The sequence below is a fragment of the Kogia breviceps genome, chromosome 1, assembly GCF_026419965.1.
Source record: "Kogia breviceps isolate mKogBre1 chromosome 1, mKogBre1 haplotype 1, whole genome shotgun sequence".
Classification (NCBI taxonomy): Eukaryota; Metazoa; Chordata; class Mammalia; order Artiodactyla; family Physeteridae; genus Kogia; species Kogia breviceps.
The window spans coordinates 144,412,336-144,700,693 of record NC_081310.1 but is presented as its reverse complement, the minus strand read 5'-3'; the positions used below and the strand labels follow the sequence as shown (position 1 = coordinate 144,700,693).

The following is a 288,358-nucleotide window of genomic DNA, read 5'->3' as shown; positions in this document are numbered from 1 at the left end:
ATGTTGATTCTTACAATCCAAGAACATGGTATATCTCTCCATCTATTTGCATCATCTTTAATTTCTTTCATCAGTGTGTTATAATTTTCTGCATACAGGTCTTTTGTCTCCTTAGGTAGGTTTATTCCTAGATATTTTATTCTTTTTGTTGCAATGGTAAATAGGCGTGTTTTCTTAATTTCACTTTCAGATTTTTCATCATTAGTGTATAGGAATGCCAGAGATTTCTGTGCATTAATTTTGTCTCTGGCTACTTTACCAAATTCATTGATTAGTTCTAGTAGTTTTCTGGTAGCATCTTTTGGATTCTCTATGTATAGTATCATGTCATTTGCAAACAGTGACAGCTTTACTTCTTCTTTTCCCATTTGGATTCCTTTTATTTATTTTTCTTCTCTGATTGCTGTGGCTAAAACTTCCAAAACTATGTTGAATAAGAGTAGTGAGAGTGAGCAACCTTGTCTTGTTCCTGATCTTAGTGGAAATGGTTTCAATTTTTCACCATTGAGAACGATGTTGGCTGCGGGTTTGTCTATATGGCCTTTATTATGTTGAGAAAAGTTCCCTCTATGCTTACTTTCTGCAGTGTTTTTATCATAAATCGGTGTTGAATTTTGTCAAAAGCTTTCTCTGTATCTATTGAGATGATCATATGGTTTTTCTCCTTCAATTTGTTAATATGGTGTATCATGTTGATTGATTTGCGTATATTGAAGAATCCTTGCATTCCTGGGATAAACCCCACTTGATCATGGTGTATGATCCTTTTAATATACTGTTGGATTCTGTTTGCTAGTATTTTGTTGAGAATTTTTGCATCTATGTTTATCAGTGATATTGGCCTGTAGTTTTCTTTCTTTGTGACAATTTTGTCTGGTTTTGGTATCAGAGTGATGGTGGCTTCGTAGAATGAGTTTGGGAGTGTTCCTCTCTCTGCTATATTTTGGAAGAGTTTGAGAAGGATAGGTGTTAGCTCTTCTCTAAATGTTTGATAGAATTCTCCTGTGAAGCCATCTGGTCCTAGGCTTTTGTTTGTTGGAAGATTTTAAATCACAGCTTCAATTTCAGTGCTTGTGATTGGTCTGTTCATATTTTCTAGTTCTTCCTGATTCAGTCTTGGCAGTTTGTGCATTTCTAAGAATTTGTCCATTTCTTCCAGGTTGTCCATTTTATTGGCATAAAGTTGCTTGTAGTAATCTCTCATGATCTTTTGTATTTCTGCAGTGTCAGTTGTTACTTCTCCTTTTTCATTTCTAATTCTATTGATTTGAGTCTTCTACCTTTTTTTCTTGATGAGTCTGGTAATGGTTTATCAATTTTCTTTATCTTCTCAAAGAACCAGCTTTTAGTTTTATTGATCTTTGCTATCATTTCCTTCATTTCTTTTTCATTTATTTCTGATCTGATCTTTATGATTTCTTTCTTTCTGCTAACTTTGGGGTTTTTTTGTTCTTCTTTCTCTAATTGCTTTAGGTGCAAGGTTAGGTTGTTTCTTCGAAATGTTTCCTGTTTCTTAAGTTAGGATTGTATTGCTATAAACTTCCCTCTTAGAACTACTTTTGCTGCATCCCATAGGTTTTGGGTCATCGTGTCTCCATTTTCATTTGTTTCTAGGTATTTTTTTATTTCCTTTTTGATTTCTTCAGTGATCACTTTGTTATTAAGTAGTGTATTGTTCAGCCTCCATGTTTTTTATTTTTTACAGAATTTTTCCTGTAATTGATATCTAGTCTCATAGCGTTGTGGTCAAAAAGATACTTGATACAATTTCAATTTTCTTAAATTTACCAAGGCTTGATTTGTGACCCAGGATATGATCTACCCAGGAGAATGTTCCATGAGCACTTGAGAAAAATGTGTATTCTGTTGTTTTTGGATGGAATGTCCTATAAATATCAATTAAATCCATCTTGTTTAATGTATCATTTAAAGCTTGTGTTTCCTTATTTATTTTCATTTTGGGTGATCTGTCCATTGGTGAAAGTGGGGTGTTAAAGTCCCCTACTATGAATGTGTTACTGTTGATTTCCCCTTTTATGGCTGTTAGTATTTGCCTTATGTATTGAGGTGCTCTTATGTTGGGTGCATAAATATTTACAATTGTTATATCTTCTTCTTGTATTGACCCCTTGATCATTATGTAGTGTCCTTCTTTGTCTCTTGTAATAGACTTTACTTTGAAGTCTATTTTGTCTGACATGAGAATTGCTGTGCCAGCTTTCTTTTGATTTCCATTTGCATGGAATATCTTTTTCCATTCCCTCACTTTCAGTCTGTATGTGTCTCTAGGTCTGAAGTGGGTCTCTTGTAGACAATGTATCTATGGGTCTTGTTTTTGTATCCATTCAGCCAGTCTGTGTCTTTTGGTGGGAGCATTTAATCCATTTACATTTAAGGTAATTATCGATATGTATGTTCCTATTCCCATTTTCTTAATTGTTTTGCATTTGTTATTGTTGGTCTTTTCCTTCTCTTGTGTTTCTTGCCTAGAGAGGTTCTGTTATCCTTTGTTGTGAAGCTGGTTTGGTGGTGCTGAACTCTCTCTGCTTTTGTTTGTCTGTAAAGTTTTTAATTTCTCCATCAAATCTGAATGAGATCCTTGCTGGGTAGAGTAATCTTGGTTATAGGTTTTTCTCCTTCATCACTTTAAATATGTCCTGCCTCTCCCTTCTGCCTTGCAGAGTTTCTGCTGGAAGATCAGCTCTTAACCTTATGGGGATTCCCTTGTGTGTTATTTGTTGTTTTTCCCTTGCTGCTTTTAATATTTTTTCTTTGTATTTAATTTTTGACAGCTTGATTAATATGTGTATTGGCGTGTTTATCCTTGGATTTATCCTATATGGGACTCTCTGTGCTTCCTAGACTTGATTAACTATTTCCTTTTCCATATTAGGGAAGTCTTCAACTATAATCTCTTCAAATATTTTCTCAGTCCCTTTCTTTTTCTCTTCTTCTGGGACCCCTTTAATTCGAATGTTGGTATATTTAATGGTGTCCCAGAGGTCTCTGAGACTGTCCTCAGTTCTTTTCATTCTTTTTTCTTTATTCTGCTCTGTGGTAGTTATTTCCACTATTTTATCTTCCAGGTCACTTATCCATTCTTCTGCCTCAGTTATTCTGCTATTGATCCCATCTAGAGTATTTTTAATTTCATTTATTGTATTTTTCATCATTGCTTGTTTCCTCTTTAGTTCTTCTAGGTCTTTGTTAAATGCTTCTTGCATTTTCTCTATTCTAGTTCCAAGATTTTGGATCATATTTACTATCATTGTTCTGAATTCATTTTCAGGTAGACTGCCTATTTCCTCTTCATTTGTTAGGTCAGGTGTGTTTTTATCTTGCTCCTTCATCTTCTGTGTGTTTTTCTGTCTTCTCATTTTGCTTATCTTACTGTGTTTGGGGGCTCCTTTTTGCAGGCTGCAGGTTCCTAGTTCCCGTTGTTTTTGGTGTCTGTCCCCAGTGGCTAAAGTTGGTTCAGTGGGTTGTGTAGGCATCCTGGTGGAGGGGAGTAGTGCCTATGTTCTGGTGGATGAGGCTGGGTCTTGTCTTTCAGGTGGGCAGGTCCACGTCTGGTGGTGTGTTTGGGGGTGTCTGTGGTCTTATTATGTTTTTAGGCAGCCTCTCTGCTAATGGGTGGGGTTGTGTTCCTGTCTTGCTAGTTGTTTGGCATAGGGTGTGCAGCACTATAGTTTGCTGGTTGTTGAGTGAAGCTGGGTGTTGGTGTTGAGATGGAGATCTCTGAGAGATTTTTGCCGTTGATATTATGTGGAGCTGGGAGGCCTCTTGTGGACCAATGTCCTGAAGTTGGCTCTCCCACCTCAGAGGCACAGCACTGACTCCTGGCTGCAGTACCAAGAGCCTTTCATCCACATGGCTCAGAATAAAAGGGAGGAAAAGTAGAAAGAAAGAAAGAAAGAAAGAAAGAAAGAAAGAAAGAAAGAAAGAAAGAAAGAAAGAAAGAAAGAAAGAAAGAAAGAAAGAAAGAAAGAGGAGAAAATAAAATAAAATAATATAAAATAAAGTTAATAAAATAAAAAATAATTAATATGAAAAAAATGTTTTTAAGTAAAAAAAAAAAAAAAAAAAAAAGGACAGACAGAACCCTAGGACAGATGGTGAAAGCAAAGCTATACAGACGGAATCTCACACAGAAGCATACACATACATGCTCACAAAAAGAGGAAAAGGGGGAAAAATAATATATCTGGCTCTCAAAGTCCACCTCCTCAATTTGGGATGATTCGTTGTCTGTTCAGGTTTTCCACCGATGCAGGGTACATCAAGTTGATTGTGGAGATTTAATCCGCTGCTCCTGAGGCTGCTGGGAGACATTTCCCTTTCTCTTCTTTGTTCACGCAGCTCCCGGGGTTCAGCTTTGGATTTGGCCCCGCCTCTGCATATAGGTCGCTGCAGGGCATCTGTTCTTCGCTCAGACAGGATGGGGATAAAGGAGCCGCTGATTCGGGGCCTCTGGCTCACTCAGGCCGGGGGGTGGGAGGGGTACGGTTGCGGGGCGAGCCTGTGGTGGCAGAGTCCGGCGTGACGTTGCACCAGCCTGAGGCGCACCATGCGTTTTCCCAGGGAAGTTGCCCCTGGATCACGGGACCCTGGCAATGGCGGGCTGCACAGGCTCCCGGGAGGGGAGGTGTGGAGAGTGACCTGTGCTTGCACACAGGCCTCTTGATGGCGGCAGCAGCAGCCTTAGCATCTCATGCCCATCTCTGGGGTCCACACTGATAGCCACGGCTCGCGCCCGTCTCTGGAGCTCCTTTAAGCAGTGTGCTTAATCCCCTCTCCTCGCGCACCAGGAAGCAAAGAGGGAAGAAAAAGTCTCTTGCCTCTTCGGCAGCTCCAGACTTTTTCCCGGACTCCCTCCCAGCTAGCCATGGCACACTGGGCCCCCTTCAGGCTGTGTTCACGCAGCCAACCCCAGTCCTCTCCCTGGGATCCGACTGAAGCCCGAGCCTCAGCTCCCAGCCCCCGCCCGTCCCGGCGGGTGAGCAGACAAGCCTCTCGGGCTGGTAAGTGCCGGTCGGCACCGATCCTCCGTGTGGGAACCTCTCCACTTTGCCCTCCACACCCCTGTTGCTGCGCTCTCCTCCGTGGCTCCGAAGCTTCTCCCGATCCTCCACCCACAGTATCTGCCCTGGAAGGGGCTTCCTAGTGTGTGGAAAACTTTCCTCCTTCACAGCTCCCTCCCACTGGTGCAGGTCCCGTCCCTATTCTTTTGTCTCTGTTTACACTTTTTTCTTTTGCCCTACCCAGGTACGTGGGGAGTTTCTTGCCTTTTGGGAGGTCTGAGGTCTTCTGCCAGCGTTCAGTGGGTGTTCTGTAGGAGTTGTTCCACGTGTAGATGTATTTCTGATGTATCTGTGGGGAGGAAGGGGATCTCCGTATCTTACTCTTCCGCCATCTTCCCAGCTCTCTAAGTATACTTTTTAAATCCCTTTTCTTCTCTTTGTTCTGGCTTTTAAGGTAGCGTTTCAAAATGAATTAGTCAATTTTCATTGTTTCTTTTGTTAGTGCCTTAGTGGGAATATGTCTGTGTAATAATTTATCACAACCAAGATTTGTCAATCTTCATAGCCAGTGTTGAATCTGGATTAGATCATAAGCACAGTACATAAATGAGTTTTATATATTCATTATACATTTATGAACATCTCCCCTCTTAGAACAATAGCAGGGGAAATCATATAGAAATTTTGCATGAATAAACCAGTATGAAGAAAGTTTTTTTAGTATGTTGAAAGTCCATTATAAAAATGTCCTTATTTTTTACAGTTATAAAATCTCAACCATGAGATAATTTCTTACCATCTGTCCTAAGCTGTATAAGGATTCAAAACCTTACAATATGATGGCAGTTAAAAATCAGAAAAAGGAAGCAGTTTGCCAACATATTGCTGTATACTGTAATTCAGGTAGTCAATGATGAATTCTAGCAATTATATAACAGCATAAGAATATATAGTAAAAACTTACTAATTGTAACTAACTTGGAAGAATGCTGATTATTTTAAAAAGCTTTGTGATGGGAAATTTTGATAGATATGTTAGCTAACACCTATTCCAACCAATAAATGTATCAATTTAACATGCTGTATACCTTAAAATTATACAATGTTCTGTCAATTATATCTCAATTTTAAAATAAACATTTTTTTAAAAAAAGAAATGACACTAAATTTGAGGGAATTGTTTTACTTTGAAACCCACTGAACTTTCCTGGTGTTTTCTCTTCTCAATAGATGTTCCTAAAGTGCCATCCCTACCTCACAGCCTTGACTCATGCTTGTGCCTAGCCCAGAACACCCTCCTTCCACTTATAGCAGCTTCCTTCAATTTTCAGCATTAAACTCAGGTCTCACCTTTTCTCTAAATCTTTCTCCATTCATTTCTCCCCTCCCATCCTCTCTCTTCTTTCATCACTCTCATGGCTAAGCCCCTGATTCTTCTCTAGCTGAGTTTTGAATAATAGCTTTTTTTCCCTTACTAGATTGAAAACATCTTGAGTATATGGACCACATATCCTGACAACAGCTAAGAATAAAAAGTAATACATCTTAACTTTTCAAGAAAGAATCGCAAGCATTGATAGTACTATGCTACATAATTATCAACCAAAAAGGTAATAGGACACAGAGTTCAACCTTAGAAGACCTAGGATCCTATAGGGGTGATAAGTATACAAGTGACCATGGTACAGGCTAGAATATGTTTTCATAAGAAAAGTCCAGAACATCTTTATATAATTAAGGGAATCAAGGAAGGCTTCATGAAGGAAGAAGCACTTATCTATACTATGAAGGTGAAAAGTAGAATTTCAACAGACACAGAAGTTCGGAATACAGGAAGAAGTCTAGACTGGATAAAACACAGTGTTCACGAAGATAAGTGGTTGGAACTAAGATTGATAACCTGAATGTCTGAGTACAAAAATGACACTCAGACCATGGGTAGCCATCAAAGACTTTTCATTAGGCTGATAGTATACATGAACTGACTCTTTAAGAAGATGAATGCAAAAAAAAAGAAGATGAATGCATCGGTAAAGAGCAGGAAGACCACTTAGCAGAGGTGACAGGTAATGAGGGGATGAACCCAGTGGTGCCATTGAAATGGAAAGGAGAAGACAGTTGTATGAACATTTTAGGGACAAAGTCTACATAATCAGGCAAAGAGGAAGGAGTCAGAGGTAATTAAGGCAAAGTGAAAAGGTGGTTGAAAGTTTCAAGCTCTGATGTTTGCAGCCTCAGGTCTGAGTCCTTCCATCCCAGTCACTAGTTAAGTGATCTTAAATAAATCACCAACCCCACTAAGCTGCAGCTTCCCCATCTTAAAGTACAGTAATGATAATTCTGGTACCTACCTCACAGGGTTTTGCTGAGAATTAAATCCATATGTTAGCTAAGTTCTTCACAGCACCATGCCTAAAAGGAAGCCCTATGATTGCAGCTCCTATGATTGCAGTTGAAAGTCTGAGTCTGAGTAACCAGATCAATGGTCCTCCTAGCAAAAATAAAGTCAGCAAGAAGAATTTGAAGACTAAAATACTAAGCTTGATTTTGCACTTGTTGAATTTAAGTTAATAATGGGACATTCAGTTGGAGATTGCCTCAGGCAGCTGAAAAAGTGGGACTGAGGCTGAGTTACAACATCAAGGTGAGAGATTTAGACTTGGCAGACATCAAATTGAGACCTAATATCTTCCTCCTGCTTTATAAAATATTCATTAGCAGCAGCTTCAGCAAGTATAGTCAGTACTAGTAGCAAATTACTGAAAATTCAGTTAACTCTAGGAATGTCAGCAGGAAACCTTCACCAAAATCAATAGAGAAATTTTTCCCAAAATCAAAATTAAATGATACCTTCTTTTTTTCCTTCATTAAAAAAAAATTCGATATGATCGGTTTCTGTTGTCAAACATCACAAGAAATATAAAGGTTCATTCCTAAATACATCAGCACCTTAAACAGAAGGGTCAATGCTGTCATCTGATGTCATCCTTAGTAAAACAACCTTAAAGAAAACACATAATAAAAGGCTCTTACAGATTACGTGTTGGGAACTTGAGCTGTCTCAGCTCATTGATTTTTTTAGAAACTCTTGTGAATTATCCAATACATGGGTTGGTTTACAAAACAACACTTGAGAAATCAGAATTTTTTTTTTTTTCGCGGTCTGCGGGCCTCTCTGCTGTGGCCTCTCCTGCTGCGGAGCACAGGCTCCGGACGCACAGGCTCAGCGGCCGTGGCTCACGGGCCCAGCCGCTCCGCGGCATGTGGGATCTTCCCGTACTGGGGCACAAACCCGTGTCCCTGCATCGGCAGGCGGACTCTCAACCACTGCGCCACCAGGGAAGCCCGAGAAACCAGAACTTTTAAATCTAGCCATTTTAGAGAGTGAACACTTTCCTTTTGGGACCATGACTTGACCTATCTTTCTAGATATTATCAAAAAATGAATTAAGAAAACTCAATATTAAATAGTATTGATAATTTACTGTGCTTTCTTGCTCCTGAAATTCTTAAATAAGTGGCCTGCCCCACTGCCTCTGACTTTCTCTGCTGCTCTCACTTTCACCTCCTGCAATCCAGATCTCAGCCCCACCAATATGTTGCTTTCACAAACACTGGAAGTGATGCCTGGAGCCAAATGTGCCAAACATTCCTCCAGCTGCATTCCACCTCAGTTCTCTTCTGAATTCATTCCTTTTGAGCAGCAATGTGATATAGGTTAGTTTGATTGTTTGCTTGCTTGCTTATTTGTTTTAAATTGCAAATTTGACAGACATATATCTCATTTTTGCTTCTAGATCTTACTAGAGGTGTGACTTTGGGCAAAGTGACTAGTGTCTGCAGCCTCAGTTTTCTCAAAGGTAAAAATGACTGTAACAGTGATTGTTACTTATCACTGATCAGTGATCACTACTTCTGTTGTTGTGGTGAAGACTGAAAGGGAAAGTGTATGTAAAACATCTGACCCATGGTGGAAAGCTCCCTCTCCGCCTCCAACTTCTTTATGCAGAACCTGTTTTCCTAAAGAATTGAGCATATATTTTAGCAATTTCTGCTCTCCACTATACTCCCTAGATTACTTTTTTTTCTTTTAAAAGTTTTAATCACCTGTTTCTGCCTTCTTTGAGTCAGAAACACTGAATTATTTCTCAAGTCCACATTTATTATTAAATATCATTCATCCCCAAATTTAATCTCTTTTTGCTAACCTCTGTCTATATTTTTATACTTCTTCTGATCAGATGTCTTGCCTCCCACTTTAGGACTTTCATAGACCCTTTTAATATTTTTGCTTATGCTACTTATCTACTTATTTTTTCCTGTCTTAGTGTCCATTTGAATTTACATGTTCTCTTCCCTTCTTCGCATACATGAACACATACTACCAGAAGGTTTATTAAAGCTTAACTATGCTAAGTGTCTGACTAAAGTTTCCTGAAATTTCTTCTCAGTTTCTTTCCTTGCTAATTTAACTACCATGCACAATTTTTTATATTTTTATTCTAGTGCAGGACATAACTGGAAACTTGTGGTTCTCTACCCACCCACTAGGCCATTTTTCTACTTAGCAAGGCAGGGAACCAGTATAACCAGTATGGGAAGCACTAAGCCGCACTTACCATTCGTAATCAAAAAAGAAAGTCTGTTGCTTCCCACAGACAACGATGAGGGTGGATCATCTAACCATCAAAAGGACAGATATCCAGACTGATCTGTGCAGAGAGTGCTGAGAAATCATTTTTAAAATTCATATGAGAAATATTAACCTTAGAGAGTCATTCCATTTTGGAAATAAAGAAAAATAGTCTATACATTAATTATAGAAAATACATTATCTTTTTATTTTTCTTTGAGGAAATTTATTCCATAGTAAGAACTATACTTTGGTAGGACAGCTAAAAAATTAAAAATACAACTAAACTTTTTATTTGTATCCCAGTTTACGAGCACAAGCAAAGCCTTCTAAGGACACATTCTAGAGAGTTGGGTCAAACAGAGGATATTAGAATGTTCTTAATCATAGGTTAGCAAAGTGTAAAAGGCTGGACAGTAAATATTTTCAGCCTTGCAAACCATGCAGTCTCTGTCACAACTGCTCAGCTCTGTCACCAAAGTACAAAAATAGTCAGGGACAATAAGTAACAAAATAAGTGTGGCAGTGTTCTAACAAAACTTTATGTAACTGAAAGTTTAATTTTATTTACTTCTCATATATCATGAAAAGTTATTCTTCTTCTGATTTCTTTATCAACCGTCTAAAAGGTAAAAACCCTTCTTAGCATGTGAGCAGTAAAAATCAGATGGTAAGGCAGATTTGACCCCAAGGCCATGGTTTGACTGCCCTATTTCTAAAGAATTCTCTTAGTGGAGGAAGGGAATTGGAATTATAAAGAGAGAAGTCAAGATTTTTGTACGTCTAATATAAAGTGGAAAGTAACCAGCAATGAAATGGAAAAGCACAGTAACACTTCTAAATTAACAAGTGAGGAAGGGGAATTGGTCAGGCAAACAAAAAAATTAAAATAAATACCAGATTGTATAGAATATAATCAGCTATATTAAGTACCACTCATTAAACATGAATTGGCTTGTTTAACAAATAAAAGCCAGCTACATGTGACTTTGAGAATACACACTGAAAACCAAAAGACAAGAAAAGTAGGAGTTAAAGTTCAGTTAAGTTTGAAATTTTGGTCAAAGATATACCACAGAAATACGAGCAAAAAAGCAATGTCAATACTAATATTAGACAAAGTAAATGTCAAGGCCCAAAGCATTAAATAGAAAAGGAATGATATCTGCTATGAACTTAATTGTGTCCCCTCGCATATTCATATGTTGATGTTCTAATCCCCATTGTGACTATATTTGGAGATTAGGACATTGGAGGTAATTAAGATTAAATGGAGGGCTTCCCTGGTGATGCAGTGGTTAAGAATCTGCCTGCCAATTCAGGGGACATGGGTTTGAGTCCTGGTCCGGGAAGATCACACATGCCGCGGAGCACTTAAGCCCATGCACCACAACTACTGAACCTGTGCTCCAGAGCCCGCTAGCCACAACTCCTGAAGCCCGGGCGCCTAGAGCCCATGCTCTGCAACAAGAGAAGCCACCGCCATGAGAAGCCTGTGCACCACAACGAAGAGTAGCCCCCACTCACAGCAACTAGAGAAAGCCCATGCACAGCAACAAAGACCCAACACAGCCAAAAATAAATAAATAAAATAAATACATTAGAAAAAAAAGATTAAATGGAGTCATAAGGGTGAGGCCATAATCCAATAGAAATAGTGGCCTTATAAGTAGCGGAAAAGAGAATGATTCCCGCCCCCGCTCCCCCTGCACCACCACCACAGGCCTACACATTGAGGAAAGACCATATGAGGACCAAAGACGGCAGTCTGCAAGCCAGGAAGAGAGCTCTCACCAGAAACCAGCCCTTTCAGACCTTGGTCTGGGACTTCTAGCCACCAGAACTATAAGAAAATAAATCACTGTTGTTTAAGCCACCCAGTGTATGGTATGTTGTTATGGCAGGCTGAGCTAACTAACACAATTTCTCATAAGAACAAAGGATACAGTTCATAAAGAAGGTAAAACAATCATCAAATTTTGTATATTAAATAACTGCAAGTAAAGCAGTATTGATATAAGAAAAAGCAGATTCCCAAGTTTAAAAGTATTAGATAAAACAAAGAAAAATACTGTTTAATAGTAGAGATAGAACTTGAAGGGGGTATAACAACAGTAAATCTTTATGCATCCAATAGTCGCAGTCATACATAAAGTAAAAATTCCTAAAAATAAAAGAACCTGATAAATCATAATTAAATTAGGAGATTTTCATGGTTCTTTTATGGAGTCTTAAAAAAGCCAAAAAATAAGCAAGATATGGAGAATTTTAATAATATTTTTAAAAAACGTGATTTAGCAGTTACAGGCAGAAAGAAGGACATGCCCTAAAATAGAGAATACGCATTTTCATCTGATGTGTTAGGTCAGTGTTTAGGATTGAACTGTGTCCTCAGAAAAGATATGTTAATTTCCTAACTGCTAATACCTGTGAATCTGACCTTATTTGGACATATGGTCTTTACAGATATAATTAAAATGTAAGTTAAGATGAGGTCATATTGGAGTAATGTGGTCCCTTAGCTTATATGAGTGATGTCCTCATAAGGAGCGAAAAAGAGATGCAAGACAGTCCTATACAGAGAGGAGAACATAGCTATGTGACAACAGAGGCAGAAACTGGAGTGATGTGTCTACAAGTCAAGAAATGCCAAGAACTGCAAGCAACACTGGAAGCTGAGAGAATAACATGGAACAGATTCTCCCCCAGAGGCTTCAAAGAGCATGGTCCTGATGGTACCTTGATTTCAAACTTCTAGCCTCCAGAACTATGAGAGAATAAATGTCTGCTTTTTTAAGCCTCCCAGCTTGTGGCAGTTTTTTTATGACAGCTCTTGAAACAGTTAGCTTCCCCAGAACAGGACCTGAAACATTGAAGGAGTGTTTTGAGGAGGAATAAAGGAAGGAAAGCTGGATAGGAAGGAGTTATGCAAAGCATGTGTTCTCAGCTGGAGTTTAGGTTCATCCTGGAGCCCTGGAGCAGGAGGTGCACCACATTGCTGGTTCTGCCTTGACAAAAGGGGGCTGGTCCTTTGTACTCTGTGTAAGTCAGTCATTACCTGTTGCTGATCCCTGAGTGGGGTGGGGGGGACAGAGAGAGAGGCAAATAAACCTCCTTGGTGAGTCACCTCCATTTGGCCAGAGCAGTTCTCTAAAAAGGGGAAAGCTGTGAGCTATTAACAGCCAATACTCACAACATCAACTATATATTATGTACCTGGACTTTTTTTTTTTTTATTGTTTTGGCTCCCAGAAAAACTTTAATAAATTCCAAAAATTAGAGAATTTACAGGACTTAATCTGTGATCATAAACTTCTAAACCTACAAATCAAAAATCAGGGATTAAGAAAACTAAATTGTATTATTCTGAAATTATGAGACTCTCCCAAATAATTCCTTAAGTCAAAGATGAAGAAAAAACTAAAACTGAAGAGAATTTAGAACATAATAAGAAGGTAAATGCTTCATATTCAAACCCATGGACATAGCTGAAGATATACTCAGACATATATTTTTAGACTTAAACACATTAGTGAGTAAAAAAGGAAGGAAATAGATAACATTAGTAATTAAGAAAGCATTTCAAAATAAACAAAACAAATAAAAGGGAGATTTACATAGAAAAATAGGGAGATATCTACAGACAAAAAAAATGAAACAAATTAAATAAAAATTTAAAAGCTAGTAAAAAAGTACAATTTTTTCTTTCAAAAGATTAACAGGATCAGGAAACTTGCACAAGCCTCTTAGATAGCCTCATCCACCAGAGGGCAGACAGCAGAAGCAAGAACTACAATCCTGCAGCCTGTGGAACAAAAACCACATTCACAGAAAGATAGACAAGATGAAAAGGCAGAGGGTTATGTACCAGATGAAGGAACAAGATAAAACCCCAGAAAAACAACTAAATGAAGTGGAGATAGGCAACTTCCAGAAAAAGAATTCAGAATAATGATAGTGAAAATGATCCAGGACCTCAGAAACAGAATGGAGGCAAAGATTGAGAAGATGCAAGAAATGTTTAGCAATGACCAAGAATAATTAAAGAACAAACAAACAGAGATGAACAATACAATAACTAAAATGAAAACTACACTGGAAGGAATTAATAGCAGAATAACTGAGGCAGAAAAACAGATAAGTGACCTGGAAGACAGAATGGTGGAATTCACTGCTGAGGAACAGAATAAAGAAAAAAGAATGAAAAGAAATGAAGACAGCCTAAGAGACCTGTGGGATACTATTAAATGCAACAACATTCACATTATAGGGGTCCCAGAAGAAGAGAGAGAAAGGACCTGAAAATATATTTGAAGAGATTATAGTCGAAAACTTCCCTAACATGGGAAAGGAAATAGCCACCTAAGTCCAGGAAATGCAGTGAGTCTCATACAAGATAAACCCAAGGAGAAACAGGCCGAGACACATAGTAATCAATTTGACAAAAATTAAAGGCAAAGAAAAATTATTGAAAGCAGCAAGGGAAAAATGACAAATAACATACAAGGGAACTCCCATGAGGTTAACAGCTGATTTCTCAGCAGAAACTCTACAAGCCAGAAGGGAGAGACATGATATACTTAAAGATGAAATGGAAGAACCTACAACCAAGATTACTCTACCCAGCAAGGATCTCATTCCGATTCGATGGAGAAATCAAAAGTTTTACAGAGAAGCAAAAGCTAAGAGAATTCAGCACCACCAAACCAGCTCTACAACAAATGCTACAGGAACTTCTCTAAGTGGGAAACACAAGAGAAGAAAAGGACCTACAAAAACAAACCCAAAAGAATTAAGAAAATGGTCATAGGAACATACATATCAATAATTACCTTAAACGTGAATGGATTAAATGCTCCAACAAAAAGACACAGGCTTGCTGAATGGGTACAAAAACACTACCCATATATATGCTGTCTACAAGAGACCCATTTCACACCTAGGGACACATACAGACTGAAAGTGAGGGGATGGAAAAAGATATTCCATGCAAATGGAAATCAAAAGAAAGCTCGAGTGGCAATACTAATATCAGATAAAATAGACTTTAAAATAAAGAATGTTACAAGAGACAAGGAAGGACACTACATAATGATCAAGGGATCAATCCAAGAACATACAACAATTATAAATATATATCCACCCAACATAGGAGCACCTCAATACATAAGGCAACTATAAAAGAGGATATCGACAGTAACACAATAATAGTGGGGGACTTTAACACCTCACTTACACCAATGGACAGATCATCCAAAATGAAAATAAATAAGGAAACAGAAGCTTTATTTGTTTGAATTTTGTTTTATCTTTTTTTTTATACACCAGGTTCTTATTAGTCATCAATTTTATACACATCAGTGTATACATGTCAATCCCAGTCGCCCAATTCATCACACCACCACCAACACCCCACCTCCGCTTTGCCCCCTTGGTGTCCATAAGTTTGTTCTCTACATCTGTGTCTCAATTTCTGCCCTGAAAACTGGTTCATCTCTACCATTTTTCTAGGTTCCACATATATGCGTTAATATGCGATGTTTGTTTTCCTCTTTCTGACTTACTTCACTCTGTATGACAGTCTCTAGACCCACCCACGTCTCAACAAATGACCCAATTTCATTCCTTTTTATGGCTGAATAATATTCCATTGTATATATGTACCACATCTTCTTTATCCATTTGTCTGTCGATGGGCATTTAGGTTGCTTCCATGACCTGGCTATTGAAAATAGTGCTGCAATGAACATTGGGGTGCATGTGTCATTTTGAATTATGGTTTTTCCCAGTAGTGGGATTGCTGGTTCATATGGTAATTCTATTTTTAGTTTTTTACGGAACCTCCATACTGTTCTCCATAGTGGCTGTATCAATTTACATTCCCACCAACAGTGCAAGAGGGTTCCCTTTTCTCCACACCCTCTCCAGCATTTGTTGATTGTAGATTTTCTGATGATGCCCATTCTAACTGGTGTGAGGTGATACCTCATTGTAGTTTTGATTTGCGTTTCTCTAATGATTAGTGATGTTGAGCAGCTTTTCATGTGCTTCTTGGCCATCTGTATGTCTTCTTTGGAAAAATGTCTATTTAGGTCTTCTGCCCATTTTTGGATTGGGTTGTTTGTTTTTTTAAGATTGAGCTGCATGAGCTGTTTATATATCTGGAGATTAATCTTCTGTCCGTTGATTCATTTGCAAATATTTTCTCCCATTCTGAGGGTTGTCTTTTCATCTTGTTTGTAGTTTCCTTTGCTGTGCAAAAATTTTAGGTTTCATTAGGTCCCATTTGTTTATTTTTGGTTTTATTTCCATTACTCTAGGAAGTGAATCAAAAAAGATCTTGAGGTGATTTATGTCAAAGAGTGTTCTTCCTACGTTTTCCTCTAAGAGTTTTATAGTGTCTGGTCTTATATTTAGGTCTCTAATCCATTTTGAGTTTATTTTTGTGTATGGTGTTAGGGAGTGTTCTAATTTCATTCTTTTATATGTAGCTGTCCAGTTTTCCCAGCACCACTTATTGAAGAGGCTGTCTTTTCTCCATTGTATATTCTTGCCTCCTCTGTCATAGATTAGTTGACCAAAAGCACTTGGGTTTATCTCTGGGCTTTCTATCTTGTTCTATTGACCTATGTTTCTGTGTTTGTGCCAGTACCATATTGTCTTGATTACTGTAGCTTTGTAGTGTAGTCTGAAGTCAAGGAGTCTGATCCCTAGGCCTCCTTTTTTTCCCCTCAAGACTGCTTTGGCGATTTGGAGTCTTTTGTGTCTCCATACAAATTTTAAGATTTTTTTTTGTTCTAGTTCCATAAAAAATGCCATTGGTAATTTGATAGGGGTTACATGGAATCTGTAGATTGCTTTGGGTAGTATAGTCATTTTCACAATGTTGATTCTTCCAATCCAAGAACATGGTATACTTCTCCATCTGTTGGTATCATCTTTAATTTCTTTCATCAGTGTCTTATAGTTTTCTACATACAGGTCTTTTGTCTCCCTAGGTATTTTATTCTTTTTGTTGCAATAGTAAATGGGTGTGTTTCCTTAATTTCTCTTTCAGATTTTTCATCATTAGTATATAAGAATGCCAGAGATTTCTGTGCATTAATTTTGTATCCTGCTACTTTACCAAATTCATTAATTAGCTCTACTAGTTTTCTGGTGGCATCTTTAAGATTCTGTATGTATAGTATCATGTCATCTGCAAAGAGTGACAGTTTTACTTCTTCTTTTCCAATTTGTATTCATTTCTTTTTCTTCTCTGATTGCTGTGGCTAGGACTTTCAAAAGTATGTTGAGTAATAGTGGTGAGAATGGACATCCTTGTCTTGTTCCTGATCTTAAAGGAAATGCTTTCTGCTTTTCACCATTCAGAATGATGTTTGCTGTGGGTTTGTCGAATATGGCCTTTATTATGTTGAGGTAGGTTCCCTCTGTGCCCACTTTCTGGAGAGTTTTTATAATTCGGTGTTGAATTTTGTCAGAAGCTTTTTCTGCATCTATTGAGATGATCATATGGTTTTTATTCTTCAATTTGTTAATATGATGTATCATATTGATTGATTTGTGTATATTGAAGAATCCTTGCATCCCTGGGATAAATCCCACTTGATCATGGTGTATGATCCTTTTAATGTGTTGTTGGATTCTGTTTGCTAGTATTTTGTTGATGGTTTCTGCATCTATATTCATCAGTGATATTGGTCTGTAGTTTTCTTTTTTTGTAGTATCTTTGTCTGGTTTTGGTATCAGGGTGATGGTGGCCTCATAGAATGAGTTTGGGAGTGTTCCTTCCTCTGCAATTTTTTGGAAGAGTTTGAAAGGATGGTGTTAGCTCTTCTCTAAATGTTTGATAGAATTCACCCATGAAGCCATCTGGTCCTGGACTTTTGTTTGTTGCAAGATTTTTAATCTCAGTTTCAATTTCATTCCTTATGATTGGTCTGTTCATATTTTCTCTTTCTTCCTGGTTCAGTCTTGGAAGGTTATGCCTTTCTAAGAATTTGTCCATTTCTTCCAGGTTGTCTATTTTATTAGCATAAAGTTGCTTGTACTAATCTCTCAGGATGCTTTGTATTTCTGCAGTGTCTGCTGTAACTTCTCCTTTTTCATTTCTAATTTTATTGATTTGAGTCCTCTCCCTCTTTTTCTTATGAGTCTGGCTAATGGTTTATCAATTTTGTTTGTCTTGTCAAAGAACCAGCTTTTAGTTTTATTGGTCTTTGCTATTGTTTTATTTGTTTCTATTTCATTTATTTCAGCTCTGATCTTTATGATTTCTTTCCTTCTGCTAACTTTGGGTTTTGTTTGTTCTTCTTTCTCTAGTTCCTTTAGGTGTGACATTAGATTGTTTATTTGAGATTTTTCTTGTTTCTTGAGGTAGGCTTGTATAGCTATAAACTTCCCTCTTAGGGCTTCCCTGGTGGCGCAGTGGTTGAGAGCCCACCTGCCAATGCAGGAGACACGGGTTTGTGCCCTAGTTGGGGAAGATCCCACATGCCACCGAGTGGCTAGGCCCGTGAGCCATGGCCACTGAGCCAGTGCATCTGGAGCCTGTGCTCTGCAATGGGAGAGGCCACAACAGTAAGAGGCCCGCATACCACACACAAAAAAAACAACTTCCCTCTTAGAACTTCTTTTGCTGCAGCCCATAGGTTTTGGATCATTGTGTTTTCATTGTCATTTGTCTCTAGGTATTTTTTGATATTCTCTTTGATTTCTTCAATTATCTCTTGGTTATTTAGTAATGTATTGTTTAGCCTCCATATGTTTCTGTTTTTAACATATTTTTCCCTGTAATTGATTTCTAATCCTATAACATTGTGGTCAGAAAAGATGTTTGATATGATTTCAGTTTTCTTAAATTTACTGAGGCTTGATTTGTGACCCAAGATGTGATCTATCCTGGAGAATGTTCCGTGCACACTTGAGAAGAAAGTGTAGTCTGCTGTTTTTGGATGGAATGTCCTACAAATATCAATTAAATATATCTGGTCTACTGTGTCATTTAAAGCTTCTGTTTCCAGATCTTTTTTGATCTACCTCCTAGAGTAATGGAAATAAAAACAAAAATAAACAAATGGGGCCTAATGAAACTTCAAAGCTTTTGCACAGCAAAGGAAATCATATACAAGACAAAAAGAGAACCCTCAGGATGGGGGAAAATATTTGCAATCGAATCAGTGAACAAAGGATTAATCTCCAAAAAATATAAACAGCTCATGCAGCTCAATCTTAAAAAAACAAACAACCCAATCTCAAAATGGGCAGAAGACCTAAATAGACATTTCTCCAAAGAAGACATACAGATGGCCAAGAAGCACATGAAAAGCTGCTCAACATCACTAATCATTAGAGAAATGCAAATCAAAACTGCAATGAGGTATCACTTCACACCAGTTAGAATGGGCATCATCAGAAAATCTACAAACAACAAATGCTGGAGAGGGTGTGAAGAAAAGGGAACCCTCTTGCACTGTTAGTGTGAATATAAATTGATACAGCCACTATGGAGAACAGTATGGAGGTTCCATAAAAAACTAAAAATAGAATTACCATATGAACCAGCAATCCCACTACTGGGAAAAACCATAATTCAAAATGACACATGCACCCCAATGTTCATTGCAGCACTATTTTCAATAGTCAGGTCATGGAAGAAACCTAAATGCCCATCGACAGACAAATGGATAAAGAAGATGTGGTACATATATACAATGGAATATTGCTCAGCCATAAAAAGGAATGAGGGCTTCCCTGGTGGTGCAGTGGTTAAGAATCTGCCTGCCAATGCAGGGGACACAGGCTCGAGCTCTGGTCTGGGAAGATCCCACATGCTGCAGAGCAACTAAGCCCGTGCGGCACAACTACTGAGCCTGCGCTCTAGAGTCCATGAGCCACAACTACTGAAGCCCATGTGCCTAGAGCCCATGCTCTGAAACAGGAGAAGCCACTGCAATGACAAGCCCACACACTGAAACGAAGAGTAGCCCCAACTCACCACAACTAGAGAAAGCCCACACACAGCAACGAAGACCCAACACAGCCATAAATTAATTAATTTTTTTAAAAAAAAGAATGAGATTGGGTCATTTGTTGAGACGTGGATGGATCTAGAGACTATCATACAGAGTGAAGTAAGTCAGAAAGAGAAAAACAAATATCGTATATTAACGCATATATGTGGAACCTAGAAAAATGGTACAGATGAATCGGTTTGCAGAGCAGAAATTGAGACACAGATGTAGAGAACAAACGTATGGACACCAATGGGGAAAGCGGCAGTGGGTGTTGGTGGTGGTGTGATGACTTGGGCGATTGGGATTGACATGTATACACAGATGCGTATAAAATTGATGACTAATAAGAACCTGCTGTATAAAAAAATAAATAAAATAAAATTCAAAAACAAAACAAAACATAAAAAAAACAAAAGAGTAACAGAATAAAAACACCCTTCTCCCCCCAACCATCAGCAAGCTTGGTTAAAGGGCAAATAGAACATAAATATATAATATTAAAAAATATGTAAGATTATTTTATTCATTCAACCAAAATATACTTATTGATTAGAAACTATGTATCAAGAAGAAGGAGAAAATAGTGGTAAGCAGTAATTCTTGCACTAAATATAGATTATATACACTGAAATATGAATAAATGCTGAAAATACGATCAGAGTTTATGTGTTAAACATAAGTTCTTGAAACCAAGGACACACTATAAAGGAAAGCCTTGTGGTTGCTGTCATGTAAATTTGAAAATCTAGAAGAAATTCTGAGTAATGAATAACTATCTAAATTAACCCTCAAAATGACAGAAATCTGAAAAGATCAGTAACTACAAAGAAGACTAGAAAAGTAAGGATTTACCATGTAAAAAGTACCTCCCAGCAAAAAGATAAGAAGATATTATGAAGAATTTATTTAGGTGAAATGGAAAAATTCCTTGAAAAACACATCACTAAATTTTTTCAGGAAAAAAATGTAAAAATCTTGAGATTTCTATACCTGTAAAATAAATTGAATCTGAAATTTTAAATCTTTCTATGAAGAAAATGCCAAGCCTTAATGACTTCAGTAGTGAAATCTCCAGTATTTAAAGAAGAAATAATACCAATCTTAAACACTCAGAGATTAGAAAAGGAAGGAAGGAAGGAAGGAAGGAAGGAAGGAAGGAAGGAAGGAAGGAAGGAAGGAAGGAAGGGATTGTCCCAGATCATTTTATAGCACTAACTTAACCCTGATATCAAAATCACTTAAGATATTACAGAAAAAGAAAATTATAGGAAAAATACAAGTTTATTAATGAAAATATGTGCAAAAATGTTATGCAAAATTTTAGCAAATAAAATCCAGTGATATGTCAAAAACAATAACAAATTATTAATAACTGAATTTGTTCCAGGAATTAATGGCTATACAAATAAGCAAAAATTCACTTAAAAGTTATGCACTTGATTAAATATGTATATTATATTTCAGCAAATCTTTTTAAAGTCACTAGGAAAAAGATACTATTATAGAATTTTTCTTCCAAATTTCTAAAGAACAGATAATGTTTTCACTTTATGAAGCTATATTAATCTTCATTGACAAACATAGAGATCAGTTTTACTTATGAACACAGATTAAAAATTTTAAATAAAATATTAACAAATTTAGTCCTTCTGAGTATTGAAAAACTATTACACCAAAAACTAATAAATCCATGATCAAATAGATTTATTCTGAGAAAACAGAGAAATTTCAACATAAGTAGAGCTAGCAATATAATTCTTCACCTTAACAAAAGAGAAAAAATATTATATATTGAAGTTAAATAGGTATTTGATAAAATTTAGAAGCCATTTATAACAAAATAACTTCATAAGCAATATGTAATAAAACTCTTTAGATGATCAACAATATTACTTATATTCATACATATACATATATGCATCTATAATATAAAGACTATTATTTATTCATTATTTTATTTATTTATATTTTGAGTAGCAATGTTATATTGAGTACTGGAATGCAGAAACCATTTTTCTGTTAAAATTAGGAAGATGAAAGAGATATCTACCATCATCATCATCATTAAGAATTCTTGCTGCAGTCACTTTCCCAGTGAGGTCTTCCCTAGTTATTCTGTCTGAAATTCAATCCTCACTCCAAGCCTTCCTGCTCCCTTTTCATAGTTTCTCCTTAGCATCCATCATTATCTAATATTTCTCTTGCTTATGTCTGCCTTCCATAAGAATATACACTTAGTCTGTTTTATTCACGGTTGTATCCTTAGCACCCACAACAATGCCTGCACATTACTCTCTCAATATATAATTTCTGAGTAATGAGTCATGTAATAAGACAAGAATATGAAGCAATCAGCTTAAATATTGAAAGAGACAAAATTACCTGTTTATTAGTAGATGATAATATTGTACACCTAGAAAACCCAAGATAGACTTGTAAACTAGCCATTAAATTTAATAAAATAACTGGAGGAGGTGGCTGGAGATGAGTATATAAAAAATCAAGATTTTTCTTTGTATCGCAGCCTGCATTTAGAAATGAACATGGGGGAAATGTCTCATTCACAGGGGCAAATACAAATGGTAAATAAAAAGGTAATATACAATGGAATATTACTCAGCCATAAAAAGAAATGAAATTGAGTGATTTGTAGTGAGGTGGATGGACCTAGAATCTGTCATACTGAGTGAAGTAAGTCAGAAAGAGAAAAACAAACACCATATGCTAACACATATATATGGAATCTAAAAAACAAATGGTTCTGAAGAACCTAGGGGCAGGACAGGAATAAAGATGCAGACATAGAGAATGGACTTGAGGACACGGGGAGGGGGAAGGGTAAGCTGGGATGAAGTGAGAGAGTGGCATGGACATATATACACTACCAAATGTAAAATAGATAGCTAGTGGGAAGCAGCCGCATAGCACAGGGAGATCAGCTCAGTGCTTTGTGACCACCTAGAGGAGTGGGATAGGAAGGGTGGGAGGGAGATGCAAGAGGGAGGAGATATGGGGATATAGGTATAGGTATAGCTGATTCACTTTGTTATAAAGCAGAAACTAACACACCATTGTAAAGCAATTATACTCCAATAAAGATGTTTAAGAAAAAAAATGAAAAAAAAAATTAGAAGGTAGTATAAAAAGACACAGACCTATATAATTAAAATTATAAAAAGTTATTAAAAGAAATAAGACACTATTATTATAGTAATATATTTTAGATAAGAATTCTTAATATCATAGAATATAAATGTTTTCTACATGAGTATAAATGTAAAGCCATTCAAATTATAATTCCAATAAAATTATTTTGGAAACTGGATTATAAAATCCACATAGAAGGATGTTTCATAATATCCATGAAAAATTTTTAAACAATCTATAGTGATGGACAACTTTGCTTAAGAGATACTAAAATTTACCATAAAGTTACTGCAATCAAAATAGTATGGTGCTGAGGATAAATAGAGCAAAGAGCAGAATAAAGGGCCTACAATAGCTCCAATCATGTGAAACAATATACAACTGAAATGGCATGAAATTTCCATGGGAAAAGGCTGCTCCATGATGCAGGCAAAATTTTCTGTTCATTTGGAAGAAAATAAAAATTAAACACCTCATACTATACAAAAATAAATATAAGATGGATTAAATTTAAATGGAAAGGTTAAAAAATTAAATTATTAGAATGCAATTTAGTAGACTTTTTCACAACCTTAGTCACAATAAGGGAGGTCTGCCTAAGCATAAAAGGAAATCCAGAAACTGTAAAGGAAAGACAGACATTGTATGCAATGACACTGTATGCAAAAGACATCCTAAATGAAATCAAGCATACCAAAGACTTGGGGGGAAATATTTTACTAAGACGGCAGTCAAAAAATTAATATCCCTTGTGACAAAGTGAGAGAGTGGCAGGGACATATATACACTACCATATGTAAATTAGATAGCTAGTGGCAAGCTGCCGCATAGCACAGGGAGATCACCTCTGTGCTTTGTGACCACTTAGAGGGGTGGGATAGGGAGGGTGGGAGGGAGGGTGACACAAGAGGGAAGAGATATGGGAACATATGTATATGTACAACTGATTCACTTTGTTGTAAAGGAGAAACTAACACACTATTGTAAAACAGTTATACTCCAATAAAGATGTTAAAAAATTAATATCCTTAATATTAAAAAGTTTTGAAAATTGATAAGAAAACTATTATAAATAAATAGAAAAATGGGCAAAGAATATGAACAGACTAATTTACAGAAGAGGAAATTAAAATGTCCAATAAATACTAAAGGCAATCATAGTTGTGATAATGCAAATACAAAATTATATTCAATATTTCATCTATAAAAATTGCAAATTTTTGCAAGTGTAATAACATCATGTACTGGGGAGAATGCAGAGAAAGAGTCACTCATAAATTTCTAGTGAAAATATGAATTAATACAAACTTTTTAAATGGTAATCTCTTGGTATGTGTTTAAAATTATAATACCTATACTGGGATGTTATTGAAATATTTCCAAGATGTCTTAAACAAAACAATGAGTATGTGTAATTTCTTTTTGTGTAAAATGGGATGATAGATTCAGTACATATTGTATTAGAGTGGGTTAACAACTGTAAAAAGTAGAATCAAACATAAAAACGTCAAAGGTTATTGCTTGCTAAATTGAGGGAGAGGGAGGGAGACTTGATGGACTAGTCTTAAAGTAGCATGGATCACTACTATTCACATTTAATTAGCTAGAACTCAGTCATATGACCACATGAAACTGCAAAAGAGACTGAGAAATGTAGTCTATCTGTGCCCAAGAGGAAGAGGAGAAGTTTTAGTGGACAGCTAAAAGTCTCTGTTATAGATATAGATAGATATAGATATAGATAGATATAGATATAGATAGACAATGGTAGGTAGATAGATAGATAGATAGATAGATAGATAGATAGATAGATAGATCATGATATAGGGCAAGCTATCTATATCTACTATAGTTACTAAATCTGTAACTATACCACATATATTCAGTATAGACATAATTTTTTGTTTCTGACAGAAATTACAACTCAGAATAAGGGTTATATTACTTCAGAATCAAATGGAAGAGAGTGAGACTTTTGTTGTATTTTATACTTCCCTGGACTGTTTATGTTTCCTAACAGTACACATATATTATCTGTTTTTCCCAGAAAAAAGAGACTGCAGGATTTAAATGAAAAGACTAGATCCCATTTTTCTTCTTTGTTTCTCTATGTACTTAAATTGAATAGATACATTTATAATAACTAATAAGTATGTAACAAATAAAAAATAACTATTAAAAGTACACTGAAAAAAATACACATATTTTCCCCCCTAGCAACTTGGCAAGCTATCCTATTGAAATGAAAGTGTCAGTACATAAGGATATATAAACAAGGCTGTTTATTGCATCTTTGTCATGACAAATACAGCAACCTAAACACCTCTTGATGGAACCTCAAAAATTTGTGGCAAAACCTTATATAAGAGTAATTCTCACACTTTTTGTTTTCATAATCCTTTCACACTCTTAAAAAGTATTAAGAACGCCAAAGAGCTTTTGTTTATGTGGGTTCAATTTATCAATATTTATCATATTAGAATTTTACTGAGAAATTTAAATGTTTAACTCATTTGAAAATAAAAATAAACTCATCACATATTAACACCAATAACATGTTTTATTTAAAAATCTATATTTTCACAAAACAAAAAACATTTAGTGAGAAGAGTGGCACTGTTTTATATTTTTGCAAGTCTCTAATGACTGTCTTTATAAAATACAGCTTCTATCAGCTCCTACATTTTTAATCTGCTGCTGTGTGTTATGTTGGCTAATGTACATGAAGAAAATTCAGCCACACATAAATATTTAGTTGCAAAAGGGGAGAGTATTTTAATAGCATTTTCAGATCATTTTAATCAATATATTCTCTTTTGATATTATACCAAAACTCAACAAGTGTCTGTTTATTAAAGGTTACTTGCAATGTAAAATCTGAAATGATATCAATGAATTTTTTGTAGTTAGATTAAAATCTTTATTTTACACTTTAAGCAGATTTCTTAACAATTCTTGATTTTGTAGTATCATGCATTGATCATTTGGAAAATATTGGTTCATTGAGTTATAGCAGATCTCTCAAAGGTTGACACATGTCATATAATATCAAAAAATCAAATATTACCACTGATGCTCAGGGTGGTGGGTAAAAGTTTTCCAAAATAGCTTGTAAGCTTGAACTTTATCATCAGCAACAAATACTGTCAGTCGTTTTCCTTGAAGCCTACTTTGCTCATTTTCAAATCTTATTTCATTTCATTGCCAATACCCAAATCTGAATAACCACAGTTTTTCAGTCTTTATTTTTTCTTAAAAATGGTGCTTCTTGGAAAAAGCAGCTACTTTTAAGTTCAAATTCAATCACAGAAGTGCTTTTCCTTGAGGAAACCATCATACTTCAGTCTGCAGCAAACATGCTTCATGCAGTCTTCCCATTTCACCCCTCAGAATATTGAAAGGGCATGTACTCAAGGGTTGAGATTTAATATCATTAATTTCTACTGCTTCTTCAAAAGACATTCTTCAGTGAAACTGATTTAAACAAACAGGGAGTGTCTCCTGGTAAAGAGTAATTGACAACCAGTGCAGTTTGATGTGACTGCCTTGATTCATGCTAAGTAGCCTAAGTTTGGATCAGTGATACCACCTCCTCAGCTGTGTGACTTAGTAGATGCTTACTTAATTCTAGGGAGACTCCGTTTTTTATCTGCAAAGAACAATGCTTTGACACAATTTACGTGCACAATGTGTAGATGACGAATTTCAAATACAGGCTGGAGTATTAATAGGCAGCACCTCAGATGAACAAAGAGTCTAACTATGTTAAAACCTACCGGGGAGTTGGCTGACAGAGTTAGAAATAAGAGCATAGCTTTGTGATATCTTACTTTTTCATCTGTGAAGACATCCAATTGTGGCACAATGACTTGGCTATCTGCATTTTAGTTTCTCAACACCCAGGATGAGAATAGAATGTCCTTTTATCTCAGCAGTAGGAAGGCAAAACCAAGGCAGCCCAGACTATGAAAGGAGCTAAGATACCCAAACGTTTTCTGGATTTGGGCTGTTTATGGGCCCTCTTTGATACATATATGCACCCAATTATTCTCAAGTATAATGTTGAAGAGATGCATGATATTAGGAAACATTAATTGAGCACTCTAAGAACTTTTGAGAAAAGCACTTTGTTTAGATTCTTACACTTAACTGTGAATTGATGTTTAAATTTTCAGTAATAATATACAGCAACACAAAAGTTAAGAGTGGATTGTTATTTCTAGATGATGAGGTAATAGTAGTTTTTTATTTTTTAAGGTTTTTTTTTTACCATCAACATTTTTGGTTTACTGTTTTAAAGTTCTTTAAAATTGTTTTAAAAACAGAAAAATCACAGTAAGCTTGCTTTATGGAAATTTTATTGCAAATTTGCACAGCATTTAAAATTTCAAAGGATTAGTTAAAATTTGGAAAGAACAGTGCATTCACCTTGGCAATGGGAGAAACTAGACCTCGTTGTGGCTCGTTGTGGTTTTAGCCAACCATCCACAACATTTAGGAAAGAAGGATTGCCTACCCAAAAGCCATTAGTTTAATGATACAATGTGAGTATTGTTCTGGGAAGTAAAACACTGTGATTAAACATGTGCTAAAACTCTGCCACCCTTGGGGATTTGCTTGTCCTAACAAAGAGCGCTCAAGTCAGACATGGAACAGCCTTTGGTGCAGCACAACTTTTGCAAGTCTTGTCTTGACATCACTGAATACTTCTTTGACCTCCGAAGCCCTTCCGTGGGCAGCTGTTCACCCTGAAGATTTTCCTCCCCCGAGAGGAATCCATCTTCGGAAGGTTTTGCACTGCATTTTCCTCAGAAATCTCCTGTTCATTAGGCAACTGGAAGCGGTTTCCTCTCTCAGCTATGTGGAAGGGAAAAAAACAATACTTCCTGAGAGAGCTCTGACAAGGGCAGCAACCAAGTAGTACTCTGGGGGAAATGCATTGGATTTCTGGAAGGAAATTGAATCTTGCAGTTGATTTTCTTTTTCAACGTTGGTCTGGGGTTTCAGAGAGATTAGATATTTTAGGGAGAACTCAGTCATATCCACCATCCTCATTTTACAGAGGAGGAAACGTGGGTGCAGAGAGGAGGAGTGACAGAACCAGTATCACTTGGCCAGTTAGCAGCCAAGTCAGGGCTTGACTTCTGTTGCCCTGGCTACCTCTGCACACTGACCAGTGGCTTCCAAAAGTATTGGTTACATGCTATCAACGAAAACAATCAAACAAAAAATAATCCTGTGTATGCCCTGCAAAGCTGATCAGTAAGGAAGGAAGTGGAGATTTAAACCTCTATGTCTGAAAATTAAAAGTGGGCCCAACTGTTTTTATCAGCGTTGTTTCCGAAGTTCATGTGTAAGCCTGTCTCACTTTAACTTCGTTCAAACTTACTTATCAGCACCTTAGCACACTGGCAAGCACCAGAAAAAATTTAGATGAATGAATGCTGATTGGTAAACCAGTAATGCATCAAATAAATAATGTATGGGAAAATATCTGAAAACTTGTGAAAGGTTAAATAAACAGTATTATGAAGTCAGTGGTGTCGAAAGAGATAGCCTTATACAGACATCCATTCCATTGCCCCACATATTTTAAAGATATTCAAAATGCATTTTTTCTATTGTACTTTGATTTGCTGGAGATTGATAAATTACAGTCAATCTGGTAAATTATATTTACTCCCTTGAGATTAAAAACGCTTATTGTTTATTAACAACCAGTAACTATGAACCTCTAATTATTAAAGTTAAGAGTGGTAAGTTCATAATTTTTTAAGACATTAGTCCACCAAAATACAAAAACTCTGGGTCATTTTCCAAAATCGTTTTGTTTACCAGTCATTTTAAACCAAATTGAAACCTGTAAAGTTTTCATATCATATGTGTGGTTGCAACATTTACTATGTAAACATGTTTTTCTTTTTTACTTTTATTATAAAACATAACAAACACAATTATTAAAATAGAATCTGAAATAAATTATACGTCACACTTTAATATAGGATTAGCAGGAGAAAAATGCCAACTTCTAAGTTACTTGAATTGGAAAATGAAGAAATGTAGTGAAGTCACCCCCCTCTCTGTTTCTGAAACACATTAGGTTCACTCCCACCTTTAAAATTCTGGTCAGACAGTTCCTACTGCTAGAATTCCCATCCCACTCCTCATAACTCCCAAACCCTACACATCCTTAGGACCTCTGTCAAATACCACCACCTCCACGGTGGTGTCATTTATTACAACGCACTACCACCATCTTTTCCCCACCTGAGACACAGTATAGGATAAGCAGGAGACCTCGGCTCTGAAGCCAGAAAGACCTGGTTTGCTTCCCAACCACCCTGCTTACTAGCTGGGTGAACAAATTTGTCCTCAGTAAAATGGTAAATGGTGGTAATATTACTTACTTCAAAGGATCCTTATCGGAAGACTGAATGAAATGTTGCCCATGAAACTGCCTGGCATGTAATAAGTGCTCAATAAAAGTTAGATTCCTTCCTTCCATTCTTATCTAGCACCTGCCTGAATGCCAACTTACTATATTCTATAATTATCCGCGTGTGAAAATCTTGCTGCTCCAAAATGACCCTTGAAATCACATGCTTCTCTCTACCCAACCCCCCAGCACCTGCCACAGATGCTGAGCTCATCGAAGTAGTTATGCAATCAAACCATTTCAAGCTGGGGACTAAACAAGGTCCTTATTTTTTGAAAGGTAGCAAGCTCACCTCCTTCCCAAGCCAAATTTTTTATTTCAATAATTAATCCCCCAGATTGATATAGAAGTGGCTTAGCAGTAACTAGAGAAACAGTAATTAAAACAAGCCTTAAAAAATAATAATAAATGAGGGAGTCATATGCGTTCATGTTACCTTGCTGACCTTGTGGGATCGACTCCAGGTGCTTTCTCCATCTGGAGCTGGCACAGATGTAAATGACAGTTCGTATGTACTCGAGCCCGCAGAGCTTCCTGGATTCTTCACTCTTCACTTCTGAGATGGCAAGCAGGAGAGAGAAGAGGAACAAAGTGAAAATGAAACCCCTCATTTTGCTGGGAACTAAATGAGTCTGTTATAGTGAATATTGTCAAATCAAGTTTTGAAGTTGCCCTCACACTCTTGGCCAATTTATACGAAGCTTCCTGACATTTTATTGGTCAATACGTCATTTTAACAATATTTGCTAAGCACATAGGTGACACCATGAAGTTTTGAAAATGAGCTTTTACGATTATTGCTAGTTATTCAGTCACTTCTGAACATCATCACTTACTATTAGCTGCATACGTGAGACAATTAACAGGACGCTCTCTTGGAAGACATTGTGGAAAACACATGGACTTTGAAAGTAGACAAGTATGAGATTTAGTGTCAGCCCTACCCCTTACAGAGTGACACAGGACAAGTTTTAAACATTTTAAGCTTCGATAATCATATCTATAGAATGGGAAAACCTATCTCATAAGGGATTTGTAAGTATTGAAAGCACCATCTATTTCAGAGCATTGAGAATACACACTTAAGAATGCAGGTTCTCTTTGGGAGATTGGGATTGACATATATACACCTATATGCATAAAATATATAACTAATAAGAACCTGCTGTATAAAAAAATAAATTAAATTTTTTATAAAAAGAATGCAGGTTCTCATGTTTGGGGCTTGAATCTTGGTTTCCCACTTATCAGCTCTAGAATCTTTATCAAGATATTTAACATTCCCAAGCATCCTTCACTGTAAAATTGTGCTGATAGTAACTACTTCCTAGAGCTAATGAGATAATGTGCATCTTGCTTGGCAAAATAAACAGTCAATAATTATTGATTGCCTTCTTCCCTTACCATCCGGACAAAGTAGAAAGATAACTTTCCTTTAGAATTCAGGAGAATTTCTCTGACTAGAATCTTCCTTGTTATCCTTCACACTATGACTTAGGTATGTCTTTATCAACACACGTTTTTATAATAGAAAACTGAAGTCATAATCTCAAATAGCTAAATCATGAAATTTCTCTTACAGTAAACCCTCTGAAAGCACTAGCTCTTGCAAAGCTTTTACCTAAACTGAAAATTCTAGAGTTTGAGATCTTAAAGAATTATTGTGTCTCTTTTTAGCAAATTGGACAAATAATTTTTTAGTTGATTTTGTTGAATCTTTGTGATATCTGGTTGAAAAAAATCACTTGAACCTGTGGGTCAAGATCATTTCACCCCTAATATTTGTGACATCACTGTTCTTCTGTAGGGAAGCTAGAAAACAGAACAAAATAATCTATGCTGTCATTGGACACATCTCTGACTCTGAAAAATAGACATATGATTTCAAAGAATTGATGCTTGCTTTATCTCTCTGGCTGCAGATAATGGATTACGGGTACAAGATTTGAGGCAGGGAAAACAGAGAAAGGCTTTTGCAATAATTTAGATGAGATATGATGGTGGCCTAAATTAAGGTCATGGTAGAGAGGATGGGACAAATGGGTATTCAGAAAATAGAAGGGCTTGGTACTCATTGGGCATCAGGGGCAAGGGAGAGAACAGCTAAAAGTGGTATTTAGGTTTCTGCCTTGCACAGCTGGGAGGTAGGGCGCCCGTTTGCTAAGAAAGACACCAAAGGTGCAGGAATGGTTTTTGACATCAGACAGAGCTAACTTATCTTTTGATGAGTCAAAAGTGCGGTGAATCTGTGTCATTTATCAACTCCAGAGGGACATCTGCATGACCAAGTCTAACACACTCACAACATCAGCAATTATTCAGCCATTTATTCCCAACTTCTTCCCTTCTTTGGAGACTTATATTGCCCACCTTGATAATGCCAGCTTTAACACAGCACTGCAGTAAAGCTGTCATCAGTGGCTATGGGCTAGGTTAGCTTCTGCAAAACCCAAGAGAGAAGCATTCAGCCAAGGAATGACCCTGCCCTAGATGTTAGGTACACTCTGTTATCTCTGAACTCTGCCATCACCCTTATTTGATCTCCCAAGGCTCAAAATAGTCCCTTCTTCAGCCAGCTCTTAGGCTTCATCAGGACTCTTGTTAATTTGGGACGCAGGCGAGAGATCTGAGCAAGATCTGAGCTCAGCCTGTGACCAAATGGAGGCAAGCTAATCACCCATGTCAGTTATCCAGATGAAAAAGCTATTGTCAATAATGAAAGCCCCAGCTGCAGAGCTTCAAATTTAGGGGCTTTGTTTTCCCCATTTGAGAATTGAGAGAGTTGGATTGAATTACTTGAGAACTCTTTAAAAAAAAGAAAGAAAGAAAAAAACTCTTTTGAACTTAAAAATCTAAGTCTTGCTATTAGTTGGCTAATTCTGTTATACCCCCCTCAAAAACTTTCAGTGGCTCGGCATTACCTGGAGAATAAAATCCAAACAGCCTGGCATTTAAGGCTCTCCACTCAGGTGCCCAAGTATCACTTTCCACACACTTCAAGGTCCAACCAGGAAGGATAACCAAAATGAAAATTAATATTTCTATCTCTTGACCAACAACAGTTTGCTGCTTATGCCTCTAACTGGAGCCCTAATCCTTTATGTTCAGAGGTTAACGCAACTTTTTCTCCTCATTTAGTCTGTAACTCAGGTTACTACCTGGATATCTTCTCTGAGGTTTAGTTTCCTCCTCTGTGAGGTGACAATAATCTGCATTTTATGTTGTCATGAAGATGAAATGAGTTAACACAAGTAAAACACAATATATGATGCTTATTGTTTACTCAATAAATTAACAATGCAATAGATTAGAAAATGTAATTTGGGGTCACTACTCGCTACTATGAATGTCTTTTATGCATAACTTTCAATCTCAAAACTATCCATAAATTTGCACTGCTCTAGTCTTTTTCTTTCCTTCCCTTCTTCTTTCCTCTCCTCTTTCCACTTATTTCCTCTTTAGAAATAAGTTCTAAAAAGGCAGAATCTTAGAGTACTGTTTCTTAAATTGTTGTCTTCAGGACATGAGTCTTTGCAGATGATCTTTGGAAAAAAAAAAGGGATCCCATAGTAATAGTCCCTTTCTTGGAGATTAATAATGCATACTAATATAGTCAGGGCTCAGAGAAGACTTATAGTTAGGAAACTTCTTTAACTTTGTTTAAGTTCAATGCTTCCCAAACTTATTTAGCCCTAGAAAATCTTTCACCATGAAATTGATCAATATCTGGGATCGTTATGAATTACCTAGAGTATATATATTTCTAGTTCCAAGCAAATGGTAGGATTATATTTCTCTGATCTTTAAAGTTGTTTGTGGCCAAGAGACATATTTTAGCAAGTAAAATGTGAGTGGAAGTGACATATGTCACCTCTACCTGGCATTTAAGGATAGGTGCGTGATTCCCCAGTTCTACCTCTCTCCTGCCTTGGTGACCAATGACATTCCTGACAATGGAATCTGATCTCTGAGTCAGAACAACATGGAGCAGGACCATCTGCTAATCTGTAATGAACATGTAATATGAATGAGAAATAAATCCTTATCATTTAAAGCCATTGAGATTTGGTAATTACTGGTTGTAGCAACATTATGACTTATTCTGACTAGTATAATTAAAGTTATTTACATTTTACACATGTAGAGACTGTTTATATGATCCAAAGCAAAGATGAGTTATTTGACCTTAACAATTGGTGTTAATTACCACATGCTCAATATTATTGGTTATATGAAAGTCCACAATTAACACAAACCAAAATTCCAGATTAACAACTAGACAATGGATTCTGTAAATCTTTCACCTATATACTGTTTATCAAGGAACTACAGCCACAGGAATGCCTAATAGATGGTGTTGGGGGCAGACTGGCATGAGTTATAAGTACCGTCTGTAGCATCAGATTTGGGAAAAACTATCTCAGTTCTGCCATTTAACATGTATGTGAACTTAGGAAATACTTAATGTCTCTGAATCTCAGTTTCTTCATTTGTAAAATATAGATAATACTGACTACAAAAAAATGATAATACTGACTTTATTAGGGTGGTTTTCAAGATTATGAAAGAGTGCTGATCAAAAGTCTCTAGCACAAAGGGAATTTTTAATAAATTGATCATTGACGACAATCATAATAATTCTACCAAATAGTACACTGTGCCACAGTGATCTTGGTGTTAGAATGTTAGAGTTTTAGTATTGCCACTCTAGTTTCTAGCTAAGAGAGGTTGAGAAAGTAATTTAACCTGTATTAGATTTTCAGATTTGTAAAATGGAAAAATATCACAGGGTCAAATGAAGTAATGTTAATTATAGCACTGATAAATTATAAAGCATACCACATATAGCTATTTTATGGTAATGATTATAAGATCGTTGTATAAATTCGTTAGCAAACACTAATTTATTTTTATTATTTTTTTAACACAGAGTTGGACTGCTCATCCTTGGCTAATACTCATACTAACTGCTACTAGAGGGTGTTTTCATCAATGGCACCACCATTCACGCAGCTCTTCTTGTGGGTCATTCACAACTCCTCATGTTCCCTCACTCTTCACTGACTGAATCCTCCTGTACACACACATCCATTAAATCACCAAGTCTCATCAGTTCTACCTTCTATTGATACATTTCCCTGTGTTCAACCCACTGCTCTCTATCACCTCTGCCATGATCACAACTTTCATTTAGATTACTGCAATGGCCTCTCACTTGGCCCTATATCTTTCATCAATCCATTCTCCACACTGCTGCCAGAATGATCTTTCTAAAACGTGATTATTACCCACTTTGAAGACTTCAATTGTTTCCTATTTTCCTCAAGAAAAAGCAAAATTCCCTTAACGTGGCCTGTAAGACCTTTCATGATCTGGCCTCTATTTGTAAAGGTCTTAGATACCCTCAAATTTTAAATGGTCCACCTATACCAAACACCTCAGAGTTTTTTTGAAAAGTTCATGTTCTCTCTCTTTCTCTCTCTCTAGGCCTTTGCACATACTGTTTTCTTCACCTAAAACTCCTTTTCCTCCCCTCTTTAAAACCAGTTAATTTCTACTCTACAATTATCTGTAGAACCAATATTGAAATACCATTTATCTAGATAATTTTGCATAATTTTATGGATAAAATTTTCTTACCATTCATTTTAGTGATTTTTAAAATGCCCTGGTCATTAAGAATTAAATGAGCAGCTGAAAATGTTTTTATTAACAATCTCATAAACAGTAATATTTAAAGTTTCATTTTGTATGGACATAGAAGCTATTTTCTTTTTATGCATTTGTTGTTATTTGGAGCTTTTAGAAATTGTTAAAACAATAAATAATCAAACTATGTGTAATTTAGAAAATTCACTAAAACTATTATCAGTGAGTTGTGATGTAAGATCCCTAAAGATCCTTTCTTCTTCCTGGTATAATGGCATTATATCTTTTAAAAGCTGGCTTATCCAAAGAAATCACAGACATGGTGAGAGTACATTTTTATGAGTTGTTCTGGATGCTACATAAATGTTTCATCGGTTTTAACAAAAGCAGTGTTCATTTTATAAGATTCATAACCATGTTTTTAGGTGTTCCAACTTAATAGGCATGTTCTGCTTTCTACTTAACCCAAGAATTAGTTTCATGTAAACTGTTAGCCTTTTAGTTTTATCACCAACTAGGCATGTCAACCTAAGCAAATGAAGGCTAATAGCCTAGTAAGTGTTCTATGGTTCTGAAGGCCTGAACAAACAAGACACGAAGCCCAGATGTTGTATAAAGGAACAAATGAGGTCATAAGCACAGTCTGTATCTCCTGAAGGAGGAGTAGGGCCTTGGCAAGGACACAGCCAGCTGCTAAGGGCAAAGAGGTTCTCAGATCAAGAAGTGGGGATGTGGTCTGGGATAATCAAAATGAGAACTGCTATTTTTGAGCAACTACTTCATACCAGGCATCTTGTTAAGTGCTTTACGCTGGAGGAAAATTGTGCCCCAAATTGTCAGTGAGAATACAATCTCACAAAGCAGCAGTAATACTCACCTAAAGAAAGTGATCATAGATTTGTTCTTAGCTTTTGTCTTGAGGGGGAAAATGGATTTTATCCTGTTGTAGAACAAAAAAGAGCTACGACCTGTGTTTAGCAACTTTCAAGGCTCATTTTATGCTTTATATGTTTTCCACCATTAAAATGTTTTTACCTTCTGTGATGTTAAGATATTTTGTTAGGATGTTGAGGAAATCATGTGTAAAATATTAGATCATGTTATAATATAGGACAAGCATGGAGCCAACATTACTTACATTAATTTGATAATTCATTTACTCAACAAATATTTGTGGTAATAACTACTCTGTGGAGGTGCTGTTCTAGGTGTTGAACATACAGTAGTGAGCAAAACACATAGTCCCTGCCCTCAAGGAGCTTACAGTCTAGGGCTGGAGGCAGACACTATGCAAATGACCACAGAAATATTTAGCACAGCAGGTATGAATGTCAACTCAGAAACTTAGGTATGCAAGAAATAGATTTTCTATAATTCATTTTCTAACTCCAAGTCTTCATTCCAGTCAGCAGGCAGAAACAAACCACACACACAAAAAGTTAATGTCCGTATCTCTCAGAGTTGGTTTTCTTCCATTTCCCAGGATATAATTCTAGTATCTTACTCTGTGCCAAGGCCCTTCTATCACCAAAGTGCTGCTTCTTGATGGATCATTAATCATCCTCAGTTGCCTGGCTTTTTCAGCTCCTGTGCTTCTTTGCACATCACTCGTTCCATGGAGAATGGTTTTTTGAGGTTGACTATGGTCCCTCCTAGGTCTTACTACTTCCTGAACAATGTTTTTCAGAAGTAGGACATGGCTCCCCTCTGCTCTGTGGATCCACAGGCCTCTCTCTTTTCTTCATTTCCCCTTCTTCTCCAGCCCTGCAGAAACTTCACATTTCCCTTCATGTTCAAGATGCTTGGAGCAAATTTAGCCTGGCTGGGTGAGGTCCTGTAGGAGGGAGCTCAGAAGGGGCTCTTGTGAGAAGATGAGATATGAACTGAGATCTGAAGGGTGAGTGAAGAGCTAACACAGTGAAGGGGAGTGAGGAGAGAGGAGGAGAGTACTCCCAGCAGAAGGGGTCCATATGGCAATGTCTAATAGCAGAGGAAAAAAAGCTGAGAAAAACTAAGTTACTAGCATTATTATTTAGGGGTAAAACCTTAATTATAGAAGAATATGTACTTTATGAGTTGGTGTATGAGACCTCAGCAAACTATATAGGCATGAACCATTGACAACACAATAGTGGATAATGTATAAGAACTGCTCAAAACCTTGGGTTTGAGTTCAAGTCCGACCAGTTACCAGCTCTATGGTCTTTGGCAAAATATATCACCGCTTTAAGCCTTAATTATATCATCTGGAAAATAGAGATTATGATAATAATACAACTGCTTGCCCTACCTGTCTCATAGGATCAATGTAAGGGTATAATGCAACAGTGGACTTGAAGATGTTTTGCAAACTGCAAAGAACTTTAACAGGTACACTGTTACTAGCATGTTGATAACAATTATTCACAGTACAATTCAACATTTTTAGAGAGACTCCTATTGAGACAAAGCAGCAAATACTAAATGTTCTACTTCTCATTTATTATTGTATGTAACTACACAGAGGTGAACTAAATGAACACACTAAATATGATGTACAACTATATACTAAAGAATACAATCTTCCTTCCCTACAGAAGTTGGAAGAGCAGCTAACAATTTACTCTCAGACAATAGTTTAACTTCTCTATGAGACATGCCTGGCAGAGAATGACCAAGTGCAAAAATGCACACCTAGCACAAAATAGGAGCCTAAAGGTAGCCCAGTCACCACTCCCTCCTTAGGCCCTTATCCAGCCCACTGGTATTTTGTGTGTGTGAGTGTGTGTGTTTAAAGATAAAACGAGATGGCTAACAACTGAGCAGAATTCTCATTCAATTCTTAACATTTTATGGTAAACTCTATATGTTATCAGGAAATGAAAATTAAAACAATAATGAGGTACTACTACACACCTATTAGAATGGCTGAAATCTGGAACACTGATAATACCAAAGCTGGTGAGGATGTAGAGCAACAGGAATGCTCATACATTGCTGGTGGGAATGAAAAACGGTATAGCCACTTTGGAGGATGGCTCAGGGTTTTGTTTTGTTTTCTTACAAAACTAAACATACTCTTAGCATAAGATCCAGCAATTGCACTCCTTGGTATTTTCTCAAAGGAGTTGAAAACTTATTCCACATAAAAGCCTGTACACGAAGATGCTTATAGCAACATTATTCATAATTGCCAAAATTTGGACTCAACTCAAATGTCCTTCAGTAGGTGAATGACAAACTGTGATACATCCAGACAATGGAATATTATTCAGCACTAAAAAGGAATGAGCTATAAAGCCATTAGCAGACATGGAAGAACCTTAAATTCTTATTACTAAATGAAAGACGCCAATCTGAAAAGGCTATATATCATATGATTCCATACAATGGAATAGGTTCAGTTCAGGATCAGTTGCCCAGGATCCAAGAAGAATAAAATAGCTTTATTTTTCATTTAGGCCTGATGAGCAATGAGAATAGAACATGTGAAAATTTTTTAAGATCAAAAATATATAATAAAAAGACATTTTTTTCAATTAAATTTTTATTTTATTATACAAAGTATTATGGAAAGTCCAAATCTTTTTAAAGGACAAAGAGTCAATGACTTACACCAGCAGAAAATTTATAATCCTTACAACCTGACCTTAGCTTTCAGTCCACCTAAAAATTGCCTTGCTTTTGTTTAAAAGATGGCTCCAAAGAAATGGAGATTGATAATTCCCACTGCTGCTCTGGTTCCATTCTCATTTTTAATATTATTTTTAGTGAGTTTCAAGTGCCTTATCCTCTCCTCTCCACTTAGAATGCTTTATAGAACAGGCTATACTGTCCTATGGTATCAGTTAACAAACTGCAAGACTTTTTAAGACAAACAGCATGGAACAGACAGTTAGCCATCTATATTTGGAGGAGTTGCTGCCTCCCACTCCTCCAATTTCCACAAGCTTGCTCTAGAACCCTTCACAAAATAACATCCTGATGCAAACTACAGATCAGGGACTTCTATTTTATCTCTGGGCCCACTTAAGTCTGGGCTTAAAACCCAGGGCAGATTCTGAAGGATGCAGAGGAGGATGCCCCGATGTGTCCCAGACTAATTCTCTCTGAATTGAGTGTATGATGCCTGCTGGCCAAACAATGCAATTCTGATGTCTATTGTCATGTCTTTTGTTTGTCAAATAGTCTAACAATGTTCTATAGTTTCAGATCTAAGAGTATAAAATTCTTATTTAAAATTGGGTATGAAAATCCAGTATTCTCACAATACTAACACCTGCAAAATTCATAAACCCTGGAAACCACAGCTCAGAAAGCAGAAGATTTAAAAGTGTATGGAACTCTGTCTTATTAAAGATTCTGGTTTAAATAATTCTAATACTTTCCAAGCTTTGCTTCTAAAGGAATAACAATTTCTAACTCATTTGGATATTTTATAAGTACATATATGTACTTGGACTATGACTAAGAAAAAGAATAGAAATTAGTTTCAAAAAATTAAGAAAAACCCAGTAAAACTCTTACAATTAGCTTAAATCACAAACTAATCACATTTCTCTGAAGTATAAGTTCATTAAGTTTATATTAAATTTAGATGGAAGTTTTACATCAAATATTGTGTTCTATAATCAAAATCCCAGCTCACTGCATACAAACCAGACTATTGGATATTAAATGCTGTTCCTTTAAACAACAACAAAAAAGATACTACTGCTGATGAATTATGCTTTGATTTGACTTGGGCCCAAGCAAAGTATCTATTATATCTCCCTGAAAAGAAAAAAAAAAGTCACACAATTACAACGCAATAAAACACAAATTAAGAGGTAAAGTAGTCTTTAAAATGCCATTTAAAATTTATAAGCTAGTGATACACATATAAAGGGCATCCAATAAGATTGTAAAAGGAAACAAACCAAGGTAAGTTTAAATAATAACATTTACTTCCTAATATGAACCTGCTCTTTCCTATGAGAGAGTCTCTTAATGAAGTATGAAAAACAATTTTATAATGATTCAGTAAAGGGACAATTTTGGCAGCTCCTGTTTAGCTTTAATGCTTAAATCTCAGTTTTCTCATCTGTAAAATAACTTTTAGTCTTGATGCTATCTTAAGCTCTTTGTTGATCTGTAGTGTTTGATTTAGAGAGAGTAAAATGTCTGAATTTCTATGTGGATTTTGTCTTTCATTTAATAAAATGATCTTTGCACTAAAAGGGTAAATGAAACCAAAGATGGGAGGTGAGTTTTCAAGAAAGACATAGTGAAAAGATGGGAATTGGAAGCAGAAGACTAGAGTTTTGTCTACCACATATAGGTGATCTTGAGGAAATCACTGATATCTGGGAATCTTAGTTTGTTTGAATGCATAATGGAAATATTAACATCCACTTCCAAAAACTGTTGTAAAAGGTGAATGAGCTAATGTAGGTGAAAGTGTTTTATAAACTCTAAAGAGTTATAAACACCTTAGATAATACATAAGTCAGTTCCTGTCTTTTAAACTATACTATACTCTTTGCTACTTCCCCATCCTTTAAGCTCTGACACATCAAATCAGTTGCTAAGTTGCTTCTCAAACTTACCTAAATCTAGTTCAGTCTCTCACTTGGGCAAATGTAGTAGATAATTACTGTAGTTTGTTCACAGTTGTATTCTTAGTGCCTAAAACAGACCCTGTTATATAGTGTATACTCAGTAAATATTTATTGAATGAACAGTCTATTTTTTCTGTCTTCAGTGTCTCTCAACATTAATGTGTATACACACACACGTGTGTGTGTGTTTATATTTTTGACGATTTCACTTATCTTGTTGTTTTCCCTTTAACTGGGGAAAAAATATACACTCAAAAGTACAGAGGAAAAGATGGCAAACATTTGTATACTGAAACATAAGAGTAGATATAGTATTTAGGAGTGATTCTCTACAGGCTGCCTCCAGAAAAGGAGTTGCTTTGTGCCACTGAAATTAGCTTCTGCCAAGTGCTTAAGCCATAATTCTGTTCAATGCAAGACTTAGGCCCCCATCAACCAAACCCCATCACACCAGGAGAGGAGTTGGTGCTTCAACAAATAATAAATGCTAATGTGGTGGTAAATCCTGTCAACAGCTAGCTACATCACAAAGTTATAACTGCAAGGCTTGGACCCCAACTACCTGTTCATGTCAGGCATCAGGCTGATGTTACCCCTAACCATGAGCCCTGAGTCAGTAGGATAGGGCTAGAGCCAATGTTCTGCCATGTCCTATCACAATAATATTCTGACCCTTGATCACATTGGGGGGATCCAGAGTTTCAGAAATTATGTCACTTAAAACCTCCTCCACAGCCCAAGGATCAAAGTCCTTCTCCTGCTGTGCAAGGCCACAGAAGGTGATGGGCAATGAGAATATGAGAGGGTGTTGTGGTCCTAAAATTGCTATTGATCCCTTCTCTGTGGGTTTTCCTCAGTGAACCCTGCTCCAGTACACTTTATGCATGGGCTGTCTGGTACTTTGCCTTTGTGAAATACATATTTACCCCAAATAAACAAACATCAGCTTTGCCTTGAATATTTTCTAATAAAAGAAATAAAACTTTACTGATGAAATTCTCTTTGTACCCTTCCCCAATCCTATTCTTCCCTCATCTTTCACTTCCCAGAGGCAGCCTTATCATAAATTTGATGTACATCTTTCCTATATAGTGAAATCATATGACTTCCAAATTTTTGATTGACTCTTGGTTAAAATTAATGAAGAAATTGTAGGTCATAATGTTACTTGGTAAGACATCTTGATGGGAAATAATGGTTTGACATTAATTACTTTGAGACTTTAAATTACTTTTATGATTATAATTCTTCTCTGAAAAGCTAAGGAGGGAGTGTATCAGTTAAGCTTGTGGTTAAAAACCTGATTAATAATTTTTTGTTTAATCTCTCAGAAATATAACCCTGAACCTTTAAAATATAATGGCTAAAAAGAATGAAAAACTTATTTGTATTAGGAAATTGTATTTATTTACTAATGTATGGAATATATTTGTTAAAAGAAAATTTTGCTCAGCAGCACTGAAATAATTAACACACACACACACACACACACACACACACACACACACACACATTTGTCGAAAACATTCAGACTCTCTGAGCTTAGCCTTCTGCTTACAGAGCATACTGCTCAAAATAAAAGATGTCTCTAACTGATTCAAATCAAAACAAAAATGAAACATTTTTCTTTCACATTCCAGTCTATATTCTTTTTTTTTAACTAACTATAAATATAACCAGTAAAGGACATAATTTTGATTTTTGTGTTTAAATAATATGACATAAATCATAACATATTGTAATTACCTTCCTGCAATTTGCTTTTGTCACTCAACACTGTGTTTTCTAAGGTTTATTCAAAATTTGTCATATTGACACATTGAAATATATATCATTTAAGCTTCTGTATTGTAATCACTCATGTAATTATGCCATATTTTATTTATCCAATCTCCCACTGATGATCATTTAGATTGTTTCCAATTTATCAATGTAGAAACAAGGTTGTTATGAACATTCTTTTCTCATTTGCATGTCTTTCAGACCACTACCAACAAATTAAACAAAGCCCTGGGAGATACACAGAATCCAAACAGATGTCATTTAAACATCTAGAACAATCATAGTCCTACCAGATAGAAAAACTGTAGTAATTTAGAATTAATGACACAGTCAATAAATGAACTGAAATGAATCAAGTAATGCAGCAACACATTCAGGGTTGCAGACTTCCATGAGAAGATGGAATATGCTGGTAATATATAACTAGACTTGAGGAGACACAGGCTTTGAGACTATTCCATATGGAGGGCTTTGACAAATCAACTGTAAAATAGGGCTCAGTCTGGTAGCCAAGGTAGTCTGGAAAATGCCCTTAAAACATCTACCGTCAATATGCATCTCAGCCAGTTGAGAAAATAATCTCCAAAACTACCTGGAATGTTTCACTGTTTCTTTATTGGGAAAACATATTTTTAGCCTGAGAAGAATAAAAGCTGTGTATAGAAATAATATAGCAAATCAAACAGGTAATTGTAATATTTTTGTATTAAGGAATTTGTACATACTTGGAATTTTAAATATTCATTACATATAAAAGAATTTGTTATATTTGATTGTCTAACAAATAAACTTGTGATTCTAATTTTAATGTGAGATTAGGTAATTGATTTAGACTTGTAATCATAGATTTAAATATGATTAATTTGTAAAGAGCATTGAAACATTTAGGAAAATTTAAGATTCAGCATATTCAATATTTTAAATATATTAAATTAATAAAAATTCTTTAAGTATCTGAGATTTGTTTGCCCTAAGACAATTGAAGTACTTAAAAATACAATATATTAAATCTATAAATGGAATTTAAAGAATTTAAAGAAATTTAAGTGTTATAAAAACTCACTTAAAAGTAGGTATTAAAGTTTCCTAGACTTAGAATAATAAAATATATAATCTAAGTGTAAGAGCTTAAGGTGAACTAAAGTTTTTTTTTTAATTTTGTAACATATTTGAATGTGAATGTTTGAAATGAACCTAGACTGAGTAATCTTCTCTATGTCTAAAAGAAACATTAAAAAAAAACTCACATTGCTACCTTATACATGTCTCCTGGTACACTTGTGCAAGAGAATCTCAACATATTCCCATGACCCTTGCATAAGAATTCCTAGTTCCCTACAACTCTGCTAATACTTGATATTGGCTAATATTTTAATTTTTGTAAATCTGATCAATATGAACTGGTATCTTGTATAATTTTAATTGCACATTCCCTCATTATTAGTGAGAATGAATGTTGCTTCACAAGTTTATTTGATAATCTAGTTTCCTCTACTCTGAGTTAATATTTTATACATTGCATATTTAAAAAATTGAGTTGTTCTTATTGTTTTGTAGGAGTTATTTATACATTTTGGATATTAAATGTCTTTCATATATCTTGGAAATTTCTTCTTCCAATCTGTTTCTTTTAACTTGGCATATGGAATCCTGAACAGAAAATGTTAATTTTGACATAATAATCATACAAAGATAATTGAGATTTATTGAGAGCTTACTATGTGCCAGTAACAGTTCTAACCACTTTGCACATATTCACTCAATCTTTCTAACAACCTTTGATTCTGGTACCACTATTATACCCATTTTACAAATAAAGAAAAAGAAAAAAATTGAAAAACTTAGGGGATTTGGGGTGGTCATTTAAAAAACAAAAATCTATCCTTGACCTTAAATGTGTTATCCTACATTTTCTTCTAGGAGTTCGTTTACTTTTCACAGACTTCAATCCATTTGGAGTCCACCATTGTACAAAATGTGAGATGGGGATCTAATGTTTCCCCCCTATGTCACTTCTAGAATTGTAAACCTTAAATGGCTTTCCATAATCTATAGAATAAAGTTCAAATTCCTCATCATGGCAGTCACACATTTTCTGGTCCCAGATGGCCCAACTGGACCTTTTCTTGCTTTTATCTCAAGCAATCTCTTTACCAGTCAAAAAAATCTACTCACCATTACCACATGAAAAGTGCTATGGACCTTTTCAATTCCATATCTTTGCTTAAACCTTTCACTCAGTCTGGAATAACAATTCTACTCTCTTGTCTACAAGAGAAAATCGTAATCCTCCAAAACACAGTTGAAATTTAATCTCCTGTGCGAAAGCCTTCCCCATAGCATTCTTATGTTTTCCTTTTCTTCTTCCTATTCTCCTTTCAAAAGTGAACTGTTGTCCTGCTCTGTGCTCCTATAGGAGTTTATTTTGTTCTTTATGACTCAATTATGTTTCTTAAGCATATGTTGCTTCTTTCTTAGAAACTATATTCCTTTTGTTTATAGGTTTGTTCATTCACACATCTATTCAACATTTGCTGAATGCCTATTATGTGCTAGCGCTATGCTAGATACTTGAACATACAATTTTCAAGCAGCTCAAACTAGTAAGAAAGACATGTATAAAAATATTATAATTTATATTGATAAATTGTTGTAGTACTTGATAGGTACTGCAGAAAAATATATGTGATGAAAAGAATCAACATGCTAATGCTTATAGATTCCCTTCTACCAGTACACCAACACATACTAAGAAAAATTTTGAAACAATTCAAGTCTCCCTCCCCATTGCCCCAAGTTCAGAGCTTGTGGACAAGTTCTTAGAGTCCTTTTGGGATAGAACTGAAAGAATTACAGAGACAAAAAGGGATGGATTTAGGCCTTGAAGCTATATTTAGGGTTTGAGAGATATGGACAGAAGAAGAAAAAGGAGTACTATGAACTAAATATTTGGATCCATTTTAATGTTTCTTTGAGAGGCTTAAATAAAGAATAGAATTCTCTTTTAATTTCTTTTGGTTGTTGAGCTGTGTATCTTAAACAAGTTTCACTGTGGGCACAAACATCCCCATCCTCTTAAAATATCTTGCATTCAATGAATGTGTGAGAAATTGAAAATATTAAAATGTTTTATATGGAAAAAATAAGCCATTAGGGTTGCACATCTCAGAGCAGACTAAAATTGTTATGTAAGGAGACCAATGTAGTTTTAAAATTACTTTGTGTAGTGTAATGATTTGTAAAATGGATAAGTAAAAGACTAAAGTTCATACATGATCCTACCCCTAAAAAATAGTGCTTCTAATATGTTTATTTTCTCTAGTTTTTCAATGCATATTTATTCAAAAACATCTATTGACTAACTACTACAAGCCAGACACTGTACTAGGCCACAGGGATATAGCCCAGAGCAAAAGAGACAAAATTCACTGTTTACGTGGCACTTATAATCTAGCTGTGGAAGACTAGCAACTAACAAAATAAATCAATAAAGAATATGGTATATACCAAGTAAGTGTTACTACGAAAAATAAGTTATGGAAGAGTATTGAATAGGGAGTGTGGGAAAGAGTGGAGGTTGCAATTTTAAATAAGGTGGCCAGTGAAGACTTCACTAAGAAAGTGGCATTTGAGCAAACTTCCAGTGGGTAGAGGAACAAACTGTGCGGATTTTAGGGAGAGGGAATGACAAGTACAAAGTCCCAAGTAAGCTAATATGTATGTAGGTAGGTATTCTCTGTTTGTTTGCTTGTTTGTTTGTTTAACATTTATAGTCCATATGGTTGGGGTAGAACTGCACCTCTGACATGGGCCTCAAATCTAATCAGCACATCTGACTTTCCTGGTCATATTTCCCTCTGGTTGGATATTTAGATTGGATTGTTTCCTTTTTCTTTTTCTCTTTTTTTCTTTCCTTTTCTTTCTTTTTCTTTCCTTTTCTTTCTTTTTCTTTTTTCCTCATCCCATCACAAAATATGCTATAACTAATTTCTTTGATTGCCTTTATGAATATTTCTGTAGGGCAGAGTCCCAAAAGTGGACAATTCTGGTTCAGATTGCCAAATTGCCTCCAAAGAAGTTATACCAATTTCTATTTCAACCATCAGTATAGGAGAGGACCTATCTTATCAAATGTTTGCTAGGAATAAGTAGTCCAATTTTTAAAAACCTTGTTAATTTGATATATGAGAATGGTATCATATTTTAATTTAACAATTTTTTACTAGTGAGGTTAAATTTTTAAACATATTTACTAGCCAGTTTTTATGAATGAACTGTTCCTTACCATTACTCACGCTTCTATTGGAGTCAATGTTTTTTCTTATTAATTTGTACATATTTTAAATATTTTTAACACATTAGTATATTCATGATAATAATTACCAGATTACTAATTAAAATAGAAATTTAAAGATAAACAGAAAAAATTGAAAAGCTGTCTTGAAAATAATGGGTATCTATATAGTATATATACAATGGAATATTACTCAGCCATAAAAAAATAAAAATTTGCCATTTGCAGCAATATGGATGGACCTGTAGGGCATTATGCTTAGTGAAGTAAGCCAGAGAAAAATAAACACTACGTGTTTTCGCATATATGTGGAATCTAAAAAATAAAACGAATGAATGTAACAAAACAGAAACAAGACTCATAGATACAGAGAACAAATTAGTGGTTACCAGTGGGGAGAGGGGAGGGGAAAGGAGCAGATAAGAGAAGGGGATTAAGAGGTACACACTACCAGGTATAAAATAAGGAAGATACAAGGATGTAATGTACAACACAGGATATATACCCAATATTTTATAATAACTTTAAGTATACTCTATAAAAATATCAAATCACTATGTTGTGATTTGATCCTACATCCTTGAAACTAATATAACATTGTAAATCAACTATACTTCAATTTAAAATTTTTTAAAACAATATATAAGTAAATATATAATTACATAAATTACATAAATAATTCTGAAAATAATGGGCATCTAGTAATACGGATTTGCTTGTCAAAGTTTTACAACAAAGTTTTGATATTTGAAAATCAGAGTAAGGGAAGAGGATAATGCTAAACCAACAGAAACAAATGCCAATTTCAGGAACACTGGATAATATCTATAAATATTTCTTGTAAAAGTCTTTGAATATTTGCAGTAAGCAGTCCCAACAATATACTAGGGACAATTTTAAGTTCTTTCATATAATATTTATAATTATTCTGCCCAACAACATTATTTAATTTTACAGATAAAGAACGTGAGACTCAAAGAAAATAAGCCTAATAGGAGCCACGCCTAGTAGGTAGCAACTCTTGGGACTTACATTCTTTCCATTGTATCACACTTAACATACGTTAAAGAAATGTAAATCTCTTCCATGACACAAAATTACAACTGAATAAAATCATAGAATGACATAAAATTTTGACTTTTTAGTCTTACCCGGTTAGAGTCCAAAGCAGTGGGCATATTTCTTAATTCATACACAGTAACTTGTCCATCACTGTCTCCCACCAGAAGGCAATCTGTTTGCTTAGTGAAGAGAACAGTTGTGAACTTGATTCCAGGGTTAGCAACATTCACAATCAGAGGGTCCAAACTGTAATGAAATATTTTATTTGTAAATTTAGTTGTTGTTAATATGTTCTTTTTAGATACAGACTAAGAAAAATCTGAGATATTTGTGATTTCTTGTAACAAAAACCAAAAGCTTCTTTATGTGTTTCCAAAAGCAAAATAACTGCTTCTCACTCTTTATTCAATCAAAACTTTCATTTTTTCAATAAACTAATTTCAACTAAATAAGTTAAAGCAGTTCACAATTAAGATGTGAACTCATAATTTAAACTCCCATGATGAGTAATTTTATGCATTAATTTGGCTAGGCTGTTGTACCCAGTGTTTGGTCAAACACCAGTCTACACGTTGCTGTGAAGGTATATATATATATATTTTAGATATGATTAACTTAAATCAGTAGAATTTGAATAAAGCAGATTACCCTCCATAAAGTGAGTTGGCCTCATCCAATCTGTTGAAAGCCTTAAAAGAAAAGACTGAGGTCCCTGAAGTAGAATAAAATTCTGCCTCCAGACTGCCTTTGTACTCAAGACTGCAACATGGACTCCTCTGATGGAAATTCCAGGTTGCCAGCCTGTCATGCTGTGTTGGGACTTGCCAGGTCCCACTATCATGTGAGCCAATATTTTTAAATCTCTTTCTCTCTCTTTATTGGTTTAGTTTCTCTGAAGATCCCTAATACAACTCCTTAAATAATAAATGTCTCTTAACAGAAGGATGTTTTGATCCAAATGAACCCCTGGAACATAAATGAATCTTGGGCTTCCCTGGTGGCACAGTGGTTTAGAATCCACCTGCCTATGCAGGGGACATGGGTTCGAGCCCTGGTCCGGGAAGATCCCACATCCCTGTGGAGCAACTAAGCCTGTGCACCACAACTACTGAGCCTGCGCTCTAGAGCCCATGAGCCACAACTACTGATCCTGTGTGCCACAACTACTGAGCCCGCATGCATAGAGTCCACGCTCAGCAAGAAGAGAAGCCACAGCAATAAGAAGCCTGTACATCGCAAGGAAGAGTAGCCCCCTCTCACCGCAACTAAAGAAAGCCCGCAGGCAGCAACAAAGACCCAACGCAGCCAAAAATAAAATAAAATAAATAAATTTATTTTAAAAAATTAAAAATTAAATTAAAAAATAAATGAATCTGAACAAGATTGAAAACCTTGTTCAAAAGTTCTCTGGGGCTTCCCTGGTGGCGCAGTGGTTGAGAATCCGCCTGCTGATGCAGGGGACACGGGTTCGTGCCCTGATCCGGGAAGATCCCACATGCCGCGGAGCGGCTGGGCCCGTGAGCCATGGCCGCTAAGCCTGTGCGTCCGGAGCCTGTGCTCCGCTACGGGAGAGGCCACAACAGTGAGAGGCCCGCGTACCACAAAAAAAAATAATAATAATAAATAAAAATAAATAAAAGTTCTGTGAACAAGAACCTTTCCTACTCTTGGTTATCTAAAGCAATCCATTGACACCCTTATAAAATAACAGCAGCAGTCACTTGCATACTTCTGAAGAAATGTTGCCCTGGGAACTACAATTTTACTAGAAAAAATAAAATCAGAGGTAGGATCATTTAAGTAGCCACTTTCTACCTTAGTCATCTCATACTCAGAAATAAATTGCTTTGTGTTGTAATCCTTGATTTTTGGGTCAAACTGTTTTATAGAACAAGCCATGATGAAATTTTCCAGTTACTAAATTATTAATTTCTAGGAAAAAATTTGCAATTAATAGTAAACCCATTGAATTTTATGTCATTTATTTTAAACAAGAATGTATTTCCATGCTTCATCTGATAATAACTTGCCTAAAGATCTACAATATTTTCCAATATTGAAATATTGATTGAATAAGTATTACAGAACCATTAAACACTTTATTCCAGCATTGTATAAACTTTCGTATTAAAAAGGATAGATGGCCTAGATGGCACTCTCATAACTTTGGTGTAACACTTAAAATAAAACATTTTAATTAAATGCATGCCCCTTCAAATATGTTTTAAAGCGAGGTAAGAGAGTAAGTAAATGTTATAAAAAATGGTTATTTTGCTCCCTTTCTTTATCTTAGTATAGAAAGTCTTTAGTTAACTAGACACAATTAGAACAGTGCCTCTCTGCATTCTTCCATAAACCAGGCAATGACAAAGAATTCAAGCTAGTTATGATATCCTATATCAGCCTGTAAAAGTTTATGGAGATGGAATAAGGTAACCGATATTCATTCAAATATTTTTCATTCAAATATTTTTTAAATGACATATGGTATAAGTAATTAACATTAATATATTATTCTATTTTAGAATATGGTAATTTCAAGAATTATCTGGGTGTCTTAAATGTGCTCTGAAATGTTGGCATGTTATTTTAGTGTTTCCATTTAAATAGCTCTTGTAATATTTTTGCACAAAAAGGACTAAGAGAGATGATTTTGGTTGAAGAAAAGGAAAAAATAATTTGGTTGTATTTTAATGTCTTCTGTGGAAATACTAGGGATGAATTTTGTTGGTATAGTTATTAATTCAGGATATCTGAAACAGTATTGAACAGCTGACAAGAATTAAGCAAACATGGATTTCGAAAAAGTTAAAACACCTTCTTTCCACGTGAATGTTTTGCAAACTTTTTCCCCATGTCATAATTTTACACTACATTCCTTGTTTTTCTTAAATGAAATGATACTTTTCAGGTTCAAAAATATATTTATTATCCTGGCATATCCCTTTATTCACAAAGGACTCTCACAGTTTAAACTATTACTTGTTTTAAAGTAACTACAGTTCTCTCTAACCAATGTCAATATTATCAGGTATCATTTAGATTGAACTGCTTCTATTAGAAATAACTCCGAGAAAAATATTAACACTTACGTGCTGATGTGAAGGTCCCAAATCTCCACTCTGCTCTCATTTGCAGCTGCAAATATATAGGATGATTTTGGAGACCAGGCAACATCATAAACAACATAAGTAGTTGGATAAAAACTCAAAAATGGCATAAGATTCTCATGTTGCCATATAATAATGCCCCAATCTGCAGAACAGCTTAAGAATACATCATGACAAAATGGATTCCATGCTATTTTATACACTGGACCCTGGAATTAGAAAAATAAATTAAAATACATAGGTAAGTAGGATTTAACCTCTTATACTTTAAATTTGACCAACAAATTAAAAATGCTCAGATTTCTAAAAGCTTATACACCATGTAATTATTGTGTGGGTATTATTTTAGCTGAGAGTAAGGCCATAAATTGAATCTCTTCCCTAAATTATGCCATTCAGAAACATAAACATATAGTTGCTACAATACTCACTAAATATTAATACATATTATACTACTTTTAAAAACATAAGGAATGTTAAGGAAAATAAACAGAAATAAGGGAGAAAATGAAAACATAGCTGGAACAATCATAAAAAATGTAGAGAATAGGTATATGCCAGAGACAATTTCACTTTGGAATCAGCATGTCAACATAAGCAAAGTCTTTTAGAAACAAATAAAAATTGTGGCTTCCGCAACTGGCAAGAAGAAATCAAGGATACCTAGAAGCCAAATTAAATGCCCCCCATATTATTGGTGTTTTCTGTATAAGAAAGCACTTAATTCAAGCTGGTATTTTTAACTCTGAAGTTTTAAATTATTGCATAAAAATGCTGTGCCTAATGATACTATTTTTTTCAGATATATTGCAAGACAAAATTTTCGATACCTACTATAATTAGACTAACCTTGTGTCCTCTGTAGGTATCTAGGTATTGCTCATTATATGAACAAGAACATTTGTGAATATGACCTTCTTCAGTGCCAGCCAAATAGATATTTGTGTCCTATAATACAAAAAAATCAAAATGCATTTGCTTGTGATATATTAGTAAATATGCTAAATAGAAGATTACATGATTCAAGATCTCTTAGAGACAATTCAAGAACCAAACTAGAAATACTATCAAGAAGAAAGTTGATTGTTGTCCTTTTCTTTCTATCATGATTTTACAATAATTAAATTACCTTGAAGGACTACTGTGCAAAGAAAATACAGATGTTTTTCTTTGCTGGAATAAAGGGTAGAACTTTGTATACTGTCTAGAAATTACATGAACAAACACTGGCTTAAAATAAGGAAGAAACTTTTTGACATTTAGAGCTACCTGACGATGGAACTAACAATCCAGGGAAATAGTAAGTGTTCTTTTATTAGATCTAGTCAAAGAGAAGACAAATGACTTAACAATAACTATTTATGTACATAATGCTGAAGAAATTATTCTTGCTGGGAATAAGAGATTGAACTAGATGGAGTCTCAGACATCTTTTAACTCTAAATTTATGTACCAAATAGGGATTTAAAATGTATTATCTATAATGAAGTCATAATCAAAAAGTCTGAAAGTCAGTGCTCTAAGTCCTGACTATGTAGAGTCAGCCTCACCTGGGAGCATTGTACGGTTGCAGAATTTCAGGCCATGTCCCAGACATACTGAATCAGAATCTGGATTTTAACAAGATTCCCAAGTAATTTGTAAGTACACTGAAATATGAGACCCACTGCTTAGCATACACCAGAACTTAAGAAAGCAATTACTAGGTTATGGGGTATATGTAGTTTAAATTACACAATAAAGTATCATTTTTTTTCCCAAAGTAGTATTACATATTTACATTCAGCAATAAAATTTCCCTTTGACACACATTGTCTTCAATAGTTGATTACATCAGAAATCTTAAATTTTGCCATTCTATTAGGTGTAAAATTATACCTAATGGTTTTAAGGTCCATTTATATGGATATTAACAAGGTTGAGCACATTTTTATGAATAAAGAAAAAAGAATGAAAATAATTGAAGAGAGTCTCAGAGACCTCTGGGACAGCATTAAACGCACCAACATTCGAATTATAGGGCTCCCAGAAGAAGAAGAGAAAAAAAAAGGGACTGAGAAAATATTTGAAGAGATTATAGTTGAAAACTTCCCTAATATGGGAAAGGAAATAGTTAATCAAGTCCAGGAAGCACAGAGAGCCCCATACACGATAAATCCAAGGAGAAACATGCCAAGACACATATTAGTCAAACTATCAAAAATTAAATACAAAGAAAAAATATTAAAAGCAGCAAGGGAAAAACAAATAACATACAAGGGAATCCCCATAAGGTTAAGAGCTGATCTTTCAGCAGAAACTCTGCAGGGTTTCTGCAGAAACTCTGCAAGGTAGAAGGGAGTGGCAGGACATATTAATACAGGACAGTGGCAGGACATATTTAAAGTGATGAAGGAGAAAAACCTGCAAGCAAGATTACTCTACCCAGCAAGGATCTCATTCAGATTTGTTGAAGAAATTAAAACCTTTACAGACAAGCAAAAGCAGAGAGAGTTCAGCACCACCAAACCAGCTTCACAACAAATGCTAACGGAACTTCTCTAGGCAGGAAACACAAGAGAAGGAAAAGACCTACAATAACAAATGAGGTGACATATGGTCACCTTATTTTTGATAAAGGAGGCAAGAATATACAGTGGAGAAAAGACAGCTTCTTCAATAAGTGGTCCTGGGAAAACTGGAGAGCTACATGTAAAAGAATGAAATTAGAACACTCCCAAACACCATACACAAAAGTAAACTCAAAATAGATTAAAGACCTAAATGTAAGGCCAGACACTATCAGGAAAACATAGGCAGAACACTCTATGACATAAATCACAGCAAGATCCTTTTTGACCCACCTCCTAGAGAAATGGAAATAAAAACAAAAATAAACAAATGGGACCTAATGAAACTTAAAAGCTTTTGCACAGCAAAGGAAACCATAAACAAGACCGAAAAACAGCCCTCAGAATGGGAGAAAATATTTGCAAATGAAGCAACTGACAAAGGATTAATCTCCAAATCTACAAGCAGCTCATGCAGCTCAGTATCACAAAAACAAACAACCCAATCCAAAAATGGGCAGAAGACCTAAATAGACATCTCTCCAAAGAAAATATACAGATTGCCAACAAACACATGAAAGAATGCTCAACATCATTAATCGTTAGAGAAATGCAAATCAAAACTACAATGAGATATCATCTCAAACCAGTCAGAATGTCCATCATCAAAAAATCTACAAACAGTAAATGCTGGAGAGGGTGTGGAGAAAAGGGAACCCTCATACACTGTTGGTGGGAATGTAAATTGGTACAGCCACTATGGAGAACAGTATGTAGGTTCCTTAAAAAACTTAAAATAGAACTACCATATGACCCAGCAATCCCACTACTGGGCATATACCCTGAGAAAACCATAATTCAAAAAGAGTCATGGGGCTTCCCTGGTGGCGCAGTGGTTGAGAGTCCCCCTGCCAATGCAGGGGACACGGGTTCGTGCCCCGGTCCGGGAGGATCCCGCATGCTGCGGAGCGGCTGGGCCCGTGAGCCATGGCTGCTGAGCCTGTGCGTCCGGAGCCTGTGCTCCGCAATGGGAGAGGCCACAGCAGTGAGAGGCCCGCGTACCACACACACAAAAAAAAGAGTCATGTACCAAAATGTTAATTGCAGCTCTATTTACAATAGCCAGGACATGGAAGTATCATGTCTCATACATTGTTGGTGGGAATGTAAATCGATACAGCCACTATGGAAAACAGTATGTAGGTTCCTTAAAAAACTTAAAATAGAACTACCATATGACCCAGCAATCCCACTACTGGGCATATACCCTGAGAAAACCATAATTCAAAAAGTGTCATGTATCAAAATATTCATTGCAGCTCTATTTACAATAGCCAGGACATGGAAGCAACCTAAGTGTCCATCAACAGATGAATGGATAAAGAAGATGTGGCACATATATACAATGGAATATTACTCAGCCATAAAAAAGAAATGAAATTGAGTTATTTGTAGTGAGGTGGATGGACCTAGAGTCTGTCTTATAGAGTGAAGTAAGCCAGAAAGAGGAAAACAAATACCATATGCTAACACATATATGTGGAATCTAAAAAAAAAAAAAAAAAAAAGGTCATGAAGAACCTAGGGGCAAGACAGGAATAAACACACAGACCTACTAGAGAATGGACTTGAGGATACAAGGAGGGGGAAGGGTAAGCTGGGACAAAGTGAGAGAGTGGCATAGACATATATACACTCCCAAATGTAAAATAGATAGCTAGTGGGAAGCAGCCGCATAGCACAGGGAGATCAGCTCCGTGCTTTGTGACCACCTAGAGTGGTGGCATAGGGAGGGTGGGAGTGAGGGAGATGAAAGAGGGAAGAGATATGGGGATATCTGTATATGTATAACTGATTTACTTTGTTATAAAACAGAAAGTAACACACCATTGTAAAGCAATTATACTCCAATAAAGATGTTAAAAAATTTTTTTAAGTAAATAAATAAATGAAAATGGTGTAAACATCACAATTTAAAAGGCTGCGATTGTAAGATTGGATAAAAAAGCAAGACAACTATATGGTGCCTAAAAGAAACATACCAAATATAAAGACACAAATAGGTTAAATGTAAAGGATGGGAAATGATAAACCATTCTAATACTAGTTAAAGGAAAGCTGGAGTAGCTACATAAATATCAGACTAAATAGAGTTCAGAATAAAGAATGTTACCAGTTATAAATAAGGCCATTTTATAATGATAAGGGAGTTGATTAATCGAGAGAACATGATAATCCTAAACACGTATGCACTTAAAACAAAGGTTCAAGATATATAAAGCAAAAACTGATAGAATTTCAAGGAAAAAAAGAAAAATTCACAATTATTGTCAGAGATTTCAGTCTCTTTCTCTCAATGACTGATGGAAGAAATCAGCAGAAAATCAGCCAAGATATAGTAAACTTGAACAACACCATCAACCCACTTAAACTAATTGACATCCACAGAACATTCCACCCAACAGTAGCAGAATATACACTTTTCTCAAGTGCACAGGGAACATTTACAAGTAAAAATCCCATTCTGGGCTTTAAAACAAATTTCAACAAATTCAAAAAGATTCAGTTTATAAAAAGTTTGTTCTTTGATCATGATAGGATTGAATTAGAAATCAACAGCAAGATCCTTGGAAAAGCCCCAAATATTTGGAAACTAAATTACATGCTTCTAAATAACCCATCAATCAAATAAGAAATCAAAGGAGCACTGCTGATGTTTTGGGCCAGCTACTTCTTTGGGTCAAGGGAGGACAGTGGTTGTCTTGTGCATTGTAGTGTATTTAGTGGCATCCCTGGCCTCTGCATACTAGATGCCAATAGCACTCCTCCCCACATCCCACCTCCCACAGCTGCAACAAACAAAAATATCTCAAGACATTGTGAAATGTCCCTGATGCGAAACTACTCCCCTCCCTGCCCACATTGGGAACCACTGCTCTAGAGTCAAGGTGAAAAGTAGATTACAGGCATTTGAGGATGAAGGCAGTTAGAATATGACTGCAGTAGTAAAAGTGAAATGTAATAAAGGCCTGAACCACATTTGCAGTCGTAGGCTTAGACTAGAAGGAGTGGGACAATCTTACTTAAATATCATTTAGGTAATGGGGTAGAATAGAGTAAGAGCTCAAGTTTTTGGTTTGCATAAGTAGGTGGATAATGGTGTCATTAAAGAGATAATCATATTACATATCACAGAAAATATATAGGATATGTTTTTTTTGCAAGTCTGTCATAGTGGCTGAATTTCTGATTCCAAAGGACCTCTGGATAAAAAGAATTAGGAAAGTAGAACTTTACTAAGGGTGCTCTGACTTGACTTTGGTCTTGACAAACATGATCTTAAGTGGTCTTCCTGATCCCCAGAATCATGAGTCACCACTCACATTGAGATATGGAGGACTATATAGTGGATTTGGTTTCTATAAGTCTGATAGAGCAGCAGAGCACCAAAGAGGGGCAAGGAGGGGCATTCAAGTTAAACATGGAGCTGTAAAGATAGTTCCATAGTTGCTCAGAAATACAGACCTTTCCTCCAGAAAGCAGAAGAACGACAGCCAACTGGAATGTGCCATTCTACCTTAGGCTGACACCTATGATACCTATGTGTGTTATTTTTTTATTTACAAGGTGCAGTATTTATTAACATGCTGACATCTTGTCTTGATTTATATCTTAATACACTTCAATTATCAGCAGTTGTTATATGCAATCGTAAATAACAGATTGAAATAATTTACCTTGGGGTGAAAAGCGAAACACATTCCAGGAACCTGTCGAGATATCAAAACTTCACCTTTCTTTTCTTTTTCCACTCCTTGTTTGCTGCTGCTAGCAGTAGTTCTCCTCAAACGCATCAAATCTTTATTTAAAGGAAAAATACATATATTATTTACCACAGGAAATAGTAATGTAGATATAATATGTCCCTTCTGCAAATAATATGATTTCTGCCATCCTTTTCAGGTCATTAGGTTAAAATTAGCAAATACCAGAGCTACATTCTTAGAAAAACAATGACCAAGCCCAGTTTTTTTTCTTATTTAGCCAAACCTAAATTTGTCATCTCTTATACATAGTTCACTAGGAATTTTTAATTCAGCATATAACAAGAGAAAGATAATTTGGTGTCTGTGTGTGTATTTATTTATTTTTACCATGACAGTCCAGTCCTTTCCGTATAACCCATTTGGAGATCCTTCCATCTGCTGATATAGAAACTAGTATTTCTCTTTTGTCATCACCTGCTGTCCCTCGATCTTGTTCTATCCACTGTAGTTGCCATACAGGTCCCAAATGTTTTTGAGGTGATTCGCTAAAACAGGGAAAAGCATGAAATATGAAATAGTTATAATAATTTTTAAATTCTTGGAGTATAAGCGACTTGGAGTATAAGTGATAAGGACAGCTCCCTAGAGCATCACGACCTACTTATGGAATGATGCTTTTATTGTTCAAAACTGGACTTTTACTTCAAATATTTTGAAAAACAGGAAAAATAATCACTTTGCTAATATTCACTGGTGTTTTTCTCATTTCTTACAAAAGGAAAATTTTATTGCCTTTAGTTATACTAGCTATCATATCAGGGATACAAAAGCAAACATTTTCTTTCTTTTTAGAATCTACTTCTCTTACTGTATTCATTTACTTTTTCCTAGTTGTGTAAATTTAATTTATTTTAGACACATTGAATATAATCATCTCCATCTTTATAAGGATATTTTTCATAGCTTAAATGAATAAGTCTTTTAAGTCTTATTCAAGTAAATAGTTACCTCACCCTTCTTCCTATGTTTCAGGATTGCCACTGGCTTGATTCTCTCTAGGGCTGAGATTTAAAAGTTTTATGATGAATTATAATCACTTCTCAGATTACTGGCTGCTTTCCTATCAGATTAATGGGTTGCTTTGTTCCTAGTACTGACTTCCTTGATTTTTTATGCAAACTCTTCAAATAAGTAGTTCTGAATTTTTAAAAGTCTATATATCTTTGATTTTTTGGTAAAAGTTATGGACCCTCTTCCCAGAAACAAGCACAAAGGCTCACGCTTACAAAACTATGCAAATAATTTCAAAATTAAGCTAAAGAACACCTGCTTTAATGCCTATTTCCAGTTCTTGCAAAGTTTATTCAAAAACTAATATAAATATACCACCTCATTTTGCTCCACTGGTATCTAGTTTACTATAAAAACCTAAGATATCTTTCAATATCTTTAACATTTTAGTCTCTCAATATGTCTCATTCGTTCATTCTTAATCGAACACTTACTGTAATCCTGTTACATGCCTGATATTATGTGACATACTGAGGATACAAAGGTAAGGAAGACATAATCCTTGCCCTCAGAGCTTACAGCCTCCTCAGGGAGATATATATGTAAATAATTTATACAAAACACTATAAAGACTACAATAAAGGTATGTATTGGATGCACAAAAGAAAAGAATGGGCAGGTTTCCTGGAAGAGGGGACACGGAAGCAATAAAGGATACAACTTTCATTTATAAGGTGAATAAGTTCTGGAAATCTAATGTACAGCATGGTGATTATAGTTAATAATACTGTATTGCATACTTGAAATTTGCTAAGAGAGTAGATCTTAAGTGTCCTCACCACTCACACATAAAATGGTAATTATGTGAGGTTATGGTTGTGTTAATTAATTTTACTGTGGTAATCATTTCACAATGTATACATATATTAAATCACCACACTGTATGCCTTTAAAAATTATGTCACACAATATAAATATATACAATTTTTATTTGTCAATTATACCTCAATAAAGCTGGAGATATTTAAAATTTTTGAAAAGAATAAGCATGAACCATCAAGCCAAAGGAAGTTTGTTGGTGAAGAGGCAGAGAGGATGATAAGGAGATATTAGGGCAGAGCATTCCAGCTGGAGAAACATTATGAGGAATTATTAAATGCTTGAAAGATAATGGTATTACTCTCAATAACAATATAAACATTCACTCAAAACTAAATAACATTAGAGTAATTTTTTCCTTCTCCCTAAAAAAAGCACATGTTTTATGTTTATCTAATTCTTGGGATTCTCACCTACTATCCAGAACAGGAATGTTACTGTTGCTCTGTACATTATAAATTGCAATAGTGCCATTGTGATAGCCAACTGCTAAAAGGTTAGGTGCTCCAATTGAAAAATCCACAGCAGTAACACCATATGGACTCTGATAAGTACGTTCTGGCCACTGAATAAAAAAAAAAAAATTATATTACATTTTAACCTTGGTTTTGTAGACCACAGTAAGGTAGGGTATGATGGTGGCTGAAGACTAGGCTGGTGGCAGTGGGGATGTGAGGAGAGTTAGTCTGCATTCAGTTATTCATTTCTTCCTAACTTCCTGTATACATGAGAATAAAACTTCAATTGGCCATTTCCTTTATTTTGATGAATCATCAGAGCTCAGTAGTTTTAAGAAATACAGCATGTGGTTTCTACAGTAATTATCATTTTGGGTAATCCTCCAGCAGGATTTGTATGATCATCACAAGTCACCGTCTTAAAGATACAAATAATGGACACCAAATAAATTATCCTGCATATATTCCTATCCTCCAGTATCTGTTTCAGATGCTTGTATTATCTAATCATTCTAAACAAGGATAGAGGAAGCTACAAAACTCTCTAAGTTACTCTTTTCTACAACTCTTTCAAGAGTTTTATTGTTTTGTTTTGTTTTGTTTTAATGTCTAATCCAACTCCTTTCTGGTTTCTAACAACCCACATGGAGAAGAAGATAACCTGCTGATGATGAATCCTATGTCAACCCTTCCACACGTTTAAAATTGCTTCTTCCTTTCTTTTAGGCTATATACACCCAGCTTCCTAACAGATGGGGGATTATTTATAAAAACTCTAATCGTTTTTATATGTTCTTCTGATCCTTTTCTAAGTTTTCCGCTTTACGTTTCAGTTGTGACTTAAAACTAAAGCTGTAAAGTAACAGGTTGACTAGCGCTGTTTAACGAAAAGCATAACTGATTCTTTTTTTTTTTTTTTTTTTTTTTGGCGGTATGTGGGCCTCTCATTGTTGTGGCCTCTCCCCTTGCGGAGCACAGGCTCCGGACGCGAAGACTCAGCGGCCATGGCTCACAGGCCTAGCTGCTCCGCAGCATGTGGGATCTTCCCAGACCGGGGCACGAACCCGTGTCCCCTGCATTATTGGCAGGCAGACTCTCAACCACTGCACCACCAGGGAAGCCCAAGCATAACTGATTCTTGTTCATTCTCTTTGAAAAATTCATGGCAGTAAGAGAGTTATATTAATCTATTTTCTATCTATCGAGGATAGCCGAAATATATTTTATAAAGTGATAAGGAGTTATTTATATATTGAGAAACAACCCAGTAGTAAATGAAACTTAATTTTTAAAGAATTTTTATTTGCAAATATATTCTTCTGTATAACAGGTAGTGATAAACAATAATGGTTCAGGCCTAGATCATCATATCTAACAGCACATAGTAGATGTTAAATAAATATTTATTAAATGAATTTACCTTATCCTATAAAGTGTAAGAACAAATTTTAATTGTTTTATTGTTATAGATTTAAACCAAAGAAAGTAAAGTCTTGCTTGGTAAAACCTTCTTGAGTTTGTTTAATGATCACATAAAACTAACTACTTTATGAGAATTATGTGAACATTTAATTAAATAAAAATAGGTCTTATTCCTGTTTTAGTTACCGTGGGATTCTTTATTGACCAGCAGCAAGCCAATCCTCTTTTTTGCTCCTTAAATCCAAAGTTCCCATAGCCAACAGCCAAAAGGTCCTAAAAACCAGAAAAATTAAAAATAAGAGAAGACAGCATAAAAATATCAGCAAATGTATAAAGATGCATATTAATGAACTGTGTTAAAATAGTGATGACATTTCAATTGAGGTTAAAAAATACCAATATACCAACTATTTTCACTCTACATATCCATCTTCCTAAGCAAAATAATAGTAAAAATAATCACATTTTTAGTCTGAAGAATAAACACTCAAAAAACACCAATTGCTGACAAGCTATTTTACATATTGAGATAATCTTCAAAAATTGTATTATTGCATTATAATGTCTTATGCGTTTTTAATAATGACCTAATAATTTCAAATGTAAAATAAAAGACTTTTAAAAAAATGTATTTATTATTATTTGTGGCTGCATTGGTTCTTCATTGCTGCACGCGGGCTTTAGTTGCGGCGAGCGGGAGCTACTCTTTGTTGCGGCGCACAGGCTTCTCATTGCCGCGGCTTCTCGTGTTGCAGAGCACGGGCTCTAGAGCGCGGGCTTCAGTAGCTGTGGCACGTAGGCTCTGTACTTGTGGCTCACGGGCCTTAGACTGCAGGCTCAGTAGTTGTGGCGCACGGGTTTAGTTGCTCCGCGGCATTTGGGACCTTCCTGGACCAGGGCTCGAACCCGTGTCCCCTGCATTGGCAGGCGGATTCTTCACCACTGCACCACCAGGGAAGTCCCAAGACACTTATTTTTAAAGGGAGGTACCATGGACTGAATTGTATCTCCTCCCCTAAAAGTGATATGCTGAAGTCCTAACACCTAATAACATGTGATTATATTTGGAAATAGGACACTTAGGAGGTAATTAAGGTTAAATGAAGTCATAAGGGTGGGGTCCTAATCTGATAGGATTGGGTTCCTTACAGAAAGACGAAGAGACACAAGAGCGCTTTCTCTCCACCATGCAAGGATACAGCCAAGCCAGGAAGAAAGCCTTCCCCAGGAACCAAATTCATCTGGCACCTTTATCCTGGGCTTCCCAGCCTCCAGAACTGTAAGAAATAAATTTCTGTTGTATAAGCCATCCAGTCTATGGTATTTTCTTATGGCAGCTTGAGCTGATTAATACAGCAGGTCATTTCCAGAAGTGCTTATACAGATGACCCTTGAACAACACAGGTTTGAACTGTGCAGGTCCACTTATATGTGGATTCTTTTAAATAAATACATTGAAAATTTTTTAGAGATTTGAGATAATTTAAAAATTGCACAAACTGCATAACCTAGAAATATCAAAAAAATTAAGAAGATTTGTCATGAATGCATAAAATATATGTAGATAAAATTAATAATATGTAAGTTTTCTTACTGTTTTATAGCTTTGCTTTCAAAGAACTACATTACCATACAGTATGCCTCTCTCTCATAATTGGAGAAACTGCATATCAGCCTATCATCACAGGTAAGTAGGTTTTTTTTTAATGTAACTGTGTTTCCAATACTGTATTATGAATATGACTATAATACTGTATGTCATAAAAACTTTATAATAATTCATTCATTAGTTTATAGGCTAGGCTATTCTGAAGCAATCATATCAATTACACTAGGCTACCATAAAGCAATCATATTGCTGCTTCTTCATTATCAATGCATAAATCATTATACCTGTAAAAAATATGAATTTATTTTTCACATGATATTTTCATTTTTGATGTCTGGTGTTAGTAATACATGTAACATCTACAGTGTTTTGTATCATATAAGACAGTATTGATGCAGGTACTGACATTTATCTGTTAAACAGATGACATAAGCTTAACGGTGTTGATAAATACAGTACTATAAATGTATTTTCTCTGATGATTTCCTTAATAACATTTTCTTTTCTCTAGCTTACTTTAAGAATACAGTATATAATACATATCACACACAAGATATGTGTTAATTGACTATGTTATTGGCAAGGCTTCCAGTCAACAGTAGGCATTAGTAGTTAAGTTTGGGGGGAGTCAAAAGTTATACTTGGATTTTCATTTGCATGGGGGGGTTGACATCCCAACCCCCTTGTTGTTCAAGATCAACTCTATAAGTATGTATGGACAAAAGTTTAATGATCGACCAAACCCTGCCACTTCTCTGTAATCAGAAATACTACAGACACAGTCCTGCCACCACCCTACCTTCAAGCCAACATTGTGTCTCCACAATCCCCTCTGCCTTAAAATACTCTTCACCACTACCCTTATCCTGACATTGACAAACTCCCTCATCTCTTCTAGACTCAGCATAGGTGTCACTTCCTCTAAGAAGCATACACAAGCCTCTCTTATGTGTTCCCACAGCATTATTTATTTTCTTTATTAAAGCACATAGGAAAGTATTATATGGTCAGTGTCTATGTGTGACTAAATTACTACAGTACCTCCAGCTCTTTAACAGAGTTCCTGGCACAGAGTTGATGTTCAATAAATATTTGTAGAATGAATTAATAAATATGATAGATGGCATCTGTCATATATTTTTCAGCTTCATTCAAAATTAATCTTATTCTCAATAGCAATAATAATGTTTAAATGCTAGTATATTCAGTTTCTTAAAATGATTCATCTGTTCTTATTACATGGTTATTATTGATTTATTAAATCTCACTTAATTACAAGATGTTCCCAAATAGTTTTACAAAGACAAATCCATACTAAAAGTATTTTATTTTATTCAAAAATAATATACATAATTTAAGAATTGTGTAATTTAGGTTTCAACAAAAATAATTTTTTTAGTTTTTTTAGCATTAATTTTTTTATTGAGGTATAATTGACATACATTATATTAGTTTCATGTGTACAACATAATGATTCAATATTTGTATATATCGTGAAATGATCACCACCAAGTCTAGTTAATATGCATCACTATACATAGTTACAGAATTTTTTTCCTGTGATGAGAACTTTTAAGATCTACTGTCTTAGCAACTTTCAAATATGCAATGCAGTATTATTAACTATAGTCACCATGCTGCACATTACAGCATGACTTATTTATTTTATAATTGGAAGTTTGTACCTTTTGACTCCATTCACCCATTCAATAGTCATAACAACTATCATATTTGTGCACAGTACCTTTTAAGGTGTAGCAATAAAATAATAAGGCTAATTCTTAAAACATGGATAATACAAAACAGTTTAAACAAATTTGTTTTGACCTTTTTAAAAATACACCAAATATTTATTCCAAAGATACTGCCATTACACAAAAGATTTTTGAAATTACTGGTGGAGAATCATGTCTTCAGAAAGAGTTTATAAACCTCAGGAAAAAATAAGTCTCATTACTCTATAATAATCATCTCTTTTTGACAAGCAAACATACCATTCTCCCGCTTGATGATTCATCTAATTTTCCTCAGGATGATTCTTAGCAGTGCAGTAGTTAAAAGCAAGAACTCTGGAGCCAGATGTCTGGGTTTGAATTCTGTTTCACTTACTGGTTATATAACTTTGGGCAAGTTATTTATCCTTTCTGTGCTTCAGTTTCCTCATCAACATAATGAGGAAAATAGTAGAGTTGTGATAATACAAGTAAAACATTTACAATAGTGCCTGGTACATAGTAGATGCTGTTTAAGTATTTGCTGCTATTAGTAGTAACAGTATTTTAAGGAATCTCAAAATTATTTTGCACATGTTCAGGGTCACTGGATTAAGTATATACTTCCAAATATGATTACTTTAAAGAGAATACAAATTTGGGCACATGAGTTTCGTACCATGTTAAACTAAATAAATATATATTATCTTCTTGTTCTCTTAATATCTCATATGGATTCAGAGAATGCCATGTCCCAAGTACATCTCCTAAAATAAAAATGGTGACATTTTCATATTAAAGGAGAAAAACACCATTTTGTAAGTGTTTGCATTTTCCCCTTTTAAAAACATGAACTTGTCTTTAGAGGAATTTTAAAACTAGGGGTTATGTCAATTTAAATCCTTTGCCTAATAACTGAGAAAAAAAAGCTTTCATTAGTACTTGACAAGTGCCCTTAAATGCTAGAGACAGAATTACTAAAATGTTTGATAACTTACTGGATTTGTTTTATTCCAGGCAAGGCTGCTCACATTAAGGCCTTTGGTTAAGTCACAAGAAAAGGACCAAAGTCGTTCCAAATTGGCTGGTATTGTTGATTGTTCTGAACCTATTTCTATGTCTTCTTCCTCTTCCTTCTTAGCCTCTTCTATCTTTTCAAGTTTTTCACCTACTAAAACGTCTTCAGGTTCTGGTTCTAAAATTAAGTCAAATAAAAAGAAGATCATTGTGCTCTATACCTACAGGAATCTACCAAAGTCTCCAAAGAGCATCTCTATCTACCACTGACACTTCAGCCATCATTGGATCTGCGGGGCCATATGGCCCAAGGGACTGGGTACCCTGAGTAGCTGCCTGAGCCTGTTGCAGAATCTTCTGTCGTTCTAGGCCCCACTCAAAGCTATTGGCTTTTCAGACCACTAAGTAAATGGACCAGAGGACTCATCCAAATGAGGAATATGTTGCCTCTAAAATGCAAAGAGGTCCACTAGGCATTGTGTCTCTTTTTTTTTGGTTGAAGGGGAACCAGATGCAACAATATATCCTTCACCTTAGAAGGTATATCTTGACATATTCCATGCCACTGGACCCTTGGAAATTTCACTGAGGTAGAAGGCCCCTGAAATTTTGTCAGATTTATTTCTCACCCTCTGACATGCAAATGTCTTACCAGCTAAGTCTAATTCCTGTTCACTAGGTCCTATCAGCACAATACCATCAATGTAATGGACCAGTGTGATGTCCTGCTGAAGGGAAAGCTCTCTGCAGACTAAATTATGACATGAAGCAGAACTGTGAAGGTGTACTGCTTACCTGACCAGCTGAAAGCAAATAGCTTCTGGTGGTTTTACCAACAGGTATTGAGGGAAAAAAAACTATTTGTCATTATCAATAGCTACACACCAGGTACCATGAGATGTGTTAATTTGCTCAGGCAGTGAAACCCTATCTGAAACAACAGCTGTAACTGGAGTCACAAAGTGGTTAAGTTTACCATAATCCACTGTTTTTCTCTAGGATCTGTGTGTTTTCTATGTAAGCTAAACAGATGAGTTGAATGGTGAGAGTCAACATTCCTGCATATTTCAAGTCCTTGGTGGTAGCATTAATCTCTGAAATCCCTCCAGAAGGGTGGTATTGCTATGATGTGCTATTTTCATAGGCATAGGCAGCTCTAGTGGCTTCCACTTCACCTTTTCCTCCCATATTAGCCCTCACTCCACAGGTCAAGAATCACATGTGGGGATTCTGCCAGTTTCTGAATTTTTCTATTTCAAGTATACATTCTGGAACAGGGGAAATAACCACAGGATGATTCAGTGGACCCACTGTGAGATGAACCTGATCTAAAATTCTGTAGAGCACCTGACTTTTACAAGTCCTTACTCTGACTTGTAGACCCCAGTGATGTTTTGGGTCTCCCCAGAGCTAGTGTGAACTCAGAGCCACTGTTCAGTAATCCCTGAAATTTCTGATTATTTCCTTATCCGCAATGCACAGTCACCCTAGTAAAAGGCTATAGATCGAAAGCTGGGATAAATATTACCAGTATACATTCTTGGCAGTGTAGCATGATACATTCTCAAAGGGACCCAGTCTCCCCTTCATTCAAGAAGTTCTGGTTCTATAGGAATAGGTTAAGGGACTGTGACTTTTTTTTTTAGTGTTTCAAGTTAGAAACACTTGACCTAGAACTCTACTGCTTACACAGATTAAGAATTTACAAGAAGACTGTCTGTTATGGGCTGAATCATTTCTCCCCAAAATTCATATATTGAAGCCCTAAGAAAGTAGTACCTCAGAATGTAATAGTATTTTGAGACAAGGGCTTTAAAGAGGTGATTAAGGTAAAATTAGGCTGTTAGTGTGGGTCCAAATCCAATATGTTTGGTATCCTTATAAGAAGAGGAAATTTAGACACACCAAGAGAGACAAGGGAAGCACACACACAGAGAAAAGACTGTGTAAAGAGGCAGCAAGAGGGTGGCCATCTGCAAGCCAAGGAGAGAGGCCTCAGAGGAAACCAACGCTGCTGGCACCTGGATCTTGGACTTCCTGCCCCCAGAACTGTGAGGAAGTAAATTTCTGTTGTTTAAGCCACTCAGTTTGTGGTATTTTGTTATGGCAGTCCTAGCAAACTAATACACCACCTACCTATTTCTCTTCTAAGGACATCATAATCAACTAGCCAGTGCCCTGGGTCTCTGCAAGTCAGACTATTCTCATTACTGCTTTGTCCCCATTATGGTAACCACGCCTACATTTCCTCTGGCGATTAAATGCTGCCCTTTAGCCCCCTCACCCTCAGGATCCAATTACCCTTATTGTATCTAAGGCCCCAGTTCAGAGAGGCAGCAGCTCTCACTATAACTTCTGACCTACAGAAGAGTGACCACAGAGCTCTTCAAGGATGTCGGGGCTCACCCTCACAAGTTTACTTCTCACAATTGTGGTGAAACATATGTTATCTGGACCCTCCTGGAGTGACCAGGCAGGTCATCATGATAAGTCCTCTCTAACGTTAGAACGTCCCTACGCCTTTGGATACCTTTCTTTAGAGTATACCAAGACAGTTCTGACACCAGCTCCACTTAGTAAAGGCCACATTTTGGTCCATTATCAGCCAACCAAAAAACAAATTCTTAAAGCCATCTCTAATCCTTAATCTACAACACTGTACCCAGAATCTCCGCTCAATGGAACCATATTAACTTTGACCTGATTCGACTTTATATTTCTTCCATCATGATCCTGTACCCTTAATACCCATTTCCACCTATATTCCTCAAATCTCTGCCTGTATAAATTAGCAAACTCAGCAATTGATTCTCCAAGAAGTTATAACAAACCAAAATGTGTTGTACCTAACAACTTCAAGATACATGAAACAATCAAAACCAATAGCTCTGAAAGGAGACATAAATACATAATTATAATTGGATATTTCAACACTCCTCTCTCAATAACTGGTAGAACAAGTAGGCAGAAAATCAGATGACCTGAACATCACTATCAACCAACTTGACCTTACCAACATTTATAGAACATTCTATTCAAAAACACCAGAATATATGTTCTTCTCAAGTGCCATAGCACATTCTTTAAGATGGACCATATTATGGACCATAAAAAAACTTTAGACCACAATGGAATTAAATTAGAAATAAGAGAAAGATAGCTAGAAAATTCCAAAATATTTGTATATTAACACATTTATAACAACACATGGGTCAACGAAGTCTCACGAGAAATTTTAAAATATATTTTAATGAACTGAAAATACAACATATCAAATCTTATGAGATTCAGCTAAAGCACTGCTTAGAAAGCATATATGAGAAAAGAAGAAAGTTAAATTTGTATCTCATGTGATCTACCCATTCCACTCCTAGGTACTGACCCAAGAAAAATGAATGCAAATGCCCATACAAAGACTTGTATACCAATATTTTTACCAACTTTAATTGTAATGGCCCCAGACTAGAAACAAATATCAATCAACAGGTGAAAGGATAAACATAGTATAGGATATTCATACAATGGAATACTAGTCAGTAATAAAAAAATGAGTGAATCTGAAATAATAATTTTGCTGAGGAAAAGAAGCTAGATAAAAAAAGAGTACATAAAGTACATTTATATAAAATTCTAGAAAATGCAAACTACTAATCTATATAAGGATATAAAGCAAATCAGTGGCTTCTTAAGAATAGGAGAGGGGCAAAGAGGAACAAGAAGGAAGGATTATAAAAGACATGAAGAAAACATTTGAGATATACATATATATCGTTATATATAATTGTATATATTCATTGATTGTGGTGATATATCAAAGCTTTTGAATTGTATGCCTTAAGCATTAACAGTTTGTCACTTCAACAAAACTGTTAAAAAATAACAGTGGTATATCACTCTTTAAATGAATCCCAGAGGGCTTCCCTGGTGGCGCAGTGGTTGGGAGTCCGCCTGCCGATGCAGGAGACACGGGTTCGTGCCCTGGTCCGGGAAGATCCCACATGCCGCGGAGCAACTAAGCCCGTGAGCCATGGCCGCTAGGCCTGCGCGTCCGGAGCCTGTGCTCCGCAACGGGAGAGGCCACAACAGTGAGAGGCCCGCATACCGCAAAAAAAAAAAAAAAAAAAAAAAAATGAATCCCAGATAATATAAATACCACAGCATTTTTTAATTGTGAAATTATAATCATTGACATGCATAGGTTTTAGCTGTACAGTTTGATGAGTTATTTTTTCACATTAAATTATTTTATTTATAGCCCCACTGTTTTAGATGTACATTATGGACTATCCAAAAGCACTATTTTTTTTTAGCAATCCTGGAAATTTTGAATACTCTAAGCAATTCCCGAAGATCAAGTTGTCAAGTTCCTCACCGAGGACATCCTTACTATCCCAGATAGTAAGTAGTCAGCTAGCAGCAGTCTATGCTTCAAGCATCCATCTTTCACCTGAACAAAAATTAAAACCCCCCTCGCCGCATCTCCCGGCATGCGAACACAGACCCGGGGCCGCTTCTGGGCTTTCTGAGGTCTCACCGAGAACGTGGCGGAGGCCAGACCAGGCCGCTGCCCTCCATGCGTTCAGGGACGGTGAGCCTCAGACCCGGCCCGGCAGTGGCACCAGCCTCACTAGACACGGGGCGGCCGCGCGCTCCTGCCCTGCGCCCCAGCCGTCGGAGGCCAGGCGGCCACAGGCCGGGGACCGTCCAAACCTCCGCCACCCTACATGCCGAAGGAGAGGTGAGGTTAGAAAGAGCGCGCGACCTTCCCACAAAGCTTTTTTCCAGTTTGATAAGTTTTGATAAATATACACACTGATGTAACCAACAATACAATCAAGATGCAGAATATATCCATCAACCGAAAAAGTTTCCTCACGCTACTTTCCAGTCAAACCTAATCTACCATAGGCAGGCACTGGTTTAATTTCTAAAACCTTGGAGTAGTTATGTCGGTTATAGCATATCATGAAAATGGGCCCATTGGTATGCATTCTTTTGTGTCTGAATTCTTTCACTTAACAGTGTTTTTGAAATCCATCAAGGTTATTATGTATATAAGTAGTGCACTCATTTTTATTGCTGAGTAGTGCTCCAGCATTTGTTTAAGCATTCACCTACTGATGGATACCTGGGCTTTTTCCAGTTTGGGGTTATTATGAATAAAGCTGTAATGAGCATTCTTATATAAGTCTTTTTTTGTGGACATATTTTTTTCTCTTGGGTAAATATCCAGGAAAAGGATTATTGGGCCATTGGATAAATCTGTGTTTAACATTTTAAGAAACTTCCTAGCAGACTTCTGGGTCGTACAATTTTATACTCACACAGCAATATATGAAAAACCCAAGCTGCTCCATGTTTTTGCTAACACTTGGTTTTGTCAGTCTTTTTAATTTTAGCCATTCCGGCTAGTGTATAGATTTTAACTTGCATTTCCTTGATGACTATGTTTAGTATATTTTCAGGTATCTATTTGTTGGGTGAAGTTCCTGTTCAAACTTTCTATTTTTTTTAACATCTTTATTAGAGTATAATTGCTTTACAATCTTTTGTCTATTTTTTCATTAGGCTGTTTATCTTCTTTTTATTGGGCTGTAAATGTCCATTACATATTCAAAACTTAAGTCTTTAGTCAGATGTATGTATTGCAAACATATTTTTCTAGTCTGTTCCCTTGCATTTTTTTCCTAACAGTGTTATTCAAAGAGCAGGCATTTTAACTATTGCAAAAGTCTTATTAATATTTTTCCTTTATGCCTTGGGATTTTTGCATATTAAGTATCTTTTCTTATGCTAAGATCACAAATAATTTTTCTTTTATCTTCTTCTAGAACATTATAGTTTTAATTTTTACATTTAAATCTATGGCCCATTCTGAGTTAATTTATACATATGATATGAGGTGAGGGTTGATGTTCATTTTTCTGCCCATATGGATATCCAATTGTTTCAGCACCATTTTTAAAAGATCAGCCTTTCTCTATTGAATCACCTTGGCATGTTTGTTAAAAATCAATCGACCATATAGGTCTGTGTTTATTTCTGGACTCACTACTCTGTTTCAATCATCTATATGTCTATCCTTAGACAAATACCACACTGCCTTGATTACTGTAGCTTTATAGTCACTTGTAATCTGGTGGGGTAAGTCCTTCAACTTTATTCTGTTTCAAAATGACTTAGTTATTCTATTCTTTGCTTTGCCATATAAAATATAAAATTATATTGTCAATTAATTATCTTTAAAGAAATTTAAACTGGTGAGAAATGTCTCTTACTTTTACTCACATTTTCAAATTCTAGCATTCTCCATTTCTTTGTTTAGATTCTGGTTTCTATTATTATTTTTCATCAGTCTGAAGAACTTTCTTTAACATTTTTTACAGTGCTGGTCTGCTAGCAATGAATTCTCTCAGCTTTTGTTTGTCTGAACATGTTTTTATTTCACCTTGATTTTTGAAGGATATTTCCTCTAGGTATAGAATTTTTTAGCACAGTAAAAATGTCATTGCATTGTCTTCTGGCTTCTGTTAAGAAATAAGGGCATTATTAGCTTTCTTCCCTAAATGTAATGTGTTTTTTCTGGCAACTTTTAACATTTTTTTTGACATATTACTTATAATGTGCCCCAATGTGGTTTTCATTGTGTTTATCTTGCTTGGGTTTCATTGAGCTTTTTATAATTGTTGGTTTAAAGATTTTTTTCAAGTATCGAAAATTTCTAGCTACTCTTTCTTCAAATATTTTTCTGCTTTTCCTCCTCTTTATTCAGTACTACAATTCCAATTACATGCATGTTAAATCACATGAACTTGTGACACAGGTCACTGAGGCTCTTTTTTTTTTTTTTGGCCTTGTTTATCTCCGTACTCCAGTTTGGAATGTTCCTCTTGCTTGTCTTTGAGTTCACTGATCTTCTTCAGTTTTTAGTATTCTGTTAAAGCCAAGCAGTAAATTTTTCATTTCATGTATTATGTATTTCAGCTCTAGAAGTTCTATTTGGTCCTATATGTAGCTTTCATTACTTTCCTCATTGTATTCTTATTTTATTTAAATCCTTAAGCATATTTTTATAGCTTTTTCTTTAATAAACTTTATTTTTTAGAGTAGTTTTAGGTTCACAGCAAAATTGAACTCAAAGTGCAGAGTTCCCAAATACTCACACACAGATATATGCACAGCCTCTTCCAGATCAACATCCTGCACCACTAGTACATCTGTTACAATCAGTAACCCATACTGACAAATCATTATCCCCCAAAGTCCATAGTTTACATTAGGATTCACTCTTGGTGTTGTACATTCTATGGGTTTGGATGACTGTACAATGACATGTACCCACCATTATGTATCATGCAGAATAGTTTCATCACTCTAAAAATCTTATGTGCTCTGCTTATTCATTTCTCCCAACCCTCTAATCCCTGGAAATCCCTGATTTTTTTTACTGTTTCCATACTTTTACCCTTTCCAGAATGTCATACAGTTGCAATCAGAGTATGTAGCCTTTTCAGATTGGCTTCTTTCACTTAGTAACACGCATTTAGGTTTTCTGCATGTCTGTTCATGGCTCGATAACTAATTTCTTTTTAGTGCTGAATAATATTCTATTGTCTGGATATACTTCAATTTATTCACCTACTGAAGAACATCTTGTTTGCCTTCAAGTTTTGGCAATTATGAATAAAGTTGCTATAAACATCTGCATGCAGATTTCTGTGTGGATATAAGTATTCAACTCCTTTGGGTAAATACCAAGGAGTGCAGTTATGCACCGTATGGTTACAGCATGTTTAGTTTTGTAAGAAACTGCCAAACTATCTTCCAAAGTGGCTGAACCATTGTGCATTCCCACCAACACTGAATGAGAATTCTTGTTGCTCCACATCTTTGCTAGCATTTGGTAGTATCAATGTTTTGGATTTTAGCTATTCAGTAGTTTTGTGGTGGTATATCATTGATGTTTTAATTGGAAGTTCCTTAATATATAATGTCGAGTATCTTCTTACATGCTTATTTGCCCTCTGTATATCTCTTTGGTGAGGTATCTGTTAGGTCTTTTGCCCATTTTTTTAAATTACATTGTTTGTTTCCTTATTGTTGAGTTTTAAGAGGTATTTGTATATATTGGATGAGTTCTTTACTAGATATGACTTTTGAAAATATTTTCTCCAGTCTGTGACTTGACTTCTCATTCTATTGACAATGTCTTTCATAGGGCATAAGTTTTTTGTTTTTTTTTTAAATTATTTTTTATTGAAGTATAGTTGCTGTACAATATTATATAAGTTAAATGTGTACAATATAGTGATTCATAATTTTTTACAGATTATACTCCATTTACAGTAATTATAAAAATAAGCTATATTCCATGTGTTGTACAATATATTCTTGTAGCTTATTCTATACCTAATAGTTTGTATTTCTTAATCCTCTACATGGCCCCTCCTACCTTCCCTCTCCTCACTGGTAACCACTAGTTTGCTCTCTATATCTGTAAGTTTGCTTCTTCTTTTGTAATATTCACTAGTTTTTTGTATTTTTAGATTCCACATATAAGTGATACACAGTACATGTCTTTCTCTGTCTGAGTTATTTCATTTAGCATAATGCCCTCCAAATCCATCCATTTTGCTGCAAATGTCAAATTTTCATTTTTATTTTTGGCTGAGTAGTATTCCATTTTATATATATACCATATTTTCTTTACCTGTTTATCTGTTGATGGACACTTAGGTTGGTTCTATATCTTGGCAATTGTAAATAATGCTGCTATGAACATTGGGGTACATGTATCTTTTAGAATTAGTGTTTTGGGTTTTTTTTGGCTACATATCCAGGAGTGAAATTTCTGGGTCATACGGTATCAATATGGTATAAGTTTTTAACTGTAATGAAGTCTGGCTTATCAATTATTTCTTTCAATAGATCATGCCTTTGGTGTTAAATCTAAAAAGTCATCATCATACCCAACATCCTCTAGATTTTCTCCTGTGTTGTCTTCTATGAGTTTTAGAGTTCTGCATCTTACATTGAGGTTTCTGATCTATTCTGAGTTAATTTTTGTGAAAAGTGTAAGATCTGTATCTAGATTCTTTATTTTTCCCATAAATATTCAGTTGTTCCAGTACCATTTGTTGAAAAGACTATCTTTTTTTTCCATTGTATTGCCTTTCCTCTTTGGTCAAAGATCAGTTGGCTATACTTATGTGTATCTATTCTGGGCTTTCTGTTCTGTTTCATTGATCTGTGTGTCTATTCTTTCACCAATATCACACTGTCTTAACTACTGAACCTGTATGGTAATTCTTGAAGTCAGGTAATTCCAGTCCTCCAACTTTGTTCTTCTCCTTCAATATTGTGTTAGTTATTCCGGGTACAATAGCTTTTTAAAATTCTTTGTCTAGAGTTAGTGTCTCCCTACAACTAGGGCACATGCTGGCCAATAGTGGGGAACCCTGACACCCAAGGAGATGGGAGGAACCCCCAAGTGAACCGGATCTTGGTTCATGAGCCGGCGGTTGGGCCAAAGCTCCTGCAGCAGGAGCTCCGAGTCTGAACCACTGGACTAACAGAGAACCTCAGACACCAGGGAATATTCATTGGAATGAGGTCTCACAGAGGTCCTCAGCTCAGCACCAAGACCCAGTTCTACCCAACAGCCTACAAACTCCAGAGTTGGAAGCCTCAGGCCAAACAACGAGTAAGACAGGAACACAATCCGACTCATTAAAAAAAGAGAGAGAGATGGCAGAAAAATATGTCACAGATGAAGGAGCAAGGTAAAAACCTACAAGAACAAAAAATTGAAGAGGAAATAGGCACTCTACCTGACAAAGAATTCACAGTAATGATAGTAAAGATGATCCAGAATCTCGGGAAAAAAAATGGAGGCATAGATTGAGAAAATACAAGAAATGTTTAACAAATATCTAGAAGAATTAAAGAACAAACAGAGATGAACAACACAGTAACTGAAATGACAAATACACTAGAGAGCATCAATAACAGAATAACTGAGGCAGAAGAACGAATAAGTGATCTGGAAGATAAAATGGTGGAAATAACTGCAGAGGAGCAGAATAAAGAAAAGAGAATGAAAAGAATTGAAGACAATCTCAGAGACCTCTGGGACAACACTAAACACACAAATATTCAAACTATACGGGTCCCAGAAGAAGAAGAGAAAAAAAAAGGGTCTGAGAAAATATTTGAAGAGGTTATAGTCGAAAACTCCCCTAACATGGGAAAGGAAACAGTCACTCAAGTCCAGGAGTGCAGAGAGTCCCACACAGGATAAACCCTAGGAGAAAAACACTGAGACACATATCAATCAAACTAACAAAAATTAAACACACACAAAAAATATTAAAAGCAGTGAGGGAAAAAACAAAAAATAACATACAAAGGAATCCCAATAAGATTATCAGCTGATTTTTTGGCAGAAACTCTGAAGGCTAGAAGGGAGTGGCAGGATATACTTAAAGTGATGAAAGAGAAAAACCTACAACCAAGATTACTCTATCCAGCAAGGATCTCATTCAGATATGACAGAGAAATTAAAAGCTTTTCAGACTATCAAAAGCTAAGAGAATTCAGCACCACCAAAACAGCTTTACAACAAATGCTAGAGAAACTTCTCTAGGCGGTAAAAACAAGAAAAGAAAAAGACGCACAAAAACAAACCCAAAACAGTTAAGAAAATGGTAATAGGAACATACATATCAATAATAACCTTGAATGTAAATGGATTAAATGCCCAAACAAAAGACACAAACTGGCTGAATGCATACAAGAACAAGACCCATCTATATGTTGTCTACAAGAGACCCACTTCAGACCTATGGACACATATACACTGAGAGTGAAGGGATGGAAAAAGATATTCCATGCAAATGGAAATCAAAAGAAAGCTGGAGTAGCAATATTCGTATCAGATAAAAGAGACTTAAAAAAAATAAATGTTACAAGAGATAAGGAGGGACACTACATAATGATCAAAGGATCAATCCAAGAAGAAGATATAACAATTATAAATGTTTATGCACCCAACATAGGAGCACTTCAATACATAAGGCAAATGCTATCAACCATGAAAGGAGAAGTCAACAGTAACACAATAATACTAAGGGACTTCAACACCCCACTTACACCAATGGACAGATCATCCAAAATTAAAATAAATAAGGAAACACAGCTTTAAATAATACATTAAACATGATGGACTTAATTGATATTTATAGGACATTCCACCCAAAAACAGCAGAATACACTTTCTTCTCAAGTGCTCATGGAACATTCTCCAGGATAGATCACACCTTGGGTCACAAATCAAGCCTTGGTAAATTTAAGAAAATTGAAATCATATCTAGCATCTTTTCTGACCAAAACACTATGAGATTGGAAATAAATTACAGGAAGAACACTGTAAAAAACACAAATACATGGAGGCTAAAGAATATGTTACTAAATAACCAAGAGATCACTGAAGAACTCAAAGAGGAAATCAAAAAATACCTAGAAACAAATGATAGTGAAAATGCAATAACCCAAAACCTATGGGATGCAGCAAAAGCAGTTCTAAGAGGAAAGTTTATACCAATACAATCCTGCCTCAAGAAACAAGAAAAACCTCAAATCAACAATCTAACCTTACACCTAAAGCAACTAGAGAAAGAAGAACAAACAAATCATAAAGTTAGTAGAAGGAAAGAAATCATAAAGATCAGGACAGAAATAAATGAAATAGAAATGAAGAAAACAATAGCAAAGATCAATAAAACTAAAAGCTGGTTCTTTGAGAAGATAAACAAAATTAATAAACCTTTAGCCAGACTACTCAAGAAAAAAAGGGAGAGGAAACAAATCAATAAAATTAGATATGAAAAAGCAGAAATCACTACTGACACTGCAGACATACAAAGGATTATAAGAGACTACTACAAACAACTATATGCCAATAAAATGGACAACCACGAAGAAATGAACCAATTCTTAGAAAGCTACAATTTTCCAAGACTGAACCAAGAAGAATTAGAAAATATAAACAGATTGATCACACGTAATGAAATTGAAACTGTAATTTAAAATCTTCGACAGAAAAAAAGTCCAGGACCAGATGGTTTTACAGAAGAATTCTATCAAACATTAAGAGAAGAACTAACACCAATCCTTCTCAAACTCTTCCAAAAAATTGCAGAGGGAGAAACACTCCCAAATTCATTCTACGAAGCTACCATCACCCTGATACCAAAACCAGAAAATGATATCACAAAATAAAGAAAATTATAGACCAATAGCACTGACGAACATAGATGCAAAACTCCTCAACAAAATACTAGCAAACAGAATCCAACAGCACATTAAAAGGGCCATACACCATGATCAAGTGGGATTTACCCCAGGGATGCAAGGATTCTTCAGTATATGAAAATCAACCAATGTGATACACCACATTAATAAATTAAGGAATAATAAAAACCACATGATCATCTCAATAGATGCAGAAAAAGCTTTTGACAAAATTCAACACCCATTTATGATAAAAACTCTCCAGAAAATGGGCATAGAGGGGACCTACCTGACCATAATAAAGGCAATATATGACAAACCACAGCAGGCGTCATACTCAATGGTGAAAAACTGGAAGCATTTCCACTAAGATAAGGAACAAGACAAGGATGCCCACTCTCGCCACTCTTATTCAACATAGTTTTGGAAGTCCTAGCCACAGCAATCATAGAAGAAAAAGAAATAAAAGGAATATAAATTGGAAAAGAAGAAATAAAACTTTCACTGTGTTCCGATGACATGATACCATACATAGATAGTCCTAAAGATGCCACCAGAAAACTACCAGAACTAATCAATGAATTTGGTAAAGTAGCAGGATACAAAATTAATGCACAGAAATCTATGCCATTCCTATACACCAACAACAAAAAATCAGAAAGAGAAATTAAGGAAACACTACCATTTACCACTGCAACAAAAAGAATAAAATACCTAGGAATAAACCTGCCTAAGGAGGTAAAAGACTTGTACTCAGAAAACTATAAAACACTGATGAAAGAAATCAAAGTTGACATAAACAGATGGAGCAATATACCACGTACTTGGATTGGAAGAATCAACGTTGTGAAAATGACTATACTACCCAAAGCAATCTACAGATTCAATGCAATCCCTATCAAACTACCAACGGCATTCTTCACAGAATTAGAACAAAAAATTTTACAATTCATATGAAAACACAAAAGACCCGAATAGCAAAAGCAATCTTGAGAAAGAAAAGCAGAGCTGGAGGGATCAGGCTCCCTGACTTCAAACTATACCACAAAGCTACAGTAATCAAGACAATATGGTACTGGCACAAAAACAGAAATATATATCAATGGTACAGGATAGAATGCCCAGAGATAAACCAACATACATATGGTTACCTAATTTATGACAAAGGAGGCAAGAACATACAATGGAGAAAAGACAGCCTCTTCAATAAGTGGTGCTGGGAAAACTGGACAGCTACATGTAAAGGAATGAATTTAGAACACTAAATAAACTCCAAATGGATTAAAGACCTAAATGTAAGACCAGACACTATAAAACTCTTAGAGGAAAACATAGGAAAAACACTGTTTGACACAAATCACAGCAAGATCTTTTTTGACCTACCTTCTAGAGTAACAGAATTAAAAACAAATGGGACTTAATTAAACTTAAAAGCTTTTGCACAGCAAAGGAAACCATAAACTAGACAAAAAGACAACCCTCAGAAAGGGAGAAAACATTTGCAAATGAAACAACAGACAAAGGATTAATCTCCAAAATATACAAACAGCTCATGGAACTCAATATCAAAAAAACAAACAATCCAGTTAAAAAATGGACAGCAGACCTAAAGGTACATTTCACCAACGAAGATATACAGATGGCCAAGAGGCACATGAAAAGATGCTCAACATCACTAATTATTAGAGAAATGCAAATCAAAAGTACAATGAGGGGACTTCCCTGCTGCTGCAGTGCTTGGGAGTCTGCCTGCCAATGCAGGGGACACGGGTTTCAAGCCCTGGTCTGGGAAGATCCCACATGCCACAGAGCAACTAAATCCATGCACCACAGCTGCTGAGCCTGCACTGTAGAACCCACGAGCCGCAACTGCTGGGCCTGCATGTCACAGCTGCTGAGGCCTGCATGCCTAGAGCCCGTACTCTGCAACAAGAGAGGCCACCACAATGAGAAGCCCGCACACTGCAACGAAGAGAAGCCCCCACTTGCCATGACTGGAGAGAGCCCACGCACAACAACAAAGACGCAACGGACCCAAAATTAAATAAATAAAAATTTTTAAAAACAACCAAAAAAAGCACTAAAATGATGTATCACCTCATGCCAGTCAGAATGGCCATTATCAAAAAATCTAGAAACAATAAATGCTGGAAAGGGTGTGGTGAAAAGGGAACTCTCCTGCACTGTTGGTGGCAATGTAAATTGATACAACCACTATGGAAAACAGTATGGAGGTTCCTTAAAAAACTAAATATACAACTACCATATGACCCAGCAATCTCACTACTGGGCATATACCCTGAGAAAGCCATAATTCAAAAAGACATGTACCACAATGTTCACTGCAACACTATTTACAATAGCCAGGACATGGAACCAACCTAAATGTCCATAGACAGATAAATGGATAAAGAAGATGTGACACATATATACAATGGAATATTACTCAGCCATAAAGAGAAATGAAATTGAGTTATTTGTAGTGAGGTGGATGGACCTAGAGTCTGTCATACAGAGTCAAGTAAGCCAGAAAGAGAAAAACAAATACCATATGCTAATGCATATTATGGAATCTTAAAAAGAAACAAAAAGTGGTACTGATGAACCTAGCTGCAGGGCAGGAATAAAGATGTAGACATAGAGAATGGACTTGAGGACACGGGGTGGGAGGGGGAAGCTGGGGTGAAGTGAGAGTAGCATCAACATATATACACTACCGAATGTAAAATAGTTAGCTAGTGGGAAACAGCAGTATAGCACAGGGAGATCAGCTCAGTGCTTTGTGATGACCTAGAGGGGTCGGATAGGGAGGATGAGAGGGAGGCTCAAGAGGGATGGGATGTGGGCTGATTCACTTTGTTGTACAACAGAAACGAACACAATATTGTGAAGCAATTATACTCCAATAAAGATCTACTTTTTAAAAAAAAGTCCTTGTCTGCTTTTGCACCGTCTCAGTCATCTTTTCATCTGTTTCTATTAACTGATTTTTCTCAGTTATGGCTCACATTTTCCTGCTTCTTTACGTGACTAGTAATTATTTTTATTGGAGGCTGTACATCATAAAATTTACAGCACTGAATGACTGGATTGTGTTTTCTTCCAAACAATACAGTGTTGAAGTTTGTTTTATCAAGTAGTGAACTTATGTTCAAATTATCTTGCTTTTTAAATTAGTTTTTTCTTAAGTGTGTGAAGGTAGGGGTCTAGACTAGATAGAACAATTTAAGTATGAATGTATCTGATAATAAAGTTCTCAAATATATACAGCAAAATTAATAAGCCTAGAGAAAACAGAGACAAATCCATAATCATAATTAAAGATTCTAACAATACTGTCTCATTAGTTGATAGAACACGTCAACAAAAACTCAATAAAGATGAAAGATTTGTACAACACTATCAATCAATTTGACATAATTAACATCTAAAGAATACTGCACTAAATAATAGAATACCCCATCTTCTTGAGTGTGGAACATTCACCATATGCTGGGCCATAAAACAATTCTTAATAAATTTCAAAGGGTAGAAATCATATAGAATATGTTCTCTGACCACCATGCCAATGTTAAATTAGAATTCAGTAAGAAAAGATGAATAAAAAATTACTAAAAACTTGGAAAGTAAACAGTATACTTTTAACTAACCTAAACGTCAAAGAAAAATCCACATGGGAAATTAAAAATTATTTGGAACTGAATAATAATAAAAACACAAGATATCAATATTTGTAAGAGGCAGGAAAATTTATAGTATTAAATACCTATTTTAGACACAAAAAAAGATGTAAAATCAATGATCCAAACTTCCATCTTAAGAAGTTACAAAAAGAAGAGTAGATTAAATTCAACGAAGAAAAACATAAAAGTAAAAATAAAAATAACTGAAGTTTTTTTTAAAAGACCAAAAAATTAAGAAAATCATTGAAACAAGAAGATATTTTTGAAAGGTTTAGTATAATTGAAAAAGCCCCAACTAGACTAATAAAAAAGAGAGAAAAGTCACAAATGACCAATATCAAGAATGAAATAGGAGATACCACTATAAATCCTACAGATATCAAAAGAATTTAAAGAGAGGATATTATGAACAACTTTATGCATATAATTTCAACAACATAGACAAAATGGGTAAATTCCTCACAAATTACCCAAACTGACACAGGTAGGAATAGAATAACCCTATATTTGTCAAAGAAATTAAATTTGCAATTTGAAAACTTTCTGTAAAGAAAATTCCATCCCAGATGGTTTCACTGGTAAATTTTATCAAACATTTAAAGAAGAAATAATACGCAAATTTTTTTTGAAAACAGAGAATGAGGGAAGACTTTCAAAACTCATACTATAAGTCCACCATAACACTAAAGAACTTCAAAGGAACAGAAAATTACAGAAAAATATGTTGCATGAGACTAGTCACAAAAATTCTCAATACAGTATTAGAAAATTGAATTCAACAGTATATAAAAAGGATAATATATCATAACCAAGTAAAGTTTAACCAGAGGAATTCAGTTTGTTTTAACATTTTAAAATCAAGCAATGTAACTGGCCACATTGACAGATTAAAGGAAAAAATTACATAATTGTTTTAATAATTTAGAAAATGTTTTGAACAAAATTTAACACCCATTTATGTTTAAAAATGTCTAGCAAACTGGAATGAGAAGGAAATTTCCTCAAACCAGTAAAAGGCATCTATAAAAAAACTATACTTAACATCTTATTTAACAATGAAATACTAAATTCCTTTATCCTAAGTTCAGAAACAAGACAAAGATATTTGCAACCTTGGGGCAGGCAAAGATTTCTTAGAGAAGACATGGAAGGTATTTACTACAAAAGGAAAAACTGATAGATAAGACTTCATCAAAATTAAAAACCTCTGCTCAACAACAGACAAATATATAAGTTATAGGCGTAAAAAAATAGTTGTATCTATCAAAGAGCTTGTATCCAGAATATATTTTTTAAAAAAAGCTCCTACAACTTGATTTTTTAAAGTCAACTCAATTTTAAAATGTGCAAAGAACTTGACCAAATATTACACAGAAGAAGATATACAAATGACAAAAAAAGTTATTAAAAAGATTGCCAACGGGAGGCATTATCAAGAATGTGGGGCTTTCCTGGTGGCAGTGGTTAAGAATCCACCTGCCAATGCAAGGGACATGGGTTCAAGCCCTGGTCCAGGAAGGTCTCACATGCCGCTGAGCAACTAAGCCCATTCGCCACAATTACTGAGCCTGCACTCTATAGCCTGTGAGCCACAACTACTGAAGCCCACATGCCTTGAGCCCGTGCTCTGCAACAAGAGGGACCACTGCAATGAGAAGACCGTGTACTGCAATGAAGAGTAGCCCCCGCTCAGCAATGAAGACCTACCACAGCCAAAAAAAAAAGAAGGTGGAGCAACTCCTGTATATTTCTTGTGGGATTGTAAAATGGTACAAATAATTTGGAAAGGTATTTTGCAGTTTCTGAAAAAGTTATACATACATCTATCCAAAGACCCAATAATTCCATTTCTAGGTATTTACCTAAGAGAAATTAAAACATAATCCACAAAAAGAAACACAAAAATGGTCATAGCAGCTTTATTTATAATAGCTCAAAGATGTACAGGTGTCCATCAGCAGGTGAATGAATATACAAATTATTATGGTATATTCATAAAAAGGAGCAGTACTCAGAAAAAAAATGAACTACTTATATACATATCAATGTAGATGAATCTCAAAAACATTAAGTAAAAGAAGCCAGACACAAAAGAATACTTACTATACGAACCCACTTATATGATATACCAAAACAATTTATGTATAGTGATAGAAATCAGCTTAATGCCTGTCTATAAGGGTGTACATTTTAACTGGAAAACAGCAGAAGGGAACTTTTGGGGTTGGTAAATATATTTTCTGTCTTGATTACAGTATTAGTTATACAGGCTTATACATTCTTAAATGTATCAAATTATGCAGTTAAAATATATGTATTTCATTATATGTAAATCTTACCTCATTAAAAAATTTCCTACTATATTTCTATTTCTTAGATACATTTAAAGAAGTGATCTACCACCAGTTTTGTTTTTAGAACATCAAAATTTACAGTACTCAGTAAAATTTTAATCTTATAACTCTAATTATGGGATGAAAAATTTATATATATGATAAAAATTTTAGAACATCAACCTAATATGAGATAAGAAACATAGTTTTTCAATATTCTTAGGTGTAAGCAAAAAGGTTTACATCAATTTGTCACACAAACAATTTTGTGACCTAATTTTTTGATGTAGGCATATAGAAGATCACTTTTGACTTGAAGGATCAAGAAAGATTTCATAAAGGAGTTTGCCCTAATCCATACTTGAAAGCTGGGAATTGAAATTGAAAAGTTGAATTAGATAATCTCTCAAATCCTTCAAAATATTTTGTGAATCTATGAGATGGGATTTGTAGCAATAAGAGTATGTAATAAAATTAGGGAGAGGTAATAAAAGCTAAAACCTGGAAAGTATAAATGGCAATGGAAAGGGGGGGTTGATTATGATAGAATAATTTAATGAGGTGACAACGGAGAGGAAAGAGCCAAAGGTAAAGGTCTACACCTTTTTTGGGGGGGTTCCTGGTCTGGACTCTCTTGCTACTCACATGTTTGGTGCTAAAAACTATACAAAAATGTCTTATGATCAGTGATAACTCTGTCTAGATATTGCATTTAGAAATAATAACATCATTTGATTTTTTAAATTATTTGAGCTTGACTAAAAGTGATTATTTTTAAATACCTTTTTTAAAGTACAAAATCTTTATTTCAAAACAATCCCATGTTTTTTTTAAAAAGATTTTTATTGTTTTAGTATATAATGTATTAAATACCTTTTAAAACAGGAAGCTGACGATAAGCTGCAAGTTTTGGCTGAAATATATTTTCCATTATAACTCGTTCCATAAAAAATAAGTCCTGTTGGAACTTATCAGATTTCAATATTTCCTCTGAGTTGTCTTCTTCTTCATCATGGACTTTAGCCAGAATTACATTTTCAATATCCATTAGAGAACTACCTTCACTAACTGTAAAATACAAATATGATGCAATGCTAAAATAATTCAAATAATATTAGCTGGTTTGTACATTCTAAAGATTTAAGAAATGACATTTTGCCATCACTATTTGTTTTCCTCCAGTATTTAACAACTTCAATAGACATTTATTGAACGTCTTTTACAAACCAAGCACATACAAGATATACATTAATTATCTCATTTTGGAATTCTTAACCACTCAAAAATGTGTGTTTTTCCAGAAAATAAGCAATGAGGGCTTCCCTGGTGGCGCAGTGGTTGAGAGTCCACCTGCTGATTCAGGGGATAGGGGTTTGTGCCCCGGTCCGGGAAGATCCCACATGCCGCGGAGCGGCTGGGCCCGTGAGCCATGGCCGCTGAGCCTGCACGTCCGGAGCCTGTGCTCCGCAATGGGAGAGGCCACAACAGTGAGAGACCCGTATACCACACACACACATAAAAAAAGAAAATAAGCAATGATAACTCATAAGGTAATTTGTATCTCTCTATATTTTTATTCAAATTGAAATAAAGTTATTATCAGTCTTCAGATAAAGGTTTGATTTGATTATTGCTTTATAGAACAATATATTAATTTTTATTGATTTTAGTTTTATTGATGCTATAACAAATTACCAAAAACTTAGTGGATTAAAACCATACAAATATATTATCTTAAAGTTCTGTAGGTTAGAGGTCTGACTCAGGTCTCACTCAGCTAAAGCAAAAAAGTTAATAGGGTTATGTTCCTTTCTGAAGGCTCTAGAGGAGAATTCATTTCCTTGCCTTTTCCAACTTCTAGAGGCCACCAGCAGCCCTTCCTCCATCTTCAAAAGACAGCAATATTGCATCTCTCTGATAGTTTTATGTCATTACATTTCTCTCTGACCAGAACTGGAAAAAGTGCTCCAATTTTAAGTACCCATGTGATTAGTTTGCGTCCACTCCAGTAACCCAGGATAACCTCCTCTTTGAAGATCCTTAATGTAATCACATCTGGAAAGTCTCTTTTGCCATGTAAGGTAATTTATTCACAGGTTCCAGAGATTGGGATGTGTATATATTTGGGGAATGGTTATTCTGCCTACCATATTACTTAGTAAAAAAACAGAATGAAGGGGAATCCTGCATCCATGAAGATGGAGTAGACACTTTTTCTTATTCCTCTTCTAAATACAACTAAAAATCCTGGACATCATATATAAAACAAACATAGGAAGCCTTTGAAAACCTTTGATAGAAGGAGGCAAAGCAACAAGACAGCTCAGGACCCAAGGAATGACACAGTGGTGAGTTCCCTGTATTCCTTACTGCTGCATATACTCCAGACAAACCTCTCTCTAGCCAAAAGACCAGGAAAAGAAAAACCTTGCAAGAAAAAAAAAAAAAACTTTTAGATTATAACCATTCCACTCCAGACAAAAACACAGAGAAAAAATTGTAGCCCCACCCATTCCACAAATTCCACTAGCCAAGTGGGGAGCCTAGACTTCCATCCTTGCCAGGCTGTAACAAGGCATCACAATCTCCCAGCCTTTCAGTGGGTGTGGTGTCAGAAAAGGATCAGTAAGGAGCCAGGACTTTCAATCCTAACAAAAATAATAACTGTGCTGCCCTTTCTCCAATGTCAGTGGAGACCAGTTAGAGAACATGGAATTCCACACCTACCTGGCAGTAACAAGGTGTCCCTTCCTCTCCCCAGTAGAATAGTCAGAGTTGGACTGGTAGAGTCAGAACTTACAGAACTGCCCCAAAGTAATAAAGAGAAGTCCCAATCCATGGTGTCAGGGAGTGGTAATGAGGTGCTCCTATCCCTCCCAGTCATGTAGGTATCAATGGAAATCAGAGCTCCCCACCTGCCCCTGCAAAACAGTAATGAGGAGATGATCCCCTCCCTCACTGTAATTGAAGGCCAAGTGGAGAACATGGATTTCTACAAAACCCCACTTCTACTCCCACCTGGCAGTAATGGATCAGTAAATTCCCGTCAAAATAGTGTCAAACAAAGCCTGCTGAAAAGGAAGGTTTAGAGAAGATCCAGTTCTCATGACATAATGCCCAAAATTTCTAAATTTCAACTGAAAGTCACTCATCATACAAAGACCCAAGAAAATCTCAACCTAAATGAAACAATTAAAAAAAAATAAAATCAATAGATGCCAACACTGAGATGACAGAGATATGTGAATTATCTGACAGTTTAAGGCAATCATCAAAAAAATGTTTCAAGCATTTATGAACACATTTGAAACAAATGGAATAATAGAAAGTATTATCAAAGAAATTAAAAATCTCAGTAAATCAATTCAAGAACCAAATGGAAATTTTAGAACTGAAAAATGAAATAATCAAAAATTTAAAATTCAATGGATGGGCTCAAGAGCAAAATGGAGGGGACAGAGGAAAGAATTAGTGAACTTGAAGAGAGAACAATAGAAATTACCTAATCTGAAAAACAGAAAGAAAATAATCTGAAGAAAACAAAAAAGAACAGAGGCTCAAAGGCCTGTGGGACTATAACAAGATATCTAACATTAATGTCATTGGGGAGAGCAGAAAGAGTATGAGACTGAAAAATGTACTTGAAGAAATAATAGCTGAAATTTTCCAAAATTTAGCTAAGAATAACATACAGATGGAGTAACCAAGGCAGTATGGAATTGGCACAAAAACAGAAATATAGATCAATGGAACAGTATAGAAAGCCCAGAAATAAACCCACACACATATGGTCACCTTATTTTTGATAAAAGAGGTAAGAATATACAATGGAAAAAAGACAGCCTCTTCAATAAGTGGTGCTGGGAAAACCGGACAGCTACATGTAAAAGAATGAAATTAGAAAACTCCCTAACACCATATACAAAAATAAGCTCAAAATGGATTAAAGACCTAAATGTGAGGCCAGACACTATCAAACTCTTAGAGGAAATCATAGTCAGAACACTGTATGACATAAATCACAGCCAGATCCTTTTTGACCCACCTCCTAGAGAAATGGAAATAAAAACAAAAATAAACAAATGGGACCTAATGAAACTTAAAAGCTTTTGCACAGCAAAGGAAACCATAAACAAGACCAAAACACAATCCTCATAATGGGAGAACATATTTGCAAATGAAGCAACTGACAAAGGATTAATCTCCAAAATTTACAAGCAGCTCATGCAGCTCAATATCAAAAAACAAACAACCCAATCCAAAAATGGGCAGAAGATCTAAATAGATATTTCTCCAAAAAAGATATACAGATTGCCAACAAACACATGAAAGAATGCTCAACATCATGAATTATTAGAGAAATGCATATCAAAACTACAATGAGATATCATCTCACACCAGTCAGAATGGCCATCATCAAAAAATCTACAAACAGTAAATGCTGGAGAGGGTCTGGAGAAAAGGGAGCCTTCTTGCATTGTTGGTTGCAATGTAAATTGGTACAGCCACTATGGAGAACAGTATGGAGCTTCAAAAAAATCTAAAAATAGAACTACCATATGACCCAGCAATCCCACTACTGGGCATATACCCTGAGAAAACCATAATTCAAAAAGAGACATGTACCACAATGTTCGTTGCAACTCTATTTACAATAGCCAGGACATAGAAGCAACCTAAGTGTCCATCAACAGATGAATGTATAAAGATGATGTGGCCCACATATACAATGGAATATTACTCAGCCATAAAAAGAAACGAAATTGAGTTATTTGTAGTGAGGTTGATGGACCTAGATAGAGTCTGTCATACATAGTGAAGTTAGTCAGAGAGAGAAAAACAAACACCATATGCTAACACATATGTATGGAAACTAAAAAAAAAAAAAGGTTATGAAGTACCTAGGGGCAGGAGAGGAATAAAGATGCAGACGTAGAGAATGGACTTGAGGACACAGGCAGTGGAAAGGGTAAGCTGGGATGAAGTAAGAGAGTGGCATGGACATATATACACTACCAAATGTAAAATAGATAGCTAGTAGGAAGCAGCCGCATAGCACAGGGAGATCAGCTCCGTGCTTTGTGACCACCTAGAGGCGTAGGATAAGGAGGTTGTGAGGGAGATGCAAGAGGGAGGATATATGGGGATATATGTATATGTATAGCTGATTCACTGTGTTATAAAGCAGAAACTAACACATTATTGTAAAGCAATTATACTCCAATAAAGATGTTAAAAAACAACAACAACAACAAAAAAAAACCACAGTATTGGAAGTCCTAGGCACAGCAATTTGACAAGAAAAAAAAATAAAAGCCATTTAAATTGGAAAGAAAAGAGTAAAACTGTCACTATTTACAGATGACCTGATACTATATACAGAAAATCCTGAAGACTCCACCTAAAAAGTATTAGAATTAATAAGTGAATTCAGTAGAGTTTCAGTATAAAAATTAATGTAGGGACTTCCCTGGTGGTGCAGGGGTTAAGAATCCACCTGCCAAGGCAAGGGACATGGGTTCGAGCCATCATCCGGGAAGATTCCACATGCCACAGAGCAACTAAACCCATGTGCCACAACTACTGAGCCTGCATGCCACAACTGCTGAAGTCCATGCACCTAGAGCCCGTGCTCCACAACAAGAGAAGTCATCACAATGAGAAGCCCACGTATCACAGGGAGAAGCCCACGTACCACAACAAACAGTAGCCCCTGCTCACTGCAACTAGAGAAAGCCCCTGCACAGCAATGAAGATCCAACACAGCCAAAAATAAATAAAGAAAGAATAAAAAAGTAATGTACAGAAATCTGTTGCATTTCTATACACTAATAATCAGCGGGAAATTAAGAAAACAATTCCATTTACAACTGTATCCAAAAGAATAAAATACCTAAGAATAACTTTAACAAAAGAGGTAAAAGAACTATATTCTGAAAACTGTAAGACACTGATTAAAGAAATTGAAGTCAATGCAAATTAATGGATTGATATACCTTGCACATGGATTGGAAGAATTAATACTGTTAAAATGTCCATACAACCCAAGGCAATCTCCACATTCAGTGCAATCCCTATCAAAATTGCAATGACATGTTTCACAGAACTAGAACAAATAATTCTAAATTTTGTATGGAAACACAAAAGACCACAAAGAGCCAAAGCAATGTTGAGAAAGAAGAACAAAGCAGGAAGTATCATGCACCCTGATTTCAAGCTATATTCCAAAGCTAAAGAACACAAAATAGTATGGTACTGGCATAAAACAGATACCATAGATCAATGGAACAGAATAGAGAGTCTAGACATATACCCACACTTATATGATCAATTAATCTATGACAAGGGAGGCAAGAATATACAATGGGGAAAAGTCAGTCTCTTCAATAAATGGTGTTAGAAAACCAGAAAGCTACATGCAAAAGACTGAAACTGCTCCACTTTCTTAAACCATATACAGAATAAACTCAAAATGGATTAAAGACCTGAAAGTAAAACCTGAAACCATAAAACTCCTAGAAGAAAACACAGACAGTAAACTCTTTGACATAAGTCTTAGTAATATATTTTTGGATCTGTCACGTCAGTCAGGCAAGGGCAGAAAAAGCAAAAATAAACAAATGGGACTACATCAATTTCAAAAGCTTTTGCACAGAAAAGCACACTATCAACAAAATGAAAAGGCAATCTACCGAACAAGAGAAGACATTTACAAATCATGTATCTGATAAAGGGTTAATATCCAAAATATATAAACACATACATCTCAATATCAAAAAAACCCAAATCATCAGATTAGAAAATGGGCAGAGGACCTAAGTAGATATTTTTCCAAAGAAGATATACAGATGGCCAACAGACACATGAAAAGATGCTCAATGTCACCAATGATCAGGGAAATGCAAATCAAAACTACAATGAGATATCACTTCAAACCTATCAGAATGGCTAACATCAAAAAGACAATCATGACTTCCCTGGTGGCACAGTGGTTAAGAATCCACCTGCCAAGGCAGGGGACACAGGTTTGATCCCTTGTCCAGGAGGATCCCACATTCTGCAGAGCAACTAAGCCCATGAGCCACAACCACTGAGCCCACGTGCTGCAACTGCTGAAGCCCACACACCAAGAGCCCGTGCTCCACAACAAGACAGGCCACAACAAAGAAAAGCCCATGCACCACAATGAAGAGTAGCTCCCGTTCGCTGGAACTAGAGAAAACCCTCACATAGCAACGAAGACCCAATGCAGCCAAAAAAAAAAAAAAAAAAAAAGAGGAAAGAAGAAAAGACAATAGATAACAAGTGTCAGCAAGGAGGAGGTAGAGAAAAAAGAACCCTCTTGCACTGTTGGTGGGAATGTAAATTGGTACAGCCGCTATGCAAAATAGTATGAAGATTCCTCAAAAAACTAAAAATAGAATTACCATATGATCCAACAATACCACTGCTTGGTATACATCTGAAGAAAATGAAAACATTAATTTGAAAAGATACATGCACTCCAATATTCATAGCAGCATTATTTACAATAGCAAAGATATGGAAACAACCTAAGTGTTCACTGATAGATAAATGGATAAAGAAGATATGGTATATATATAATGGAATAATACCAAACCATTGAAAAGAATGAAATCTTGCCACTTGCAACAACATGGATGAATACAGAGGGCATTTTCCTAAGTGAAATAAGTCAGAGAAAGATAAATATTGTATGATTTCACTTACATGTAGAATCAAAAAACCAAAATAAATAAACACCAAAAACCAGAAACAGACATAGATACAGAGAACAAACAGGTGGTTGCAGAGGAAATGAGTGTGGGTGGTTGGGTGAAACAGGTAAAAGGGATTAAGAGGTACAAACTTCCAGTTATAAAATAAGTCACAAGTAAGTAATATACAGCATAAGGAATATAGTTTATAATACTGTAATAACTTTGTATGATGACAGATGGTTACTGAACATATCCTGATGATTATTTCATAATGTATTTAAATGTTGAATCATTATGTTATAAAACAGAACCTAATATAATATTGTATCCATTATATGTCAATAAATTTTAAAAAGAATAGCTAAAAATCCAAAAAAGGTAACAATATCAAATATTGCCAAGAATGAGAACAACAGGAATACTCATTCATTGCTTGTGGCAATACAAAATGGTACAACCACTTTTGAAGACAGTTTCATAGTTTCTTAAGAAGCTAAGCATACTCTCACTATATGATCCAGCAATCATACTCCTAGGTATTTACCCAAATGAGTTGAAAACTTATATCCACACAAAAAACCAACACATGAATGTTTATAGCTGCTTTATTTATAATCACCAAAAACTAGAAGCAACCAAAATATCTTTCAATAAAGTAATAGATAAACAAACAGTGGTACATCCATACAATGTAATATTATTCAGTGATAAAAATAAATGAGCTGTCATGATGGCGGCCAGGGGTATAGGGAAGGAGGAATGATAGAATAGGTGGAGCACAGGAGAAATTTAGGTCAGTGAAATTATTCCGTGTAAAACTGTAATAGTGGAAATATGTCATTATGCATTTGTCAAAACTCATAGAACACTACAGCACAAGGATTAAACTGTAATGTAAACTATGAATAATAATATATTAATATGGGTTTATGAATTGTAACAAATGTACTACATTAATGCAAGGTGTTCAAAATAGGGGAAATTGTGTGTGGAGTTGGGACAGAGATGGAGTTATATGAATCTCTGTACTATCTGCTCAACTTTTCTATAAACCTTTGCTTAAAATGCCTACTCATTTTTTAAAATCTAAAACCCTATTGCAAAAGAAAAAAAAAGCCCTAAGAGAAAATAATTTTTCTCTGTGAACTGAGCTATGGCCTTATACACTTCCAAAAATGAAAATTATGGGCCTCTTTTTCCCTTGAATATGATAACAGAGGTTAAAATATAACCCATACATTCAAAGTTTAAATGGAATAGAAATACTTCTTAAAGCAATATGGATCATATTTAACGTTTTTCTCTTTGTGTTTACATTACAAAATCTCAGAGTCAAAAAGGACCTTAGAGGTGACCTGGACCTAGCTTTTATCTGAATTACTTTAATTCTCAATAAATCTGATCATTCGGCTCTGTTGCATACATTTTTCTATGTTTTATTTTCTCCCTTTTCCTAGTTCTGGGGTCTCCTATTCCACTAACTGGCCATAGTAATAAAATAAAATGTATTTTCACTTTGTATTGTAGTTATTGAATATAATTATATTATCCCTTTTTGCTTTTAAAAGCACACCCATACACACAAGAAATAAAAGACCTGCAATTTGAGACATTTTCCTTGTAGGACCTTCCACTAACACTTTTTTGTGGATCAATGGCTTTAATGGGGGTGGGATAATATATTTTGAAGTCCCCTGTAATTTTTAGTCTAAGATTGATTTTTTCATAGCAATTTTTGGAATGTTCTAAAAACAAACCTACTGTATGGATATTAATACTTAAACAACAAAAAATAATGTTTCCTTAGTGGTTACTAATGATTCATTCTTCCCCTTCACTTTCCTCTGGGAAAATGAACTGGTGTTCATTATAAATAACTTTCAGTAAAATATGGATATAGTCTACATACTGTAAATATCATTTTAAAAAAACCAAAAGGATATCGGTAACACATCTAAAGTTTAGACATTTTTAACATTAAACTTGAGAAACAATGATAGAGCAAGTTATAAAGTGATAAGTTCCATGAATCTGTATCTCTGAAGGGTATTTAGTCATTATACATAAGGTCATTGTTTTCTGAAAATTACCAATTCTTTTTAAACTTGGCTTTTCAAAATATTTACTATTCTTTTTTTTGATTTACTTTTTTTTTTTAATTTTATTTTATTTTTATTTTTTTGTGGTACGTGGGCCTCTCACTGTTGTGGCCTCTCCCATTGCGGAGCACAGGCTCCGGATGCGCAGGCTCAGCAGCCATGGCTCACGGGCCCAACCGCTCCGCGGCATGTGGGATCCTCCCAGACCGGGGCACGAACCCGCGTCCCTTGCATCAGCAGGTGGACTCTCAACCACTGCACCACCAGGGAAGACCTGATTTACTATTTTAAAATATTACATTTGTCTTTGGGTCAAAATCAGTGAGAGTAGAAATATTTGAGTTCAATTTATGAAAATTTACCAAAACTTTACAAAACTTTGCCAGGGTATAGTTAGTCTGAAGTAAAGACCATCCCTTAAATGTAGTAATATCATTCTAGAAGAAAAAGACTCAGAAGTTCAGAATATGGAGAGAAAAATTATATAATCATAAAATAATCAGAAGTGGAACTTAACAAACTTCTTATAACTGAACTTTAAAAATTCTTTCATAGCAGTATATCTGGAGAATTACAATTTTGTGTTGGTTTTAATTATAACATTAATCTTAAAACTTAACATACTAAAAGCTAAATTTGTAATTCAGGATTTCCAAGCCTTGGTAGTATTGACATTTTGGCCAGATAATATTTTTTGTTGTGGGGCTGTTTGGTGAACTGATGAAATCTTAGCAGTATCCTTGGCATCTACCCAAAATGTCACCATAGTTATGACAACCAAAAATGTCTCCAGATATTGCTAAGTGTCCCCTAGGAAAGGTAAAATTGTCCCCAGTTAAAAGTCATTGTTGTTAATGTATCTCCATTTTATGTTGTCACAGAGCTTGCATATTTTCTTTTTCTTACAAGTTATCTAATGTATAGAAAGAGAGAGAGAAAACTGTGGAAACTACATGTATGAAAAAGAACTTAAGAGCAAGTAAAGAAGTGACAGAGAAAGATACAATCTTTGAAACACTTGACAGGTATCCAAGAAAAAATAAAATTTTCAGTTCAAAGTCCAAGACTACGTGAAAAAGTAACAATGCTATTTCTAAGTAAAAGTTGTATTTTTCATGTTCCACCAGAAAGAAAATATTGTAACTACTACAAAAGAATTTATTTAAAATGTCACGTGAAAACATCATTCCAAAAAATCTTAAATAACAAGACACTAATAAAAGAAATTTTAAAAGATACAAATAAATGGAAAGGTAGTCAATGCTCACGGATTGGAAGAATTAACATTGTTAAAATGTTCATGTGACCCAAAGCAGTCTACAGATTCAATGCAATCCCTATCAAAATTCCAATGGCAGGTTCCACAGAACTAGAACAAATAATTCAGAAATTTGTGTGGAACCACAAAAGACAGTGAATAGTCTAAGCAATCTTGAGAAAGAAGAACTAAGCTGGAGGTACACACTCCCTAATTTCAAACTATACTACAAAGCACTAGTAATCAGAACAGCATGGTATTGACATAAAAACAGACACATAGATCAATGGAACAGAATAGAGAGCACAGAAGTAAACACACACATATATTGTAATCATTTATGACAAAGGAGCCAAGAATATACTATGGGGAAAGGATAATCTCTTCAATAAATGGTGTGGGGAGAACTAGACAGCCACAAGAAAAAGAATGATACTAGATTACTATTTTACACCAAACATAAAAATTAACTCAAAATGGATTAAAGACTTGAAACATAAGACCTGAAACCATAAATCTCCTAGAAGAAAACATAGACAGTAAGCTTCTTGACATTGGTCTTGGCATTGATTTTTAAGATCTGACTCCAAAGCAAAGACAACCAAAGCAAAAATAAACAAGTGGTACTATATCAAACTAAAAAGCTTCTGCATAGCAAAGGAGACCATCAACGTAATGAAAAGACAACCTACTGAATAGGAGAAAATATTTGCAAACCATGTATCTGATAAGGGGTTAATCCAAAATATATAAAGAATTCAAAGAACTCAATAGCAAAAAAAAAAAATCTGATTAAAAATGGACAGATAAGCAAAACAGACATTTTTTCCAAATGGTACATGAGATGTTCAACATCACTAATTATCAGGGAAATGCAGGGTATTATGTTAAGTGAAATAAGTCAGAGAGAGAAAGACAAATACCATATGATTTCACTCATATGTGGAATGTAAAAAACAAAACAAAAACAAAACTCATAAATGCAGAGAACAGATTCATGGTTGTTAGAAGGGAAGGAGGTTGGGGGGTAGGTGAAATGGGTAAAGGGGGTGGGTTAATTACAGGGTGACAGATAGTAACTAGATATTATGGTGATCACTTTGTAGTGTATACAAAGATTGAATTATGCTGTACACTTGAAACTAATATAATGTTATATACCAATTTTACCCCAATTTTTAAAAAACTGAAATAAATGAAATCTTACTTTTTTCTAAATTACTCCCTTGCAGTCTTTGGTCCCAGTCTTTAGAAGGTATGCTTGCTTTACTACTTGAATCAACTGTAGAACTTTTTACTGGTAAAGATGAAAGCTCCATAGCATTATAAGAATCATACAAATCCCAAGCAGTGGACATTATGCCTAAATAAAGAAAAAGAAAGGTAAAAATTATTTTGAACCAAATGCTAATATTTTAGCTTATATATAACGAGTTATAGCAAAATCTAAGATAAGAAAATCTGTTGTTCAGTGAAAAAATACTATTGTTTTCCAACAATGGCAGGAAGTAGATAATGATGAAAAAGAAATAAATCAAGAGGACACCTTAAGAGATCCTTAGCCATTACACTTTTAGCATCTACAAATACCTTAATGTTTTAGTAATAGCTCCAAATAATCCTCACCATCTATTCTGATCCCCATGCCTTCCTCTCTTTATCCCAAACTGGTGCCACATGATCTCATTAGTCTGTCGGTATAGGGCTGCCTTGATATGGACCTGGACAACCATGTTATAATAAGGTTTTAAGGTGCTTTACTTAAGGTTAACATATAACATGCTATATTCTACAGTACTTTTTATTTGTAATCATATAATTCAATTTTTATCAAGTTAAATTTCCTATATACTTATGTGTAAAGATTGTACTTGGGAAAGTGACAGACTCTGTTCTCAGGAAATTTATAGACTGGTACGGTTATTACCTTCTCTTTTAAATTTTTGTTTAAGTTATCTATATTTAATCAAATTAGCAAATATAACAATGGCCTCCAAACAAAAATTGGTAATGTTATTTATCTTTAATATATAAAAATGAAAAGTGCCCAACCCCTTTTATTGCTGTTATAACCATGAAATTCTAATATACAAATTATTTTATCAGTGACCATGTAACGATATATTCCTACATGCTAACCTTACTAAACTTTCAGTTAAAGTACAATGATTTAATAAAAAGTTATTTTCCCTGAAAATCAAAACAGGATATAGATCTAATAAATGCAACTACTTCATTGTTAGAACTTTTATTTTCATGATGTGGAATGAAGGAGCTCTGGTATTTAACAATGTTTTCAATTAGTAAGATTGTTAATTCACATCTCATAATAACATTTCTATCTTAATGAACTTATCTTGATAGTATCTAACAAAGTCACACACAGAATAAATAAATACCTAGTATATTTTGCTGAATTGAAAAGAGTACAATTTCCATGGTCACAAAGTAAAAGACCTTAGAAAGAAATTATTTCTTCGAATTTTGAATTACCTAACCTTCTTTTTCTTCCTTTAACTAAAAGTTTAGTAAGTTGAGCATATAGAAATATATTGTTACATGGGCACTAATAAGATAATTGTTACATAAATAAATATACAAGTTATAAATGAGCAATGCAAGATGTTACGATGATTTAGAGTTGTTTCTTCTTTAAAGATAACAAATAACATTCATTGGTAATTTTAGTTTAGGTAACATCATTACATTTGTTCACTGGAATAAATTTAATTAACCTAAGAAACAGAAAACCTAAGAAACAGAAATTATGTACATGCCATAATATCATGTACAAGATAGAATAATAAATAATGAGTGTGACTTCCCAGTTTTATACTGTCATACACTATTAAAGAAATCTTATTTTAACTACTATCAGAAAAAAAAAGTGTTCCCTACTATATGTATGTTTTGAGCATTTCTGAGTGTACGATTGTGTAAATAGTTGTTACAAGTTTTAAAACATTGTTTCTATCTACTAGTTTAATTCAGACTATAAAAGAGTAACAATTGGCCACATAACATTTATAGAAAAATAATTTTATTTTAGCTGAGTAAAAAGACATGCTTAACTGTAAAAGAAAAGGTAAGACTTACATTTCCATCACCTAGAAATAATAACTGCTAACATTTTCATGCATGTCCTTCCAGACTGACATAAATATATATGAGTTTGTACATGAATACATATGCATATTTTTAATAAAAATGAGCTCATATCACACATACTTTTTTTAAAGAATTTTTATTGTAGTATAATATACATAGAAAACAAACTGTCTTTATGAAATCTACCGAGTTTTAGGATTTAACTGTATTTTCAAAAGTTAGCCAGGAACACTAATACATTTATTGAATTATCCATTTATTTGAAATGACACTTCTATAATAAATTATTGTATGTATACTGTTAGGTGGGAAAACTTTTCCTCAGTTTTTGTGAATCTTTACAGAGGCAACTTCAGCTAAATTGACATTTCTGGCTTCTCTATGTCTCTCATTCACTAATTGCCAGGGAAAGAGAAATGGCTAATCCTATAGGAGAGTTTAGGAGAAGGAATTGCAGCTCAGCCACTTCTGGATTCTTTTGTTAAGCCTGCTCACTTGCAAAAAGCATGCATTCTGGTCTGTTCTCACCCATGCAGAGGAGTTCTGCACTTTTCTAGCTGTGCCAATTACTATTGGTAAGATCTATCTGGAGGGGAAAAACAGCAAGTCCACTTAGCTGTGGATTTAAAGCTACATTTTTCAATTAATTTCATCAGTAATAAACGTACTACTTTTATTTCCATCTCTGTGACTCCTGAATCTCTTTCAATTTCAACCAAAATCAGGCAAGGAAGACATGCTTTTTTATTGATCCATAAAATCTCAATATTTACTTGGTCTGTATCAAATTTTTTAATATAAATTGTACCATTATTTTTCAAATTTTTATTGGAGTATAGTTTATTTACAGTATTGTGTTAGTTTCAGGTGTACAGCAAAGTGATTCAGTTATACATATACATATATCCACTGTCTTTTAGATTCTTTTCCCATATAGGTCATTACAGAGTAGAGCTCCCTGTGCTATAGCCATTATTTTAATAAAATCTTTATTGTGAAATATATACCTTCACAGAGAGTGTATAACACATATATGTGTAATGTAAAGAAAGAATTAATACCATGTACTCACAAACCAATATAAGAAATAGAACATCCTTAGGTGCTTAGAAGCCCCCTGGACACTCTCCCACCATAGGCCCCTTCCTTCTAGCTACCTCCAAAAGAAGTATTCACTTTTCATAACTTTCGTATTGATCATTCTCTTGCTTTGTTTTAAGGTTATTTTCTCCTGTGGCAAATGCTATTGGGGTCCTGCCTGTATCCATTCTGCATCACCTCTTACGCGCCAATCTCCCAGCACCTGCATTTCTCTGCTTGGGTCTGTCTTTGGTCACCAAGACCACTTTGATGTCCACAAATTAGGCTGGGATTGCCAAGGAACTAACAAGCCCATCAGCCATCAAACAATGTATACCTATATAATACGTTATCTAGTTAAAAAACCAGAATAGCAAACACTAACACATATGCATAGGAGAAAACAAAACCACTATTAGATGAGGACAATTAGATGAGGACTCCCAAGAGAAGACAAGCAGAACTATCTGGGCCATAATCTGACTTCAGCTTCTTTGAGAGTTTATAAGAGACACTTAGAGGGAAATCACAGGGTGAGACCATGAGTAAGTCCTTGGAAACACAGAGCTTAAACCACTAACAGCACCTGACAAGCTAGGCACTGAATGTCCACTGAAAACATGGTCAGGGTAAGTGGGCTGCTTTGTGTTTTCTGTTCACCATGACTTCTCTGATGCTCTCAGGAGGATGGTAAAACAGAACATGTCTGTGAAGTGAAATGAGTTTCCTCAACTTACCCAAGGAGACCTACTGGAAAGGAGAGCAGGGACTACATTAAGAATGGTAAAACCAAGCTAGATACAGAGAAGGATCTGGGCAGATTCACCTGAGCATTCTGTCCTCAGGTTAAGAAGATGGGACTTAAGAGTTTCCAGTTCCACAGTTAAGGGGCTTGGAAGTTGCCATTCTGTACTAACAACAAGTAAAAAATTAAACAGACTGAAAAATCAACACCTCTTCTTGGATCTGAAAAAGAGGTAAGGACACAGGGAAAAGAACTGCTGCCTCTAAGACTGGAGAGTCACAGTTTACTGCAGCAGAGACTCATAAGTAGAAACTGTTGTGGGAACCAGTTTTGGGGTAGGAAAACTTGAACTGTAAATGATAAATTGGTGCAGGTTCAGTGTGGACAAGTCTGAGAGTTAAAAACTCTAAGGAGCCCAGTCATAGGGAAGCCCCTGCATTTTGTGAGCTTATCTCCAGGAGCTGGACCAGATTCCCAGAGTCAGTATGAGAAAAAAAAAAAATCCCTCATGCTTCTGGTAGGGGAAGGGGAAAAGGAACCATTTTGAAATATACCAGAGCACTCTGTTCTTAACAATGCCTGCCCTCAGAATAAACCAGTTCACCAGAGAACAGCCTGCAGGGTCTTTTCAGAGCCTAACTGACCTGTGGGAAGGGAAATACCCAGCACCAGCACACTGGAGACATCTTGTCCTACCTAAGGGTGGGGATAAAAACTGAGACACATTTGTGAAGTTCATAGTCCACAGGAATAGGTACAGTGAAAGGCTGAAACCTAATCAAAGGACTAAAATGCTTGCCTCCTCCACACCTTACCACCACAATACTAAAGGCCTATTTATAGCAGCTCCTTTTACCTGATACATCATGTATGTCTATCAAGAAAAAATTACAAATCATACTAAAGGATTAAATTTTTTTTTTCTCTGTATGCGGGCCTCTCACTGTTGTGGCCTCTCCCGTGGCGGAGCACAGGCTCCAGACGCCCAGGCTCAGAGGCCATGGCTCACGGGCCCAGCCGCTCCACGGCATGTGGGATCTTCCCGGACCAGGGCATGAACCCGTGTCCCCTGCATCAGCAGGCAGACTCGCAACCACTGCGCCACCAGGGAAGCCCTAAAAAAATTTTTGAAGAGGTAGAGCAAGCATTAAAACTAGACATGGCAGGGATGTTGGAATTATCAGACCAGGAATTTAAAACAACTGTGATAAATATGCTAAGGGCTCTAACGGATAAAGCAGACAAAATGCAAGAACAGATTGGCGATGTAAGCAGAGAGATGGAAATCATAAAAAAGGACCAAAAAGAAAAGTGAGAAACAAAAACACTGTAGAAGAATGCCTTTGATGGGCTTATTGGTACACTGAACACTGCTGAGGAAAGAATCTCTGAGCTTGAAGAAATCTCAACAGAAACCTCCAAAACTGAAAAGGAAAGAGAACAAAGACTGAAAAATACAGAACAGAAAGAAGGGAGAAAAAGACAGAAATCTTATTTGAAGACATAATGGCTGAAAACTTCCCTAACCTTGGGAAGGAAATAGACATCCAGATCCAGGAAGCCCAGAGTTCCTAATAAGAGGAAGCCAAAGACACCCAAACTAAGACACATTATAATTAGAATGTCAAACGTTAAGGACAAGGAGAGAATATTAAAAGCAGCAAGAGAAAAAAAAAACTTGTTACATACAAGGGAACCCCTATTAGACTATCAGCAGATTTTTCAGCAGAAAGTTTGCAGGCCGGAAGGGAGTAGCATGCTGTATTAAAAGTGCTGAAAGAAAAAAACTTCCAACCAAGAATACTTTACCTGCCAAAATTATCATTCAGAATTGAAGGAGACATAGAGTTTTCCAGATAAGCAAAAGCTAAAAGAATTTATCACCACTAAACTGGCCTTATAAGAAAAGCTCAAGGACCCTTTCTGCCTGTGCATGCTGCCAAGTAAGCATTGTTGAAGTCTCCCCCTCTCCACTGCCGTCATGTCTAAGTCAGAGTCTCCCAGCTCCCAGCTGTGGAAGCTCTTCATCAGAGGTTTGAGCTTGGAAACAACCAGTGAGAGTCTGAGAGCCATTCTGAGCAAAGGGGGACGCTCGCAGACTGTATGTGTTCACCACACAGTTCACCACTCCAGAGGCTTCGGGTTTGTCACATATGCTACTGTGGAGGAGGTGGATACTGCCATGAAGGTAAGGACACAAAAGGTGGATGGAAGAGTTGTGAATCAAAGAGGGCCATCTCAAGAGAAGAATCTCAAAGACCTGGTGCACAATTAACTGTGAAAAAGATTTTTATTGGTGGCATTAAAGAAGACACTGAAAAACATCACCTCGGAGATTATTTTGAACAGTATGGGAAAACTGAAGTGATTGAAATCATGACCGACCAAGGCAGTGGCAAAAAGAGAGGCTTTGCTTTCGTAACCTTTGATGATCATGACTCCATAGACAAGATTGTCATTCAGAAATACCACTCTGTGCATGGCCACAACTGTGAAGTAAGGAAAGCCCTATCTAAGCAAAAGATGGCTAGTGCTTCATCCAGACAAAGAGGTTGAAGTGGTTCTGAAAACTTTGGTGGTGGTAGCGGAGGGGGTTTTGGTGGGAATGACAGCTTTGGTCATGGAGGAAACTTCAGTGGTCGAGGTGGCTTTGGTGGCAGATGTGGTGGTGGCTATGGTGGCAGTGGGGATGGCTATAATGGATTTGGTAATGATGGAAGCAGTTTTGGAGGTGGTGGAAGCTACAATGATTTTGGCAGTTATAACAATCAATCTTCAAATTTGGAACCCATGAAAGGAGGAAACTTTGGAGGCAGAAGTTCTGGGCCCTATGGTGGTAGGGGCCAATACTTTGCCAAACCACGAAACCAAGGTGGCTATGGTGGTTCCAGCAGCATCAGTAGCTATGGCAGTGGCAGAAGGTTTTAGTTGCTGCCAGGAAACAAAGCTTAGCAGGAGAGGAGAGCCAGAGAAGTGACAGGGAAGCTACAGGTTACAACAGATTTGTGAACTCAGCCAAGCACAGTGGTGGCAGGGCCTAGGTGCTACAAAGAAGACATGTTTTAGACAATACTCATGTGTATGGGCAAAAAAAAGCTCGAGGATTGTATTTATGACTAATTGTATTACAGGTTATTTTAGTTTCTGTTCTGTGGAAAGTATAAAGCATTCCAACAAAGGGTTTTAATGTAGATTTTTTGTTTTCTGCACCCATATTGTTGATTGCTAAATGTAATAGTCTGATCATGACACTGAATAAATGTGTCTTTTAAAAATGTGCTATGTAAAGTTAGTCTACTTTGAAGCCATTTTGGTAAACTACCCCAACAGTGTGAAGTTAGAATTCCTTCAGGGTGATGCCAGGTTCTATGTGAAATTTATTTACAACCTGCTTGGGTGGAGAAGCCATTGTCTTCAGAAACCTTGGTGTAGTTGAACTGACAGTTACTGTGTTGTGACCTGGAGTTCACCTTTAAAAGGGTCACCCAAGCAAAGTCATGGAGTTTTTTGGTTATTAATATGATTCTTGGCACATCCTATGCGATATATCTAAATTGAATTATGGTACCAGATAAAGTTATAGTTGGGAATGAAGCTTGTGTATCATCCTTTATCATGTGTAACCAATAAACGATTTAATACCCTCTTGAAAAACAATGCTAAAGGGACTTCTTTAAGCTGAAAAGAAAGGATGCTAATTAGTAACAAGGAAACATAAAAGAACAAGTCTCACTGAAAAGGTAAATATATAGGAAGGTAGTGGATTAATCACTTTTAAGCTAATATAAAGATTAAAAGAAAAAATAGTAAAAATAGCTATGATGACAATAATTAGTCAATGAATACATAAAATAAAGAGATATAAAATATGACATCAAAAACATAAGATGGAAAAAGAGAATTAAAATGTTGAACTTTAGAATGGGATCAAGTGTAAGTTTTTATCCCCAAATCAGTCAGTGTGATATAGCACATTAACAAAATGAAGCATAAAACTATATGATCATAGAGGACAAAAAGCATTTGACAAAAGTCAACATCCATTTATGATAAAACCTGTCAACAAAGTGGGTGTAGAGGGAACAGACCTCAACATATTAAAGGCCATATATGACAAGCCCACATCTAACATCATACTCAACAATAAAAAGCTGAAAGCATTTCCTCTAAGATCAGGAACAAGACAAGGATGCCCACAATTTCCACTTTTATTTAACATAATATTGGAAGTCTTAGATGGAGAAAATAGGCAAGAAAAAGAAATAGGCATCCAAATTGGAAAGAAAAAAGTAAAACGGTCACTCTTTGCAGATGATATATTATATACAGAAACGCCTAAAGACTCCATCAAAAAATTGTTAGAACAAATAAAGTAATTCAGTAAATTACAGGATACAAAATCAATACACAAAAATCTGCTGCATTTCTATACACCAATAACAAGTTATCACAAAGAGAAATAAATTCACAAATGCATCCCCCCACCCCAAAAAAACACCACCTAGGAATAAATTTAACCAAGAAGGTGAAAGACCTCTATATTGAAAACCACAAGGCATTAATGAAAGTAATGGAAGAAGACACAAATAAATGGGAAGACACAAATAAATGGAAGACACAAATAAATATCCATAAATGGGTATTTCATGTTCATGAATTAGACTAATCAGTATTGTTAAATGTCCATACTTCCCAAGGCACTCCACAGATTCAATGCAGTCTCCATCGAAATTCCAATGACATTTTTCAAAAAATAGAACAAATTGTCCTAAAATTTGTATGGAACCACATGAAAAACCAAACAGCCAGAGCAATCCTGTGTGACAAGGAACAAAGTTGGAGGCATCACACTCTCTGACTTGAAACTATATTACAGGACTTCCCTGGTGGCTCAGTGGTTAAGAATCCACCTGCCAATGCAGGGGACATGGGTTTGATCCCTGGTCCAGGAAGACCCCACATGCCATGGAGCAACTAAGCCCATGTGCCACAACTACTGAGCCCACATGCCACAACTACTGAAGCCCATGCACCTAGAGCCTGTGCTCCACAACAAGAGAAGCCACCACAACGAGAAGCCTGCGCACCACGACGAACAGTAGCCCCTGCTTGCTGCAACTAGAGAAAGCCCACGTGTAGCAATGAAGACCCAACACAGCCAAAAAGAAAAAGAAACTGTATTACAAAGGTACAGTAATTAAAACAGTATGCTATTGACATAAAAACAGACACATAGATCAATGGAACAAAATTGAGAGCTCAGAAATAAACCCACATATATATTGTCAATTAATTTGTAACAAAAGAGCCAAGAATATACAATGGGGAAAGAAATGTCTCTTCAATAAATGGTGTTATAAAAACTGGACAACCACAGGCAAAAGAATGAAACTAGATCACTATTTTACACCATACATAAAAATTAACTCAAAATTGATTAAAGACTTGAATGTAAGACCTGAAATCATAAAACTCTTAGAAGAAAACATAGGAAGTATGCTCTTTGACACTGGTCTTAGTAATTCTTTTTTGGGTATGTCTCCTCAGGCAAGGGAAACAAAAGCAAAAATAAACAAATGGGACTAGTATATCAAATTAAAAAGTTTTGCACAGCAAAGGAAACTATCAACAAAATGAAAAAGCCTCTTACTGAATGGGAGAAGATATTTTCAAGCAATATATCTTATAAATGGTTAATATCTAAAATATATACAAAACTCATATAATTCAACATTAAAAACAAACAACCTAATTTTAAAAATGGGCAGAGGACCTGAATAGACTTTTTTCAAAGATGACATGCAGATAGCCAACAGGTATGTGAAAGGTGCTCCACATCACTAACCAACTGGGAAATGCAAATCAAAACCCAAAGAGATATCATCTCATGCCTGTTAAAATGGTTATTATCAAAAATACAAAAATAAGTGTTGGCAAGGATCTGGAGAAAAGGGAACACTTGTGCACCATGGCTGAGAATGTAAATTGGTGTAAGCACTATGAAAAGCAGTATGGAGGTTCCTCAAAAAATTAAAAATAGAACTACCATATCATCCAGCAATTCCACTTCTAGGTATTTATACGAAGAAAAGGAAAACACTAACTTGAAAAGATATATATTCACTCCCATGTTCATAGCAAAATTAGTACAATAGCCAAAATATGGAAGCAACCTAGGTGTTCCCTGAGGGATGAATGGATAAAGAAGATGTGGTATATATACATAATGTAATAATATATAGCCATGAAAAAATGAAATCTTGCCATCTGCAACAACATGGATGGATCTTAAGATTATTATACTACATGAAATATGCCAGACAGAAAGAAAAAGATAAATACCTTATGATCTCACTTATATGTGGAATCTAAAAAAGAGAGAGAGAGAGAGAGAGAGAGAGAGCATGGACACAGAGAACAGACTGGTAATTGCCAGATGCAAGGGAGTGAGGGGTGGGTGAAATGGGTGAAGGGGGTTAAAAAGTACAAACTTCCCTCTATAAAATAAATAAGGCATGGTGGTATAATGTACAGAGTGGTGACTATAGTTAATAATACTGTATTGTATATTTGGAAGTTGCTAAGAGAGTAGATCTTAAAAGTACTCATCACAAGAAAAAACTTTTCTATGTACAGTGATGAACGTTAACTAGACTTATGATCATGATCCATTTCACAATATATACAAACATCTAATTAATGTTGTACACCTGAAACTAATGTTATATGTCAATTATATCTCAATGAAAAATAATAAAATAAAAAAGAATTAGAGCAGGGCTTCCCTGGTGGCACAGTGGTTAAATGGTTCCCTGCCAATGCAGAGAACATGGGTTCATTCCCTTGTCCAGGAAGATCATACATGCCGCGGAGCAAATAAGCCCGTGCGCCAAAACTACTGAGCCTGTGCTCTTAGCCCACAAGCCACAACAACTGAAGCCTGCAGACCTAGAGCCTGTGCTCCGCAACAAGAGAAGCCACCACAATGAGAAGCCTGTGCAATACAACGAAGAGTAGCCCCTGCTCACTGCAACTAGAGGAATCTGGTGTACAGCAACAAACACCCAGCTCAGCCAAAATTAATTAATTAATTAATTATTTTTTAAAAAGGAGTTAGATTAGAAATCAGTAAAACTGAAAACAGGAAATCAATAGAGAAAGTCAATGAAACTAAAAGTTGGTTCTCAGAAAAGATTAATAAAATCAATAAGCCTCTAGCCAGGATAACTAAGAAAAAAATTACTAATATCATAAGTGAAAGAGACGATATCACTACATGTTCCATGGACATTAAAAAGATAACAAAGGGGACTTCCCTGGTGGTGCAGTGGTTAAGAATCTGCCTGCCAATGCAGGGGACACGGGTTCAAGCCCTGGTCCAGGAAGATCCCATATGCTGCAGAGCAACTAAGCCCGTGCACCACAACTACTGAGCCTGCGCTCTAGAGCCCATGAGCCACAACTACTGAGCCCATGTGCCACAACTATGGAAGCCCATGCGCCTACAGCCCATGCTCCACAACAAGAGAAGCCACTGCAATGAGAAGCCCGTGCACTGCAAGGAAGAGCAGCCCCCGCTTGCCGCAGCTAGAGAAAGCCTGCATGCAGCAACAAAGACCCAATGCAGCCATAAATAAATAAATAAATAAATTTATTTTTTTAAAAAGATAACAAAGGAATACTATGAACACCTCTATGCCAATAGATTTGATAACCTTGATGAAATTGTCTGATTCCTTGAAAGACACAATCTGCCAAAACTCACACAAGAAGAAATAGATAATCTGTACAGCCCTATATCAATTAAGGAAATTGAATCAATAATTAATAATCTTCCAAAACTGAAAGCACCAGGCCCAGATAGATACACTGAGTTCTACCAATAATTTAAGGAGAAAATTACACCAATTCCCTGCAATTTCTTTCAGAGGGTAGAAACAGAGAGAATACTTCTTAACTCATACTTTGAGGCCAGCATTACTCTAATACCAAAAACAGACAAAAACACTATAAGAAAGAAAAATGGCAGACCAATAACTCTCATGAACACAGATGTAAAAATCCTCTACGAAATATTAGCAATCAAATCCAGCAGTATATAAAGAGAATTATACACCACAATTAAGTGGAGTTTATCCCAGGTATACAAAGCCTATTTCAACATTGGAAAATTGACATAATCCATCACATCAACAGGCCAAAGAAGAAAAATGACTTGATCATATCAACAGATTCAGAAAAATCACTTGACAAAATCCCACACTCGTTCATGATTAAAACTCTCAGTAATTTAGGAATAGAGGAGGAACTTAACTTGACAAAGAACATCTATAAAAACCTACAGCTAAAAAACAAAAACAAACAAACAAAAAAAACCTACAGCTAACATGCTTAATGGTTTTCTTCTAAATACTAGAAGATTTTCCATTAAGATCAGGACCAAGGCAAGGATGTCCCTTTTCATCACTCCTTTTCAACATCCTACCAGAAGTCCAAGCTAATGCAGTAAGATAAGAAAAAGGAAATAAAAGAAATACAGATTGGAAAGGAGGAAATAAAGCTGTTTTTGTTCTCGGATGACATAATCATCTATATAGAAAATCTGAAAGAATTAACAAAAACTATTGAACTAGTAAGTGATTACAGCAAGGTTGCAGGGTACAAGGTTAATACTATACAAAAGTCATTCTCTATCCTGTACACCAACAATGAACAAAGGAATTGGAAATTTAAAACAATATGATTTACGTTAGCACCCCCAAAATGGAAGTAATAAATCTAACAAAATATGTACAAAATCTATTATGAGGAAAACTACTAAACTCTGATGAACAAAATCAAAGAATGAAATAAATGGAGAAATATTCCATGTTTATTAATAGGAAGACTCAGCATTGTCATGATGTCTGTTCTTCCCAAGTTGATCCATAGATTCAATGCAATCCCAATCAAAATCCCAACAAGTTATTTTGTGCATATCAGCAAACTGATTCTAAAGTTTATGTGAGGGCTTCCCTGGTGGCGCAGTGGTTGAGAGTCTGCCTGCCGATGCAGGGGACGAGGGTTTGTGCCCCAGTCCGGGAAGATCCCACATGCCACAGAGCAGCTGGGCCCGTGAGCCTCGTCCACTGAGCCTGCGCGTCTGGAGCCTGTGCTCCGCAACGGGACAGGCCACTGCAGTGAGAAGCCCGCATACCACAAACAAACAAACAAACAAAACAAACAAACAAACAAAAATTAAATAAAGTTTATGTAAAGGGGCAAAAGACCCAAAAGAGCCAGCATAATACTGAAGACAAAGAACAAATTCGGAAGACTGACACTACTCAACTTGAAGACTTACTACAATGCTACAGTAATCAAGACAATGTGAATGGAACACAATAGAGTGCTCAGAAATAAACCCACATTAATATAATCAATTGATCTCTGTCAAAGGAACAGAACAAAACAAATGGAGCAAAGATAGTCTTTTCAACAAATGGTGCTGGAACAACTGGACATCCAAATGTAAAAAAAAAAATAATCTATACACAGATCTTACATCCTTCAGAAAAATTAACTAAAAACTCATTATAGACTTAAAAGTAAAAGCAAAACTAGAAAACTCCTAGAATAAAACATAGGAGAAAAATTTAGATGACCTTGGGTATGGCAATGACTTTTTAGAAACAGCAAAAGCACAATCCATTAAGCAGTAATAGATAAGCTGGACTTCATTAAAATTAAAAATGTCTGCTCTGTAAAAAGAAATGTCAAGAGAATAACAAGACAAGCCACATATTGGAAGAAAACATTTGGTAAAGATACATCTGAAAAAGGACTATTGTCCAAAATATACAAATATCTTTTGATCCTTAACAATAAGAAAACAAACAACCAAATTTTAAAGTGGACCAAAAGCTTAACAGACACCTCATCAAAGAAGACATACAGATGGCAAGTATACAAAAATATGCTCCACATCATATGTCATCATGGAAGTACAAATTAAAACAAAAATGAAGGGAATTCCCTGGTGGTTCAATGGTCGGGACTTGGTGCTTTCACTGCTGGGGCCTGGGTTCCATCCCTGGTTGGGGAACTAGGATCCCTCAAGCTGGACAATGCAACCAAAAATCCAAAAAACAAACAAACAAAAATGAGTTGAAAAAAAAAAAAAAAAAAAAAAAAGAGTTGCCACTACTCACCTATTAGAATGGTCAAAATCTGGAACACTGACAACACAAAATGCTGGTGAGGACGTGGAACCACAGAAACTCTTCATCATTGTTTCTGGGAATGCAAAATGGTACAGCCACTTTCAAGACAGTATGGCTATTTCTTACAAAAATAAAAATACTTTTGCCATACAATCCAGCAATAGCACTCCTTGAGACTCACCAAAAGGAGTTAAAAACTTATGTCTACACAAAAATCTGCACACAGATATTTATAGCAGCTTTACTGATAACTGCCAAAACTTGAAACAATCAAAATGCCCTTCAGTAGGTAAATGGATAAATTAACTGTGGTACATCCAGATAATGGATGGTTACGAGTCTTGCTACCTATGTTCTACAAGCCTTCCATGACGGAGGAGAGGATTTCAGAGGAGTCTCTGTGTGTAGCATTCAGTATGCTTCTTTATTGTTTGTTTTGTTTGTTTTGTTTGTTTGTTAAGTGCCCATGTCTTGATCTGTGCCTGGTGTTCCCCAGCTAAAGAACCTCTATTTTGTCCTCTCCAGAGAAGAAATTTCTGACATCTTCCAGGGTGGAAGAGGGGAAGTTGCTCAGAGAACGTACTTGATTCCTTTTTGTGATTGAATTATATTTTCTTGTTTTTCAAATCCTCCATGACCGTCTTCTTTAATGTTTAATTGATCTTTTTGATAGTGCATCATTTTTATTCCTCTCTAAAATTTTTCTGTAATTTTAAAGTTATTTCTTGGTGACTGCCTTGGGAATTAAAATTAATTTCTTAAAATTTTAATATTCTATTTTGAGGTAATACTACCTTACTTCAATTACATACAAAAACTGCTCCTATACAGCTAAATCCCACCCACTTTAAGTTGATGTTGTCACAAATTACATCTTTATACTTTGTATGCCCATTAGCATAGATTGAGAATTATTGCTCAATGCATTTATTTTAAATCATATTGAGAAAAAAGTAGGAGTTACAAACCAAAATTACAATATTGGCTTTTGTATTGACTTATGTAGTTACCTTTACCAGTGTTCTTTATTTCTTCATATGTCTTTGAGTTACTGTCTAGTATCCTTTCATTTCTGCCTGAAGGGACTCCTGTTAGCATTTCTTGTAAGGCAGTTCTACTAGTGCTGAATTCTCTTAGCTTTTAGTTATCTAGGAACATCTTAATTTCTCCTTCATGAGGATATATTCAGTTTTAATTATTTAATTAGATCTCTCCTTCATGAGGATTATTTGAAGAATATAGAATTCCTGGTTGACAGTTTTTTCTTTTGGAGCTTTAAGTATGTCATCCCACTGGCTTCCAGCCTCCATGGTTTCTGCTGAAAATTGAGTGTAATCTGATTGATGATCCTTTGTAAATGATGAGTTACTTTTCTCTTGCTGCTTTCAAGATTTTCTTTTTGTATTTCAACTGTTTGATTATAATATGTCTCAGTGTGGATCTCTTTATTTTTATCTTTCTTGGAGTTCGTTAAGCTTCTCGGAGGTGCAGATTTATGTCTTTTATCAAATTTGGGAATATTTAGGCCACTACTTCTTCAACTATTCTTTGTGTCCCTTTATCTCTTTGTTCTCCTCTCTTTCTGACATTTCCATTATATGTATGTTGGTGACTTGATGGAGTCCCACAGGTCCTTTAGGCTCTGTTCATTTTTCTTCATTATTTTTTCTTTCTGCTTCTCAGACTGGACTATTTCAACTGACCTATTATTAAAAACTGGTGATACTTTCTTTTGCCTGCTCGGATGTGCTACCGGAAACTCTAGGGAGTTTTTCCATTTCAGTTATTGTACTTTTAACTCCAGAATTTGTTTTTTTCCTTTTTATAATTTCTATCTTTATTGATATTTTTATTTGTTCACACACTGTTCTCCTGGTTTATTTTATCTCTTTGTCCATAGCTTCCTTTAGCTTTTTTTTTCCTTTTTCTTTTTTTTTAAATACAATTGATCTAAAACCTTTGCCTAGTAAGTTTAATGTCTATACTTCCTCAGGGAGAGTTTCTGTTCATTTCTTCTTTGAAAAAGCCATACCTTCTTGTTCCTCTGTATCCTTTGCAATTTTTTTTTTGACAATTGAACATTTTGAATATAATTATGTGGTAATTCTGGAAATCACTCTCTTCCTCAGGATTTGATATCATAGTTTGCTGTGAGTGGTAGTTGTTTGTTTGCTAAGTGATTTTGCTAAACTATTTTTGTAAAGTCTGTATTCTTTGTCACGTATCAGCTCATAAGTGTTTGTTTTTTAGCTTTTAGTCAATTAGTGTCCTGACAGAGATTTCCTTGAACACCTGGGATTCTTCCCACTCAGAAGAAAAAAAGGAAAGAAAGAAAGGAAAAAAAGGAAAAAAAAGGGAAAAAAACCCTCCCAGTCTTTGCAGATGGGCTCCATGTTGGGGAATTCCTTCAATGCTTAGACAGGCTGCTTAAAACTATACCACAGCTTTCACTTTCTGCTTGTACTGAGCCTAGAGATCAGCCGGAGGTGAAAGTTTAGGATCTTTTCAGGTCTTTTCTGAGCATGCATCCTGCCCTAGGCATGTGCATGACTTTCTGAATACCTCTGTATATGCAAGCCTTTTTCAATACCTCAATTTCCCAAAAAAATCTCTCCCAGTTTTTTCTTCCAGGCTTTCAGTGTGTCTCTGGTTTGACTCAGTTGCATTATTTTGCCTCAGGTAGCAGTGAGTTGTTCATCTGCCTTAGAGTTTTTTGAAGCATGCATTATGCTTATCACCTGAGAGAGTTCTGGGTTGGGCAAAAAAACACAAATGCCTTATGTCAATCCTCCAAGTAGCCCCTAGACAGGTTAAAACATACAAACCAAATTCTTTGAGAATAAGGTCTGTTCTGTTCCCTCTGGAACCAAGGGCCAGGGTCTCACACTGGGAAGGCAGGCTTCTATCTTTAAGACCACCACTCTACTGGGGAGGGGAGTGGGACAAGAGCAAGTAAAGATGCCACAAAGCTTTCCTACTAATTGTAAGTTTCTCTTTTCTTTATTTAGCACCTGCTTAGAAGTTCGTCTATTTTAATCTTTTTAAAGAATTAGCTTATGGTTTTGCTGAGTAACAAAGGCCATTAAAATTATAACCTTCTAATTACCCTTTTGGCCACAGCATTCAGAAGTTTGGCAATGCAGTGTTCTCAGAGTTGTTAATTTATAAACATTGAAAGATAGTAAGTATAGTAGTTAAGAGAACAGGTTCAAGAACGAGACTGTCTGGGAGTATCGTTGTCCACCATAGTAACTGAGTGACCTTGGGCAAGTTAGCTAACATCTCTTTGCCTGTTTCTTCTTCTATAAAATGAGGAATAGGGAGTTCCCTGGTGGTCCAGTGGTTAGGACTTGGTACTTTCACTGCCATGGCCCAGGTTCAATCCCTGGTTGGGGAACTAAGATCCTGCAAGCCACAGGGGTGTGGCCCCCCCAAAAAATGAGGACTAGTAAGAGCTCCTACCTCATAGGGCTGCTGTGAGAATTAAATCAGTTCATATACAGGCCTACCTCACTTACTGCACTTTGCAGATATTGTATTTTTTCCAAATTGAAGGTTTGTGGCAACCCTGCATTAAACAAGTCTGTCGGTGCCATTTTTCCAACAGCATTTGCTCACCTCATGTCTCCTCTATGTCATATTTTGATAATTCTTGCAGTATTTAAACTTTTTCATTATTATTATATTTGTTATGGTGAGGTGTGATCAGTGATCTTTGATGTTAGTATTGTAATTGTTTGGGGGCAACACGAACCATGTCAATATAAGACAGTGAACTTATTCTATAAATGTAATTTATGTTCCATCTGCTCCACTGACTGACTCATCCCCCATCTCTCTCCTTCTCCTCAAGCCTCCCCAGCTCCTCAGAAATGACAATATTGAAATTAGGCCAATTAATAACATTATAATGGTCTCTAAGCATTCAAGAGAAAGAAAGAATAACACATCTCACTCTAAATCAAAAACTATAAATTCTAGATTAAGCTCCATGAGGAAGGCATGTTGAAAGCTGAGAGGCCCAAAGCTAGGCCTCTTGCACCAAACAGCCAAATTGTGAATGAAAAGGAAAAGTTCTTGAAGGAAATTAAAAGTGCTACTCTAGTGAACACATGAGTGATAAGAAAGCAAAACAGCCTTATTGCTGATAGGAGCAAGTTTTAGTGGTCTGGGTAGAAGATGAAAACCAGCCACAACATTCCCTTAAGCCAAAACCTAATCCAGAACAAGGCACTAAATCCCTTCAATTCTATGAAGGCTGAGAGAGGTGAGGAAGCTGCAGAAGAAATGTCTGAAGCTAGCAGAGGTTGGTTCATGATGTTTAAGGAAAGAAGCCATCTCCATAACATAATAGTGCAAGGTGAAGCAGCATGAGCTGATGTAGAAGCTATAGCAAGTTAACCAGAAGACCTACTTAAGATAATTAATAAAGGTGGCTATGCTAAACAACAGATTTTCAATATAGATGAAACAGCCTTGTGTTGGAAGAAGACACCATCCAGGATTGTTACAGCTAGAGAGGAGAAGTCAATGCCTGGCTTCAAAGATTCAAAGGACAGGCTGACTCTCTTGTCAGTTAGGAGCTAATGCAGCTGATGACTGAGTTGAAGCCAATGCTCATTTACCATTCTGAAAATCCTAGAGCCGTTAATAATTATGATAAATCTACTGTTGAGATCTACTACTCAGAAAAAAAGATTCTTTTCAAAATATGACTGCTCATTGACAATGCACCTGGTCACCCAAGAGCTCTGATGGAGATGTACCATGAGATTCATGTTGTTTTCATGCCTACTAACACAACATCCATTCTTCAGCCCACGGATCAAGGAGTCATTTTAACTTTCAAGTCTTATTATTTAAGAAATACATTTTGTAAGGCTATAGCTGTCATAGATAGTGATTCCTGTGATGGATCTGGGCAAAATAAATTGAAAACCTTCTAGAAAGGACTCATCATTCTAGATGCCATTAAGAACATCTGTGATTCATAGGAAGAGGTCAAAATATAAACATTGACAGGAGTTAGGAAGAAGTTGATTCCAACCCTCATGGATGACTTTAAGGGGTTCAAGACTTTAGAAGAAGTAACTACAGATGTAGTAGAAATAGCAAGAGAACTAGGATTAGAAGTAGAGCCTGAATGAATTGCTGCAATCTGCTTCTTATGGATGAGCAAAGAAAGTGGTTTCTTTAGATGGAATTCACTCTTAGTGAAGATGCTGTGAACATTGTTGAAATGACATCAAAGGATTTAGAATATTACATAAACTTAGTTGACAAGGCAGTGGCAGGGTTTGAGAGGACTGAGTCCAATTTTGAAAGAAGTTCTACTATGGGTAAAATGCTATCAAACAGCATTACATGCTACAGAGAAATCACTCATGAAAAGAAGAGTCAGTCAATGTAGCAAACTTCATTGTTCTCTTATTTTAAAAAATTTCTAGGGGCTTCCCTGGTGGTGCAGTGGTTGCGAGTCTGCCTGCCAATGCAGGGGACACGGGTTCGTGCCCCGGTCCGGGAAGATCCCACATGCCGCGGAGCAGCTGGGCCCGTGAGCCATGGCCGCTGAGCCTATGCTTCTGGAGCCTGTGCTATGCAATGGAAGAGGCCACAACAGTGAGAGGCCCGCGTACCACCAAAATAAATAAATAAATAAATAAATAATTTCTACAGCCACCCCAATCTTCAGCAACCATCACGCTGATCAGTCAGCAGCCATCAACATCAAGGCAAGATGCTCTACAACAAAAAGACTATGACTCACTGAAGGCTCTATGATGGTTAGCATTTTTTAGCAATAAAGTATTTTAAATTAAAGCATATACATTGGTTTTTTAGATATAATGCTATTGTACACTTAATAGACTATAGTATATTATACGCACTAGGACATTTAAAAATTTCATGTGACTAGCTTTATTGTGATATTCACTTAACTGGAGTGGTCTGGAACCGAACCTGCAATATCTCCCAGGTATGCCTGTATGTGAAAAGCCTAAAATAGTGCTTGGCATGTTTTAAATTTTATAGTTATGGTTGATATGCTTTGTTACAATAAACAATCAGTTTCTATAAATGTTTCATAAATATTTGAAGAAAACAAAGTTCTATGATATAGCTTGTATAAAAATCAAGATAATTATGTTATTCAAATCTTCTAAATCTGTATTTATTACTTGTAACTTAATTGTCAAATTCTGAAAGCTGTAGATCACAGCACCCAGCTATTGTTGTGATTTGGCCAAATCATTTATATTTTTGCCTTATATACTGTAGTATTGATTTGTTAATCGACAGACTCAAAGAATATATATTAAAATATGGTAATTTAGCAAGCAGAATAAAACATAAATTACCTTTGTCTTCCTTCATGATTTTGTCACATTGAACGTGTTTATTCTTTGGTGCTCCATTAATAGTCTGCATCATCCTTTCTACATATAAGTCATTGCCTAATCTATTTCGACAAAGAGTCTCATAGTTCTTGTTTCTCCGGCTATAAAAAGTAATATATACTCAACTTATTAATAAATATTAATTTTTACCACACATATCTTTTTCTATTGATATTATGCTTTTTCTTAAAATTATCTTCTTTAATGTGGATTGCACCAAAAAATGAAGTGAAAGTTCAAGACACTTCTTAGGGAAAGACTGCATTAAACTACCTCCAAAGGACTCTTACACTATATCCCCCAACATCCCTACAACTTTCGGTACCCACCAATAATACCCTAGCATTATCTCCACATAGGTTTTATGAATTTTGATATAGATATAAAGTTATAAATTTCCCTCAAAGTATTACTTTTGTGTCATCCCACAGTATGTATTATTTTCATAATTGTTTTGTTTGGAGTATTTCTTTGATTTCCATTATGATTTCTTCTTTGTTTCATGAGGAATTTACAAAATGTGCTTTTTAACTTCTAAAAGTGTATGTGAATATGCATCTATGTTTTAGTTGAGATTTATGTAATTAATTTTTAACTTCATTCCACTGTGGTCAGAGAATTTAGTTTGTCTGACACTACTTCTTTGAAATTTTTGAAACCTTGCTTCATGGCCTTGTACATGGATGATTTTTGTAAATGTTCCATGTGTGCTTGAAAAGAGTGTGTATCCTCTAATTGTTAAATTCAGAGTTCTATATATGACCATTAAATTATGTTTTTGGTTCAAATTTTCTATAACTATACTAATTTTATCTGATAGACTTAATAATTAAGAGAGGTGTATTCATACCTCCTACTTTAATAAGATATTTATCAAGTTTCCAATTTTTGCTTTATATATTAAGAGGTTATTTTATTAGGAGTTTCAAGTTTAGAATTATTATATCTTCCTATCATTATGAAGCCACACTCTATATCCCTAATAATGCTATTGGTTTGTTTCTCTGTAGATGATGCGCGCTTTATTTTTTTTCTTTTGTTTTTAAAATCTTCTTTTAACATTTGGTATTTTGGAGTATGAGTACAATGCGTCCCGTTTGTGTGTGTGTATTTCTTTTTATTTATTCCTATTTCTGTGGAATGGTGTTTTTCAATAGTTTGGGGAATTCCTTACTCTCCTTGAATAGTAACTCTCATCCATTCTTTCTATGCTGCCCTTTTGGAACTGATTAGGTGTATGTTAGACCTTTAGTCTATTATCAATATCTATTTAATATCAAAGATTAAATCAATATTTAATATCAAAGATTAAATCAATATTTACTTTTTAATTTTAACAATTATATAAACATACTTTATTTTTAAATTCTTTTTTAATTTTTTGTATTATAAGTAATCATGTTGATAGTTTCTTAGTGTTAATGATGTTTTAACTCTATCTTTTATTTAAATATTTCACATATATTTTATACTTTATATTTGATAATATCATTACCCATAGTCCTCAGGATCTAGATCTAGGATTTGTTATTTTTAAAATTCTCATTCATAATGACTTGTTTCTTTATTGGTTTGGTGTATTTTTACTAAACTCAAACTGAATGAATCTTAAGAGTCTAAATGGGATAATGCTTTCCTCCAGAGAAAATTTGTATTTGCTTATGATAGTAGCTAGGAGACCCTACTGACCTGGGACCACTTGAGATAACAGAGATCCTTGTAAGGGTCTTGGTTTAATATAAGAATCTCTCCTTCAGCTGTCTCAATTTGTGGGGGATCCAAGACTTACTGGTGCTAGTATTAACATTTGCTTCTAGCATCTCTCCCTCTCTGATTTCAGATCACTTATCTAGCCCATTGTTATTCTTTTCCTTTCCTTTTTTCTGGTCCTGGGAGCTTTCTCTTATGTCTCATGAGCTTTAAAAGTATGCTATTTGAGTTATAAAGCAGAAACTAATACACCATTGTAAAGCAATTATACTCCAGTAAAGATGTTAAAACAAAAAAAAGTATGCTATTTGAGATCTAATTGTACTATATTTTATAGTCTAAACAATTTTACAAGATTTTATATTTGGATAAAAATAATACCATAAAAATTATTTTAGTGATGAATTTTTAATACTATGAATCATATTCAAATTATACTTGAAGAAAACTAATTTGAATAACTATATTAATAATCTATTTATGTAGCTATATTAATTTCAGACAGAGCAGACTTCAGAGCAAGGAAAATTATCAGAGATAAAGAGGGGCATTACATAATGATAAAGGGATCAAGTATCCAAAAAGACATAACAATTCTTAATGTGTATGTGCCTAACAGGAGAGTTTCAAAATACATGAGGCAAAAACTAATGATCCATTTATATTCATTAATAAAGAGAAATGGAAAATCTACTCTCAATAGTAAATTCAGTCATTTCCCCATATTTTCTCTTTTAAGTTTTAAATATAAAAAATGGCAGTCATTTCTTTTTAATATGAAAATAATTCATATATGCATAAAAGAAAAAATCATTAAAACCTATACTTAGACTTAGAAGCTTCCTTTATTTCTTTTATTATTTAACTTAGTAGCTCACCTACTTTTTAAAGAATATGGTAAAGCTATGGGTTCCTCTTCTAGGAAAAACATACAGCATAAACACTTTACATGTAATTTCATGAGGCACATATGTAACTTTATTTACGATTTCATCAGGCACATATACCACCAGTGTTTATCCAGAAATCCCCAAAGACAGAAACAAGGATAAGAGCCTCTGATTTAGCATTTAAGTTACAAAAGCAATGTAAACAATTGAACAATACATACCTTACTTTCTCAGCTTCTTCAGATTCTACAGAAACCATGACTGTTGGTAGGTTAAAAAAGTTCATCATTTCTGTCTCTGTGAGTATTATCTCTATAGTCTTCTCCAGGTCTTCTTTTGTTACAATTTTTTCAGGGGCTGCCCTAATAACTCGTAAATCTAAAATACATGACTTAATAAAAATCATTTACTAATTGTTATTTTTAATTTTCATTTCATCAAAATACCATGACGAGTCATACATTGCAGGTGACATTACATGGTCAAGGAATAGGCCATGTTGTGAGATGCAGTCAATTTAATCCCTCTGAAGCCAAACTGGATCCTATGGCTCATAAACCATCTCTGTTGCTGATACATCAAGCCTACTCCAATCTCAAATGTGTAGTCATGATTGCAAGGGCATCCCATTACATCTATCCTATAATATTAACAGGGAGATTGCGGTGAACAGCTACTGATACAACTCAAGAGACATATGGGCAAGTGTACTTCCCGGGTAATATGCAACCCTTCTCTGAGACCTGAAGCTAATTTCTAGTCTATATCTACAACAGCCTTTTACTCTGTTTGTCCTTCTTATTGGTTGACTTTTGATTTAGATTACAGCCCACCTCTAATCATCTTCACCAAGAGCTAAAAAGACTCTCCAGTGAAAGTTGTGGTTAAATATAGGAGAAAAAGAGGCTCAATATCCATGCAAAACATACATTGAAAAGGGTTAGCCTCAAGCCTGTAGTCTTGTCAGAAGTCCAAGATTCTTGAAAAATTTCATTGAGGATGGACTGTCAGGACTAGAGAGTTTAGACTTGGTTGTATGGGTAATAAAGAGCCATGACACGGTATATAGGTCAGAGTTCAATGTTTTCTGTTAAAAACAGCGTGTGAAGCAGGGATCCATGAGGCTTTGACATGGGTAAAGCTTGAAAAGCTTTAAGAAAACAAGACTTCAGGGTATACACTTTCCAGAGATTAAGGCTCAATCTCCTTAAGAAGGCCCAAAGTCTGAGAAAAACACTCTCCTTATAACCTAAAAAGAATACAAACAGGGCTTCCCTGGTGGCACAGAGGTTGAGAGTCCGCCTGCCGCTGCAGGGGACACGGGTTCGTGCCCCGGTCCGGGAAGATCCCACATGCCGCCGGGTGTCTGGGCCCGTGAGCCATGGCCGCTGAGCCTGCGCGTCCGGAGCCTGTGCTCCGCAACTAGAGAGGCCACAATAGTGAGAGGCCCGCGTACCGCAAAAAAAAAAAAAAAAAAAAGAATACAAGCTACTCATTTCACAAACCAATCATCAATATTTGGAATGGCTAAATAAATAATAGTATACTCATCTATGAATATTAACTAGTAATTAAATATGACATTAGAAACATATGAAAATGTTTGTGATAAAATGTAAAGTGACAGAATAATCCAGGACAAAACCCACACTATGGTTATAACAATTAAAATACTTATGCATATGGAGAAGCTGAGGGAACAAAATTTTTAATTGCTAATCCTTTATAGTATTGGATGACTCTTCTTTTTAAATGTGTTCTTTAATTTTTATTATTTATGCAATAAATTTAAAATATGAGGGAGAGATTATTTATATAAGTAAATCTAGCTTAGGTAGATATAAGGTAAGTGAAAAAGTAAATGAATTACCCATATGGACACAACTGGAGATATATCTAGTTCAAACTGTTTGTTTTATCAGTGAAGAAAATGAGAAACAGAGAGGCTAAGTGAGAAGTTTAAGGTCACACAGGAATACTGGCAGTTTTGAGACTAGAAATTTTGGTTCTTGATTCTCTAAACTTTCTTGCTTTAAGACCACAAGATCTTCATCTATGATTTAGTTACATATACCTCAAAGTAGCATTATGGCACAGATATGCTAATTATAAAAATGAACGATCTTACAGTAGATAGAACCTAATAGGGGACTTCCCTGGTGGTGCAGTAGTTAAGAATCCGCCTGCCAGGACAGGAATAAAGACACAGATGTAGAGAATGGACTTGAGGACACCAGGAGGGGGAAGGGTAAGCTGGGATGAAGTAAGACAGTAGCACTGACATACATACACTACCAAATGTGAAATAGATAGCTAGTGGGAAGCAGCTGCATGGAACAGGGAGATCAGCTAGGTGCTTTGCGACCACCTAGAGGGGTGGGATAAGGAGGGTGGGAGGGAGACGCAAGAAGGAGGTGATATGGGGATATACGTATTCATATAGCTGATTCACTTTGTTATACTGCAGAAACTAACACAACACTGTAAAGCAATTATACTCCAATAAAGATGTTTAAAAAAAAGAAAGAATCCGCCTGCCAATGCAGGGGACACGGGTTTGAGCCCTGGTCCAGGAAGATCCCACATGCCACAGAGCAACTAAGCCCGTGCACCACAACTACTGAACCTGCGCTCTACAGCCTGCGAGCCACAACTACTGAGCTTGCATGCCATGACTACCACGACTAGGTGCCATGCGCGTGCTCCGCAACAAGAGAAGCCACAGCAATGAGAAGCCGCACACTGCAACAAAGAATAGCCCTGCTCGCCACAACTAGAGAAAGCCCACATGCAGCAACAAAGACCCAATGCAGCCAGAAATAAAAATAAAAAATAAAAGGTATACCAGATTATGTTAATGTGCATTCAAGACTGAGAAATACTAATCTACCAGGTGGTAAAAGTAGAATGTTTGGGTGTGACTCACTTTAGAGACTTGACTTTGTAGTTAGAATTCACCAGCAGGCCAAGACTATATAAACATCTATATTATTCTTCAAGGCTTCTGGAGGTGAAGTTTTGTTATGTTTGTTTGTTTGGTTTTTGTTTGTTTGTTTGTTTGTTTGTTTGTTTGTTTTGCGGTATGCGGGCCTCTCACTGTTGTGGCCTCTCCCGTTGCGGAGCACAGGCTCCGGACGCACAGGCTCAGCGGCCATGGCTCACGGGCTCAGTCGCTCCGCGGCATGTGGGATCTTCCCGGACCAGGGCACGAACCCGTGTCTCCTGCATCGGCAGGCGGATTCTCAACCACTGCGCCACCAGGGAAGCCCTGTTTGTTTGTTTTTGATGTAGACAAATAGAGGTAGACCTCAAGGCAAATCATTACATAAAGATTTTCTTCTTTATCTTAAGAGGAGTGCAAATCCATTGGAGGGCTTTTAGCAGGGAGAATGCGATTAGATTGTGTTCGTATAAAGATCATTCTAATAGGGATACAGTAGGATAACTAGTTGGCTTAGAAATCCCACTAGGGGATTAAAGACAGAAAGGGAATTTTAAGGGAGTTTGGGGAGACTGTTGTAAACTATTGACCACTCAAGAAAAGAATCTAGAAACCTAGCAACAATCCACACTACCTTGAGGAAAGACCAGGTGCATCCAGGCACCAGGCACACTCAAGCCACAAACCCTCATTGTTAAAACACAATAGATAGGCGGTCTGAATCTTGTTACATGAGGTCAGGGAGTTAGTAGTCCTTGAAGAGTAGCATTTCTGCAAGACAGAAATATAGGTGAAAAAGGAAAGAATGTAGGTGAAAGGGGACATTATACCAAAACCTGAGATGAATTACCATATATTAGTATATGTCACCACCCTTCTGCTAATATACATATTTAAATAGCATCATGACTGTCCCCATTAGACCATACAGGGTCAAAGGAGGAACTAGTGATGTAAGCCTTGACATTTACCCAAAACTGAGGAAGAAGGTGGTCTTTTCTTCCCACCCCACTTTTTCTTTGATTATAAAAATGTAGCCCTCTTTGTTCTCAGGGCTGTGCTCCCTTGCCTGCCCGCCTGTAGCTCTCACAAGTATCCTATGCTAATAAACTCATTCTTTGCCTATCGCTTTGCCTCATGATGAATTCTTTCTGCAAGGAGAAAAAAGAAGCTGAGCTTGAGTAAGTCCTGACACCAGGTGAGCAGCTTCAATTAAAAGACAGTGGATTTGAGTCCCCTCCTAAGTCAGGGACTGTAAGTTCAAGTCCCAGCCTGAGGTGTGGCTGGGCTTGAGTCCCATTCCATGGGTTCAAGTCCCATCCTGTGGATTCAAGTGCCAATCTGAATTTTGGCTGGGTTAGAGTCCCATCCAAGAAGGAGAGCAGGTTCAATTCTGCATACAGTTTGGAAAAACAAATTGGAGGGTGGCAAGAATATATGTAGAGACTGCTGGGGGAGCTTATGACAATAATTCAATTCTTTGTCCCCTCCTGAGAGGACGGGCATCCTCCTACAACAGACATTGCTAATTGCTTAAGTTTTCATTGCTAAGCCTAAGCCTTTCTCCCTTCCCTGGCCTCTTTTCATTAATACAGGCTGAGAAATAAAATATTTGGCTTTTCCAGCCTCTCTTGAAGCTAGTGGTGTCAATGTGACACAGTTCTGGCCAATGAGATAAAAACAGAAATATACAGGAAAAAGGAAGCCTTCTGGGAAAATGTTTACTTTACTGATAAATGAGGGAGATGTGACTGGTGCTACTGCCTTTCTCCTTCTTTCTACTTTTAATGTGGATATAATACCCAGAGCTGGGGCATGTATCATGAGACCATGAGGCAAGAAACAAGAAGAAAAGGCTTACAAAAAGAGAAGAGCAGAGCTTCCAATCCAGATTCTGACACAATTAAGCCACAAAAGCAAAGCCAAAAGTTATCTACCTTTAACTTCTTTTAATGTGGGAAAAATGGTAGTTGGGTATTCTGTTACTTGTCAGAAGCATTCTGTTACATATGCTAACACCAAAAAGAAGAGTCCATCAAGCACTTTTCCAACCTTATTAATATTTTCACTAATCCTCATTATCATCTTAGAGGAAAAGACATCCTGACCCTCAAGGAAGTACCCACTTCTTCCAGCACTTTTGGTCAACCATTATTTCCTCATTCTTTTAACTTATTTGCATAATCCTTTGTATTACCTCATGTTTTATCCTCTGCCTGGAATGGACCTCTCCTTTTGTTCTCCTGACAAATTACTAATTATCTTTAGAAATCCAATTCAAAAGTCAATAATGTTCTCTATGAACGTTCTCTCATTTTTTGTTTTCCACTTCACGGTAGTTAATCTTTTCTTTGTAAGTACTCCCATCACATTCTGCATATGTCTTAATATGGCATTGATCACAGTGTATCACAATTATTTGTCTCCTGAGTTAGAAGCTGAGCTCTTTTAAAACAGGGTCTGTGGGACTTTCCTGGTGGTGCAGTGGTTAAGAATCCACCTGCCAATGCAGGGGACACAGGTTCAAGCCCTGGTCCGGGAAAATCCCACATGCCAGGGAACAACTAAGCCCACATGCCACAACTACTGAGCCCGCCGTCTAGAGCCCATGCACCTAGAGCCAGTGCTCCGCAACAAGAGAAGCCACAGAAATGAGAAGCCCACGCACAGCAATGAAGAGTAGCCCCCGCTCGCCACAACTAGAGAAAACCCGTGCACAGCAACGAAGACTCAATGCAGCCATAAATTAATTAATTAAATATTTTTTAAAAATTAAAAACAGAAAAAACAGGGTCAGTGATTACTGAGGCTGGTGGTGCAAGAGAGTCACTTGAGAATTTTTAAAAATATATAAACATTACCCTGGTAATTCTCATGTAGCTAAATGCACAGGCCAGCATTTGGGAATGATTACCATAGTTCTTCTATCTCAAGCACCCCAAAAATAATGAGCATATTTGCTAAAGAAATAATGAACTGTTACTGAAATAAAAGATTAGATTTTCATTACCTGTAAAACTAGCCAGTCTTTCCCGTTTAAAGGATGGTTCTTCTAAGTCTTCTCCCATTGATTCTACAGTGGATGTATTTGACTTAGAAACTGTACTGCTTCCAAAAACTGACCTTTAATAATGAATAACAACGTTATTTATTTAGATGTCCTTATGGGCAATTAAATGTATAAATATAAACATTATCAGATTGAGAAATCAAATATACTGTAATCATATGAGCAAAGTTGATAAAAATAAACTAGTTCTTTAAATATTGAGTTGAGGGCTTCCCTGGTGGTGCAGTGGTTGAGAGTCCACCTGCCGATGCAGGGGACGCGGGTTCGTGCCCCGGTCCGGGAAGATCCCACATGCCGCGGAGCGGTTGGGCCCGTGAGCCATGGCTGCTGAGCCTGCACGTCCGGAGCCTGTGCTCCAAAACGGGAGAGGCCACAGCAGTGAGAGGCCCGTGTACAGCAAAAAAAAAAAAAAAAAAAAAAATTGAGTTGATTTTTAATGTTCTTTAAAAAGTCATTTTATATATTGTATATAATCTAAAATATATTTTATATATTATATTATATATTTTTATATATAAAATTTTTATATATTATATTATATATTTTAGAAATAAGACATGTCAAACCTATGCCTAAAGACCTTCAATGGATTCTCAACAGTATGTTTAGGGTAAAAATCCAAAACACAGCCTACCTACCTAGACTCTCCGTCTTATCTTCATTATCAATATTCTCTCCAGAGCTCTCTTACCTCAGGGCCTCAGCCTGGAATATTCTACCCTTCATTTTTCACCAGGTTTCTGCTCATTTGTCAAATCCCATATTAAATGCAATTTATTCAATTTAATAAATGTCCTCTCAAGACTTAATTTAAAATAAAATTTAGGGGGCTTCCCTGGTGGCGCAGTGGTTGAGAGCCCGCCTGCCGATGCAGGGCACACGGGTTCGTGCCTCGGTCCGGGAGGATCCCACATGCCGTGGAGCGGCTGGGCCCGTGAGCCATGGCCACTGGGCCTGCGCGTCCGGAGCCTGTGCTCCGCAAACGGAGAGGCCACAACAGTAAGAGGCCCGCGTACCGCAAATAAATAAATAAATAAATAAAAATGTAAAAAAATAAAATAAAATAAAATTTAGGGCTTCCCTGGTGGCGCAGTGGTTGGGAGTCCACCTGCCGCTGCAGGGGATGAGGCTTCGTGCCCCGGTTCGGGAGGATCCCACGTATCGCGGAGTGGCTGGGCGCGTGAGCCATGGCCGCTGAGCCTGCGCATCGGGAGCCTGTGCTCCGCAACGGGACAGACCACAACAGTGAGAGGCCCGCGTACCAAAAAAAAAAAAATGTTATATACGTTGTGGGAAATCAATGCACTGAAGAATCCAAATATAATTTCCTTTAAACATAGAAACTTAACATTACTCCATGATATTACATACTTTTTTCCTTTCTATTTATGGTTCCAACTGCCCTCCAAAAGGTTGGGTTCAGTTTACTGGAATATCCTTTGTTTTGCGGAGACCTCCCATGGCTTCTGTATGCTAATTTGGAGGCAGAATCTAGAGCAGCATATTTTCTCCTAAAATTTCGTGCTTAGTTAACATCTGGAACTTTTAATTTATCAGATTGAAAGTTACACACTAAAGTATTTCCCCATAAACTTTAGATTGTTTTAGGAGTACTGTTTTATTATGGCAAAGACTGAATTTCTCTATTGGAAGCACTAAAAATGTTCAATTACATAAGTATCTACATATGTAAATGCAAAACATGTCATTTACCAAAAAAAAGTTATAAAACAAGAGAGAAATCAAACCCTAGGAGAACAAAGATTTGTATGGAAGAATAGGGAGGGAAAATAAGGAAAGATCCTAAACTGCACCATAAAAGAAACTGAAGAAAACTGAAGAAATACGTCTGTGATACTAGGTCGCATCTTTTGGTTCCTCAGGAAATCTTGAGTAAAATTTGTATATTTTTTTCACTAATGTTTTGGTGTAAGGGTAGGGGAACACTTGACATGCAAGCTCTACATCTAGTTAAAACACGAGAGGAACACAGAGGTGGCACACTAGGATGAGAGAACAGAGCTGGGAGACTGGGGACAACTGACATCTAAGTTACATATGTGCAACTTAAATGAAAATACATAAGATATAAAAAAAGAATCATAGAATAGTATACTCTACCTTGTAAACTGCCCTAACATACTAGGATTTATTGTATTCCGATAAAGGCTATAGGAAGCTATGAAGTCTGATGTATGTGATCCTTCTCGTGATGTCAATAGTTTATTTGACTTTGCTGTACCAGTATATGGATCTGGATGGTAAAGAGGTCTGGGAGTAACATCAACTCCATGTATATCAATCACCTGTAGAAAACAGTTATTTAAAATAAAATAAGTAAAAAAGACATGGTTTCTGAATAATAGATCCTAAAAAACAGAGGTTAAAAATAGTAGGAAAAAGATAATGTTTGTAGGTTAGGACAAACATGAGAAATTGGATGATAAAAGATTTTATGCTTAAAAAGTTTCTTAACTGAGGCATACACTTTTTTAAAAGTCTTATTCATGTTTTACCTATATATAAGAAATATTCGCTAATTTTGAGAAAATTCAAAAATATAGAAAGATAATTCATTCAGATTGTTAATATTTTGGTATATTCATTTTTTATGTATAAGCTTTAAAAACCACAACTTTTCATTTAACGTTTTATTAATAAACAGCCAAGTTATTACACATTCTTGGCTTATTTGTTGTGGGCTAATTTTTAATATTTTTAATTATGAAATTTAACACATACAGAAATATAATTAAAACATAACCATATAGTTAAATAATACAAAGCAAATGTTCTTATAATCACAACTAAAGTAAAAAATTAGAACATTGATAGAACCTCCAGGAGGCTTTGCCCCTCCTAGATCACAAGCAGCTCCCCTGGCTTTTGCTTCTTCTGGTTTACTGCCTCTCCCTCCTCCCCAGTGAATATCATTAACTTGATTTTGGTAATTATTTTCTTTCTTCTTTTTAAAGTTTTATTAAGTATGTATTCCTAAACAATAGCACTTACTTTTTATAACTTATACTGAAGTAAAATATACATAGAGATGTGCACATATAAATGCACTCCTTAATAAATTTTCATAAACGGAAGACACCCAGGTACCTAGCATTCAGATTTAGAAACAAAATTACCAGCATCTCAGAAGTTCCTTCCATAAGAGTCACTATCTCCTACCAAAGGTAATGATTATACTGACTCCATGGATTAGCTTTGCCTGTTTTTGAACTTCACTTTGATGGAATCATGAAGCACATACCCTTGGTATCTGGTTTCTTTTTTTCAATGTTATATTTGTGAGAGCCCTTCATATTGTTAAGTATAGCTGTAGATAGTTCATTTTCATTGTTGTACAATATTCCATTGTGTGAATATATCACAATTTTATATATCTATTATATTGTTCATGGACATTTCTGTAGTTTCCAAATTTGGGGCTATTACAAATGATGCCACTGGGCTTCCCTGGTGGTGCAGTGGTTAAGAATCCACCTGCCAATGCAGGGGACATGGGTTCAAGCCCTGGTCCAGGAAGATCCCACATGCTGCAGAGCAACTAAGCCCATGCACCACAACTACTGAGCCTGAGCTCTACAGCCCATGAGCCATAACTACTAAGCCCATGTGCCATAACTACTGAAGCCCTCGCACTTAGAGCCTGTGCTCCGCAACAAGAGAAGCCACCACAATGAGAAGCCTGCACACTGCAATGAAGAGTAGCCCCGCTCGCCGCAACTAGAGAAAGCCCGCGAGCAGCAACAAAGACCCAAAGCAGCCAAAAATAAATAAATATATTTTAAAAAACAAAAAAGAAATGATGCCACTAAGAAGATGGTTGTACATGTGTTTTGCTGACTATACTGTATGAATTTATGTTGGGTGTATACCTGTGTGAAATTCCTGGTTATCGGATTATTTATATATTCACATATAGTAGATACTGCTGAAAGGTTTTCCCAAGTGGTTCCCACCAACAAAGTATGAGAGTTCTGGTTGCTCCAGATTTGGGTTAGCACTTAGTATTGATATTTACCAAGTTTATCAATGTAATTTAGTTTTGTCTGTTTTTAAAATTTATATAAATAGCCATATATTATAATGGAATTATCTGACATCTTTTGTTCAACAGTATGCTTTTATGTATCTCTTCATGTTGTTGCATGTATAATAGTTCACTCATTTATTAGTGACTGTAGTCTGTTGGATTAGTATATCATATTTTATTTATCCCTTTTACTTTTAACAGACATTGAATTGTTTCCAGTTTTTGGCCATCATGAAAACTGTTTCAATAAACATTTATGTGAAAGCATACTGTTGAACATGAAACTGTATTTCTGTAGAGGATATATAGATGTGGAATTGATGAGTCAACCTGATTAGATAACACCAAACTGTTTTCCAAGTTGCTTTCAAAAATTTTCAAGATTACCAGCATTGTGACAGTTGCTGTTACTCTACATTATCATCAACAACTAGCACTACCAGATTTATAAATTTAAACCAGTATGGGTATAGGTATACAGGTATCTCATTTTGACTTTAATTTTCATGAAATTGAACTTCTTTTCATGTGTTTATTCCCATCTTGACTTCCTTTTTTTTGAAGGAAAATATCCCATACAAGTCCTTTGCACAATTTTCTGTTGAGTTCTGTCTTTTTTTAAATTGATGATAGAGTTCATTAAATGTTCTGACTATGAACTCTTTCTGTTTTATGTGTTGAAAATGTCTTCTTTCACTCTATGGCTGAATTTTCCTTGTAGTATCTTTTAATGACTAGAAGTTCTTCATCTTAGCTTAGTCAGATTTATCATGTTTTCCTTTATGGTTTATGCCTTCTCATCCAAGAAACCATTCCCAATCCTGAAATTATGAAGATATTTTTGCTTTTCATGTTTAGATCTATAATATACCCGGAATTGAGTTTTGTGTATAGTATGAGGAAGGAAGTCAATGTATTTTTATTCCATGTGAATACCCAATTGTCTCAACAAGAATTTTTGAAAATCCTGTTATTTCCCCATTACTCTCTAGTGCACATTTATTATAAAACAAGTGTTTATACGTGCCTGAGTCACTTGTAGGCTCTCTGTCTATACCTTTGTTAATGTTACACTTTATATAAAACTTGGTATCTAGGAGAGCAAATCCTTCCACAAAGTTCTTATTCAAGAGTATCTCGGTTATGCCTAAGCTTTAGCAGCTTTATATAAATTTTAGACTTACCTTGACAAGTTCCTGAAAAAAATACAATGAAAAAAAACAGATTTTGACTAAAATTGCAAAGAATCTAGAAATCAAAATTTGGGTATAATTGATATACTTACAATACTGACTCTTTCTATGCATAAACATGATCTATCTCTCCATTTGTTTGGGTCTTGTTTAATGTCTCCCAGTAAAATTTTATAGTTTTTACAGTACAGGTATGTGCATCTTTGTTATGTTTATCAAGTACTTAATACATTTTAGTGCCATTATAAATGGTATCATTAAAAAATATGTAATTTTTGAAATGTGTGTTGCTGGTATATAAAAATATAATTGTTTTTGGTTGTTTTTTGATATCCAATAACCTTGCTAAACTTATTAATTTGATAATTATTAATAGGTGATTTAAAATTTTATATGTAGATAATTGTGTCATCTACAAATATTCAATGTTTTGTTTCTTTCTTTCCAATGCTTACATTTTTCATTTCTTTTTCTTGCCATACGGAAATGGCTAAGACTTCCAAGAATGTTGGATAGAAGTGGATCCTTCTTAGGAATGCTTTACCATTAAATACAATCAGTGCTGTAGGATTTTATAAATCAGATTAAGGAAGTTCCTTGTGATTGCCAGTTTCATAAGAACATTTTAAATCATGAATAAAATTTTAATCTTATCAAATAAATACTTTATGTGTTGAGATGATCATATGCTTTTTTCCTTTAAGCTATATATGAATGTGGTGAATTACACTAATGGATTTTTAAATGTTAAACCAATCTTAATTTCTTGGTATAAATGCAGCGCCTCAGGATGTATTATCTCTTTATTGTTATTGAATTTTGTTAACATTTTATTGAGGATTTCTCCATCTATGTTTGGAGAGATTGACTTGTAATGTTCCTTTCTCATACTGTTGTAGTCAGATTTTGATATCAAGATATTTCTAGCCTCATAACATGAGTTCTGGAGTATACCCATTTCTCTTGTTCTGTTTTTGTCCTTATGTGTTTGGCATATATCACTAGTGAAACCATCTGAGCCTGGAATTATCTTTGAAGAAAGATTTTTAAATTACTCATATTAATTTCTTTAATACCTTCCAAATTTTCATTTTTGTTTGTCTCTTGGTAAAATGTAAGTTTTAAAGGAATCTTTCCATTTTATATTCATTTTCAAATTTTGCAAAATTTAAAATTGGCATAAAGTTACACACAATCTGCATAATTATCTTTTTAAATAGCTTTTAAAGTGTACAAGTCAGTGGTTTTGAGTGTATTCACAAATATTAGCAACCATCACCACAGTTAATTTTAGAAATTTTTTATCACCTCAAGAAGAAACTCTGTATCCTTTAACTTTGACTCCCTAACCCTTGTCTTCGTCCCAGTCCTAGGCAACCACTTAGGTATTTCATGTCTCTATAGATTTCCCTATTCTGGACTTTCATGTGAGTGGCATCATGTAGTGTGTGGTATTTTGATTGGCTTGTTTCATTTAGCATAATGGTTTCAAGATTCATCCATGTTGTTGCATGCATCAGTATGTCATTCCTTTTTGTGGTTGAATAATATTCTACTGTATGAATATACATTTTGTTTAGCCATCTGTCCACTGATGGACATTTGGGTTGTTCCCACTTTTTGGCTATTATGAATAATACTGATATAACATTCATGTACAAGTTTCTGGGTTGGAAATATATCTTAATTTCTCTTAGGTATATATATATATAGTTGTAGAATTGTGGGGTCATATGATAACAGTACGTTTAAACACCTGAATTACTACCAGACTGTTTTCCAAAGTGGCAGGACCATTTTACATTCCTATAAGTAGTATTCTGATTTCTTGATATCCTTGCCAACACTTGTCATCTGACTTTTTGATTCTAGCCATCCTACTGAGTATGAAGTAAAGATCACACTGTAGTTTTGATTTGCATTTCTCTGATGACTAGTGATGTCAAGTATCTTTCCATGTGCTTTTTGACCGTTTGTATACCTTCTTTTGAGAAATGAGCATTTAAACCCCTTGCCCAATTTTTAATTGGACTTTTTGTCTTTTTATTATTGAGTTGTAATTCTTTATATATTCCCAATACAAATCCCTTAACAGATATATCGTCTGCAAATATTTTCTCCCATTCTGTGGGTAGACTTTTACTTTATTATGTTCTTTGAAGCACAAACATTTTTAATTTTGGTAAAGTTCAATTCATCTGACTTTTTTTCTTTCGTTGTTCATATTTTTTGTGTCATATCTGAGAATCCTTTGCCAAACCAAGGTCATGAAGGTTTACCATGTTTTCTTCTAAGAGGTTTTAGTTTCAACTGTTACGTATGTCTTTGATTCATGTTGAATTAATTTTTATATGGTGTGAGGCAAGGGTCCAACTTTATTCTTTTGCATGTGGCTATCCAGTCATCCCAGCACCATTTATTGAAGACTATCCTTTCCCTCTTAAATGGTCATGGTACGCTTATCAGAAATCAGTTGGCCATAGATGTAATGGGTCTATTTCTGGACTCTCAATTCTACTCCATTGATCTGTATATCTATCCTTGCGCCAATCAGTACCACACTATTGTGATTTCTGTTGCTTTGTAGTAAATGTTGAAATTGGGAAGTGTGAGTCTGCCTACTTTAGTCTCCTTTTTCAGGACTATTTTGGCTATTCTGGGTTCCTAGCATTTCCATATTAATTTTAGAATCAATTGTCAATTTGCACAAGGAAGTCTGCTGGGATTCTGATAAGGACTGTGTTGAATCTATAGAACAGATTGGGAATTATCACCATCTTAATAATGGTAAGTCTTCCAGTTCATAAATTTTGGATGCTTTCCCATTTATTTAGATCATTTTTGATTGCATTCAGTAATGTTTTACAGTTTTCAGAGCTTATGATGTCACTTCTATCATTAAATTTACTCCTAAGTATTTTATTGTTTTTGATGTTATTGTGAAAGAAATTGTTTTCTTAATTTTCAAATTGTTTATTACAAGTGTAAAAAATACAATTTATTTGTATATTGATCATGTATCCTGCAACCTAACAGAATCCATTCATTAGTTTTAATAGTTTCTTTTTTTGTTTGGTTTTTGTTTGCTTGTTTTGTGTTTTTTTGGCCATGCCACAGTTTGCAGAATCTTAGTTCCTCCACCAGGGATTGAACCCGGGCCATCGCAGTGAGAGCTCTGAGTCCTAACCACTAGACCGTCAGGGAATTCCATAGTCTTAATAGTTTTTTAGTAGATTTCTCAGGAGTTTCTATATGTAACATTATGTCATCTGCAAATAGAGATTTACCTTTTCCTTTCCAATTTGGTTGCCTTTTTTTTCCCCCCTAATTGCCCTATCTAGAACTTCCAGTACAATGTTGAATAGAGTGGCAAGAAAATTTTGTCCTGTTCCTGATGTCAAAAGGAAAGCATCCAGTTGCATGATTGAGTTGATATTAGTGGATTTTTCATAAGTGTTCTTTATCAAGTTGAGGAAGTCCCTCTACTCCTAGTTTATTAAGTGTTTTTATCATGAAAGGATGTTGAATTTTGAAAAGTGCTTTTTCTGGATCTAGATGATCATTGCTCTTAATTCTACTGATATGAGATGTATTACATTGATTTTTAGATGTTAAAGTACTTTGCATCCCTGATATAAATCCCACTTGGTAACTGTTATGGGCTGAATTGTCTCTCCCCACCAAAAACTTCACATGTTGAACGCCTAACCCCTAGTACCTCTAAATGTGACTGTATTTAGTGATAGGGACATTAAAGAGATAATTAATTTAAAATGAGGCCATTAAGGTGGGTCCTAATCCAATATAACTAGTGTCCCTAAAAGAAGAGTAGATTAGGACACTGTTTAGGCCATACAGTCTGTGATATTATGTTATGGCAGCCTTAGCAAACTAATGCAGTCCAGGCATATAATTCTTTTTATAATGTTAGATTTGGTTTGCTAGAATTTTGTTCAGGATATTTGCACCCACATTCATAAGAGATATTGGTCTGAAATTAATATTGAAACTAATGTGTGTCTTCTGTAGACAGCCTATCATTGGATCATGTTTTTTAAGCCAGTGTGACAATCTATGCCCCTTGTTTGGATTGTTTAATCTATCTACATTTAATGTTTTCTTGATATACTTGGATTTATATCTCCCATTTTACTTTATGTGTTCCATATGTCTCATGTCTTTTTTGTCCTCTATTCATCCTTTATTACTTTTTTCTGCATTGAGTGAATATTTTCTAAGGTAGCATTTTAATTTTTTAATGATCTTTTCATTATATTTTTGAGGTTTTTCTAGATGGTTGTTCTAGGGTTTTACATACACATCTTGTCAAATTAGCTTTGGATTTATATTAGCTTAATTCCAGTAATATACTGAAATATTACTCCTATATAGCTCTATTCACTATTTCCCCCTTTTGTGGTATTATTTTTATGTAAATTACATGTATTACTGTTACAAAATATAAGAAAACATAGCCATAATTATTACTTTTCATTTTGTCATCATTTGCTTACATTACAGCTTTGTTCCCATCCACCTCCTTTGTGCTATTACTGCCAAATACATAACACATATATTACATTTCTATGTGTCATAGATCCAAGAATACATTATATACATGTTATTTTATATAATCGTTTTTCAAATCAGTTAAGAGGGAAAAAAGGAGGAAATGCACTAATAGTTGCATCAATTACATGATATAATAGTTGTTGTAATTACACAATTGTGTTTACTGATGTTCTTTGTATGGATATGAATTACCATCTGAGGTTACTTGTTTTCAAGCTGAAGAACTTCGCTTAGTATTTCCTATAAGGTGGGTCTGCAAGCAATAAATTCTTTCACTTTTTGTTTATCGTGGAGACCCTTTATTTCATCTTCATTTTGGAATAATAGCTTTACCGGATACAACATTCTTGGTTGAGCTTTTTCTTTAACAACTTCAAATTTGTTCTCCTCTGCCTTCTGGCTTCATTGTTTCTGATGAAAAGTTGTCTGTTAATCTTATTAAGGTTCCTTTGTACGTGATACACACTGTTTTTCTCCTGCTGCTTTTAAGATTTTCTTGTCTTTGACTTTCAGCATTTTTACTAAAATATGGCTGCATTCATTCATTCTTGGAATTCACTGAGCTTCCTGGATGTGTAGGATATTGTTTTTCAGTAAATTTGAGGTGTTTTCAGCCATTATCTTTTTGAATATTTCTTCCTTTCCTTTTGCGTCTCTCTTCTCCTTCTGCTACTCCCATTATGCATATGTTGGTGTGTTTGATGGTGTTTGATGGCTCTATTTGTTTTTCTTCATTCTTTTTTTTCCCACTCTGTGTTTGGCTTGAATAATCTCTATTGATCTATCTTCTAGCTTGCTAATTCTTGCTTCTGTCAGTTAAAATCCATTGTTGAGCTTCTCTAGTGAATTTTTAAAGTTTCAATCATTGTACTTTTCAGCTCCAGAATTTCCATCGGTTCTTTTTTATAATTTCTGTCTCTTTATTGATACTTGATGTAACATGATCATACTTTCTTTTACTTCTTTAAAGCATAGTTTCTGTAATTCCATGAAGCTATTTAGAATGGCTTCTTTTAAATCTCTGTCAAATTTGACATTTGCTTCCTCATACAGACAGCTTCTGTTGCCTTTTTTCTTGAGTATGGGTCATACTTTCCTATTTCTTTACATGTTCCATAATTTTTTGTCAGAAATCTGACATTTTAGATAATACATTGTAGCAATTCTGGGTACTGGAACTTCCCTCCTCCCTAGAGCTTGTTATTGCTATTTGCTTGTTTATATTTTTAGTGATAACCTGGATTATTTTAGTGAGGTCTGTTTTCCCATTGCAGGTTGAACAGTGTCCCCAAAAAGAAGATATATTGAAGTCTTAACCTCCAGTACCTCAGATTATGGAAATAGGGTCTTTGCAGATTTAACTGAGTTAAGATGAGATCATTACGGTGAGCCATAATCCAATATGACTGATGTCTTTATAAAAGGGGGAAATTTGAATAGAGACAAACAGAGGGAAGATACTGTGAAGATAATGGGGAGAACACAATGTACAGATAGAGGATTAGAGTGATGGATCTACAAGCCAAGGAGTGTTTGGGGCTATCAGAATCTAGGAGAGAAACAGATACTTCCCTAGCATATTCAGAAGCTGCACGCCCCTGCTAACACCTTGATTTCAGACTTTTAGCCTCCAGAAGTGTGAGACAATAAATTTCTATTGCTTGAAGTCATACAGCTGTTGGTACTTTGTTAAGGCATTCCTGGGAAACTAATATGCCCCCTCCCAACACCTACCCTGCAGTCCTGTTAACACACTAATGTTGCTCCTCAGGGAGGTGCAGGTTTGGGTATGCCCACAACCATCCTGCGATGACAGAGCTACTGGTAGGGCTCTCTTCCACTCTTACTCTGACCACACTCAGCTGTTAACTTCACTAGTTGCCAGCTGATTGCTCTATTGTTTTCAACAATGCCCTAGGGCATAAATTATCTACAGACTAATCCAATCAAATTGGGGCTCCTTCCAGGGAAGTTTCTGATGCCAATGTTCAATATTTATTTTCACTATAGGAAGGCTTCTCTTGCTGAGGAATTGCCTTATACCCTGTTTCCCTATAAACTAGCTAGCCTACAGTCTAGGGTGTATCTTCATTAGATCAATTAATTTCCTCCCAATTGCCTTTTACCACTATGTCCACTGTTTTTGAGGGTGTATATAGGTTTAAACTTCTCCACGCTCTGTTGCAAATAAAGCTTGTTCCTTATGGAAGATATAAGGAACTATCTGTTGTTCAGCTTGGCTTCTCTCCCCAGATAATATCTCTCCAGCAGATCTCTGGGGTTGACAGTGGAGACAATGGTAAGCTTCTCCATGTGTGACAACCTCACTCTAGGTGTTGAGTGCTCCATGGAGGGAATAGGGCAGTAGCCTGAGGTTTTCTCAGCTTGCCTCTCCTGACATGGAACATGATCTCATGGACCAGGGGAAGGCCCCAGGATTCTCAGTGTGCCACACCCAGGTAGAGCTCATCAGTGGGGATTATGGTAAAATGCATACATTTTTCATCTTAACCACATTTAAGTGTTCATGGCATTAAGTACTTTCACATTGCTGTGCAGTCACCACCACCATCCATCTCCAGAACTCTTTTTAAAAATCTCACAAAACTGCAACTCTGTACCCATTAAACAATAATTCCTCTTTACTCTTTCCCTGGTGACCACCATTTTACTTTGTCTCTATGAATTTGACTACTCTAGGTATCTCACATAAGTAGAGTCATACAGTCTTTGTCCTTTTGTGACTGGTTTATTTCACTTAGTATAATATCGTCAAGATTCATCCATATTGTAGTATGTGTTGAAATTTCCTTCTTTTTAAAGGTATATACACACATACACTTTATTTATTCATCTGTTGATGGAAACTTGGGTTGCTTCCACCTTTTAGCTACTATGAATAATGCTGTGATAAAAATTGTTGTACAAATATTTGTTCAAATCTCTGCTTTCAATTCTTTTAGGTATCGACCAAGAAATGGAATTGCTGGATGATATGGTAATTCTATTTTTAAATTTTTGAGGGATAATAATAGTTTCCATAGCAGCTGCACCATTTTACAATCTTACCAACAGTGCACAAAGGTTCAGATTTCTCTATATCCTCACCAATACTTGTTATTTTCTGTTATTGTTGGGGTTTTTTTCATAGTGGCCATACTAATTGGTGTGAGCTGGTATCTTACTGTGGTTCTGATCTACATCTCCCTAATGATTACTGGTGTGATGTTGAGCATTTTTTCATGTGCTGTCAGCCATTTGTATATCTTCTTTGGAAAAATATTTATTCAAGTCCTTTGTCCATTTTTAAAATTAGGCTGTTTGTTGTTGAGTTGTGGTTCTTTATATATTCCGGATATTAACTTGTTATCAGATATATGATTTTCTAATAATTTTCCTCATCCCATGGGCTGCCTTTCACTGTTGTGTCCCTTGATGCACAGAAGTTTCTAATGCTTGATGTAATCCAATATATCTATTTTCTCTTTTGCTGTATATGCTTTTGATATCATATCTAAGAAATCATTGCCAAATCCAAGGTCAAAAAGTTTTTCCCTTATATTTTCTTCTAAGAGTTTTATAGTTTTAGATCTTACCTTTAGGTTTTTGATAAATTTTGAGTTATTTTTGTAAATGGTGTAAGGTAAGAGTCCTACTTCATTCTTTTGCATGTAGATGTCCAGTTCTCTTAACACCTTTGTTTAAAGAACACCATTGCATAGTCTTGATATCCTTATTGTGAGGGTTTATTTCTGGGCTCTATATTATTTCATTGACCTATATATCTGTCTTTTCTTTCTTTCTTTTTTGGCTATGGTGGGTCTTCATTGCTGTGTGTGGGCTTTCTCTAGTTGTGGTGAGCAGGGGCTACTCTTCGTTGTGGTGCGTGGGCTTCTCATTGCGGTGGCTTCTCTTGTTGTGGAGCACAGGCTCTAGGCACACAAGCTTCAGTAGTGTGGCTCGCAGGCTCTAGAGTGCAGGCTCAGTAGTTGTGGTGCACAGGCTTAGTTGCTCCACAGCATGTGGGATCTTCCCAGACCAGGGATCAAACCTGTGTCCCCTGCATTGGCAGGCAGATTCTTAACCACTGCACCACCAGGGAAGTCCCTATATGTCTGTCTTTATGCCAGTACTACACTGTGTTGATTACCGAAGCTATGTAGTAAGTTTTTAAATCAGGACGTGTGAGACCTCCAACTTTGTTCTTTTTCAAGATTGTTTTGGCTATTTGGGCTCCCTTGATAGTCCATATGAATTTTAAGATGGGTTTTTTAATTTCTGCAAAAAATGTCACTGGGATTTTGATAGGGATTGCATTGAATCTGTAGATTGCTTTGGATAGTACTGACATCTTAACAATATTAAGTCTATGAACAAATGATGTTTTCCTATTTATCATTGTCTTTTTTCATTTCTTTCAGCAATCCTTATAGTTATCAGTGTACATATCTATCAACTCCTTAGTTAAGTTTATTTCTAAGTATTTCATTCTTTTTGATGCTATTGCAAACAAAACTATTTTTCTTGATTTTCTTATTCATTGCTAGTGTATAGAAAAATTGATTTTTGTGTGTCAATTTTCTATCCTGCAAATTTGCTGAATTTGTTTATTAGTTCTAACAATTTTTTTAATGTGGAATCTTTAGGGTTTTGTATGTATAAAATTATGTCATCTGTGAACTGAGATAATTTTACTTCTTCCTTTCTACTTTGGATGACTTGTATTTCTTTTTCTTGCCTAAGTGCTCTGGCTAGGACACCCACTACTGTGCTGAATAGAAGTGATGAAAGTGAGCATCCATGTCTTGTTCCTGATCTTAGGGGAAAAGCATTCAGCCTTTCATCACTGAGTATGATGTTAACTGTAGGTTTTACAGAACACTCCTGAGGAAATCCTTTCTCTTTCAAGTTAGTTGACAGATTTTATTTTTAATTTTTATAATCATTAATGGATATTGAATTTTTCAAATGCTTTTTCTTTATCTGTTGTAATAATCACATGGATTTTTTTTCAGTCTACTAATAAGAGGGAAAGTACTGACTTTTGAATATTGGAACAACCTTGCATATATTATTCCCACTTGGTCATGATGCATTATACCTTTTACATAGTGCTATTAATACTATATAATATATATGTATAACATATACGTAATACATATAATGTGTATGTAATATGTATATAATTATTATGGACTGAATGTTTGTGTACCCCCCAGATTCATATGCTGGAACACTAATCCCAGTGTGAGATGGTATTGGGCAGTAGAACTTTTGAGAGGTAATTAGGTCATGAAGGTAGAGCCCTCATGAATGAGATTACTGTCTTTATAAAAAGAGGGTAGGGAGCTAGCTAAATCTCTTTCACCCTTGTGAAGATACAATAAAAGTTGGTAGTCTGCAACCTGGAAGAAGGTCCTCACCAGTACCTGACCATTTGTCACCCTACTCTTGGACTTCCAGACTCCAGAACTATAAGAAATAAATTTGTCTTTGTGACCGCCTGGGGGGGTGGGATAGGGAGGGTGGGAGAGAGGGTGATGCAAGAGGGAGGAGATGTGGGAGCATGTGTGTATGTATAACTGATTTAGTTTGTTGTAGAGGGAAAACTAACACACTATTGTAAAACAATTATACTCCAATAAAGATGTTAAAATAATAATAATAATAATAAAATAATAAAATCTTAAAAAAAAAAAAAAAAAAGAAATAAATTTGTTTATAAGCCACCTAGTGTATGGTACTTTATTACAGCAGCCTGAGCTGACTAAATAGTTCTTAAGGTCATGAGTAGACTTTCTTCATTCCACTAGAATGTTCTTAATACCAATAATGAATTATAGGAGCCAACTGCCAGTATTATGCTGTAAGATATGTTATATGGCAAAGATTCTAACAAAATCAATATATCAATGCAGGCATACCTCATTTTACTGTGCTTCACTTTATTGCACTTCACAGATATTGTGTTTTTAACAAATTGAAGGCTTGTGACAACTCTGCATCCAGCAAGTCTGTTGACACCATTTTTCCAACAGCATTTGCTCACTTTGAGTCTCTGTGTCACATTTTTGTAATTCTCACAATATTTCAAACTTTTTCATTATTGTTATATTTGTTATGGTAATCTGTGACCAGTGATCTTTGATGTTACTATGACTTGCTGAAGGCTCAGAGTGTGGTTAGCACTTTTTGGCAATAAAGTTTTTTTAATTAAGTCATGTACATTGGAATTTTTAAACATAATGCTATCATACACTTAAGAGACTACAGTATAATGTAATAATTTTTATATGCACTGGGAAGCCAAAAAAACTCAAGTGACCCACTTTATTGTGATATTTGTGTTATTTGAGTGGTTTAGAACTGAACCTGCAATATCTCTGAGATATGCCTGTATTAGAAGTTATTGTTTCAAAGCAGCATACTTTCTACCTTTAACATTTCAATCAAGTTCTTCCCAGTGTCATTTTAAAAAAAACTCAGAATTCTAAAGAATATTACCCGCGTGACTGTCTTTGTGGAGGAAATATTCATTTTTTCTACTGTTTTTGGGTCAGGTAGAATCACCATGGTTTTTGACACAGCCATTCTGCTTTGGTTTGCACTAATATATCCTCCTTTCATTTGCGCTCCTTTTGCTGGGCCAGTAAAGCTAATAGACTTCTTCGGCTGTGCGCCAGTGTTTCTATATCAGGAAAAGAAAACATAACACTGAGGATCCAGGATTGAAGAAAAATTAGCCAACGATAAAAAAGTAGACTTTCATTTAGAAACATGGAAACAATCTAAACATATAAACAAGAAAAAAATAGTAGCCACTTGGGAGCTCATTATGTGTAAGCATAGTTCTAGAATATTTATAAGCACTGTGTCACTTTTTCCTCACAATAATTCTAAGAGGTTTTTATAACATTATTTTACATAAAGTCACAGAGGCTTAGAGGGAAACATTCCTACTAGAGTTGAAATTTGAACCCAGGCAGTCAGATCAAAAGTCTATACTTATTTCTCTGGGTCTCAGTTTCCTTATCTGTAAGATGGGGATAAAGATAGTACCTAATTCATTGGTTATTATGAGGATTAAATGTAGTAATTTCTATATTATGGTTAGGAAATGCATGACACATAGTAAGCAGAAATGAGTGTAGAGTGCAGTTATGTAGACAGATTGAAGAATGAGTAATAAAACCTGGGAAAGAATATCATGTTCCTGTCTGAACGATTACATAATAATTTTTAATAAGAGAAATTATAATCAAAATATTTGTATCCAGGAGAAAAAATATGATTTCACTTTTGATCAATTCTCTAAATTCCTTAAGACAAAAACCTAATCATTCTTTCATTCTAGTACTCTGTACTGCAGACTTCTATAAAACAAGAATGATCACCCCTTACATTATAAAAGGGCACTGTGTTTCCAAAGAAAACATTTTAAACAATACTTTTACTTTCCTACTCATAAAAGATCAGACAAGAATAAAATACTTTAAAATGACAACAATCTACTTTTCATATTTTATTTTTCTTCATGGCATTTAGTACTACTTGACACTTTGTTTGTTGTCTACTCCTCTACTAGAATGTAAGCATCTTTAGGGCAAGAACTTTGTCTTGTTCATTGCTACATCGCTAGCACACAGGACAGTACCCAGTATATTGTGGGCACTATTAGTATTTTTTAAATAAATGACTAAATGAATTCCATTCATATTATTTCAAATTTACATTCTTTTAAAGTATCATACCCTATCTTCCCTCCTTCAGTCTCTAAATGACTTTAACTCCAACATTTCCAAGAAAACCAAATTAATCAATGAGGTAAGAATTCCTTAAATTTCTCTACCTTCATTATATTCTTTCATATCCCACAAACTCATCTAATCCATCCTTATTTCTTTCCTCCTCTTTCAGTTCAAAAGTTGCTCTTATCTAAGGCTAACCTTTCTACCTGTGTTCTGAAACCTGTCTGTTACTACTTTTCTCAGGGACATTTTTCCTTTTTTAAAAAAGATTTTTTTGGCCATGCTGTGTAGCTTGTGGGCTCTTAGTTCCCCAACCAAGGATCGAACCCAGGCCCTCCGCAGTGAAAGCACCAAGCCCTAACCACTGGACTGTCCGGGAATTCCCACCTCAGGGACTCTTCCATCAATAATTCTTGGTCTCCTATATCTTGTTTCCAATCTTTTTCCCTTCAGCATATAATTGTACTTCAGTCATCTCTTCAACTTAAAAATCCTTCCTTTAACTATTACTAGTCTTCCACTATTACTGTATCTCTCCTTCACTTTAAAAAATATTAGTCAATAATCCTGTCTACGTCCTTACTCCTCTTATGCTCCATAATTCACTACAATCTAATTCCACCCTCTCCTCTCTTACTGCAGAGGCTACTTTCATTAAAATCACCTAGTCTTGTCCTTCAAATTGTCAGATTCAAAGGACTCTTTCCTGTACTTATCTTTGTAACATCTGACGACAGTTGACCATTCCCCCTTCTTCTTAAACTTGAGTTCTCAAATTGGTTTCTGTAATATAACTGTCTCCTATTCTTCATCCTCCTTGGGACCTCTAATTACCTGACCCTTCCATTTTCTACCAATTAGTCAGTACCTTTTAGGTTTCTCTTCTTTCACTATTTAATCCAGTATCCACAATTCATCAACTAAATCACTCTTTTACCATTACCTTCAACTCTTATTTTCTTTCTCCCTTGAGTTTTGACCTACTATCCCTAAAAAATACAGTCCATCCATTCTATTCTTCCTCTTTACTATATCAGCTACTTATTCCCATGGTCATACATTTGACCTTGTCCTTGTCAAGGACAAATACCCCTCAAATACTTCATATCCCCTTGCTTTATTTTTCTCCTCAGTACTTCTTACTAACATATCTGTTACTTATTTATCTTATGAATTAGATGTTCCCCACCCAGCCCTCCAACCCTGAGAATCTAAGTTCCACGAGACTAGGGACTTTGTGTTATTTTGTTCCCTGCTGTATCCCTAATGCCTACCATAGTACCCAATACACAGTAGCTGCTTAATAAAAAATTGTTGAATGAATTCCCAAATCATTATATCCAATTCAAAACATTCTCTCAACCTTCATACTCAAATGTTTACCAGCCTACTGGGTAGCTCCAGCTAAATGTCTACTAGACATCTCAAACTAAATAGATGCATAATGAAATCATATCACATTTATTCATAAACCAGCTCTATCTCTTTTATTCCCTATAGGGACCAAACAGAAATGAATTAGCAAATGATGTTGCATTTACCAATTAGGTAGTTACTGTGATCTTATGAGAATCATCAATAAACTCTCCCAAATCTTCAGACTATAAGTTTCATGGGACGGAACCATGTTTATCATGTCTACCATGATAGCCCCAACTCTTAGTACTCTGCCTGATAGAGTGGGAAATCAGATCCAGAAAGTACAGACTACTTCTTTAAAAAAATTGAACTAAGTACCTGTAGCCAATTATGCTAGAAATTTATGGTGCACATCTAGCTATGTTAAAAAACAGAGGCTTTCAATAGAGCCAAATTAGTGGGCAATAAATAGGATGACTTTCAGGAGACATTCACTTTGAAAGTTTTGCCTGAAAAACAGTCATGATACAAGAGGTTATGTAGCTGTACATTCCTGAGTTTTCTGAAGCAGGGATCTAATCTGTTTTGTTCACTCCTATGTCTTCAGTATCTAGGGCAGTAGCTGGAAAATATAAGGCATTCAGTTGGTACCTGTAGAATGAACACCATGAACACCTGATGACCACTTCGATGAAAAAAGAGACTAATGACATTAAAAGCATGCTACACATACATAAATCTCACTATGAAAAAAATGACCACAAGAGGAAAGAAGGAGTGGCTTAAGAAAAAGTGTCTGTATTAGCCACTTCTTAGTTTAATGAGATGAAGGTAAAAATTTCAATCTAAACCCAATCAATTACTTTCATTTATCCAACTGTTATTCATAAAACACTTACTGTACACAAGGCTACAGGCTGGCAGAGATACAATATGAATCAGATATGGGCCCTAAGGAGCTGACAGTCTAATAAGAGATAAAACATATATATGATTACAATGCAAGTACAAAATTGTATTTGTCTCAAGACTTACACATAAGATGAAATGAAAGTTGTGGTAAAGATTACCTTGGGTAATAGGAGTGAGCAGAGAAATCATGAAGATGGCATTTGAGTTAGGCTTGAATGTAGGTCAAATTTGAAAGAAGTACATGGGGTGCGAATGTATATGTGTGCTTGTGTCTGATGCACATGCAGGTGAGGAGGGATGAGGACAGGACAGGAAATTCACCCTGAGCAAAGATCATTGTGAACGATGACAGTAGGAAAGCATGTGGTATATACAGGGTATCTTAAATGATTCAATTAGATGCGTGAAGGAAAACAAAGTTAAGCTTTGAAAAAATAAAATGGCCAGGCTAAGTCTCTATAATTTACTACACAGCATGAGAGTGCCTTTGAAGGATTCTGAGCATAAGAGTTAACTGCTCAAAACTATGCTTCAGAAAAATTTAGCTATATTCAGAACACACTAGAAGCAAGAAGACCATTAGTTAAGATGCTATGGAAATAGGCCAGATGAGAAGTAATCAAGGCTTAACCTGGGGTGGCAAATGTAGAAATAAAACAAATGCTAAATACAGCATGTATTAAACATACCTTTTTATTTTCTGTATTTTGATGTTTTGACATCTAGGAACTTGCTAATCCTGGAGGGACTGCCCCTCCCAGGGTTAATCAATTCTTATACATAGTAAGGGACTTGCCTACAAGCAAACCTTTTATACGCAAACCAACCAATCCAGAGTGCATACCCTCAACCATCTCCTTCATCAGGCTCTTAAAGAGATCTCACTCTCTGGGTCACTATCCACTTGCCCTAATCACTGTAGGGACAGGAACCAGGCAACTAGGGATAGTCCCTATGCACAGAGCCTTTTGAAATTATTCAAACAAGCTATTCCTACACCTGCTTATTCCGCTTTGTCCATTTCTCCCCATGGGAACCACAATAAAGCTTCTTGCCCATGTTTTCCCCTTGCTAGTTTTACCTCCTACCCAGCCCTGGTGCTTCCTCATGTGGCCCCCCTATGTGGTACGGCATGCCACGTCTCCTGATTCTAGGGATCTATGAGTATTTAAAAAACAAAAACAAAAACTTCTTCCTTCATGATAGTTATTTCTGTGTCTGTTTCTTACCATACCTGATTAAAACATACCCCAAGTACCCTTAAAACACAGATACAGAACATGACTTAGTAATTGATAGTAACAATGCCACTTAAAATCTAAACTTCAAAGTACTTCCACTATATTTGTAATTTAATTCTTTTATTTATTTATTTCATTTTTTTAAAAATGGAAGTATAATTGACCTACAGTTCCAGGTGCACAATACTGTGATTCAATATTTCCATACATTACAAAATGATCACCACCGTAATTCAATTCTTATAATAACTTATGAGATATTTAATTGCCATGTTTTACAAATGAGAAACTTAAAACTCAAAGAGGTCAATTTAAATGCCCAAACTCATCCAATAACTCACAGACTATGTGTTCTTGAGGAAGTTTCTTAATCTGTTTCTTTCCTCATATGTAAATTAAGGTTAATAATAGTATCTGCCTCATAGAGTTAAGGTGATGATTAAATTAGTCATTATTTCCAAAGCACAATAAGTTGTTAAATTGTAGACATGTTCAAGTTTAGATATTATGAACGATATCCTGGTGGAGCTGTTTGGTAGCAGTTGAAAATCAAGAGGAAAGTGAATTTCAGGGAACAAAAGTGAGAACTGGAGATACAGATTTGAGAATCATTCATGGAGATGATAATAAATGAACTGAGTCCCAAAATAAAAACCTAAAGATACAAAGATAAGGTAATAGGGCCAAGGAGAGAAACTGGAGGTAGAAAGAAAGTAAAACCAGAGAAAAGGCATCTTCGCCAGTAAGTGAACCAGTTCAGGGTTAGTTCAGGGTTAAGGAGGGGAAGATTGATATTGTCAAATGCTGCAAAGAGGTAAAAAGAAAGCCCATTGAATTTGGTGACTTTTGAAACCTTTAGGTTACTCATTATAGACCCCTGAGTAATTTTCGTATAGAAATGGAGACAACAGACTGCAAGGGTTAAAGAGTAAACACAGATACTTCTGGTTTCTGGTCTGACATGTAAAGGGCATGAAAGACATCAATCCTATACTCACAAGAAAAAGGCTGAGCAGACTGAAAATCAATGTGCTTTCTTAGGTCCATCAGAGAATTGAGGTTACAGGCAAACCCTCATACTGAAAGATTGAGATGCAGGAATAACAGAATCACAACTTACTGGGAGCAGAAACTGCCACTAGAGCCAACAAGTGGTAGGAAAACCTAAAGGGTAATTGCCTAATTTCTGTAAACTGAGTGTAGACTAATTTAAAAGAAAAAATTGCTGGGGGCCCAGCCTTAGGGACCCCCCCACCACTTTTATCGAGTTTTACCTTTAGCACTCCACCAGGCTCTCAGGATGAAGATCACAGGAAAAACTCCCTGATAGTTCCAGCAGGGGGATGGGAAGTAACCATTTTGAAATATACCTGGAATGTTCAGTTATCCTTAACAAAGGCCTGCCCTCAAGGAAAACCATTTTACCAGAGCCTAACCTATGTGGGGGGAGGGAAATAACCTACTCGAAGTCCATCTAACCTTCTTGTTCCACCTAAAGAGAAAAATTCTGAGAAATACTTATGAAGGTCACAGCTCAGGGACAAAGGCCCACTAAAAGATTAAGACATGAGGCTTCCCTGGTGGCGCAGTGGTTAGGAGTCCACCTGCTAATGCAGGGGACACGGGTTCGAGACCTGCTCTGGGAGGATTCCACATGCCGTGGAGCAACTGGGCCCGTGCACCACAACTACTGGAGCCCATACACCTAGAGCCTGTGTTCCGCATCAGGGGAGGCCACTGCAGTGAGAGGCCCGCACACAGCAAGTGGCCCCTGCTCACCACAGCTGGAGAGAGCCCGCGCAGAGCAACGAAGACCCAACAGCCAAAAATAAATAAATAAATGGAATAAATTTATTTTAAAAAAAGATTAAGACCTAATCATAGGATTATGGCACACTCCTCTCCCCCTTACCCCCTCCCTCGCATATCTTACCACCACATCAACAGGGCTACTGTATAACAGGGAATTACAATGGGAAGAACTGTAAGGCTTAGACTCTAAGAAGGAGTCTCTAGGGGAACCTAAAAAAACAGAGGAGACAAAAAGCAGGACACTAGAGGAAACTGAAGTCTTGGAAACCTATAGCTGCAGCAAACAGCATAATTCCTAGACAGACAAACATAAATCCTCACACTAAGGGCTCAGTTCATATTACTTGATGCAACATGTTCAGCTTTCAACAAAATACATGGCATACCAAAGGGCAAGAAACAGTCTGAAGAAACAAAGCAAGGATTAGAGCCAGAATAAGATATGGCAGAGATTTTGGAATTATCAAGACTGGGAATTTAAAATAATTACGATTTTTTTTGTTTGTTTTTGCGGTATGCGGGCCTCTCACTGTTGTGGCCTCTCCCGTTGCGGAGCACAGGCTCCGGACGCGCAGGCTCAGCGGCCATGGCTCACGGGCCCAGCCGCTCCGCGGTATGTGAGATCTTCCTGGACCGGGGCATGAACCCGTGTCCCCTGTATCGGCAGGCGGACTCTCAACCACTGTGCCACCAGGGAAGCCCCAATAATTATGATTCATATGCTAAGGATCCTAATGGAAAAAGTAACATGCAAGAACAGATGAAAACTCCCCCTACCCCCCAGATCAAAAGGAAATGAATGAACACATAAGGAAGAACAGAGAAACTGGGCAAAGGAGTGAGATAAAAGCAGTGAAGAAAACACTAGTGGTTTTTACCACAATGGAAGATTGTGCAATACAGCCAACCCCAAAATTATGATTTTTTTACTTTACAGGGGTGTGAATGTGATATGCATTCGGTAGAAACTGTACTTTGAATTTTTGTCTTTTCCTGGACTAACGATTTGCTATAAAATGACACTCTTGTGATGCTGGCAGTGAGCCATAGCTCCCAGTCAGCCGTGCAATCATGAGGGTAAACAACCAATACATTTACAACCATTCTGTACCCATACAATCGTTGCTTTTAACTTTCAGTACAGTATTCAATAAATTACATGAGCTATTCAACACTTTATTATAAAAGACTTCATGTTAGATGATTTTGTCATCTAACATGACAAAATTTTGTAGGCTAATGTAAGTGTTCTGAGCATGTTTAAGGTAGGCTATGCTAAGTATGATGTTTGGTAGGCTAGGTGTAATAAGTGCATTTTCTACTTAATGATATTTTCAACCTATATGGGTTTATTGGGACATAACCTCATTGTAAGTTGAGGAAGATGTGTATTGCCAAACCAATAGGAAAGACCCAATATAGGAAAAATTGGAGTGAGAAAGTGAAAAATTGATAAATACATGTTTCATGATATCCTTTCCAAGATCAGGATTAAGTCTTAAACTGAGAAAGATGAGAAATATTAGGTCAAACCAATGGTTGTAAACTTTAGTGTATATGAAATTTTGTTTTAATTAGATAATATGGCTATCTCAAAAAGTGAAGGTTATATTAATTTCTATCTCCCACCCCACTCTTTCCTTAATGGGTAATCTCCCACGAATGTGTCATTACTCAAGAAATCCCCAAGGGAATTTTTCTAACACTCTCTCAGGTACTCTGAGAGTTTTATGATTTTTTAAAAATTCACATGAAACCAACTTAATTTTAGTTTGAGATTTCCATACCTACAAGTAAAAACAAAAACCAGACGAGATGAGCAATAACCAATGTTACTCAAATACATATTCACACATTTTTTTGCTGCCAGCAAATATTGTCTTCTTCATTCTAAGCAGTAGCAGTGAACAAAACAAAAACCTCTGCCATTATGGAGTACATCATAGCTTGGATGAAGACAGATTAACAAACAAGTATATAATATATCAAACAAATAAATTTTATGGAGAATAAAGCAAGTTGATGAACAGGAAGTACTGGGAAGAGTCGTATTATTTTACGTAGGGTAGTTAGAGAAGGACTCTGATAAGGTGACACGTGAAGAAAATGAGTGTCATGAGATTACTAGCCGGTACAGTACTCCAAAGAACAGCAAATGCCCAGGCCTTGAAGTGGGAAAATATGCCTGATATTGTTGTGGAACAATATGGAGTGTAATTAGCCAAGGAGAAGAATCCGAAGTGAGATACTGTGGGGCCCTGTGAGGATGTGAGCTTTTACTCTATGAGTGAAATGGGAGAAATTGGAGGATTTTGAGAAGAGCCACAGTGATTACTATGTTGAGGGTGAGGGCAAGATCATTTAGGTGTTTACTGCAATGTACACAGTGACTTACATTGGAGTGGTAGTCTGGACTTATTTTGCAGGTAGAAATGGTAGAATCTGCTGATGGAGTGGGGTATTGAGAAGTCAAGGGTAACCCAAAGTTTTTTTACTGAGTAACTGGAAGAGTGGAAATTGCCATTTACTGAAATGGGAGACTGCAGAGTTGATTAGAGGGCAAAATAAGTTCAGTTTTAGATACAAATTTTGAGATGCCTATTAACTTTTAAGCACAGCTGCTTGATTTTAAGTCTGTTTTCTTGGGAGAGGTGTTGGCTGGAGAGTTAAACTTGTAAACCATCAGTAAATAGGTGACTTTTAAAGGCAAAAAATAGTGAAGAGGTTTACTGATCCCATCAACACTCCGATATTTAGATACGGGAGAGATAAAGAGACGCCAGCAAAGTATTTTGAAAAGGAGTAGGGATAAACCAAGGGGAGAGTTAGGGAGGAGTGGTGTTCCAGAAACCAAATGAAGTGATTCAACACTCAATAAGTGGTAAACTAAATCAAAGCCGCTGATGGGTGAGTTAAGAAACAAACTGAGAAATGGCCACTGTATTTGGCTGGACAGTTATTGCTTACCTTCACAAAAACTATTTTTTGTGGAGTGATAGGATGGAAAAAAACCTGAGTACCATATGCAGGAAAGAGCAGAAGGTTCTCTCCCAAGACCTTTTCAACAAGTTCTGCTAAAGAAAGATTAGCTGATCTGGAAGAGACTGGATAGAAGAGATGCTGAAGGTTTGAGAAGAGAGAACAAAAGTGGTCTGGAAGTGTGGGAGAGTGAATAAATCAGGAAACTTCAGTGTAATTGCTGGACTAAGGGACCATTTGAAGTGGTAAGCGAGACATCTGTAGAGCTGTATGCTTTTCTCCAGCCCCTAGTCCAACTGCTGCAGAACAAAGAAAGTTGTAAGCTGGAATGAATTTTAAGGCAGGATGGTTATGAGAAGGCAGAAAAAAAACCTCAAATACAGAGCATAGTGATGTTCGGTCTGGTGGCTCACAGAAGTTGAGAGGATTGAACATCTGGGCACAGCTTGGAGGCAACAAGCTGGAGACTGCAGACCGGAAGGAAAAAAAAAAAACAGAAAAAAACAGGAGTGCTAGGAGGAAGGGTGGTTCTCAACAAACTGTCTTTTCTCGGAGACCAAGCACAGCCGTAGAGGTTTGGAAAAGGCTGTCCTACGCCAACGAAGGAGACATTGCCGCCTCGGAGATTCGAGGGTTGCCAACTGAACACAGATGCAGTAAGAGCTAAGCTCTAAATGGGGTCCCTCCGGGACCCAGGGGAATGGACTAAGGTTTTAGCGCCGGAACTTACACCCCGACGTTCGGCTGCTTGCGGCTGTTTACTGGAGAGATGGGCATGGTGGCGACTCGGTGGGGAGTAGCCGACCACCCCCTTCCCTGGCTGCTTCTGGAGTCCCTGTACCCCAACCCCCGGCGTCAGCGGCTCCGGCTACGGCACGGGAATGTTTGCCGGGCGTCATGGAGACGGTGGAGCCTTGGCTCAACAAGCGGCCGCGCGGTTGGCTGGCGGATGGAAGCCGAGGAGGAGGGCGGAGGCGGAGGGGAGGGCAGAGGGTTGGTGGAGCAAGAGGAAGCCCCGGACGGCGACTAGAAGAAGAAGGCGGACGGCCCGGGCCCTAGGCCCCTCCCAGGCTCTGAGTCTCCCGGGCTGCAGGCGGATGGATGGGGCTTCTTCAGGCGGTGGCGGCAGCAGCGGAGGTGGCGGCAGCGGCAGCGGCTGTAAGTGCAGCCTCCATAAACCATCTCTCCTCTCCTAGCTCTGTTTGGGTGGAGGGGCTCCCGAGGTGTCCTCGGTCCCCTTCTCTCCTTCCCCTCCCCCACTGCAGAGTACCGCCCGGAAGACCCTTAACTTCCGGGGAGGGGCTGAGAGAGCGCGCCGGGCGCGCTTCCCCTCCCGGAGTGGCGCCGGTCACCCAAGGCGCATGCGCAGCTCCCCATCGCCACCCACCGCCTTCCAGACTGGTCTTTTGCTTTGGGGGTGGCGGCGGCGTCAGTCTTCCCCGGCGTCCGCGGCGCGCTGGGAGTCCGCTGCGGAGTGAGTTCGCTTCGCCTTGTCAGCTTCCACCTTTCTCCAGTCGGCCCCGGAACGCGGTCAGGGTGGGGTCAAGCTGACCGCCCCGCTGTGGCTCCGCCTCTTTCCCGCAATATCTCCGGGTTCTATCTCAGCCCGGGAAGGCTCCTGCTCCCACTGCAACCCCCTGTGGTGAGCAGGGTCCTGGGTAAACCGGCCCTTTTCGGAGGGAGTGAGGGAGGGAAGAGAGGCTCGAAGAGGGTATTGTTGTGAGGGAATGAGGTCTTCCCAGCCCTTGGGAGGATCCCTGGGGGCAGATGCCTTCCCAGCTTTTGAATGGCCTTGTTCTTTCAGCTTTTGGTGGAAAGATCTCTGGCCCGGAGACCATCTATAGTCCTCGTTAGCTGTGTGACCTTGGGCGAGTCATTACCTCTCTCTGGGGCCCCAGTTATACCTAAAGCTTCTTTCAACGCTAAAACTCTTAATTTTGCAGAAAAGCTTATGCAGTTCCAAGATTGGCCCGTCTACTGAGGCCGCTTAGACGAGATGACCCGGACTTGAATGAACCTTTCTTCAATCATGGGTGGAATGAGGCGACCTATTTATTGGATCGCTTTTATTCCTTGATCATCAGTTACAAATTGCATGACTCAAGACTCATTAATGTTTTTCTAAAATTGTCATGGGATTCCTGTCCTAATTCCTGGCCGTCTTTTAAAAAATTACAGACAGGGCGAATGGTGAGCTTGTACTATCATCGTCTCTAGTCTCGTTACTACTGAGGCTCTCTTTCCTTTGATCCAGATGGTGTGGTGGCTCGATTCTCCCAGTGCCTGGCTGAGTTTCGGACGTGGTTAAGAACGAACTGGTTGAGGTTCAATGCAGACAAGACGGATGTGATGCTGGTAGGCAGGGGCACACTTGGAGATTAAGGGAGGGAAAGTCCAAACTCCCTCAAGTAATATAAATGTTATATTACTCTTCCAGTGTTTGAGAACTGCTGATGGGACAATAATTTCCAGAGTTTGGGTGAGAAAAATAACATGTCAACAATACAAAAACTGTCAAAATATCAGTTTGTGATAATCTGATAAAATTGGAGCTACTGGATAAAACTCTTTATGTAAAAAATATGAAAAGAAAAACCAGAACTGTTCTTTGAAGAACCAAAAGGCTATATAGGTGTTTTGGGGTGGCGTTAATAATAAAAATCAAACTAACAAAAAGATGATGCTGATTGTCATAGATGTGGGGCTTCCAAATGTAATGCATTACTGCTTTGTAACCTACATTTTGCCTGCTAGAGTGAAGATAAAACTCAATTTATCTAAAATGTACATTTTAAAAATAGGTGAAGTTTTTTGACATTTAGCTAACTTCAACCAAATTAGTATATTTATGCATAAATTTTCACCTGCACATCATGTGTAGGCTGTCACTTTTAAATAAAAATTTAAGGAAATAGTTAACACAATAATCTCAAAAGGGACTCATGGACTCTGAAAATTGTTAGATACAGAATTTGGTTTTAGGGTTTTGAATGTGCTGTTTTAATCTATTTCATTCAAACAGCCCCAGAGTCTTGTTTTCTTGGTGCATTTTGAGAGGTACCTTTTTGAAGTGCATAACATGTTTATATTGTATACATTATATTTGAATCAGGTATTGGTCCTGAATAAAAGGTTATATTTCTTAGGTATGTGTAAATTGCCAGGTTTACTTATTGGTTAGTTTGGGGTACTGGCTGAAGAAAAGTTGAGACCTTAAAATGCTTTTGTTAATAGCCAAATAACTTCGAGGGGTTCGTGTGTGTGTGTGTGTGTGTATGTATGTTTGTGTATTGCAGCCTCTATAAAATTGTTTAAAACTTTTTAATGGAGTATGCAGTAAATTGCTTAAAAACAATTTCCCAATATAACAGCAGTTTTGAGTAGCACATGTGGTAAAAGTTAATGTTAGTTTGCCTGAAAATAAGGAAGCCTTTAGGTGGGGAATGGGAGCTAAAGAGGCATTTATTCAGGCTTTGTATAGTGATTTTTTTATTTTGGGACATTAGCCACAAACCTCACATATAATTGGAATTAACCACACCTTTTAGCTTAACTGTAAACGTTTTACTACACAATTCTAACAGCTACCATTTTTGATATCACAAAATAAAGATTATAAACTGTAATAATTTTAAACAGCTTATAGGCAACGGTGAATTTTCTCATGCTTTCAACTCTGTAATGCCCCGTTTTCAGCTCCTCTGGTATCAATAGGCTTTAAAGATTTATTTTTTGTTAACCCAAGTATAAATATTGAGTGTTTGAATACAAAGAAGACATCTGTTGAATTAATCCAAAGTGCTGAAGAACTCAGGGTAATGGGTGGAAATAACAAGGAGGTAGATTCTGGTTTGTTAAAAAGAAGAATGTTCCAAACATTAGAGGTTTTTTTGAAAAGAGCAGCCTTTTCATGAGACAGTGAGCCATTAGAGGTGTTTAAGCTTAGGCAGAAAAGCCTGGTGGGGAAACAGAATGAGGAATTCCTACCTAGACAGTGTAGAAATTGACTAAGGACCTCTAAGATCCCATCCAACATTAAGATTCTATGGCTAATGAATAGTTAATTTTTACATATTTGATACTGAAGAGGTAAGCAAGCATTTTGAGAATTTGCTTTCCTTAAGATGGCTCCTTAACATTTTTAAAGTATAGCACTAGAATAAAATGGGGAGTAAAACTATACTGAATTCAGTGTTACCAATGACTTACAATATTGGAGCTGTTTCTTTTTACCTTTAGAATATCTGAACCTAAAAAAAAAAAATCATGTAACCCACATTTACAGAAAAAGGAAGGAGAAAAATGTAGAGGGAATCTTTCCCCTAAACGATAATGCCACATAAAAATAGTAAAATTGATAACACAATATTAATAAACCTAAAAGTCATTTATCAGTAAGATGGATATCTATTCAAATACGTCCCAGACCTCGATATTCCTGACAATTTCAGAATTTATTCAGTAGCTTATTTATTCAGTAGCTTAAGGGACCGTGATCCCCAGCTCTTTATCACAATTGGGATTCTTGTTGATGAATTAACTGAAGAATCAAAGATTTAACAGGCTTAAGCAAGTTATTCCTGTACCTTGCATTTTGACAATACTTTTAAATTTTCCTTTTGATAACCAGCTAAATTTCATATATTAGCTTTAGTATTTAAATGGATAATTCTCCTTCAACCGGTGGTTTTATAAAGCCTGAGTTTCTACCTCTAGGCCCCTTATTTTTCTTATCTTTACCCACCTCAGGTCTATGCACATACATTGTTCTTTGCCTTCACAGCTGTTTCCATCAAGCATCTCAAAGTGAAAAGTGTTTGAATATGAACTGGCTTATACAAAAGTCATTTCTATTTCGAGTCCAAAGGACTAAGGTAATTCAACAGGGTAACTCTTAGAAACTGTATACCTATGCTAAAATATTTATTCGCTCAAGGAATCCTGAAAAACACTTTTATATAAGTATTCTAAAAAAATAAAATGAAAATACTGTACAGAACAGTTAATGGTAAAAATTGTTTGTAGATTTGGGAACCTTAAAGTTTTCCTTTCTCTTCTTTCCCTTGCTTTTCTTTCAGTAGAAAATGTGCATCAGATGTTTATGTTTAATTGGTTTACAGACTGTCTGTGGACTCTTTTCCTGTCATATTACAAGGTAATGTCCTTACTTAGCAGCTACTTCATATACCTATAAATGCACAAAATATTCATGCACAAATTATTATTGGACATAAGAATTTCAAGTTAATGTTGAATCTTTGGAAATAAGAAGCTACTTAATAGAGTCTAGAATTTTAAAGGAATACAAATAATTTAAAACAGCCTTCCCCATATTCCTTGTAAGTTAAGTATTAGTTTAAAGAAAAATTGTATACGTGCACATTTATGCAATATATTGCAGTGCTGGCATCACATTATTTGGAGGGAATGAATGAGTTTCATATATAACTTGTTGATTTTGGTAGTCATTTTTGAAATTGCAATAAGAAGAACCCTTGAACATTTGGGGGAAAAACGGTTCTTTATGAAATAAGACTTTATAACTTCTGGTTTGGTAAAATGTGTTAGTGCACGTTTTAATATCACGTTTGCATTACCCAGTATCTACCTTTGCATTACCCAGTATCTGCCTTAGTAATGGAGGTGAAACATGTTTGTTATTTTGCAATCATTGGCTCTGGCAGTCATCAGAATTGTCACCAAAGCCACTTGGCAGTTCTAGGCCAATACATTAAAATAAACTTTTAAATTGCAGGCATTTCAGGCGTTGCACATAAGCAAGTTCTCCATCTATGCAATCGAGTCGGAGATTATTTATTAAAGAGCAGCTTTTCAATATTTCACATTTAAAATTTTTCTCTATTTGTGCAGAATTCAGCCGTTGCACAATTATGTTTCTACTGGCATTGCAGAAGGTGTGTGAGGAAAAGCAAATGATACATGAGGATGGCAGTCTACCTAGCACAGTCCTTTTTCTTAATCTCTGCTGTGATCTCTAAGATTTTGGTACATGGGATTTTACAATTCCTGTAGGGAAAGAACCGAGAGAAATATCTGTCAAGGGATAACCGCTTTCAAAGCGCACTAGTTGCAGCTGTTGCATCACAACAACATCCGTTTTCTAACAAATGCACTTCAAAAAAGGCCTACGTGTGAAATGTATCGTATCTTTTCCCCTGCGATATGAATGCAGGACGCGACTAGTTTGGCTAGTTTCCTCGACCTCTCTGGTCCCTGGAGCCCTCTCCCGGGGGCTGGAGTCGCGGATCCTCTAGGGCAGGCGCCGGGCACTAAGATGCCCGCCTCCCCCCACACCCACCTTGGCTCCGCCTCCTCCGCGCTCCTCCGGGGGAGGGCTGCCTCGGGGCCGCGCGCGCGCTCCGGCCTTTTCCCTCCAGTCCAGCTCAGCCCGGGCGCCGCGAGGGGGCGGAGTGGGGTGTGGTGGGCGCGCTCGGGCGGCTCCTGCGCGTTCCCGCCGAGGCAGCGACGGCGGGAGCGGCAGAGACGGTGGCGGCGGCGGCTGGAGTCCCGTTGCCGAGTCTTACATCCGGGTTCTGGCCGTGACCCAGCTGCGGCCGCCGCGGAGATGTGACCCGTCAGTACGGCAAATATGGCGGAGGTAAGGGAGTGAGCTCCCCCTCCCCGTCCCGGAGCCGGGCGCCCCCAGGTCCGGGCCGGGGAGGAGTGGAGTGGGCCTGGCTAGGGGAGGCCCAGCCCTGCTGGCGCCACTGCCCACCTGTTGTCCGGAACAGGCCGCGCTCTGGGCGGGAGCTTTCCGTGGAACTTAGTTGGGATGGGTCCGGGGATACGAGGAAGCGGAGGCGTAGTTGGACTTCGGGGGCACTTTGAAGGGTCGAGGGCTGCGTAGCCGTGCGTACGGAGAGGGGCGAGGGGGAAGGGGCGACCGCGGGGCTGGGGCGCCTGTGGCGCAACTTCGCCGGCCGGTGCTAGGGGCCAAGAGAGGAGCTGCTGCTTCCTCTTCTTGCGAAGTTTCTTCCTTCCCTAACCGAGATGCTGTTGCGCCCTTCCGCGTCACCCCAGTCGGTGTGTTACTGACATTCTGCCTGTGTTGGGGAAAACGGCCTTTGATTAACTCTGTAATTTTCTTGATGGTGACCAGATGAGCGTGGAGAAATAAACCTGGTCTTTCGCAATCCATCCCTCTAGGTTGGGGGAGTCTCCCCATTTCTTCAAACATTCCCCCTTTCCCCCCACCGGAGAACCTCTTTTTCTCTCTTTACGTTTCACAAGAGTTGCTTTCTCCCTTTCTTACCCCCCATCACTTTCCAGGCATTTACCCCCTTGCAAATCTAGGTTGTCTATTCTTGTCTTCTTTCTCTTCCAGTTTTTTTCCCCCTTAGGGAAGATTTTTATTTTTTCCCCCCGTTTGCTCTCTTTCTAGTAAACGAGTTGCCAAAGCCCCCTTTCTTTGGTGGCGATTGTTTACATTTTTGGGCCTCAGATCGGTGGGCAAACAACCTTTGTTGATTAATTTGAATTTAGTATATACTACTGGAGATTTAAATTTTTCCCTCTGATTTAAACCTTTAAACATTTGATTTTTTTTTAACACGTTTTTTACCCTTACCTTCTGAAGAATTTCGCTATCCTTTACTCTCTGGAGTTCAAGAGGTGATATATTTGGACTTTTATGTCTTCTTTGAGTAGAGCCACTCTAAATATTGATAAAGCCATTTTTTTCATGTGAGAATTACCATTTTCATGGTCTCAGAGGCACCTAAAAACAGATTCAGGAAGTAGGTAATTTTATTTATCATCCAACCCCAATTTTTGTCTTCATTATTTGCTAAATGAAGTCAGTGGTGAGTACACTTATCAATACCATAATTTCTCCTTTTTAAACCTTGGAATGCAGAAACATAGGTTATGGAAAAGAATATTAATTTGGAGGCCTTTTCATGTACCTGTTGAGTGGAGGGACCTAAAGCTTAAACAGTTTTCTGGAGTGGCTCTTAGGGTGCTCCTTCCCCTTTATGGAAACTGACTTTATATTTATGTCTTGGAGTATTTGCTATTAAAAGAGGAAGAGGTTTTACTGTAGCAGGATTGATTGCTGCCAATATTATTTTTAAAAATTCAATATTCTGATTTAAAATTAAATTTAGATCTTAGGATTTATTTCAATTTCTTTTGCTCTTTGTGGTTAAAGAATTGTATTTCAAGAAATTATGAGTTGGAGAAAACATAGTTCTTTGTATTTCACTTAAATGTGACTGGATTTATTTCACTGGGCTGAAAAGGTTCTTTACTGTTTCTTTCCTTCATATGAAAGAGGGGAAGGGGTTCTGTGTAGCTGGATTTACATGTATTTTGTCAAATAGGCTTCATTGGATCCCATGCCCATTAGATAAGCAGCAGTGTGTTGTAATAGGTGATGTGGTTTCTTGCCTCGTGGTGCTGCTCACAATGGTTTGAGCTTTAAGTTCTGTAGTCATATTTTAAAGCAAGATATAACTGAAGGAAAATATCTTAGTGTATGAAAATACGGTGAAATTTAAAATTTAAAAAACCTTACTCAAATTTTAACTGCCTACCACAATGAAAACTTAATATGTAAATAAAAGTATTTTAACATTTTATTTGTTTTAGAAATTAAAGATGGTTGCATTCATATAAGAGAAGAAAAGCAATATTTTGAGCCACTAATCATTTCCTATTAGTTTCAAGTGTATGTTTTAGTTTCCTTAAAAATTACATCATTTGGAGAATGGAACTCTCATTCTGTAGGAACACATGGATAGTTCAGTTTCAGGGAGAAAAAACCTGAATTTTGTTTTCAGTGCACTTTTTTAGTGACCTGGTATCTTAAAAATTCATCTTTTATATTGTTCCATTACTTGTAGATGGTTTTATTTATAGTGAATTTGGAGGAAGAGTGGAGGAACCTTCATCTCCTATGGAAAATCTAGAACAAAAAAAAATTTTTAGAATGATTTTAGAGACTGGTCATTTTAAAAATTAGGTAAGGAGAAATGGTTGGTTTATATTACAGAATGCTTTTACTTTTATGTGAACTCTCAGGAGATTCGTTCTTTTTTTTTTTGAGATTCATTCTTTATGCTGCCAATACAAAGCATGTGGGCATGTGGTAAAATAATTCAGATGCCGTGCTCTTGCACTTTTGGTTAAATAGATCTGAGGATTGACACTAACTGATAAAATAACAGTAAGTGCAAAGTGATAGTATGCGTTTATTTGATAAATTTGAGGGGAAAACAGGTTACTGAAGAAATAAGTCTCCAGAGAAAAATGTAGGTATTATGCTTCTGTACTTTTTTGTTGTTGTTTCCTACATAGAATGACCCTGACCTTCTTTCTCCAGAAAAATATTTAATTCTTAAATACAATTTGCTTTAGATGTGAATACAAAACACTAATTTTTCATACTTGATCTGATCATCTTAGTCCATAATAGGAAGTATGTGTTTAATGCTTATTAAAATGGTAGTAACATTAAAAGCATACTTAATGTATACAGAAGTAATAGCATATGCTCCCTTTCTCAGTACTTTTTGGTAATATTTCTCATTGTTTATTATCCCTTAAAATTATTAACCTTCCAAAAGGAGGGTCTCCTAGTCACACTTACAGGAAGGAAATTACAGGGCAGTGGCAGTTTTACAAAGGCAATGAGAGAGAAAGAATAAGAGGAAGAAATAGGCGATCCTTTGGGTTTTATAAGGAATGCGGTTTACAGACCTTTGGGAATGAACAATTTGTTTTTTATTTCAGAGTTTGTAAACACATAAGGGACTTCCTTTTCAAGGAAAAAAAAGCCACAGCGTAGTGCAAGACCTGTCTTTTCACCTAGGCCATATTGTTGTCTCATAAAGAGAAGAAAATTTAATGGATTTGCTATTCTGTATTAGTTTTAAATATTTTAGTATTTCCAAAAATAATAATACATAATCTTATTTATTCACTATCAAATCTGTCCATTTCTCTTAAAAACAGACTCCCTGTGTAGCATTTTTCAAGGGTTTTTGGATTTTGTTTCTTAAGGAAATAGGATCATCTTGACTGCTGTTCTTGATAGTGTTAATGTGTACTCTAAACAAAACTTGTTTTACTGCAATGAATTTAGGCCTTAAAACTGCTAATGAAAAAAAACCTTTTTTTGGTGTTTATACTTACAGAGCTATTAAGGAATTATCCAAATTGCCTAAAACCAATGCATGAAAGTCTTAAAAAGTTTAATTCAGAAGGAGTAAAAGTCAAAGTGCTTGATAAGGTAGGAAAGATTAGTTGGGAAATATAGAAGTGAATTTCTTTTAGAGAATTCTTGAGACTAATCATTTTCCCAAGTAATTCAGAAATACAACACTGCCATTGAAACTTCAGTGTTTCTTCGTGAAAGGTAATCAGCTATATAGAAATTTATTGCATACAGTTCAGATGGAGTGTCTGTATATTTCAGAAGATTTGCAAATTCATTGCAGTGATTAAGTTCACATACCAGTTGTTGCTGGGACCTATTCTGTTCGACTTACGCCGTGGCTTAGAATGACTTTTACAATTAGGTTTATGTAGATATGAAATTCATAAAGTAGCAAACCCGTAAAAACTTTTTGCAAATTGACATCATCTTTTTTTCCCAGTAGCCCTAGATTAAAAAAAAAAAATTTAGAAGAATCTTAAACATATCCCATCCGTGGAGCTAAGTACTCCTCAGTAGTGTTTATGTCTTTTGAGCAATTCATAATAAAAGTAAAGAACTTAGATCTCAAAGGAAATTGAACTAAACTTGAAGAAATCTAAATCTTTTCATCTAAGGGAAGATGAAACTGAGCAGAGAGCTTATGCAATTTGTCCTAGATCGTGCCGTTTGTGGCACAATTGAGACTGGAACCTAGTAGGCCTCTGAATTCCTAGTGCTTAGTAATAGCAGTTCATCCTCTGAATTATTACTACTGTGGTAAACTTGCTAGTTTTAACTCCAAGGCTTTGTTAACCAACAGCAAAGTTAAGTGATTTAATTGTGTATGGAGGAAGAGAGATGGTGGGCCCTGGCACAGTCTCGCTGCCTTCTCCACCCTGGAGTAGGCCCTGAAGTCCTTTCTGTCTTCATCCCGGTGAGAACCTGTGATTCAGTGTCTGCATTACTAAGTAGGTGGTAATAATACTTAAATGGTGGTGGAATTGGTTTGAGGGGAACAATTAGGGCAGTTATACTTATTGAAAAATAGCTCTTGATTGCCTGGGATAAAAGAATCTAATGACTACTTCATGTTTTTGCTACCTTATTTATTTATTTATGTAAATAAATAAATTTAGTAATGGTGATTTCCATTACTAAATCACCAAATGGTGATTTCCATCCACCATTTTAGTAATGGTGATATTCTAGTTAGTTGATCTTTTATCTCTCAGTTTTCAGTTTTCTGGTATATGGGATATTTCTTACCATGTTCTAGAAAAATACAGAAGAAAAACATTTGAACAAATCTGAGGCATTGAATGTTTGTTACAATTATTAGGAGCTTGATCAGCTGAATCATATATATGGGTGATGGTATAAAAGTTGCTATAAAAGTTAACAGAGTTCATTCTTTAATTTGATTTAGCCTATTCATATTCTGTCTGTCTCTATAGTGTTTTCCATCTCAGATAAAACAATTACGTATGTACCTAAAAGAAAACTAGATTATTTTTCAAAATTACACAAACTTGTTAAAAAAGAAAAAAAAGGCAAATACTAGGTTTTCTTGAAAATCTAAAAGTAAAGGAAGAAAGTGAAAATAGCTCATAATTCCACGAGATAATCTCTACTGACTTTCTTTTTAAAAAAACAAAGAGTAATGCTTGCAAGTGGTTAAAAAATTCCAACAGTACTGAAAGGTATAAAATGAAAAAAGCCTTCTTTCTGCAACCCATACTCTAGAGGTAACTGTTGTTAACAGATTCTTGTGTATCCTTTTGGGGGAAAACTTTTTATGTATATTCCAGCCCAATTTTCTCTCTCCTCTATACTTTGCTTTTTACTCCTAACATAGCTGTCTATTTATCCAGATACATGTACTTCTATATACATATATATATTTTTTAGCATTTTTTTCTCAATCAACAGAAACAGAACTGTCTCATTCTTTTTAATGGATTAAAAATGTTCTTTTGCTTGGAGAAACTATATTTCATTTCTAACTAGTTAAAGGATGGACTTAAATTTTTTCCCATCTCTTTGCTGTAGACAACTTTGTGGTGATAAACGATATACATGTATCTTGGTGTGCTGTTTTAGGCATATCGGTAGGGTAAGTTCATGTTGGCAAGATGATCTCCAGAATGCTTAAACTAACTCATACTTCTGCCAGTAATGTATGAGTACATTTTAATCCCCAATGTAAAAATTTTCTTTACTGCTTACATTTTATAATTTGAGCTTTTGCTAAAAATAGGTATTGCTACAAATGAGTACCTGTTTAGCTTTAGTTTTACTTTTCCCCTCCTTCTTCCTTTCTAATTTACTGCAGTCATTAACGATAGATGTTGCAGGTTTTTCTGGAGGGTATTGTTAGATACCAGTTCCTAATGTGACATAAATAAGAGTCTGACATGACAGATGACAACTTGTAGTCACATTTTTAAACATGCTTTGGATATATGAAACTCATTTTAAAAAGAAAGAGGAAGTAAGGAGGAGAGAGGTAAAGATAATTTTTTTTTTTGACATAGTTGTTTCCTTGGGAAGTATAGAAGGAATCAGATCCTAGGCTTTACCTTTATCACCAACCATGGAACCTTGATCAAGTCAGTTTATCTCCCTGGGTTTGCTAATCGATAAAATGAGGTAGGTGGGGCAGGTTTTATTGTCAGGTTTATGATCAGGTAACTTTATGCATTTGAAAATGTGTAGTGCTCTATGAACATAAGCTGGTTCTGCTGTTCTTTTAAATACCTAAATAAAAAATGCCCTCATTTCATACTAAAGTTTCCTGTATTATGATACTAAACTCATAGTTCATTTGAAAGATAATCATTTAGTTTGTTGGTTGGACAAAGGTAATGTTTACAGTATACACTATTTTCAAATGCCTGTTTTCAAGAAGCTCATCTTTGATTTAATTGGATATAATTAACTTTCAGGAAACCGGTCTCACTCCTGTGTTCATCAAACCGATACAGTAGAATTTAATTTTGAACATGGAATACTAAAATATGTATCTATAGGCAAACCATTCCTACTTCCCCTCCCCCAGTTCTAATATAGATATACCATCCATCAAATCATGGTTTTAAAACATTCTAGTATGTCTTACATAATATGATTAGTGCTATCTTTGAGCACTGAGTGTTCTACCTTATGCCAGCTATACTTACAAATGCTATCAGTCCTCTAAACATTTGGTATCTTAATAAATGGAAGACATTTCAGGCCTTTTTCAGAACATTAAAGTGGTAACTTTACCAGTAAAACAACAATCAATGTGGTGTTTATTGGCATTTAGTGCAGTCTGAGGCGTCTTACAAACACAAATACAGACACCAGTCTCAATTCAGTATCTGTTATTGTCAACTAATAACATCAGTGAAAATGTACCTTTTATTCTTCTGTAGAATAACTTATTTTTAATCAGCCTTTTTTATCAGAAGATTGTTAAACGGAATAATTATTGAAGTGTTCAAAAAGAACCAAATGCTCAAAGAGCTATTTCTTTTTAGCTAATTTGAAAGAAGTCCTGGGTTTTTTTGTTTATGCCATGCAAACCAATCTCAGAAGTTTACTAAAAAGGAAAAACAGCATTGTAAGGCTACTCTGTGGATAGTGAACCTGGGACCAGATGAAGATAGTCATTAACTTTGCTGTAGCCTTGAACAGAGGTTGTGCTTAAACTTAGGAAATAAAGTATGAAGTAGAAGTGGATTAATATTTTAAAATACTGATTTGCTGTGTAATAATTTGTGTGGTGGTTAAATCTATTTTGAGCTAGAAGTGTATAACTGTTCAAAAGATGTTAAGAAAGCTAAAAACCCTTTTTATGGTTACATTCTTTGTTACCCTGCTCTACAGCTTCCCATTGGAGGAACCAAATTTAACAGTAGCACTATTTTCACTGTGTTGTGGCAGAGTAACTTTTAAGTAAAGATGGTGGTGTGACACTTGAAAATATATAATACTGAATACTGTTGGTCTTTTGTTAGAATGAGACAATGCTATAGGCAAGAACCATTCTTTTGTAAGAATTAAAAGGAAAAAATAGGACCCTTGAAAAAGTATGCCTCAAAACAATCTAAGTCACCACGTGGACTCTAGAATGGCATACTTACTGCAATAGCATAATGTGGACAGTTTTCAAAATGGACTTTTAACACTAAGAATTTGTCTTAGATGCCTAGCTTTTGAAAAATCGGGCACTTTGCTCATTTCAATTTTGTTCTTGCCGCTCTGCCCCATTTCTTAGTAGAAAGAAGGAAGATACTAGAATATCTCTATCTTTTTGCTAGTGCTTTTGGACTTGCAGCATCTCTGACTTCTAATGAGCATGAAATAGATAGCTTGAAATGAATAGGCAAGGTTTCCGTTATAAAGTTTATGTCATTTGAGGCATCTTTTGAATTTCTGTTACTGAATTTGTAGGGGTTGATGTTTGCAGATGACTTGTTTATAATTGTGAATTAACTGAATTAAGATAAAACACAGCCACAGACTGTCAAGTGGTGATAACACTAAAATAAGTTGCTAACAATTTTATCTTTAAATTTTCCAGATGCTTGTGGTTAAATTTATGAGAGGTAGAATGGTACAGTAAAAGGAGCATTATAATTGGGACTCTGTGTGATCTTCTATTAGATAACTTAACCTTCCCAGATTTGAGCTTGAAAGGTTGTTAATTCTGTGGTAATTTAAGTATGTTTTGTGTTAGTAAAAACCTAATGTACTGTCTGGTGCTGAAGTAATACTTAAATTTTTCCTTCTGCTTTCTTACAACGAAATTTTTATTTTAAGCAACGTTTTAAATTGTTTCTGCCTCCCTTCTCACACTCATTTTAAGCCAGAGACCAGCTTGATAACAAACCTTGGGTTTTCCCTGTACTGATAAGGAAATAGTATTTTAGAGAATTCCAGGATCTAGCATATCTCTTGAACCACATATATTATGAGATACATGTTTGCCTTTAAAATCTGAATCTAATTCTATGTTATTGTCTTTGTTTCTAGATTTAGGAACGTTTTAGATTTTTCTCTGTTTAAGTTAACATAATGTCAGAGAAGGGATTATATGGGAAGTGTTAGTTTGTCTTAGACAATTCAGACATTAAAACGTAACTATAGTTTTTGGTGTTTATATCAGTCATTGAATAATTCCTGTAATGTTTATAAAGATTTACTACACAAAGATGCTAATTTTTGTTCTTTTCTCCCCCACTCAGCCATCTGTTGAGTCTTCAAGTCCAGGTAAGTATTTTCTATATTTTTTATAATCTCTGTTTGACTAACTTTTTGGCCTGTTAGTTACATAAAGGTTAGAGGAGTTAGACTATCATCTGACTTGCTTTTCTTCTGAATGCTTCTTTTCTCTGGGGAAAAAGAAATGGATGAAATATTTGACTGCCCATGAAGGTACAGGTGAGGCTGCTGTGAGTTCAACCTCGTGACTATTTGTGGGTTTCTTCTCTCTCTCTTTCTCTCTCTCTTTTTTTAATGAATTGCCACATGTATTTTGTGTAGTTTTTATTTGCTGTATGATTTGAAGTATATTTGAAATGTATTTTTAAAAAAGAAACATTAACTGCTTAGAAATATTTGCTTGTATAGGAAACTCAAAGTATTTGAGAAAAATATTGTTAGCGCATTTAATGAGAGGGAAAGGTAAAATAAAAGATTCAACAAATGAGTGTTGTAAATTAAGAAAGTTATTTTTAGATTTTATTATTTGTAGTATCAGGCTTCTGTCCAAGGAAATATTTATTGTTTTAAGTAATAATAATTGTAGGCAATTAGGAAAAAATTAGGAATAAAAACTTAATGTAAAAAAATTTTGGTCCACTGGTGAAAGGCTGTATCCTTTGTAACATCTGTACTTTGGAATTGATGCTAATAATAGTAGTCCTGTGACCCAGGCTAAATGGTTTGTCTATAGACTCCACCAATGTAAACCAGTTACATCTAGTAGCCATTAGAGGTGGGGATTTAAGGAAGGGAAGGTAATAAAATTATTAAATGAGTGCACGTGATGTATTATAAACTGAATTTATCTTTTGAGTCTTTGCAAAGATGTAAGGTACTTTTTAGTGATTTTGCTGTAGGATGGAATTCTATGACGAAGCAGTGATATTAGCCTTAACTCTGAAGTAAAATACTTACACAAAGCACCAGACTCCCTAACCCTAATAATTTACTTTTGGAATTCTTTTCCCTAGGAGATAGCCTAATCTTGGGCCTTAGTAATTAACAGAAATGAATAGGATGGTTATAGTTGGTCTCAAAGAACAAGGTAAAAAGAAGTCAACTAAAACAAGGGAGAAGAAAAATATAACAACATCTGTAGGAATACATAATTATCGACTAAGTGTCCTAGAAGATTGCTGTGCGAACTAAAAAGTTTAGGGACATTTCCATTGAAAACGCAGAAAGAAGGAATAATGATTGGGACAAAGAAGCAACAGCTAAATTAGTGATTCTCAAACTGCTCTTACAGAATCCTTGTATCTAGTCCCTCACCTAGTACTAAGGTCCCTCACCTAGTACTAAGATCCCCTACTAAAATTATGCCACATTCTTCTTAATTTCCAGAAGAAATTAAGGTAATATACTTTTCTAAATGTTTTTATTTTATAAATCATTCTAAAACTCTGATAACTCATTTGTATTATAACAAGTTAGACAGTACCTGATTTAGCAATTATATATCTAGTTATTTTATATTTCATATCAATATTTTGTTATGTTCCTCAAAGAGCACACTGACTTCTCAGTGCTTTGCCATCTGACCTAGCTTGCAGTTTACTCATCTTTGTGAACATAGGCTCTTTTCAGGTATTCTTTGAGGCAGAATATCTACTGCTTCTGAAACTCGGGTTTACAGGAGCCTTGGAGCACAGTAAAAGCAAAGGCATTGGAATTGGCAGAACCAGGATTAAAATTCCGTTCTTGGCACCTACTGGCTCTGTGAGTTTAAACATGCTACTTAAACTCTCTGAGCCTCTAGTTTTTGGTTTTTGTTCATAGGATTGTTTGAAGATTAAGTGAGATAATGTATGTGAAGTGCTTAAGCATAGTATTTGGCACATAAGAAAATATTGTGAGGTAACAAGAACCCTGGAGTCTTGGCACCCCTTATTCCTAATTGTCTGATTTTTCAAGAAATCAGCCTCTATATCTCTTTGTTTTACTTATTGGTTTTCTTAATGGAGTGAAATAGAAGGGTAGGTACATGTATTAATATAATCTTTAACACTTTAAATTAATAAAAATAAATTGCTAATTGTTTTTGGGTTTTTTTTTAGTGTTAAGTAACTCATTTGTTTATTAGTTAACAATGCTTTTGTAAACTTAAGTCCAGGTTTGGCAATAGCCAAATGTGGGGATAGTTTATAGACTGTATATGCCCAGCATTTGCTATCTCCTATTATAAGTTTTGACCCTATTGAGTACGGCAGTATTGAGTACAGCCACGAGGCTAAAGTAGATTAGCTTATACAAGTTACCTACTGGATTATTTTTAATGCCTTTCATAAGAGTTTTATATGTAATTTTAATAAACTTTGCTTTTTATACTCTATCTTTGAGTTATTTCAACTAAGTAAGTTAAAGACAACTACCTTTATATTAGAATATATTTTCATGGATATGTGATAAAATAATATTTGAGTTCAGCTGTATTTTCATTAGACTGTATATTCAGATGATTGTGTATTTCACATGACTGTATATTCATACTCATTGGTTCTATTAAATATCAATCAATTGATTACGAATTGATTTTTCTCACACAAAAGATCATTCTTATTTGATATGACCATTTATTATTTACGACTCACGTTTTGTTGGAAGATTACAATACTCTTCAAACATTCCCCCCACCTCCCCCCCGTTTTGCGGTTGTCACTGTAAATATATAAAAGTGAAATAGGGGAAAAAATAATCCTTAAAGAAGATATTTTGTGGGGGGTGATAAGTAAGGGCAAGAATTTTAGAAAACAACAAATAATACTTCCTGTGCATAGCTTTTTGTGCATAGCTTTCCCTCGTACTTTTACTTGACATATCCAGCTTCAGATAACATATACATTGTATTAATATTAATAAGGTACACATAATTTGGTTTACCAAACTGTTTAAAATATTCTTTACCAGGAGGTTCAGCAACATCAGATGACCATGAATTTGATCCATCAGCTGACATGCTGGTTCATGATTTTGATGATGAACGCACATTAGAAGAGGAAGAAATGATGGAAGGAGAAACAAACTTCAGTTCTGAAATAGAGGATCTTGCAAGGGTAAATAACAATAAGAGCTAGAGAATGAAGTGGTTATAACTTTTTTTGTGGAGAGAGGAAACACTAAATTTTAGTTCTCTATTTTGGGGAAAGTGGTATTATATATAATCAATACTGAAAAATTCTATGTGGTCATAGGTGGGATAATTTAAAGTTGGAAACTTTTAAAAAAACTTTATTATGTGAATTAGAATTCAGTAGTTACTTTGGTAAAACATCACAGATATTGGGTCAAAAATTTTAAAAAAAGAGTACTAAATTTCCTCTTACATACCTTCTGCCTTCCCCCAATTACTGCACCTTTTATTTACTCCCCTTCAGAAGCAAAATTTCTTATGAGTTGTCATCATCTTCCTCATTTCCTGCGTACTCCATAAAGTGCTCTGGATTGTCTCGGCCCCTTTCCTATCAAGATAACCTGATTTTATTGTTATATCCTTTGGTCACTTTTTTCTCTACTTAACTCTCAGAGGTATTAACACAATTTACCATTCCCTTCTTTTTTTTGAATTTTAGAGCACCCACTGTCGTTTTCCCGATCTCCTTGTTTCTCTTCAGTGTCTTTTGCAGACTTGTCTTCCCTTCCTCAAGGATTAGATTCAGAATTTCCCAGTTCTCAGTTCTGGGTTGTGTTTTCTTCTGTCTGTAGATCAGTGCTCCTCAGAATACACTATGAGGGTCAGCTGCATCAGAATCACTCATGGACTCACTAAGAAATGTGCATTTGTATGCCTCTCCCCCGGGCACAATGAATCAGAATGCGGGGTGGGGGAAGCTCAGATCTACATCTTCACTAAGTGTGCACACCAAGTTTAGACACTGCTAAGCTAGGTGGTTGATCTCATTTAATCCCATGGTGTCTGTTTATGCTCAGTATTTCTTATTTTTCTAGCATTAACCTATTCCCTGTTTCCAGTTTTGTTTATCTAACCACCTGCTTGACATTTCTGTTTGGATATCTCAGTAGACATCTTTACATTTTAAATGTCTGAACAGAACTGTTGATTGATGTTCTCCTATGTTCTCCTTCCTCTGCCTGTTTCTTCCCTGTTTTCTCCATCTCAGTAGAAAATGGTACTACTATTTACCTTGTTGCCTGAGTCAGAAACCCCAGGGAGTCATCTTCCTTCATTCTCAATATCCATTCCTAAATAAACCTATCATTTCTATCCAGGGTTTCCCTGGTGGCGCAGTGGTTGAGAGTCCGCCTGGCGATGCAGGGGACGTGGGTTTGTGCCCTGGTCTGGGAAGATCCCACATGCCGCAGAGCTGCTGGGCCTGTGAGCCGTGGCCGCTGAGCCTGCGCATCCGGAGCCTGTGCTCTGCAACGGGAGAGGCCACGACAGAGAGAGGCCCGTGTACCAAAAAAAAAAAAATCTATCATTTCTATCCAGAAATATCTGTCTGGCTCTTGTTCCATCTCTGCTGCTACCCTCAAGCCCAGGTCACCATCATTTTTAGGTTACACTATTACAGTAGCTTCCTAACTGGTTTTTCATGTCCTCTTTTACCACTCTTCTCTCCAATATATTACCACAGCAACCATGATGATCTTTTCAAAATATAAATCAGTTTATATCAGCCTTCTATTTAAAAAAACTCTTCAGTGGCTTCCTGTTACACCAGAAGAAAGTCCAGACTCCTTGCCCTGGCCAGCAAGGCCACCTACATGATATGGTCCTTTATCCATTTATTACACTAGTTGTATAGCTACACTAGTTGCTTTTGTTCTTAGATGTGCTTGTTTTTTCACACTTCAAGGCTTTTCACCTCATTCCCACTCTCTGGTATGTGCTTTCTGAGTCTGGCTCCTTATCCTCTCAAGTCTGGGCTTAATATTCCCTCCTCAGAATGGCCTTTCCTGGCCCCTAATCAGCTTTTTTTAACCACTGTACCCCATTCAATGCTTTCTTTATCCCTAACACAATTTGTAATTATATGTTTTTAATCTTTTTGTCTGTATCCTCCTTTAGTTCCATGAGAGGAGGGATAGTCTGTTTTATTCACCAATGTATTTCATGGCACCTAGCAAGAGTGGTCACTCAGAGTTTTTGAATGAATGAATAAATCAGTTTGGTATGCTATCATTGAAAGGTATTATGTATACAGTCTGCTGAACTCCATGACAAAAAGAACATAAGAAATAAGACATATGCCAGCCTTTAAGCATTTGGAGTACATAATGTCATCGAAAAGTGAATTCTTATACTTTTACAGTAGTGAAGATTAATCTGTTTCAGAATTTTAGTTTAGAACTTTTTAAAGTGTACAGTTAAAGAGCTGGAAAAGTAGTCTTATTAAGTCAAATCTTGTCAGGTGATCCCATTTTGAATCATTTAGTGATTAAAATTGGCTTAATCCATAATACCTAAGCAATTCAATATTTTATTAAGCCAGACAACAGAATTGATCTTAGTGGTAATGGTGTAGAGCTGTTATAAAAGCTTTTCAAGGATGAGTTAGAAAGAACACGAGGAATCTGGAGTCAGAACTATTCTTTAGAAGAGGCTGGAAAGCTATTCAAAAAACTGGGATAATTTGCTTGGATGATTCAGAACCTAGGTGAACATCAGAGGAAATGATTGATTTCACAATCAGTCACAGTGGCTTCATATATTCATGAAGTGGAAATGCAATTATTTTCAATTATTTGCCAGTATTTCACAGAAACTTATCACTTTTAGATGTATTTTCTTTTTTCTGAATAACCCATCCATGGGATAAAAGGTAAAGGAAGAAAATCGTATATTTTCCATTTTTTCACATTCTGTGTTACTCAAGTAATTGAGTAAGTAATTACTCAAGAAGAGATAATCAAGTACAGGTCAAATTAGGTTATGAAGTGAAATGATTATTATTTTATTTCAGAAAATGTGCTACTATATTTAATTAGTACAAAATTACTAATGGGCTTCACTAAAATTTTGGTCGTGTTATGGTCTTTTCCTATTTTCTCCTTTATTCTGCCTCCTTCCCCAGTCCCTTACAAGCCCCCAAAATTTGCTTTCAAATGACCCTTTTTTAGGAAAAAGTAATTAAAATATACAAGGGAGAGAAAGACAAGGGAACCAGTCTTTTATCATTCTTTTCAACCAGACAGTCTTAAACCTTCTCAGAGAGTACTTATAACTTTTCCCAGAGTAATTAAGGCTTAGGTGTAAGTAGCACATAATCACCAGTGCTTTCATCTGTAGCCTAGAGCTAAGCTACAGGGCCAATGTATTGGATTTCTTATAGTTGTAAACTCTTTAGGTCCAAACCAAACTGGTTTTTGTTTTTATTAAAAAGGTGAGCAAGATTTTGTCATTGATTACTAATTTGCTTCTATAGAGGTGAAACATAGTTGTGTCAGGAATTGGTAAGGTAGTTTATGCCTGGCACTTTGGTTGCATGAAATGGACCTTTGATGTAACTGGGGCAAAATTTTGACAGTTGATTCATTCAGGAGTTATCAGTAACTGCAATAATCTGTAGTTTTAAGTTCATTCAATATGAATTCTAAAATTTCAGTGTAAACTAGCTTTTATATGTATTGTTATGTTTGTATGCATGAATCTTATCAATATAAAATAGGTAAGTTTAGCATTTAAATGTTTTAAGAGAATTAGATGTACAGGTTAGAGTTTTTCAGTGATCTTAGAAGTATCAGAATCATTCCCATAGTAAACTTTGGTTTGCTGGGAATGGCAATATGCAGGTTTAACTCTGTTTTTCAAATGCACTGTTAAAACCCATGGTCTCACTTTGAACAGTAGCAGTTTATTTGGGAGAAGAGGGATCAGGATCAGCTATATCTTTATGTATTTATATTTTTGAAAATCACATTATAACAGTGTTAATAATTAACGCTTTAAAGTGCTAGACACATTTCACCCAGTGAATCTCTAGAGCTAGAGAATAAAGATGAAAATGTGAGAGATTGAGGGTTTTTTTAAGTGTACACACCACATGAATTATACATATAAAAAAAAGAAACTCCAGCATGGGGATTATAAAGAAGAGTTCACTGCCTTCATCTCTTCATAGTTTATTCTGTAGTTAAGCCCCAGCCCCAAGAGGTTGGTTACCTTAGGAACCAGCACTCTTGTCCAATCTGGATGTGGTCTCTTAAGCCTTCCTGGCTGAAAATCAGTCTCTTTCCTTCTTTCCCCCAACTTAATAAGTATTTACTGGTAAGTCACAATAGGTATAAAAAGAGTACCACCAAATGGCCGTTCAACGGCCAACACCTGGTACCACCACGTGCAGTCATTGCTAAATGACTAATCCCCTGGTGTGAGGGAGAGGGAGCCACCTCCTGTGCAGCTAGGAGACAGATACCACTCCAACCTTCTAATACTGCTGTTGGTGCTTGGTAATGTTACCCTATTGTTTCTAAGTTTAAGGACAGATTTAATTTCAGATATAATGTTTGTCTTTGAAGAAGTCTATATTCTTTCCACCTCCAGCTAGTCTCCAGTGAGCTTATATAGCCATGATTGTCCCTCTTTTTGTTACAGTGTTTAGACAACTTATTTTTTTACAGCACAATATGTAGGTATATTCCACATGGCTGATTTTTATTCATTTTGTACTATGTCCATTTTCCTTCTTATAGTCTATCAACTTCTTTCCTTACTTTCCCTTACTTCTTATAGTCTATCAACCCAGCACATCTTATTTCACTCTCCATCAGGATGATGTACACTTAACCTAGGATCAGGTTTTGAGGAAGGGAGTGTATATGCGTACGTATGTAAGGGCACTGTTAAGCAGTGAGTCAGACTGTACTACTTACTCAGTGTGCAACTTTGGGCTAGTTACTTAACATTATTAAGCTTCAGTGTTATTACAAGGATGATATATGTAAAACATTGAGCACAGTGTCTGGTACATGATAATCACTTAAGAAATCTTAATAGTTATTCATAAAATTCTCAAAGAAATCTGTTAACACCCAACGGTGGAGAACCACTGTACTTGACTCATAATTTTCTTTCACTCTGCTCCTTCCATTTCTCAACCCTTGTATGAATGGGAACAAAACACTCTAACACTTTATTGTGTTGTTTCAATTTGGGGGAAAGCCCCTTAGTACCTGGTAGAACATAGACTTAGACAATATAAGCTAATGAGAAAGTCTCTGGAACAGGTGACTGACGGGCCCTAGTATAATGTACTGTCAGCCACATTTTATTCATCTTTTAGTCTTTTTTCAGAAGGAAATAGCAAAGAACATTTGCTTTGCTTTATGGGATAGCATTACTTTTTTTTTTTGAGTTTTTAAAAAAATTTTATTTATTTATTTTTGGCTGCATTGGGTCTTCATTGCTGTGCACGGGCTTTCTCTAGTTGTGGTGAGTGGGGGCTACTCTTCGTTGTGGTGCATGGGCCTCTCATCACGGTGGCTTCTCTTGTTGTAGAGCACGGGCTCTAGGCGCACTGACTTCAGTAGTTGTAGCACACGGGCTCAGCGCGGGCTCTAGAGCGCAGGCTCAGTAGTTGTGGTGCATGGGCTTAGTTGCTCTGCGGCATGTGGGATCTTGCCAGACCAGGGCTTGAACCCATGTCGCCCACATTGGCAGGTGAATTCTTAACCACTGCTCCACCAGGGAAGCCAAGCATTACTTTTTGTATAAAATATTTGGGGACAAATAACAGGAATCCATCTTGAACTAGCTTAGGCAAAATGAAGATTTAATTGTAAGGCTCGTGTTAATTTCATTAAGGGCAAGGGGATATCTAGACCTCACGGACTCAAGTGCCACCAGAACATATTTTCTCTTTCTGCTTTTTTACATGGTGGTGTCCTTTTTCAGACCAATTTTCCTCATATCTTGTCAGTTTTCAGGCTCCTAGATTTATTGCTTGAGATTAGCTGCTATTGGTAAAATTCTGGAAACAAATTATGGTCCAGCTTGGGTCATGTGCCCATTCCAAATGCATGGCCAGGGAATACAGTGATTCTAATTGGGTTAGATACTATGAGGTCCAGGAGGTAAGCTTTCAATCAAAATACATGCTTGGAATGGAGGAAAGAACACTTCTGGAAAAAGATGCGTGTAGAAATAGAAAGAAAGGATTGGGTAGCAGACAACATATACTTGAATTTAAAACTGGGGATTCCTCAGCAAAGTTAATTTGAGGTTTTATTGTAGTTGTAGCCCAGTGTTTGCTGTAAGGGCATCACTTTATACCTTAGATCAAGTAAGATATTTTTCATACTATGTGGGTCATGATTGTTGCTTACTGACTTGTTGCTTACTAACTTGATATTGGGCAACAGAAATTAAAAGTCAATTCCAAAGTAAAGCATAATACCACTATATAGTCTTTGTTTTAAATATTAAGAATTTTCTTGATGGAATAGGCAAAGGTATTTTGTTTACACATAAGAGCCACCTAAAAGCAACTTTGACTGAAAATAGGCTTTTTAGAAGTTTGTTAGACTTTTTTAGAACTTTATTTTTATTATTTTTTCGGTGTCATACAAATATGTATCTGGGTCCAAGGAATGTCTGGAACCAGAGATTCAGTGTCACAAGGACCTCTTGATCACTCTTAACCCATGGTTAAATCCGTTGATTTCCTTCTGCAGGGTCTCTTGAGTTTTTTCTGTACCACAACCACTAATTTGGTTTAGGTTCTGATTATACTCATATGAATAACAGTGGATTCCAACTTAGCAAACTAAATTTCTCCCTGCCTAAGTCCATCTTGAATATTTTGTCGTGTGCATTATTTTCCCTAAGCTGTTCCATAGGGTCACTCATTGTTCAGCAGCTACTCTCAAATGAATCAAAAGTAGAGTATAACAGATCCCTTTAGAAACTAAGTAAAACTAGAGAAAGTAGGTAAAAATACCAGCCCTAACTTTTTTTGGTTACTACAGATAACCTCTATTCTAATCAGGATAACCTGCTTATTCATTGTTTGTTTCTACGCTTGTGCAGTTGTCATTTCCTCTGACTTCTCTCTCTGCCAGTTCTGTTACTGTTTTTCAGATTCAAGCTCTTCTCTTCCAAATGCACTATGATCAGCTGCTTCTGACTCTACTCTATTCTCTGCTTAGTCAATATTGGAGGTGTTGCTAAATTTTTCTTTTGAGAAATGAATTTTTATAAAGCAAGTCACACTTCTCAGATGTGTATCCAAGAGGGAAAAATCTTGACCGCACCATGGAAGTCAGATATTCTACTTACCTGAAAATGGTTAAAAAAAAAAATCTTTTCATGCAGTTGGTGTATCACTTACCCTTTTGACACATAACTTAGCTATCTATCAGCTGTTAGTGATAAGCTTTATTAACGATAATGATCACACTTTATTACCTCCCACTGGAAAGGCTGATTTGAAGTTATCTTATTCTAGAACTGTGAGATAAGTGGTTCTCCAGGTGGTCTCATACCAGCAGCATCTATATCACCTGGTACTTTAAAAATGCAGATACTCAGGCCCCACTTCAGCCTTACTAGATCAGAAACTTTGGGGTGGGGGCAGCAGTCCGTTTAAATAAGCTCTCAAGGTGATTCTCTTGCCCTTGAATAAAACAGACCAAAGGTAGAGAACTTGAAGACATTTATTTGATTGGTAATCATACCTCTTTTTTGTGATCTCTCAAAGTATCAGTTAACTCAGTTGTAAAAATTAGAGGGAGCTGTTTATGAATTCTCAAGGTCCATGTAAATGTTAGTTGCAAACCTACGCTAAAGTGTTTTTCCTGGTTTGGCCCTTACTCATAATAGTGACTTCAGTAGCTTGGTCATAGAAGTGACTTCAGTTGTTAAACCTGCTTCTGATTTATGGTGCAGAAGTTTATGGAAAGTATGAGCTGGGATTAGGAGGTCTAGGTATTATAGTAAAGTCTCTGTCGGTGCATGATGTTTCTCTCTGCTTGGTTTTCTTATTTACATATATAAAGGTAGCACTGTCATCTGGTACTTTTAAAGATCAAATAAGATAGTGTAACATTCTCACTCTGCTTTTGTTAAGAAAAGAGAATAAGATAGTGTAATCAGAGCACTTATCACAAATGCCTGGCATATAGAAGACACTTTATGTCAGCTATATGTTATGATTGTTTATATAACCCACCTTTTCTATATCTTTTTCTCATTTTATTTCTTTCTTGATTTTGAAGTGCTGTTTTCTTAAATCCTGACTCCTAATTCCCAAATTTCTGTCTCCTGTACCAGATGCTTGGTACTGGACCAGATTTCTCCAGGGACTAGATCCTTGAACACTTCAAGCACTGTCTGTGTTATTGCACTTTGAGAATCACAATACAAGATGTCAATTAAGTATGCCAGCTTGTCATTGATTTCTGTTTCAGAAACAGATTCACAGACTGATTTATAACTAGAATATCCATTTACAGTATGAAATAGAAGTGTTAAACAGTATTTTCTTCCTATTTCTTTCTATAAGAAAATTTTTTCAAACTATAATCATTAGTTGCTTTTTACACACGAATTCTGAGTGATGGGAGTTAACTGTATGATCTAAGTATTTAGTGTCACCAGGTTATATCGTCTAGTCTGATGTATTTCATGCCCACTATAACAGTGTATTTAACACACGGGCTAGACTTATTTCTATCCATGAATGAGGCTACAAGACTGCTGGAGAAATACAGAAGTCTTGTTTCATGATTATCCTTTTTCTAGGTTCTAAACTGACTCAGTTAAATTTTTCTTCTGTGTGTGTGTGTGTGTGTGTGTGTGTGTGTAAAATTTCCTTTTTATAATCAATTCTGTCATGTTTCCCTGATACTTTATAATGCTTGATTATTGATTAGAGTGAGTACCTTCTGCAGAAAGCTGATTTCATTTCATTACATATGGATATTTCTTCATTTCACCTTCAGGAGGGTATTTTTTTGTGATGGTTGGGGAAGGTCCAGGTCCCTGGCTGAGGCAGCCTGGTGTATGATAAGAGTATGGGCTTTTGTAATTAGACTTGAAATCTGGCTTCACTACTTGTAACTTGTGTGGTTTTTGGGGAAATTGCTTAATCTGCCAGCCTCAGTTTCTTCATCTATGAAATGGAGATAATACAACAGTTTTGTAAGATGGATAGTAAGGATTCCATGAAAGGATTTTATATGCAATTATACATAAACCTAGAAAAGAATATATAGCTCATGTAATCCAGTATCATTCATGTATGTCATTGCTGTTTTAATTTATTTGGGCTGGGCTATGAATTTCATCCCCCTTTTTGGGTTTGTTAACTTAGTTTACAGTCTGTTTTCTGATTATTCTATTTCCCCACCCCCAAATTATGTATGGTACGCTTACTAAGTGAGCATCCATACGTAGTGCTAACTGAACATTGGTGTACATTCACTGAATTGATGCAGAAAAGAAAGTAAAAGCCTAGGATTTTCTTAGGTTTCAGAATTATATTCAGTTTTACCTTCTATGATTTGAGAATTCTTCATAACAATTCTAAGAGTATACTCAACAGATTTGTGAATTATAAGAATATGAAATATCACCTATTCAGAAATTAACTTTTTATTTTGTTCTATTTAGGAAGGCGACATGCCAATTCATGAACTTCTCAGCCTTTATGGTTATGATAGTACTATTCGACTACCTGAAGAAGATGAGGAGGAGGAGGAAGAAGAAGAAGGTGAAGATGATGAAGATGCTGATAATGATGATAACAGTGGCTGTAGTGGGGAAAATAAAGTAAGGTTATACTTATACACATATATTTTTATTCCTCTTGAAGTTAAAGTTTATTAATACATTCATTTTGACTGCTTATTTTTGTCATCTGTTTTTACTCTGACTTTAAAAGTAATATATTTAAATGTTAAAAGTTAATATATAGATATATGTAGTACAAATTGGAAGTCCCCTGTAATCTACTCCAGAGAAGTAATAGTTTTCTCTGTGTCATTCCAGATTTCTTATCAATGCCTGGTCTAAATAAATTTGTACAAACTTTTCCAAAAATGCTATTTTTTTAAGTAACAAAGGCTAATTGGCAGTTCTGTATTCACTTTTATTTTGTTTTGAAATAATTTTCGATTTACAGAAGAGGCTCAAAGATAGTACAGAGTTTCTGTATATTCTTTACTCAACTACCCCTAATGTTAGCATCTATGTAACCATGGTCTATTTATTAAAACTAAGAAATCAAAAGTCCCCACCACACCATACTATTAATTAAACTACAGACAATTCAGATTTCACGAGATTTTCCACTGATGTTCTTCTTCCTGTTCCAGGATGCAACCCAAGACACCATTTAATATATTTATTTTAGCCTTCCAGTTGTATTTGGAATACTATGACCTTTCATCTGCAGCAATCTTCTTTTTATCTTAGAGATTTAATTTATTATTCCACAGGAAGAGAATATAAAAGATTCCTCAGGTCAAGAGGATGAAACTCAGTCTTCCAATGATGATCCATCACAATCTGTTGCTTCTCAAGATGCCCAGGAAATAATCCGTCCACGTCGATGTAAATATTTTGATACAAGTAAGTGTTATTAGTTACTATTTTTTGGATATGATTTTTACTGCTTAATATATGCCTAAAATTTTAGTGTCTTTTTTTTCACTACTCTGTTTGAATTCATTGATTTTGAAATCTTGCTCATCAGTAATGGAATTTTGTTCTAGATTATTAGTTTAGCAGTACTGGGGCCCTCTTGTCCATGAATATACTACAGTAGTTACTGTTTCACTATGATGCCTGATTCTGAGTGTGTTCCTTTTTTTCCCCTCTTGACTGTTCTTTAAATTTAGTTTGTTCCATGGTCATCTTTTTTATTTCTCCTAGTCTTTTCCTCAGTTTTCCATTTTCTGCTTTCTTTGCCTCTCAGCCTTGATATGTTCATAAACATTGCTTTCTCTAATCAATGGCTCCCAAGTCCAAAAAGTGGTTGACTCTTGAGGTAGGAATATGTTATACAAAGAACTCTCCTAGTTTTTCTACAGTTATGATCTAGTCAGAGATGACCAGTAGTCAAGACAACATTTAATATATGTATCTTGAATATTTGCATGTTTCATCTGCTCCATAATGTTTCATTCTAAGCAGGAATCCTTACTCTGGAAGTAAGTTAAGAAAAAGTTAACCATTAGTGTTATTAGTTTAAATATGTGGTCTAAATTTCTATACTTTAAAAAGGAAAATAGTTGACGAACAATAACCTCTCATGAAATGTGGTAAAGTAATAACTGATTAAACATGGCTACTTCTTTGTATGAGTGACTTCTATAACACTGTTTGTTTGGAAGTGAATGTGGGGCTGCTAATAATAACTTTATTGTGAACTTTGATCACAGATATGGTCCAACTGAAAAGGATATCAGTGCAGAGAGATTAGTTACTGAGATAATTGTTTGGGGGAAATGTGGTATTTTTCCCTTAGTTAAACCAGGAGCAGATCCATTGCCAAAGTTTGCTTAAAAGTGGGATACTAAGTGACTGCCTCTTGAAATAATATTTCATAATTCAAATCTGGTATTTTAGGTATGATGTATGCATTGAAGCTACAAATATACTGCCTATCTTAGCTTTTCCATAGGAAGAATTAATTTCTGTATGCAGTGTTACCCTTTTGAATTTTGTGTGCCATTTTAGAGTTGAGACGATGCTGACAGTCTCATGGTTTTCAGATTTCCCACCCCTTTATGTAAATACATTCTTAGTCCAAAATGTAAACAAATAGCAGCTTGCCTGCTCTGAATAAAACAGAAGTTGGGAAGACAGACATACCCTCTCTTCATGCGCTCCCCCCAAAGTGGTGCTACAGAGTTGTCAGTGCTTTAAGGAGCACTGTTCAGAAACCACTGTTTTACCCCAGTTCTTATTTTATAAGGGAAGAAACTGAGATCATATAATTTATTCTGTCACCAAGTTGTTGGAAGGAGAATTAGGCTTAGAAACAGATTATCTTGACTCTGAATCAGATTTTTTCTTAAAATTTTTTGTAGGAAATCATTTTCTGAAAATACAGTTGTCTGAGAAGATTGTCCTAGAAGGTTTATGAGTTTTGCTTTTTTTGTTTTAACTGACAGGGTATTATTTGATTAAAAATATCTTGACCTACCTCTGCAAATACCTTTTGGCATATTTAAATATTTGATGGTAGATATAAGAATGGGTAGGATAAGCAATTATTTTATAGTACTATTGTCTTACTTATTCTAGATAGTGAAATAGAAGAAGAATCTGAAGAAGATGAAGATTATATACCATCAGAAGACTGGAAAAAGGTAGTTAGAGCCATATTTTCCCAAAACTTAGATAAATAAATATTTTAAAAGCCAAGTATAATTATTCTTTTACTAAGTATAAATATTGATAAAATTGAAGTAAGTCTTTTTGTGACATATGAATGTTCAGACTTTCCCTTAATATATCCAGGTGAGAAAAATATTTACCTTTTTATAAATAAAATAATGGTATAGAAAAAATTGGACTTTGTTGAGCAAGCCAGTACTCAAAGCAAGATTAGAAATCCAAATTTCTGAACCACTACAAATTACACTTTTGTTAGCTACACTATAAAAAGTATCACATGTGATTTTTTTTTTTTTTTTTTTTATACTTGAGAAAGCAGTTGTGGAGGCTTTGGTATTTGTTAAGTAAATTTTGTTTAATAAGTTAGATTACAAGTTTTTCCATCCCATATTAATGTCGATATTTACAACTCAGTATATTGTGTGAAGAGACAGATTTGGGCTTCGGTATAACTATCCATAATTAATTTCTAAAATGAATCTAAAGATAATATATTGACGTAGTCTTTAAATATAAAATTGTATAACATTGTGTCGTTAATCACATGGTTAAATTGAAGAATTTTAAGCTGTTGCAAAGCAGTTGACTTATTTGGAAGATTTATCAAAATGGTATATAGAATTGATCAGGGCAAATCATTTATATAGAAGAGGTGATGTCATTCTTGTTGAGATAGGGTGACCTGATATTTCTCTTAAAATCTCCATTGAGGTTTTTGTTTGTTTGTTTCTTTTGTGGTATGCGGGTCTCTCACCGCTGCGGCCTCTCCCGTTGCGGAGCACAGGCTCTGGACGCGCAGGCTCAGTGGCCATGGCTCACAGGCCCAGCCTCTCTGCGGCATGTGGGATCTTCCCGGACTGGGGCACGAACCCGTGTCCCCTGCATCGGCAGGCGGACTCTCAACCACTGCGCCACCAGGGAAGCCCTCCATTGAAGTTTTTTTAATGTTCTTTTTCATAGGTCTGATTTTTAATTTAGGGCATAAGCAGTCATTTATTTGGAAGCAGAATAGCCCAAAATATCAAATTGAGTGGGCTTTCTGCACTTTTTGAGTCATGATTGTTTACTTAATTAGTTAATACTTTTGAGGTTTCCCTGTGTTTTGTTTGTTTAGTTTGTTTAAGGTTGTCTGGTTTGGGATGCCTGGGGCAAACTTAAAAAGAGCTAACTAACCTCCCTGTGGATTAAAATAAGGGAAAATCTCTATATTTAGAGTTTCAGTTGGAAAGAATGAAGTATTCAAATGAACTTGGACTGCACTACCCAAGGATTCTGGGCTTCAGCCAGAATTGATATATTTTGGGTTTCCAAAGAGACATTAGTGTGGGTTGGAGTGGTAAGGAAAGATTATCCCAGTGCCGGATGTGTTAATTAACTTGAGTGAGTAATGAATGAATGATGGGACTGAAGACAGAAAAAAGGATCACAGAAGTTACTATTTGTGTGATCTACTTGAGCAAGTGTTCTTCAATCCATTTTTTTCTGATTCCTACATCATGCAGAAATTAAGATTAAAAAAGCTAGAAACCTTGGGAGTCATCTTAAACTGTTATTTTCTACCACACATTCAAGTTTATTTATCTTTTCTCCAATATAATTTGATTTTGTATCTGGAGTTTCCCAAGACAGTATTTGATTAAGCCTTGAATTTTTTTTTTAATGAAGCAATAAAAACTCAGAAGGGAGAACATGGGGGAGATGAAGCCTTTACTGCTAGGGAGTATTAGTCCCTTCCTCAGGAAAAATATGTAATAAAGTAGGCCACAGTAAATCCAGATTGTCTTATTTTAGTGAGATTTGTAAAAAAGTGTCAGGATTCAGAGATTCATCTTCTAAGGCTTGTAAGATGAAATTGAATTTTTACAGAAACTAGGGTAGAGGAAACAGTTTTGAAATCAAACCTGGGTTCAAATTATAGCTCAGTATTTACTAGTAGTGTATTCCTGAGGAAATTAATTTTGTTGAGTTTCATCTCAAATACAATATGGGAATGACAAATTCAGCCTTGTTGAAGTTGGTGAGGATTTAATGAAAATTTTGCATAAGATACCTGATACATAATGCTCCTAAATGCTGTTTTCCTTCCCTTCCCTGCAGAACAAATTAGGTGAAAAGAAGCTATCTGAACTCAATAGGAAAAAGGAAGTGTCTTATCTTTATACCAGTCGAGAAGTTATAAACCCTGGCTTCATGTTAGAATCACTTAAAGAACTTTTAAATACCGATTACCATGGCTTTCATCCAGAGATTCTAGTTTAATTGGTCTGGAATGGATCCAGACATCTATATTTTAGAAACACCCTAGCCAGGGTTGGTAACTTGACTATTTATTCTCTGATAGGCATAGGTGAGTAAAGTTAAAAGAGCCACAAGGAGTAATCTTTTTTATAGTGAAAGACATAAAGTATGAGTAGAGAAAATGTGAATGTGGTATTTTTAGAAAACTAACTGGTTTTCCTGTACAGGTGCAGCAATAAATTTATTACATAGAATATGTCTTTGAAGTTATACTAGATAAATTGAAATTCTAACAAAAGTGGAAAACAGTAACAGGAGAGAGAAACTTTTCAAATCCCAAGAGTTATTTAAAGTTACTAGACCATGATTTTGTACCTTTCCTGCATAAGTCTTCATTCTGAAAATGTAGTATCTGTATCATTAACATTTAGCCACAGACAAAAGAGGGTCCATGTAATTAATCTTGGTCCCTATGTCTTGTAAAATCTCATCAGTGGTGTTTTCTCATTGTCTTTCTGAACAGCCAGTTTCCCTTAATGTGTGTTTTGACTATATAGATTGATTACCAGATTTCCTAAAATAAGATTTAATTACATTTGGGAGAAGTTACGATTTCATCTTGTATTGTTTTAATGAAAGTTAGGCACTAATTACCTGTCCAGTTGGTTTGGAGTTTCATTCGTTTGGCCTCTACTGAGCTTTATACAAACCCTTTCGTTGTTTCCTTTACCTTAAAGCTCTGGTTCTCAGACTTCAGTGTGTGTCAGAATCACCCGGACAGCTTGTTAAAACACTTAAAATTGCCGAATCCCAACATCATAGTTTCTGGTTCAATAGGTCTGGTGTAAGACCTGAGTATTTGCATTTGGTGATTCTGATGCTGCTGATCCAGAGACCATAGCTTAGAGTGGGATGCTCTGAAAATACTTTAACTTGACTTTCTGCTTTTCAGAGTTATCTTATAATTGAATTATAAGAATTCATTTTTATTTATTTTCCTCCATATTTTGAAGTAAAGTTTGTATCCATTTCACCCCATTATTATTACTAATATTTCATCCAGTCATATCCAAGGTCTTATTTATTATTAATTCATGCATCCTCACAATACTCCCCTGAGATAGTTAATTGGTTGTAACTGTGTTTTATGACAACCAAGGAACAGTTAACCCAAGAAGGTAAATCTAAAAAATGGATATAAAATCTGTGTTACTAGATCTTATTAATATTTTATGTTATTTTTAAAATAGGAGATTATGGTGGGCTCCATGTTTCAAGCAGAGATTCCAGTTGGCATTTGTAGATACAAAGAAAATGAAAAAGGTGAGTTATTAGTAAATTTACTAATTTATAGCTGAATTCATGCTTTTGAATTGATGAACTGTTTTTATAATGGGATAAGAACATGACAGTTTGTTTGTTACCCCACTGATTTATGAAAGAAGACCTCTGCACCAGTATCTGTAAGAAATATGTTTTCTGTTTCTCCACTTCTGTCCATAGAAGTCTAGCCAAAAAAGAAAGAAAGAAAAGTGAATGCTTCTTTGGTATTAGATTATTAGATGACTTAAAACATTCCAACTTTTTATTTTTTTCATATTTTAAGTACTCTGAAAAATATGCCCTTTTATATAACCTTTATGATTTGTATTTTAAAAGGTTATTTTGTTTCAGTGGAAGCTGTTGGACAGGTTTTAAAAAAAACCAAGTAAACTAATATAAAAAGTTTATTTGCTTGAAACTTTTAATATTACTAAAATTGAGTATTTTGATGTTTGTGTATTTAAAATACTTTGGAAAAACAACTTGTATACTTAAATTTTACATGGTTTTTTTCATTATTTTGTCCAAGTGCTACGGTAAGTCACAAATAATAAATACTTAACAAAAACCGAATACTTGAAGATTTTTTTTTAAAGTCTATTTCAGATTATCCGCTTTGGGAGAGTTCCAGAAAGAGAGAGAGTTCCAGAGAGAGAGAGAGAGAGTTCCAGAGAGAGAGAGAGAGAGAGTGTGTGTGTGTGTGTGTGTGTGTGTGTTTAATGAGTTTTTTTAATGAGTTTTCATGTGCGGTGTGACATCACTCAATGCTAGAACTCTTTCATCATTTCTTTATTTCAGTTTTCTTTTCCGCACTTCACCTTACATATGCAGAGCCTTTGGGAGTTGTAGAAGTCGTCTTGTTTGTTTTCTTTTTTAGCATTCCCTCCAAAAACTTAATTTATATTCTAAGTATGCACCTGCTTTCAGGGCAGAGCAGCAGATCAGAAGCAGTAAAGGGAGCACCACAGGCTAGTAAATTCTAGTGACAGTAGAAATGTTTTAACACAACAGTAATAGCTTTCAAGTTAATTTCTGCAACATAACAGGAATGTTAAAGGTATCAGTATGGAGTCACCTTGTTGTATATTGAAATTCTGTGCACAGTGTTTGTGAATACATCGTAATTGTTTGCAAAAATGAATGATCCATTGGCTTTTGTATTTTTTTATATGTGGCAAGTTAATATTATGGCTAAAGATGGTTTTAATTATCTCTTAATATGTTTATCTTTTAACATGTTTGCATTGTCAGATATCACAGTGAATAACTGACCACAATCTCCAATTTTGATTTACTGTTTTCCATTTTAACATTTTAGAAAGCAATTTCATGTGTGTGTGTATATATATATATATTTTTTTTCTCTTTTTTTCCAGAAAAGCTGTGGTTTATGAAGCTTTCTCACTTTGAGAAATTTAAGCGTGTTATATTGTATGAGGATCAGATGCATTTACCAGGGTTACTGCCTTAGAGGAGTCACTATGGTTCAGGCCCTTTCCTCATCTTTGTAGTTCTAGGAATTCAAACTTTGGTCATGATATCAAGAAGTCGTCTCCACTTAGGTTAACCTGTGCACACAAACCAAATTCTTGTAAAACTATTAGGTAAACCACACTCTTAGAAATAAAACTGTCAAAGGGACAGTGCTGATAGTGCCTTTTTTCCTTACAGTGAAAGTTTCGCAGGGTATTTTTCATCAGTTTGGTGATCACATTCAAAAGGGAGAGCATTTGGTTTGGGTGATTTTGATAACAGTGCCACAAAACTTAAGATATCTTGATATCTGAACTGTAAGGAATTATTCGGCAGTTGGATTAGAAATTTTCATTGCTATAAGGAAACCCTATTACTGAGTATCCTAAAGAGACATTAACTTTTTCTCTTAAATGTATGTAAATGATAATTTAATACTCAATGAGTGTATTATAATCATTTGTTTATTCATCTTGGTATCCTTAATACCTTGGGAGATCCTTTTCACATAAGACACTTTATAAACATTTGGTAGCTGAGTTATTAGGTGGGTGCAGATAGTGTAAAGAGAACATATGTGGAGTCAGTAAACTTGAATCAGTATCTAGGCATTTGGCCATGGACGTGTTACTTAACTACTTTTTTCTCCTCGTCTATAAAACAGCAATCACCTATTTATTTATAAAGCTCGTTGCGAGCATTTACAGGTGATGTTTTTATGTGTAGTGCTTAGCGGCATAGTGTTTGGCACATAGAAAATGGTCAGTAAGTGGCATTAATATCCAAAAGATAATTAATCTTACCCTTATGTTTAGGTTTTATTATTCAGATTTTCAGAAAGTATCAATTTATGCTCTTTGTTTGCAGGTGACAAAAACTGAGTTCAGTTAGCTTTAGCAAAAAAGAATTTACCTTATTGCTTTACTGGGAAGTTCTGGCTAGTCTGGCTTCAAATAAAACTGGATTCGGGATTTTTATGATATCAGGTGTCTCTCCTCCCTCTCTTTCCTTTATTGTCAGACAAGCTAGGATGGCTACTGGGAGCTCATGACTTATACTTTTTGCCATTCTAGCCAGGAACCAGGAAAAATGAGAACTTCCCCATCCCCTTTTGCTCCAGCAAAAGTCCTAGAGGGAGCCTCTATTGACTCAGCTTGAGTTTTACCCAACCAGAAGTAATTACCGTGAGCCAAGAGATGAGTGAGTACTCAGGCTTGCCCTGGCTCGTTTATCTCTTGGGGCTCCAGGGAGCAGTGTCAGCCCTGCTCAGACTGTATGAAAAGGGTTTAATTCCCAAAAAAGTGCTGGGCATATGAAAAACATGATTTTTAAAGTTACGTGGGTGTTTTGTTTCTCCCATGTACTAAAAACTGAGTAAATGCTGCAGCTTTGTGATAATACTAAATAATTCGAATACTTGGTAAACATCTTACAATGCACAGGACCCCTTTCCCCAAACTAAGAAGTATCTGGCCAAAGGTGTCAGTAGTGCTGAGTCTGAGAACCCTTTAGTAGATTAGCTGAGAATTAGAAGGGCTACTTAGGAAAAAAGTCAAGAGAAGGGAACAAGATATTCTCAAATTTTCATGCTTGCATGACGTAAATTTTAGAGTAAGTAAATGTTGGCTAGGAATTGCAAAGCAGTGAATAGCAAAGGACCAGGTGAATTGTTGTTTCTAATGAATATTAGACGAATTATTGATTCTTAAGTTGCTTACTGAAAAATGAACACATGTATTACCCTTAGTTGATAATAATAATACTGTTGAAACAGGCAGTTCAATTAATCTACACATAGGAAAAGCTCAGCTAGACAACTTAAAATTCATGTCATTAATCACAGTGCGACCTTTTAAGAATGTGGAAATCTCTGTTATAAACCGCAATATTACACCTTGCTGATTATGTTTCAGCATTTTCATTCTCATAATATATTGATTAGGTAGAATTTTTACTTGGGCATTAAAAATGGAATGACACCTTTTTTTTTTAACAGAAACTGGAGGTTTATAAATTTCTTCATTTATTTATTCACGTTTATTCTTATTCACTAGGAATTTCCCAGATTGCACAAGTTTTTGATTTTGTGGTGGTAGTTTCTCAGTTTTCTACATTTGTCATCTCCATTCCCACCCCCAACACACATATAATGAACTTTGTTAAATTATTTTGAACTCATTTTTGCTTATCTGACACACTTACTTTGATTACTTAAAATACCATAAAAAGCACTTCCCCAGTTAACAACCTGTGTTAATATACTAGGCGAGCTCTTGCCTTCTGAGACTCTTTCACTTATTTATAATCTTTTGTAAATTATATCTTTCAGTAGTATAAGGTGGATATATTTATGGTTGCTTTTTAAAAGTTCTAATATTTAGGCCTGGTAATTCATTAGAATGAAATAGTTTCAGAAGATGCTGTTACAGTTCAGTGATTGTGATCTTTCAAAATCCAGCATGTTCATGAAACTATATAATAAAGACTGTTTTTTCCTTCTGTTGCTGTCATATTTGTAGAGGTTCATGTCATATTTATAGAGATTATTTTTCTGCTGTATTTTCGTGTTTTTTATCATAATGGTGGAGTTCTTCCTGAACTTCTGATCTCTTGGCGTTTAGTCATTCTATAATAGATATTTAATAAATATCAACTGTTGCCTTTTTTATTTAGATCATAGTCAGAAGTCATATTTAGAGTATAAACTTAACTGGAAAGTAATTTGGTCTGTTTCTGGAACCAGTTAAGGCAGTGTGGTTTATTCTCTGAGAATGCTAATTGTTTTCACCTCATTGTCATTTTTAGTATATGCGTTAAATGAAGTATCGTATTCTCAGGGTCAGCCTGTCTGGCTGCTAGTCACAATTCTAGGGACCTGGCTTGTCATTTGGCGCCATCTGGTGATGTTTGTGTACTCAGTTTAAATAAGCATATCTCTGTATCCTGTGGCTTGGGACTTCCAGATTGATTCCAGAAGTATCTCTCAGGTAGTTTGTGCTTGTTTCATAGGCTCAGCATGGGGTATCTAACTGGGAGAACACTGGGGACTCCGGGACCAACCCTCCATTGTCTTCTTCCTGAAGCAGGGTTTCCTTTTAAGGCATTGTCCATCTCCCACTCCCACTCCAAGAATATAAGAACCCTAGTATGCTCCCTTTGGCAAATAAAGGCTGAGCGCAGACCAGAAATCAATAGCACTATATCCAAATTCACTTTATCATGGGAGTTTTATTGTATTTACAGTTTGGAGTTTTACTAGGATTGTACCAACAGGTTAGAAAAGGAATAAGGTTTATTACTAAGGAAAAATTTAAAGTGTATGTGTGTAGTGGCAGGGGAGTGGGTGGGGACAAGGTAATTTATATGAAAACACTTAACATAGTACCTGGTATGTAGGAGATGTACCTTTGTTAGCTGTTAATTCCTTTTCATAACACAAGTTTGACACTGTCAGCTATACTTCGTCTCTTAAATTCAGTCTTTGTCCAGCTGGCTCCTTTCTATTGGCATTTAAGTGTTTATGTCTCATGCCTTTAAAAACCAACAAACAAAACCAAAAATTTTCAGCTATGTTTCCTCTCTAGCTACTGTACTGCTCTATCTCCTTCCTCACCATGGAACTTTTCAGAAAAGTTTTCTACTTTATTTCTTCACCTTCCATTTCCTCTTCATTCCTCTCCAGTATGGCTTTGGCTTCCATCTCTGCACAGAAACAGTTCTTGAAACATTCCCCTCCTTGTTAGTAAATCCAGTGCACCTTTTCAATTTTCATCCTGCTTGTTTAACAGCATTTAACCAATCTATTACTCTCTGAAACATTTTCTTCCCCTTGCTGCTATGGTGCCACACTTTTGATATTTCTTCTGTCTTGTGACTGTTCCTTCTTAATTTTGTCTGTGTTTTCATCTTCCTGTCGTTTAGGATTCCATAAGGCTCTCATCTTAGTTTCTCCTCCATTCTTTCACTTTTAAAATTTTGATGAAATTGGGGCTTCAATTTTATTATAATGGAAATTCTGATGAAACCTAAATGGTTTTTTTAAAAAAAGTGATGACTTGTGTTATGAAAATGATTTATGCTTATGATAATATATTTTCAAGCATCATGGAAAAGTACAAAGATGTAAGAAAAAATTGTCCCAAATCCTACCACCAAGAAATAAGCAGTGTTAACATTTGGTGAGCATTCTTTTAGATATCCCTATTCAAAAATCATAACTATAGCTAATATTCATTGAAACTTTTATTTAATATGTGTCAGAATTGTTTTAAATTACTTGAAATCCTTACAGCCATGTATAATAGGATAGTTTTCCCCATTTCACAGATGAGGCAGAAAGAAGGGAAGTAACTTGCTAAGGTCATACAGTTAGTAAGTGTTGGTAGTGCTAGTCAAACCAAGAGAGCTTGGAATTTGGTAAACTCAAGCTAAGTCAGACTAGATCTGAAAGGGGCATCAAGTGGTACCTTCTGTTTAGATTGCTTAAATCACTTAAGCTATGAATATTGCCCCAGAATGAAGTCACGCAAGTAGTGGGACCACACTTTACCTCTCAGTTCTCAACATTTTGGCTCTAAGTATGGGTTATTTGTTCAGTGATATGTTTTAACACAAACTCTATCAATTTTTGGCATTATTTTTAACATTATATTTTACTAATTTAGTATATGAAAATGATGATCAGCTCCTGTGGGACCCTGAGTACTTACCGGAAGACAAAGTGATTGTATTTCTTAAGGATGCATCTAGAAGAACAGGTGATGAGAAAGGTGTAGAAGCAATTCCTGAAGGATCTCACATAAAAGACAATGAACAGGTACATGAATAAGAAATAACTTACAATATTCCCAAAATATATTAACCACATACATTTATAAGTTTCAGTGCTGTCACATTTAGTGCTATTCTATCCACCAAAATTCCTTTACAGATGGTCCCTGACTTAATGAAGGTTCAGCTTAAAATTTTTTGACTCTATGATTGTATGAAAGCAGTATGTGTTCAATAGAAAGCATACTTTGAATTCTGATCTTTGCCCAGGCTAGTGTTGAATATCTCTTGTGATGCTGGGCAGTGGAAGAGAGTCACACCTCCTGGTCAGCCACGTGATCATGAGGGTAAACAACTGATACTACCATTCTCTTTTTCAGTACAGTATTCAGTAAATTACATGAGATATTCAACACTTTGTTATAAAATAGGCTTTGTGTCAGATGATTTTGCCCAACTGTAAGCTAATGTAAGTGTTCTGAGCATATTTAAGGTAGGCTAGGCTAAGTGATGGTGTTCAGTAGGTTAGGTGTATTAAATGCATTTTCAGCTTACAGTAGTTTCAGCTTAGGATGTGTTTTTTGGGACCCATTATAAGTAGAGGAAGATCTGTAATGTCATCAACAGGGAGTCTGAGGTTTATAATCGGCATAAATGTAGTATTGACACATTCATTGGTATGACTTCAGCTCAAATAAAAATTTTGATATTTTATTTTGCCTGTATATATTTTTTATTAGGCTTTTTGAACTTCCTTTGCATACCCCATAGAATCTGTGGATATCATCAAGTTGGGAATACCTGTCTGGGATAGTGTTCTTCTGTATATAATAGAACAGTGCCTACCATGAACCTAATAGCAGCATTATATACTTTTTTGCCTTTTTCACCAGTGTTTTTCTTTTCTGATTTGTTTTAAATTGTCTTTGAATAGGAACCCCAAAAAACCAAAAAGAAGGGACTTGTGATTATTATAAAATGATTTCTTTTTATTTATAAATTCCTAGAGTACCATGGCCACCAGTAGAGTATTTGCTTATCCATTATTTTCTACATATTCAGAGGCAGTTAATTATCAGGAATAAATTATGTTTGTTTTTCTTTAGTGTTCTTTATGTTGCATTTACTAGAATTATTTGTCCTCCAGAAAGGATGAAAACACTGGATTCTGGAAAAGCCTTTACTCTCTTAAGAAATTGTAGCCTTGAATTGTTCATAGTCCAGGTTACATACTGAAGCCTTTTATTTTTCTAGGCATTATATGAATTAGTTAAATGCAATTTTGATACAGAAGAAGCATTAAGAAGATTAAGATTTAATGTAAAAGCAGCTAGAGGTAAGCATAAATATTAATTTTTTATTTGTTTTCATGATATAGCAGAAATTTAAAATTTAAGCTTTTCAGTTTACCTAGGTATATCCTAAATTTAATAATACTAATCTCTGAATTCAGTAAATATTTGCTGGATAACAACTTGTTATGACTTGTTACATAACTTGTATATAACATAAGTGTTACACAAGGCATTATGGGGAATGGGGTTAATGTTGTCTCTTCCTTTATGGGAAAATAAGGCCATTTAAATAAAAATATATAATGCCTTTCAATTTTAAGGCATTTTAATAAACATTTTCCTATTTGATATTGGTAATGATCCTGTGAGCTAAGTAAGGTGAAAGATGTTAGCTTCACTTTAAAACTGATGAGAACTGAGGTCTCTTAGCTGAGGCAAGCCAAAACTAAAATCCAGGTTTTTCACTTTTTTACTCCAAACTGGCTCCCACCCCACTTCACTAAGAGTACTGTTTATATATCATTATGTAACAAATGAAAGATCATTCATTCAACAGAATTGGAGGGCCTACTAAATTGTGGGGACATAACTATAAACAAGGTCCCTGACGTCACGGTGCTTAGAGCCTAGGTAGGGAAGCTGAAAAATAGTTACGAGCTCTTCCAAGGAGAATTAGAGGATGCAATCCAAACTTATTGCATTTGGACTTAACTTAGTTGGGGGAAAGAGTGAGGCTGTTAAAGAAAGCTTCTAGAACAAAGTGATATTCTTACTGGGCTGTAAATAGCTAGGTGAAAGGGGGTTGAGATAAGAGGCAGGAAATGACTCTAGACCAAGGGAAGAGCATGCACAAAGTCTCTAAAGTAAGAAAGAACATAATGAATTTAAGGAATTGAAAGGTAGCTGGTTTAGTTGGATCATAAAGAATAAAGGGGAAATGGCATAAGTTGAGGTTGGAGAGTCAGGGACTAAATCATCCATTATTAAATAAGGATTTTTTGTCACTATCTTTTTCAGCCATCAATAATAGAACTCAGGAGTAAAATACTTCCCTCATTGTTACCAAAAAGTTACATTTTTATTTACAATTTTGTTTGTTATATGCAGCATTTGGGAGAATATTGCTTAACAGTTTCCCCTCCTTCCCCCGTCCCCCAATTTTGTCAGAGGAATTATCTGTTTGGACAGAGGAAGAGTGTAGAAATTTTGAACAAGGGTTGAAGGCCTATGGAAAGGACTTTCATTTGATTCAGGCTAATAAAGTAAGTGATGATATATGTTGTCTTTTATTAAAAGAAATTTAGTTAACCTAGATGATATTAAATCTATTATGTTTTCTAATGTTCAATAATGTTCTAAGGTTCAATAATGAGTATCTGAATACACTGGTATTTAGAAAATTATAATAAGCATGCCTAGACTTCCTGGCATGTATTTGCCAAGTGACTGTTCTCAGTGTATGATATTGGAAGCCTTTAAGAATTAGACGTTTATAAATATGTTCATCAGCTTCTGGATGGGTTGTGTGTATACACTGTAATTACTTAAAGCTATTTTCCACAAACTTGTTACAGATTTTTTTTAGGAGGGTCTTACTTGGAAACTTTAAAGCATTTTTACCATGACATTATTTATAATTAAAATGTTTTTTACATTTGCTTAAGTCCTAAGTCATCTAAAATCAGATACTTAATATTTAATTTGGTTTTAATTAAGATTTAATTTTCCAGAAGAATGTCTCAATAAGTCAGCTTTATTATACATTATATAATTTTATAATTTGACAATTTAGCATAATGTATCATGCCATATGAGTAATATCAATCATACAGTGTCAATGTATACCCAAAAAAACCTTCATAAGTACTTGCAAATTTATTTTTAGGTTTAATTCTCTTAAACTGAAATCAGGTAAGATTTTTAATAGTAACTACACAATTACATAGAATAGAAAAATGTGTTCCTAGGTGAAATTAGGACAGGCAAAATTAAAATCTCAGAATGTAAATATAGGAAATTAAGTATTTCTAGGTTTATAAATATCACATTTTTAGCAAATATAAATGACAAGGAGCTTGGCTTTACATGTTTCCTTAAAGATGGTGTATAAGATACGTGATGTCTTATCTAGTATGATGCTGAAAGTATCTGGGCTTATGTGGGCTTGCTTCTGAGGCTCTAAATAGTCTGTCATCACATTCTCCTTTTTTATACCTCTGGATGTGATCCGATGGTATTCACTTGATTTGTTTCAACACATATTTAACAGTATCTATTTTATGTTCCATAAATAAAATAGTTGCTTACAAATCCTGTGAGTTCATTTTTCTCAGTTTTGTTGTTCTTTGGTTTATTCTTGATTATTTTATTGAATTTTGGTATTTGACATCAGACATAATTAATAAGAGAGAAATTTTGAGTCTTAGCATTGATGTGAAAGGTGTATCCAAGTCATCTTAATGTTGTATCAAACATTAAGGTGAATCCAAATCATTTGATAATTTCCAATATTGTGAATACTCTATGAAAGGAGTGCATTATGCTAATGACTGTTTCATGTAATGGCCATGCATGTTTCTGATTTTAAAAAAACAAATTGTCTCATGGTTGAAAGGGACAACGTTTTGGAAAAGAGTTTTCTAGCATTCCTGCTTGAATTCAAACACTATTGACCAAACCATGCTGGATTATCTGTGGAGGGACCCTTGGGATGATAAGCTGCTGTAACTGGCAGGAGCAGTCCTTGTTTAAGGAATAAGAACTTATTAGGTGACTTAAAACTATTAGCCAAAAAAAGTCTTAATGTAATATTGAAAATAAGACCTTGATTTCTTTATAAATATTTGGGATGGTGATACTTCAGTGTTACAGAAGTCATCCGATCTATACCTAGTACACTAGTTGTTCCAGTGAACAAAGGGAGGACAATAATTCTTAAGAAGGAGAAGACACTGAAGTCCAGTGAAAACATTAAGGCTTTGTTTTTACACCTGGAATTGAAGTTTGGATCTTAATCATAGTTTGTATTATGCACACTTACTTAAGTGAGGATTTTTCATAATAATGTTAACTTTGCATGCCACAAAATGTGTTTGTAATTTTTGCTTTCAGTAACTTACAGTTGACTTGACAGTTGTCTACTAGAAATAAGATTCTAAAAAGGAGGCAAAAAACAGCTTGAGAAGATGACTGGGTTTTAGTTTTTGTTTTTAAAGCCCTGATAGCTTTGTCTTAAAGCAACATGGGCCAGAGTCATAAAGTGCAGTCAGAGGGGCAGAAAGAAAAATACATATATGTCCCATAACAAAATAAGGATGTCATAAAATTGACCTTAGGTGCAGTCAGTCCCAGCAGATACCTTCTTCAGAATCAGAAATTTACGAGTTAAAGCATATTGTCTGGCATCCCAAACACTCATTCAGATACCTTTTTAACTCCCAGTATTTTATATGCATCAACCCTACCAGCTCTCTAAGCAAAGTAGCAAAACAGGGAATTTTGTCAACATCAGTTGCCAATCTCATATGTTTAATATTAGTAAAGGGAGCCATTCAGTTGCCCAAATAGGTATAGCACAGTAAGCCACTGGAGTAATTTAGTTTAGTAAACAAAGTATTAGCATTACTATAATAGCTTTTAACTCACTGGGGAATACTTTCAGCCTTTCTAGAAAGTAAGTAACTGAGTCTGGATCAGTGTTGGGATTAGTAAGAGAATCCTTTAAATGGGAATTTAAAGGCAGTCTCCCTAGGCATTCTGTGAGTAAAAGTATTTGCAAATTGTTTATAACATTAATTTTAATTCAAATGCCACTTCCAGACATTTTCAATAAAGGGGTATTTATTGTTATAGTAAATGAACATGATAGTCTCTTTAAAAGCCTAATGCTATTGACATATATACACTACCAAATGTAAAATAGATAGCTCGTGGGAAGCAGCTGCATAGCACAGGGAGATCAGCTTGGTGCTTTGTGACCACCTAAAGGGGTGGGATAGGGAGGGTGGGAGGGAGACGCAAGAGGGTGGAGATATGGGGATATATGTATTAATATAGCCGATTCACTTTGTTATACAGGAGAAACTAACAGCATTGTAAAGCAACTATATTCCAATAAAGATGTTAAAAAAAATTAAAAGGTTATTTACAAAAAAGCATAATGCTAAATATCTGAAGACCTATTGCCAATGTATTATTTTTCTTAATGGGAGTCCAGAAAGAGTAATTTTTAACACAGCCGCTACAGTGTTGTATTTTATAAGTGGTATTATGTATTACTTAAAGACCAGCTAAATCTGTTTTCAAACTTCAGGTATTTTTCATGAGATAACTCCTTTAAGGAGGAGATACTTGTTAAAAACAAGTATTTGTTTCTTACAGGTTCGAACAAGGTCAGTTGGTGAATGTGTAGCATTCTATTATATGTGGAAAAAATCTGAACGTTATGATTTCTTTGCTCAGCAAACACGATTTGGAAAAAAGAAATATAATCTTCATCCTGGTGTCACGTGAGTTTATTTTTTCTTTTGAGTCATATTTTTGCTAAGCTTTTCTAAATTTTTCTTGAGGAAATTATAGTTTTTAGAATCTTCTTTCTCTTAATAGGATAAAAGTTTACATTAGTTTCAATTTAGCCATTTATTGACATCTTCATAGAACATTTAGACTTTTCAGTGTCTTATAAATACATTGTAAACTACAGTTCATCTTATTTGAGACAGCAAATTTATCAAAGTGAATGTTAAGAGTGTATGTTTTCAGTAGTATTCCTGAGAAGAAATGGATCAGAACAGCTGTGAAGTCATGTTTTTGTTAAATTCTCTTCCATTCAGTATAAGCACATACAATTTTGATCTAATAACACTGAGAGAGAGCAGTAAGAATAGGAGAGACTGTCTTTTCTAAAACTTATAGGGCCATATGCCTAATAGAGGCCCTTTAAAGAGGAAGGGAAATTAATATTTTTCATTTCCCAATTTATTTGTGATTCTGGGAACCAAAATCAGATTTGGTTATAGATGATATCAAAGGGAAAAGACATAGGGATATAATAAATCAGGTAAAATTCCATTTTCTTTTTTATTACAAAGTTTTTTATAGAGAGGTGCACACGTGCATGATGACTTCCCTTTCCCTAAATATTCTGAAACATTTTCCTCTAACAAATAATATTTAATAAGTAATGCACCTTTAGCGAACTCCCAGTGATAGAGGGAGTATAGTTTATTATATCCTCTTTTTAAGCAAAATGCCTTATATGTCTAATCCATTCCCCATACACCAAATTCTCTTAGCTTCATTCAGTCTAGCTGTGGAATGAAACACTGTTCCCACTCCCACTAGCAATTTGTTACTTAAGTATATAGTACATAGAGTATTGAACCCTTCATTTCACAAGTTGCTCTAAAATGCTGATGAATTGTTGTGGTGGAACTGACTTTACCATATACCAATTAACTTTGCCAATACCTTGAGTATTCCCTAATGTTTATGGAATAAAAATAATGTAAAGTTGTGACTTCATTTGGTCACCATGCACCACTAAAGTTCTTAAGCCTGACCAAATAACTGCCTTTGGAAGATGTGCTTATATGCATATTTACTTGTGCTTTTCAAACTCCTAGGGTGCACTATTTCTTGGTCATGTTCATTTACAGGTGTCTCTGCTGGTCACTTCCTTGGAGGATCAAACACTCTAAAATCCAAAGCAAAATTATCTAAAAGGGAATAAATGGGTATGATTGCCCCTGGAAGTCATGAGACATTGGACTCTGTGCCTCATTCCCCCTTGTTCAAATCTCATAATGAGTAGAATTTTATATATAACAGTATTCCAAATTTTATATAATTGCTTACTGTTATCAATTTATAGTTAAATTTGTATTTATTGGTAGTGTTGAGGCACAGTGATGTAGAACTAGATACAGCTATCTAGTCTTCAGAGTATATCTTAAAATAGTCAGTTTTCAAGCTATTCTATAGGGAAAAGCAATAGTAACATCTTTCATTTTTTTCACCCATTTCAGAAATAATGTTCACACACGAACTACAGGCAATCTGTCGTCATCAGCAGTAAGAACATAAGAATTGCCATGCTGGGTCAGACCCATGGTTCATCCAGTTTTCTCTTTCAGAAAGCATCACCAAGGGAAGTGTTGTGGGCTGGCTTAGTTGGTCCTCTGTGATGTCAAGCTCAACAGGTTAGGTAGGGATGTGCTGCCAAACATTTTAGTTTTTCTAATAATCTCTCCGTAGCTTCTGAAAACTTTTTGAAGATATTTATATTTGTAACCTTGATTCTCCTTAAGGTTTAAGTATTCTGTAGGTGGAGTAGTCTCAGTTAAAAGTAATCCCATATCTTCTCTTTTCTCAGGCTTTATAACAGCATGTTCCCTGGTGTTATGGTAGGAAGTGAAGAAATGCTTTTCCCCCTAGACAAGAATACTGTGTTTTTGTAGGCTTCAGTTATATCCCCCTACCGGGTCTTTTATAAAGTTTTTTGTTTTTTTAACTGAAAACTATAATTTTTTTACTCCTACTCATCCCTTTTAGCTGTGTTAAATAAATCTCCTATAGGAAGCCATGACCAGACTGTATATTCCAGATGTGGAGAAACTGTGGTTTTCTGTAGGCATGAAGATATTTTTATAGTTCGCTTCCAGGACCTTCTCTTTCTATTAATAGTTGCACTTTAAGTGACCGCACAAAACATTAAGTTAATGCCTTTAGACAAAAATTGGATTGAATTTTAAAATTTTCCTCCTTAGTCAGAATCCATAGTTAAGAGCAGATTATCCTGAAGGTTATTTGCTCATTTTTCTGTTACATTGTTACCTTCCATTTGTTCACCAGAATGAAGCACATTGCCACTTTTCTGCCTATAAATGGCCTTTGAAAGATCCTACTGTGGATTCTGTCTGTCTATTCACTACCTACCTGGAAGAATTGGTAGCCATATACAAATTGAAGATTTTGCTATAACAGCCTTGCAAATAATTGTTTTTGAAGTAAAAATTAACTCAGCATAACTCGAACTATTTGAATGCTACTCCAGCCTCCTGTATGGTCTACCTGACTCTTCCTTTCTTAAGCATTCTGGATGCCATTAACCTTTAAAAAATAATAAGTCTTTCACAATATCATTGTTATATTCAGAAATTTAAAATAATTTTGATACGTAGTCAGTTCTAGCTTCCTTTGTGTGGCTTTTAACAGCCTCCGTTACCCATTGCCACTATGCCAAATTTATTTCCAACAATTCTTCCTCATGCATCATCTGTTTCTGTTAGCTTTAGCTTCTGAAGTCCCTTTGGCATTGCATTCATCATGCTCATTCTGTTTCTGTGTGATTTGTTACATAATTGTTCTGTAATGGTGAATGACATAAAGCCAAAGAGATCTTAAAAGACCATGAAATTTCATTCCCTCCATTTATAGATGAGGAAAATAAGGCCTAGAATGTTAAATTGATTAGTTCGTGGTCATATATGTTTCTTTGATATGTGTTAGTTTGTACTCTTAACCTGTTGGAAGCTTCTTGAGGTCAGATTCTACATCCCTATATTATAAACTACACGTTTATAATGTATGTTCCTGTATATAAACTACAACATGATCACGTAGTTTGAGATTAAAACTATAGTTACTAGTCTGTTCTAGACTGTTACCAGACTTTCAGTAAAGTCCCAAGCCCTTCCATGGTTTCCTTCTTGTCCACATTCTTACTTACCCTGCTCACAAAATTCTAAAAGATAAGATTTGCCTTACTATTTCTGTTATACTTATTCTGAGGGAATTTAAAAATAAATAAGGTATTTTGGTTTTTATTGCACTTCTCCTCTGCACCGTGCACAACTTAGGCACTGGTGGTGCAGTGATAAAGCAGACTAAACTCCCTGCTTTCAGGGAACTATTCCAGCACAGGTGGTGGCAGACTTTTTCTGTAAAGAGCTAGAGAGTAAATGTTTTAGGTTTTTGCAGGTGTTAGGTTCTCTTGCAACTACTTAGCTCTGCTATTGTGAAAAGCAGCCATAGACACTATGTAAGTGAATGGATGTGGCTGTGTTCCAGTAAAATATTGTCCACAAAAATAGGTGGCCAGCCCACAGGCCATAGTTTGCTGACCTTTATTCTAGTGACAGTAGCACTTCATAGTTCATAAAACACTTCGCTACACATATGTTATACAACAGCCCTGTGTGGTAGATAGGTCATGTATGGTTACATGCATTTTACAGGTAAAGAAACTCGACCTGAGAGAGAGAAGTATTTCATTCAGATCTTCTAACCTCAACCCAGTGTCACTTACCACAAATGTCTTCACATGCCATACAGTTCAGGAATGACTTAGGGAAGGAAGTAAGCTCACCTCTAACAATATATGGGCAGGTAGAGCTGGCAGATAAGCCCAGGAACTTAGTGAGTTTATTATAGCTCAGCTCCAGCAGAAAGGTAATATAGAAGGTAACAGGAAGGTAATTCATTATTAGGTCCTAATTTGTCTCTCAGGTATTGCCATAGCCATCAAACAGTCTTTACGAGCTTTACAATTCCAATCTGTGTCTGTTCAGAAATTCTTCTGTACTCCTTCTGATTGACATCATCCCTGTCTCTTCATTTACAGATTTTCTGATTTTAGTTGGGCCCCTCTGATCACTTGCCTACAGTTTTTAAAGTTTTAAACTTCCTATAGGTCTCTAAAATTTGCTACTATAGAGCACTTACATATTTTTCCTACAAACATGTAACCAAAAGGAGCTTTCCATTTAAATGTTCAGATACTGGTGTCACAGATAAGGCACTGGAATAAATGTAAGTGAAAATTAGGATATATTTGCTAGTGAAGCCTTCTAAATTTAACCTCAGTCAATTTTAATTTTCAGCGGTTTTTAATACAAGAAAATAATTGTCTTATTATTTTACTCACTTTAAAGGGATTACATGGATCGTCTTCTAGATGAAAGTGAAAGTGCTGCGTCTAGTCGAGCACCATCCCCTCCCCCAACTGCCTCAAACAGTAGTAACAGCCAGTCTGAGAAAGAAGATGGCACTATAAGCAATAGTAATCAAAATGGTAAGCAACCAAAGAAACACTTAGATTTCTTCATAGTGATGGGCACTTTTCTTTTCAGTAGCTTGGAAAATTCAGTTTTGGTGTCTCTTAAACTTCCAAAGCAGAACTAAAGTCATAATTGTAAATACCAGATGAAACATAGTATCAGCATACATATATATACTAACACACAGAATATGTACAAGTCAGTTGGAAAGAATTCCCATTGATAGCACTAAAAAGTACATTTAATAAAGTATACTATCAACAGTGACCATTTCTTTTAAGAAATTAAGAAAATAGCATCTGTTTTCTTATCAGGTTAGAATGTCTAGATAAAAGTATTCTTGTTAAGTCTTAGACCGAAACTCCAGCCATTTCACATCAGAAATACAGATATTTATGAAATACTTTCAGAGCTTATAACACTTTATTAGGAAACTGCTTTAAGCATATAAATGAAAAGAAGCAGATAACAAAGGCACTTTTTAAAATATTTTCCTCCTTGATAACATAATAACCTTGAAGGACGAGTAAAGATAAAGCAGGTGTCAGCCTGTGCATTAATATTGTACAGAAACATTCATTTTTATGTCCATGAAAAAGAGAAGCAAAAAGCATACTAATATGTTTGAGATTCAGATAGTGTTCTTGTTTAAAATATACAGTGGACCAAGGATCACTGAGCTGATCAGTAAGACCTAATCAGAGAATTATCTTGGTTTCTACTTTAATTAAAATAGTCTTAAGTAAGACCATTGCTAAGCAGAAAGTAATCCTCCAGTCCTTTTTAGGAGGAAACTGATGAATTAGAGACAAGCTCTGCCGACCTGCATTCTGATGTTAGGGGAGGGCCAGTGGAGAGCTAACCTTCCCCTGACAGAAACTAGAAGAGGAATACTGTGAAGAATTTGAACTTCGTTCTGATCTTTGTTCTCACACTGGCATTTAATATACTGTGGTGAATGTACTTTGTTCATTTAATGATCCCTCTCTATTCCCTCACTACTTCCCCTCTAAGAACAAGCCAAACAAATATTAGGGCCCAGCCGTTTCCTGATTCAAGAAGGTTCATTGACATGATTTCTAATGCCAATCACATCCATCCTGAAGTTGAATAAGAAGCTGAGACTGACTTTGGGACTAGGGGTGGAAACTCAGGGAGGCTAGACGGTTGGTAGTACAGTCAGCCCTGTATCTATGGGCTCTGCATCTGCAGATTCAACCAACTGTATAGCAAAAATATTCGAAGAAAGAAAAAATTCCAGAAAATTCCAAAAAGCAAAACTTGAATTTGCTCTGTGCTGACAGCTGTTTACATAGCATTTACACTTTATTAGGTATTATAAGTAATCTAGAGATGATTGAAAGTGCATGGGTCATATGCATTTTTCATGCTGTTTTATTTATATAAGGGACTTGAGCATCTATGGGTTTTGGTATCCAAGCAGGTCCTGGAACCAATCCACTACAGATGCCAGGGACTACTGTATTTCTGTCTTTTATTTGCTGATAACACCAAATAAATTGTTTCCCTTTCTTTTCCTTCTTTGTTTTTTAACCATTTGATGATAACATGCAGTTAGCCAAGGAAGAGTGTTCCTAAGTTACTTATAAATTACTCAGCCCAGAAGCCATTCACATCAGGTACAATAAGATTTCCAGGTTTTTCAAGGAAAGGAAGGAACTTTGCAACCCAACTGTCTTTTTTTGTAAGGGGCTTTCATTCATGTCTTGAAATCTACTAGTGCTTTTTGACCTAATGAGAGTGTCATCAAGCGTCTTGTGCTTATTTACTATGATAAAATCATTCCTCCACTGTCACATGGCAGATAATCCCATAAGCATACATGACTTGAGTGCACCTTTGAGCTGGGGAAATAGTATATTTTATTTGACCAAAATGTGTATTTGAGGCTCTCGTTCTTTATAGTGTATATTTTTCAGAAAATTAAATTTAAATTATCTCCAGTGGCACATTCTATATTTTACATTTAGTATTTGCAAAATTTCTCCATTTTGCAGTCAACTCTAACATGACCTTTTGTCACTTCGTTAGAGTAATTATACTCTTTTCTCAATCTATTATAAAGGAATTTGTGTTTACTTTTAGCATTTTCAAGTGTATGCTTGGACAGTGCAAGCATTAATTTAACATTATGACAGATTATTTAAATCTGTTTAGATAAATATAGCATATGATCTTTACCCTTAAAGCATAATACCTGTAGATTTACATTAAGAATGAAAACGTCATGTCATCTTGCTTTTTATATATGGCAGTAGAAAACTCAAACTTCTAAAGAAAGAATATAATTTTTTCATTGTTTTAGAAAGTTTTGGCCTTTTTGCTAAATCTGAATAATTTATGCATATCTTTGCTTTAACTCACCTTATTTAGACTGCTGGATCCATTGCTTATTTGTTGCCATGTATAATACCAGCATGCTGTTAATATAAGCCAAATTCTGTTCTTAATTCTTTACATTTATTAACTTATTTAATCTTCACAGCAATCCTATAAATTTGTTGTTATCCTCATTGTATATGTGATGAAACTGGGGTACAAGAGAGTGTAAATAACATGCCTAAGGTCACACAGCTACTAAAGTAAATAAAGCCAGAATTCAAGCCATATGTATACACAGATTTGATACCTCACTTGCTCGATAAAAAGTTATTTTACAGCTGTTTATAGCTGTGTTATAATGGTTTACAAATTTAGCTTTTTAATATTAGCAGTTTCATTCATGTTTCTTCCAACTTAGGGGTGTCATCTAACGGACCAGGTGAAACATTAAACAAAGAAGAAGTGAAAGTTGAAGGGTTACACGTTAATGGACCAACAGGTGGAAGTAAGAAACCACTTCACACAGATATGGATACTAATGGTTATGAAACAGATAACCTTACCACTGACCCAAAAATTGCCCATACGACTGCAAGAAATGAAAGTGATTTTGATGAAAAAAGTGAGAGACCTGCCAAAAGGCGAAGGGTGAACAGCAATGGAAAAGAAAGTCCGGGTTCTTCTGAATTTTTCCAAGATGCAGTCTCACATGGAAAATTTGAAGAACTTGAAAACACAGACGACTAAGTTTTAGACTTATTTTACTTTCTTTGGAGTAAATTCTGGTGTGACTAAAGTTTTCAGGGTTGATGGGTTACCTTAAAAAGTTGACTTCCTTGAAGCAGTTGGTTAAAATTTGAAAATTTGAAAATTTGAGTTGTCCAAACTTTAGTAAATAAGATTTCATAATTCTGCCTTTTGCAGACTTTTTACTTTAAAATTGTGAAGGCCCTTTTAAGGATGTATAACAAATAGTTTAGTAAATTTGAAAGATATCTGTACCTTCTCATTTGATGTATTAATCCTAAAATTTCACTACAAGGTACTTTTTGCTTAGTTTGATGGCAGAGAAGAAAAAAACAAGTTCAAATTTCTGATTAACACCAATTTTTCTGAGTTTCTTGAAATGTCTTTTATAACAGACATTTTTCTTCTCCATACAAATTGAGTTATCATTATTAAGGAAACCCTTATGAATCCTGAAAGTTATGCTAGCATGATTTTTTTATATATAGAAGTTTAAAAATAAACCAAGTCAGGTTTGTATATGTAAAATTGTTGACATCAATGATGTCTTTCCATATTCTTATCTGGGCTTAAGAAATACATTCTGTATTTTTCCAGATTCTTTGTAGCCTTTGGAAGATTTTTACAGTACATATGTCTTGACTGAGCTGTCCTTTCTTAATACAAAAGCTTGTATAATTTTCTTAACTTGTACAGTTGGTAAACTTTTATGAGAGGAATTGATATTCTGAGTCTGTCAGCTTTCATTTTATTTTGCTAAGGTTTTTCTAATGAATTTTTAAGTGTTTGTGTAGTAACTAAGTCATGTTTCTTATATCCAGATGGTAAAAGCATTCATAAAGGATTGTGAACATTTGTTTTTTTCAAGTTTCTACTTAAGGACAAATAGTTTGAGAACTCTGAAATTAAGCATGATACTTAGATCACATAGTTTGTTTTGCATTTGCTATAATTTTCAAAATTATTTTTTAAGCAAGACAAAAGTTTAATGTTGGCTTAAGTGCTTAAATGTATCATGCTGACCAGAATCCTGTTGAGTTATTTTTATATGCATTACAAAATATCCCATTTTTGCATTAAATAAACAGGGGAAAAGGTCAAGTGATATTTAGATATTGGCACACACAAGGAGTTGGCAGGCAACAATATTGATTTTATGAGGAAAAAGTGATAAAGTTAGACGTTTTTAGACTTCCAGTTAACAAGTCAGCTTTTCAGATTTGATATAGTGTATTTCCAAAGTGAAAATAAGATATTCAGTAACCATTGCTCTGTGTGATTACAAATAGGATCATCCATTTGCATAGCCTTGCAAATAGTGCCATTTTATTTTTAGTGCAAAATTCTTGTTTAAAAAATGTAGTTTTATACAGCTGATAGACCAACCTATATCCAAACTTTTATAAAAGATTATTAACTATCCTTGTTTTATCACACAGGCATATCCCAAATGCTTCTACTGATTCATTTTCAGCCATCAAAGAGCCAATGCCTTTTCTTCTGTGGTCTTGTTTTTAATGGCTCAGCTGTCTAATGCAGTTGAGTAGAGGTTTGCACTGAGAAATTATGGTTTAGGCCTTATCCTCCATGAAGTATTACTATTAACCTATGTTCAGACTGCTTCCCTCCACCAATGTGAACAACTTTTTCTCCCCAAACAGTGTTAAAAGCCACCTTACAACACTTGACTTCATATGATGTAGATTCACTGTTGTTACATACATATCCAAGTAAATCAAAGTTTTGGGTGGAAGTGTTGAGAAGCGTGAACTTCTTGTTTTTGTTTTACCTAGAACATTAATTTATCCAGAATGGCAGCTTTAGCAGATGGTCACTATCCATTTACTAAACCAGATTTTATTATACGAATCCAAAGTATCCTAGCTCTTTGTCAAAGGTGGTCTATAGAAACAGTGATGTTGAACTTTAAGTTGTTGCAATATTAGAGTCGCCATTTTCACCTTTTTTTTGAAAGATGCATTTTGTTTGCAGGTTTGTGAAGTTCTTGCAGACTAACATTACAGGAACATTTAAAATAAATTCTCAGGCATGTTTGCAAATATGGCACATGTTGTATTCATGTTAGGAAATTTTACTTTTCTTGATCTTTTTAAAGTATGCCTAATGAAAGACATTCCACTATTATAATACATAATGCTCAGCTTTTCATAGAGAAATATTTAATTGTATTTTATGTTTATACAGGTATTTTACACAGTACTTTGTTCTTCATAATGCAGCCACTATAACTTGATAAGTCATTGCACTACTTTAAAAATTTTTAGTAATACCATGAATTTAATTTGCTTAAGATTTAGTACATTTCATAACTCTTGAACTCTTGACAAATTGCATTGGGAAAAGAAGGCTTCGTTAATAGTTAGTCTCCCCTCACCCCATACCTACCCCCAGCAAAGCACTGTCTATCTTCATTTGGAATGGTTTTCTGTTTTATGATGTGCTTTCAAAAGAGTTCAAAATTTGCAACTCAGTTCAACACAAATCTGTTGAGCTTTCACAAATGTATTTGAAGTAATATTTAAATAGGCATTTAAAATTATGAATTAGATGTTTTAAAATTTATGCATAGTAATTTTGCACTATTAGGAAATTCCCTTCCCCTATTCCCTGTCTGCCATTCTGAATATGCTTATTAAAATATTTTTTTAAACATATTTGCCTACATAATGCTTTGTGAATGATTTTTATTAGATTGAGTAGGTTTTAATTATAGATTTTAAGTTTGTATGATGCACGTTGTTTACAATGCAAATATATACAACTCTGTTCTGCTCCCAGGCAAAGTGCGTGAAGTAGTGTTTCGGGGGCTCCTGATCCCTTTTACCTCATAGGTAAATAGGTGGATGATGTATTTTTGTCTTTTTTTTTCTCCAGAGAGATCCTTTGGTCTGTGGACCTCTATTCACCTGTTTCTCTTCCTCTGAACTATTTAATTAAAAACATTTTGTTTCCTTCTTTTACAGTGCAGTGTATATATCACATATAATTTTGCAAAAAAACTTTTGTCACAGTATTTGATTTACTCTCAATGGAAAATAAGAGTGGGCACTTTGAAAATTGGAGCTGATGAATTTTCGTAAGCAAGATGTGTGCTGATGACCCTAGGGGGTGTGTAAACGGCTCTATATCACTACTGAATACCAAATCAGAAATAAAGGTTTTCCTAACTATAATCCATATTCATGAAAAGTGCCAATGTGGAAAACCATATAAATCTCTCTCCCTAAAAATGACCTTCCTGTATCACATAAGTACCGATTATAAACTTTTTATCATAAAATCGACTCTGCTCTTTGATAATCAAGTTTATCCTTTGCAGAATCTTAAGGGTCATACCCCCCCCGTTATGGACTGATTTTATGTATTTAAATATCTGCATCAATCTCTTGTCTTCTAATACCAATTTTCTATAACCTTATTTCTTATTTACCCTTAGTATTGTGCTGTTATCTTTGACATCCGTATGTGTGTTTTTCCTTTTCTAAACATGATTGTTTTTTATCTTGTTTTTATACTAGCTTCTGTGACTTATTTAGGATACATAATATACAGTTGACTAAACAGGTTTGAACTTCATGGGTCCATTTATATGCAGATTTTTCAGTAGTAAATACTACAGCACTACATGAGCCATGGTTGGTTGAATCCGTGGACGTGGGACACTGGATGGGAGAGGAATTGTATACGGAGGGCAGACTGTTAATTATATGGGGATTTTCAACTGCGTGGAGGGTCGGCGCCCCAGCCCCTGCATTGTCCAGAGGTCAGCTGTACTTAAAATGTCATTTTGCTTGTTCTAAGAAGTAAACTCGAATGTACTTTTAAAGTCTACTTATTCTGTGAAGAACATTGAGGAATTGCCATATAAACTGGACTTGAATTCTAATTCTCAACCGTCAGTGTGACAAGTTTTCATCATGTTTCCATATACAGTAAGTATTCAACAGATATTTGGGCCTGTACTTATGCAAGCTACTATGCTTGGCTTATGGCTTCAGAGGTGTGGCATGTCCTCTTCAAGAAGGCATTAGGTAAGTGCAACAGTAGAAGTGCATGCTGATTACAAGGAGGGCACAAGGAGAGGAAGAGTACGCACCATCTCAGGGAAATGAAGAATTAATGACTCAATGGCCTATAATTCTAGCTAAATAAGATTTTCCTCAAACTTAATATATTTGTTAGAAATTAAGCAACATAAAATAAATGTACGAGTTCCGTAAGAAAGCATTTATTTTTACCATTTCTTGCAGGGCTGATCACAACAGCTGTGGATTGTGCAGGACTCACCCCTTTTGTCATTCACTGTCCAGGGAGCACTGCTGTAAAGTGGGGAGGCTCCTGATTTCCTAAAGAAAGAGGAGAGGTGAGGCCTAATCTAAATTTGGCCTGATTATAACAATTTCACTTTTTGCTATTATCATCATTAACATGAATGGCTGAGTGAATGTAGAGCTGGTTAAATGTGTCTTTGCACACCAACTAGAACGTGTTTGCCGAGTGAGTTCAGGTAGGTTCTAAAATGAATGGTTTTGCTCTTTCTCTCCAAAAGACAATGGACTTTGAATTAATGTGAGGAATATACACTTAAGCTTTTTAAGCAGAAAAAGATCTGGACCCTGAGTTAGGGTGGTTTCTTTCAGAACTGAAAGAAATGAAGTAGAGAACGGCATCAGAGCCATTTTAAATTCCTGACCAGAAGATCTGGGTTGAGGGAAAGAACTCGCCCTTAGTCTACCCTTGTCACCAGTTGTGCTTTAGCTGAGTGAACATGAGAAACCAGCTCTGGCTAGGAGCTACTGTGGTGCCAGTCATTCTGAGTCTGAATACTCCATTTAATCCCCTGTGAACACATATTTGTAGATGGTGGAAATTGTGGTGGTTCTGAGCTTTCAAACAGCCTGAATTCCCGCCTCCATGAACTGCTTTGCCATGTGGCCTTGTTACTGCATTGCTGTCTGCATCTGCCTCCACTGTTTAGCAGACAGGCAGTTGCATTTCAAAAACATAAACACAATTGGGCTGTGTCTACAAATCTCCTAAGTGGCTAATGCTAATATTCGGCCAAAAAGGATGAAACAGCTCATTTAGCTCTCTCATCTGCCACAATCTGTGTCATACCTTTAAGTGAAAAGAGCAGGATGACCCCAATTTTGTTAAAGGGATATATTTCATGCATATGTATAGTTAGGAAAAACAATGAAGGCCATATGCCAAAGATGTTAGTTATTTCTAGGTAGATTTACACTGGTCTGGCTCTTACTAAAGACTTAAGTCTTCTACGTAGCACTAGTCACAGGGGCCATTTTGGTTTTGCAGGATTGTCACCCCCTTGTGATCGTAAGCCTCATGAGAGGAAGGGTCATGTCTGTTTTCTGACTACACTCTCAGAAGACTGACCCACTCGATTTCCTTATCTCTGATTATACCTCTATTTCAACCAAGGGATAGTCTAAAATATGCACAGTTGACCCTTAACACAGATTTGAACTGTGTTGGGTCCTCTTATACGTGGGTATCTTTTTCCAATAAATATAGTACCTGTATTTTCATTTTACAGATCTTGAAGTGTGGGGGAAGGTTAGTGTTTGGAGATCACAATATGTGGAATCAAAAGAATTAGGGTTTGAGTCCTGATTCTATCCAAACTCTCAGCTTCCTACCCTTGGGTGAGTCATTTACTAATTCCTTTGTTTTGGAGGCAGAAATAGCAGTACTTGGGATTTTTGACTGCACAGGACTGGGGTAGGCACCCCTAACACTCCCACTATTCAAGGGTCAACTGTACTTTATTCAGAATCCTCCTATTCAAACAGCCTTTTCTATACCATGCCACCTCTTTACATCCCACTTATCTAAATTCAGCCATATTTCAAGATTTCTCCTCTTGATTTGGCCACTACTTTTGTCATACATACTGTGCTAAATAAACAGCTGAACTGCCCATCTGTAGAATAAGCATGATACCCACAGTGCCAGTATCACAGGGATTATAAAACCACACATTTTTTTTATCCCCAGAAAGTACTAGATAAAGACCTAGTAGTAGCACAGGTCTATAATCCCCTACCCCAAATCCCCATAGCCAGAATTTTTCAGATTTTAGGAAGGTAATACATCTGTTCTATAAAAGATCCATGGCAGGGTAAAGAACCTATGGTAAAAACACTTACGTCCACAATAAAATGTATTCGTATTCATACAAATTTCAGGTCAAATACTGCTGCCAAATGAGTTTGCCAACAAACTCAAGAAAAAACTTGGTTTTCAGAGCAATGTGAATTTCAGAATTACAAGCTTGCAGTAGCCTTCAAATTTGGTAGCAGTCACTTGGCAGTTGATTCCAATTTCCTTTACTTTTTTATGTAACTGGCAAAGAGGAAGGTAAACAGGAAGCCAAAAGTAAAATAGCAGGGTGTGCTTTGCTAGGTACAGCAGCTACAACAGAACCCTGTACACTGGTCCTTCTGCAGAGCCCAGAAGTCTGTACATGAAGCAGCAAGTGGGTGAGGGGAACCTGCCAGAGCCCAGATGTAACCCTTCTGGAACCTCCCACTCAGTCCTCTGATTTTATAGAAGGGAAAACCTAAGGCCCAAAATGGAGAAATGACTTGTCCAAAGTTCAACAGCCTTAGACTGAGCTGCTTAGACAAGATCAGATCCCTCTGTCTCTCTCTTTCATGACACTCTAGGGCCATGGGCTCAACCCTAGGCCAATCAGTCCCTATGGCCAGGGAAGTGAATACTATTAGCCATCCTTTAGCCAGCTCATAAGGTGGGAGCTCCTTTTGGATTCATTTGTCTAGGACAGTTGGGGAAGAGCCATTCCCTCAAAAGGAGTATGTGCCGATCACAGACGAAGGGTCATCAGGCAGCTAAAACAAGCCTATTGCAAATAATAACATGTACCATTATTGAGTGATTGCCGTTACATGCACTGGGCTAAACACTCATAAACCAATCTCACAACGATATTTCCCCCAACTTACAAATGGGGAAACTAAGCCACCTTGAGAAGTTGAAAGACTTAACCTTTCCAATCATTTGGATTTTGTTCACTTTGTTTTTCCAAGTTAGATCTTTGCGTTCAGGGAAGATGTGTGTTCTGGGGTAAAAAGCAGATGTTGCTTGCAAACAGCATTTTCTCCTAGCCTGTTTCTCACAAGTCAGTTTTGAAAAGGAGAAAGTCCCCAAATTGAAAAGATGGTCGGTAGGCTCTGGGAAAAGCTGGAATGCAAATCTTGTTGAGTAAGACATCAAAGGAATGGCTGCATGGGGTGGACAGGCTGCACTCATGGCACTGGAACTTCCAGGAGGAGAAAATATCACCGTGCCGAAGTCTGGAATCTGTGGTGCCACCTGCCTTCAAAGGACACCTTAGAGTTAGTCATTAAGATGAGTTCAGCAGTGACCACGAGGGGCTGAAAACAAGAATGTCCCCCTTCTATATTCTAGGCACCAGATGACTCTCCCGTCAATCTTGTCTAACCTTAGAGAAGGACTGAGATTGAATATCCTGCCAAGTGGCAAGATGGGGACTCATGTAATTTGATTTAAAAGAATAATTTGACATTTCCCCCACACGCAAACATTACACCGTACTGTAGCTCCAAGAACTCAGAGCCAAAGGTAGGCCTTACAGGAAGGCAAATTTATATTCTGTAAAGCAAAGAATTTCTCACAATTACCACTGTCCAACAATGGGACCTTCCTGTGCCTGTTTCCTCACCTCTAAAATAAACTTAATAATAGGACTTCTATTAAAGGACAGGTTAGAGGATTCAAATGTACTTATATGTAAGGTGCCAAGAAGAAATGCCTCCCTAGCATGTAGCAAATGCTCAGTAAACTTTTTACTGTGGGTAGCGGATGTACTCTGTTCCCATGGCTACACTTCAAATTTACCTTTTCGGAAAACACTTGGAAACCTAAGATAAATACCTTAAAAATGTTCATGTTTGGTCTCCTGAAGACATTAGATTTCGGCCAAAAAAAAAAAAAATTCACCACAGTTTTACTTATAAACAAAAAAATAGAAACAGATTTCATCATCACCTATTAATTCTACCTCCTAAAATAACTCAAATCCTGCTTCTCTGCCATGCTTTCCCAACCACGTTAGGACCCCATCATTTCTCACCAGGACTGTGCATCCTTCCCTACCTGATGTACTTACCTGTACAGTCCCACCCTTCTCTGACCACCACCTGACAGTAATCTGCACAGCAACCTCAGAGATCTTGTTATAGTGCAAATCTGATCTATAGCAGTTCCTTGATTTAGGCACAGTGGTAGCCAGTGGGCCAAACCTGGCTGGCAGATTTGTTTGAATTCAAATGCCTTTAAGCAAGTAGGTACCATAAGCCCTACCACTCACTGTCGTATGTATTGATTGCATTCTTTCAGATTCACACCACTTTCCTGCCTGGGCCCTGTTAGATTTGAATTTGTCAGTCTACAGTATACAATCCAAATACTGTAGCTGGCATAATCTTTCTGAAATGAAGAAGAGGCTATGTTTCTGCCTTGCTGTGCTCAAAAAATGTAGCTATTAATTGGCTACTCTTAGTCTAGAGGTATTCAAGTCAGGAAATACTGTGTCCCTACAACGTTACCCAGCACTCTTCTATGTGCCGGGGACACAACAGCAAACCAAACAGACCAACATCTCTGCTTTCATTAAGCTTAAATTGATGAGAGGAGACAAGTGCTGTGGAGATAATGCATGGAAGGGGACAGGGAGTATGGTGGGGTACCATTTCAGATCAGCTGGCCAAGGAAGGCCCACAGAGATGGGGGCATGTGCTGTAAAGACATGGGGGGGGGGTGGAATGCATTCCAGACAGAAACAGATACAGTGGCCCTGGAATGCTGGGGGCCTGTCCCTCCAATAGCTTCTCGGTTGAATCCTAGCTGTCCCCCAAGAATCAGCTCAAATGCTGTTTCTCCCAAGAAATTTTTCCTACCATTCCCAGGTAGAATGGCATTCTTCCTCCCATAGATTCTTACATATAGCTCAGATAATTTCATGATTCTGTCATCATGTGTAGATATTGGCCTCAAAAATATCCACTGAAAAAAATAAGTTACCTGAAGGATAAGCAGACATGATGAGGCGCTCTGGTGAAACTCTCCTACTGCATTCTCCTAACGCAGGAATGTTATCTGGAATTCTTTGGAAAAAAGGTTTGGGAATCAAAGTCCAGATTTCAGTTGATCAGCTGAGGGACAAATCCCTCAGCCTTATTTAAGCCACCATTTGTACAACGATATTGTCCCATGAAAACGCATGATAGAGGCCTAACTCTGTAAAAGCATGTAGTAAGCATAAATAAGTCAATCATAGTGCTTTTCTCCTTGGAAGGCAAATTGCTTTCCATCATAGATTCCCCCAGTGGTAGCTGTGGCCACAAGAGGGCACCATCAGCACAACTGAAAAGCATGGCTGCTTTGGCTTCTCAGGCTCAACCAGCCACCAGCTCCTGTCAGCTTTAAGTCCACTGTGTGTGAACTCTGAATGAAGAATGCCAACTGATAGGCATATGGTGGTGATGAGCTTGGTACCACCAAGTATATTACAAGCAGACGAGGAGAAACAAGAATCTAGTGCGGTGGGGAAGAGCAAAGACTGATCAGGATTGGACCGTGGGTTCCACAACCACAGTGCACGGCTGTACCTCCCTCAGCTTCACCTGTAAAAAACAAGGTCGTGCCAGGCCTCTGCTAGAGGCTGTGCGCTGGCCTCAGTGAGCTCGACGGATGGATGAACAAACAGATGTGGTGAGAGTTGCAGAGAAGAAGTCCTGGGGGCACGTGGTCACCGCTTACCTGCTGTGGATACACCAAGTCCCCAGCTCTGCGCTCTGCTCCTCTGGACAGTGCTTCTTTGCTGCTCCCCAGTAACTGACGGCCCTGTGTGCGGAAGCCAAGCGAGACGATAAACCAGCAAGGGGCTGCGTGAAAGAGCATATATCTCACAAATCAGAAAGAAAAAAACTCAAAGATGATATTTAAAAGTTGATTAAAACACATGCCTTAAGGACAGTCTCTTCAACAACTGGTGCCAGAAAAGCTGGATATTCACATGGAAAAAAAAAAAAAAAATAGGGCTTCCCTGGTGGCGCAGTGGTTGAGAATCCGCCTGCCGATGCAGGGGATACGGGTTCGTGCCCCGGTCCGGGAAGATCCCACATGCCGCGGAGCGGCTGGGCCCGTGAGCCATGGCCGCTGAGCCTGCGCGTCCGGAGCCTGTGCCCCGCAACGGGAGAGGCCACAACAGTGAGAGGCCCGCGTAACACACACACACACACACAAAAAAAAAAAAAATAGATGGACTCTTACCTTGAACCATACACAAAAACTAACTAAAAACAGATCCAAGACTTAAAATTATAAAACTCTTAGAAGAAAATGTAGATGAAAGCCTTCATGACAATGGATTTGGCAGTTATCTCTTGGATATGACACCAAAAGCATAGTCAACAAAAGTAAAAATAGACAAATTGCACTACATCAAAATTTAAAACTACATCAAAGGACACCAGTCAACAAGAATCAAAAGGCAGCCTCCAGAATGGAAGAAAATATTTGCAGATAATATATTTGATAAGGGGTTAAAATTCAGGATATTTATGAAGAAATGCCTAAAATTCAAAAATAAAAAAATCCAATTTAAAAAAAGTGGACTTGAATAGACATTTCTCCAAAGAAAGTATATTAAGTGGCCAACGAATATATGAAAAAAAAGCTCATTAATCATTAGGAAAATACAAGTCACAGTAACATATCACCTCACACCCAGTAGGATGGCTACCATCAATAAAACAGAAAATAAAATGTGTTGAAATTGGAACCCTTGTGCACTATTGGTGGGAATGTAAAATAGCACAGCCACAATGGACAACAGTATGGCAACTCCTCAAAAAATTAAAAATAGAATTATTATATGACCTAGCAACTCCAAAACAGTATCAAAAGCATATTCGCACACCCACTCCTATAGATTTTGTCCCATCCCCCTCCCCCAATTTATATGTTGAAACCCCGATCCCCAATAAGACGGTATTTGGAGATGGGGGCCTTTGGGAGGTAATTAGGTGATGAAGGTGGAGACCCTCAGGATTAGAGCACTTTTAAGGAAAATCAAAACAGCTTGCTTCCTCTCTGCTCTCCACCATGTGAGGATATGAGAAGATGGACATCTGCAAACCAGGAGGTGGGCTCTTGCCAGATGCCAGATCTGCTGGTATTTTGATCTTGGACATCCCAGCCTCAGAACTGTGAGAAAAAAATGTTTGTTGTTTACCCAGTCTATGGCAGTTTGTTAGAGCAACCCAAAGTGACAGCTTGGCTTGTTTGGCAGTATTATTCAGAATAGCCACAAGGTGGAAGAAACCAGTGTTGGTCAGTGAATGAACGGATAAACAAAAGATGGTATATACATACAATGGAAAATTATTCAGCCTCAAAAAAAATTCTGACACGTGCTACAACACAGATGAACCTCAAGGACATTAAGTGAAATAAGACAATCACAAAATGACAAATACTGTATGATTTCACTAATATGAGTTATCTTGTGTAGTCAAATTCAGAGAGACAAAGTAGAATGGTAGCTGCCAGGGACTAGAGGGAAGGGGGAAATGGAGAGCTCTTTAACGGGTATGGATTTCAGTTTTACAAGATGAAAAAGTTCTGGAGACTGATTGCACAACAATGTGAATATACATAATACAACTGAATTGTACACTTCAAAAGTATTAGGATAGTAAATTTTATGTTATGTTTTACCACTTTTTTTTTAATGCCTTAATATACTTCTACCTCTGTTGAGTGTGCCAGTACCAAAAAAATGCTTCCTGATGAGCATGTTTAATTTTGGGGTTATTTCCTAATAAAGCTACCCAGAGTCTTAAACACGATTAAGCAGATGAAATATTTTAAAAGCAGCGAGGTTATCAGCATTTTTTTCCTTTCAGCTTACCACAAGTACACCAAAGACACTGGATATTCTGGTCATATGTGCTATTCATGCAAAGCATTGAATGGTTATAAAGGAAAAACTGCCCCTGGGTCTTCTTCTCAATGCTCTCCTCACAGTATTTCTGGTCACCAAATGTGTGTTTTTTTCCCTACCAAGCCAGTCTGCTACACAGGTTGTGTGCACTGTAATTCACTTCTGACACCATGTACCCGGAGTTAGCATCAGATCCTGCAGGCTAAGGGCTCAGTCTCACAAGACTGTTCCCCAACCCATTTCCAACACAAATCACAAATCCAGATTGTCACCTGTGCTTCTGAACAAACAGCGATATATCACACCCTCTCCTCACACTGGATTAATCTGTTACAGTGGCTCACAGAACTCAGGAAACCAATTTACTTACTAAACTACCAGTTTATTACAAAAGGATACAAATCAGGAAGAGCAGATGGAAGAGGTGCAGGGGGCAAGGCGCGCGGGGAGGGGTGCCGGGATTGCACGCCCCCTCCAGAAGCCTCCTCATCCCAGCACTTACGCATGTTCGATAATCTGCAAGCTGTCCAGATGATTATTATTTTCATGTAGGCTTCATTATGTTGACATGATTGACTACATAACTGGCCGTTAGTGATTGATTTAACCTCCTGCCCCTCCTCCGTCCACTTGGAGGGGGCGGGTTGTGTGGAGGTTCAAAGTTCCGATATAAATCATTCAGTTGGTTCCCCGGGCAATCAGCTCCCAGCCTTAGGGAGTTTCCAAAAGTCACCTGATTAACGTAAACTCAGGTATGGCTGAAAGATGCTAAGGAAAGACACCCATTTCACTGTTATGGCTCTGGAGCTATTTCAGGAACTGGAAACAATACTAAATACTGTAACAAAAGATGTTCCTATAGCTCTTGTAGAAAATTAGAAGGGTTTTAGGAGCTGTGTGCCAGGAACGGGGACAAAGACCAAATGTATATTTATTATAAATCATAATATCACAATGGCAAACAGTATTTTCTCTATTACTGGGTCTCAGTTAACTAACTTGGATGCCATCCTCTTAAATTCAGGCATACGTATGGCTCTTGACTGTCTTTGTAGGCACTTAGAAAGAAATTTTAATACATGTGTTGAAGAAAAAGTATTTATTTGACACCTTTACAAAAATATTTAGGCACATAATTTTCATATTATGTCACCTGATTTACATATCTCAATCCTCAGTACCTTTTAAAAACACTAAAATGGTCATTTGGTTAAATAGAATCTGTCTTGAAAAAATACTGTGATAGGCCAACATTTGTAGACAAACTCAGTTGATCATCAGCATGAGAAAGAAACACTTATGAACAAAATAATCTCTAAAAACATTTCTGTGAGACAAAAACTCTAAGCAGATTTCTTTTTAAAAAGTATTTTCAAAAAAGCAAGCTTAAAAAAAAACCCACCATAGAATACCTCCTCATACCATGATGAAGTGGCATCCTAACAGTAAGAACTAGAAGGTAGGTTTAGAAAACAGCAATGGTGCCAGAGGTTCACAAATACCAACTGACAAAAGCCTGCACACAGAGACAGCGTGAAGTTGATGCATTTAACTCGGAGAAAGGAAGAAGGAACATCTGACCTATACAGGCGCCACCTTTAAGGTGACAAACTGGGGAAGTTTTAACGGAATCACCATTCTGAAGTGTAATTATCTTCCTCTAAGGTCGAAAATAATTTTTCTTTTTTTTTAAATTTACCAAAATACGAAAGTAATCTCTCATTTTTTTAAAACAGATGGATTCACCTGCATCACATAATATCCACAATTATATCTAGTAGGTATTTAATAAAAGACGGCCGTGAGCAGAAACCATTCTTTAGCCGTGAGCAGAAACTGTTCTTTAAAACTAAGCATTCTAGAGGCAACGAAGTATAGGGTCACATTTTAAAAGAAATACACTGCCCAGCCTCTAGCATTTAAGGAGCACAAATTAAGAATCTTAATCTTTGCCTATAGTCTTACCATGAAATAATGACAATAACAACATGTGCTGAGTGCCTAATATGTAGGAGGCATTGTGCTGAGTAGTTTGCATCTGTTATCTCATTTATTCTGAATATTTTTTTCCCCTCAGGGAGGGAAAAAAAATCAATGACAGCCTTGTTCATAAGGAGGACCAGTAGTACATAGCTACAGGTGTGAGGAAGCAAGAATACATGCAGGACAGGGAGGAGGGACCCAGGCTATTCACAGAATTCTAATGGCCTGGCACGCATCTCAGAGCTGCGGGACTAGCAGGAGTTATAACTCCTCTTAGATTAAAAAAGTGCTTCATTCAGCTCTGTGGGTGGGACACCCCTGATCAGTGGTGCTGACAATTGTGCAGGCAGCTTTTACTCATAAATCACTGACTCCTTTCATCTGCTTCTTTCTCTCAATCAGGGTCTGGCTAAAGAACTACACATTCCTTGAGAACAAGAACCCTGCCCTCTTCATCTCAAATGCCCCAGAGCTTAGCATAATGCCTGGAAAAAAAACAGTCAATCTTTGCTCACTGAATGACGCCATAATAATGAAAGCAAAGGCAGGCCCTCCCAAAATCCTGGGTTCCATCCCAAACCACGAAGATCCTACATCAGCGTTACTGATGTGAACTTACCATGCATTCCTGATACACTAGGACTACAAAAAACAAACTTGCAAACATACTTTTCTTTCTTAACCTGCGTGCAAGTTGGATCCTACAAATGACTGACTCATACAGTCAACTGCCATATAAGGGTATTAAAAATCACCTGACATGTTAGCAATGTGTAGCCTGGCCAACCAGGGTTATTCAAATCAATGTGGCACTGCCTGAAAAACAGACTGGCCAAAGACAACATCACTGTCATTGACTCAAGAAGAGGAGCCACTAGGCACTAATGTGTTTTCAAAATTCTCACCACAGCTCATCTGTCTCAAAGGGCAAATTTAAGCATTTAACTCTATACTGTCTCTCTTTCTTCCGAGAGGTAGTTAACAGGTCAAAGAACTTTTGCCGTATAAGATGCTGGAATACCAGGTAAACCTCTTTGTGTGTGCCATAACCAAGCCTGCACGTAATTGAAAACAAACTTCAAAAATGGTTGGCCAGTCTATTCAATCTCCAACTTCCCCAGGCTTCTTTCTCTTATCTTGAAATGTTGGTGGCAGTTGAAGGGGGCATCCAGCAATCAACATGGATAGAGCAGAAGCTGTAAACTACTGCTTCTAGTCATCCAGAAAGTTCAGCATAGGCCAGGAGCCCTGAGGTCATGTACATCTAGTGAAGTTGTAACTATCCATGATTTCCTCAAATAAACCTGGAGAGATGACAGATCTTCAAGGGAACCTGATCCCCAAGAAGCAGTTCAACCCCTGGTGGGGTTTTAGTCCAACACCTCTAAATGCACACAAACTATTTCTAACATCAAAGTTCCCTCCTCCATGTGGCTGACAGAAGAAGGAACAGAACTGCTAAAATTAGCTCCCACAACTTCCCACTGTCTCCAGTGGCAAAACCAGGCAGTGGCAGCAAGATTCACAGCCAGAAGTGCGTGTCAACCGAGGCCAGCCTGGAAGTGAGACAGAAGCTCAGGCATGTAGACTGACCCATCATTCTCCCTGATTCGCAAAGCCTATTCCTCTCTGACTCCAAATTCAATCAACAGATTGCCTCCCTGAAAGAGCTCAAGCTAGCTTAGCTGGCAGCCCCATTTCCTCACTCCCTCAGAGGAGAAGGGAGGTTATCATTGGCAGCGTGGTTCAGTGGAAAACACAGGAGTTGTGACTTACTAGCAAGTTACCTAACTTTCTCTGAGTCTTGTTTTCTTATCAATAAAACAGGGACAATAAGATACCTTGCACAAGATAATATCCTATTCTCCCACTTAAATTTTCTCAGCTCACATAATACTGGAAAAAAGTGAGCCTTAGGACCCCTTATCTGGTTGCGAGTTGGCCATGAGGCTAATCCTAGGGACCCAGCACCACGGGCCAGGCTTCGATAAAGACAAAATAAGGAAAAGATATGAATGTGAAATGACCTCAATATAATACTTCTTCAAAAGTAAAAAAAAAAATCAAAACCTTCCAGGTCCCCTGTTGAGGCACCAAAATACTAACTGTTTAGGTCAACAAAGGCCAGTAGATTGCAAACGTAATGAAATGGAAGGCAGACTGTACGCCAACACAAAGGTACCCAGCCTCTTACACAATGATTGCACAGTGGCCTGAGCAAACACTCATCTCCAAAGTATGGATGTCTCTAAGCCAAGTCACACTACTGTGTTTGAGTTAACAACTGACCCACCCAAAGAGGCAATTCAGGCATGCCCATCCACAGCTGCTCTCCAGGATGCAGCACTGGTCTTGAGAGAAGCAGGCATGCTCATCAAGTGACCAAGGGACGTGGGATGTAGGTGGGAGCGTCCAAAGGAAATAGGTATGCTTGTGCCATTGAAGCGGGAAGGAAGGTGATGGCTCTAACACTGACACTGCCAGAGACAGTCCAAGCCTCGACAATGTAGAAACATCTAACCAGCCTTTCTCCTCAAACCATACACTCAAAAATATAAGACGTAGTCATATTGATTCAAGGACGAGTAAAAAGAGTAGCAACCAAACCCAGAGGTGGGAAGCATGGGGAAACAGATGATGGTCACCTTCCCTGCATGCCATTCTCACTCAGAGAAGAAAGGCCGAGTTGCATGGTTTACAATTGCAGCTTTTCACATACATCTGACATACACTGTAGCATGTGGTTTTACATCGCCGTGGGGCTGGTAGACACGTGCTTCCAACCCTACTTACATATCTGCAGTTTCTGAGAGCTGAAAAAATTTCCATGACTTGTTCATAGTCAAAACGTCTTCTAAATAAATCAACAGAGCTAAGTTCTCTGTCTAACCCTCAGTCACTATAGCAGGAGTGGAGATCAAGGCAACTACCTCCAAAACATCCCTTTACCCCCAGCACTTAGCACAATGCCTGGCACACACTACATACTCAATACATTTTAGTTGAATGAATGAATCAGAGACAGACGAATAAATGAGGAAAAGGCCTACTTCCTCCGTCCCTTCATTACCCTCATCCCACACAACAAAGAGGGAATAGGATATTTTCAAGGAAAGCACTCTGTTCATCCCATGAGTTCTTAGGGAAGCCAACGTGGAAACCAATACACTTCAAAGCCGCACACATTTCTTTAGTGCCAAAGATGTCATCTTTGGCAAAAGCAGTGATGACATCCTTATGAAGAAAATGCAATTGTTAAGAAAGAAAATTCAAAGAAGAGAAGTTTAAGATCCTTGGCTGCATTTCCAGCAGAGGAAGGCTAAAGTGCCTCCAGACGTGGCAACGATGTGAATGATGAGGCTCCAGGTGGAGTGCTTCATATACGCAGCTCTCAGGGACACCTGGATATCAAACTATGGAATAAAATATTTTCAAAACAATGATGTTTCACTGTTGGCATAGAAGAAAAATAAATTAAAAAGCCCAGTACATTTTCCAGTCTGATATAAATTAATTCAAATGGCATATTTTAAAGAGTCAATTATAAGTTTCTCTCATAAAATTTTAAAAGGCAGCAATCAATCCTCAGATTGTACAAGTGCAAAGGAATGGTATTTTCTCCATAATCAAGACACCTCAGAATCTGTATAAGAATTGCCAGTGTTCCGAGTTGATCAAAAACTTGGGCCTATGTAGTTGATGCAATCCTCTGGTCATACTGCTCCTTTCCCCTTAATGTCCAGCTTGTTACTGGCCTCTGACTGTTTGCTCAGCTGCTCTTCAGAGAAAGTAATGTAGGAATATACCAGGCTCCCAGCAATGCTGCAAAATAGAAAACCACCATCAGAGAAGAAGGAAGGAATGGCAAATGTAAGGGAGACTGGTGTGAGCACTGGAGCTACCTTTACAAATCAACAGCACATAAAACTAAAACATACAGCATTTTCATCTACCAAACTAGAGACATTTCCCTCATCATGATATCATCCACTGCTGTTGATGCTTTGGGAAAATGAATGTTTGCACATACTTGCCATCAGGAGTGCCAATTTTATAAAGCTTTTCTGCATGACAATTTGTTGAAATAAAAACCTTAGAATTCTGCTTATCCTTTGACCTAGCAATCCATTTCATGGATGAATTGTATACATCTTCATAGACTTATTGACAAAGTATTTACCAAAAACTCTATAATTGCAGAAAATTAGCTAAAGGATAAATTTCCCACAACAGGGAATTATATAAATTCATACAATACTATGCATCCATTTAAATAATATAAAAGAAAAACTGGCAATGACAGTATTTTGTAATCTTACAAAATATTAAGTATTGTCCAACCCCATTTTATTTAAATGAACACGAATATGATAGAAAAATGTCTGAAAGGAACACAACAAGAATATTAACAATGGTTACATCTGGGGGCTTCCCTGGTGCTGCAGTGGTTGAGAATCCGCCTGCCAATGCAGGGGACACGGGTTCGAGCCCTGGTCTGGGAAGATCCCACACACCGCAGAGCAACTAAGCCTGTGCTCTAGAGCGCGTGAGCCACAAATACTGAGCCCAGGTGTCACAACTACTGAAGCCTGTGCGCCTAGAGCCTGTGCTCCGCAACGAGAAGCCACCGCAATGAGAAGCCTGCGGACCGCAACGAAGAGTAGCCCATGCTCTCTGTAACTAGAGAAAGCCGGCGCACAGCAACAAAGACCCAAAGCACCCCAAAATAAAGAAAATAATTTTATTTTTAAAAAATGGTTACATCTGGACGGTAAGGTTATAGGTGATTTCTATATGTATTTTGTGCATTTTCAAAAATAATCATTCAAGACAAAAAAATATTATTTTTAATAAGAGTAAAAAACATCCCAATAAGTAAGTAAACATGCAGACCCTGGGGAGATTCACAGAGTTGGTTTCTCTCCGACTAGAATCAAGTTCACAGTGGAGAACCTGTCATCTGAGCCCTCAGACTCTGAGCTGGTTGCTGCTACCTCTCACACTTGTCTACCACACCTAACGGCAGGAGGGTTCATTCTTTTGCGACAGTGATGATTCTCGTCTACTCTCACCTAGACTACATAGCCTCCTGCCCCAATCACTAAACTGAAAGCAAGCTGGAGGAGCTTAAAGAGCTGACATGCTAAACTGCCCTGAGCAGCTCTGCTGCCAAGCCTGCCACCTGTGACTCCTTAGGGTCTCCAGCTGGCAGCCTAGCCTACACTCTTTCGGATGTCTCCATCCTGGATTTGGCCCCCACCTTCTACCTGACCACCTGATTCATAAACTTGCTGCTTATTTGAAATTAGTTCTATTCTCCTCTGGACTTTGGCATCCCAGTCCCAGGAGGGTAAAAGCTGCATAGCTCCTGCAAATAAGGAAGCAAGATCAGGCATTCAGGGTACTAAATAATCAAATTGTGACCATTTATTAAAGTCTACTACATGCCAGGCATTTTACATACATCTCCTGCCACTATAATATCCCTTCAAGGTACTCATTTTAGGGATGAAGAAACTGAGTCCCAGAAGTCATAAGTTACCTTGCTCAGGGTCACAAAGCATCTTAATGATGGACCAGAATAAAACCCAAGTCTGTCTGATTTTCTCCACTGAATCGGCTTTTTCCCTATAGCCCCTACTCCACTTGATAGTGCAGGTATCTGTCTTTATTTTGTTCCCATCAGCCTATGAATTTCCCAACCCAAGGCTTTACTCTTAGCTCTACAGAGTGTCTTACACAGGCCTGGGCACTTTGTAGCAGCACAATTAAATAACTGCTGAATTGAATATCTGCTATGGCCCCATTCAAAGAAAGGAGCCTCATGAACCCATCCCTGGGCCAGTGTTCACAGAGCTTCATCTTTTCCTTCATCTGGTTGCTTTCTTCCTTTCAGAATTTGATTCGACTCTTCTGGAAACTTTTCTTATTTATCTAATGCATCAAGTAGATGATTTCCTTGGTAGCTGGGCTAGGACCCAAGGAGACAGACAGCTTACCATAGCCTTCCTGATCAAAGCTAAAACTTCTTTGAGGTTCACATGTACATCTACATGAATAGTCAATTTCCCTTTGCTTCCAACACCACAAAAAAAGTAGAAGGAATGCTCTTTCTTATTTTCATCCTATCCTCCTCTAGATCCCCTCTCCTATGACAACCTAAAACATAACAATGCTCTCTTTTATTTCTCCTGTCAAGACAATCTATTATGTTCATGTTAAGCTGATTTCACCTAAATAGAAATAATGGAGCAATCTAGAATAGAAGAAGACAAAGAACGTCCTGGAATTTACTCTGGACTTCCTCCTTATGGTGATCCTGGGACCCTATATCCCTAGCGTAGTCAGTGTGACAAAAAAACATGGACTCTGGAGTTAGGTGTTGGTTCAAATCTTGAATGTAACTGCTAGCTCTGTGTCCCTGGGCAAATTTGTTAATTTCTCTTGAGATTCTAGTTCTGTACTAAAAAGATAAGAATAATACTATCTACCTAGACTTGTTTGAAGAATAAATGAGGTAACACGTATAAAGAACCAAGCCCTAATCCTGGCAAACAGAGTAAGCCATCAGGAAATATTTATTCCCTTCTCCCCACTTCCATGTAAGCTCCAGTACTCACAGGCTAGAGGAGAGATGCATTGTTAACAAAAGGTAGAGTGGTATAATAAGGTATAACAAGAAGATTCCTGATGCAAGAAAAGGGCATCTTGTTACCACAGAGTTGTTTAAATAACCAGAGCAAAACCAAAACACAGAAACCATTATTCTTAACTCTGGAGATTAAAGAGTACAGACTGTTCAGGTTATCACAAGTTCCAACATGAGGCAATAATAAAAGGCTTTCATCTCATCTTTATTCCTTACTTGATCATTATCAAACATTTACATTTTCAGAAATGGCCTTTCCTGAATCACCTGAAAAAAAGTAAATATTCATCAACAAAGACACCATGTGCCAAAAAGCAGTGATGAGTTAATGCTTGGGGAAAGAATATAAATGGCTTCCTAGAAGCTTTGGGAATGTGGGGAAGCTGGAAGGAGATGAGGAGGACTGAGAAAAGAAAGGGAAAAACCCCAATTTTGGGGGAAAAGGTCTATATTTAAATTTTTATACATCACTATCAAATGATTCTGAATCAAAATCTTCTGCTACTTCAAAAAACTTCTCATTAATCTACTGGTTCTATAAATATTCACATTAAAGTTGACCTCTGATACTCTGGAATTGGTATTTATATATTCGACAATCCTAAATACAGATTTTTTAAATCTTAAGCAATTCTCCATCTGCCTAATATTCAGATCATAGTGTGGCGAGCATTGCCCTCTGAGGAAGGAGCCATTAAGACCATCATAAGCCTCAGGGACCGATTGTACTCTCCTTGGTATGCATCCTGGACTTTATGGTATGAACGTAAAAAAGGAGATGGCCTTTGGCCAAATCGCTCCAGGGACCTGCTCAGTTACTGGGAGTCCCTGGTTGTTCCCTAAAGCTAGGAAAAGCAACCTTGGAGGGGAAATTGGTGCCTTTGAGGGAGAAGCCGAGAAGCCAATCAACCAGCTGATGCCGATAAGGCGTGACTAAGACGAGAAGCCAATCAACCAGCTGATGCTGATAAGGCGTGACTAAGCAAATTCCCTGCTTTAGAGGTATATAGATGGCTATGCTTTGTTATTAAACTTGCCTTGCAACCATCAGTTGCTTGTGCCCTTCTGATCCCATACCTTGGTGCGTTCAGTTCCCTACCCCCTCTCGTCGATTGTTGCTGCACTTTGAGGACCCGCCGCGGATGGCGGCATCATAGTACTACCAATTATTAATTCACTGAGACTTGCTGTAGCAGACACAGCCAGGAAAGAAACAGAAGAAAGAGACAAAGCAACAGTGTCCTGCAGACAGGGGTCTAGTTGGAATACCACAAGGCTGGCTGGCAGGTGCTCGATAGTGCCACTTCACCTGCTCTGATCCACTCCCGATCTTCCAAAGATCAGGCAAGTACAACCTACCTCTCCGAGACCTACATAGCCATGGACATATTTACCAGCCTCATACAATTAGAAATCCACCCTACAAACATATCCTAAAAATGCCCTCCATGTAGCAGCTCCATGGCCACGGACAAGAGTCTAAAGGAACAACAGGCTGTCTCCATCTCCCCCTGAAGCTGACCTGCCTGTTCACAGGTGTAGCCAGGTAGCTCTGCCTCTTAGATTAGACCCTGCCTTCCATATTCCATGTGTAAAATATGTCAACCAATACCAAAACCTATGAACTAAGACAGTTTGACTTTTACTGCAATTTCCTAATATACACAAGTTCTGCCAAATAATTGAGGCAGGGCCTCTGAGTACATTTTTCCTACAGTGACCAGGGACACCCCATCTTCACTGCCCACACAGCAGCTGCTGGGGACCCTTTTCTCATCTTTCTCACCAGGCACATAAAGCAGAGCTATGTTGCCTCTTCATCTATCTTCCAGAGCTCCTATCTGAACAAAAGGAAACAGAGAGGTGACCCAGGGTTGACTAGAAAGCATTTAACTGTGGACTCTGTGACATTTGCAAAATTCTATAATGTAGGGCAAGTTACTCTCAGAACCTTAGTTTCCTCATCTGTGAAATGGTGATTAGAATACCACCCTTACAGGATTGATGTGAGAATTATATAATTTATTTATATAACAATGTTATATATAATTATATGTTAAATTATATAACTAAATTATAGACTTAATAGAACAACAGATCATTTTCAAAAGGTCAATCAGCACACAGCAGACATCCAATAGGGGTAAAAGTCAAAATGCTAAGGCATACCAGGGACTAATACTGCCAAAAAGCAAAAAGAAGAAAGGGGTTTTGGCAGTTGTTGCTTCTCCCCCATCTCTGTGGCTGCACACCAATTTATTCATCCAGAAAATCAAGGAGTCCTAAGTATTGTAAAACCTTCCTGGTTTTGGTCATCCCAATTAGGCCTTAACTGTATTACGAGTAAGCAAGACTTGACCTAACCTCTACCATCTGTAGTGTATTAGTAACTCCGAGTATTTTCCTAGCTGGGTATTCATCCTTCCCATTATGAGACATTCAAGGCACTCTGCACTTGGGCACCAACCTACTTCTCTAGCACAGTCAGCCCTCGGTACCTGCAGATGTAGAACCCACAGATACAGAGGGCTGACCATGGGACTTGAGCATCTGCAGATTTTGGCATCCACGGCAGGGCCTGGAACCAATCCCCTGGAAATACCAAGGGAAGCCTGTTTCACCCTTGTGAAATACGTCTTGCTCTAGCTGTACTGGAGTTCCTACCAGCACCTCCCCAGCCTCCACCCAACATCTGTCTTTCCTGCCCCACGCTTCTGCTCACGCAGTACTGCATGGCTGGAATACCCACCCGTCTCTTTCCCACCTCTCCAAATCCTACCCACTGGTCAAGTCCTGGCCTAAGTATCCTTTCCACTATGAAATCTCCCAAGCAACTCTGTGTGATTTTAGTTCCTGAGACCACCACAACCTTTATTACTGGTGCCAGTCTGGATAGATACTTTGTGACCTTTGAGTGATGACAGCTGTTGAAAGCTCTTTTGAGGGAATGTATTAAAAGGGCCTCAGCATTGCTATTATTAAAGCCATATAAATGCCTAATGTTATTATAAATGCTATGTGATTCCTACATAAATGAATGCCATTACTATTAATATAAACATTCCACACTTCCCCTCCTCCTTTGGTCTAATCTCATCACAGTAGCCAGGGTGGTCCTATTAAAACTAAATCAGATCATGTCACTCCTCTTCAAAATCCTCCAACTCTCTTCCTATCTCTTAATTAAAAGTTGTCCCTAATCTGTCCCCATCCCATTACCTCTATGGCCCCATCTCATTTCAGGCACTCCACTCCCACCTGCCACACTGGCCTCCTTGCTGGTTCTTGAACACACCAGGCACACTCCCACTTCAGGACCTTTCCACTTGCTCTTCCCTCAAGAAATCAGTATGACATCTTTGATACTAATCTCCAACTCGGGGGCTGAGTCCAAACTACTCAAGCATTTCCATCATTTTCTCCCCTACTTCTATTCCTTTTTCTTTTCTGCCTCTTTAAACACCTTAAAATGTGGGTAGAGGACTCCCATCAGAACTTTTAAAAAGATAATATATTTTATGTGTTTCATATACCGGGAAGAAGTTCCTTCAAATGTCATTAGTCTCCTGCAAAATAACTTTAGACCTAATGACCACATGACACAGTTTCACAGGACCTCCTCAGGGTGAATTGGAGAAGTTTAGTGGCAGAACTAGGATAGACAACTCCAGCTTAAAAACTGAGCACACGAAAATTGAGGTCATGAAAAGTGAACTATATATAAATAGCTAGCAGCAGTACCCATAACAAAACACACACTTTTTTGGGCTATATTCCATTTTGGTGCTCTTCTGTAAGGAATTATACTACAATCAAGGGCTAGCTAACCTCCCTACATCCTATTTAAAAGTCCAAGTTATTCCAGTGAGATGCCAGTTATTTAACTCTAAAAAGCCTGGTAACTGTTACAGCAGCAGCAACCAACTGATAATACAAAACATGTCCTCTCTCTCTCTCTCTAAATGAGAGAACTACTAAGTAAAGGAAAAGCTCATGTCCTTACTTCAGAAGAAGCCTAGAACCAGAAGAGAGTCTGCTAGGGTGGAATTATTCAGGAGAAGAAGTCTGGAACTAGGAAGCAACACACCTTTTAAGGCAACAGGCAAAGGAGTCCAAAATGAATGAATTGTAGATTCAGGCACTGGGCAGAGATAGCTAGACCAAAGTCCTCAGAACCTAACTCTGGAGCTAGACTCTGAGCTGCACCATGGCCCACCCCAAAGACTGCACAGACTCTAGTTCAGTGTCAGAAGCTACAGTAAAATGGGTTGTGTTACACAAAAGAAGGCTGACTTAAGAGTTATATAACCAGTATGATGACATATCCTGAAGGGATATGAAAATAAGTTCATTCGTCTATTCACTATTTACTAGACTGCAGTTAAGAAAATGTGGAAGGCAATCAAGGATTGAATATTTACCAGCTGGGTAGTATGTGGCAAGTCTCTCAGCCCCTCTATGAAATGGAATATTCACAGCATCTGTCACAGAGGGCTGTTTTAAAGATTAAGTATAGAGTACTTAGGGCAATGCCTAAGCATAAAAAATATTGTCTGTTATTTTGTTATTATTATTACTGGTTGGATGCCTATTATGGACCAGGAACTGATAAATACTGACACAAGTATAAATAAGACAAGTGATTTCTACCCTCAACTAGCTGAGACTCTAAGGTAACAATGGCTACATATGGTTTACTTAGGTTACATTACAACTAATCAGTCATCTACTGAATGATAATTCATTAAGGGGTGAGAACTTGGACTCTGGAGTCCAACCCATCTGGATTAAAATCCTTTAATAACTTATCAGCTATGTGACCTTGGCAGAGCTATGAGTGAATGCACCATGTCTCTCTGGAGCACGATGCCTAGCACACAGAAACAGGCTCAATGCATGTCTTCAGAATGCATTCCACTCAAACTTTCTAAGCCTCAGCCTCCTCATTTATAAAACAGTGATAATAAAAGAACTTCAAAAGAGTGTTATGAAGAATTAGGCAATTCAACAAAGAAAGGACAGTATTTTCAACAAAAGGTACTGGAACAATTGGATATCTGTATTAAAAGAACACATACACAGGAAAAAGAACCTTCATCCAGACCTCACACCACATGTAAAAATTATTACAAAATAGGCTATATACCTAACTATAAAACCTAAAACTGTAAAACTTCTAGGAGAAAATCTTTGTGACCTTGGGTTAGGCAAAGATTTCTTAGACACAACACTGAAAGCACAACCCATAAAAGAAAAAAACTGGTAAATTAAACTTCATCAAAAATTTTAAATTTTGCTCTTCAAAAGAGATTAAGGGGCTTCCCTGGTGGCGCAGTGGTTGAGAGTCCGCCTGGGGACGCAGTTTCATGCCCCGGTCCGGGAAGATCCCACATGCTGCGGAGCGGCTGGGCCCGTGAGCCATGGCCACTGAGCCTGCGCATCCGGAGCTTGTGCTCCGCAACGGAGAGGTCACGACAGAAAAGAGATTAAGAAAATGAAAAGCAAGCCATGACTGAGAAAAACTACTTGCAAATCACACATCTGATAAAGGACATGTATCCACAATATACTGATATAAGGAACTCTCAAAACTCAAGAAAACAACTCTAGTTTTTGAAATGAGCAAAATATTTGTATAGCCATTTTACCAAAGAATACATACAGATGGCAAATAAGCACATGAAAAGATGCTCAACATCATTATTCATTAGGAAAATTAAAACCACAATGAGATACCACTACAGATCTATTAGAATGTCTAGAATTTGAAAAACAAAGCCAAACTGACAATACCAAGGGCCAGGATGCGGAACAATTAGAGCTCTCATACATGGCTGGGGGTTATGCAAAATGGTACAGACACTTTCAAAAATAGTTTGGCAACTTCTAACAAAGTAAATATACACTTACCATACAGCCCAGAAATTCCACTCCTAAGTATTTACCCAAGTGAAATGAAAACTTATGTTCATACACAAACTTTTAAACAAATTAAAGTTTTAGCAGCTAACACAAAATACCTAAAAACTGATAACTATGCAAATAACTTTCAGTTGATAAATGGATAAACAAACTGTGATGTATCCATACTGGAATACTACTCAGCAGTAAAAGGTATAAACTACTGATACATGCACACCACAGAATCTCAAATGCAACATGGAATCTCACATGCAGTATGTTAAGCGAAAGAAGTCAGACCGAGAGCTACATAACATTATGCATCATTATATGACATTCTGGACACCATATGGATAGAAAACAGACCTTTGTAAGGGGAGAGAGGTTCAATGCAAAGGGACATAGGGAGATCTGGGGGGGGTAATACAATTATTTTATACCTTGAATATGGTGGTTACATAACTGTAATAGTTGGTTACATAACTGTATGCATTTGTCAAAACTTGCAGAACTGCACAGGAAAAAGGGGACATTTTACTGTATTTAAATCATATGTTATTATTATTTTTTTAATGGAAGGGAAAAAAAAAGAATCACAGATAAAGATAAGCTCCAGAGATTCTACAAATTCTAGCCCAGGCAGTTATGGGGATGAAGATGTCATTATCTGGAGAGGATACGTTACTTGGGCCAAAGCCACAGGCCAGAACCCAACCTCTTATGAAAGTACAGAAGCGTGTTCTGTCACCACCCTTCACTATTCATTCCCCACTTGCTCTGTTGCTTTTTTGGGCTTGGGTGAACATGCACTAATTGGCCACTGGAAAAAGGCACTTAGGGGAGTTAGAGACAGCCAGGCTCTCCACAGAGCCCTACTGAAAAAAGAAAAAAAAAAAAAAAAGAAAGGCTTCATGAATCACAGTATCAAATTTGAATGGAGCCTGAGAAGCTACCAATGCAAACCTCCTGCTTCCTGGAATTGAATCGTATCAGAGGGGGCTATTTAAACTTTTCTTAAAACAGCAAAGAAACAAGGCAGGGTGAAGGGGAACTAGATGCATCTGAGTTTAATCAGAGAATCCTGTAATAGTACAATTTAATTAGTGATTTCCTTCAAAGTGCAATAAATCAAGGATGGACTGACACCATGTCCAATCAAAGTGAAATCTAATAAGTAGCCAATTTAAGTTTGATTTTCACATTTAAAAAAGTAATGTTCACAACCTATCAGTCTGCTTATTAACTAGTGGAAGATAAGTCAAAAAAACAATAAAACCATAATTTTCATTTTAAAGTGAAAGAAAAAAAGGCAACATATACTTTCCTTTACAAATGTCGTAAAGCACGTTGTAATGGAAAGAGTATTTGAAACAGAAGGTCACCTGGATTTTAATCCCAACTCTGCAAATAATTTGAACGCTGACTGGTGACTAAGTATACTACTTATTGTCCTTAATCTTATAATGAAACAGAGATTAAAGAGATACAGCATGTAAAATTTATTACAATAAAATGTGAAAGCAATTAGGAATTATTAAAAATACTACAGAGGGGAAGAGAACCAATGACATCATTATCAACGAACCTTGCTAGCAAAACAGTACTGTTTAACCAGAACTATAATTCACTACTTAACACAAAAAGAAATTCCACTGGAAGAATTTTCAAGATGTTACGTATGTTAGGCTGACATACGTTGTAACATTCCAGCATACTCAGGCACTTAGAAGTTTCTTTAAGTAGCCTGAAACGTGAAAAGAAAAAAACCCTAATATTTCTTATAAGATATTATAAGAGATTTGAACTGCAGATATCTGAAAATGCAAACAGCAGCTTTTATTTCATTTTGACTGTCGCGTTCTCATTTGAAGGGGACAAAAAGAAAATCAAGACATCTCTAAATCAAGTCTATAACATGTCATAATGATTCTTTAATCTAGGTTTTTAGAAATGAAGGAAACTCAGGCCACATCCAAAGTCAAAACTGGTTCACCATGTTGATCCTTATATCCTGGCCCTTCTTCACAGCTATTAATGAAAGAAACTGATATTTACTAAGCATAGATGTGAAGCAATGAATCAGGTACTTTACATTCATTGGATTATTTCATTCCAACAACTCTGAAGAGACAGGTATTTCTATCCCAAACACATAAGAAAATTGAAGCTCAGAAAAGATAAACAACTCATTCAAAATCACACAGGTAGCAAGCATCAGAACTGTGACTCTGACCAAGATCTGAGACTTAGCTATTCATCTTCCTTCTATAACATGCAATCCTCAGGTATACTTATATACCCATCCTCTCACCAACTCCTACCCCACAAATAAAAAATGATTTTTCCTTTAAAAGACAAACAACAGTAGTGGCAAATAAATGTCAGGGAAAGGGAAACAATGAATTACTAACCTATTAATAATATTAGTATGGAATATTAAATTCTCATATTGATTCATAAGAAAGGTAGAATAGGTATTATCATTTGTTTACATTTGAAGAAATAAAAGCTCAAGAGAAGTTATATACTTTCTTGCAAATTAAAAAAAAAGATACTACCATATTCTAGAAAAGTTTTATAGTTTCCAAAGTGTTTTTTTTTTTTTTTTTTTTTACCAATCCATACAGCAATATACAGCAATCCAATCAAGCAAATATTTATTAAGCAATGACCAGGATTCATTCTAGGAGCTTGGGAAACGTGAGTGAAGAATACAGGCAGAGATCCATACCCTCACGGAACTTACATTATAGCAGGGGAGATAGAAAATAGGTAATATATAAAAATATAAATAGAAAAATAGAATAAGAGGGTTTGGGAGTATCAGAAGAGGAAGAGCAGGCTGCAATTTTAAATAAGGTGGTTGGGGTAGACTTCCTTGAATAGGTAACATTTGAGCAAAAATTTATAGGCATAAAGGAATTAGCCACGCAAAGTATCCGGCAGTATAATGTTCCAGGTAGAGGAAATATCCTGTCCAAGCACCTAAAGAGAGAGCATGCCCTGTATTCTAAAGGAACAGCAAGGAAGTCTGTGTAGATGAAGTGAGGTGAGGGAGAAGAGAAGCAAGAGTTGAACTTAGAGGACAAGAGGGGGATAGATCTTGTAGGGCCTTGTCAGGACTTTGGGACCTGGAGAGACAAGGGGAAAGGGGAGTAAAAAGAAGAGTGACATGTTCTGACTTACCTTTTACAAGGAATATACTGTCAACTCTTGAGAACTGATTAGGGGTGGGATGGGGGGATGAGTTAAACCAGGGATACAAGTACAGAAGACTAGGCAGAAATCTAGGCAAAAGATGTTGGTAGCTTAGATGATGATGCAAGTTATGCAGATGGTGAAAAGTGACATTCTGAAGGCAGAACCAACAGAATTTGTTAACAAACTGGATACTGGGTATAAGACAGAAGAGTCAAGGATGACTCCAAGGCTTTTGAACTGAGAGGCTAGAAGGATGGAGGCTCCATCAGCTGAGATGCAGAGACTGTGGAGGTGGAAGAGACTTTGGAGAAAATAAAGGACATGTCAGCCAGAAATGTCAAGTGGGCTACTACATATAAAAGTCTGAGTTCAGGGCTTCCCTGGTGGCGCAGTGGTTGAGAATCCGCCTGCCGATGCAGGGGACACGGGTTCGTGCCCCGGTCCGGGAAGATCCCACATACCGCAGAGCAGCTGGGCCCGTGAGCCATGGCCGCTGAGCCTGCGCTCCGCAATGGGAGAGGCCACAGCAGTGAGAGGCCCGCGTACCACCAAAAAAAAAAAAAAAAAAAAAAAAGTCTGAGTTCAGGAAAGAGGTCTTTAAAATTTGAGAATTTTGAATCCGCCTGCTGATGCAGGGGACACGGGTTCGGGTCCTGGTCTGGGAAGATCCCACATGCCGCGGAGCTGCTGGGCCCATGAGCCATGGCCACTGAGCCTGTGCGTCCGGAGACTGTGCTCCGCAACGGGAGAGGCCACAACAGTGAGAGCCCCACGTACCACAAAAAAAATAAAAATAAAAATAAAATAAAATAAAATTTGAGAATTTTAAAGCATATAAATAGTGTTTAAAAGCATGAAATTCAAAATTCTCAAACTGAATAAGATCTTTCATGCAAGTCACCCTCATCACTGTTAAAGATAAAGTCTAAAGAAATGCAGTGATATGTCCAAGGTTAGACACATATAAAGCAACTCTAACAGAGCTGGTATTCTTTAGCCTGGAATTTTCTTGAGAATACTGCATTGACATCTAGCACAATAAATAAAGGATTATTCTTTGAAGGCTAAATAAAAGGGGTTCAACTTCCAGAAAAGACTCCCCCAAAACTGTGGATAAAATATGGAACCACTGTCTCCCCCTTTTCTTAAAAAGCATTATTGAAAGACGTGAAATGTACAGTTTAAAGACAGCCTCTTCAATAAGTGGTGCTAGGAAAACTGGACAGCTACATATGAAAGAATGAAATTAGAACACTCCCTAACACCATACACAAAAATAAACTCAAAATGGATTAACCTAAATGAAAGACTAGACACTATAAAACTCTTAGAGGAAAACACAGGAAAAACACTCTTTGACATAAACCATAGCAAGACCTTTTTTGACCCACCTCCTAGAATAATGAAAATAAAAACAAAAATAAACAAATGGAATCTCATGAAACTTAAAAGCTTTTGCACAGCAAAGGAAACCATAAACAAGACCAAAAGACAACCCTCAGAATAGGAGAAAATACTTGCAAATGAAACAACAAAGGATTAATCTCCAAAATATACAAATAGCTCATGCAGCTCAATATCAAAAAAACAAGCAACCCAATCAAAAAATGGGGGGAAGACCTAAATAGACATTTCACTGAAGACATACAGATGGCCAAGAGACACATGAAAAGATGTTCAACATCACTAATTATTAGAGAAATGCTAATCAAAACTATAATGAGGTATCACCTCACACCAGTCAGAATGGCCATCATCAAAAAATCTACAAACAATAAATGCTGGAGAGGGTGTGGAGAAAAGGGAACCCTCTTGCATTGTTGGTGGGAATGTAAATTGACATAGCCACTATGGAGAACAGTATGGAGGTTCCTTGAAAAACTAAACTACCATGTAACCCAGCAATCCCACTACTAGGCATATACCCTGAGAAAACCATAATTCAAAAGGACACATGTAGCCCAATGTTCACTGCAGCACTATTTATAATAGCCAGTTCATGGAAACAACCTAAATGTCCAATGACAGATGAATGGATAAAGATGTGGTACATATATACAATGGAATATTACTCAGCCATAAAAAGGAATGAAACTGGGTAATTTGTAGAGATGTGGATGGTCCTAGAGTCTATCATACAGAGTGAAGTAAGTCAGAAAGAGGAAAAACAAATATCATATATTAACACATATATGCGGAATCTAGAAAAATGGTACAGATGAACCTATTTTCAGGGCAGGAATAGAGATGTAGAGAAGGGACATGTGGACACAATGGGGGGAAACGAAGGGTCGGACAAAACTGGGAGATTAGGACTGACATATAAACAACTACTGTGGGTAACATAGATAGCTAGTGGGAACATGCTATAAAGCACAGGAAGCTCGGCTCGGTGCTCTGTGACGACCTAGATGGGGTAGGGTGGGAGGGAGGGGATATATGTATACATATAGCTGATTCACTTCACTGTACAGCAGAAACTAACACAACATTGTAAAGCAATTATACTCCAATAAAAAATTTTTTTAATAAAAAAATATACATATAGTACACTGTAGGCACTCCATAAATGTTTGTCTAATAATAAATGAACAATTTGCTGTGAAACAGTCTAAGCTTACTGTAACTATTTGACAATTCAAATCCACTCATCAAAGTGGTTACAGTTAAATATTTTTACTTACCTGATATTTAAGCCAATGAAGTTTGTCCACGTGAAAATGTAATCTCCACCAAAGACCATTCCGATATAAGTTATTAATATATTCTAAAAAGAAAAATGGCAATATACTGTTTCATAGGTTTAACTGAATGTTCTCAATATTCATATAAACTCATCCATACAAAGACCCAAACATATATCCTTAAAATACAAAAACAAATAAACAGAAAATAACAAAAACCCAATGACCCTAAAATGAGTGTAGTATGAGCATGAACATTAACTAATTAAAAAAGAATGACATCAGTCTCTTCCCAGTCTCTCTCTGGAAGCTAAATGTTTTCACCGATACTGAAGAATACTAAAAAGATTATCAAACTTTCCCTGCCCTGCGGCATGCGCTGACATCATCAATCTAGATAGAAAAGCAGTGCTATTACTAGGGGCAGAAAACACCAAGGCACGTTTAGCAATCTCAGAGAAGAGTGCTTTTTTCCTCCCATAGAGGTAGCAGTTGACTTGCCAGGGGAGAGTGAAGAAGGAAAATCTGCTTACATGCAAGCATCTTTCCTCCTTTTTTTTTTTTTTTTTTTTTTTTTTTTTTGCAGTACGTGGGCCTCTCCCGTTGCAGAGCACAGGCTCCAGACACAGGCTCAGAGGCCATGGCTCACGGGCCCAGCCGCTCCGCAGCATGTGGGATCTTCCCGGACCGGGGTACGAACCCATGTCCCCTGCATCAGTAGGCAGACTCTCAACCACTGCGCCACCAGGGAAGCCCTCCCTCTTTCTTGAAAAGGAAAAAAGGGATGGTGGGGAATTTACCAGCGCAAAGACTTTCTAGAGCAATCTCCCTTGGCACCTTAAAAAACCACAGGGGAAGTCATCTCAAAGTAGCGTACCTAAAATCACCTCTCCCAACTCCCTTAAACCCCCAGGTGTAAACATCTTCTGCTTATCTCACTCCCTTTTTGGCTTGTGAGATCTTAGTTCTTAGACCAGGGATAGAACTGGGCCCAGGGCAGTGAAAGCCTCTGGCTCCCTGTTAATTATTCTCAGACTGTAAAGGTGAAATAAAGTTTTCCGAAGTTTCATCTCTTTTTCAGTTCTTCCCTAACCTCTCTTCTTTCACATTAAGTCACTGCCTCCCTCTGTGCTATTACAACTGCCAGAAACGGTAAATGTCACAAATATTTTTAGTACCTGGGCTCTCTCCGATTAGACCTGTGAAGCAGAAAGTATAGTGCCATAGTGTTTTTAAGAAGCCCAAAACGAACTTCAAAATTATTTTTTTAGGGCTTCCCTGGTGGCGCAGTTGTTGAGAGTCTGCCTGCCGATGCAGGGGACACAGGTTTGTGCCCGGTCCAGGAGGATCCCACATGCCGCAGAGCGGCTGGGCCCGTGAGCCATGGCCGCTGGGCCTGCGCCTCCGGAGCCTGTGCTCCGCAACGGGAGAGCCCACAGCAGTGAGAGGCCCGCGTACCGCAAAAAAAAAAAAAAAAAAAAAAAAAAATTATTTTTTTAATGGAGTACGCTTTGAGAGACCATTCAAAATTACGTCAGCCTCTTCTAGGTCTAAGGATGGAGACCAAAAGTTACTTTAGAGCAGATTTTCTTATTATTTGAGAGGAAAAAAATAAAATAAAATACCATGTAACAGTAAACAAGGCTGGTAGGCAACTTGGGAAAATGTGAACAGGACCTCTTGGAATACAGAGATCCAGGGAAAAGAGAGATTAATTTGCATAAACTGCCCAAGGAACTTCAGAAAGGGAAAGGACAGAGAACTCAACCCTTGTTGCTCAAAATCAGTCAGAAATTAGAAAAACTTTTTTGTTTTTTTTTTTTTCAAAATGGCTCCGCTTTGGAGCTTCCTTTCCCCCTCCCCCTTCTCTGCCCTCCCCCCTCTAGAAAAACTTTTAAAAAAATACTTATTTATTTATTTGGCTGCGCCAGGTCTTAGTTTTGGCATGCAGGATCTTTAGTTGCGGCCTATGGGATCTAGTTCCCTGACCAGAGATCAAACCCGGGCCCCCTGCATTGGGAGTGTGGAGTCTTAGCCACTGGACCATCAGGGAAGCCCCAGAAGTTAGAAAAACTTCAAATATATATTAGGGTATCCTAACCAAGGTTTTCTATCAGAAAAGACAACCCATGTTCCCAAAGTAGAACTTACCAGGAAGCACAGAAGAGTCTGCGCTGGTAGCTCAAAACTAAGACTGCAATCTCAGCCTTTAGTAAGTACCTAAGACTCAGCTGGAAACCCTGATGACTTCCACGCCCTACTTTAGAGATTCTGATTCAATACACCTGAGGTGAGCCTAGGACTTTCCATGTTTAACTAGCTCTCCTAAGTAATTTTCCCACCACACTCAGGAGAAACAAGGAATGCTGACCCAAGGGTTTATGGGGTTAGGATCCTCAAGCACAGAAGGAAGCCTGCTGGGGAACAGTAACTGGGCTACAAGGGTTGTAACTGGGAGGCTAATGAAAGAAGCTCCACTGTGGCCTGAGACACTCCAAACCAGCAAGGACATCAGGGTACTCCCATCTGTCTGAAGGTATAAGACATCCTTTAATAGCAATACCACATGGCCGTGAGAAGCAACAGCAATTATACACCACAGCTGACCCTTGAACAAAGCAGGGGTTAGGGGTGCAGTGGAAAATCCAACTGTAACTTATGGATGGCCCTCCTTACCTGTGATTCAGCATCTGTGGATTCAACAACCACAGATGGTGTCGCCCTATAATATTTACTACTGAAAAAAATCCAAGTATTAAGTGAACCAGAGCAATTTAAACCTGCATTGTTTAAGGGTCAACTATAATCAGATAATCCATTTTTTCCCCTCCCTCTAGAGTTTGGAAGTAAAACTACTCCCTTTGGACTAAGTTCATATATTTCTGTGGGGAGGAGGAAATATCAAAAGAAAAGTACTGGACTTTATGTTAATGAGAGCATGACTGTATTTGTACCCCATGCTAATAATGATAAAGAACGTACACTAAGAAATTCTAAGCAAATAGGTTTAGTTATCTGCCAAATAACTTTCCCTCACCATCCTTCTTCTTGGTTAAAAATATGGCACCAACTGTTCTGTCTCTCATGTTCTTACTGTTTTTATTCTGAAAAGGCAAGTCATCTACTTTGCTCTTGAAGCACTCACTTTACAAAAACCGAAACAGGGCTGAGAGCTAATTTGGGGGCTGAAACTGTCTCAGCCAGGCTAGGCCTTTGAATGCCTATCTCTAGCTTTCACGGGAAGTCACACAACTGACTTGTTATAGTTTAATTTAGAATTCTACTCACACCAAACACTCCAAATCCATGATTTGAAGACAGACCTTCTGAAGTTTTAACCCAAATCTAGTTTCTAAAATAAGGTCAGGCCGACCCAACTCCATTGGGGGTGTAAAGGGAAACATAGCAGAACAGAACAAACTTTGCCTCTGCAACCCCTTCCCTCGCTATTGACAAATGGGGCACCAGAAAATAAGTTCCAAGGGCAACTGCACTCTTTCCTCCAAATGATCCAGGACCTACCTCTATCTTGCTTTTTTTTAGAAAGCAAGCCTACCTCACAAATTCTTTTGGAATTCAGGGATGCTGTGGCCTCTTCGATCTTAAAGCACCAGAATCACAAAGTCAGATGAAAGAGGCCTCAGGCTTCAAGTCACTAACTGCAGCTCAATATTCAAGTCAGCTTGGCTCTCCTGGCTGAAGACAAATGAGCCTCCCTCAAATAAAATGGATCAGGAGGAAATGACATCACTGGAAATGTCAGACACAGCTTTTAAAAGTGGGCCATTTAAGGTTTGGCTCACGCTTAGGAAAACTCCCTTGATTGGTTTTTGGCAGGCATCCTTTTCCTACAGAACAGCCAGAACTCAGCAAGGCAGAGAACAATTCTCATTGGGAGTTAAAGGGACAAACCTATCAGTACCAAGGTAGTCATCTGCTCTGTGAGAAACAGGGCTGACTCTCCTTCCTCTGCTCTGAGATGACACATTCTCCTTTTCCCATACTCCTCAGACCTAAGTTGCCTGAAAGTAGAGATGATGCTTTCCCTGAGTTCTTAAGGATTGTTCTAGAAACCACCCCACAAGTCATCAAACTACCAAGGCAACACATGAGGAAATAAGAATGATGGGGCTTAAGGCCACAGCCAGGCTTATTTTAGAGGAACACTTTTCAAATAAAGAAGGCACCCAAAAGAGAACCGTATTTTTTCAACTCACCTTAATACAGCCAACTATTGTAGTTGTAAGAGCAGAATTATACTGAGTGCAGAGTACTGTGGCATACATCAAGATAAATCTGGAAAAAAGAAGGAAAAGCTATCTTATAAGTAAGATTCAACTGCTGATTTTATAATAACCTCTAGCCAAGAGAAACAGTGTTGGCCATGCCAGTACATTCTACTAGTCACTGACTGACTGTGAGCTTTCCCTACTTCACTGCTGCTTATACTGCAGCTTCAGATTTTTTTTAAATTTCATTAAAGAGAAACACATGTACATTTAATGATCAGATGCTTTTCCCAGCTACCGCACCAAAACCTTGAAACCACCATTCACAATAATGAGTACTCTTTTTGGATCACAGTCCTAATTCACCTAACCCAGATAGAAAGCTCAGGACTCACAGACCCTGGCTCAGGTGTGCATGTCACATGAGGCCAATATGATTCCAGACCAGGGTGAAGGCAAGAGAGATTCTTAAGGATGGAAGAAAAGCAAATGAGAACTACTTTAAGAGGGGATATAGTTCACTTAAGAACAAAGTGGCAGCAGTCAGCAGCCCCAGATTTTACAATGAGGCTTCGAAGACTGACTCAGTACCAAGGTATCATGTCAACTTTATTTTGAAGCATCCAATCACTATGTACCTAGCCTGTGCCAGATCCGGTCACAAATATCGAGTGAAATGACTGGTTGAGGGAAAAAAGCATTAGGGATATTTGGAGGTGAAGAGAAGAGGCAGATACAGCACATTTGCAGATACCCTCTTGCCTTCTACAACCTGGCAGGGAGAAGTCAGCCCTAAACTCAAAGGCTGCCACTGCTACCTACTAATTCTGCAAACTTAGACAATTTACTTGAATTCTAGGCCTGCTTTCTCATAGGTAAGGGGACAACAATATCTGTCAAATGGTCAATGTAGAAATAAAATTAAATAATGCATGTTGAAATATAATGGTGCTTATCACATACTAGCTTATTGGGTAAATATTAGTTTTTTTCCTTCATCCTTCTAAGCATGACTTTGAGATCAGTTTGGTAGCCCTGAGGGCACATTCCCAAGGGTGGTGAAACCACTTGAATCTGGAGGTTTATCCTAAGCTGATACACTCAAGGGACAGAACAGGATACTAAGGAATGAAGCAAAAAGACGCTAGAACAAATCTGTCTCGGAAAACTATCTGTTAACAAGGCAGCAAAGGCTTACCCCATCACACAAGAGAGGGTGAACTGCAGAAGAAAGAGGGTGTCGGCCCAGCCTTCAAAATCCATTGCCTGTAATACACAAGAAAGCCCCAGACTTTAGAGCAGGCTCTCAACATCAGACGTTCCACTCATTAACCCAACTCCTGTGTGCTTGCTCCCGCCACACTCTGCCACATACATACATTTCCCTGCATCGCTCCAAGCACAGAGAGTGACGTTCAAGAATGTCATATACATGGAGCTGAATAAATAAGCAGTTCTGTAAAGTTTTCTCCTTTCCAAAATATGTAAGATGAGGGAGATTTTGTACTTCTCCCTGTTGGTACAAGGAAACTGATATTTGCTTGAAAGCACAAGCCATGTCCTACTAATCTCAGCAGTTCTCCCAGATGGCTGGTATTAAATAAAGGCTTTCTCAAACCTTAAAACGTATTTCTTCCCTGTAACGTGCGAAAGCTCAAGTACAGCCTTAGTTACACAAACTCAGCTGAGGTCTGTCCAGGAAGAATTCCTATTTTAAAACAGTTGATTTTGTAAAAGCAAGATTTCTGTTGTTCTGTTTGTTTTGAAGCCAAAAGCAAAGTAATGAATAGAAATGACAGGTGCTTTGATCATCTCATTTCTCATCCAATAGGGAGGGTTTGTCTCTCAAGTACATAATTTCTCTTGCAATGTGAGTTTGTCAGGCAAATATGAGAAACGCTCCACTTTTTCTCTCTCTGCCAACCTGTCCAGCTTGAACTCTTGCCACTTCACCATAAATCTCACCGCTCCAGGGCTCCAGCAATACCAGGTTCCTTGTGGTTTATAAAACATAACCTGCAGTTTCAAACTCACATGCCTTCGCCTGGAACACCCTTCCCCTCTACATTCATCTGACTCCTGCTCTCCCATCAAACTAGAAGTCAAGCAGCTCCTTCGTGGGGCTTTCCCGGATCAAGAACTCCTTCCTAGGCTTCCCTGGTGGTGCAGTGGTTGAGAATCCACCTGCTGATGCAGGGGACACGGGTTCGTGCCCCGGTCCGGGAAGATCCCACATGCTGCAGAGCAGCTGGGCCCGTGAGCCATGGCCGCTGAGCCTGCGCGTCCGGAGGCAACGGGAGAGGCCACAACAGTGAGAGGCCCACGTACCACAAAAAAAAAAAAAAAAAAAAAGAACTCCTTCCTTTGTGCCTCAGCAGTACTTCTCTTTAGTGCTCTTATCTCTCTGAACTGCAAATCTTTCTACACCACGGCTACAGACTGTGAGCTCCCTGGTGGGAGGAGCCACATCAAATTAACTGAATCACATTCTCAACACAGCATTTGACAGACAGTAGACATTCAATTTGTTTATGGTTCTTTGTTGAGGCATAACATATAAAAAATAAAATTCACCAATTTTAAGTGTGTAATTCAATGAGTGTTGAAAAATATATAGTCATGAAACCACCATTACAGCCATGATAAAGAAATTTCGGCCTAAAACCATGAAACCTAGAAGAAAACACAGGAAAAAGCTCCTTACCACTAGTCTTGACAATAATTTTTTGGCTATGACACCAAAAGCACAAACAACAAAAGCAAAGGTAAGAGGGACTACATCAAACTAAAGGGTTTCTGCACAGCACAGCGAAAGAAACCATCAACAAAATGAGAAGGCAACCTACGGAATGGGAAAAAATATTTGTAAACCATATATCTGATAAGAGGTGAATAGCCAAAGTATATAAGGAACTCATAACTCAACAGCAAAAAAAATCCCCAAACAACCAAACAACCCAATTAAAAAATGGGCAAAGGAACTGAATAGACATTTCCCCCCAAAGGAGGCACAAATGGACAACAGGTACATGAAAAGGTGCTCAACATCACTATCAACAGAAAGATGCAAATCAAAACTACAGTGAGATAGCACCCCACATCTGTTAGAATAGCTGTCATCAAAAAGACAAGAGATAACAAGTGCTGGAGAAGGTGTGGAGGAAAGAGAACACTTGTGCACTGCGGGTGGGAATGTAAATTTGTACAGTCAAGATGGAAAACACACACACACACACAATGGAGCATTATTTAGCCATGAGAAAGGAAATCCTGCTTTTTTTTTTTTTTTTTTTTTTTTTTTTTGCGGTACGCGGGCCTCTCACTGTTGTGGCCTCTCCCGCTGCGAAGCACAGGCTCCGGACGCGCAGGCTCAGCGGCCACGGCTCACGGGCCCAGCCGCTCCGCGGCATGTGGGATCTTCCCAGACCGGGACACGAACCCGTGTCCGCTGCATCGGCAGGCGGACTCTCAACCACTGCGCCACCGGGGAAGCCCGGAAATCCTGCTTTTTACAACAACATAAATGGACGCTGAGGGCATTATGCAAAGTGAGATAAATCAGACTGAGAAAGACAGACACGGTCTGATCTCACTTACACGTAAAATCTAAAAAAGCCAATTTCACAGAAACAGAGGGTGAATGGTGGTTGCCAGTGGCTGGGGCGTGGGGGAAATGGTGAGAGGTTGGTTTTACAACTTATGAGTTAAGTTCTAGGGATCTAACATATAAGCATGGTATTATAGTTAACAACACTATATTATATACTTGAAAATTACTGAGAGTAGATCTTAAGTGTTCTCACCACAAAAAAAAAAAAGAGGCAGTTATGTGAGGTGATGGGGAGGGTTAACTAATGCTACTGTGGTAATCATTTCCTAATACATAATTGTATCAAGTCAACCACTGTACAACTTAAACTTACACAATATTAAATGTCCATTGTATCTCAGTAAAGCTGGAAAGAAATATTTACCACCCTAGAAAGTTCCCTCTTGCCCCTTTACAGTCAATCCCCTTTCCCATTTACAGCCCCTGGGAACCTCTGACCTACTTTCTTACTAGAGTTTTACCATTCAGTAATTTCATATAAATGAAAGATTGTACAGTATGTACTCTTATGTCTGGTTTCTTTCACTTGACATAATGCAGATGGCTTGGTTCTGTCAGTAAATGCATCTTTAATTTTATAATGAACTGTCCAACTGTTTTCCAAAGTAGCTATAACATTTTGTATTCCCACCAGCCCTGCTATGAGAGTTCCCGCTGCTCTACATTCATATATATACTTGGAACTGTTTGAGACCATCCAAGTGATTAAATAAATGGTAGCTTATTATAATTTTAATTTTTTTTTGGTCATGAATCAATTTATTGATCACAAATAGCATTGAAATATAAAACAGAAAATAGAAAACAGGGTGTATTCCATGTAACAAGAAATATTTTTTCATGAAATTTTGCCTCATTTATGTGTGCATGGGAGTGTATACTGAATCACAATATAATTATTATTTCTAACTGTATGTAGAGGTCAAACATTTTGAGAAATATTGGTCTAGGGGATCAAATGTTATTTTTAGGGTTAAATGTTTAAAATATTTATACACTGACATGAAAATTGTAGTTTATACCTGGTCGAAGCATGGCAAGACTCACACAGATAAACCGGAGTAAAAAGTATGAACAGACCTAATACTTTATTTTTTTTGGCTGTGTCGGGTCTTCGTTGCGGCACCTGGGATCTTCGTTGAGGCATGCGGGCTTCTCTCTAGTTGCGGCATGCAGGTTTTTCTCTCTCTAGTTGTGGTGCGCAGGCTCCAGGACAAGTGGGCTCTGAAGCTGTGACGCTCGGGCTCCAGAGCTCGTGGGCTCTGTAGTTTGTGGTGCACGCAGGCTTAGTTGCCCTGCAGCATGTGGGATTTTAGTTCCCCGACCAGCGATGGAACCCAAGTCCCCTTTGTTGGAAGGCAGATTCTTTACCATGGGACCACCAGGAAGTCCCCAGACCTAATACTCTTGAAGAAATAAAATACATTCTATTTCACACACAGACACCAACATATTTGTCTTGAAACTTGTAGCACTTTCCTCTCTTATAAGTTCCTTTTCTTCTTTTATAAAACCTTCATAAACTGATTACTGGCTTTGAAGTCAGACCTGCATCCAGATCCCAAATCCACCATTCCCTATGTGTATCACTGTAATTTTAATTTGCATTTCCCTAATCACTAATGAGGTTAAGCATCTTTTAATGTGCTTTTTTGCCATCAGTACTGTTTCTTTAGTGAAGTGTCTGTGCATATTCAAATTATTTGTCTTCTTACCACTGAGTTTTAAATTAAGTTTTAAAAAATATATTCTAGATACAAGTCCTTAATCATATATATTGGGTTGGCCAAAAAGTTACTCCAGTTTTTAAGTAAAAATAAAAGACACATTTTTCATTTGCACCAAGAACTTTACTGAACAACATATTCACCCTTTTGTTCCACTACCTTCTGCCATGTTTCAGGCAACTTCATAATTCCATCTTCCCAAACATTTCATCTTTTTGAGCAAAGAACTGTTCCAGATGCCTTTTACAGTTTTCCAGAGAATTGAAATTTTGCCATTGAGAGAATTTTCTAAAGACTGAAATAAGTGGAAATCTGAAGAAGCAGTGTCTGGTGAATATGGCGGATGAACCAGAACTTCCCAGCCAAGCCTTAGTTTTTGCCTGGTCATCAAAGAGACATGTGGCCTGGCGTGATCCTGATGGAAGATTATGTGTTTTCTGTTGACTAATTCTGGACGCTTTCGTCGAGTGCTGCTTTCAGTTGGTCTGAGAGCAGTACTTGTTGGAATTAACTGACTGGTTTTCCGGAAGGAGTTCATAATAGAGGACCCCCTTCCAATCCCACCATATACACAACACCACCTTCTTTGGATGAAGACTGGCCTTTGGTGTGGTTGGTGGTGATTCATTTCACTTGCCCCACGATCCCTTCCGTTCCACATTATTGAACAGTTTCCACTTTTCATCGCCCGTCACAATTTGTTTTAAAAACGGAACATTTTTGTTACATTTAAGTAGAGAATCACATGTGGAAATACGGTTCAGAAGGTTTTTTTCCACTTTAACTTATGTGGAACCCAAACATTAAAGTGATTAACATAACCAAGCTGATGCAAATGATTTTCAACGCTTGATTTGGATATTTTGAGTATGTTGGCTATCTCCCGCGTGGTATAACGCTGACTGTTCTCAATTAATGCCTCGATTGATCACTATTAACTTCAACTGGTCAACCTGATCGTGGAGCACCTTCCAGCAAGAAATCTCCAGCACGAAACTTTGCAAACCACGTTTGACACGTTCGATCAGTCACAGCACCTTCTCCAAACACTGTACATATCTTTTTGTGCGTTGCTGTTGTTTTTACCATTCTTGAAATAATAAAGCATAATGTGCCAAAAATGTTGCTTTCTTCCCATCTTCAATATTAAAATGACTAGACAAAAATTCACCAATTTCGATGTTTTTTTTTAACGCATGCTGATATGACAGCTGTCATACAATCTAACAAAACCATCTAACAAAATTGTTTTGAATGAAATTAAAGACAACTAAGCACTACTAAAGCCATCTTACGGTAAAAAACAAATGAACTTTTTGGCCAACCCAATATATGCAATATATGATTATACAAGTATTTTCAGTCTGTGGCTTGCGTTTTCTTAATAGTGTCTTTTGAAAAACAATTTTAATTTTGATGGAGTCTAAGATCAATTTTGTGTTTTATAATTCTTGCTTTTTACGACTTTTCTATGAAACCCAGTCTAACCCCAAATCACAAAGATATTTTTCTGTGTTTTCTTCTAGTTTTATAGTTTTAGCTCTACTTTTAGGTCTATGATCCTTTTTGTATTAGTTTGCTAGGGCTGCTGTAACAAAGTATCACAAACTGAGTGACTTAAAAAACAGAAACACATTGTTTTACAGTTCTAAATGCTAGAAGTCCAAGATCAAGGTGTCAGCAGGGTTGGTTCCTTCTGAGGGCTGTGAGAGAGAATCTGTTCCACACCTCTCCCCTAGCTTCTGGTGATTTGCTGGCAATCTTTGGTGTTCCTTAGCTTGCTGAGGCATCATTCTGGTGTCTGCCGCCTTCATGTTCTCATGGCATTCTCTCTATGTTACTGTCTGTGTCCAAATTTATCCTTTTTATAACTGCACCACTGATATAGGATTTAGGGTCCATTCTACTCCATTATGATTTCATCTTAAGGAATTACATCTGCAATGACCCTGTTTCAAAATAAGGTCACATTCTGATACTGGGGGTAGGACTTCAACATGACTTTGAGGGAAGGAACAACACAATGCAACTCAAAATACTTTTCAAATTAATTTTTGTGTATTTCCTGAGGTAAGGGTCAAGGTTCATTTTTCTGCAAATAGATGTCAAACTGTTCCAGCACCATTTGTTGAAGAGATTATCCTTTCCTCATTGATTTATTTAGTAACCTTCAACAAAAACAATTGACCAAATGGTCTATCTGTATTTCTTGATTCTCTGCTCTGTTCCATTGGTCTATGTCTACTCTTAATCCAATACCACACCGGCTTGATTACAGTAGTTTTATAAAAGTCTTGAAATCAAGTAGATAAATCCTCCAACATTTTTCTTTTATTTTAAAAAATTTTTTGTTTTTGTAAAATTGAAATATAGTTGACTTACAATATTGTGTTAATTTCAGGTTACAGCAAAGTGATTCAGTTATATATATATATTTTTTCAGATTATTTTCCATTATAGGCTATTACAAGATACTGCATAGAGTTCCCTGTACTGTACAGTAAATTCTTGTTGCTTCTCTATTTTATGTAATAGTAATTTGTATCTGTTAATCCCATACCCCTAATTTACCTCTCCCCCCGACTCCCTTTCCCCTTTGGTAACCATACGTTTGTTTTCTGTACTTGTTGAGTCTGTTTTGTATACAGATTCATTTGCATTATTTTTTAGATTCCACATATAAGTGATATCATATAATATTTGTCTTTCTCTGTCTGACTTACTTCAGTTAGTATGATATTCACTAGGTCCTCCAACATTGTTCTTTTTCAAATTTGACTATGATAAGTCCTTTGCAATTCTATATAAATTTCAAAATCAACTTAGCAATTCTACAAAAAATCCTGCTATGGGATTGGAATGGTGTTGAATCTACAGATCAATTAGAAGAGAATTGACAGATTAATAATATCAAGTTTTCCAATTCATAAACATTCATAAATATAAAAATCATTTATTTCGGTCTTTTAAAATTTCTCTCAGTACTGTTTTATAAAGTTTTCAGTGTACAGACATTGACATATTTTGTTAAATTTTTCCCTGAGTATTTCATACTTTTGAAGCTTTTATAAATGGTATTATTTACTTAGTTGCCAAGTGTTCATTGCTCGTATATGGCAGTACAGTCGATTTTTATATGCTGACCTTATATCTTACAACTTTGCTAAACTAATTAGTTCTAATCACTCTTTTCTAGATTCTTTAGGATTTTCTGCATATATGATCATGGTTTTCATAGAGATATTGTTAATTCTTCCTTTATAATCTCTTATTCTTACCTTCCTGCACTGATGGGATCCTCGAGTATAATGCTGAATAGAACATTATATGAGAGCAGACATCCCTGCCTTGTTCTCAATCCTAGTGAAAAGGTATTCAGTCGTTCACCATTAAGTAAAATAGCAATACATTATTTTGGTAGATGTCCTTTATTAGGTTGATAAAGTTCCCTTCTATTCCTACTTTGCTGAGAATTTTAAACTCATAAATGGGTGTCAACTTTTGTCTAATACATTTTCTCAAACTATAGACATGTTCTTCTACTACTCTTGCCAATATGATGAATTACACTGATTAATTGATTTTCCAATTTTAAACTAACCTTAATTCCTAAGATAAACACAACTTGGTCATGATTTAGTGTCCTTTTTATATATACTGCTGTATTTTTTTTGGACTATAGTTTTCTTCTCTCCTTGTAATTTTTTGTCAGCTAGTGGTAGAGAGTATGCTGGCCTCATAAATCAATTGGGAAGTGTTCTTTTCTATACTCTGGAAAATTTTATGTAGAATTAGCATTGTTTCTTCCTTAAACATCTTGTAAAATTCTCCAGTGAAGTGATCAGGGCCTGGAGTTTCCTTTCATGGAAGGTTTTAAACTACAAATTCAATTTCTTTAATAAAGATAGGGCTAAAAACTAGGGCTTTCGGGCTTCCCTGGTGGCGCAGTGGTTGAGAGTCCGCCTGCCGATGCAGGAGACACGGGTTCGTGCCCTGGTCCGGGAAGATCCCACATGCCGCGGAGCAACTAAGCCCGTGAGCCATGGCCGCTGGGCCTGCGCGTCCGGAGCCTGTGCTCCGCAACGGGAGAGGCCACAACAGTGAGAGGCCCGCATACAGAAAAAAACAAAAAAACAAAAAAACAAAAAAAAAAAACTAGGGCTTTTACTTATTTTAATTAAATAGAGCAATTTATTTAATAGAATAAAGCTATTCATGTTATCTATTTCTTCTTGAGTGAGCTTTGGCAGTTTTGTCTCTTTCAAGATTTTGTCCATTTCATCTCAGTTTTTGAGTTTATGGTATATTGTTCATAAAATTCCCTTATCCTTTTAATATATGCAGGCTAGGTAATGATGCCCCTTTCTCATTCCTGATGTCAGTAATTTGTGTATTCTGACTTTCTGTCCTGATCAATTGGCCATGGTTTAGCAATTGTAGTGATCTTTTCAAAGAACCAGCTTTTAGTTTCATTGATTTCTCTACTGCTTTTCTGTTTTCTATTTCATTGATTTCTGCTTCCTTCTATTTACTTTGGGTTTAATTTGCTCTTATTTTTTCTAGTTTCTTAAGGGAGAGGCTTAGATCAATGAATTGAAATCTTTCTTCTTTTATTATACATACTAATTTCTAGTTTAATTCTGTGCTGATCAGCGAACATACTCTGTATGGTTTTGACTCTTTTAAACTATTACCACTTGTTTTATGCCCCAGAATATAGTTTACCTTGGTGAATTGTTCCATGTGCACTTGAAACAAATGGGTATCCTCTTGCTATTGAGCGGAGTGCTCTACAAACGTCAGTTAGGTCGGCTTGGTTGACGGTGCTGTTCAAGTCTTCTCTATCCTTAATGACTGAGTTTGTTTTATCAATTACTGAAAGGAGAATGTTAAAATCTCCACTATAATTGTAGGTTGGTCAATTTATCCTTTCTGTTCTATCAGTTTTTGCTTCATATATTTTGAAGCTCTCTCATCAAGTACATACACACTCAGTATTATTATACCCACTAATATTAACCCTTTTAGCATTACGGAAATGTCCCTCTTTATGGTATAGTTTCCTTTATGCTTATTCTATTTAAGGTTTATTGAGTTCCTTGTGGGTGTAGGTTTAGAGTTTTCATCAAATTTGGAAATAATTCAGCCATTATTTCTTCAAATTTTTTTTTCTCCCCCACCCCGCTGCTTTTTCAGAACGATACTTACACAAATGTTAGACCCTTAATATTATCCTACATGTCACTAATAATCTGTTCGTTTGTTTTCTAGTTTTTTCTGGACTTCATCTTGAATAGTTTCTATTACTATTTGTTTAATTCACTGAACTTTTCTTGTATAGTACCTAATCTGTTTGATACCTTCTGCTTTATTTTTCAATCCTGATTGTATTTTTCATCCCTAAAAGTTTCACTTGGGTCTTTTTTTATAACTTTCTTTTCTCTTCTCATCCTTTCTCAACAGTCCTTCACTGCTTTCAATGTACCATTCGACATCTACTAAGTTCCGATCACGTGCCAGGCCCCATGGTAGGCCTCAGAGCACTAAGCTGAAGATGGTTTAGTCAGGTTTGCTGATAGTGAAGTGACAAACGGCAGCAATAAAAACGTACCACCTTATATTTATGGAGCACATTATAGTTTACAAAGTGCTTCTGTACATGGCCTGTCATTTGATTCCTACAATAGAAAGGCCAAGCCTTAGTACCCCCAGAAGACAATGAGTGACTTACTTCAGGTAATACAGCTAATCCATGGTAGACTTAACATATTTCAAAGCCCAATGTTCTCTACACAGAGCATTAAATTCTATTCAGAAAAATGCCCCAAATATTTAGTGCACAGTCCCCCTCTGGGAACATAATAACTATATAGAATATTAAAATAAATCTCAAGGACATAATTCCATTTATATATAATCCAAAAATAGAAAAATAATTCTCACGGGATTTTTTTCTTTCCCTAAATACTCAGCCTGTCTCTGGAGAAAGCCAGTCTACGGTACAGGCAGCCTGTTGCATTCCCCTGCTTTGCCATAGGAATGGATCTTTGGCAAGCAGCAGACATTTGAATGTATAGCTGCAGGATAAATATGACCCAAACAGTCCTACAGTACAAAGGAGTCCACTCTCCTTTTATTATGCCATAAAGATGGCATAGTAAAAACAATAAAAGCTACTGCTTATAAGCTATTATGCTCTAGGCTCAGAAATATTAAGTAACTTTACCAAAATTATTCAGCTAGTAAATACCTGTTCAGCTCCATAACCTTCATCCTGCTATCTGGACTACTGGGGAAAACCAAAGACAAGGCAATATATTCTGAATTTTCTCCTAGATGGTTCCACATGGTTACTGAGTCAAAAAGCGAAAGTTCTAACTCTATCTCTGCCATTAATTTTCTGTGAAGCCATCATAAAGTCATTTAACCCTTCTAAACCTCTACCTATATTACAAATATAGAAAACGACTACATCTGTCCCTTGTGAGAATCAATCGAGAGAATAAAATAGACTCTTTAAATGTATACATAATTTACATTCAGAGAGATTATTCACTTAAACTTCTATCACTGTTATCTCTCAGTGATAGATTTACAAGCGAATTTTTCTTCTCCCTAAGACAGGAAATAAAGGAGGCACGGTGAGACTGTACTTTGTTATTCAATTTTTAAACAAAACAAAACTTCTGCCTCTAGAGAAAACTGATAAAGAGCCATTGTGAAGAAAATGACCTGCTTGGTCATTCTGTGTGGCACAGAACTAGATGGGCTCTCTGACACAATGCCGGGCTGTGATTACAGACTGAACATACAAACGTGCTTTCTAAGGCTTTCCTTCTGTTTTGAATGAAGTCTCTGGTTCTACGGGTGCTGATAGTGTAACGTAATACACACCACAGGCATGAAAAGAATGTGGCATAAGTAATGGGCAAACAGGTCATATGGACCTACCACTTCCTAAAACTAGGCATTTGGTTTAAATAAGACTTTAAGTTAAATAAAAATATTTAGAAAAAAAAAACTTTAATGAAAAAATGTGTTCTTTAGTTGCTTAGGTTTAGGAAATTAAGAAAGAGAGAGAGACTCTGAGTAAGATTAGGCAGTAATCAATAACATAATGAATAAAATCTAGTGAAGGTACACCTGAAACTAATGTAGTATTGTAAGTCAATTACACTTCAGTTTAAAAAGAAAAAAAAGAAAAGAAAATCTAGTGTAGGGATACAATCAGATTTTGTCTAATCTATGGATCTGCCTATCTGGACCAGTATCTTGGTGAAAAGTCTGAGGCTATGTGCAGGCTTAGCAAGAAAGTGCTGGGACAACTTGGCAATGTCTACAATGCCACATTAGCGCCAAATCACCACCCTAATCTAGTGAAAAGCGGGTAATAATTTCAACATGTACCTAAGTCTTAGATGCAACCATTCTCACTCCCAGGAAAATCTGTTAAGCAAAGAGTTGCCAATTTACTTGAGATTTGAAATAAAATCCAAAGCATCAATGAGACATTTTATGTTTGGATACCTCCCTTCTTACTATAAAGACTAAAAATAAACAAACCACTTAGTCTTTGGACTTCACGGTTAAAAGAAAAACAAAGGTTAATGAATTCTATTTTGAAAATTCATTCCCCAAAAAACTCTTGAGAAAAAAATTGCATCCTTAGCCTAGAAAGTAAACTGCCGGGAAACTTGCTAAGGCAGAAGATAATGTCAGTGGTGTAAATGATCTGCATGGTTCCCCCCCACCTTGGAAAAGTTAGACAAGTTCATGCAACCAGTGGTCCTAGTTAGCAACCCATCTTCTGCACTACTGTAACCATCTGCCTGCCTCCTGCTCCTAGTTTGGAAAAGGAATAGGAACCAACATAACTTCAATACCCCTTCTTGCTAGGTTCTGCTGCCTATGTTAAAACCTACATACCATGTCAAAACTACACACTCCAGTACTAGTGTCAATGGGGTCACTTACTCTTATTTGAAAAAAGCATATCCTCAAAGGTATGGCTTAAAACATTACTTTGTCAGTCAAACAATATACAGGCAAAGAGAAAGATCTAGTCATTCATAAATAAAAAATAACTGATCCAACCCACCTGTATTACATTTGAGAATACCAAGGCCCAGAAAGCCGGAAGGTCCTGTCTCTATGTGGAAAACACTTCAGCGTTTGAGAATCAGTCTGTAATGATCCACAAAGTGACCCAGAAAAGATTAATAACTCTAGACAGGCTAAAGCAACAGCCTAAAAATTCTTCATTATTTAGTAGTAATGCTTTGTAAGACACCTCCCAGTAGATGATCTGTGCAGGAACTTTTCCTGTAAAACTCATCTGAGCCATGTAATTTAACCAGTAATATAATGAAGACATTATACAGTGTACCAGTGCCTACAGTGCTGGCCTTGTGAGAGCTACAGCAAGGGGTCTGTTCTCCCATCCCTACGTGAGAACACCTAGCAGGGTGTGCTGTCAGAAAGTCAGACTCCAATTCCTGAGACTCTGAATCACTGGCTTTGTGCTACAGACATTCCCTTTTGGAGGCAGTGACTAACAAGTTTAAACACAGTCTGTCCTTTGGAAAGTCATTAGTCAATTGATGCTTGTTCTGCCTTTATCTATGTTAACTAGATATCTCTGGTTAATAGTAAGCTGGCTTTTGCGTGATATTTTTTTTTTTTTTTTTTTTGGCTGTGTTGGGTCTTCGTTGCTGCACGTGGGCTTTCTCTAGTTGTGGCTACTCTTCTTTGAGGTGCGCAGGCTTCTCACTGCGGTGGCTTCTCTTGATGCAGAGCACGGGCTCTAGGCACGTGGGCTTCAGTAGTTGCAGCATGCAGGCTCAGTAGTTGTGGCACGGGGACCCTAGAGTGCGTGGGCTCAGTAGTTGCAGCTTGTGGGTTCTAGGGCGTGCAGACTTCAGTAGTTGTGGTTTGTGGGCTCAGTAGTTGTGGCATACGGGCTTAGTTGCTCCACAGCATGTGGGATCTTCCCGGACCAGGGATCAAACCTGTGTCCCCTGCATTAGCAGGCAGATTCTTAACCACTGCACCACCAGGGAAGTCCCATAGTTTTTTTTTTAAAGGAGAATGTTTTAAAGTTAGAAGACATGGTCTAAAAAAACTAAATGCTGGATATACTGGTTCCTTTGTTTCTGGTAAACCTGGGACGTTGAGAACTTAAACTTTTTGAAAAATTACACGTACATATTTGGTTTCTCAGAATGCTTTGCCAAGGACCTTATTAGTGCTCACTGGGATGAGTTGTTCAATTGCATCTTGCCTTTCAATTTTTATGGTAATTTAGTTTTTTCTTCCTTGGCCTTCAATTCTTGCTTAAAGGCTGTGCCAGCTCACCAACTGCTTTATGTAATTCCTGCTTCCCTGGGGAGCTGACCTTTCAGAGCCCTCTTACTGGATTCCTGCCCTAACAGAGGGAATTTTTCCCTCCTCTACCTACTAAGGTTAACAGTGGGATTTTGAGAAAAAATAATTTGGATCTCATTTTGCTTCAGTTTGAATCCTGGGTCAAGAGTCTGTAACTCTGAACAATGAGAACAAATTAATTTGTCCCACCTCCCCCAGTTATTTTAAAATTTATAATTCATCACAGGATGGTCATTATTTATAGAAAAAAACTTTATCTTTTTCCTATTTTCCTTTTATAAAATGTAATTTAAAATACATTCATATGGGGCTTCCCTGGTAGCGCAGTGGTTGAGAATCCGCCTGCCGATGCAGAGGACACGGGTTCGTGCCCCGGTCCGGGAAGATCCCACATGCCGCGGAGCGGCTGGGCCCGTGAGCCATGGCCGCTGGGCCTGCGTGTCCGGAGCCTGTGCTCCGCAACGGGAGAGGCCACAACAGTGAGAGGCCCGCATACCACAAAAAAAAAAAAACCTAAATAAAATACATTCATATGGTTCTACAATCAAAAAAATATAAGAAGACAAATATGAAAAGTCTTCCTCCCGCTTCTATTCCACACTTACCCTGTTCTCTCTCACACACACACACAAATTGGTGGTTACTTTATTAGTTTCATGCATATTCTTCCACAGTTTCTTTACTTAAATAGTAAGTAAATTAAATGAATGTGTATATATATTCTTATATTTCCCTTTTTATTTTACTCAAAAGTTAGTAAACCATACGTACTGTTTTACACTGTGCTTCTTCATTCAACAATTTATCTTGGAGATCTTTTCATTCAATACACAGAGAGCTTACAATCAAAAAAGCTCTGGGTCAGGAAAGCCAAGAGTCCAACGATGAGAGTAGTTAATCAGCGTAGGTTATCAGGAGGCAGGGAGCAACTGGGCTCGTGCCAGCTGTCAGAACAGCAGCCCAGTCTCCAAACTGGTGTGCCTCCTACTCCTCAGAAACAGTCTCAGCCCCGAAACACGCCCTACCTAGAGAACCAACCAACTCAGTGGGCCCAGCCTACTCGGTTACCACATGACAAAGTAGGCCTGGAGAGCAGAAGGGACTCATCCAAAGTCAGACAGTGGTCACAAACAGAACTGGAGTTTGCTGGGCTTTTGCATTCTGGCCCCAAGTCCTCTCCACTGTACCACTTATGTCACAAACTTTTAGGGACGTGTCACTGTCTGCAGAGTAACCTGCAAATTCCTGTGTCTGGCACTAGTCCCAACTTGGAAGGAAGTGGGGTGTGGTATGGCAGGAAGAAGGACACACTAGTCGTAGAGTCAGAAAATCTGGGCTCTAGCCCTGAGCCCTCTTTGGGCCCAGTTCCCTCATCTGTGAAATACGGGTCTGGAACCACATGCTCTCCAAGGGCTCCAAAGTCATTGACTTCTACCTTCTAACCACGCGGAAGAGTCTGGTCCTTGCAGCTTTGCCTGTGCCCATGCTATTAATTCCACCTGGAATATACCTTTTCTTTTTCTGCCTCCACATCTTCCAAGGCCCACTCTGACTTCTCCTGATATTTACCACTCCAGAAAATGCTCCTTGTGAACAAGCTCCTACCTCAGTCCTTAGAACCTGCTCTTCCCTCGACCTAGACTACTCCTTCCAAAGAGCCACACAAACTGGTCTCTCAGTCCATTCAGTTCAGTGTCTGCTCAAACGAAGCTTATAAAGATGCTTTCCCTAATCATCTTACCCAAAATAGCACTTCCCCAATCACTCTTCTCCTCGTTTTATCTCCCTTCATAGCTCTTATTACACAATTTACGCTTAGTCTATCTTACCCCATTGGAATGCAAGCTCCTTTGAAGCAGACATGTCTTTTTTTTTAACTTAGAACAGCACCTGACACGTAATAAGCACTCAATAAATATTCGCGGAATGAAATAAATAATTATTTGTAAACAATTAAGTAACAACAAAGCCAAGCTTCAGGGACTCCACTTCTAATACTAATCTGAGATATTTCTCCCATTCAGTAGCTTGTTCTGTACGCACAGAAGTCCTGAACGGAGGAAAAAACAAGTCAGGGATGCGGCAAGTGGCTTTGGGAGATAGATGTGGTCAGGCAAACAGCAAGAGATCTCCCTGGAGTCAGAGACTGGTTTTAGGGAATTCCGTGGCAGTCCAGTGGTTAGGACTCTGTGCATTCACCGTCGAGGGCATGGGTTCGATCCCTGGTCAGGAAACTAAGATCCCACAAGCCACATGATGCGGCCAAAAAGCAAGAAAGACTGGTTCTTGTGATGAACTCAGCCACCGTGTAACCTCAAGCATGTCCTTAACCTCTATATATCATATAACAACCTACCACACAGGTACACAATGAGGATTAGGGAAAATGATTAATGCGGAAGCATCTTATCAGGCATTGTACAAGGCATCATACCCTATAGGTGAAGTATTACCTGAAGGTCAGAAGTAGACTGAAATTGTTAACATGGGAACAGCTTTATTTGAAGATAAACTGTTGCGACTTCCCTGGTGGCACACAGTGGTTAAGACTCTGCACTACCGATGCAGGGGACCCAGGTTCAATCCCTGGTCTGGGAACTAGATCTCACATGCATGCTGCAACTAAGAGTTTGCATGCCACAACTAAGGAGCCCGCCTGCTGCAACTAAGACCCAACACAACCAAATAAATAAAAATTTTTTTAAAAAAAAGATAAACTGTCACACCAAAAGTGTCCATTCTTTAAAAAAATACATGCACATACATGAATGTTTGTCCACTTATATGTACACATATTTTGAAGGGAAAACCCAAGCCTAAAAGACACACTGAATATGAACCTGACTTACTAGAAAACACTTACCTGAAATCCCACCACATATTCCACTCTGTAATGTGAACCCTTTTTACCAGAACTTCAGACAAACAACCCACCGACTACTATGAAACTGAAGCTTCCAGTGGAAGAAATCAACTGCAGCCTCTCGTAGGATACTATGAGCCTCTAGAATGCGTTAGGGCATCTATGGCTTCCACCCACTACTTCTGTGCTGATTAATAAAAGCAAAGCATTTAACCACTTCTATAAGTTATATCTCTAACAACAACCCCAAGAACAGGTTAGCATTATTTGTTGCAGTTGGTAAATAAGAAAACCAAGCCCTATCTCCTCTAAAAATCCAAGCTTGATATTTAACCCACACCAGTTTCTTCCTAACCTGAATACTTATAGTACTGACTGACTGATGGGCATGCACTTTGGTGCTAGATCTTACACCATCTCTGTAGCATGCCAAATGTCTTTCTTGTGTGGCAAAGACTATGTTGTATTTCTCATATATTCCCCAAAGAACTTAGCACAGGGCCTTCTTACCACAAGGAAGATTCTGAGTAATACTGAATTGACTGAATCTGAAATGAACTTAAAATGAAATTGTAGTAAGCACACAAGGAATTTAGGAAGAAAGGAATTTAGGAACAGAATCAAACTCAATTCTTGGAGTTTCTAAGTTCCAAATTTAATTCATAACCTACCAAACAATACTGATTATTCATATCATTTGTATTTTCATTCTGTAGGCAAAGCTCCATGAGATAGGAATTCCCTCTCCAACAAGGAGATGGAATTGACCCACTTCCATTTTCCAACCCACAATGACCCCAACACCTTTCCCACAGAACCGGTAACAATTATGACTCTGATGTTGACAGGTCTGCTCCCCAAGACAACTAAATGGTCCTCAAAGGCAAGAATACCGCCTTATTCATCCTTCTTTCTTATCACCTGAGCCTAGAACTGTGAGACACACAATAGCACTTAATAACTATTCGAGAATGTTAGAGGGAGAGTATGTCAAGGAGAGAATGTTAAGAAAAAGAGCATGAGATTGTAAGCCTGCCAGCCAGTAGGTCCATCTGTACCCCAATAAATATTTTATAATATTAATTAATAATAAGAATAAGGATGAACAGACATTTATGTAAAACCCAAAAGACTGATGGGGTTGATCACAAAGCAATGAGTTTAGCCTCCATAATTAGTTTATCATCCCAACTTGAAAGCATTTAGATAAATTCAGTCATTCTTAAAAAACACTGTTCTTTCAAAATAAACCTTTCTTGACCTTCGCTTGGTATTTTCATTGGAAAAAACAAAAAGATTACTCAAATTCCACTCCTCTGCTTAAAAAAAGAAGAAAAGAAGAATAAAAGAGTAAAATCTAAATCTCATCCCAATATAGGTGGCAAAGTCATTTTTTCCACTATGGGTAAACACCTGTAATTATATTGAAGCATTTAAAATTGGAAGTGTGTTAGTGAACTTCAAAATACGCATGAACTTTGCTACAACCTGGCAGATAACTTCTAGTTAAATGATCATCACTCTGGAATGAAGAAATATCTCCTTCAGTCAATGTTTTCAAGTAGCTACAAGCTACTAGTCAAAGTTTCAAATTAATGAAAATTCCATTTTTGCCGAGTCTGTAGAATACCTAATCACATTAATTCTTCCAACTTTCTCATGTACAGATTGGCCTCAGGATTTGGAATCATCTGTGCTGCCATGGGGTACCTGGTTATTTTACATTACATTCTTACCCCAAAGCTAAAGAGTGAAGGGTGCTTCTGCCAGAGTCAGCTAGAGGAGGCAGAACACTGAAAAGACCATGGCCTCTGCAGTCAGGCTTGGGTTTAAATCCTGACTCTACTACCTGCTGACAGTCTGATGTTGGGCAAGTTATTCAGTCTCTCTGAACCTCTATTTCCACCTTGGTAAAACAGGGTTAATTCAAACTTCCTACAGCTGTTATGGGGACTATATTACATTGTATATATAAAGTGACTAGCACATAATAGGGACTCAATAAATGTTAGTTTCTTTTCCCACTTTTTTCACAGCCACAAAAAACTCATTCAACATCTTTATTTTTAGAGCAACAGCTCTACAGTAGTTTCCTGCTTTGGAGTCATTTCTAGGCCTGCTGATAGCCAGGTCACAGTTCATTAATACATTTACATATGTTCTCTGCCAGTTTTAAAAGAAAGAGATCTTGATGAAAAAAACAAAACAGCTTTATAAGCAGTCAGTCTTCTCCTACCTCTGACTCAATTTTTAACAGTCTAACTACTTCTAAAAACCTCTTCTTTATTTTGGTCCCCACTGATTTGTGGAACTTGTCGCTGTCATTATAATAAATAATCAATACATTTATTCTGAAGAAACTACTAGCCAGGGGAATCATTAGGAGGAATCTTGGTATCAAAATCCTTGGCAGAATTCTAAATTTCCATTAAGTTTGCAAAATTCTGTGAATTCTAACAAAATGTTACCAATTTTTATCCTACGAATATGTGTTTCAGAGAAAAATTATCGTCTGGATTTAGTTTGCTACTTTATTCTGGATTAATTTAGCTAAACATTTGCAGAAAATGAGTAAACTATCATATTCATTGCTATTTATATGGTTAAGTCACCACACAGCTAAATATCTCCTGAGGGGAAAAAAACAGCTTGGGATTTAAGCCAGGATGACAATTGTACACCAAAACTGAGAGCTTCTAGAGATAACAAGCGTTTTGTTAGGTTTGAAGAATTCTACTACTTCTGGAATTTTTGTTTCTCAAGGATAGTTTGCTACTATTCCTATTTTGTAGTTTAATAGAAATGTAAAAATTCCCTTCCTCTATCCTTCTGGCACGTAAGAGAAGGACACTAGTTGGCATGCACTATTTTTATGTCGACAGCCAGAGCTATTTTAAGCTATTTTAGTACTATCCAAAAAGGTTAGCATGACATTAGCAAGCTAAAAGGTAAATTCTCAGTCTTTGGTCACTTACTAAGAACATTACTTTTTAACAACCCAACTGTCTATCTCTTGGTCATACAAATAAAAATAAAATTCAAAAACATAAGCCGTGAAGCCATAATTAGAAAGTCCTACCTTTTGCGCATCTCCCGTAAAATATGCAATGGCTAGGGTGGGCAGAATCATGAACAGTGCATTGTAATAGAGCAGACCATATTTTCCCAGCTCCTAGGAGAGTAAAAAATTAGGTGTTTCATTTGGTTCCGGTAGCAGAGACAGACAATCCTGTACAGACTGCCACCCCCCATTACAAACACGCACCCCTCCCCCACAACATACACAGCAAGTTAGTCAAGTCAGAAGTCTTGCAAACATTAAGAAACAACCTAAGCTTTCAAAAAAAAATGCAAACTTACAAGATTTCAAGTTTATTTGAAATAAATTCCTTGAGTGCTTAAGATTAGAGAAATAAAAATGACATCAACTCGCTGCCTCAAAACAGCAAGGAGAAAAGAGGTTATTTTGAACACAAACATACATCTCTATAGAAACATGTCCTTGGAGCCCTTCCCCTTCCAGAACAGAATAAGAGTCACCAAGTTAGTCTTGGGCTTTTCAGAATTATAATAGAGTACAATTTAACAGACACAAAGACTCACACCTAGACCAACACAGACAGACATAACTTCCCAGTGAAGTATTTCTGAAAATGTATACAGGAAGTACAATGAAGATTAAGAAGAAAGAAAAGGAAAAGAAAAAGGAAAAAAAAGAAAGAAAAAAGAAAAGAAAAGAAAAAAGAAAAGAAGATTAAGATTACCCTACAGGCACTTCCCTGGTGGGCCAGTTGTTAAGAATCCACCTTCCAATGCAGGGGACGTGGGTTCGATCCCTGGTCGGGGAACTGGGATCCCACATGCCATGGGGCAGCTAAGCCCTCACACTGCAACTACTGAGCCTGTGCGCCACGACTAGACAGCTCACGTGCTGCAACTACAGAGCCCACATGCTCTGGAGCCTGCGCACCACAACTAGAGAGCCCATGCATCACGACTACTGAGACTGTGCACTCTGGAGACCACATGCCACAACTAGAGAGAAGCCCACATACTGCAACAAAGAGCCCGAGCACCACAACAAAAGATCCTGCATGCCACAACTAAGACCTGACACAGCCAAAAATAAATAAATAAAATAAACATTAAAACAAAAAAAGATTACCCTACAATTCCCAAAATATGGTATGACTAGTTGTGCCCTCAGCCACTGGGGAGCAACAAAAGACCACACACATCTTCAAACACAGGGAGTCTATGAGAACTGTGGGTCCACCTTTGATTCACAGAATTCTGGGACATTCAGCAGGAAGCAGTCACCTAAAAAAGTAGGCCTGAGTTTGGTGGGTAAAGGGCGGGTAAAGGAATAGTGACGGTAGGGGCATAATATCTGCCTAACTTCTGTGACTGAAAGATCACCAAGTGATATGAAAAGTCAAACTACCTTCTCAAAGGGGATTTTTTTCAGTGATTATTTTTATTTTATATTGGAGTAGAGTTGATTAACAATGTTGTGTTAATTTCAGGTGTACAGCAAAGTGATTCAGTTATACATATACATGTATCTATTTTTTTTAATGTATCTATTTAGGTTATTACAGAATACCGAGCAGAGTTCCCTGTGCTATATCAAAAGCAGCTTTGAAAAACTGGAAACAAATACCCAACAATAGAAAACTAGTTGATTAGACTATGATAAAACCATACAATGAAATATTATGCAGCCACTAAAAATGTTTAATACTGATTGATGAGGAAAGTGTTCATGAAACAGTACTAAATGAAAAATACAGGTTAGAAAACATTATATATCATCACTCCTAAGTTATTCTCATAGTTAAGTGTGTACATGCACACATACACACAAACACACATTCTTACAAAAGGGTATCTACCAAAACAGTGCTTCTCACTCAATGGTGGAATTAAGAAAGATTTATATTTTCTTCCTCTTGCTTATCTATGTTTTCTACTAATTCTATTCTAAATACATGTTATTTGTGTGATTTCTTTTGAGTTAAAAATGTTTTAAAATCAGTAGCTGCATTCAGGTCTGAAATGCAGCACTAAGTCTTTATGTCGTGTGATTCATGCTCAAAGGACCATGATTACAAAAGCAGTTCTGAAATGATAGGTAATAAAACTCCTGATTAAAAGCATCTCATTGTGGCCCTACTGCATGCTGGATAAACCAAATAACTGATTGCTTATGGCCACCCCAGCATCAATGAAAAGGTGTGCCTGATTTCTAAGGCAGCAAGAAAAAAACCACAGTAGGACAAAACAACCTTTAACATCAGGTGCCCCAACAGCAAGAGACACGAGTGTTATCCAGGAAGTAGAGGATGCCTACACACACACACACACACACACACACACACACCATCCAGACAGCTGACTAATGCCAAACTGTTGTTTTTCTTTTCACTTGTTAACTGTTTTAAATATCTTTCCCCCTGTTTTCTTAAATAGAGTACATTGACTAGAATTTAATTTAGGGCATCATCATTAACATGCATTCTTGTATTGTGTTTTTATATGGTATTGTCCATCTTTGAGTAGTTCCATCTGACTTTCATAGTTTTCCTGTTTCTCTTGTTATTAACTGAGCTTTTATATTGCTGACAAGCCTCTGCCTCCAGATAGTTTTGTTACTCCCAATCCATGAACTGTGAAAAGCAGATCAATATGCTTAAAAGTTCGAATACAAGTAAGCCATAAGTCATTTCTGAGTGAGGAACTAAAAGGCTCCCCTGGGAATAAAACAATCAGAAACCCTCTTTGCTTTTTTCCCTAGGTTCTAGGATGTACTCTAAATTGTGCTATCCAATATAGTAACCACTGGCCAAATGCAGCTATTTCAATTTAATTACAATTACATTAAACCACCAGTTCAGTTCCTCAGTTCTGCCATCACTTATCAAGTGTTCAACAGCTACGTGTGGCTAGTGGCTACCATTAATGGTCCACAGAGATAACAGATTTCCATCATCATAGAACTGTACTCGACAGTACTGTGTTAGACAGCTGAGGCTACTGGAGCAATGAAATGTTATTATTACTACATATTTCCAAAGCAGCAAAAAAACAGAGTAAAACTAAATCTCTAACTATTCCCTTTTCTCTAGCTATTGCACAAAGATTAAATTTTTTAACAGTAGCTTCCATTAAAATGCAATCATCATACAGAGTCGTCAAGGCAAATAAACAGAGAACAAAACATAAAGGGTATATTCAAAGAAAATTTGCTGGAACTAGATATATACTGCCCCTAGTTCTTCCAGGTTATTCAAAATAAACATTCTAGATTATTCAAATAATGAAAACTACTGGGATGGCCATATAGTCTATGGTTCTTTCTGAAGTAGGCAAAGCCACCCACGACGATACAAACTCTATACTACTATCAAGCAGGTAGGGCATTTGTATTTATGATCTGAACCCCAAAAAAGGACCTGAAGTAGTTTCAGAAATACTGTACATATAATAGAGCCAACTAAAAACTAAGCGGATATGGTCATCTGACTGATGAGAACACAGGGATAGGAAAATAAGACAAAGCTATGGTCAAGTTATAAGACTTAAATACGAGATAAAAATACACCAGCTGCTTAGGAAAAACTATGATGGTATCTATGATAATGATCTCATGTGGGTCTTCATATAGGATCCATTATGATAGAAAGGACAACTCCTTCAATAACAACCCTATGATATATAAAGCTGAGTTCCATGTAGCTTCTCCTTACAATGCAATCTTATACCATAATGTAGTAAAATATGGCTTGAGTGCTCAGCTTTCTGATGGTCTGGCTTGATCTCTAAATAAAATGTGGTGTGTTTATATTCAACATATATATTAGACAAATAAAAATATCTTTAAAGCCTTCATGTGCATGCTGAAATTGAAGGAAAAGAGTGGGGTATATGAAGTTCATGTGTATGAGATCTAGGCCAGGAAACTTGGTGTTGCCCCTGAAAGAGAGAGATTCTAATACTGCCTAAGTTTCCCATTACAGTTGGCCCTCCATATCCATGGGTTCTGCACCTGAGGATTCAACCAACAGTGGATGGAAAATATTTGGAAAAAAAAATTAAAATTCCAGAAAGTTCCAAAAAGCAAATCTTGAATTTGCCATGCAGGCAACTGTTTACACAGCAGTTACACTGTATTTACAACTATTTACATAACATTTATATTGTATTAGGTATTATAAGTAATCTAGAAATGACAAAGTATATGGGAGGATGTTCATAGGTTACATGTAAATACTTCTCCATTTATATAAGGGACTTGAGCATCCAAGGATTTTGTTAATCTCGGGGGTTCCTAGAACCAATCGCCCATGGATATTGAGGGACTACTATATTTGTAGGACAAATATGCAAAGTCCATTCTTGTTCTGCAGCCACTTCCAACTCACTTCTGAAATCTGCTCAAGAGCTTCCAGATACTTCTTTCTTGTCCAGGTCCCTCACCAAGTCCTCTAGAACACAGCCATGAACGTTTATGACACTTTTCTCTAATGAACACCCCTTACTTATATCACTATCCCTCTCAAAGTCAATATTCACCAAGTCCCTTCCAGAAAAGCCAACAGTAAAATCTAATTGCTAATAGTTTCTTACGTGAGCACCAAGGTACAGGCATATCCCATCTTTCATAAGTATTTTTCCTTATTCCCCACTTTATCCCCTGATGAATTGATAGGACCATTCCCAATTATCAGTAAACATCTCTTAAAGAAGCATGAGACTGCTACGTACTTTTGAATCTAACTTTTGTTTTACGTAGGCACCGTTTGCTGCTGTCAGGACATCATTTATCAGAATAAAAACATATCCTTCCAGATCGAATGCCAAGTCAGAGCTGCAAAACATAAGTAACACTTTAATAACAACTAACATTTAACGAACATGCATTAAGTTTTAAATAGGTCTGAACTACAATATTTCTAAGAACATATGCTTATCTAGGTAAGTGAGTATTAGGCATTTTATCAGCTACTAGTGTTTCTTGGTTCCTGGTTAGAGTTTGCAATTTCATAATCAGTAAGGGGGTCTTCAGAAATGAGAAGCACTAACACTTAAACACAAAATCATCAGCAATAATCAACGTCAGTTAACAGCACACTGCTCTGAATTCAAAGTCAGACAACAAGAAAGAACCAACCAACTTCACCATTACAATATATCTGAAGCAAGCAGAAGGCATCAGAGCTCAATTTCACAGATAGGGAAAACAAAAGGAGAATGAAGTTGTTAACACATCATTTTTCAAAGGTTTACACAAAAGGTAGGGCTGTCATGCACAGGTGGTTGGGCCACTGGGTAGAATTTATGAAGTGTGGTGGTTTATGATGGTGGTTAATTCTGAGATCAGGCTACATGAGTGTCTAAGCACAGAGTGGGAACTCAAATACTTAAAATAATTGCCTAATGAGCCTACTAGGTGTAACTAGTGGGATTAGGGAAACTGAAGTTTCCTGGTATTTAGCAGAGCACCTGGCACAAGGCCTTAGTAAACTGAACAGAATAAATGAAAATCTAAGTACACCTCCAGCATACTTTAGCACCCTAGCTAAAACAGGGGCCCTGCATTCTGTGATTCTGCAAAGGTGCTATCTATTTGTAGCTAAACTACTACATGGGACAGACTTCTGAGGAGCTCTATGCCACTGCAATTTCAGGCAGAACTACCTAATGACCCACGCCTCTTCCAAGCAGCCTGACAACCCTCTAACTCCAGACTCTCTTCCTCCAAATTTTTTTCCCAAGTAAAAGGTTCTACCAGATAGCAATCTGCCTCAGAAACTTTTTGCAGGCCAGAGTTAGCCCTGAGAAACTCCTGTTGTTTTGCTCTATTTTAGATAGCACCAGCTTCAATGAAATGCTTCAAAGATTAGTAGGGCACCTTTAAAAAGAAAGGTAGGAGGCTCGTATAGAATTTTTCTCCAAGGAGGAAGGTTACCTAGAGGGAAAAGCAGTCAGCTATATAACGAAATTCTAGTAACTAACTACTCGATTTTTTTTTTTAATGAAATTTCACTTCGAGAGTTGGGGTGGATTAGAATTGACTTATAGTACTTCCCCCCCACCTATACTACAGGGAGGTAAATGAGCCAATTCAAGAAGCACACTGGAACTCCCAGATGGAAAATACAATGTCAGGCAGAATTTGCAACATTAGCAAACCCACACATGCATGGTCTGGGCTGAGTAAAATGTTGTAGAAGGCTTCCACTCATCAGTTCAATTTTCTGAGTCTTTGGGTATACATTTTCCCCATTCATTTTAAAATTAAAACTTAAGAACAATGGAAAAAAGCTTTAATAGAATATCTAAGTTACAGCATTTGTGATACCTTAGGTGAAACCAAATAAAGCAATTCTGTTATTTATTTCCCATAAGGCAAATAATTTATTATCATTTGCCTTCTCTGAGACACTATTTTCTTTAGCAGCATGCAAAGGAAAAGAACATCACATAGTTAATAAAAGCACACAGGCTCTGGAGTCAGGCACAGATTCAAATTCCAGCTCTGCCATTTACTAGCTGTGTGACCCTGAGCAAGCTACTGAACTTAGATTTTAGTTTTCTCAACATAAATAGGAACTATACCCATACCTTTCAGAGTGGTTGTGAAAAATACATAAATAATATGTGTAAAAATACCAAACATATTGTATGGTACATGGTATATGCTCAATAAATAGAAGATAGCATAATAAACTCTAATTTAACCTTTTGAATGAATGAATGAACTTTTAGAATGAATTTAACTTTTAAGAATCCGAAGAATCTGATTTTGCTAGCTTTAATCTTCATACAGCCAAAAAGATTTAACTTTTAAAAGTCTTTTACTTTTCAAAAACATGATTCATATTTAGCCTATAAAAAATTCTCTTTATTGGTAACTGATCATTTATTATCAATAATTATTAATAAATTCTAATGTACTCTCATAGGTTTTATATAGGCTCACATCTTACCTGGCAGCTACAAAGGCTCCAATAATCATTGCAAATACAGTCATCTTAATACCCCAAGAAAAAGTCTTCCTACAAAATAAAATAATTAAAAAATACATACATGTGGCTTTAGTTATTTACAAAGACTCATTTTGCAACATAGGCAAAAAATATATATGTTTTCTTTAAAAAAGTTGTAAACAAATGATTTCAAGAAACTGGATGTTTAAAAGAACCCCTCTGATGAAGCAAAAACTTACTTTCTTATATAAGTAAGTATACTTATTTTTTCTCATTTTTCTCATTTGTTATTATTATTATTGAGTTAAAATTTTTGCTAATCAGATTTCTTTAAGTTGAAAATGGTCACACACGTTTGTAGTAAAAGTAGCCAAGACATGAACACTATTTAAAGCCTATACTGATCGTCTCACCCAGCTTCACCCAGTGGCATCAGTAGGTATAGGAATTCTTGAAAGTATATCTCATGTTCAGACAGGCTTCCATAAGGAAACCATAAACTATCAACTCCTACAGCAAAGGGAGAAAGTTGCTTAAACTTCTCAAAAGATAAACTAGAAACAACACAAATAATTGTAATATCTTACATATGCTGGGTACATTTTCAGGGTGATTAAAGTTGGTTAAAAACTAGATATATTAGAAATTTAACTCACTTGAGTAAAACTCCTTCAGCAAACATTGTAAACAGGATGGAGAACCTTCTCAGAACTGTAAACATTGGCAAGCTGCAGGAAAAAAACAAAGATATTTAGGTAAAATAAAATTTGATTCTCCAAAATTAGTATTTTAAAATAATGCTAATCTCTTCCTTCCATTATGGAAATTCCATACTGATTAATCTGTGACTAAATTAAATCCTTATTTCTCTCTAGAAAGTATTTGAAAGCCTGAAAGGGTTGCTTTTATAAAACTACCAGAAGTGAAAAACACCAAACTAATTATAAAATGGTAGAAAACATACATCTATTAACAAAGACTGACAACAGACACTTTTAATTTTACCCTGCTTATTATGTTAAACACCCTGAACAGTAATCATGTTAGTCTTTAAGAGAAAAGACCTCCTCTTTCTTTTCTAGACTGACCTCCTTCCTACCCCTAACCTTCAAATAACATCGGTGATAATCTTACCCCATAAAACATTCCTTGATTGTCCTTTTGTGGAAGCAATCCTGTCTTCCTCTAAATTCCTAGAGCATTCTGCTTGTACTAATCAAACAAACAGGCTCTTGCAACATAATTATTTCTGAATCAATCTCATCTCACCCCAAAGTGCCTTATACTTCACTGGCAATCAAAGGCAGGGTGTGAATAGATGGATGGATGGATGGATGACAAAGGATGAAAAAGAGCAAACTCTATATACAAGCAGCACTTTGCAGCAGGTCTGCATTTCTTTCCAAGTGGGTAATGAGATGTAAAAGGATGCCCCACCTATGATAAATCTGACTTCCATGGAACCTTCCCCAGAAATACCATCGTGGTCATTCTGTCAAGTTTCTTGGGTCTGAGGAAATGAAAAAAGCTCAGTCTCTACGCTCAGAGATCTCTCCATTCTGTTTCACAATCACCCATTATGCCAGAGGTTTAGCTCACGTGACAGTGGTGAAGCCATGGGTTTCTGTTAAGTGGTTTCCCTATATGTATACTTTTAACATCACATATACCTGATACATACACTCTTTAAGTGGAAAAGCCAAGAATTGGGAAGTCAGAGGATAATAAGTGTTGTCATGGAGTAGAGAGCTACTGCTTCTTTCTAAAAGTGAAAATGCTGCCTCTACAATCATATGGCCATGTGTAAAATGTTAATCATATTTGTATCAGGGTTCCATCTGATGCTATTTTAACTACCTCATGTTAAAAGAAAAACTACAAAAGTTCTCATATCCACCATGTAACTTTACTTGTGGAATTTGCCTAAAATATACTATTTATGAATTGTACTAACAAATTGAAATCTCAGAAGCTTAACATATATCCTTCACTATTATAGGTCTGGAAAAATAATGAAAATCTCCCATCACAGTATTTTATAACATTTTAAGACTTCTATCATCAAAGTGAAGGGAAAAAAAAACCCCAACCAAACAAAAAACTCCTTTCTCTTCAAACTTAAGAGATTAAGTTTCTGGTCCTTTCATTTTTCCAGAATCAGTAACAATGTGTTAAACATTTGACATTTTCAAGTACAATTTTTAAGAACACATTATATTAACCTCACTAGTAAAATAAAGTTATCCATACTTCAGTTTCTTTGTGCTGAACAGTCCCGTGATTTGGTTCCCAAAATATAGTAGAGGTAGTGGAAACGTCTAGAAAATTTAAAAAGGGATAACAAAACTCAATAATAAAGACAGCTAAAACAAGGTCCTTTTCAAACAGAAACAGTTTTGTTTATATGATCAATTCTTTCTACTTAAAACACAAGATTAGTTCTCACACACAATTTTGGCCCCCATGAAGCACCCAAACATTAGTCCTGGATAAACAGCTCTCTGCAGAAAGAATGGAGGAGAAAAAAGAAACACAAATATGAATATGATTAAACCATATGGGACAACATCTTTCTTTACAATATGATAATGTAGAGCCCATTGTTCTGATGTCAGCAGAAAAAGGAAAGGCATTTCATCCTCAGGTGGAGTCAAGCAGAGGCAGATCGAAGAATAAGAAAATAAACCCAAAGAATAATGAATGCAGGATACACTGGCTAGATTAGATGGACGTAGAAAATGCAAAATGACTGTAATCCCAGCAAGTGTTCAATAATTAAAACAGAACAAAAGATTTAGGGGCATTTTTTCTTAACTTTAAAGAGACTGTGGGACTTTTTAAAAACACATATTAATACATTTATTCTTTGCCTTCATTATACCCACTCTGGATTGGGCGATTTCAAGGCTGCAATTTTTAAATATGTAAGGCACTGATGAAAAATATATATAGTGACTTCTTTTCAGAACATAAAGTATTACTTTTCTTTTTTACCTTTCGAGGTACATTTCTGTCAAAGTCAGGAAACTTGACTACTCTGAGTGCCTTTCCAACCCAGAGTACTGCCACTGTGGCCACCATCTGTAAACAGAGAACACAGATTCAGTGTTCTACATATAAAGACACATTCAGAAGTTCTAATGATACAAACCACGTAATGCTGAAGATTCCAACTAACCTGGCCAAGTCCAACACATAGTGAGGAGGGGAATCTACAAAAATGGTAGAGAAAACAAAAAAAACACAGGGTCAGAAAAACCCGAGCTCGGTGAATTCAATTTGCACATCGGCAACCTTACAATGCACTTTGATACAAAACACACCAACGTCTACCCCTCATCCAAATGACAATCTGAGAAAAATCCCTGCCAGTTGTCAGGCAACACCGCTGATTTTGTGGCCTCGGGCTGCCACTTGTCTCATCTTGTCCGATTCTACAATTTCAGTCGGCTGCCTGTAACGGATTTTTCTTGGAAGTGAAGACATACATCTCTTGAACGGTTTCACACATTTAAAAAAAAAAAAAAGCTTCTGCCTCGGGGTCCCAGTGGCAGTATCACAATCATCTTAAATGGGCTTGAGGATGCGTAGGTCCCCAGAGGCTGTCTGTCAACGAAGTTGGAGAATCCTAAATCCCCGGACCGTAGCCCAGGCTGCGGGGAAGGCCGGGAATCCCTCTCCCGGCTCCCAGCCTGGCATGCACAGGAATCAAAAAAAAGTCACGAAGCAATCTCTCTCCGAAGGGCGGGGTTTCCAGGGCGCTGCACGGCGGGCAGGGCAGGCGGTTTTCGAACGCGGCCCCGAACGCTCGCCCGGCAGTCCCGAGCTCGGCGCCGGGAGCGGGACCCTCACTCCGGGCCGGCGCGCAAGCCGGCTCCGCCGCCCCGGCCGCGTCTCAGCCGCCCGCCCGCCCGCCCTCCCTCCCCGGCTCCCACCCAACTTTGTTCAGCTCCAACTTTGCAGGCAAAGTCCAGGGAGCCGGCGCCCACGCCCGCTCCTCTTCGCGGCCTGGGTCGCCGCCGCCTCGGCCCTACCTGTAGTTGGTGAGCACGCTCTTGTTGACCACCACGATGAGGAAGGAGCTCACGCCGTAAAAGCCAGCGGCCAGCAGTTTCAGGAACACGGTCAGCGTTTCGGCCGACGCCATCCCCAGCTCCTCCTCATGTCTGTGTGTGGAGGATTTCGCGGGGGCTTCTCCTTTAACCCGGGCCTGCTGACGTCTATGAACTTCCGCCATGGCGGCGGCGGCGGCGGCCTGCGAGGGGAGCGGCGGGCGGCGGGGCCGAGGAGCGCGGGGGTCTGAGGCGGCAGCTCGCGGGGACTCGCGGGACCGGGGCCGGTGTACGGAGCCGGCTGCGGCCGCCGCCTCGGCTCCCCGCGCGGTCGACGCCCACCCCCGCCCAGGGGCAGGGACGCTGTGGTTCACACGCCCGGGGACTTTGGTCAGGCATTGTGCAACGCGGGGTCAGAGGGTAGGGGCCGCGCCTCGCTTGGCCTGGGCAGGGCTTGGAGAGGGCCCGGAGAAGGGGCAGTGGCGACCCTGAGTCCCAGACACAGAGAGAGACAAAGCTTAGAGGGAACCACTCGAGGACACCAGGATGCCTAGCAGCACAGCACAGTCGCGGAAGGAAGCTACCCGATAGCGCCTGCGCGCAAGCCCGCGCCTGGTGTCTCAGGGGACTCGTACCTGGGATGCGGAGGCTGGCGGCTGGTGGGGCTGAGAGCCGTATTTTCCAGATAACTGCCGCAACCAAAATACAGACCCTCCTCCAATCGGTAACAGGTGGCTGGTTGAGTAGTTAACAATGTTCGTGCGTCTAGCCTCACTTGAACGCTATTTTGGTCTCTCTTGCAGAGGGCCTAAGGCCTTAAAAAGTATCAGATGTGTATCAAGAGTAAACATTCAACTGTCCAATATTTCGGTCTGTGTTGCCTCAGATTTCTTATGGTTTCTGAACCCAGAAAACACCATACAATACTGTCTTTGAGATTGTACTGCCATATCCAAAAAGTAGCAAGATAATAAAGTGGCTTGGGGGTTGGTGAAAGAGTAAGGTTTTAGGAGCTGAGTTCCAATTCTGGGTTTCCTAGAAATGCCCCCTCACTAGCTGTGTGCCCTTGGGTCAGTTAGTTGAACTCTCTGAGCCTACATCTCCTCATCTCTGGATATAAAGCTGGTTTTCAGTAAACAGTAGACCTTGTTATATAAGAGAAACAAATCATTATTACCAGCTTAAACAAAGAAATGACATATCTAATTTTAATGTCAAGACAAAAATAACTTTGAATTATTTATCTAAATATTTTGTCTATATCTTTAAAATATTTTCCATATTTTAAAATTATAGTAAAATATACATAACACAAAATTTACCATCTTTCCCTGGTTTTTATTATGGTGAAATATGCATAATATAAAATTTATTATTTCAACACTTTTTAGATTTTTTTTTTTTTTTTTTTTTTTTTTTGTGCTGTACGCGGGCCTCTCCCTGTTGTGGCCTCTCCTGTTGCAGAGCACAGGCTCCAGACGCGCAGGCTCAGCGGCCATGGCTCACGGGCCTAGCCGCTCCGCGGCATGTGGGATCTTCCCAGACCAGAGCACGAACCCGTGTCCCCTGCATCGGCAGGCGGACTCTCAACCACTGCACCACCAGGGACGCCCTCAACACTTTTTAAGTGTACAATTCAGTGGTGTTAAGTACATTCATATTGTTGTGCAACTCTTAACCATTACCCTTCCCTAGAGCTTTCGTGTCATCTCAAACTGAGATTATGAAACCACTGAACAATAACTCCCCATTCCTCCTTCCCTCCATCCTCTAGTAACTGCTATTCTACTTTCTGTCTCTATAAATTTGACTATTCTAGGTATCTCAAATGAGTAGAATCATACAGTATTTGTCCTTTTGTGTCTGACTTATTTCATTTAGCATATTTTCAAGGTTCATCCACATGTAGCATGTGTCAGAATTTCCTTCCTTTTCAAGGCTAGGTAATATTCCATTGTATGTATATCTTTTGATTTATATATTTTATGTTATCCTGGGGACACTTGTGTTCTTTGACTGCTCCTTAGGAAAAACTGGCACACAGGATGAAATTCTTAACACAGTCCACAAGGCCTTAGGTGACATGGCTCCTGCCATCCTTACATTTTCCTCCCTAGGCTTCAGCTAAATCAAACTACACCCAGTTCCCTGAAGAATAATGTGGGTTCCTGTGTCCTTACTTCTGTGTCTTTACTCCCATATTCCCTACATCTGGGGTGCTTTTTCTCTCCCTCCCCTCCACTGTCTCCTGAAGAGCTGTTACTTTTCTTTCAGTATTTAGGCAAAATATTATCTCCTCTCTGGGCAACCTTCCTTCACACCACCTATCCTTGCCCTCCACAGAAATGACATCTCTCCTTTGTATTTCTCCCACTGCATCTTTGTGCATGCCCTTTATAGGGACTCTGGAATTATATATTTACATGTCAGTCTGTTCCACTTGACAGTGAGCTCCTTGAGGGCTGGGTGAGGCAGGGACACCTAGCACACTTTAGATGTTTTTGCTAAATGAATCAGCGAATGGTATAACATTTCAACAATGAAAGAAGTGGCCAAATTTCTTCCTTAACTGCTGGCAGCAGAAGAAAAATAACTAGACAGTTATATTTTGAGAAACATCCCTTGTGAAAAAAATTATTATTAAAATAATAATGTCCCTCATTACAAAAGCAAACAAGCAAAAGAGACTTGTATCGCATAACTATCTTGCTCTCTTCCTCTCTCAGCCCAACCCATTTTTCAGAGAAAGCAACTGCTAACCATCTCGAGGCTCTGCTTAGCTTTCTGTGCCTATACAAATACATATACACACACATATGCATATACATACATACACATATATTTACAGACATGTATTGTTATACATTTTTTAACATAAATGAAGAGAACCAGGTAAAAACACTGATGTTCAAACCAGATACTGCCTCTGACACTAGTTTTGTGATCTCCGGCAAGTTGCCTGATGTTACGGTGGTTCAGTTCCCTCATCTGTAAAATCGGGATAACAATAGCACCCACCTCATAGCGTGGTGATGAGAATTAAGTAAGTTAATAAAGTTAAATGCTTAGAATATAGTACATACTTTACAAGTGTTCCTAATAATAATAATTACTATTATTATGATTATGCAAACTTTCTCTTCACTTTTTATTCCTTGAAGGCCTTTCTGTGGCAGTAAAGAAACTCTACCTCATTCTTTTTAATGGTTGCAGAAAATTCTATCAGCTAGATGCATCATGATTGATGTGGTATATCCTATAGACATTTTTTTTTATTTATTTATTTATTTATTTATTTATTTATTTATTTATTTATTTGTGGTACGTGGGCCTCTCAGTGCTGTGGCCTCTCCCGTCGCGGAGCACAGGCTCCGGATGCGCAGGCTCAGCGGCCATGGCTCACGGGCCCAGCCGCTCCGCGGCATGTGTGATCTTCCCGGACCGGGGCATGAACCCGCGTCCCCTGCATTGGCAGGCGGACTCTCAACCACTGCGCCACCAGGGAAGCCCGACATTTTTTAATTGTTGCCATTTTTTCAGTTTATAAACAATGCAGCTTTGATTATCCTTGTCCATTCAACTTTGTACAGGTATCAGTTTCTAGAAATGGAATTGCTTAATTAAAGACTACTTTTTAAAAATATTAATAGAATGAACAAATTGATCTCTAAAGAGGTTGTACCAATTTTATATTACCACTAACACTGTATGAAAAGGAAATTTCCTTTTATAAAGTCAGATGGTGATAATGGAAACCAGTGAAAGAGGCCAGATAATAGCTCAAGTGCTACTCCATGGAGTATGAAATGCCAGGTTTAAATTTCTGCAACAAGTCAATTGTAATTACACAAAATGAAATGAAAATAAATCTCCTAAAAAGTACTGATCCAAGCAATTACTGTTGTTTTTCTCAGTATGATTATGTAATTTATTAGCAAGTATACACTAAGACCTACCATAGACAGGCCAAGAACTGTGTTGGGTTTTCTCAACTCCAGTAATGATCTGTGGAGCCTCGGTAGAATGCTGTGAAGTGTAGTGGAGTCACGCATTCTCATTAGATCATGAGAGATAAGATAGGTACTAAGGGGCTTCCCTGTGGCACAATGGTTAAGAATCCGCCTGCCAGTGCAGGGCACACAGGTTTGAGCCCTGGTCTGGGAAGATCCCACGTGCCGCGGAGCAACCAAGCCTGTGCGCCACAACTACTGAGCCTGCGCTCTAGAGCCTGTGAGCCACAACTACTAAGCCCACGTGCCACAACTACTCAAGCCCGCGTGCCTAGAGCCCGTGCTCCACAACAAGAGAAGCCACCACAATGAGAAGCCCGTGCACCACAACGAAGAGCAGCCCCCTCTCGCCGCAACTAGAGAAAGCCTGCGCTCAGCAACGAAAACCCAACACAGCCAAAAATAAATAAAATTAAATCTTTTAAAAAAAATAAGAAGAGGGCTTTCCTGGTGGCGCAGTGTTTGAGAGTCCGCCTGACGATACAGGGGACACGGGTTCATGCCCTGGTCTGGGAAGATCCCACATGCCACGGAGCGGCTGGGCCCGTGGGCCATGGCCGCTGAGCCTGTGCGTCCGGAGCCTGTGCTCCGCAACAGGAGAGGCCACAACAGTGAGAGGCCCGCGTACTGCAAAAAATAAATAAATAATAAAAAGAAAAAATAAAGCAACTATACCCCAATTTAAAAAAAGATATGTACCAATACTGTAGTAGGGTATTATTATAGGGAATTAGACTTTTAGGTATTTTAGGTACTCAAACCTCTTTCCTAACCTTAGTAATATTAATCACAGAATTATATATGGGAAACTTATACATTATCTGATAAAATTTAATAAAGTTTAAAAAGTATCTTAAAGAGCTGTACAAGATTGGAAAGACTGGATTTAAATGTTCTCATTGATATACAAGCCTACTCTAGTTGGAAATGTCAACATTGTAGGTTGATATATTTTATATCTTGCTAGGTATAATTACTAGCAGAAAAATCTTCTTTGTATTTAAATCATGTCTTTTGCTTTAGCCATCACGTTTCTCCGTGAAGGAAATTGATCAGTACTTTTCCCTATACTTCTCAATTTGCCCTGGCTCACTTGCTCTTCTTATACTGGAATTTATTTGGCCTTTTTGGTGTTCACCAATTTCTTGTTTCACTAGATCATACCCAATAACCTACTGTGTTGTACCACTGATTATGCTATATCCAGGGAGCAAAGGTCAGAGGTGTTTCCTATTTGAACAATGCTTTTAAAATTCTGAGAACCGAAGTGCAAAGAAGTAGCGTGCAGCTTCTCTGCAGTGCCTTATACTTCTCTGTGTTGGGCTGGAAGGAATTACCTCAATGACCACTGATGGGTGGCCTGGCAATGTGCTGCGATTGAAATTCATTATCTTATTGCATCCTTACCACTCTAGGAAGTAGGTATGGTGAAACAACTTATAAACAGGAAAACAAAGGCCTAGTGGAAGTATTAGGCATGCCCTGAGTCTCACAACTCTAAGTAACTGTACAGATTTGGCCCTAGTCTGTTCAAGATTTAGTTTGTGCTCCTCCACTGGACACCCCTGCCTTATTTGGGGTAGGTGGACATACTTGCTTCTAAAGTTCTCACAATGCCATTACCTCCTTCAGTTGCCAAGTTTAGTGTTTAGCAATGCTATGAAGAAGAATAATCAGGATATAGGAACACCAGTCTATTAAAATCATTGTCACTCATGACCCATTCACAACAATACCATACCAGACATCAATTTAGGCATTGAAAATACAGAGACATTTCAAACTCAGTTTATTTACAACTGAACCTCATACAAATCTATCCAAAGTCAGCTGCTTTGAATCTTCCGTCTCTGTGAACTGACTGGCCTCACTATCAACCTATTCACATGGCTCTGCCCAATCTACAACCACCTCCAATCACTCTTCAACTCAGACCAAACTAGTTTTATCCCCTCCACTACACTGAAGCTGGTCACCCCTAAGTCACCAATGACCTCCATGGAAGTAAACCCAGCTGACTCTCAGTCCTTCTCTTGCTTGACCACTTCACAGAATTTGCACTGCTGACCCTCTCTCTTCCCTTAGCTACACTCTCTTCCCTTGATTCCTGGGACACCACACTCTCTACAACTCCTCCTGGTTCTCTGGATGCCCCTTCTCATTCATCTTTGCTGGTTCCTCCTCTTCTACCGTATCTTTAAAAGTTTCATATGCCTCAAGGCTCAGTCGCGGGTCTTCTCATTTGATTCTACATATTCTCACTAAATAATCTCATCCGATTCCATGGCTTCAGTTATGATTTAACATTCCATCAACACTTCCTAACTCTAATCATGTGTGTTCTCTTGAACTCCAGGTTTGTATATCCAACGGTGTCCTAAACATCTTCACTTGGATGACTCTCTCTGAGGCTCTTCAACATGTCGAAAACTAAATTCATCCTTATCCCCTGAACACCAGCAAACTGCTTCTCCTCCACTGTTCCCCATGGTATCAAGTAATGAACTCTGACCAGCTGAGATCCTGGCTGTCGTACTTAGCTATCCAAAATACTTACTACTTCCTTGGGACTTCCCTGGCAGTCCAGTGGTTAAGACTCTGAGCGTCCAGTGCAGGGGGCATGGGTTTGACCCCTGGTCGTGGAACTAATATCCCACATGCTGCACAGCTTGGCCAAAAAAATCAAAGTAAAAAATTTACTACTTCCTGTTTATCAGATCCAATTAGCATATTTCAATCCCTATATTGAACCAGATGATTTTGTATTAGAATGTTCAGATGATCAAGATCTCTGTGGACTATATTATGGAAAAGAGTAGGAGATTTGATGTAACCCTGAGGCAAGACTGCGATGATGTACTCCTGACCCTGCCATTGAAGAAGTAAACTGCTTCTAGTCAGTCCTAATAAACTGATGAAGAGAAAAAAGCATTTGCCATATCAATACAGCATACTAGGTGTCAGGAGCTGTAGTGTTAATCTGCCTCAGTAAAAATGCTACATGTGAAACATTATCTAAAATTGGAGGGCTTCCCTGGTGGCGCAGTGGTTGAGAGTCCGCCTGCCAATGCAGGGGATACGGGTTCGTGCCCCGGTTCAGGAAGATCCCACATGCCGCGGAGCGGCTGGGCCCATGAGCCACGGCCGCTGAGCCTGCAAGTCCGGAGCCTGTGCTCCGCAACGGGAGAGGCCACAACAGTGAGAGGCCCGCATACCGCAAAAAAAAATAAAATAAAAATAAAAAAATAAAATAAAATAAAATTGGAGTCACCTCCTGATTAAGTTTATAATCATTCTCAGATATTTGTCAAGATCTGCCTTCTGTATTGGACAAACAGGTGAGTTGAATGGAAATGTGATAGGTATCACCACTCATGCATCTTTCCAAGTCTTTGATGATGGCAATAATCTCTGCAATTTCCCTAATGATATGCTATTCTCTTTTGTTACTGTTCTGGTAGGATGGGAAAGTTTAGAGGCTTTCGCTTTCTACAATTATGGTCTTTATTCCATGGGTCAAAGAGCCATTGTGAGGATTTTGCTAGTTGCCAAGTATATATGTTATGTCTAAATATGTATCTCTTCTAATTATACATTCAAGAATTGGATAAATAACCACACAGTGGCTCTACAGACCCACTGGGCCCATTGTGTTTCAGATTTGGGCTAAGACTCCAGTTGTCTCCTGACTCAGCCCACAGTTTCACTGGTAGTCTATAGTGATATGGGTGCCCAGGAATTAGTATCAAGTAGCCAGTGTTCCATAATCCCCAAAAGGTCTGCATATGTCCTTTCCCCCAGTACAAAGTCACTCTAGTAAATCACTGTAGGTCCCTTTGAGGAAGACTCAGAAGAAGATATGGTGTATACTTGTACCATGATACAGGAGCCTTCCTCAAGGACACTTGACACCCCCTTCAGTGCAAAGGGTTCTGATTCTATAAACTGGCTTATGTCTGGAAACTGAGTAAGAGACTGTGAGTCTCCATTTTAGAAACCCAAGTTAGATTTTTTGCTGTCAGTCTGGTTTTTCCTGTTATATAGATTAAGCACCGTTTTAGTGGGTTGCCTTGTTATTACATTCTTAGGAATGTTGTAATCAATTAGCCACTGCCAAAGATTCCTAGGGATTAAAACATTCTGGTTACCACTGTGTTACTGCTTTCCTTTTATGGTAAATATGCCCATCTCGCCTTTGGTGGTTAAGAACTGCTACTTGCCTCTGATACTCCAGGACTTCTATCATCTCTATTATAAATAGTGAGCCCACCTCAATAGTGAAATTTCCCACCCTTATGCTTGGCTTATGGAGAACAGCCATGACAGAACTTCTCAAGGATGTACATGCTCTACACAAAAAGATGTTTCTCAACGTGTTGATGATGGGCGTGTCCTCTCAGGATGTAGTTGAGAGATGGGTATGTAGATTATTCATGATAAAAGCCCTCCAGTATTCCTATCTCCCTAAACCTTGGAATCCCTTCATCTACGTTATAATGGAGGAAGTTTTGGTCTCTGGATCTCACTAAACAGAGGCCACTTTTAAGCTCAGGTCTTAGTTAACTAACTATAAATTGTCAGAATATTTCCACCTACTTGAGCTAAAACATTAAATCCAGAACCTCTGGTAAGAGCACTCATGTCAATACATATGGCCCAATCCAGTGTTATGATCCATCTTCCTTAAAACTCATCCCTACACATATTCTCCAGGTTTATATTGATATAAATTAGGAAAATCTTGCAGGTTTTTTGGTATATAAACTGCTTCCTCCTGGGTCAGACTTTGTACTTGTTCCCCTGGAGCATACTGATATCTGACCCTACAAATGGGGATAGTAGATAGTTTTCAAGCAAGGAAAGGCTAATATCAGGCACAGGAGGACAAGCTTCTTCTACTGTTAGAAGAGGTTCAGAGTGACCTGAGAATTCAAAATTCTCAACTTGATCTAAATCCAGCCGAATGTATCACCACTTCAAAATTTAGGGTCCCTCTGCTTCCCTATCATTTTCCTAACTTCTTCATGAGAGACATGGCAAAGCTGTAAATTCAACTGATGTAAATTCTGTAAACTGGACAGGTATATATTTATTCACTTTTAGGAATACCAGTCCTCTAGCTACAAGAAATGAGAGATTCTTTTAGAGCTGCCATAGCATTTCTCTAGTTCTCTGATGAAACTGAAGCAGAGTATAAGGACCTGAGTTTGATACTTTCTTTCTGTAAGTGCTTTAGTCCACTCAGAAGAATCTATCCCACACCACAGCCTTCATGGTCATAATTACTGCTCTGACGGTCCAGTGCAGCAGGCACAGGCTCCAAGGCACTTGGGTCAGCAGGCACTTCCTCACAATCAACTATAGGTGATTATTTAATCAATCATGCTACTTCTGCATGACATGGGTCACCAGCATTCATTTCTCACTAGCAAGGAGCTCAGCACTACATTCAAACCCAAGGACAAAACCAAACCAATCCCCAAATCCCATCTTTTAGGATCTGTTTCCTGGAACTACTCCTAGTAACAATTTCTTTATCAATCAGAGTACAGTTAGGAGACAGAAATAACACTAGTTATTTGATTAGAGAGAATCTAATATAAAGAAATATTAACTAGGGACTTCCCTGGTGGCGCAGTGGTTAAGAATCCTGCCAATGCACGGGACACGGGTTCGGGCCCTGGTCTGGGAAGATCCCACATGCCACGAAGCAACTAAGCCCGTGCTCTAGAGCCCATGCTCTGCAACAAGAGAAGCCACTGCACTGAGAAGCCCTCGCACCGCAATGAAGAGTAGTCCTCCCCGCACTCACTGCAACTAGAGAAAGCCCACGCACAGCAACGAAGACCCAATGAGGCCAAAAATAAATAATATAAATAAAAATAAATTTATCATATGCAAGGTTTAAAAAAAAAAAAACCTCCAAGGTATCATGGAGGTAGCAACTGCAGGAAGGAAAGGGGGAATAATGGGAGGAGACTGGAATTATTAAAACCTATAGGAGGAACCCTAGTAGCTAAAACACAGACCTCTGAGGAAGAGATGCTGCTCAGCTGATACCGGAATCTTTAGTTTAGAAAAGGCTCCCCGTAAGCCTGGGACCCAGACCTTTGAGGAGGAAGCACCAACTGGCTGATGCTGTGGGCTCTGGGAGGCACTAATAGATTGGCTCCGCAAATTCAGGGAAAACCGCAAACGGCTTTCACCTGCTGCTATGCGAAGGCCCTGCTGTTCCTGGGCTGAAGACTTGTTGCTGGAGCGTTGCTAACAGAAGGCAGACTGGAAAGGACATTTTTTTCTTCCTCCTCCAGCTTTGCTATCTCCCTCTAGCACCACCTATGGAGGGGCCTAACACAGAGCCAGCTGGCAAAGCAGATGCGTGGTTTGCAAAATACAAGCACCAGCTTCACAAAACAGAATAGAGAAGGGTGGTCCAAACCTAGTGTAAGGTTTGGAGCTGAGAGACAATAAATTAATAACTGGCGTCCCCATTTTAGTAAAAGGAACCACCATTCACCAAGTTGCTCACCTTAGAAGCCTAGTAGCTACTCTCAGGGCCTCTCTCTTCTCATCTGCCATATTTAGTCCCCTAAATATCTCCCAAGTCTGAACGCACTGCCGTTATCTTCATCCCTCACCAAGACTACTGCAACGACATCATAACTAGTCTTCAGCCAGATGACTGTGGGTCTACAATTCATTTTCTACATAGCAGCTACACAGCAGCCACAGCGATTTTGTAAAATGCAGATCTAATTATCAGGATAAAATCTATCTCCTGCCTTACTTCACAGCTTTCTCCTTTTGGCTCTCCCTGCTCTAAATTCATTGTTGACTTTCTTTAATTCCTCAAATACACCCTCTCATTTCTGGATCTTTGCACCTGCTCATCACTTGACTTACAGATTAAACCTCCATTACCACAAACCCCACCTCCCTCCTCTGGCTAACTCCTTCAGGTCTCAAATAAAAGAGAGACTCTTCAGTGAAGTCTTCCCTATCCACAGACTCAGGTAACACCCATTCCTACGTGCTCTTTAAGAGACATGATAAACTGAGTTACTCATTGAAATAGTCTTTTCCTACTCTCTGCCTATTGCCTTCCTCCTACCATTCATGTTCAGACCAGAATGCACAGGCTGCTGGTTACTACAGATGGTTGCCATTGCAATGTACGCAGATCATAGGCTGCAAATCCTTAAATTCTGTGCTGAAAATTCAAAGGTGAAAAAGATTTTAGAAAGAATCTTTTTTCCCCTGCTCATGCCTTCTAAACCAGATAAACACCTTCCAAAACTTCTCTCACAGTCTTCCCCAACTGAGTTGTTGGAAATTATTCTTCCAGTTGCTTAAGTCCAAAACTTTGGAGTCATCTTTGACTCCTCTTTTTCTCTCACCCCCCATATCTAACTTTCAGCCAGTCCCAACAACTACATCTTTAAAGTGCAGTCTTCCCTTGGTACCCGAGAGGGATTGGTTCTAGGACCCCCACGGAAACCAAACTCCGAAGATGCGCAAATCCCTTATGTAAAATGGCACAGTATTTGCTTGTAAGCTATTAATCCTCCCACATACTTTAAATTATCTCTAGGTTATTTATAATACCGAATACAAGGTAAATGCTATGTAAATAGTTGCCAGTGTGGGCAAATTCAGGTTTTGCTTTTTGGAACTTTCTGGAATTTTTTTTTTTGGGGGGAATATTTTCTATCCACAGTTGGTTGAATCCACAGATGCGGAGCCCACAGGTATGGAGGGCCGACTGTCCATCCGTATTCCAACATTTATTACTTCTTCTACTGGCCCCCTAGTCCAAGTCACCATCTGCTCTTGCTAAAATATTGTAATTGTCTCTTCAATGGTTTCCCTGCTTTTATCTTGTACTCACCATTCCTCATTAATCCTTTCTCCCCAAAGCACCCAAAGTAACCTAAAATATTAGTCAAATATCACACCACTGCTCAAAACTGTTCAATCACTTCCCATCTTATTCTGGATAAAATTCAAAACATTATAATGGTTTACAAGGCCCTACGTGGTCTGGCCTTTTGTTACCTTTGTGATTTCACCCTCTACCGCTTCCACTCCACCTCCCTCAACTCAGCCACAATGGCCTCCTTGCTGTTCCTAGAACCCTTGAAGTCCACTCTGCCTCAGGACCTTTGAATTTATTGCACTTTGCCTAGAATACAGTTCCTCCAGATATCTCCATGGTTCATTCTGTCGCTTAATTCAGGTCTTAACTCAAATATCATCTTATCCAAGTGGTCTCTCTCAACCCTGAAGAAACAAATGAAAGAAAAACTAAAGAAATGAAGAGCTATACTGTGTTCATAGGTTGGAAAATATAATATCGTTAAGGTGTTAATTCTCGCAAAACTTATCTATCGGGGCTTCCCTGGTGGCGCAGTGGTTGAGAGTCCACCTGCCGATGCAGGGGACACGGGTTCGTGCCCTGGTCCGGGAGGATCCCACATGCCGCGGAGCGGCTGGGCCCGTGAGCCATGGCCACTGCGCCTGCGCGTCCGGAGCCTGTGCTCCGCAACAGGAGAGGCCACAGCGGTGAGAGGCCTGCGTACCACAAAAAAAAAAAAAAAAAAAAAAAAAAAAAACACACCTTATCTATAGATTTAATGTAATTCCTGTCAAAATTCCAGCAAGCTTTTTTATAGATGTTGACAAGATGATTCTAAAATGTAAATGAAAGGCAAATGAATGAGAATGGCCAAAACAATTAGGAAAGGTGGAAGACCCACACTACCCATTTTTAAGCTTTGCTATAAAGCCACAGTAATCAAGACAGTGTGATACTAACATAAGGCTATTCATATAGATCAATGGAGCAGAATAGAGAGCCCCAAAATAGACACATAAATACAGTCAATTGATTTTTGCCTAAGATACACAATTTCAATAGAGAAAGAATAGTCTTTTTTATAGTGCTGGAACAATTGGATGTCCATAAACAAAAACAAACAAAAATGAACTTCAACACATATCATATACCTTATATAAAAATTAACTCAAAATAGGTCATAGATCTAAATATAAAACCTAAAAGTATAAAACTTCTAGAAGAAAAAATTGGAGAAAATCTGTAATCATGGATTTGGCAGCAGGTTTGTTTTTTTAATTGTAGGAAAAAACACATAATATGAAATCTACTCTCTTAGCAAGTTTTTAAGTATGCAGTATCATATAGTTAACTGTATCTATGCACATTGTTGTGCAACAGGTCTCTAGAACTTTTTCATATTGCATGACTGAAACTCTGTATCTATTGAAGAGCAACTCCTCATTGTCCCTTCTTCCCAGCCCCCAGAAACCACTATTCTAATCTCTACTTCTGAGTTTGTCTACTTTAGATACCTTACATAAGTGGAATCATGCAATTTAATTGTCCTTCTGTGACTGGCTTATCTCACTTGGTTTAATGTCCAAGTTTCATCCATGTTATTACATATCACAGGATTTCCTTCTTTTAAAAGGCTGAATGATATTTCATTATATTGATATACCATTTTTTTTATCCATTCATCCATTGAAGGACATTTAGGATGTTTACATGTCTTGGCTATTGTGAATAATGGTGCAGTGAACATGGTAGTGCACATATTTCTTCGGAATCCTGTTTCCAAGTCTTTGGGGTAAATACCAGAAATGGGATTGCTGGTTCATATGATAGTTCTATTTTTAATTTTTTTGAGGAATCTCCATGCTGTTTTCCATAGTGACTGCACCATTTTACATTCCCACCAACAGTACACAAGGTTTCCAATTTCTCCATAGCCTCACGATACTTATTTTCTGTTTTTGTTTTGTTTTTTATAATCATCATCCTAACAGGTATGAGGCAATATCTTACTGTGGTTTGATTTGCCTTTCCCTAATGTTGAGTGTCTTTTCATATACCTGTTGGCCATTTGAATGTCTTCTTTGGAGAAATGTCTATTCAAGTCCTTTGCCCATTTTAAAATCAGGTTATTTGTTTTTTTGTTAGTGATTAGTGGGAGTTTGTCATATATATTGGATAGTAATCTCTTATTACATAATATGCTTTGCAAGTATTTTCTCCCATTCCATAGGATGCCTTTTCACTCTGCTGATCATTTCCTTCGTGGTGTAGAAGCTTTTTAGTTTGATGTAGTCCCACTTGTCTATTTTTGCTTTTGTTGCCTGTTCTTTTGGTGTCATAACTAAGAAATCACTACTAAGACAAATGTTATGAAGTTTTTCTTCTATGTTTTCTTCTAAGAATCACATCATTTCTGGACTTATATTTAAGTCTTTAATCTATTTTGAGTTGATTTTTTTCTATATGGTATAATATAAGACTCTAATTTTGCTCTTTCACATATGAATATCCAGTTTTCCCAGCACCATCTGTTGAAGAGACTATCCTTTCCCCATTGTATAGTCTTGGCACCATTGTTGAAGATCATTTGATCATACACACATGGATTTATTTATTTATTATTTATTTATTTATTTATTATTTATTTATTTATTATCTCAATTCTGTTCCACTGGTCTATATGTCTGTCTTTATGCTAGTATCATACTGTTTTGATTACTGTAGCTTTGTAATATGTTTTGAAGTCAGGAAGTGTGACGCCTCCAGCTTTGTTCTTCTTTTTCAAGAGTTCTTGGTAATTTGGAGGCTTCTGTAGTTCCATATGAATTTTAGAATTTTTTTTTCCTCTTTCTGCAAAAACCTCCATAGGATTTTGATAGGGATTGCATTGAACTGTAAATTTCTTTGGGTAGTATGTTCATTTTAACAATATTAAGTCTTCCAATTCATGAACACAGATATCTTTCCATTAATTTGTGTCTTCTTTAATTTCTTTTAGCAATGTTTTGAGTTTTTAGTGTACATGTCTTTCACCTCCTCGGTTAAGTTTATTGCTAAATATTTTATTCCTCTTGATGCTATTGTCATGTAGTTAACATGTACTCCCTGATATGATGTGATTAGCAAGACACTTCACTTCTGTGGTATCTTTCCCTGAAACTCACAACCCTAGTTTAATCATAAGAAAACATCAGACAAACCTAAGTTCAGGGCCTCTACAAAATACTTGACCAGTGTTCTTTAAAACTCTCAAGATCATAAAAAACAAGGAAAGACTGAAAACTGTCACAGATTAGAGGATGCTTAAAAGACAAGGTGAAGAAATGCAATGTGGTATCCTCAAATGGATCCTGAAACAGAAAAATAACATTGTATAAGGACTGGTGAAATTCAAATAAAGTCTTAGTTTAGTAGTTTTTTTGTTTTTAAGAGTCTTCTTTGACCAACCTACCTAAAATGTTATACTTCCTATGGCTTATTGTTCTCTAACCTTACCTTATCTTTTCTTTTAGCTTTGCCACTTATTGATTATGTTATATTAGCTTATTGTCTGTCTCCTCCCAATAAAACATTAGCACCATGAGCAGGGGTGGATGCAAGTTTTATGAAACCAGAAGCTTTGTGAGTCTTTCCTAAGAAAAAAATGTAAAGTTAAAAATGTAAAATAAGGTACCAAAATG

At 36.9% G+C, this 288,358-nt stretch overlaps 4 protein-coding genes, 1 non-coding gene and 1 pseudogene across 30 annotated transcripts; 3 read left to right on the top strand and 3 right to left on the bottom strand.

Moving 5' to 3' along the window:
• Positions 1 to 27,439: 27,439 nt before the first annotated feature.
• Positions 27,440 to 29,864, bottom strand: INSL5 (insulin like 5). The gene is given in 3 exon segments (XM_059075933.1): positions 27,440 to 27,586; positions 27,589 to 27,674; positions 29,690 to 29,864. Coding segments are annotated over 3 exon segments (408 nt in total).
• Positions 29,865 to 60,965: 31,101 nt separating this feature from the next.
• On the bottom strand, positions 60,966 to 151,698 carry DNAI4 (dynein axonemal intermediate chain 4). Its single transcript, XM_059075654.2, is given in 11 exon segments — positions 60,966 to 61,088; positions 65,135 to 65,331; positions 84,334 to 84,528; positions 95,746 to 95,901; positions 116,033 to 116,172; positions 118,893 to 119,049; positions 124,623 to 124,735; positions 126,804 to 126,988; positions 141,000 to 141,183; positions 151,277 to 151,388; positions 151,391 to 151,698. Coding segments are annotated over 11 exon segments (1,617 nt in total). The 5' UTR covers positions 151,446 to 151,698.
• Positions 101,453 to 102,399, top strand: LOC131763515 (heterogeneous nuclear ribonucleoprotein A1-like; annotated as a pseudogene).
• TRNAE-UUC (transfer RNA glutamic acid (anticodon UUC)) lies at positions 112,999 to 113,070 on the top strand. Its single transcript has one exon. It is a non-coding gene; the product is annotated as a tRNA-Glu (tRNA).
• MIER1 (MIER1 transcriptional regulator) lies at positions 151,066 to 207,479 on the top strand. 23 transcript variants are annotated; one of them, XM_067006108.1, is made up of 16 exons: positions 151,066 to 151,704; positions 152,801 to 152,901; positions 155,667 to 155,701; positions 165,937 to 165,961; positions 166,096 to 166,132; positions 168,863 to 169,008; positions 178,524 to 178,682; positions 179,351 to 179,483; positions 181,164 to 181,228; positions 184,745 to 184,817; positions 190,955 to 191,106; positions 192,315 to 192,396; positions 193,463 to 193,617; positions 196,736 to 196,863; positions 201,289 to 201,428; positions 204,176 to 207,479. In XM_067006108.1, exons 1-16 carry the CDS (start codon positions 151,428 to 151,430, stop codon positions 204,502 to 204,504), a joined length of 2,037 nt encoding a protein of 678 aa, XP_066862209.1. In that variant the 5' UTR covers positions 151,066 to 151,427; the 3' UTR covers positions 204,505 to 207,479. The 23 variants fall into 23 exon arrangements, with proteins under 23 accessions (XP_066862209.1, XP_066862205.1, XP_058931573.2 ...); XM_067006104.1 differs by having other exon boundaries at positions 155,628 to 155,701; XM_059075590.2 differs by having other exon boundaries at positions 151,067 to 151,704; positions 155,628 to 155,701; positions 193,523 to 193,617.
• A 1,321-nt stretch (positions 207,480 to 208,800) lies between these two features.
• On the bottom strand, positions 208,801 to 273,353 carry SLC35D1 (solute carrier family 35 member D1). Of its 4 annotated transcripts, none has more exons than XM_067006242.1 (13): positions 272,796 to 273,353; positions 271,940 to 271,973; positions 271,756 to 271,842; positions 271,012 to 271,079; positions 269,418 to 269,489; positions 268,762 to 268,830; positions 266,537 to 266,639; positions 261,849 to 261,941; positions 242,384 to 242,451; positions 241,174 to 241,252; positions 236,957 to 237,039; positions 214,351 to 214,475; positions 208,801 to 208,871 (listed from the first exon to the last, which is right to left on the bottom strand). In XM_067006242.1, exons 1-13 carry the CDS (start codon positions 272,996 to 272,998, stop codon positions 208,825 to 208,827), a joined length of 1,131 nt encoding a protein of 376 aa, XP_066862343.1. In that variant the 5' UTR covers positions 272,999 to 273,353; the 3' UTR covers positions 208,801 to 208,824. The 4 variants fall into 4 exon arrangements, with proteins under 4 accessions (XP_066862343.1, XP_066862349.1, XP_066862356.1 ...); XM_067006248.1 differs by lacking the exon at positions 208,801 to 208,871 and adding an exon at positions 213,613 to 213,695; XM_067006255.1 differs by lacking the exon at positions 208,801 to 208,871 and having other exon boundaries at positions 214,309 to 214,475.
• Positions 273,354 to 288,358: the final 15,005 nt, after the last annotated feature.

Coding starts and splice junctions, on each gene's coding strand:
- MIER1 (XM_067006104.1), top strand. CDS start 151,428: ATGTTTGCCGGGCGTCATGGAGACGGTGGAGCCTTGGCTCAACAAGCG. Junction 151,705..152,800: donor TGGCGGCAGCGGCAGCGGCT/GTAAGTGCAGCC, acceptor CCTTTGATCCAG/ATGGTGTGGTGGCTCGATTC. Junction 181,229..184,744: donor CATCAGAAGACTGGAAAAAG/GTAGTTAGAGCC, acceptor TTTTTAAAATAG/GAGATTATGGTGGGCTCCAT.
- SLC35D1 (XM_067006242.1), bottom strand. CDS start 272,998: ATGGCGGAAGTTCATAGACGTCAGCAGGCCCGGGTTAAAGGAGAAGCC. Junction 271,974..272,795: donor AGCGTGCTCACCAACTACAG/GTAGGGCCGAGG, acceptor CCATTTTTGTAG/ATTCCCCTCCTCACTATGTG. Junction 271,080..271,755: donor ACAGAAATGTACCTCGAAAG/GTAAAAAAGAAA, acceptor TAAATTTTCTAG/ACGTTTCCACTACCTCTACT.